Here is a 288,358-nt window from a genome sequence, read left to right as displayed (position 1 = left end):
GTATATGATGGGATTCAAGTTTGCGTTTTTGTTGATCATAGGCATGCTGTCAGAGTATGATATCAGAACATTTGTCGTCACAGATCATGTCCTAATAGAACATAGGCTATGGCATGGATCGTGATATTGTGTGGACTGTTATTATTACTGTCTGTACCGGTACCACCCATTGTGACAACAGCCTTGTGAGTCCCGCACACAAACATGATGGAATTCAAGTTCATGTATTGAAAGGCAGGCTACATCATACATGCAGTGAGATTCATTGCTACCCAATACTGACATCAAAATAGATTGTAGTATGCCTCTAGAAATCATATGCAGCAGGTAGAAAATTGACGGGAGATCCATCGCGATTTGGAATAAAATTGAGGAGAACTTTAATCCCTGGGTATTAATCAAACAACACGGGAAAAGGCAGTCGTATTCCAGCGCGGTATTTATTAGTGTTTGCGCTGCCCAGGCAGCAATGGTTAATAGATATCATATCCGACATCACCGTAAGTGTACACGTCTGTCAGCCTGTCTCATGACACGCTTCCCTCGGCTTAGTCCATTTTTCCACATTTCATGGGTGTATTCCATTACCGTATATGGTTAATCGGGGCGTTTCTGGTATGCAAATACGTGAAAGCGTGCACGAGCCGCGGCGCAGAGCCAAGGTGGGATTCATCATGACAGGTGTGCGTAGAGCCTGCGTACGCACGTGTGATGAATCCCGACTTCCCTGTGCGTACACTAGTTCTACATTCCGTGCTTACGTGTGGAAATAGAACATGTTCTACGCACACATTGATGAATGAGGGCCCAGGAATTATAATCTTAGAGGGAAACAGAAACTCCAGCAACCGGGTGTAAGAACCACTCTAAAATCTATGTGTATATCTGTTTGTGGAGTAAAATTATGGAATGGATTGGACGAGGACGTTAAACTGAGTAAAAACATATACCAGTTTAAAAGAAAGTAAAAAAAAGGAATATTGGAAAGGTATAAGGAGGAGGGTGAACATGATGTTTGGCATTAAAAGGAGTATGTATATAAAATATGTATTGACGGGTCAGACTCATGTATGTCTTGTTGAGATGTCGGGGGATGTGGGAAGCGGAGCTGTGTTACATGTTGTATGTAGAGGGTGATGGCCGGGGTGTGGGGAATGGAAGTTCACAGGATTGGCTTCTTCCATCCCACTTTTCGGACCATGGGTGGTGTCTGTTGTTGCTGTTGTCTATTGTTTTGTGGTGGTTGTAGTGTTGTTTTGTATTGTATAGGTTGTATGGTTTGAAATGAAAAAATGAAACTGATACTGATACTTGTTTAGTTTAAAAATAGGGGGCAGGTAACCATAAGATTTATTCTTCTTCCTGCTCCTTTTGCCCATGGTAGAACTCTATTTATGATTTTGTATGAAAACTGTATGATTGTATTGCTTCCATGTGGCAAATAAAAAGAAATCTGAATGTTGGGGAAAGACCCACCGGTCCCACACATTTATATGTTTTTATGTCATTAATATTTGTTTTATGTATGGCTCAAAATACGTGTGCATAGTGTTTAAGATAAGTGAATTCTACATGCCCACAGGCTTGCCCAGGTCTGCCCCACCTGCACGCCCCTCAATGTTCTATGGCTACGGCTAACTCTGAGACCTTCAAGCTCTGCTCCTGGAATGTTCGAGGCCTGCAGAAGTTGGCTAAGAGGAAGGCGATTCTGACCTTTTTAAGGAGGGAGAATGTGTCTATTGCTTTTTTACAAGAAACTCATATGGGGCCCATATGGGCGGAGACTTTAACTGTCACCTCATACCGTCTCTTGACAAACTCCCACCCAGTCTGGCTCCCCCCTCTAGGCAAGCAAAGATGCTCACCTCCCTATGCGAAGACACTGGATACTCAGATGTCTGGAGAACCCTTTGCCCATCCGAACTGAAGTTCACCTTTTTTAGCGGCCCACACAAGAGCAACAGTAGAATAGACTATTTCTTCATCCCTTCCTCTAAGCTCTTTCTAGTATCGTCCTGCACAATCGGAAGCATTGTTCTATCGGATCACGCCCCTATATACCTGGTCTACTCCCTGTCAGAAGAGAGAGCGCTGTCGAGGCGTTGGCGCCTCAACCCATACCTCCTCAAAGATGATATATTTGTCTCCTATTTCGAATCGGAATTTAAAATTTTCTACTCAATTAACTTTCATTCTACGGATAACCCGTCTCTACTCTGGGAAACATCTAAGGTCTTTTCTCGTGGACTGATTATATCTTATGTATCATCCAAGAAGCGCAAGAAAAATGAACAATGCAAACTTCTTGAATCCAAACTAGCCGACCTTGAAAATCAACATGTTTCAAACCCAGCCCCGGCTGTGCTTATAGAGCTTACGGCCACCAGAGCGGCGCTAAACACTCTTCTGATCCAGGACGCCGAATATTCTCTTAAATTTGCCAAACAGAGAATGTACGAACACGGTGACAAGCCGGGTAGGTGCCTGGCTAACTTGGCAAAAAAAAGTGCTGACACCCAAGTAATAGCCTCAATCTCTGACTCCAACGGGGTCAGGTCCTTTGACACCAAAACTATTAACAAAGAGTTTGCCTCTTTCTATGCCCAACTCTATAGGACCGAGCGACCCGATGGTGCTCTCTCTGACATGCAGGCCTTCTTCGCTGAATTACACCTCCCTAAGGTATCGAAAGATCAGAACATGCTCCTTAACGCCCCATTTACGAAGGAAGAAGCTCTGGGCGCCCTTAAGGCTATGCCATCTGGTAAGGCTCTGGGCCCGGACGGTTTCGGATGCGAGTTTTATAAGGAATTCGGTCATATTCTATTGGATCCCCTGCTGGCAATGCTTAATCACTCCGCTGAGGTGGGGATACTGCCCCAGTCTCTACGGGAAGCTAATATCTGCCTTCTCCTTAAGAAGGGTAAATGCCCTGAGGAGTGCGCCTCCTATAGGCCTATAGCCCTACTCAATTCGGACCAAAAGTTGCTTTCCAAGATCCTGTCCATGCGCCTGGAAAAAGTACTCCCTTTTATTATTAACGAGGATCAGACCGGTTTTATTAAGGGTAGGAGCTCTACCGACAACATGAGACGGCTCCTCAATATCATCCAAATGACTCGTGAGACAGACCACCCCGCGGTGGTTCTGTCTCTCGACGCGGAGAAGGCATTTGACCGTGTAGAATGGCCGTATCTATTTTTAACCCTCGCTGAATTTGGCTTAGGTGACACCTTTATTGACTGGGTCAAGGTTCTTTACAACTCGCGGATGTCGGCGGTCCTGACTAATGGACTTAGGTCTAGCAACTTTCCTCTACAACGGGGGAACCCCCAGGGGGATCCTCTTAGCCCTTTACTATTCGACATGGCCATAGAACCACTCGCACAAGCCGTAAGCAGTCAGCCGAGATCTCAGGTATTAGAGTGGGCGGGAGGGAGCACAAAATCACTCTTTACGCGGACGACGTGCTGATCTTTGTGTCTAAGCCTGACTCTTCAATTCCATGTCTAACCCGCATGATTTCCACATTTGGAACCTTCTCGGGGTACAAAATAAACTTTTCCAAATCCGAAGCAATGCCACTTGGGACACTCAAATCTATTCCGATACTGCCCGAGCCCTTTCCATTTCGCTGGTCGCCCTCCGGCTTTGTTTACCTAGGAGTATTTGTGCCACCCACCTATGATACGTTGTCTAAGGCCAATTTTCCCCCTCTTTTAGACACCATAAGGGCAGACTTAGTTAGATGGGCCCCTTTACCGATCTCCTGGCTGGGTAGGATAGCCCTTGTCAAGATGAACGTACTCCCCAGACTGTTGTACCTTCTCCAAATGATCCCAGTGCTGCTGACAAACAAGGTTATCAAGGTGCTAGAAGACTGGCTAAGCTCATTCATTTGGAATGGGAAGAAACCGCGTCTGAAAATGGCCAAATTACAGATGGATAGTGAAGATGGGGGTCTAGACCTACCTAATATTAGACACTACCAGCTAGCGGCACACCTTAGGGTACTGGTTGGCTGGTTCAGATCAGACCCACTGTCAATATGGCTGGACGTTGAATCCTCGCAATCTAAGTCCCCCCTGTGGAACCTACTATTTATCAAAGACTTTAAGTCTGTGAGGAAAATGTGCTCCAACCCCATCACACTATGTTCCGTCAAGGCCTGGAAGACTGTCCGTAAGGTGGAGGGCCGAGCCAAGCTGACCTCTCCTCTTACCCCGATTGTAGGCAATCCTGACTTTAAGCCAGACCAAATCGGCGGCGGCTTCAAGACCTGGTATAAGCAGGGCATAACCGATCTTGGCCACCTGTTTGATGGCCAGACCCTAATGTCCTTTACACAGCTGCAGCAGCGATATGGCCTACTGAAAGCGGAATTTTTTAGATACCTACAAATTAGGCAGTTTATCACCAAGGACACCTCACTTTTAACTGACATCTCCACCTCGCAGGTGGAGAAAGCCCTCTCCTTGCAGATCCCCAAAAAACAAATATCTATCTTCTATAGTACTCTGAACCTTAATTCATCTTTATCTTCCTATGTTACTAAACAGTCCTGGGAAAAGGATTTGGACATAAAAATCACAGATGCAGACTGGCAGGATACGTGGACCTACACAAAAGAAATCTCGGTTTGCAACCGCACCAAGGCCATCCAAATTAGAATATTGCATCGCATTCATATTACCCCCGCCCGTAAAAGTAAAATGGATCCCAATACGTCCCCACTTTGCTTTAAATGCAAGATAGAGATTGGAAACCACGTCCACTGTTTTTGGACCTGTGTAAAACTCCAGAGCTATTGGTACAACATTGTAGACATATTTCACACCCCCATCGAGCTGGATCCCCTCTGCCTTTTGCTGGGCCTCCCAGATATTCATGTTACCAATTTCAAACATAACAGACTGTTCAATTAGTTGACATTTGCTGCTAGAAAGAACATCCTATTGTTTTGGATCAAGGACGAGGTCCTGTCAATAAGGTTGTGGCACAATATCATAATGGAATGCATTCCCTGTGAATATATTACGTGCATGCTGCTTTCCAAGTTGGACACTTTTTATGAGATCTGGGACCCTTATCTGTCACATATTGGGCCTGCGCTATCCACCACTGTACTCGCTGGATTTCCCCATTACCAGTAACCTCCCACTGCTGCCTTGTTTTGTCTGACGGGACTGGCATTGTAATACTGTACATGTACACTTGACTACAGTAATACTGTACATGTCCTCTTGACTACAGTAATACTGTACATGTTCTCTTGACTACAGTAATACTGTACATGTCCTCTTGACTACAGTAATACTGTACATGTCCTCTTGACTACAGTAATACTGTACATGTCCTCTTGACTACAGTAATACTGTACATGTCCTCTTGACTACAGTAATACTGTACATGTTCTCTTGACTACAGTAATACTGTACATGTACTCTTGACTACAGTAATACTGTAAATGTCCTCTTGGCTACAGATATACTGTACATGTCCTCTTGACTACAGTAATACTGTACATGTTCTCTTGACTACAGTAATACTGTACATGTTCTCTTGACTACAGTAATACTGTACATGTCCTCTTGACTACAGTAATACTGTACATGTACTCTTGACTACAGTAATACTGTACATGTCCTCTTGACTACAGTAATACTGTACATGTCCACTTGACTACAGTGATACTGTACATGTCCTCTTGGCTACATAGATACTGTACATGTCCACTTGACTACAGTAATACTGTACATGTCCACTTGACTACAGTAATACTGTACATGTACTCTTGACTACAGTAATACTGTACATGTCCTCTTGACTACAGTAATACTGTACATGTCCTCTTGACTACAGTAATACTGTACATGTCCACTTGACTACAGTAATACTGTACATGTACTCTTGACTACAGTAATACTGTACATGTCCTCTTGACTACAGTAATACTGTACATGTCCTCTTGACTACAGTAATACTGTACATGTCCACTTGACTACAGTAATACTGTACATGTACTCTTGGCTACAGAGATACTGTACATGTCCACTTGACTACAGTAATACTGTACATGTCCTCTTGACTACAGTAATACTGTACATGTCCTCTTGACTACAGTAATACTGTACATGTCCTCTTGACTACAGTAATACTGTACATGTCCTCTTGACTACAGTAATACTGTACATGTCCACTTGACTACAGTAATACTGTACATGTCCACTTGACTACAGTAATACTGTACATGTCCACTTGACTACAGTAATACTGTACATGTACTCTTGACTACAGTAATACTGTACATGTCCACTTGACTACAGTAATACTGTACATGTACTCTTGACTACAGTAATACTGTACATGTCCACTTGACTACAGTAATACTGTACATGTACTCTTGACTACAGTAATACTGTACATGTCCACTTGACTACAGTAATACTGTACATGCCCACTTGACTACAGTAATACTGTACATGTCCACTTGACTACAGTAATACTGTACATGTCCTCTTGACTACAGTAATACTGTACATGTCCACTTGACTACAGTAATACTGTACATGTCCTCTTGACTACAGTAATACTGTACATGTCCACTTGACTACAGTAATACTGTACATGTCCACTTGACTACAGTAATGCTGTACATGTCCACTTGACTACAGTAATACTGTACATGTCCTCTTGACTACAGTAATACTGTACATGTCCTCTTGACTACAGTAATACTGTACATGTCCTCTTGACTACAGTAATACTGTACATGTCCACTTGACTACAGTAATACTGTACATGTCCTCTTGACTACAGTAATACTGTACATGTCCACTTGACTACAGTAATACTGTACATGTCCACTTGACTACAGTAATGCTGTACATGTCCACTTGACTACAGTAATACTGTACATGTCCTCTTGACTACAGTAATACTGTACATGTCCTCTTGACTACAGTAATACTGTACATGTCCTCTTGACTACAGTAATAATGTACATGTCCTCTTGGCTACAGTGATGCTGTACATGTACTCTTGACTACAGTAATACTGTACATGTACTCTTGACTACAGTAATACTGTACATGTCCTCTTGGCTACAGTGATGCTGTACATGTACTCTTGGCTACAGTAATACTGTACATGTACTCAAGTCAAGTCAAGTCAAGAGTTTTAATTGTCACGGCATACAGGTATACAATGAAATGCGGCTGGTCTTGCCCGCGACGATGTGCAATACAGTGGTACAACATATAATAGAATCCAATAAAATACAGTGGTACAACATATTAATAGAATCCAATAAAACAGTGCAATAAACAGGTACATGGTGTGCCATCTCGGTATCTGTACATAGTATTTACAGAGCATATAGGACATGCTAGGTAGCTTTAGTAGTGCAATACACTGTTCCTGATGTTATACTACTTTAAGTGGCCTTTCCTCTGGCCATAAGTGTGCGTGTGTGCGGCATGAGTGTTAAAGTGGCTGCTAGTGTGTGAGCGTGCTCAGCGTGCGTGTCGTGTATGTGCTTGTGTGTGGATAGTTCAGTTTCTGTGTCTCTCAATGTTCATTGTTCAAGGCTCTGATGGCCTGGGGGAAGAAGCTTAGCCTAAGCCTCTCCGTCCTAGTAGCTGGAGTTCGCAGGCGTCTGCCTGACCTCAGCAGCATGAACAGGCTGTTGTTGGGGAGGTGAGGGTCTTTCATTATCCTGCAGGCTCTGGATTTGCACCTCTTGTTGTATAGAGCCTGCAGGGGAGGTAGCGCAATACCCGTGGTACGCTCGGCTGAGCGCACCACTCTCTGTAGGGCCTTCTTGTCCTGTGCCGTGCTGTTCCCATACCAGGCAGTGATGTTTCCGGTCAAGATGCTCTCTACAGCTCCTGAGTAGAAGGACTGGAGTATCTTCCCCGATACTCTGAACTTCCTTAACTGTCTCAGGTGGTAGAGGCGCTGCTTCGCTTTCTTTACTACTGTGTCTATGTGTGTTGACCATGTCAGGTCCTCTGAGATGTGGACCCCCAGGTACTTGAAGCTGCTCACCCTGTACTCTTGACTACAGTAATACTGTACATGTCCTCTTGGCTACAGTGATGCTGTACATGTACTCTTGACTACAGTAATACTGTACATGCCCACTTGACTACAGATATACTGTACATGTCCACTTGACTACAGTAATACTGTACATGTCCACTTGACTACAGTAATACTGTACATGTCCTCTTGACTACAGTAATACTGTACATGTCCTCTTGACTACAGTAATACTGTACATGTCCTCTTGACTACAGTAATACTGTACATGTCCTCTTGACTACAGTAATACTGTACATGTCCTCTTGACTACAGTAATACTGTACATGTCCTCTTGACTACAGATATACTGTACATGTCCTCTTGACTACAGTAATACTGTACATGTCCTCTTGACTACAGTAATACTGTACATGTCCTCTTGACTACAGTAATACTGTACATGCCCTCTTGACTACAGTAATACTGTACATGTCCACTTGACTACAGTGATGCTGTACATGTACTCTTGACTACAGTAATACTGTACATGTCCTCTTGACTACAGATATACTGTACATGTCCACTTGACTACAGTAATACTGTACTTGTACTCTTGACTACAGTAATACTGTACATGTCCACTTGGCTACAGAGATACTGTACATGTCCTCTTGGCTACAGTAATACTGTACATGTCCTCTTGACTACAGTAATACTGTACATGTCCTCTTGACTACAGTAATACTGTACATGTCCACTTGGCTACAGAGATACTGTACATGTACTCTTGACTACAGTAATACTGTACATGTCCTCTTGGCTACAGTAATACTGTACATGTCCACTTGACTACAGTAATACTGTACATGTCCACTTGACTACAGTAATATTGTACATGTCCACTTGACTACAGTAATACTGTACATGTCCACTTGACTACAGTAATACTGTACATGTCCACTTGACTACAGTAATACTGTACATGTCCTCTTGACTACAGTAATACTGTACATGTCCTCTTGACTACAGTAATACTGTACATGTCCACTTGACTACAGTAATACTGTACATGTCCTCTTGACTACAGTAATACTGTACATGTCCACTTGACTACAGAGATACTGTACATGTCCTCTTGGCTACAGTAATACTGTACATGTCCTCTTGGCTACAGTGATGCTGTACATGTCCTCTTGACTACAGAGATACTGTACATGTCCACTTGGCTACAGTGATGCTGTACATGTCCTCTTGGCTACAGTGATACTGTACATGTCCTCTTGGCTACAGTAATACTGTACATGTCCTCTTGGCTACAGTGATACTGTACATGTCCTCTTGGCTACAGATATACTGTACATGTCCTCTTGACTACAGTAATACTGTACATATACTCTTGACTACAGTAATACTGTACATGTACTCTTGACTACAGTAATACTGTACATGTCCTCTTGACTACAGATATACTGTACATGTCCACTTGACTACAGTAATACTGTACATGCCCACTTGACTACAGTAATACTGTACATGTCCTCTTGACTACAGTAATACTGTACATGTCCTCTTGACTACAGTAATACTGCACATGTCCTCTTGACTACAGTAATACTGTACATGTCCTCTTGGCTACAGTGATGCTGTACATGTACTCTTGGCTACTAGGGAATACACGGTCACATGCACACGTTCACACCACACATATATGCATGTACACATAAAACATATACATAGGTAAAGCACACGCACATATGAGTAGGTAGAACACACATATATATAGCACACGAGATAATGCGCACACGTGAAAGCCACACTTTTTTTTTTTTTTTTTTTATTTATTGTCATTTTCTTATTTAATTTGTATTGTCTTACTTTTTTGTTTGCCTGTCTTGTGCTGTTATTACTGTTGTTAGTGTCATTATTTTTATTATTGTTAACGGTATTGTATTGTGATGTCTTGTTCTATGTTGAAAATTGAAAATAAAAACATTTATAAAAAAATTAAAAATAAATATATATATTCTTCCACAAATTAGCGTTTTCAGCTCCATGCTCCCTCTGGCAGACTCAAACGTTCAACCCTCCAGAGGGGAAGTACCAACCTTCCAATGGTACTATTGGTGTCCTGGCACCCTATATAGAGGGACATTCTGTACGGCCCTCATACAGTAGGTTACAATTACAATATGTAATCTATTCCAATATATGTATCAAACAATCAAAAAACTAATTTGGCTCCATCATTATTGAGCTAATCTCAGTTCGCAGTCTTGCAGAAAATCTCAGGAAAATGACACCAAATTTGTACCTTCAATCGCCCATGATAACACTGGTCTCCAGTTGGGAGGCGTCCAATACTGCCCCCCAGTGGTGTAATAAGGGAGTTCTTACACTTGCTGATTAAGAGGGTCTCTGCTCATTCCAAGACATTCAGAAACACTTTAATTCACCTGGCACTTTCTTCTAGCTTCTATTGCGCACAGCAATGGTGTACCTTGGGATAGTCAATTAGGTACCCAACCATTTCACACAATATTTACCAGACCCAGGGGTCTGGTCTCAACGGTTTACGCCATGTTGGCAAAGACTTCTTCAAAGCCTCTACCCATTGATAGAGTGTGCGTGCCAGTGTGGATATACCATTCAATAGCAGCAGTCTAAATGGGCTATTAATCTGGCAAAACATTTTGCTATCCTCCAGAATTCCCAACCACCAAGTCATCCATTTTGATTTTATACATAGGACATATACTTTACTCCATGCATATTACATAAAGAAAGCCATACCATCACCTAAAAGCGCTTTGTGCACACAAAAACTCCTTGTGTCCCTTTTTCCATATGGTATGGGAGTGCCCAGGATTGGTTGATTTCTGGAGGAAGGATGCTTATGGTTGTCCTTCTTATTGATTGATTGATTGATTGAAAACGTATTAACAGATTGCAGAATGGGTACAATACTAAGAGGATGCAGACCAGAAAAATACTTTCGTTTTGTTTACATCGGGGTCCCCCATTTTCAATTCATCAGGACATTTATGACATACAATCAATCAAATCAAGGTCAGTGAATACCACGACCACAATGAATGAATGAATGAATGAATGAATGAAAACTTTATTTAACAGATTGCAGAATGGGTACAATACAGTAAGGCTCAATATACACAATTGTTAAGGGGATGCAGACCTGAGAAAGACGTTTGTCTTGTTTCCATCAGGGTCCCCCATTTTCAATTCATATAGACATTTATGACATACACAACATACATGACATTTATGGCATAGGGACATATAGGTATTTAGTACTGATACATTTGTGACATAAACGGTATTCAAATATACAGTACTGTTACCCCTAGATCCTGACAGAGTATATACATATGATGGGGAGGGGACTGTACATTAGGAGGGGGTGGGTGGGTGGGTGGGAGAGAAATATACATACGGCGGGGAGGGAATATATACATGCGGTGGGGAGGAGGCTGTCTATTAGGAGGTGGTGGGGGTTTTGTGCATTTACGGTGGCCAGTTTCGAATTGCAGCCTCCCGTAGGTGCTCTTTAAGAGCGGTTTTGAATGTGGGTAGGGATTCACATTCCTTTACAGCTTTGGGTAGGGCGTTCCACATTGATGTGGCATAATTGCGAAACGTATTTAGTCCCTTGTTTGAGCCGAATCTGGGTTTAACATGATTTGTTGAGCTTCCTCTGGTGTAGTGGTTGTGGTATTCACTGACCTTTGGGAAGTATTTTGAAATGTACATGGGTACCTTAGTCGTATAGTGTATCTTGTAGACCAGGCCCATTGCAAGTTGCTGTACTCTGTCGTCTACTCTAAGCCATCCTAGGTTGTCAAAGTGGGCAGGGGTGAGGTGGGTTCTGGGGGTAAGGTCAAGTAGTAGTCTGACCAGTTTGTTTTGTGATGTTTGTAATTTTGTTTTAAGCGCCTTTGAGGTGCACGCATAGTCGTAGTACCCTTGAATGAGTGCTCCTGCCAGAGTCTTCAGGGTATTCTTGTTTACCAGAGAGGAGATCCGGTACAATAATCTAGTTCGTTGGTTGACTTTTTTTTATTACATTGGATGCCATTTTGTCACAGGAAAGATTTGCCTCTAGGATGGAACCCAGGTAGGTAATTTCGTCTTTCCTTGTGACAATATTGTCACCCACTGCAACTGAGAAGCCGTCGGTCTTGCTGAGTTTGTTATTTGAACCGAAGAGAATGGACTCTGTTTTGCCCATGTGTAATGATAGTTTGTTATCAGCGAGCCATATGCAGATTTTGCCGAGTTCCGAGCTGAGGGTTTTTTCAACCTGCAACTTGTTCTTGTCAGAGACCAGCAGGGCTGAGTCGTCCGCAAACAGGAACAAGTTGCAGTCACAGGTTGACGACATGTCATTTGCATAAATTAGGAAGGAAGCTCAACAAATCATGTTAAACCCAGATTCGGCTCAAACAAGGGAGTAAACACGTTTCGCAATTATGCCACATCAATGTGGAACGCCCTACCCAAAGCTGTAAAGGAATGTGAATCCCTACCCACATTCAAAACCTACGGGAGGATGCAATTCGAAACTGGCCACCGTAAATGTCCAAACCCCCCCACCCCCTCCTAATAGACAGTCTCCTCCCCACCGCATGTATATTTCTCTCCCACCCACCCACCCCCTCCTAATGTACAGTCCCCTCCCCATCATATACTCTGTCAGGATCTATGGGTAACAGTACTGTATATTTGCATATCGTATGTCACAAATGTAACAGTACTAAATACCTGTATGTCATGTATGTCCCTATTCCATAAATGTCATGTATGTTGTGTATGTCATAAATGTCACTATGAATGAAAATGGGGGACCCTGATGTAAACAAGACAAACGTCTTTATCTGGTCTGCATCCCCTTAACAATTGTGTGTATTGGGCCGTACTGTATTGTACCAATTCTCCAATCTGTTAAATAAAGTTTTCATTCATTCTCTCCAACCGCACGTCTCAACCGAGCCTGGTCAGGGGGGAGGGGCTAGGCCCAATGTGGAGTGACGTCCCCTCTCCGCCAATCAGCGCGCGGTCTGTCGCGGTCACATGCTTTCTCCGTGTGAGGCAGCTATTGGCTGTTTATTTCCAAAGAGGCGGGGCGTGGGGTGCCGCGCGACGCAGATGTAGCTGATTGGTCCAGCCCTCCCTGACGTCACCAGGAAATACGGAAATGCCATGCAATGTCTCGTCCTAGCCATCAGGGGCATAGATATCTATAGTTATATATCTATGATCAGGGGCACCACACTCCATGCTTCACCTCGTTGTCGTTGTCTGTTGCTATAACGAGCTAATGCTGCTAATCTCTAACGTTAACTCTGAACAGATCTAGATGCAGTGATCGTGTAAAGAACGGACTAACTGCAGCTGCTGGAGACAGATTTGAACTAAGGAGGAGTCGAGACTGGCCGTAAACTTCAGAGTGTTGTGAAAGTGAGATGAAGAAACACAAAGCAGGTTTGTTTAATCAGAAGGTCCTTTGGACATTATTCTTTGATCAATATGTTCCCGTTTGTGATTACGGTATTTCACAATTGCCTAACCTTAAATAATGTACCCAACAGTTAGACCAGCGGTGCTGCCATAAATAAAACATTAGATGCGACATTACGCCATAAATCATGGGATAACCGTCCGCCATCTTACCTGGATATTGTTTAGGCAGCAACTATGTTTGTCGGCTGTTTTGATTGATTGATTGAAAAGTTTATTAACAGATTGCAGAATGGGTACAGTACAGTACAGCTCAATACATACAATTGTTAAGGGGATGCAGACCAGAGAAAGACTTTCGTCTTGTTTACATCAGGGTCCCCCATTTTCAATTCATCATAACATATATGACATACATGACATACAGATAGACAGTACTGCTACATCTATACATTTATGACATATCAGATTTGCAAATACAGTACTGTTTGTGATACAAAAGTGTCCAGAAAAGGAGTGTATATACATTTGGCGTAGAAACTGTACATTGGAGGAGGTTGGTTGGGTGGTGGGGTGGGGTTGGGTGGGTTGGGTGAGGGCTGTACATTGGAGGTGGGGGGGGGGGGGGGGGTTGGGTAGGGGACACACACACATTTTACACTGTACATTGGAATATTGACAAAGCCTTACTTGGTCATTTACTGTACAACTAGGTTAGGACATTTGTAGGGGCCAGTTTCGAATTGCAGTCTCACGTAGGTGTTTTTTGAGAGTGTTTTTGAAAGTGGGTAGTGATTCACATTCCTTTACAGCTTTAGGTAGGGCGTTCCACATTGATGTGGCATAATTGCAAAACGTGTTTAGTCCCTTGTTTGAGCCGAATCTGGGTTTTACATGATTTGTGGAGCTCCCTCTGGTGTTGTGATCGTGGTATTCACTGACCTTTGGGAAGTATTTTGCCATGTACATGGGTACCTTGGTTGCGTAGTGTATCTTGTAGACCAGGCCCATTGCAAGTTGCTGTACTCTGTCGTCTACTCTAAGCCATCCTAGGTTGTCAAAGTGGGCAGGGGTGAGGTGGGTTCTAGGAGTCAGGTCAAGTAGTAGTCTGACTAGCTTGTTTTGAGATGTTTGTAATTTGTTTTTTAGTGCCTTTGAGGTGCTTTGGTACCATGAGGTGCAAGCATAGTCGTAGTACCCTTGAATGAGTGCTCCTGCTAGAGTCTTCAGGGTATTCTTGTTTACCAGAGAGGAGATCCGGTACAAGAATCGCGTTCGTTGGTTGACTTTTTTTATTACATTGGATGCCATTTTGTCACAGGAAAGATTAGCCTCTAGGATGGAACCCAGGTAGGTAATTTCATCTTTCCTTGTGATAATATTGTCACCCACTGTAACCGAGAAGCCGTCGGTCTTGCTGAGTTTGTTATTTGAACCGAAGAGAATGGACTCTGTTTTGCCCATGTGTAATGATAGTTTGTTGTCGGCGAGCCATATGCAGATTTTGCCTAGTTCCGAGCTGAGGGCTTTTTCAACCTGTAACTTGTTCTTGTCAGAGACCAGCAGGGCTGAGTCGTCCGCAAACAGGAACAAGTTGCAGTCACAAGCTGACGACATGTCATTTGCATAAATTAGGAATAGTAGCGGTTAGGGGTGGGACAATACATCGATCCAGATCGATATATCGATCTATTATCAATAATCAAATAGGATCGACGCAACGTAAAAAGATCGATTCATATTGCGATACTCTTATTTTGAAAATCCCCGCGAGTCATATCCGCCGGCGCCCAGTATTGTGAAACTCCGTGTAGAAATTACAGCAGTGTTTGCGTCTGCTGTAAAGCACTCAGAGCGTCTATTTTGTGAGCCGATATAAGTCTGTGCAGTTTTTTCCCCGCAACGGGTCAAATGCATATAACAGGCGTTGCATCGTCGCCATTCCTTTATGCCAACGTCGCGTTAAATATCTAAATGAACTAAAAGCTAACCTAAGCTAGCTAACTAAAGCTAAGCAGCTAACCGTGAGAGAGAACAGGAGAGTGGAAAGGGGACTTGGAAGGAGGAGGGGTGGGGGCTGTGGGGGACTGTGTGTGTGTGTGTCTGTGTGTCTGTGTGTGTGTTAAAGCTCAATATATAAAAACAAAAGTGAACAGGAGGTCTATTTGTATTAAAAACAATAGATTGTTTTTCATTTAAATGTCTGGAAGAGCTCAAAAATAAATACATCAATTGATATTTCCGTAGCCTTTTTTTAGTTGATCTAAATGTGACTGATTGTGTTAAATGGGCACATAATATCGCCTCATATCGATCGCAGACACCTGAATTGAATCGTATCGTATCGTATCGTGGCAGACTTTGTGATATCGGCAAATATCGTATCGTTGTCCAAAGAATCGATATCGTATCGTATCGTGATGAAACTGATGATTCCCACCCCTAGTAGCGGTCCTAGTATGCTTCCTTGTGGAACACCACAGCTCACTGTGAGGGGGGGGGATAGGGTACCGTTTACTTCCACCATCTGTTCCCTCCCCTCCAGGTAGGATTGTATCCAGCTCACTGATAAACTATCAAAACCAATTGCTTTTAGCTTGTCAATCAGAATGGTGTGATTGACAGTGTCGAAGGCCTTTTGTAGGTCCAGCATGACCATGCCGCAGTATTTGCCCGCGTCCACCTCTTGTTTGATGTGGTCGTTCAAGTAGAGAAGGCATGTGCAGCCTAGTTACTGTACTAACATGATCAGAGAGACTAGTGCAGCCTAGTTACTGTACTAACATGATCAGAGAGACTAGTGCAGCCTAGTTACTGTACTAACATGATCAGAGAGACTAGTGCAGCCTAGTTACTGTACTAACATGATCAGAGAGACTAGTGTAGCCTAGTTACTGTACTAACATGATCAGAGAGACTAGTGCAGCCTAGTTACTGTACTAACATGATCAGAGAGACTAGTGCAGCCTAGTTAAATGGGGGACCCTGATGTAAACAAGACGAAAGTCTTTCTCTGGTCTGCATCCCCTTAACAATTGTGTGTATTGAGCTGTACTGTATTGTACCCATTCTGCAATCTGTTAATAAAGTTATCAATCAATCAATTACTGTACTAACATGATCAGAGAGACTGAGGAGGCTGGCATCACTTTATACACATGAGTATGGAGGAGATTAGATCACACAAGGCTCAACTACTCTCTTTCTAACACGTCACACACACATGCACACACAAGACACTCTGAAGTCACGAGACCGCTGCCATCTTAGTTTTGGGGACAACCAACCAGCAAAAGTGAGCTCCGTTTTTAAAAAGTAGTAACATATAAACATGAAAAAGGCATGTAGGCTACTTGAAGCCTCCAGTGCACACGTACACTGAGAATGGACTATATGGCGAAGTAGCTAGTGTAATGTTTCTGTTCTGGCTGTCACTCTTAGTGTCTAGCAGAAATAATTGAATGTCCACACGATGACAATATAGCTGAAGGTTCTTTACTTCCACACTTTGGGTTGCATACATCCAACTGGCGGGCACCGTATCTGACGTCATTAACATGAGTCTGGGCTAAACCATAGTGATGGCGAGATGAAGCTTCATGAAGCATTGAGGCTTTCCATCCAATAGTACCACACATGTGTTGAAGCTTCATGGTGTATTTGCTCTACTGTGCCATCAAGTGGACAATAAATGTAGAACAGGCAGAGTGATGATGATGCCAATAATAAACAAATAATAATGTGTCTGTTTTTCTAACAGAATGATGGCAGGGACAGAGGAGAAAGTACTTGTGTTACTACAACATTCTATAATTTAATATAGTGTGTTTTTCTAACAGAATGATGGCAGGGACAAGTGCTTGCTTCATTCATTTTTATTCAGAAAAAGCAACTCAAAATCGACATGCCATCCTGCATTTGGATCATACAGATGTGATCAGATTAGGCACAGCAAGTTAGACATTACAGCAAGTTTATATGTAACGGAGATGATATGGTCACCTTTTTTGCGTTGTGTTTAACTTTCTTCGATGACCCGAGGGAGTTTAGAACCCGGGTCTGCCGTGACACGGGCGACAGGTGACAGCACAGACCGCTACACCTGAATTCACTCTTCATGACGTGTAAAGTGTGTCTTTTTAAGTGGAGTGAGTTTAACTCGCAGTACCGCTACTCGCTAGGGATGCCCCGATCGATCGGCCGATAATCAGTATAAATATGCGATCGGGGAATTCCGATAATTAGTCATATTCGCCGATCGCGGAAACTGATCAAGTGGATATCTCACTCGCTTGTCTCAGACGCACAGGACCTGCAAACTGCTCCTCCTCCCTAGCCCCGCCCGCACCCGTGTAGAGTTTGTAAACACAGAGGAGGCGGACCTCCTCTGCGGAGTTTAGATAGTGCATTCGACCTGAGCTAACGTTAGCTACCTAGCTATCGTTACTGTTTAAACAAAATTACCCAGTCAACTAAAAAAGTGAGGCATTGTCTAACGGTATTTAGCCGGCTAGCTACTGATAGCTCCGGATATCAACAAATGCCCCAGAAGTCTAGTGGTCCATGTTGATATCTCCGTTAGCTTGCGTTAGCTTGCGTTAGCTGACGTTAGTTCACTGTTCAAAACGAAATGTCCGATTGAACTAAATAGTTGTCTTAACGTCATCTAGCCGGCTAGCAGTAGCTACAGATAGCTCCTGATATCAATGTCTTATAACTAGGGATGCTCGATATTGGCTTTTTTACCGATACCGATATTCCGATATTGTCCAACTCTTAATTTCGATACCGATACCGATATCAACCGATACCGATATATGCAGGGTTTCCCCCCAAAAAAACTGAATAATTTCAGGTAATTAATAATTTCACTGGATGCATTCAAAAGCCTTTCTAAATGTAAGCATTATCTGTGCAAAATATGATAATTAAAAAAGTTAAAATTAACATTACATATCTCTTGTTGTTGAATTAAACCAACATGCATACTTTTGACAATAAATAAAATAAGAATTGGTTCTTACTTGCTTGCCTGGGTAAATAAAGGTTAAATAAATGTAAAAAAAAAAAAAAAAAAAAAATTGTTTTTTTTATTTTTATTTTTTTGATACCGATATTTTCCGATATCACATTTTACTGCCGATATCGGCCGATAATATCGGTCGGCCGATAATATCGGACATCCCTACTTATAACATTGATTGAATGCGTATTCGAGCTGAGGGCTTGCTGAATGTGAAATGACCAAAGCATAACGTTACCAATAGGATCCCGCTGCAGCGCCGGAGAATCCTTTTGAGCTGGAGGCTACTACTAGAGTACACACAGACAGTGGAGCTGTTTGCAGATAGCGAGCATTTTGACTTGTTGCGTGGTGGCGATGTCTCGCAGATAATACAACTACAAGTCTAATTATATAATATATATATTTTATAAAAAAAAAAAAAAAAAAAAACTTTTTATATAAAATTTTTTTTAATTTCTTTTTAATCAAAAACGATCGGTATCGGATCGGTATCGGCCGATATGGCTCACGACGATCGGTGATCGGTATCGGTGGCAAAAAACATGATCGGGGCATCCCTACTACTCGCCAGTCACTTCACAACGCTTGAAGTCCATCGTGACTGACAGTGCCTCGCGCTACCATCTGTTATATATATGTTGGGATTATTAGGATACACATTTATTTGTCTTTCCCAGTACTCCACGGGATTCTCCAACGCAAAGAAACTCGTAATGAATTCCTATGTCGACACTTGTGTTGCGGGGATTTTCCGGGGATCATAGGGATGATCCCGTGTTGGGAACCAACCCCGAAGCCATTTCCTGAATCAGTGACGCGGAGTGAGGCTTCGGGGGCGGTACCCCCCGGACCGAGGCTTCGGACGTCATCAGTACGTCACCTGATACGCGCCTTGATCAGGGTTTCCGTTAGAATTTTTTTTTGCAGGTCTGAGTGTCCGGTAGATTTCAATCTACCGGACAAATGGGATAAATTCCGGTCAGAGTTTATTGAGCTTAAAAACAATTGATAGGCCTATATGACATCATCAAGGCATTTATAATATTTTAACTTAAAACTAGGCTACTTTTGCGTATACAGTCATTAATATATTCCAAATAAAATAAGTCCCTCGAGACTTCGTGCTGCTGCCGACTTGAGGTGTCGGTGGGCAGTCTGCCCGACATTAATAAACAGCAGTCTGTTATAATCACATTTTTATGAGCTAACGAATTCCGTTATATTGGACATTTGTATTAATTATATCAAGCGAAGAACTGAGAAATTTGGCAGAGAGAGACGGCAACATTATCGTGGGTTTGCGTGATGACTCCACCTCCCAACGACTTGGTGCTGGTCATAATGTCATGTGAAAATAATTCCCTCTAAGCACAATTTGATTATTTGAATTGTACTAAAATAGACAAAAATTAAATAGCCTATGCGATGAACGAAACAAACATTACATTTGTTTCATCGTTGCTTCACCAAGCAGCCGGTCTAATAATGACACCGCTGTGTCAGCGCGAGCTGGCTGTTGTTAGATTTACGTGAAGCATGGAGCTGCAGACCGACAGAGCAGCAGTGTTTTTAGGTCCGGTCCGCCTATTGCTTAATAACAGCGGAGCAGTGCTGCCTTTGCTTCCGCGTTTTCCCTGATTGGCTGCGACACGGCCCGCGGCAGGCGCGGCAACCGCGGAGCGGAGCGGCAGAGCTTGCGGAATTATGTAACCGCCCTAATCCGCCATGATTTTCATTCGACGCTCAGCTCACCTGGCAGAGCAGCGGTCCTGCGGTCCTGCGGTCCGTTGTTGACGAGTTCGAATCCCATAAATTTTTTTTTTTAACGTGATTTTTTTTTAAACGTTTCGCCGGTTAAGGTTAGGCATGGTTAAGGTTAAGGTTAGGCATTGTTTCGGAGTTGGTTAAGGTTAGAACGGTTAAGTTTAGGCGCTGTTAAGGAGCTGGTTAAGGTTAGAGTTTGTCTTAGAGAATGGCAATATTCTTTCTATGGTTAAGGTTAAGGTTAGGCATGGTTAAGGTTAAGGTTAAGGTTAGGCATTGTTTCGGAGTTGGTTAAGGTTAGAACGGTTAAGTTTAGGCGCTGTTAAGGAGCTGGTTAAGGTTAGAGTTTGTCTTAGAGACAGCCTATTTCCGCACTGCCGCTCTCCCGCGTTGCCGCGGTCACATGGTCAAATTGTCACATTCTTGCACTGCTCCGCTGTTAAAAAGCAACACGCGTCCGGTCCGGTCTGGGCTCAGCAGCGCCGCCCACCCAACAGCTGAATTGCCAATGGCTGGATTGGAGTACTGGTTTTCCTCCTATCTCACAAATAGAAGCTTTGCTGTCAACATCGCCAACTGCTCCTCCCCCTCAACCTCCCTCTCCTGTGGGGTCCCACAAGGGTCCATCCTTGGCCCGATCCTGTTCTCCCTTTACATGCTACCCCTTGGTCCAATCATTCAGAAGCACAACATCTCTTTTCACTGTTATGCTGACGACACACAGCTTTATGTTTCCCTGAAACCCAACAACCAGTCTCTACTTAACAGTCTCATATCCTGCCTGGATGATGTTAAATGTTGGATGGCACAAAACTCTCTACAACTAAATCAAAACAAATCCGAAATAATCCTCTTCGGTCCCCCAGACGCTGTCACCACCCTTACCAACAGCCTTGGCAACCTGTCCTCCCTGGTCAAGCCGTATGTCAAGAACCTAGGGGTCATTTTTGATCCACAATTTAAATTTGACAGACAAGTAAACTCGTGGTAAAGGCATGTTTTTTCCAACTACGCACCATTGCCAAACTCAAAGCCCTTCTCTCCCCTGCAGACCTTCAGAGAGTCATCCACGCCTTCATTTCATCTAGATTAGACTACTGCAACTCCCTCTATATAGGCATTAACCAGTCTTCCCTGTCCCGCTTACAACTGGTACAAAACGCTGCTGCCAGACTGTTGACCGGAACCCGCAAGAGAGACCACATCACCCCTGTCCTTGCCTCCCTTCATTGGCTCCCAGTACGCTACAGGATAGATTTTAAGGTTCTCCTATTTGTTTTTAAAGCCCTTAATGGTCACACACCCTCCTACATCTCAGACCTCCTATCCCCCTATTCCAACACCAGGTCCCTCAGGTCAGCCGATCAGAGGCTCCTGACAGTCCGGAGGTCTAACCTCAAGCTCAGGGGGGGCCGTGCCTTTGCTATCGCAGCCCCTGAACTGTGGAACAGCATCCCCACCTCCATTAGGCTCGCCCCCTCGATAGATGCCTTCAAATCGAGGCTCAAAACCCACTTCTACCTACTAGCCTTTCCCGTTCACTGACTCATGCCCTGTTTTTCTATGTGTTTGCCTGTGTGCCCTCCCATAAAACGGAGTGTGATTGTTGTCTATATGTATCTTGTGTATTTACCCTCTGTACAGCACTTTGGTTGACACGCGTCATGTGAAATGTGCTTTATAAATAAATTTGATTGATTGATTGACTGCATTCTGTGGGGCTGCAGATGGATGCTTCTCACAAATCTAGGAGCAGCAAGCTCGCGCTGACACAGCGGTGTCATTATTAGACCGACTGCTTGGTGAAGCAACGATGAAACAAATGTAATGATTGTTTCGTTCATCGCAATTCAAATAATCTAATTGTGCTTAGAGGGAATTATTTTCACCGGACATTATGACCGGAGAGATTAAATATGTCGGACTTCAACAGATTTTGCCGGTCAAATACCGGTAATTACCGGCTAACGGAAACGCTGGCCTCGATACAGGCTCCACATAAAAAAATTCAAAACATACACAAATGCCAATACTGAGACAATTACAGGACAGTAATAACGGCAACAATAACAACAACAACTATATGTGGGTGCCATATACCCCTTAATGGTTGTAAATGTGTGGGATAAAGTGATAAGCGAGGCCCCTACATATGTAAACAAACGCATCAGGAAAACAGAAACAAACGACAACAAAAAAAACAGAACAAAAAATAACAATATTTTCAGAGACATTGAGAGATACAGGATGTCCTCAACACATCTTTACCAGAATGGAGCTACTAGAGAGATCAATGAGAAGGTCATTCAGTCAAGTCGGGTGGGAAATCTCCAAGATAGTCCAGAAAAGGCTGCCAAATTTTATTGAAATGATCAACCCTGTTCCTTAGTGAATAAGTCACCTTTTCTAGAGGGATACAGCTCTTCACCTCTGAAAGCCACATCCCAAATGGCAAAGGGAGATCTGACTTCCATTTTGTTGCAATACATTTTTTGGCAATAACCAGGAGGAGTTCTGTAAGCTTGATGGAATGACTGCGTGTAAGGTTTGAGTTTGTAAAGTTACCAAGGAGGCATATTTTGGGATCAGTCGAAAATGTTATATTATGAATTTGTGCTATAGCCTCACAGACCCGCTCCCAGAAACTTTGCAGTTTGATACAATGCCAAGTGGAGTGAAGGAACGTGCCCTCCTCCTGGCCACACCTAAAACAGAGGGAGGAGATACTAGAGTTGAACCCATGTAATTTGGAGGGGGTAAAATAGACCTGATGCAGAAAATTGAATTGAATCGGTCTATCTTGAATTTAGTGTGCATGTGACCCCATCTTTACATAGGTCCTCCCAGAGGCCTTGATCAATTTCTGTGTCTAAATCTCTCTCCCATCTAGGTCTCCTGGACCTATCGGGTTCAGTGGTCGGCAGAGAGGGTAGTAAGGTGTTATAGACTTGAGAGATGGTTCTCACCATCCTTTGATCATTATGAAAAAGCCTTTCAATGGGAGATTTTTCTGGTAGTTTCCATTGACCTTGAGTGTTAACCCTCACAAAATCTCTCAGTTGCAGGTATTTAAAGAAATCTCTTCCAGGAAGTTGATATTTCTCTTTCATTTGCTGGAAGGACATAAAAACCTCATTTTCATAACAATGTTCCAGTCGAGTGATACCTTGTAAAGGCCAGGACTCAAAGTCTCTATTCTGGTATAAGATAGGTATAAGCCTATTTCCCCATAGGGGGGTTTTAGGTGATGGAGGGCTAATATTGTGTCTGAATTCTTTTTGTAATTTTAACCAGGTTTGGACTGAATGGATCATGAAGGGGTTCTGGGTGATGGTCTTAATTGATTTCACGTCCCATTTGTACAAGGTATCAGACGGGGTGGTCTCGTTAATGTCTAGACATTCAATGTTCAACCATGAGGCTGAGAGGTCCTCCTCAAACATTTGAGCCAAAAATCTGGCTTGTGCCGCCAAGTAATACAATCTAAAATTAGGACGTTTCAGTCCTCTCTTTGTATAGTCTAAAGTAAGTTTAATTAAGGCGATCCTTGGGGATTTACCTCGCCATATAAACCGTCTGATCAATCCGTCCAAGGAGGAGAAAATTTTAGAAGGGACTTGGATTGGGAGGGACTGAAATATATAAAGAAACTTTGGCAGGACATTCATTTTTATAGCATTAATTCGGCCTAGTAAGGTGAGAGGGAGGTTCATCCATTTTTCCAAGTCCTCCCCTAGGATTTGTAACTGTCTTAACAGATTGAGCTTATATAGATTCCCCATCTCCTTATCTATTAGTATACCCAAGTATCTTATACCATTTGGTGACCATTTAAAGGGAAGTTATGTTGAATGGTGTCTTTAATAGAATCTGATAAGGGCAGTATTTCACTTTTGTCAAGGTTAATTTTATATCCGGAAAAGGAGCTATATAAGTCCAACAGTTCGACTAAACGTGAGAGGGAGCTTTCCGCGTTTGTTAAAAAGAGAAGAATATCGTCGGCAAAGAGCGAGATTTTATGTGTGTTCGGTCCAATTTCGAAGCCCGTCATTTCAGTGTCTATTCTGATTGCTTCTGCTAGGGGTTCTATGGCGAGCGTAAATAAGGCAGGGCTAAGAGCGCAGCCCTGTCGGCAGGGCTCCAGACTAACTTTTTTCACCACCGTCCCAGAACCGTCCCGAAATACAATTTTAACCGTCCCAAAGTGAATGTAACCGTCCCAAAAATCAAATGTCGTTTCTTTACTTTGGTTTTGTCGTCTATAGTTGTTATTTCCATAAGAAACACCATTCAGAGAAGGGGAGAATAAATTGATTTAGTCAAAAGGCTCCCAGGTGGAAAGATTTCACAAGAATAATTATGATTAAAAATAAATATATATATATATATAAAAAAAAAAGTGTTTAACAAGGTGCTAGTATAGGGATATTTGGTCACGGTGCCGTTATAGTCAACCAATTGGAGCCATGTTGATTATTCCTTCCATAGGAAAATATATTTAAATGTATTTGTATTTTATTTCGTTTTAGTTTTTTTAGTTTTTACAAATGTGTGTGTTTATGGTTGAAAATGTTAGAGATAAATAAAGATCAAATCAAATCTAACTGAATAAGTTATCCCTCTTCTAACAAGAAAGAAAAACGTAGTTTAGCTTTAAACTATATAATGTCATTGCGTCCAGAGATTCCACCTTTGATAACTAAAGTAATGACACTTGACTAGTAATGAAACTTAATGTCCCTTAGATCGCGCTGTCCTCCTGGTCGATATTGATAACTGCTGCTAAAATAAAATAAGTCCTGAGTCGCGACTCCGTGCTGCTCCCAACGAATCCCAATAGTATGCAACTGCAGAGCCGCAGAGCAGGGGCGCTTTCAGGTCCGGTCACAGGCCCGCTCAACAGCACCCCCCCACCCAACGGCTGAATTGCCAATGGCTGAATTGGAGTATTGCACTGTGCAGCTACATGCTTCTCGCAAAATCCAGCGTCCAGTAGAGCTGCCGCGATAACCGCATTACCGCGGTATCGCTGTTGCATCACGCTCACCGCAGAGTTAGGCTGAATACCGCGTCACCGCTGTTTTTTATCATAATAATAAAGTTGGCTTGCGGCTTGCGGCTCTGCAGATATACCCTACTCGGTTCCAAGCGACCCTATTGGTCCAGCCTGGCTCTGCAGATACCCCCTACTCGACGCGTCACACTTTGTAGCCTCTGAACGAAAACAGAACGCCGCGCCGCCATCTTTACTGCCTCGCTAAGGATGCATTTCATTCAGGATTTGTTTGCGACAGAACCAAGTGCAATAAACAAAAAAGAATGGATTCACTGTGTATTCTGCCTTATTTATTGATGAAACAAAACCGACATCAACCCAATTTACCACCGAGCGGAGAGTTTAGTGTCACAACAAGATCGCTGATGTGTTAAGTTTGTTGTTGTTATTACTACAGTCAGCCGATATACACGAGAGAGGTAACGTTAAACCCGGGTTTGCTTGGTAGAATACACAATGAGAGGTAACGTTAGCGTTGGCAGAATAGACACAACGAGAGTCTGGTTAATGTTGTTATTGATTGATTGATTGAAACTGTTAAACTCTGGCTTGCTGCAAGCCCTCGGACATCTATGCCCACGGAGCTTTCAGTGTACACAAGCGAGCGGCGGCGGCCCCGCCTGCATCCCCATTCCCCACACGGAGACAAACGGAGTAGTAGTACCTGGCTGCAGTGGAAAAGGAACAAAGTACCAGGTGCCTAAAGCGGGTCGAGTCGAGTAGGTACTATGCAGTGGAAAAGCGCCATTAGACTAGAGGCAGGCTATAAGAGTAGACTACTAAAAAAAAAAAAAAATGCATTCAAACGTTTTTTTTTTTTTTGTGCGCACCGTGCGGTAATTACCGCGGCGGTAGGAAATATTTCGCAAATTCGTGCGGTAAGGAAAATATCAATACCGCGGCAGCTCTAGCGTCCAGCTTCCGCTGCCCAGCCGTCGTTATCAGAACACTACACACATATCATAATGTTCACAGCAAACTTTAGTTGATCACCAGGTATGTTTTATTAACGTAGAATAATTCGTATATATATATGCGCGCACTGACGGTCAGCTAATTGACATTTCCTGTGAAAAAAATAAAATCCTCTCCATCCCGTTTACGTCCCAAAAAAAGATTTCTGTTCGTCCCAAATCAATATTTGATCGTCCCCGGGACGACGGGACATCGTTAGTCTCGAGCCCTGCCTGTCGGTTACCTCTATGTATGGAGAAATAATCTGAGGTAGTCCCATTGACCGCAATCCTAGCTTTGGGGGAGCCATAGAGTGATTTGATCAAGTCGACAAATTGAGCGCCAAAACCGAATTTTTTAAGGACTTTGAAGAGATAGGGCCATTCCAACCGGTCAAAGGCCTTTTCGGCATCGAGGGAGAGAGCAATGCTGAGAATCTTGTTTTTATGTGCGAAATGGATAATATTAAAAAGGCGTCTAAGATTGTTAGAGGAATGTCTGTTAATTATGAAGCCAGTCTGATCGGAATTAACAAGGCGGGGAAGGAATGTTTCTAATCTTTTGGATGTCATCTTAGTTACAAGTTTATAGTCTGTATTTAGGAGCGAGATTGGCCTGTAGGAGGCGCACTTTAAAGGTCCTTCCCCGTCTTGTGAATAACCGATATAATGGCCAGAGAGAACGTCTCAGGAAATTGTTTTTCTTCTCTAGCTAATTGAAGGACTTCCATTAAGGGAGGGATTAAGAGGTCTTGAAATTCCTTGTAGAACTCTGGGGGGAAACCATCGTCCCCAGGAGATTTATTTGACGGTAGAAGTTTAATGGTCGCAAAATACTTCGCAAATTGAAAATGGTTTGCTCATAAACTCACTATCCTCGACAGACAAGCTTGGGAGATCAAGTTTGGAAAGAAAGGAGTCTATTGCTGTGCTGTCCCTGCTAGGTTGTGCAGTGTATAAGTCACTGTAATAGTTTCTAAAAGCATCGCTAATTTCTGTGGGTTTATTGGAGATTTTGCCCGGGGCTACTTCAATTCCGTTAACTGCCCTCTTGCTTTCTTCCGTTTTTAGTTGCCATGCCAGTACTTTGCTAGGTTTCTCCCCCAACTCATAGTATTTTTGTCTAGAACGCATAATGGATTTCTCAGTTTTGTATGTATTTAAGTTATTATATTGTATTTTTTTGTTCACCAGGGTCCTATATGTATCTTTTTTTGATGTTCTCTGATAGTCTTTCTCAAGTGTTTGAATTTCAGCCTCAATAGAATCAAGTTCAGCTAGGGGTGGACGGTATAAACCAGGGGTGTCAAACTCATTTTCACAGAGGGCCACATCAGCATTATGGTTGCCCTCAAAGGGCCAAAGACCGTATAAAGTTTCAAGTTTCTTTAATAGTTGTCATACAGAAGTACAGAATACTTTCATACAAAATGCTTCTTACTGTTACGCTCCAGAGACTGTGCTAGACAAGATAGTATCAAATAGGGATGCCCCGATCACGTTTTTTGCCACCGATCACCGATCGTCGTGAGCCATATCGGCCGATACCGATCCGATACCGATCGTTTTTGATTAAAAGAAATTAAAATTTATTTTATATAATTTTTGTTTTTATATAAAATATATATATTATATAATTAGACTTGTACTTGTATTATCTGCGAGACATCGCCACCACGCAACAAGCTCCACTGTCTGTGTGTACTCTAGTAGCCTCCAGCTACGGCCAGGATTATCCGGAGCTGCACCTGGACCCTATACTCGAGTAGCCTCGAGCTACGGCAAGGATTCTCCGGCGCTGCAGCTGGACCCTAGTATTGGTATAACGTTAAATCACATTCACAAGCCCTCAGCTCGAATACGCATCGAATCAGTGTTATAAGACATTGATATCAGGAGCTATCTGTAGCTACTGCTAGCCGGATATATAACGTTAATACAACGCCTCAGTGAATTATTTAGTTCAATGGGACATTTCGTTTTGAACAGTGAACTAGCTTGTGCTAACGTCAGCTAACAGGTATCATACACTCTACTAGACTTTGTGGAGCGTTTGTTTATGTCAGGAGCTATCGGTAGCTGGCCGGCTAGATACCGTTCGGTTAGACAATGCCTCATCATGTATTAAACTAAAAGTGAATAGTTGACTGGGTCATTTTGTAACAGTAGCTAAGCTAACGTTAGCTCAAGGAGACGCCGACACGCCGTCCTCCCGTGTCTCACTAGACTAGACCCGTGTTTACATGCGTGCTGGAGAGATGAGCAGAAGCCGTCCTCCCGTGTCCCGTCCCACTAGAGTAGACCACTACTAGACCCGTGTTTACATGCGTGCTGGAGAGATGAGCAGACGCCGTCCTCCCGTGTCCCGTCCCACTAGAGTAGACCACTACTAGACCCGTGTTTACATGCGTGCTGGAGAGATGAGCAGACGCCGCACCACCCGGTGTTGAGACAGAACTCAGCGACAGCGAGTGAAATCGGGTTGGACGATCGGCGAAATTAAAGCATTATCACCAATCACCGATCGCATATTTATACTGGTTATCGGCCGATAACGATCGGTGGCCGATCGATCGGGGCATCCCTAGTATCAAATAACATAGTATAGCATGTAATTTAGAAGTAGAAAATGAGGTCACAGTGTTCAGTATAGACATATGTACAATGTTCGATGCAGAATAGACGTAACTGAGTTACCATATAATATACAATACTATGCAGTGTACTAATGTACAGTACTATATAGTGCAAAGCAGAAATGGGATGAGGTACAATTTAGGTACAATTTACAGTAAGGTGTACGAGTTGTAGTGCAATCCTTCATCAATAAATATAAAGTGTGGGGAGTGGGTGCTACAGTGTGTTTGTTTAAAGTGAGTGTGTGCTATAAAGTGTGTGGAGTGGGTGCTACAGTGTGTTTGTTTAAAGTGAGTGTGTGCATGTGGATGTGTGTGCTATGTGCGTTTGATGGTTGTTGTTGTGTAGTGTTCATTGTTCGTTTAGCAGCCTGATGGCCTGGGGATAGAAGCTTCTTCTGAGTCTTTCTGTGCTCGCCTTGAGACTCCGGTATCGCTTGCCTGACCGCAGCAGTTCAAAGAGGCAGTTGTTCGGGTGACTGGAGTCTTTAATGATTCTCTTAGCCTTGCCCCTGCAACGCTTGTTGTAAATGTTCTGGAGGGTGGGGAGCCCCCCTCCAATTGTGCGTTCGGCTGAACGTGTCACTCTTTGTAGTCTGCTTCGGTCTTGTGCAGTGCTATTCCCAAACCAGGAGGTGATGTTGCCAGTCAGGATGCTCTCTATTGTACATGAGTAGAAGTTCTTAAGGATCTTCTGACTGACTTGGAACTTCCTTAGGCGCCTGAGGAAGTAGAGGCTAGAGCCATATGAAATCCGCGTTCACGGAATCGCGGACGGAATCGCGGAATTAACCAATAAAAATGGAATCAACTGCAAAACGTGGAATATTGCAGAATTTGGCCTAATCTGGACTGAAATTTCGTTTTTGGGTGGAACGTTTGGTGTACACGCGACCGGGGAGGCGGGGACGCTACAGCGTGTTACACACAACACAGCCGCGGTGCTCAAGCGTCTGGCTGCTTGTGTTAACATTGTCAAGAAGCTAAACTATTCCACAATAAGCCCTCAATTCAGAGCAGAACAGTATCCTAATGACTTTTATGCCTCCGGTGATAAGGTGTTTTGCTAATTCTGTCAACGTTCCGTTGACTGGACCCGCAAAAACACTTGCGACACTATTAGGACGTTTAGCTTCTAGCTAAATCTAGTGCACCCATCCATTTGTTTAATGCAAACGACTGCCCTTTATAAACTAAATACACTTAAATAGCTATGTAACGTTATAGGACTATCTATGGAAATTATAGCTTCTAGAAGTTCTAGCTAAATCTGGTGCACCCATCAATTTGTTTAATGCAAACGATTGTCATTATACACTGCCCTTTATAATCTAAATAAACTTAAATAGCTATGAAACGTTACATTACATAGGACTATAGATGGAAATGATAGCTTCTTGCTAAATCTAGTGCACCCATCCATTTGTTTAATGCAAACTATTGTCATTATACACTGCCCTTTATAATCTAAATAAACTTAAATAGCTATGAAACGTTACAGTACATAGGACTATAGATGGAAATGATAGCTTCTTGCTAAATCTGGTGCACTCATCCATTTGTTTAATGCAAACGTTTGCCATTATACACTGTCCTTTATAAACGAAATAAACTAAACTAAAGGTGCCTAAATTATGCATTACTATATTTCATCACAATATAATAGATATAGCTAGGTTACTGACATTGTCATTGTGATAATGTCAGTAGTAGCTAGCTGTATCTATTGTTTACACTTGAAATATGTATTTTTATTTTGTCACAATATTAATTGAAAAATATTGTGTAAAATTGAACTGTATTTCTGAGTTGAAGCACTTAAAAACATTAAATGGACTGTTATATCTTATTCAATTGTGGACATTTATTCATTCCCACTTATTAGACACTATTTCTGATGGTAAAATGAGCATAAAAGGCAAAATACAGAATTCTGAAATATTAAAACGGAAAAAATGGAATTTGGGAAAAAATAAAATGGAATTTGGAAAATAATAAAACGGATTTCATATGGCTCTAGTAGAGGCGTTGTCGTGCCTTCTTCACAACACTGTCAATGTGTGTGGTCCATGTCAAGTCCTCGGATATGTAGGCTCCGAGGTACTTAAAGCTGTTGACTCTCTCAACCGGTGCCCCGTCGATGCTGAGGGGGCTGTAGTCCTTGACCCCGGACCTCCTGAAGTCCACAATCATCTCCTTTGTTTTGCTGACGTTCAGGGATAGGCTGTTTTCCTGGCACCATCCCGCCAGGACCTTGACCTCTTCCAGGTAGGCCCTCTCGTCGTTGGCAGAGATCAGGCCCACCACCACTGTGTCGTCAGCAAATTTGATGATTGTATTGCTACTCCGCTGAGCCACACGTCGTGTGTGTACAGGGAGTAGAGGAGGGGACTCAGAACACAGCCCTGGGGGGCCCCTATGTTGAGGGTGATGGATGAGGAGGTGCAGTTGCCTGCTCTCACCACCTGGGGTCTGCCCGTCAGGAAGTCCAAGACCCACTGGCAGAGGTCATAGTTCAAGCCCAGGTCCCTGAGCTTGGCTATGAGTATGGAGGGGACTATGGTATTGAATGCCAAGCTGTAGTCGATGAATAGCATTCTCACATAGTTCCCCTGCCTCTTGTCCAGGTGTGATGCTGCTGTGTGCAGCACATGGGCTATGGCGTCCTCCGTGGACCTGTTGGGGCAGTATGCAAATTGCAGGGGGTCCATGTTGATGGGGAGGGAGGAGCAGATGTAGCCCTTTACTAGCTTCTCAAAGCACTTCATGGCTATGGAGGTGAGAGCTACAGGGCGGTAGTCGTTGAGGCAAGCAGGCTTGGATTTTTTGGGTACAGGGATAATAGTGGACTTCTTCAGGCAGGTGGGGATGACAGCCTGTTCTAAGGACAGGTTAAATATGTCAGTGAATACCGGGGCCAGTTGGTCGGCACAGACTTTTAGGACGCGGCCGGGGATGCCGTCCGGACCTGCTGCGTTCCTGATATTCACTTTTTTAAAGGTCCGCCTCACCTCATGCTCTGTTACCCTGAACACTGAGTCTCCATCAGCAGCAGACCCCCCCCCCCCCCTTGCCGTGGCTTGTGGGCTGGTGTTGTTATTACCAGCATCAAACCTCGCATAGAAGGTATTGAGGTCATTTGCTAAGGAGATGTCACTGTTCAGTTTGAGGGAGGCGCCTTTGTAGTCTGTCATCGTTTTGAGCCCCTGCCACATAGCTCTAGAGTCAGCCTGTTCAAACTGGAGTTCAATTTTATCCCTGTAGCGCCGTTTGGCCTCTGTCACTGTCCTCCTTACGTTGTATTGCGCCACCTTGTGGTCATTCATGTTGCCTGCCACTAGGCCGTCGTTGTATGCCTTGGTGCGCGCTATCAGAGCTTCACGGACGGATTTGTCTACCCAGGGTTTTTGATTTGGGTAAACTCTCATTGTGGTAGTGGGGATTGTTTCTTCCACCAAAGTACGAACATAGTCCAGCATTGTCTCCGTGTAGACATTAATGTTATCTGTGTCGCGGAACACGCTCCAGTCTGTGCAGTCAAACGCAGCCTGGAGCGTCTCCTCTGACGTCAAAAGGGTTAGGGTTAGAGTCGCGAGACTACAGGAGTGCTTTTGATTCTCTGTTTGTACTTTGGTGAAAGAAAAATGGCCACGTGATCCGACTTGCCAAAGCCACTAGCAGAATGAGCCTTGTAGCCACCTTTGAATTGCGTGTAACAGTGATCTAGGATGTTACCGCCTCTGGTGTTACAAGTCACATGCTGATAGAAGTCAGGTAAGACCTTTCTCAGATTGGCGCTATTGAAATCACCCACCACTATAATGTTAATTATATTAATTAAATGTTAATGTAATGTAAAATGTAATGTAAAATAAATGTAGCTACATATTTACATTAGGGGTGCACCGAAAATTCGGCCACCGAAAGTTTTCGGCCGAAAATGGCCAAAAATGGCCTTTCGGCTTTCGGCCGAAAGAGTTTTTTCACCGAAAATATATCACCGAAACAGAAGCAACCTAACGCGTGTTGTTGTGATGATGTCATCAAAACGCGGATTAATTACATGCGCGCTGTGAGCTCTTCAGTCCTGCGTGATACTCCTCTTGGGACTCGGGAGCAATGCATCTCCTCTGGAGTCGCGCTGTTTCTACAGTATGTAAACTCTGCGCGCAACAAGTCCAATAAATGCGTCTTTAACATACTTTATCCTTATTTACTATATATATCACTGAGTGATCTAATATGCATATTATTCAGAGCGAGAGGGGGAGGGATTGTTTCTCTCACATTGACGCTGTCTGTCCTGCGTGATACTCCTCTTGGGACTCGGGAGCAATGCATCTCCTCGGGAGTCGCGCTGTTTCTACAGTATGTAAACTCTGCGCACAACGAGTCCAATAAATGCGTCTTTAACATACTTTATCCTTATTTACTAATACTATATATATCACTGAGTGATCTAATATGCATATTATTCAGAGCGAGAGGGGGAGGGATTGTTTCTCTCACATTGATGCTGTCTACTGTGCCAAAGTCATCTGGGGACTAGAAAGGTGTGCTCAGTAGAGCACAGATGTCCGCCTCTCTCTCTCTCTCTCTCTCTCTCTCTCTCTCTCTCTCTCTCTCTCTCTCTCTCTCTCTCTCTCTCTCTCTCTCTCTCTCTGATTGATTGATTGAAAACTTTATTAACAGATTGCAGAATGGGTACAGTACAGCTCAATACACACAATTGTTAAGGGGATGCAGACCAGAGAAAGACTTTCGTCTTGTTTACATCAGGGTCCCCCATTTTCAATTCATCAGGACATATATGACATACAGATAGACAGTACTGCTACATCTATACATTTATGACATACCAGATTTGCAAATACAGTACTGTTTGTGATACAAAAAGACCCATAATAGTGATTATTTATTATTTAAGTTAAGTTTAGCCATAATCATATATTTTTCCATAATCAGGTAGCTGAACAACATTGGTAAAAAAAAATTCTATTCTATGAATCATTTTCGGCCTTTCGGCTTTCGGTTTTCGGCCAACTGTTTCCTATTTTCGGTATCGGTTTCGGCCAAGAATTTCCCATTCGGTGCATCCCTAATTTACATATTGTTAAACATGGTGTTTCTGTATTTATTACTTATTCAAGTTATACATATTGCATATTCATTTGCATAAATGTAAAAATATATGTTAGCTTATGTTATTTTAACAAATAATTTTAGTTTATCAGAACCCCATATTACTCCACCAATCAATGATCAAACCATTCAAGTAAATAACAGAAGAATATCATCAAATACAAGCTATGACATTAAGTTTGTTCAAAACCTTTTTTGTCACAGTCAAGAGGGGCAGAACTAACAACTGTGAGCTGCAAAGAACACGTGGGACAGATGTAGCAGATGTTACAAAAACAAATGGCTGCACACAACCTTGCAGAGGCCATACATCCAACTAATGGAAGATAGTTTAATTAACTTTAATTAACAGATTGCAGAATGGGTACAGTACAGTACAGCTCAATACACACAATTGTTAAGGGGATGCAGACCAGAGAAAGACTTTCGACTTGTTTACATCAGGGTCCCCCATTTTCAATTCGTAATAAAATTGCTATTATGTGTCTGCATGAACACACAACTGTAACTGTACTCAAATAACAAAATAAGGGTTGTCTCAGTTCACAACTATATTGGTCAAGTTTTGGGTGGGACTTGTTTGCATCCCTACAGCTTCTTATTCAATTGAGCGAGATGCTCGGTTATGTCACACAGCCAGTTTGCATCTGACAGTTCAGACAATATTTCTTCAACCCTTTGTTACCTATTCCGCCTGGATCTTTTTTGTATTTTGGGCTGTAAAATTGTCAAAGAATGTCTGAGGAGTAGGGATGCACCGAATGGGAAATTCTTGGCCGAAACCGATACCGAAAATAGGAAACAGTTGGCCGAAAGCCGAAAGGCCGAAAATGATTCATAGAATAGAATTTTTTTTACCAATGTTGTTCAGCTACCTGATTATGGAAAAATATATGATTATGGCTAAACTTAACTTAAATAATAAATAATCACTATTATGGGTCTTTTTGTATCACAAACAGTACTGTATTTGCAAATCTGGTATGTCATAAATGTATAGATGTAGCAGTACTGTCTATCTGTATGTCATGTATGTCATATATGTCCTGATGAATTGAAAATGGGGGACCCTGATGTAAACAAGACGAAAGTCTTTCTCTGGTCTGCATCCCCTTAACACTTTGGCTGCCATGGGTTAAATTAATGATATACCATAGATTGCCAGCGCTATTTGTCTATGGAGAACGTCCCCTTCTTTGCAGGGCTATAACTTTTTAAATTCTATTGCTACATTGCCATTATTAGGGCCCATTCAAAGTCCTATATGTATTGTTCATTGTGTAGCAACGTTAAACTTTTTCATTCACATATTCATAGTAAAGTATGGTCTAATGTATAAGTATGTTTTCATCTCTTTCTGCAACTTTCTCCAGAACGTGATATATAGCCCCAAATGCATTATATTGATGATGAAATACAGTTTGATGGCAATCAGCGCGATATAAAAAATTCCAACTAGACGTACTTCTAGAAGCTACTACACGTCATCTGATGTTGACCGGATGGGCGAGGGGGCGTTTATAATTCCGTGGGCAGCGTTATACCAATCATCTAATGTGGGTCAAATGTTGATAAAAGCAGTTAGTATCGAAGATGGTAACGTTACACGCTGAAACTCACCCCAGTCTCCGCGCGCCGTTGGGCGATCATCGTCGAGTAGAAATTTTATCATTATGGGATATATTATTACCCGGTCCATCTCCAGCTTGTATAATGGTATATACGTCCAAATCATGTTGTTTATCGAGTTATTGGCAATCGATCGCTATGTAGAGTGACGAGCTAGAGTGCCGGAACCTATCCCGAGTGGCCGGAAGCAATAGGGCCGACCAGCAAAACCTCTACTGCGCTTCCTGTTAAGCAGTTGCGCCGATCGGCCACCAGATGGCGCTCCTGAACCGCCAGAGAGCTCAGTGGGTCCTGCTGGTGAATCTCAGGCCAGCGGAGGGGGAATATGAATCCGATTCCAGATTTTTGAAATATTGATATAAGGACGCTGTACAGCGTCCCCCGGCAACTTTAGCATCGCCAGCAAAGACGTTGTAAATCGTTTTTAGGCAGTCAAAGTGTTAACAATTGTGTGTATTGAGCTGTACTGTATTGTACCCATTCTGCAATCTGTTAATAAAGTTTTCAATCAATCAATCAATCAGAGAGAGAGAGAAAGAGAGAGAGAGAGAGAGGCGGACATCTGTGCTCTACTGAGCACACCTTTCTAGTCCCCAGATGACTTTGGCACAGTAGACAGCGTCAATGTGAGAGAAACAATCCCTCCCCCTCTCGCTCTGAATAATATGCATATTAGATCACTCAAGTGATATATATAGTAAATAAGGATAAAGTATGTTAAAGACGCATTTATTGGACTTGTTGCGCGCGGAGTTTACATACTGTAGAAACAGCGCGACTCCCGAGGAGATGCATTGCTCCCGAGTCCCAAGAGGAGTATCACGCAGGACAGACAGCGTCAATGTGAGAGAAACAATCCCTCCCCCTCTCGCTCTGAATAATATGCATATTAGATCACTCAGTGATATATATAGTAAATAAGGATAAAGTATGTTAAAGACGCATTTATTGGACTTGTTGCGCGCGGAGTTTACATACTGTAGAAACAGCGCGACTCCCGAGGAGATGCATTGCTCCCGAGTCCCAAGAGGAGTATCACGCAGGACTGAAGAGCTCACAGCGCGCATGTAATGAATCCGCGTTTTGATGACATCATCACAACAACACGCGTTAGGTTGCTTCTGTTTCGGTGATATATTTTCGGTGAAAAAACTCTTTCGGCCGAAAGCCGAAAGGCCATTTTTGGCCATTTTCGGCCGAAAACTTTCGGTGGCCGAATTTTCGGTGCACCCCTACTGAGGAGTAAGTGCTTTTGGCTTTTTTCCTTTGTTACCTCAGATGTTCAACATACATGTATGTGTAAGAATGTGTAATAACTAAGGCTGTCAAAGTTAAAGCTTTATTAACGCATTAACCCACAATTATTTTAACACTGCTATTTTTTAACCCAATATTAACACTTTGGCTGCCAGGAGCCGTGTTAAAGCGTCATTCCCGGCCATGCTCAAGTTGCCGGAGGACGCTTTACAGCGTCCTTATATCAATATTTCAAAAATCTGCGATCGGATTCATATGTCCCCTCCGTTGGCCTGAGATCCACCAGGAGGACCCACTGAGCTATCTGGCGGTTCAGGAGCGCCATCTGGTGGCCGATCGGCGCAATCGCTTAACAGGAAGTGGCATAGAGGTTGTGCTGGACGGCCGTATTACTTCCGGGCACTCGCTATAGGTCCCGGCATTCTAGCTCGTCACAATACACAGTGATCGATTGCCAATACCTCGATAAACAACTTGATTTGGACGTGTATATACCATTATACAAGCTGGAGATGGACCGGGTAAATCTACATCCCATAATGATACAATTTCTACTCTACGATGATCGCCCAACGGCGCGCGGAGACTGGGGTGAGTTTTAGCGTGTAACGTTACCGTCTTCGATACTAACTGCTATTATCAACATTTGACCCACATTAGATGATTGGTATAACGCTGCCCACAGAATTATAAACGCCCCCTAGCCCATCCGGTCAACATCAGATGACGTGTAGTAACTTCTAGAAGTACGTCTAGTTGGAATTTTTTATATCGCGCTGATTGCCATAAAACTGTATTGCATCATCAATATAATGCATTTGGGGCTATAGATCACGTTCTGGAGAAAGCTGCAGAAAGAGATGAAAACATACTTATACATTAGACCATACTTTACTATGAATATGTGAATGAAAAAGTTTAACGTTGCTACACAATGAACAATACATATATGACTTTGAATGGGCCCTAATAATGGCAATGTAGCAATAGAATTTAAAAAGTTATAGCCATGCAAAGAAGGGGTACTTCTCCATAGACAAATAGAGCCGGCAACCTATTAGGCCATGAGCCAGGGCCCCAAATTTGGGCCACGGCTACCATCTTGGGGGACTAACTTTCATAGTGATTTTTGGGAAGGTATACACCCCTGCTGCTAGAAAATATGTGATAGCAATGCAGCAGTTGCCTCCAAATGTGTGCTATCATATCTTTTATAACACTACCAAGCATATTTTTCAGGCCTCCTGTCCGAAATTACATGCCCCAAATGAATCATGATAGCTCCTGAACCATAAGGCCTATATGCATGTGTCTGGTCTCCTTTGATAGGTAACAAGCTAGGACATATGAATCCAGTGTAAGTAAACCCACATATATTACCATTCCAGAGTAAATGGAGATACAATGAAGGAAAACATCATATTTTTACCCTCGCCTGGTACATAATCTTAATTTAAAAGGCAATATGACCATTATTACCAATATCACATGGATAATAATGCAACTGAATGTGTCCTCTTACTCCTTGACTACAAATGTAACTCTGGATCTGATGAAAATACCCAAAAAATACAACATCTATGATACAATTTATAAAGATATCCCATTTGATCCATGGACATGACTTTTAAAGGCTGTCTAGATCTATAATTATTAGTGTGGGTGACCTGGCGAAGCCAGGTTGCCACCCACACTATACATATCCATACTCTTTTTATTTATTTATTTATTTATTTATTACCGCTTTTGCAAACACTTTGCAACACGTAAGCGTTCGCGCCCCATACACGTGAAAGGTATCAAAACGAGCGGCTTGCCTATGGCAACACCGGTCTCCGAACTCGTAAAGTTTCACCGCACCGTCTGGCTACGAATCGACTTTAAACGGTAAAATTTCAGAAATGCATGCAATTTAGAGTGCGAGATCCAACGCTCGTGCCAGAGCGTTCGCGCCCCATACACGTGAAAGGTATCAAAACGACCGGCTTGCTCCAACTCGATGTACTATTCGAACTCGTAAAGTTTCACCGCACCGTCTGGCTACGAATCGACTTTAAACGGTAAAATTTCGGAAATACAGTGCAATTTAGAGTTTCAAACACTTTGCAACACGTAAGCGTTCGCGCACCATACACGTGAAAGGTATCAAAACGAGCGGCTTGCCTATGGCAACTGCGGTCTCCGAACTCGTAAAAGTTTCACCGCACCGTCTGGCTACGAATCGACTTTAAACGGTAAAATTTCGGTCCCATTGGGAATGCATTGCATTTTAGAGTGTAGCAGCTGAAATAATCTTTTTCCCCCTACCTTGGGTGAATTGCGAGTGTGATCTCAATTTTGGACGTAGAAATAAAACAAACACATCAAAACGATGACACGGCTGTCATCCCGCTCACAAAAGAAAAATAAATGGAATTGGACATTTCTATCTCAACTGACGACCATTTGTTTGAAGGTTCTCCCCCCCATTGACCGCCATGCAATCGCCCTCTAGAAATCAATTTTTTTTTAGCCTTCTGTTCCGATCGCCGAAGGAGTGCCACAATATCGCACGAATGCCACAATCTCGCGCACAACCCTTCGCCTACTCGTTGTAGTGCTCTTGTGCGAGTCTCAACGCTTCATCTCTTATAGTTTTCTTTTAATCAACGTGACAATGCAGTCATGTAAAGAAATTTCAGAATATGCAAGTCATTGTGCTCATGGCTGATTGGTTCAGGCTTAACAGCTGTGAGGCTCAGGGCTCATGGCTGAGCTGACCTGCCAATGACATCATCCACTTAACCCATCATTGGCCATCACTGTGTTGCACTACTGAATTGATGGACAGCGCCCTCTGTCTTGTGGGTTGTGTCATTGTACTCAGTAGGGATATGCTCTTTCATTTTTCATTGGTCCATGTTGACCACCTTTCATTGGTCGATGTTGACCACTCCCCCGATCCTTAGACCACGCCCCCTTAGGCCACACCCCCTCAGTGTAACTCTTGAACCGTTTGTCGTAGAGACTTGGGGATTGTGCCATTGGTCGATGTTGACCACCTTTCATTGGTCGATGTTGACCACTCCCCCGATCCTTAGACCACGCCCCCTTAGGCCACACCCCCTCAGTGTATCTCTTGAACCGTTTGTCGTAGAGACTTGCGGATTGTGCCATTGTACTCGGTGTAATAGTGTAATAGTGTGTAATAGTGTAATAGTGTGTAATAGTGTAATAGTGTAATAGTGTGTAATAGTGTGTAATAGTGTAATAGTGTAATAGTGTGTAGTAGTGTAATAGTGTGTAATAGTGTAATAGTGTGTAATAGTGTAATAGTGTAATAGTGTGTAATAGTGTAATAGTGTGTAATAGTGTAATAGTGTGTAATAGTGTGTAATAGTGTGTAATAGTGTAATAGTGTGTAATAGTGTGTAATAGTGTAATAGTGTAATAGTGTGTAATAGTGTAATAGTGTCTAATAGTGTAATAGTGTGTAATAGTGTAATAGTGTAATAGTGTGTAATAGTGTAATAGTGTGTAATAGTGTAATAGTGTGTAATAGTGTAATAGTGTGTAATAGTGTAATAGTGTGTAATAGTGTAATAGTGTGTAATAGTGTAATAGTGTGTAATAGTGTAATAGTGTAATAGTGTAATAGTGTAATAGTGTAATAGTGTGTAAGTGTGTAATAGTGTGTAAGTGTGTAAGTGTGTAATAGTGTGTAATAGTGTAATAGTGTGTAATAGTGTAATAGTGTGTAATAGCGTAATAGTGTAATAGTGTGTAATAGTGTAATAGTGTAATAGTGTGTAATAGTGTAATAGTGTGTAATAGTGTAATAGTGTGTAATAGTGTAATAGTGTGTAATAGTGTAATAGTGTGTAATAGTGTAATAGTGTGTAATAGTGTAATAGTGTGTAATAGTGTAATAGTGTGTAATAGTGTAATAGTGCAATAGTGTGTAATAGTGTAATAGTGTAATAGTGTTATAGTGTGTAATAGTGTAATAGTGTAATAGTGTGTAATAGTGTAATAGTGTAATAGAGTGTAATAGTGTGTAATAGTGTGTAATAGTGTGTAATAGTGTAATAGTGTAATAGTGTGTAATAGTGTGTAATAGTGTAATAGTGTGTAATAGTGTGTAATAGTGTAATAGTGTGTAATAGTGTAATAGTGTGTAATAGTGTTATAGTGTGTAATAGTGTAATAGTGTGTAATAGTGTAATAGTGTGTAATAGTGTAATAGTGTGTAATAGTGTGTAATAGTGTAATAGTGTGTAATAGTGTGTAATAGTGTAATAGTGTGTAATAGTGTAATAGTGTGTAATAGTGTAATAGTGTGTAATAGTGTGTAATAGTGTGTAATAGTGTAATAGTGTGTAATAGTGTAATAGTGTGTAATAGTGTGTAATAGTGTAATAGTGTGTAATAGTGTGTAATAGTGTGTAATAGTGTAATAGTGTGTAATAGTGTAATAGTGTAATAGTGTGTAATAGTGTAATAGTGTGTAATAGTGTAATAGTGTAATAGAGTGTAATAGTGTAATAGTGTTGTGGGTTGTGTCATTGCACTCAGTAGGGATATCCTCTTTGATTGGTCTATGTTGACCACTCCCCCGATCCTTAGGCCGCGCCCCCTTTTTGTATCCTTTGAAGCGTTTGTCATAGAGACTCGCGAGAGACCCTCTCCCCCGTTGGCCGGCGGTGCACAGGCGTCACCCACACTTTCACAATTTCCCCCGCGCGGAATTGTCTAGTTATTATTATTATCTGACTCCACCCACCCATATGAACAAAAATTTTATTGGATGTCTAAAAGCCAACCACTGTTCCACATCATCTAAAGTAGACTGCATTAGAGCCATAGCCCTCTTTCAGCAAGCATGGCCGATCGTGATGCTAGGAGAAAGCGTAAGGAACATTTTAATCAAGTAATCATGTTTACATTTTTAACACAAACCACCTTCTACTTCCTTATGCAGTAAAAACATTGACGGGTAATACTGAGCTCATCCAAACACTGAACAAGCTTGGGCATGGGGTCTATTACTCCCAACTTGAAGAGAAGGACACTGCTCTGTGTATCCAAAAGCTAGCAACAGCCTCAACTCAAAGAGTTGTACTTCCAGCATCAATCTTGCATGGGACAATATTGATAGACTTGAGGAAACTCTCACTGGAAAGGGCACATCACATAGAGTCAATGGTATAGTTGTACAGGCCAATGTCTATGGACCACAACTACCAAGAGCTGAGCTTCCACACATTGATAAACTGAAGCAGAGATCGGTCACCATTGAGGACCAAGAACTGGGAGTATATGTAGCAGGTGCGCGTGTGGGCCCACAGCCTCTCCCAACCAGGGAACACTGTGTCCAGGAAACCAAGGAAGCTGCTCTTCTTGCCTGCAAGAAGAACCTGGTGTGGGAACTTGCAAGGCAAACAGATACAGAGAATCAGACAATCCCAAGCTGGACTGGTTTTAATATCAGCACCAGGGACCAAGAACCAATCTCACAAGATATAGTTGGGTATCTGCCAACCATCAATTCACCAGCCACACAGTTGACCAGTGTTTGAAATCCTGAATCAATCAGAGATAATCAGAAAGGAACTGCATCTAGAATCAATTGTGGTAGTCATGGATCAAGCACTCTATGCGAAAGCCACTGAAATTGCCTGGAAGCACAAAGAGCGCTTCTCCAACATTCTTCTCAGAATGGGGACATTCCATACCATACTGTATGTCCTTGATGGTAAACACTATAACCGTGCTGTCAGGGTCCACATGTACACTTAAACAGATGTGTCCTTCAGTTATTGGTGTAAAGTTGTGGAATTCTCTCCATAGCGAGCTTAAGGGGTGTAATAGTGTTTATCAATTCAAAAAAAATTATAAAAAAAAAATATTTAGTCAGTATGAAAATCAAATGTGATCTGAATAGTGAGATCTTTTCTTTTTTTTCTTCTCTTTCTTTTATTCTTTATTATTTATCATTATTATTATTTAATTTTTTCTTGTTTAACTGTGGATTGTGTGTTTCTTTTATAATGGTATAAATGATTATTTGTGTAAATTAGGTTGTACGCCGACCATTAAGTAAATACTTGTTAGTTTAGGAATAAGGGGCAGGTAACTATAAGATTTATTCTTCTTCCTGCTCCTTTTTCCATGGAATGACTATTTATGATTGTGTAATGAAGAAACTATGATTGTATTATTCCATGTGGCAAATAAAAACTCTGAACTGAACTGAACTGAACATCTATGAAGCACTGATGAGACTCGCATGGGCAGAGTTCAGAGTTCACACTGTGGGTTGAGGACAGCATTCCAGAGAAGAGTGGGATGATCAAATCATTCTTGGACAATGTGACAGACATGGCCAGTGACTTGAACCAACAGACGGCGAACAATCTGCTGCAAAGTCCACTCTTAGCTGAGCTGATAACCCTGTGGACAGACTTTCTGGAACACCTCCGTCACAACAATGGAGAGCTTTCTGCATTCTGGATGTCATACATTGACATGGTAGAGGACGTAATACTTGGCCTTCTGCGTGCCTCTCGTGAGGGGGACTGGGAGTTGCACCTCCATGCTATAATAAGCATGATCCCATGGTGCTTTGCTTATGATGAGATAAATTATGCCAGGTACCTGTCCCCTTACTTCTCTCGGATGAAAAACCGCCCAGAGAAGCATCCTGCTGTGTATGAGGCCTTCAAGACAGGCCAATTCTTGGTGCAGCTGTCAAGTAACAACCCCTTTGGACGGATCCCTGTGGACCAGGCTACTGAAGTCACAGTTAACAAAGACACACAGACTCCTGGAGGCACAACAAGGTTCAGCCTGAATGCTGGAGCTGTCAAGCACCACTACATAACAGCTGAGCACCACAGTGTATTCCTGTGACAGTTAAGGGAGATGGTGCAAGGTAACAAATCAGAGGTTTGTCATACAGAGCTACAGCGGCCAAGAATCCAGAAAGATGAGGAAGCAGTTTCAGCAGTGGTTAGCCTCATACAGGAATGGGTCAACCCATTTGCAAAGAAGCGGGACCTCATTAGCATCTCTACAGCAAAGACAGCCCCCAAGGAGATTGCCTCCGACCTGATGAAAAAAAAAATTTGGATTACAGAAAATTATCACTAAAGTGCTATCTGTTGCAGCTGCACTGTTCTCCATGAAAATACCATTTCTCAAATTCTGAAAATCATTATTTAATAAAACACAGAAAAGGATCACCAAGTTACTCTGGATAAAAAAAAACCTTTACAGACAACATTGAGACAGCTTCCTGACACATCTCCATCCAAACTCTTGGAAGAACTCTTTGAAATCTCATCTGATACCACCTGGAGAGCTAGTTTCAGAGTGTGGTGCTGAGTACCAAGTATCTCATCTCATGGCCCACCAAGTATCTCATGATGCAGCAGTTAAGGTGTTGATACCATTCAGCACCACATACAGTATCTGTGTGAAGCTGGCTTTTCATCCATGACAGCTCTGAAAACAAAATATAGGGCCAAGTTGAAAGGTCACGATATTGGTGTTATTTCAATAAATTTAAACATGGTCCATTTCATGACTATTTTGTGGGGGGGGGGCAAAATATTTTGGTCCGCCAAAGGGGGGCCTGACAGAGAAAGTTTGAGAAGCACTGGACTAATCCATGATTTACACTTGTGCCAATTGTGTTTGTCCCTAATCTTTAGTATTGGCATTAATAAATCAGATGTCATGTTCTACAGTAGGACTTACTACTGTGATACCCATTAAAACAGTCATTCGAATAATAGAAGCCTGCTTTGCTGGAATGATTCATTTCAAAGATGAATTGGATAATGCAGGCGCGAGCTTGGCGTAACTGGCGTAGATAACTTACCGGGGGCAAAACTAGCATACGTCAGTGGCCAATCAGGCCGCGCAAACCGAACACGGAAGTGCAATCCTCGTAGGGAAAGTATTCACGCGACCGGTACCCTGTCCCGCACATACAGGACTTCTCTACCCACCTAGCGGGGGCCATCATCTTCTCCAAGGTGGACCTGGTGCGCGTGTACCACCAGGTGCCGGTCCATCCACGGGATGTGCCAAAAACAGTTGTCATTACACCCTTTGGACTTTTTGAATTCCTAAGAATGCCTTTCGGGCTCATGGGGGCGGCGCAGGCGTTTCAGCGCCTGATGGACTCTGTGCTCCAGGACATGCCGTTTTTGTTTGTGTACTTGGATGACATTCTTGTAGCCAGTACGTCCATAGAGGAGCACATGACACACCTCCAGCAGCTGTTTGAGCAGCTCAGTAAACACGGCCTCATCGTCAACCCGACCAAGTGCCAGTTTGGGCAGTCCTCCATTACCTTCCTCGTACACCATGTCACTCCACAGGGAGCCACCCCACTCCCTGCCAGGGTGGAGGCCATTGCCAGTTTTCCTCGTCCCCGCACCGTACGGTCTCTACAGGAGTTCCTGGGCATGGTGAACTTTTACAACTGGTTCCTTCCCCATGCTGCCCACATCATGTGCCCCTTGTACGAGGCCCTGCGGGGCAAAATGCCCAAGGACGAGTTAGATTGGTCCTCGGGGATGGACAGCGCTTTTGGGGCTGCCAAGACCGCGCTAGCCAACGCTGCTCTGCTGGCGCACCCCTCTCCCACTGCCCCGGTCGCCCTCACGACAGACGCCTCTGACTATGCAGTGGGAGCGGTGTGCGAGCAGTGGGTGGGCGGTTCCTGGCAGCCCCTTGGGACTCGATTATGCCGCCATGGCGGCAGACCAAGCCACAGACTCAGACATTCAGGCCTATCGGACGGGCCCTACTGCACTGCAGCTGGAGGATGTGGTGTTCGACACAGCTAACGCCACTCTCCTCTGCGACATCTCCACTGGCCAACCGCGCCCTATGGTGCCTACGGCCTGGCGGCGCCGGGTTTTTAACATGATCCACAGCCTTTCCCACCCAGGTGTGAAGGCCTCGACTAAGCTGGTGGGGGTCAAGTTGGCCTCCAGAAGGATGTTAGGACCTGGGCTAGCTCATGTGTGGCGTGCCTCCACTACGGCAGCAGAGGTGGCCCGGGCGTTCATCGGCTGCTGGGTGGCCCGTTTTGGCACACCGGGGGACATCACAAGCGACAGGGGCCCCCAGTTCACTTCGGAGCTCTGGACTGCAGTTGCGGAGCACCTGGGGGTGAAGATCCACGCACTACGGCGTACAACCCGCAGGGCAACAGACTTTGTGAGCGGTTCCATAGGGACATGAAGGCCGCTCTTCGGGCTGCCCTTACGGATGGCGACTGGGTTGACCGCCTCCTGTGGGTCTTGCTTGGTCTTCGTTCTGCCCCCAAAGAGGACCTCCAGACCTCGTCCGCTCAGCTGGTGTACGGCCAGCCGCTGCGGGTCCCTGGGGAGTTGTTTCCGGAGGCCACAGCTTCCTGGTCCGTCGCCTCCCATCGAACAGTGTCCTGGGGTGTTGCTGATGCCCTTATTCCCATTCGAACATCCCGCCACTGCCTTCCTCAGTCCTACGTCCCCAGGGACCTGCCATTGTCCAAATATGTGTTCATCCGGCACGACAGCCATCGGACCCCGCTGCAGCCCCCTTATGACGAGCCTTTCCGTGTCCTGGAGGCAGGCACTAAAAACGTTGTTGTGGACATGGGGGGGCAGGCCAGAGCGGGTCACTATAGACCGTCTTAAGCCTGCTCACTTGGACAAGGACGAACCAGTTCAGTCGGCCCTACCCCCGCGGCGGGGGCGCCCCCCGGTTTCGGCTCGGACCCCTTCCCCGTCCTCTGTTCCGGCCTTGGCCCCTTCCATGGCCCGGCCGCTGGTCCCACTTCTCTCCCTTAATCCCCCTCTTGTTAAGCACAGTCGGTTCGGCCGCTTGATCTGTCCCCCTCCACGTTGACCATTTCATGCTGTGATCTGTTCACTGATGGACTGTTTACTGGCTATTAATTAGTTGCAGTTTTTGTATTGGTGAATTCTGGGGGGGCCTGTGTGGTGACCTATATTAAGAGACATTCACCAAGGTGGGCTTGTGCCTTTTAAGGGCGGGGGTTTTACTGTTTAGGGGAAAGGGGAAATACCACTTCCGGTTCCGGGTTAAGTTGGTTGTTATTGTAAATGCTATGTGCAGTGAGAAGTAAAGTACCTCAACTCGAACCACGTCTCTGGCTTGCTACTTTCTTATCGCCACAGCAGCCTATTACTAGCCTCTAGGGCTGACCCCTATTAGTAGATTAGTCGACTAATCGGTCGAAAGGAGCCGTAGTCGACTAGCCAACCTCTTAGTCGAATACAAAAAAATATATATATATATATTTATAATTTTTTCATTTATTTATTATAATTTTTTCATTCTTTCCAAAAGAAAAGAGGCCTAGCAGCATGGTTAACGCTAATGGCACGCATACCAGAGGCTAACTGCCTACGAAAACAGGCACCGAGGCACTGAAAGAGGATTTCACCCATCTAATGAACACACTAGACTAGGGGTGGACGGTATGGTCTAAAATTTATATCACGGTATAATTTGAAGCATAGACGGTAACGGTATATATCACGGTATCATCGTTTTTGATCAACATTTTTTTTATTTTATTTTATATAATTTTTAATTTTTTTTTATAAAATATATATATTATATAATTAGACTTGTACTTGTATTATCTGCGAGACATCGCCACCACGCAACAAGCTCCACTGTCTGTGTGTACTCTAGTAGCCTCCAGCTACGGCCAGGATTCTCCGGAGCTGCACCTGGACCTATACTCAAGTAGCCTCGAGCAGAACTACGGCCAGGATTCTCCGGCGCTGCACCTGGACCCTATTGGCATAACGTTACGTAACTGTGCTCAGCAAGCCCTCAGCTCGAATACGCATCGAATCAGTGTTATAAGACATTGATATCAGGAGCTATCTGTAGCTACTGCTAGCCGGATATATAACGTTAATACAACGCCTCAGTGAATTATTTAGTTCAATGGGACATTTCGTTTTGAACGGTGAACTAACTTGCGCTAACGTGAGCTAACAGGTAGCATACACGTCTCTACTAGACTTTGTGGAGCGTTTGTTGATGTCAGTAGCTATCGGTAGCTGGCCGACTAGATACCGTTTGGTTAGACAATGCCTCATCATGTATTAAACTAAAAGTGAATAGTTGACTGGGTCATTTTGTAACGGTAGCTAAGCTAACGTTAGCTCAGGGAGACGCCGCCGTCCTCCCGTGTCCCGTCCCACTAGACTACTAGACCCGTGTTTACATGCGTGCGGTAGGGGCTGGCACGCCCACTGCACGAAGCCTCCTAAATAACTTTTTCCAGTTCGCACATATCTATTATCTATGACTAATTCTATCTATTTTTAGGGGCAAATGCGAGTGAAATAGTCGCTCTGTGGTTACATGACGTCATTGCTATTTTAGAGCTGCTCTACCGGTTACACGGTATAGTCAAAATACATACCGTAGAGCAAATTCATACCGTTTATACCGTATACCGTTTATACCGTCCACCCCTACACTAGACTAGACAAATATCAAGATGTATCCATCAGTGGACCAATTGCATGCTTTTGCAGAGGACAAGAAGCCTTCAGTCGACTCCTTCAGACATTAAGCACCCCCCACAGCCCAAATGGAATGATAAAATATATATATATATATATTTGTTTTTTAATATTAAAAATATGATCATTTAAAAAAGAAATTGACCAATAGGCGACTAACAGCGAATTTTGGCCAATCATAGTCAACCATCCAAATCCTTAGTCGGGGACAGCCCTACTAGCCTCCCAGGAATTACCCTAAACCGCTCTAAAACCATACTTATATTCACCACGGTATAAAACGGGAATGTATGGATGGAAAAATTATTCCTTTTTCACATCTTGAATGATGGATACTCGATGTCAAATGGGCCATGTGTTAATGATAAAAAGTTATCTACTGCATCTTTATGTTTGTTATTCATATTATTATTCCTCCCTCCAGACCCCCCACAGCTCTCTGTCTGTGAAGAGGAGGTTCCCCCTGAGCAGCAGGAGAGGAGCCCCAGTCTGAGCCAGGAGGAGCCAGAGCGCCTACAGATTAAAGAGGAACAGGAGGAACTCTGGAGCAGTCAGGAGGGAGAGCAGCTTCAAGGTCTGGAGGAGGCTGATATCATCAAGTTGACATACAATCCTGTCCCTGTGAAGAGTGAAGATGATGAAGAGAAACCTCAGTCCTCATGGTTTAACCAAACCCAGGACCCAGAGTCCCTACAGATTAAAGAGGAACAGGAGGAACTATTTCAAGATCTAGAGGAGGCTGATGGCTCCAAGATGACCTTACACCCTGTGAAATATGAACATGGTGGAGAGAATACTCTGTCCTCACTGCTCAGCCAAACCCAGGACCCAGAGCTCCTACAGATCAAAGAGGAACTACATCAAGGGCTGGAAGAAGCTGATCTCTCCAAGATCACAGTAGACCCAGTGAAATGTGAAGATGGTCAAGAGAATGCTCTGTCCTTCCAGCCTCTTCAAACCCAGGGGGAGAAAAACAGAGAAGCTTACTCTTTACCCAGCACCTCAACTGGACAGATGAAAACAGAACCTGGTGGAGAGGACTGTCGAGTATCAGAACCAGCCAGTAACTTATATCCAGATGGTGATTTAGAACCAACTAGAGATGGCCAGCTTCTCTCTTCAGACTGTCCTGAGACTGATGACAGTGATGATTGGAAGGAGAGTGGGGAACCTCAGTCAGGTTTAAAGATGCTAATATCAGACAAGAAACAAAAAACATTAAGTTTGTCTCATACAGGACAGAAACAATTTAGTTGTTCAGTTTGTGGAAAAGGGTTCAGTGACAAAGGAACTTTGAACAGACACATGTCAACTCATACAGGAGAGAAACCATTTAGTTGTTCAGTTTGTGAAAAATGCTTCAGTCACAAAAGAACTCTGAAAATACACATGGGAACTCATACAGGAGAGAAACCATTTAGTTGTTCAGTTTGTTCAAAAGGGTTCAGTGATAAAGGATATTTGAAGATCCACATGAGAACTCATACAGGAGAGAAACCATTTAGTTGTTCAGTTTGTTCAAAAGGGTTCAATCGGAAAGGACTTTTGAAGATCCACATGACAAGTCATACAGGAGAGAAACCATTTAGTTGTTCAGTTTGTTCAAAAGGGTTCAGGGATAAAGGACATTTGAATATCCACATGAGAACTCATACAGGAGAGAAACCATTTAGTTGTTCAGTTTGTGGAAAAGGGTTCAGTGACAAAGGAACTTTGAACAGACACATGAGAACTCATACAGGAGAGAAACCATTTAGTTGTTCAGTTTGTGAAAAATGCTTCAGTCACAAAATAACTCTGAAAATACACATGGGAACTCATACAGGAGAGAAACCATTTAGTTGTTCAGTTTGTTCAAAAGGGTTCAGTGATAAAGGATATTTGAAGATCCACATGAGAACTCATACAGGAGAGAAACCATTTAGTTGTTCAGTTTGTGGGAAAGGGTTCAGTGAGAAAGGAAGTTTGAAGATCCACATGAGTACTCATACAGGAGAGAAACCCTTTAGTTGTTCAGTTTGTGAAAAAGGCTTCAGTCACAAAGTAACTCTGAAAATACACATGTCAACTCATACAGGAGAGAAACAATTTAGTTGTTCAGTTTGTGGAAAAGGGTTCACTCACAAAGGACATTTGAATATCCACATGAGAACTCATACAGGAGAGAAACCATTTAGTTGTTCAGTTTGTTCAAAAGGGTTCAATGAGAAAGGAAGTTTGAAGATCCACATGAGAACTCATACAGGAGAGAAACCCTTTAATTGTTCAGTTTGTGGAAAAGGGTTCACTCTGAAAGGAAATTTGAACAAACACATGAGAACTCATACACTACAAGTCATACAGGAGAGAAATCCTGAAGTTTGTGGAATGGTTCAGTGATAATGGGGTTCTGAAAAGACACATGGGAAGTCATACTGGAGAGACACTCTAGTTGTTTAATTTGTTGGAACAGGTTCAGAGGTTCAGAGATAAAGGGAATGTGAAAATGCACAATAAGTCATTGTAGACCATTTAGCTGTCCAGTTTGTGGCAAAATATTTATTCAGAAAGGTAATTAACATGGACACAACTGTTCGGATCTTTCAAGAATGTTCTATTTGAATCCCTCCGAAAGGGCTGACAGGCACCACACAATGGATGACTCAATGGTTAGTCATTAGAGTTTGTTTATTTGAACAAACTAGTTGAGATGTTTTCTCCACAATACAACCTTTATAATTCCCACAGTTGACCACAGGCTTACCATAGGTCAAAAACCTGTGAAACAGAACAAAATGCAGTGCATACACATTAATCATAATATTAATATACAATATATATTAATATCAATACCAATCAATCAATCAATATTAATATTAATATCAATATACATATTAATATATCAATACCACTATCAAATATACATACGCTATCCATTTTATATATTATATTATATATATAATTTATATTTATATTATATATATACATTACACTATACACTATCAAACCAGTATGTCATGTCCCCTTTAATTGTGGGTGAGAGGAGGGAGAACTAGAATGACTTCATTTCCCAGAATGCATGGCAATGTTTACTTCCTCCTCCGTGAGATACGAGCCACTAAGCTCCCCACACACAACGGACAAGATAGCAGTTCTCATCAAAGCACACACACGCTCACACCAAAGTTCCCCACATGAATCTCACCGTGACAAACCGGGAAAGCCACCAGGACACTAGTTCAGCTTTGCACCTACGGCGAGGTGCGTTAGCCTAGCCATAAGCTAGCGGCAAACATTCAGACACAACGTTCATTCGTTCAGCCAGCATCACTAACACCGTGCACTATGCAAATATTATCCGCAGGCTGCATTAGCAGCCAGCAGCCAACGTGATACATTACATTGTACATATGTGACACAGCCAAGTTAACATTGCAATCCCTTAATAAAGTCCACTTACCAATGGGCGATGTGATCCTGTCAGTGCTATAGTGAGAAGTGACAGCCCGCCACCATTTGAAAGGCAGCTGCGCGAACTGCGCATGCTCAGTCCCAATCACAAACACCTGTTAACTTATTTAGACCCCTTTACACATCTGATCCTTATATTAAATAAACCAAAAGTCTTGACACCTCCCACTTGGCCGACTGATACAATCCAAGGAGGCCACTAAAATACAGGCCACTATAAATACAAGTCACTAGAGTGTTAATGGGCATCTCAGCCTTAAATCAAACTGTTGTAAGTATCTACATTAAAGTGCTTTTAACTAAGTGTCCTTCAAAGGTAAGTGGGACATTGTGAACACAACCCGCATCATGAACACAAACTAACTAAGGAGGTGGGCCCCACCACCTTTCCTCCTACTGAGTGTAGGTTTGCCCTTGAACCACTCAGTTGCCTCACAGGGTTACCCGCTAACTAAACAAAAGAGAGTCACAAAGTCTTTTGGGTACCCGATGGTGAGGACTTCTTCTGCTGGTCTTCAACCGGAATCAGGACCACCAGCCTCCACACATCCCTGCGAAGGACGATGGTTGTGGGCAGGGTAAAGTCCTTTGCCCGGGGCCTGGATACATGGGGGGCAGGAAACCCTAGGCAGGTTGTGACGTCCGCGTCACGGACCACCCCCTTCTTGTCTGGATACGTGAAGACGATCCGGCCAAGCCGGAACTGTCCTCTTAAGGCATTCTGGTCTGCGATCCAGACCACATCTCCAACCTTGACACTCCTCTCTGCTCTGTGCCACTTATGGCGGATGAACAAGTTTGGCCCTGCCAGTTCGCTCCATTTAGAGCAGAATTTGTCCACCCCAGCCTGGACAGCCCTCAGCCTGCGCCACGGATGAGTTTCCACATCAATCCCTTGCATGTCTCCTCCTTGTCCGGTGCGCCCGAGGATAAGGGAGTTAGGAGTTAAGTACTCGACTGTGTCCTCTTGTTCCTGTGCCTTGGCGTCGATGGGTCGTTCGTTGGTTAAGTTGGCTGCCGAGTAGAGGAGGGTCTGGAACTCCCCCCAGGTGTAGCAACCGGTGGTTCCATCGAGGCTGTTGAGAGTTCTTTTTATGAGCTTAACAGCTGCCTCTGCTGCTCCGTTCCTGTGGGGCGAATCCGCAGGATGGAAGTCCCACTGCCACTCAGTGCCATTCTTGGCGGCTGCATTCTCGACCGATGCCTTCTGCACACATGCTAGGTGCCTGTGCAACTCTCTCAAGGCAGGCTTGGCGCCTACAAAGTTTGAGCCTCTGTCCGACCATAACCTCCTGGGATGCCCCCTTAGAGCAGTGAATCGGGAGTAGGCCTGAAGAAAGCTCTCCGAAGACTGGTCGTCAACAAGGTCAGCGTGGACGGCCCTGGAAGCCATGCAGCAATACACGACTCCCCATACCTTCTTCCTGGTTCTTTTCTTGACGGCGTCCCTCACCTCAAGGGGCCGAAAAGGTCCAGTGTGGTATTCTCAAATGGGTTTGCCCTGCTGGTACGCTCCGGAGGGAGGTTTCCCATCACTTGCCGACATAGCTTGGCTCTCTGCTTCTTGCAAGGGACGCACTCGTTGACCACCCTTTTGACAGTTCTCCGACCTTGTACTACCCAAGACTTTCTTCTTGTGCGCAGCAGTGTGGCTGCAATGCCTTCATGATTGGCCTCATGAGCTTCTCTAGCCAGCAAGGTCCCCAGCCATGATTTGTAAGGGATTAACGGTACAGCTGTTCCGTCTTCACTCCATGATTGGACTCTACCGCCGCAAAGCAAGAGTCCTGTGTTATCTCTGGTCACAACAAGGCGGTTCAGGGTTGTGTCCTGAAAGTTTACGCCGTCTTGGGCTGCAAGGGCCAAGTCTTGGAAGGCCACCATTCTCTCTCTTGCAGAGAGCTCTGGTCCCCTTGCCTCCCACTTTGCTGAATCTGAGATTGGTATTTAGCGCTCAGCCAGGATTCCGCAGCTCGTCGGACCCAGGCGACAGTTCCACCTAGCTTTGTCAAGCTACTGAACCGTTTGGGCTCCACAAGGCTTACGAGAGCAACACCCCAGGGTGGTTTCCTCTTTGGCCTGTTTGCTTGGTCTTTTGCCTTCAGCCAGGATTCCTCAGCTCGTCGAACCTGGGCGACAGGCTTGTCGAACCATTTGGGCTCGACGAGGCTCACGAGAACAACACCCCAGGGTGGTTTCCTCTTCGGCCTGTCTGCTGCTGAAGTTGGACCTTGGTCATTCAGCGGAGGTCGCAGCGCAGAGTCTCTCGAGTCTGCACCAACGTCAGTGTTGCTGGGGCCTGAGAGCTTTTGTGATTGAGCCCTGGTAACTACAGCTGAGGATGCTTTTCTCTGCAGTCTTTGGATGTCATCAGCGACGTTAGTCACAATTTTGCTGGCCATCTTGACAGGCCACTCAGCTTCAGGCCATCCCAAGAACTTTGAGCCTCGTTGCCACTCTGACTCATAATGCTCCTCTGGAGTTGCTCCCCTTGTGACGATGTCAGATTTGTAGGGATTTCCTCTGCCCGCTTCTTGGTAGGAGTCTCTCACGATCATCACTTCTTTCCATTTTACGGGTGTGGCAAGACCCATGGGGTCGTAGAATCCAGCGACCTGGCTTAGCAGTACTCGACGGGTCAAGGGGTTTGGAGTGTTACTTCTCACTTCCTCTTGGCGCAGATCGAGTCCAGTACTCATCTTGCCTCGCTTTCTCGAGAAATTGATGGACGTCATTATGCGAAGCTCGTCAGTCTCTGGTTCATAGCCAACTCCCAGTGCTTTGCTTTCTTCATCCCGCATCTGGTTGGATAACACCAGAGTCTTGGGTGCAGACACAGTTGTCTTTGGGTTACTGGAGCTGTCCACAGTTCCAGACCTCCCACTTTGGGCTGACAAGACCCACGGTTTGAGGGAGAAGTTTAGAGTGGTCAGGGGCCTGGAGTTGTAAGCACCGGGGTATGTGCCGGAACCACCTCGCGGTGCGTGGAAGATGTCATATGGTGTGCTCATGGCATTCAGAAGTGCACCATAGTTGAGACTGGGGGCCATGCTGGGCAAGCTAGGCTGGACGCCGCCTACAGGGGTTTGAGTGACTACAGGGGTTTGAGTGACTACAAGGGAGAACTGGTCAGGGTCTGGGTGAGCACCGGTCGTTGCTGCTTGTTTATCGCTGTGCTCTTCGCCTTCAGGTTTGACCTGTTCTCGCAGGCCGTCATCGTTGTCGGGCTGGTCCCAGTCTCGCCGCGACCATTCCTCCCACAGTGTCATGTCGTAGCTTTAGCTCCTTGCTACGGTCCCTTGACTCCATTAAATTAGTTACTGGAATCAGGTCTGTCCACTCACTCACAGCTTTGTAGAGCTCGCCAATCTCCCGATTCAGCATTTTATTCACCAGTTCAATGTTCCGTTCGCGCTCCCTCCTAGTCATCTTCTTAAGGTCAGTTGCCTCGGCCTCGTCCAATGCTGCTTCAGCCCCTTTAGAGAGGGTAGCAATGTCCCATTCAGCAAACCTGGTCCAGAAGCTCTTTACGACGATGTCATTAATTCCATCAAACGTACGGTCGCACTCCGCCATTTTCTCGTCGACTTGCACCACCTTCTTTGTGGTCTCTTCATCGTCCGCTTCTCTCAGGGCCGTGCCATAATCAGAACCAGCATCTGCGACTCTGGCATGCTCCATTTTGAAGTTCGACCATGCACCTCTCAGTTCACTTTCATTTAGTGCGTGAGCCCTGGAGGTGAGATGGTTGGCTCTTCTGGCAAAAGCAAACTGGGCTGCTGAACGCCTCTGCTTCAGCTTCTCCAGCTCTTCCTCTGTCGCTGCCATCTTGCTAACTTTTCCTTCTTCGACCGTTGTTGACTTGAGCTTTTCTCCCAACTGGGCTTAATAGTCTTGTTTTCCGACTGTTCCCTTTTATTGGCATTAGCTCTTTGTCTTCGGCTAGCAGGTTTAGCAGATGTACAGGGGGCAGTATGGATGGGCTGTTAGCTAACAGTCAGATGGGTTAAGCATTGAGTCTCTTTAATTAATTATTTTGGTCCTTGCTTCAAGGTCATCCGGCCTACTCTCTTGAAAGCTGGGCCTTGGTTTATGAGAACCAATGGTTTCTTGGTTGGACCAGTGGTTTGGTTGTCACATTGGTTTATGACTTAAAACCTTTCCTGGTTTATAACTGAACCATGGTTTTTGACTGTGTCACTTGGTTGACTGCGTCACTTGGTTTTTGACTGTTCGGATCTTTCAAGAATGTTCTATTTGAATCCCTCCGAAAGGGCTGACAGGCACCACACAATGGATGACTCAATGGTTAGTCATTAGAGTTTGTTTATTTGAACAAACTAGTTGAGATGTTTTCTCCACAATACAACCTTTATAATTCCCACAGTTGACCACAGGCTTACCATAGGTCAAAAACCTGTGAAACAGAACAAAATGCAGTGCATACACATTAATCATAATATTAATATACAATATATATTAATAGCAATACCAATCAATCAATCAATCAATATTAATATTAATATCAATATACATATTAATATATCAATACCACTATCAAATATACATACACTATCCATTTTATATATTATATTATATTATATTATATATATAATTTATATTATATATATACATTACACTATACACTATCAAACCAGTATGTCATGTCCCCTTTAATTGTGGGTGAGAGGAGGGAGAACTAGAATGACTTCATTTCCCAGAATGCATTACTTCCTCCTCCGTGAGATACGAGCCACTAAGCTCCCCACACACAACGGACAAGATAGCAGTTCTCATCAAAGCACACACACGCTCACACCAAAGTTCCCCACATGAATCTCACCGTGACAAACCGGGAAAGCCACCAGGACACTAGTTCAGCTTTGCACCTACGGCGAGGTGCGTTAGCCTAGCCATAAGCTAGCGGCAAACATTCAGACACAACGTTCATTCGTTCAGCCAGCATCACTAACACCGTGCACTATGCAAATATTATCCGCAGGCTGCATTAGCAGCCAGCAGCCAACGTGATACATTACATTGTACATATGTGACACAGCCAAGTTAACATTGCAATCCCTTAATAAAGTCCACTTACCAATGGGCGATGTGATCCTGTCAGTGCTATAGTGAGAAGTGACAGCCCGCCACCATTTGAAAGGCAGCTGCGCGAACTGCGCATGCTCAGTCCCAATCACAAACACCTGTTAACTTATTTAGACCCCTTTACACATCTGATCCTTATATTAAATAAACCAAAAGTCTTGACAACAACATGTTAACTATATTCAAGGGGAAATATCTAAGTCAGTAGCAATCTTGTATAAATGTAAGGATATATTAAACTATAAAGCCTTGTACATTATCTACTGCTCACCTTACATATCTTACTATGGGGATATGTAAGTATGGGGGTCGACATAAAATACTGTAAATCCGATAGTCTTACTGCAAAAGCGCTCCATCCGGAGCCTTCATAAGGCTGGTTACTATGACCACACAAATTCACTGTTTATAAAGTCTCATGTTATGACATTTAATGAGTTGGTTTATTATAAAATTATGCAAATAATGTACAGAGTTAAAGCAAAGTTACTCCCGGACAGTGTGCAAAGTTTTTTTTTCAATACATGAAAGAAAATATGATTTGAGAGACATTTGTAAATTTACTGTTCAAAAAGCTAAGAAAGGGATTAAAAGGAGATGTATTTCTATTGTTGGGGTTAACTTGTGGAACAATGCTGATATACATAAGAATGAGTCATTCGCTTTTGGTTTTTAAGACCATGGTTTGTATAGCTATTTTTTAAGATTACAAATGTTGTTATTTTCTTTTAGAATACTGTTTTGGAGTCGTAATTTTGTTAAGAATATAGAACAGGCATGTATAAGCATTATGCTTCAGTGTGTACCTTTTCAGTCACTGCCAAATCAAAGATTGTGGAATGATTGTGTTGTATTGGGTGTGATGACTGAATACAACTACTACTACCTATAAAATAACTTTTTGAGTGATAAACCCAGCTTGTAACTATTTTCACATTGGTCACACCAATTATTATATTCTTAGTCTTCTAGTTTATAACAGAAGTATTGGGTTAAAAGCCCATGACTTGATGCATAACAGCATTCTCCTACACAAGAGCAGAATATGTCAGGTAAACTGGCTCCCCCTTGTGGTTGATCCTTTATTTCAGATCTACAGTCAGTAGCCAGTATTGAAACTATTCCAGTTAGAGATGGTCGTTATTGCTGGTATGAGGTTGACTGTTTAATATCTGAGATGAAAGAGATTCGCCTTTAATACACATGTTGCTGCTGCTGGTCATGTATTTCAAAATGAAAACAGGGTCCCTTCTTATTTATGATAGTGTGCAATAAGTCACCCACTAAGTGATATTTCTCTGTAAACTACAGCCTTCCTCTCCTAGTGTTATTGAGGCAGTGCAAGACATTGATACGAGGAGACATTTGATCCTTTATCTAAAGCTATATGCTCCATTGATTACAGAGTAAATAACACCTATTTTAATAATATTTAATCTGGCATAGTTTGTAGGTTTTTGAAAGTCATGACTCATTCCGTTAAATAGGGTGAATATAGAAGTTATCTCAATAATTACAGACCAATTTCCAAACTATTCTGTAACACAAATCCTGTAATCATTGGTAATGAATAATAAACCCAGTGTATTCTGTATTGAGCTCTCAACAGTTAGTTCCAGAGTTAAGTTATGTTATTAGGTCTGGCTAGCACTGGAAATACATTCAAGGTGATTGTTAAATACACCTGGCAGGTAATTGACACGGCAGGAAATGACAGGAAATGACATCACAACGCAGGTGTGCCTGTGCAATATGACTAAATGAATGACCTATCAAAATAGAGTCCAATCATAATTTATATATAGATATATCTATATCTAACACCAATCAATATTATAAACAATACAATACGAAACGAAACAAAATTACCAGAAACTTGATAACATATAACATGCCCATTAATTTATAGGGCTAATTGAGCCACTTTACGTAATTAATTAATTTCAAATTATCCATTGGGCATCTTTGTGAAGCATGCCTCTAGTTTGGCAACAAACAACAACTTAAATCAGACCAGAAATAACAATGTAGGAGTAAGGAGGTTAAAAGAAACAAGTTAAAACGTTTTCTTCATTCATTGCTCTAGGCTCGATGCAATTGAACAGGTGGATATAATAACATTCACGTTGCAACAGCAGCTTGTGTCTGTCTCCACCTCGCGCTGGCCTGAGTACTAACTCCAGTCCCATATATCTGAGATCATTGACGGTATGTTTACACTTAGAGAAATGTCGAGCTACCGACGACTTGACATCTGAATTCCTCACACCACATTTGTGTTCACTTATTCTTGATTTAAAGGCCTGCCAGGTGTATTTAACCATCACCTTGAATGTATTTCCAGTGCTAGCCATACCACTGAAGAAGGACATTGTCCGAAACATGTCTGCTTTTGATTCAGGCTGCCATTAAAAAACATTGAACCTGTGAGTGCTGGTCCGGCTACCCTGCTTTGATATACTGAACTTTATGGGATTACAGCACCCAGTGTGAGAACTTGTGAGCGCGGTCTAACTTGACTATATTGATTCAGAGCTACCCAAATAGCTTTCGAGACCTGCAGCTCCAAACATTTTCTACGAACCCAATTCCCTCGAGGACGACAGCAGCTCACACTGCTAAATATGCTAAATATGGAGAAAAGAGGCTATGCTTATTCAAAGGTGGAAAGCGACAGAATCTGCAGCTTATTTCCAGTGCCAGAGAGTTCGGCACCTCCACCCAAAGGAAGAGAAGCACTGGCCTTGTCGCTCTCACGTCTAAGGCAGAGAGAGACACGTACCCTACTCCACGGTACGACCCTCACCAAATACTGGCAGGATGCCATCATACCGAGGGGCCTTCGCATCAACAAAGAACCCACGCTGGGAAGAGAATCTCCTGAGTTCTGTGAAAAGTGGTGTTCGATCCTGGATAAGTGTTCTATGGATCTACTTCTTTTAATCATAGATAATGAAGGCTCTAAATTAGCCAAAGTCAGAGAGGAGCTTTCCTTGTTAGAGGAAGAAATTAAAACTATTCTAACCCCTGACCAACTGACCGAACTGCTCGAGTCAGTAAACCAGAAACTCGATAAGTATAAACATGACATCGAGCTGCACAAGAGAGCCAAGAGGAGAAGAGATGAGCAAGACTACGCAGCGCATATGGTGTATCCATGGCTCCACAATCCACCTTCCAGGAACCGCAGGCTGAATTGGCAGCCCAGAGACAGGCAACGGCATACGGACTCCTCCTCCACAGCGGTGAGCTCCGACGAGGCGCCCTCTCAGCCGGGCAGATACCCGCTCCGGAGCCAGTCTGTTTTTCGAGGCGAGCAGGACGCTCCTCTTCCTCCCCGACCGGAGAGGGAACCCATAGGAAGACGAGGCGGGGCCAGAGGAAGAAATCCGCGGTTCCGGTGATGAGCATTACATCTAACATTGTCAACATTTCAGATGTATTATTGAGCGACCCACACCACAATATCCTGTCTAAAGGTTTATCTTTTGTCCCAGCCCGCAAGGTGGATGCATTTACTACCAAGGTAGAGTTATTTAAGTTTTTTAGAAATATTAAGTTGAAAGCATTTTATGCCAGAGGGTTTGATAAGAGAACTCAATATGCTAATGAAAATGTGTTGATAAGTGATGATGTTGATGCTGATGCTAGGCCTGAGACAGAGCCAGACACCTCTAAAAGAAAAGTATTTAAACCCTGTAGCATGTTTACTCCCCATCTCAATCCTCCCTCAGTTGAAACTTTCTGCAGATTAGTACAAAATGATGTCCTTAAGTTATGTGAGACCAGTCACAAAGCCCATCTTTATCCAAATGTACTTGAATCAGAGTCTGCAGCACTGAAGGAGCTCATGAAGAAGGATGATTTAATTTTTAGAAAAGCTGACAAGGGTTCTGGTATCGTGCTCTAAAACAAGAGCTCGTATGTATCTGAGATAAACAGACAATTGAATGAGATTGAGGTATATACCCTTCTAAATTCAGACCCTGTGTTTAGATTTTCTACGGAAATCAAAACGGTCCTTAAAAGCCTGAGATTGTCAGAGGCAATTACAGAAAATGAATTTAAATTTATGTTCGTAGAGTACCCGGTTACTCCTATTATTTACACTTTACCTAAAATCCATAAGGATCTGATTAACCCTCCTGGTAGACCTATTGTTTCCGGTATTGGCTCTGCCACAGAAAAAATCTCTCAGTTCATTGATGCGCATATTAAGGATTTGGCCTCTTCTCAGCGTGGTTACTTGAAGGATACTACTACTTTTTTGAACAGGCTCTCGTCCTGCAACATTAGTCCTACAGACTTACTAGTTACCATAGATGTAGTCAGTCTTTACCCCAGCATTCCACATGCAGATGCGCTGGACGCGCTGAGTTTTTATTTAAACTCGAGGGAAGTATTACTCCCCCCTACAGAAGCGCTGGTTAGTTTAACCGATCTAGTTCTAACTAGAAATTATTTTAGATTCCAAGATAAATACTATTTGCAAAACAGAGGCCTCAGCATGGGCTCTCCAGCCGCTGTGAACCTAGCCAATCTTTATATGTCCAAATATGAAGTAGATCATATCTTTAATAATAACCCGTTTGAGAAATGTGTCAAATCTTATATGCGCTATATTGACGATCTGTTTTTTATTTGGTCTGGTTCATCATCTGAGCTTTTTTCCTTCCTTGAGTACCTGAACTCCTGCAGAAGAACGATAAAGTTTACATTAAAGTTTGATATGTATAATTTACCCTTCCTCGATGTTCTGATCAAGAAAGCCCCTGATGGCATCTCATTACACACAGAGGTTTTTAAAAAGGAGACAGACCGTAACTCGTTCTTGCATTATTCTAGTTATCACACCCCAGCCTTGACGAACAGTCTTCCTTATAGCCAAATACTTCGCTATAAGAGAATATGTGATACTGACGATACATTTATTGCACAAGCAAAGGTTCTCCGTGGCAGCTTCCACGAGAGAGGATACAGTGCCGATTTGACACTCAAAGCCTTGAATAAAACTAAGCATATCGATAGGGCCACGTTGTTTACCCCCAGAAAGAAAGAAGATAAACCTGACAAAGTATCTTTCGTGTCTACTTACAGCCCTATTACGAGAGACACAGAGTATTGTCAATAAACATTGGCATATTCTGCAGTCCGACCCTCTTATAGGGACAGCGTTTCAGCATTCGCCCAACTATTTTTACAAGAGACAAGCGAATTTATCGAATCTCCTAGTCAAAACTGATTTGCCCTTAAGGAAACCTTCTCATTTTACACATCCAAAAACGGGGAAAAATATCCCAGTCAAAGGACGGATTACGTGTAATTCGTCCAATCTGGTGTATTTGCTAAAATGTCCTTGCAATTTTTCTTATGTGGGCAAAACAACGAGAGCCTTTAAATCAAGAATAAGTGAACACAAATGTGCTGTGAGGAATTCAGATGTCAAGTCGTCGGTAGCTCGACATTTCTCTAAGTGTAAACATACCGTCAATGATCTCAGATATATGGGACTGGAGTTAGTACTCAGGCCAGCGCGAGGTGGAGACAGACACAAGCTGCTGTTGCAACGTGAATGTTATTATATCCACCTGTTCAATTGCATCGAGCCTAGAGGAATGAATGAAGAAAACGTTTTAACTTGTTTCCTTTAACCTCCTTACTCCTACATTGTTATTTCTGGTCTGATTTAAGTTGTTGTTTGTTGCCAAACTAGAGGCATGCTTCACAAAGATGCCCAATGGATAATTTGAAATTAATTAATTACGTAAAGTGGCTCAATTAGCCCTATAAATTAATGGGCATGTTATATGTTATCAAGTTTCTGGTAATTTTGTTTCGTTTCGTTTTGTATTGTATTGTTTATAATATTGATTGGTGTTAGATATATATATATCTATATATATGTATAAATTATGATTGGACTCTATTTTGATAGGTCATTCATTTAGTCATATTGCACAGGCACACCTGCGTTGTGATGTCATTTCCTGTCATTTCCTGCCGTGTCAATTACCTGCCAGGTGTATTTAACCATCACCTTGAATGTATTTCCAGTGCTAGCCATACCACTGAAGAAGGACATTGTCCGAAACATGTCTGCTTTTGATTCAGGCTGCCATTAAAAAACATTGAACCTGTGAGTGCTGGTCCGGCTACCCTGCTTTGATATACTGAACTTTATGGGATTACAGCACCCAGTGTGAGAACTTGTGAGCGCGGTCTAACTTGACTATATGTTATTAGGTCTTAAATAGTGTATCTGCTATGGGCAACAGAAAACATTGTGCTGTTCTTTTCATCAATCTGGATTGCATTGATATAATTCACTGCTTTTTGAGAGATTACATAGGATTGGTTTTGATTCAACAGGGATCAATTGAACCCTATCCGAGTTCTTACCGGTAACTAAATGTGTTCCAGAGGGATCAATGTTGGGTCCTGTCCTGTTTAGTATTTCTATTATTGATATTAGAAAGCATAGCACAGCTATTAGGAGCATTAGGAGCATACCTGTGACAAGAAAATGTACAAAGTATTTAACACCAACCACTTTGAAAGAAGTCATCGAGGCTCTGGTTTTGTCTTGAGTACTGTCCAGTCATATGGTCATCAGCAGCAAAAACACATATACAGAAATTACAAATAGCTCAAAACAAGGCTGCCAGACTAGCTCTCCACTGTTCAAAGCACACTAATATTGGAGTTATGCACAGAAATGTATCATTGCTTCCGGTTGAGAAACGTCTGCAATCTCGTCTTATTACTTTTCTCACAAATGTTCAAGTTGTCAAAAAACCACAGTATTTTTATGATAAAATTGTTCACGTAAGAGAAGAACATGACCATATGAGAGAGAGAGAGAGATGTTCCTCCCATCAGACCTCTATGCTGTTGAACCAGGATGCACCAGATGAGGGACATACAGCAGGTAGAAAAGGAGAAAACGTAGAAATCAGCAGCTCCTTGACCCTGACAAATGTAGCTACTTGTTCCAGATCTTTCCCAGACGCAACAAAGAACTAGTGTGCATTTTAACCGTATAGCCCCCCCTCCCCTCTCTTCCATTAATAGTGGTATAGCTCCCCCCTCCCCCTCTCTTCCATAAAGATAGTGGTATAGCTCCCCCCTCCCCCTCTCTTCCATAAAGATAGTGGTATAGCTCCCCCCTCCCCATCTTTTCCATAAAGATAGTGGTATAGCTCCCCCTCCCCCTCTCTTCCATAAAGATAGTGGTATAGCTCCCCCTCTCTTCCATAACGATAGTGGTATAGCTCCCCCTCCCCCTCTCTTCCATAAAGATAGTGGTATAGCTTCCCCCTCCCCTCTCTTCCATGAAAGAATGAATGTAAACTTTATTTAACAGCTTGCAGAATGGGTACAATACAGTACGACTCAATACACACAATTGTTAAGGGGATGCAGACCAGAGAAAGACGTTTGTCTTGTTTACATCAGGGTCCCCCATTTTCAATTCATAGTGACATTTATGACATACACACAACATACATGATATCATGATATTTATGACATACATACATACATACAGGTATATAGTACTGTTACATTTGTGACATACGATATGCAAATATACAGTACTGTTACCCAGAGATCCTAACAGAAAATAATATGGTGGGGAGGAGACTGTCTAGGAGGGGGTGGGGGGGGTTGGACATTTACGGTGGCCAGTTTCGAATTGCAGCCTCCCGTAGGTGCTCTTTTAGAGCGGTTTTGAATGTGGGATTCACATTTTTTTACGGCTGTGGGTAGGGCGTTCCACATTGTTGTGGCATAATTGCGAAACGTCACGTGTTTAGTCCCTTGTTTGTGCCGAATCTGGGTTGGACATGATTTGTGGAACTCCCTCTGGTGTTGTGGGTGTGGTATTCACTGACCTTTGGGAAGTATTTCGACATGTACATGGGTACCTGAGTGGTGTAGTGTCTTGTAGACCAGGCCCATTGCAAGTTGCTGTACTCTCATCTACTCTAAGCCATCCTATAGTCAAAGTGGGCCGGGGTGAGGTGGGTTTTAGGAGTAAGGTCAAGTAGTAGTCTGATCAGTTTGCTTTGTGATGTTTGTAATCTTGTTTTTAGCGCCTTTGAGGTGCTTTGGTACCATGAGGTGCAAGCATAGTCGTAGTACCCTTGAATGAGTACTCCTGCCAGAGTCTTCAGGGTATTCTTGTTTACCAGAGAGGAGATCCGGTACAAGAATCTAGTTCGTTGGTTGACTTTTTTTTATTACATTGGATGCCATTTTGTCACAGGAAAGATTTTCCTCTAGGATGGAACCCAGGTATGTAATTTTATCTTTCCTTGTGACAACATTGTCACCGACTGTAACGAAGGTTATTCTATAACCGTAGTTATATGAATACTGACAGAGCGTCTCGTTCTGCCATATTGAGATATCATCTCCATACACATATTGTGCACGTGAAAAAGTTGACACATGCACGTCACTTGCACGTGACCATGCCTACTCGTGTTCCTACAAGACACAGGAAGTGGTCACGCTTACACCCTTCCATTGCTGAATTCCATGAGTGAAAAACATCCAAGGGTCCTCATGGCGCTGAAGAGCGAGACGCTCTGTCAGTATTCATATAACTAGGGTTATAGAATAACCTTCATTATATTTCATATGTGACATCGCGTCTCACTCTGCCATTTTGAGATCAAAAGGGGCAGAGCGGAAGCGTGGCCACGTCAAATGCACCCCCTGAGGGCCCATAAGCCCCTGACCAGGGGGGGAGGGGAGTCCTGTCCACCCGCCCGTCCTAACGAGGGGGGGAGGCAGTCAACTACAACCAATGTGCGAAAAAGGGACCAGTCACCCTAGAACACACAGTGCAAGCGGGACCGCGTGTGACAGAGCACTCCGTGGTCCACACCCACACACACCTGCTAGCCCACCTGATGGCGGGGTGCAGGAGAGGTCCCGGCCCTCAGAACTGCCTGGGAGACAGAGCCCCAAGTCATGTCCATGAGGTAAAACCTAACAAAAGTACCCGGGGAGGACCAGGAGGCCGCAGCGCAGATGTCCTCCACCAAGTCCCCCCCAAGCAGGGCAGGCACCTGCGGGGGGAACCCGTCCGACCAAAGTGTAGCGGAGGGCAACGCCCACCCGCGTGAGAGCCACCGTAACAAACAAACAGTTGATCGATAGCCCTGAGATCCTGCGTGCGACTAAGGTGAACAATCAGCGCACGGACAGGACACAACAGGTGAAGGCTCGCCTCCAACACAGCGTGAGGAGGAGGGTGAAACGCCTGGAGCACAATATCCCTGGAGCGATAAGAGCTCCGGATATCCCTTGGCACAAAGGCCGGATTAGGCCTCAGAGTCGCACTGTTATCGGCCTGAATAGACAGGCACTCTGACCGCACCGAGAGAGCACACAGCTCACCCATGCGTTTAGCGGAGGTGATGGCCAGAAGGAACGTGGTCTTGAAAGAGAGTCGATCCAATGGCGCCTGCTCAAGAGGCTCAAACGGGGCCCCCAACAGCCTTTCCAGGACCAGTTGGAGGTCCCAGCTTGGAGACAGAGCACGTTCCACAGGCTTGAGACACCGTGCGCTAAGCAGGAAACGTCTCACGAGAGGGTGGCTGAACAGCATTCTGCCCTCCACTCTCGAACCATATGCCACTTCCCTGCGTAAACCGCGGTAGTGGACGGAGCGTGCGTGTTCTGGATGGTGTTAACCACAGTAGAGTTAAGACGCATCCCCTCCAGATTCACCCTTTCAACAGCCAAGCCATTAGAGGCTGCCCCAGAACAGGAGGCAGAACAGTGTTCCGCGTGCCTGAGAGAGGGCCCGCGGTGACCACGGAACAGGCCACGGCGGGGCCACCAAGAGCTGATTCAGGGCCGGGAATCACACAGCTGTGCGGCGCGACAAGGATCAAAGTCCTGCGCTCCTGACGTACCCGCTCCAACAGCTGAGCTATCAGGTGTATGGGGGGAACGCGTACAGAATCCCGGGCGGCCACGGGTACATTGAGAAGGCATCCACTCCCAGAGAGGGGTTGTACTTCTGACTGACCGATAACCACAGAGGGCACTGGTAGGACTGACTGCTTGCAAACAGGTTCACCGCGGCCTCCCCGAATCGGTCCCAGACCTGCCTGACTACGTCTGGACGTAGTCCCCACTCGTCTGGGTGGGGACCGCCCCGCGACATCACATCTGCACCCACATTCTCCCTACCGGGGATGAGGAGAGCCCTCAGGCTGCGCAGATTGAGAGACGCCCATAGCCAGAGTTCGACCGCTGCCAGGTGGAGAAGGGGGAGCGTACTCCTCCCTGTCTGTTGATATACGACGCCGACTTCGTGCTGTCCGTCCTGATCAGAACATGCTCGCCCATCACATGACGGCCGAGCTGTTCGAGGACTAGAAGCAATGCCGTCAATTGCAGTGCAGACCGGGTAGCATGGTCTTGCCTACTGCGTCGGTCCGACACGTCCCCCCCCATCCCGTGAGCGAGGCGTCGGTGAAGACCGTGACGTGTGATAGCCTGCTGCCCATGGAGACCCCGCTGGTGAGTTTCTGGAAATGTTGGTAAGTCCCTGTGATGTTGGGGAAAGACCCACTGGTTCCACACCTTTATATGTTTTAATGTCATTGATATTTGTTTTATGTATGGCTCAAGATACATGTGCTTAGTGTTTAAAATAAGTGAATTTGGCGTGCCCACAGGCCTTTCTAGGTCTGCTCTGTCTACACACCCCCTAATATTCTATGGCTATGGCTAACTTTGAGAGCTTTAAGCTCTGCTCCTGGAATGTTCGAGGTCTTCAGAAACTAGCGAAGAGGAAGGTGATTCTGACTTTTTTAAAGAAGGAGAATGTTTCTATTGCTTTATTACAGGAAACCCATATGGGACCCAACGACGCCGCTAAACTCCAAAAGAGTTGGGTGGGACAGGTCTTCGCCACAAACTATTCTACATTTAGTAGGGGAGTGGCCATACTGATCAATAAAAATCTCCCCTTTAGACTCATAACTTCCTCTGTAGATAGCCAAGGCCGCTATGTGATTATCAAAGGGGTTCTTAAGGGTAAAGAAATTACATTTATGAATGTATACTGTCCCCCAGGCTACTCCCCTGACTTTTTATCCAAAGTATTTACTGAATTTAATGGCCTGGCCACTGAGAATGCCTTTGTGGGCGGAGACCTTAACTGTCACCTTATATCGTCTCTCGACAAATTCCCACCCCCCCTCTAGGCAAGCAAAGATGCTCTCCTCCTTATGTACAGACATTGGATTCTCAGACGTCTGGAGAACCCTTTGCCCCTCCGAATTGAAGTTCACCTTTTTTAGCGGCCCACATAAGAGCAACAGTAGAATAGACAATTTTTTCATCCCTTCCTCCAAGCTGTTTCTGGTTTTGTCCTGTACTATCGGAAGTATTGTTTTATCTGATCACGCCCCTATATATCTGGTCTACTCCTTGTCAGAAGAGAGGGCACTATCGAGATGTTGGCGTCTTAACCCATACCTCCTTAGGGATGATAGGTTTGTCTCCTATTTCGAATCAGAATTTAAGATTTTCTACTCAATTAACTCACACTCTACGGACAACCTGTCTCTGCTTTAGGAAACATCTAAGGTCTTTTGTCGCGGACTGATTATGTCTTACGTATCATCCAAGAAACGCAAGAAAAATGAACAATGCAAACTTCTCGAATCCAAGCTAGCCGACCTTGAGAATCAACATGTTTCAAACCCACCCCCGGCTGTGCTTATAGAGCTGACGGCCAGCAGAACTTCGTTAAACACTCTTCTGATCCAAGACTCCGAATACTCTCTTAAATTTGCCAGACAGAGAATGTACGAACACGGTGACAAGCCTGGGAGGTGCCTTGCCAACTTGGCAAAAAAGAGGGTTGACACCCAAATAATAGACTCAATCTCAGACTCAAACGGGGTCAGGTCCTTTGACACCAAAACTATTAATAAAGAGTTTGACTCTTTTTATGCACAACTCTATAGGACTGAGCGACCCGATGGTGCTCTCTCTGACATGCACTCCTTTTGCGTTGACTTGCACCTCCCTAAGGTATCAAAAGCTCAGAACTTGCTCCTTAACGCCCCAATTATGAAGGAAGAAGCTCTGTGCGCCCTTAAGGGTATGCCATCTGGTAAGGCTCCGGGTCCGGACGGTTTCGGATGCGAATTCTATAAGGAATTCGGTCATATTCTCTTGGATCCCCTGTTGGCAATGCTTAATCACTCATCTGAGGTTGGAATATTACCCCAGTCCCTACGGGAGGCCAATATCTGCCTTCTCCTTAAAAAGCGTAAATGCTCTGAAAAGTGCCCCTCCTATAGGCCTATAGCCCTACTTAATTCGGACCAAAAATTGCTCTCCAAGATCCTGTCCATGCGCCTAGAAAAAGTGCTCCCTTTCATTATTAACGAAGATCAGACTGGTTTTATTAAGGGCAGGAACTCTACCGACAACATGAGACGGCTCCTTAATATTATCCAAATGACTTGTGAGATGGATCACCCCGCGGTGGTTCTGTCTCTTGATGCGGAGAAAGCATTCAACCGTGTAGAATGGCCGTATTTTTTTCTAACTCTTGCAGAATTTGGCCTAGGAAACACTTTTATTGACTGGGTCAAGGTTCTTTACAACTCACGGAGGGCGACGGTTCTGACTAACGGGCTTAGGTCTAACAACTTTCTCCTACAATGGGGGAACCCCCAGGGGGACCCTCTTAGCCCTTTACTATTTGACATAGCCATATAACCACTTGCTCAGGCCATAAGGCAGTCAGCCGCGATCTCAGGTATTAGGGTGGGCGAGAGGGAGCACAAAATCACTCTTTATGCGGACAACGTACTGATCTTTATATCTAAACCTGACTCTTCCATTCCATGTCTAACCCGCATGATTTCCACATTTGGAACCTTCTCGGGGTACAAAATTAACTTTTCCAAATCCGAAGCAATGCCACTTGGGACACTTAAGTCCATCTCGATCCTGCCTGAGCCCTTCCCATTCCGCTGGTCGCCCTCCGGCTTCATTTACTTAGGAGTGTTTGTGACACCCACCTATGATACATTGTTTAAGGCCAACTTTCCCCCTCTCTTAGACACCATAAGGGAAGACTTAGTTAGATGGGCCCCTTTACCAATCTCCTGGCTAGGTAGGATAGCCCTCGTCAAAATGAACGTACTCCCCAGACTATTATATCCTCTCCAAATGATCCCGGTGCTGCTGACAAACAAGGTTATCAAGGTGCTAGAAGGCTGGCTAAGCTCATTCATTTGGAATGGGAAGAAGCCACGTTTGAAAATGGCCAAATTACAGATGGACGGTGCTGATGGAGGTCTAGACCTACCTAATATAAGACATTACCAACTAGCAGCACACCTTAGGGTACTTGTAGGTTGGTGTAAACTGGACTCACTATCAATCTGGCTAGACATTGAATCCTCGCAATCTAAGTCCCCCCTGTGGAACCTACTATTTATAAACTAGGAAACTATGCTCTAACCCCATCACACTATGCTCCGTCAAGGCCTGGAAGACTGTCCGTAAGGTGGAGGGCCGAGCTAAGCTGACCTCTCCTCTTACCCTGATCGTAGGCAATCCTGACTTTAAGCCGGACCAAATCGGCGGCGGCTTCAAGATCTGGCATACGCAGGGCATAACCAATCTTGGTGACATGTTTGATGGCCAGACCCTGATATCCTTTTTACAGTTGCAGCAGCGCTACGGCTTATTGAAAACGGAATTCTTTAAATATTTACAAATTAGACAGTTTATCACCAAGGACACCTCACTGTTAACAAATAGCTCCACCTCGCAGGTGGAGAAAGCCCTCTCCTTGCAGATTTCGAAAAGACAAATATCTATTTTCTATAGTACTTTAAACCTTAATTCATCTTTATCTTCCCTTGTCACTAAACAGTCCTGGGAAAAAGATTTAGACATAGCGATTACGGACGAGGACTGGCAGGATGCATGGACCTACGCAAAAAAAAGTCTATTCAAGTTAGAATCTTAGACGGCATTCATATAACCCCTTGCCCTTAAAAGTCAAATGGATCCCAATGCGTCCCCACTCTGCTTTAAATACAAGATAGAGATAGGAAACCACGTCCACTGCTTTTGGTCCTGTGTAAAGCTCCAGAGCTACTAGTTCGACATTATAGAGGAACTGTCTGAAATATTCCAGATCTCCATAGAACTAGACCCCATGTGCCTCTTACTAGGCCTCCCAGATATTCACATCGCCAACTTCAAACATAGGAGACTGTTCAATCTGTTGACGTTTGCTGCTAGGAAAAACATTATTTTATTCTGGATAAAGGACGAGGTCCCATCAAAGAGATCATGGCACAATATTATAATGGACTGCACGCCACTCATCACGTCCTCCCATGGGACCACGACGATGGCCTGCTTCGCCACCAGAGAACGAATCTCTTCAGCCAGAGCTGTCACTGCCGCGGACTCTGACAATAGAGTCTGTACCAAACCCAAAAACGGAGGGTGGGGGTGTGCAAACTGTAACACAAGCCCCGCCCTCAGCGTTCTCTCCATCCACGCCGACATATGGCACTTCTGTACCCATACGAGGTAGGGGTGGACGGTATAAACGGTATACGGTATAAACGGTATGAATTTGCTCTACGGTATGGATTTTGACTATACCGTGTAACCGGTAGGGCAGCTCTAAAATAGCAATGACGTCATGTAACCACAGCGTGACTATTTCACTCGCATTTGCCTCCTGACAGTACAGCATTCTTGTAGGAGCCATTATGATGGTGGCATATTATTTTATTATTGTAATATTATTATTGGACACCTGGTGGCGGGTTTTAGATTTGACAGCACTGGTTAGGTATTTAGAGGGTCACAGGTGCAGTAATTAGCAGGGACACAGGTAGTGAGGAGCACACCGTTCTTAACAGAAGCTCAGCAGCTCAGCAGCCAGAAGCAGAAAGAAATACCAAATAAATATAGAATACCGTATAATTCCTACAGAACCCACACTGGCAATAAATTGAATATACAACTGCAACTTCAGCAATAAAAACCCTCTAAACCTGGAATCACGACTGGACATCCATAATTGCTGTGTCTACTGCGTAAGATCACTCCCTACCATGCCTGTGAAGTAACAGGCAAGAGAAAACAGGACATGTAGTCCATGGGCCAGAGGCCAAAATTTCACTTGTCGGTGCCACTCAGGGTGACTAAACTTAGATATAATTTTTTCAAAGATCTATGTCTGTAGATGATATTTTGGTATGATAGCCGTTCCAGAGTGGTAGCTTTATCATAATTATCAAGTGATGAAGTATACCCACCCGCTCAGGAAATTGCATTTCAGATGCTGGCATATATCCTGTTTAGACTCACGTAGAGGACATCTGTCAATGTTTCACAATATTGTGTTTGGTATCATTTTAAAGGGGACTATGTCATCTTTCATTCAAGCTAAGATGTGAATCTTTCTGACCAATATAGAGGTCACTGGAGCTCTTTGAACAGTCAACAACACACATTTTACTCGATTTTCGCCTAAATGATATACTATCTTTTAGCCTTGTGTCATCTAGGAGCAACAGGGAGACAAAATCTACAACACTCTCAGGACCATAAGGATTCAGGAAATGTATAATATGCCTATACTATTTCATTGTTACAGGTCATTGTGAGCCTTAAATTAGAAGAGCAGTATTAGGCTCCTATTAAACTATACAGAACAGCCACTATAGTTTATATGGAAACATAGGTCCACCTGCATAGGGTGGATTTGTTTTGTGTGAAAAAAAATTATTACAGCCCCCTCTCAGTCATGTACCACAGCCCCATCTCAGTCATGTACCAGCCCCCTCTCAGTCATCTACCAGCCCCCTCTCAGTTATGTACCACAGCCCCATCTCAGTCATGTACCTGCATGACTGGTGGGGGGGTGCTTAGTAAGAGATGTGATTGGGCCAGCCCAGTGTCAGTCAGTACCAATGGGCCGCTGTCCCAGCCTAGTAGTGGGCCGGTCGTTGACCAAACTAAAAAAAATATATTAAAAAAAAAAAGAAATATATAATAATACTTTTTTCTTCTATCAAATCATAACTGCCAAAAGATGCGTCTGCCCTCCGGGAAAATGCCCGGTATGCCAGATGGCCAGTAGACCCATAGCCATAATTTAAGGTATATTTTAAGCACTCGCAAATCTCCCCGTCCTCCCATTGATTAAAGCGGCAACCAATTCTAGACCTATATTAGCCATATAGCTCTGGCGCTGAATGTGTTAAAAGGAAACCCAACAGCACAGCTAACATTGGTGCCTCCCTACCGGATGTGCTGAACAGCTTTTACGCCCGTTTTGAACGGTACCACCAACCTTCCAGGGGAAGCCCCCACCACTCATTAAACCCAACAGCCAGATCCCTCAAGAATTACTCAGGGGACATTCTGAGGGCCCAGCTAGAGCAAGTGAACTGGTCTCAAGTTCTCAGGGCCAATGAGGTAGACCAAGCATGGGGCACTTTTAAATCTCTGTTCTTGAAGGTTATAAACTCTGTAGCCCCCATTAGACAAACCAGAGTGAAGCAGCGATCAGACCCATGGTTTGACCACACCATAGGTGATAGTATCAAACGGAGGGACTCTGCCCTAGCCAAGTTTAACCGTTCTCAAGATAAGGCTGACTTTGATCACTTCAAAAAACTCAGGAACCAGACTCAGGAAATGATCAGGATAGCTAAGAGAGAATACTTTGCAGAAACCATCAAGGAGAACAGCAATGACCCAACTAAACTGTGGAAAACCCTCAAGCAGCTAGGCTGTGGGGGCGATGCCAACCAAAGGACTACTGAGTCCAACATAGGCCTGTCCACAGACAAGGGAATGGAGTTTGATAAAAAGAATGTAGCCACAATCTTTAATAACTTCTTTACATCGGTAGCAGGTAAGCTTGTCTCTAACCTACCTCCCAAGACAGAGCAGTTTGGTGATGACTTTGTTTCCAACTACTATAGCCAACGAGGGGTTAAGGCAAACTCGTTCTCCTTAAGCAAGGTATCAGTAGTCAAAGTGGCTGCGATGCTGGGTGAGCTCAAAATCAAGAAGGCCACAGGTGTAGATGGCATCAGTGCCAGGTTTCTGAGGGATGCAGCCGGAGTTATAGCTCCACCAGTAACCCATATTATTAACCTCTCCCTGGACCTAGGCAAGGTACCCACCGACTTCAAGAATGCCAAAGTCATCCCTATATATAAAAAAGGGAGTAAATCTGACCCCAGCAATTATAGACCAGTCTCAATTTTAAGTGTGTTATCCAAAGTCCTAGAGAAGATAGTCCATGAACAAGTCCAGGAATATGCAAGCAGCCATGACCTCCTGTACGACCTCCAATCCGGCTTTAGGAAGTCTTACTCTACTGAAACATGTCTTCTTTATCTTACAGACAGTATCAGGAGGGAGATAGATTCAGGTAAGCTGTGTGGGCTAGTTCTTCTAGACCTACAGAAGGCTTTCGACACAGTGAACCATGACATACTGCTCTCCAAGCTTAAGGCCTTGGGTATGTCTGAGACAGTGGTCAGATGGTTCTCTTCCTACCTTGCTGATAGGGTGCAGCGGGTTGAGGTCAGTGGCACTATGTCAGAGGCCAAGCCCATTGTATGTGGGGTCCCACAAGGAAGCGTGCTAGGACCTCTCCTTTTTTTACTGTACATAAATGACATGTCAGCAGCATGCTCATGTAACTTGTTTTTATTTGCAGACGACTCAGCCCTGCTAGTCTCACACAAGGATCAGAACACACTAGAACAGCTAGGTGCTAGGTGAAGAAATTGCAGGGGTCAGCAGGTGGCTTTCGGACAACAGGCTTTCTCTTCACCTAGGTAAAACAGAGGCAGTACTATTAGCCTCCAAGCCCAAGCTCAGGAAAGCACGGGAGTTTAATATCCAGCTAGGAGCTGTAACCCTAAAACAGCAAAAAAAAGCGAAGTATCTAGGCTGTATGATAGACGGGAGCCTAGATGGGGAGGCTATGGCCTCCCAAGTACTGGGCAAAGTCAACGCCCGCACCAGGTACCTAGCTAGGAAAGCCAACCTCCTTGGCAGAGATAGCCTCAGGCTATTAGCAAATAGCCTAGTACTCTGCCACTTTGACTATGGTAGCGTATCGTGGTTCGAGGGCCTGTCAGTGAACATAAAAAAGAAGCTTCAGGTTTCCCAAAATAAGCTAGTAAGGGTGGTAATGGGTCTTGGCCCTCGCACCCACATAGGGAGGAGTCACTTCCAGGAGCTAAACTGGCTTCCTATAGAGGCCAGAGTTACCCAGCTCAGACTGAACATAGTGCACAATATTATAAACCAAAGGTCCCCTAGATACCTCCAAAACTACTTCACCCCGGTCAACGAATCCCACAACCACAGAACTAGAGCAAGCATAGCAAACCTGAAGCCTGCTTCTTTCCGATCGAAACTGGGCCAATGCTCCCTTACTTTCTCTGGAGCCCAGGATTGGAACAAGCTGCCTCTCCCCATCAAGCAGAGCTTGAGCCTCCACAGCTTCAAGAGAAGCGTCAGGAAGTGGCTCATGGACAGAATAGAAGAATAGCCCCCTATAGTTTGAATGGGTTTCCAATCAGTTTTTAGTTATTGTGGGGTATACAATTTTAGCGATAGGTTAGTCTTATAATGTTTTAAATGTATGAGTGTTGTGTTATTGTCGTGTATTTTGTTGTGGCCTAACAGCCCTGGGACCATGACGGAAATAAGGGTTTTACTCTTTCTCATGTTATCCTTTGGATCCTTGTTGTGTGTTTTTAATCCATCAATAAAATAAAATCAAATCAAAACCCCTCCCACAAGTCTGTACGATGAACGGTTCATGAGATATGAAAGGGGCGGGGCTTATTGCAATGGACAATAATTTATTCATAAATAATTTTAATGTATATCAATGACAATAGGTTCACTATGGCATGTATATATATTGTAAACAGGTGCCAGAGAGCTGATTACCAGCAAACCTGTATAATATCGCCCTCTTGTGGTCAAAAGCTGTAACTTCATACTGAATATGCATTTCAATGATGGCAATGAATTAACTTAAAATACTTGTCCAAAACTGCCCTATTGTGAGGTTAGCTGCGGACAGAGATAGACAGGTGGACAGAACCGACATAATTATATTATATAGAGGCACTAAACCAACATTAATTTCTATGTGGGGGAATGGTAGTCCAACAAACAGTAAAGTAGCAACAGAGAATGATGAATGAATGAATGAATGAATGAAAACTTTATTTAACAGATTGCAGAATGGTTACAAAGTAAGTAAGTAAGAATGGGTACAATACAGTACGGCTCAATACACACAATTGTTAAGGGGATGCAGTCCAGAGAAAGACGTTTGAGACACTTGTTTTAAATTAAACCATTATTTTATTGAATTCTTCTGCCTATGTTACGTCTCTAAACTCTTACTGACATAAAGAAATCACTTCCTGGTCCTTATATTACGGGGAGAGGGGGAGGGGCTAATAGGTTTAACCCACAACATTAAGATTTCTCACAAATGAATAATATAGCCATACCATCGGTATTATGAACAAAACAATCTTTATATAAAATCAAATTAATGTAGTGTACATTATTTCAATTAAATAATGTAAATGAGAATAAATGAATATAAAAACTTCATGAACACAAAATCACTATTCTGGCTCCTACATTTCCAATCGCTAATTGTTACTGTGGAACAATTATCAATAAATGATAATATTGCAGCCATTCTACAACATTGATACATTACAGTAATAACATTATGGAAGTCCATTTCTTTAAAAAAATTGAAGTCCAGGTCCAATGTGATGTGTCCGTCTTTCAACATTGAACACTGAAGTCTTCCTAGGGATCAGAGCGTCAAGCACGTGACCCACCAGTTCTGTGGTGAAACATGCTCTGAGGTTTTGTCAGATGCTCTCTGGCGCCACCAGTTATTGAAGGAATACACTGTTGCTGTCACACCTGTCTTCCGACTCCTACCTTGAACTACTTATGAGCGAAGCCCACTAGAGCACGACATATCTGCAGTAGAGATGTCCGCTGTCACTCCAATACAATGGAGCTAAATGGCACTGGGTTTGTGCCAAAATAATTTGAAAAACTCAACATTAATGTCAATAGACCTTTTTGTTTAATTTAGCAACTATTTTCTGTAGAGTATTCTACTTTTAACTTAAGTAAAATATCATGTCCAAATGGCTACACAGCATTTTAAATGATAACACTCATAATGAAAGTCAAAACAAGCATATCAAATATATTTTATTGACTAAATCAAAAAAGGTACAGAATCTTTGTGTTTGATATGAATGAAGAAATCAGTCACAAAATAAAAATAAGTCCTAAGGATTCCTATTGGATATACTACTTAGTATAAGTACATGGGGTTCCTATTGGGTATACTGCTTAGTATAAGTACATGGGGTTCCTGTTGAGTATACTGCTTAGTATGTACATGGCTATTGTGTATACTACTTAGTATATGTACATGGGGTTCCTGTTGAGTATACTACTTAGTATAAGTACATGGGGTTCCTGTTGAGTATACTACTTAGTATGGGAACAGAATTTTTGGGCAGCTTGGTGGTCCTGGGTTCGATTCCCGCTTGGGGACCAGGTTGCCGCGTTGCCAGGTACCCAGGTGGGGTATCTCCCGGGCCTTTCTGTGTGGAGTTTGCATGTTCTCCGCGTGCTCGCAAGGGTTTCCCCTCCAGATAAGATAAAGCCAAAGGAAAAACATGTAGAACAGATCGCTAACGCTGTTGCATCCCTGACGAAGATGGACAGGAGCACTTTGATTGCCCCCCAGGCACGGCCCATAAAACAGCCCATTTCTGCTCCCGGCTGCCCTTGGGGGGGAAGGACGACGGGATGGGAAAAGTGCAGAGAGACATTTCATCTGTGTGTGTGAGTGTTCCTGTGGGTCGCCCATCTCGCGTGCGTGTCTGTTTTCCTCTTCTAAAAAAGTACATGGGGTTTCTATTTAATATACTGCAAACTGTGTTTGGGGACCTGTTCTCTTTATTCTTTTCAAGTCTACTCTCAGCTTAAACGGAACAACTAAATGTTTTCTTTCCTGTATGAGTTCTAGTGTGTTTCTTCATATTTCCTTTATCATTGAACCCTTTCCCACAAACTGAACAATTAAATGATTTCTCTCCATTATGAGTTCTCATGTGCGTCTTCAGATTTGTTTGCTGACTGAACCCTTTCCCACAAACTGAACAACTAAATGGTTTCTCTCCAGTATGAGTTATCATGCGTCTCTTCAGATGTGCCTTCGTACTGAACCCGTTCTCACAAACTGAACAACTAAATGGCTTCTCTCCAGTGTGAGTTCTCATGTGTGTCTTTAGACTTTCTTTATGCCTGAACCCTTTCCCACAAACTGAACAGCTAAATGGTTTCTCTCCAGTGTGAGTTCTCATGTGTATCTTTAGACTTTCTGTATACCTGAACCCTTTCCCACAAACTGAACAACTAACTGGTTTCTCTCCAGTATGAGTTCTCATGTTTATTCAGATTTGATTGCTGACTGAACACTTTGCCACAAACTGAACAACTAAATGGTTTCTCTCCAGTGTGAGTTCTCATGTGTTTATCCTGACTCGTTTGCTGAATGAACCCTTTCCCACAAACTGTACAACTAAATGGTTTCTCTCTTGTATGAACTCTTGTGTGTATCTTCATGCATGTTATCATGTGTATCTTCACATATCCCTTCGTACTGAACCCTTTCCCACAAACTGAACAAACAAATGGTTTCTCTCCAGTATGAATCTTCATGTGTGTCTTCAGATCTCCCTTCGTACTGAAGCCTTTCCCACAAACTGAACAACTAAATGGTTTCTCTCCAGTATGAATTACCATGTGTGTCTTCAGACTTTCTGTATACCTGAACCCGTTCCCACAAACTGAACAACTAAATGGTTTCTCTCCAGTATGAGTTCTCATGTGTTTCTTCAGATTTATTTCCTGACTGAACCCTTTCCCACAAACTGAACAACTAAATGGTTTCTCTCCAGTATGAGTTCTCATGTGTCTCTTCAGATCTCCCTTCAAACTGAACCCTTTCCCACAAACTGAACAACCAATTGGTTTCACTCCAGTATGAGTTATCATGTGTGTCTTCAGATGTGTTTGCTGTTTGAATCCTTTCCCACAAACTGAACAACTAAATGGTTTCACTCCAGTATGATTTCTTATGTGTGTTTTAAGATCTCTCTTCTTGCTGAACCCAGGCCTGTTAGACAACGTTTGTATTTTCTGTGTCTTCTTTTGTTTTAGTGCCATCAAACCTGGACCTCCACTCTCCTTCCATTCACCACAGTCATCAGTTTCAGCTCCAGAACTGTCATCATCACTGTCATCAGTCTCAGCTCCAGAACGGTCATCATCACTGTCATCAGTCTCAGTTAGAGAACAGTCTGAAGAGAGAGGCTGGCTATCTCTAGTTGGTTCTAAATCACCAGCTGGATCTAGGTTACTGGCTGGTTCTGATACTCCACAGTCCTCTCCTTCAGGTTCTGTTTTCATGTGTTCAGTTGAGGTGCTGGGTAAAGAGTATGCTTCTCTGTTTTTCTCCCTTTGGGTTTGAAGAGGCTGGAAGGACAGAGCGTTCTCTTGACCATCTTTACATTTCACTGGGTGAACAGTGATCTTGGAGAGATCAGCTTCTTCCAGCCCTTGATCTAGTTCATCTTTAATCTGCTCTGGGTCCCGGTTTTGGCTGAGTTGTGAGGACAGAGTGTTCTCACCTTCATTTTCACATTTCATAGGTTGTAAGGTCATCTTGGAGCCATCAGCCTCCTCTAGATCTTGTCACAGTTCCTCCTGTTCCTCTTTAATCTAGAGGGGCTCTGTGTCCTGGGTTTGGCTGAGCTGTGAGGACTGAGGTTTCTCTTCATCATGTTCACTCTTCACAGAGACAGGAAGTTCCTCTCCCTCCTGACTGATCCAGAGTTCCTCCTGTTCCTCTTTCATCTGTAGGGGCTCTGACTCCTCCTGGACCAGACTGGGGCTCCTCTCCTGATGCTCAGGGGGAACCTCCTCTTCACAGATAAACAGCTGTAAGGTCATGGAGTCTAGAAAGAAGGGCAAATAATCATTTAAATGTAATTTGTTGTAACCATTGCTTTTTGAAAGTAACAAAGGGTCAGGTCACTATTTCACACTACACTCTTAACAGGAAAGTAACAACATGCTGAACCAATATATAGGGATGCACAGATCCTATACCCAACACCACTATCAGGCTGATACTAGCTACATGTGATCAGTATCGACTACAGGTGGTCTGATCCATTACCACGTTGTCATAAAGCATCCTCCTCCACTAACATCCCAGCAGCAGTGCATGGTGGAGAAGAAGGAGGACAATGTTCCTGCTGATTCTGCTTGATGAGATGTTGGACAAAGGTTTGGAGTTTTTATTATATAAGGCTATAAAATAACAAGTGTACATGTACACCTCTAATACTGTAAGAGCCATATGAGTGTTTTTAGTTATGGATTATTATGGAATGTTATGATTTATCTGTGTAGCCAAAAAGGGAATACTTGCCCAGTGTTGGCCTATTCTGGGAAAAATGGATTGGCCTCAGTTGTATTGTGGGCTGTGGTTCACCTGACTTGCCTGAACGGCACGGTCAAGGCAGACCAGTCACTGTGCAGCTGAGGGCATACATTTGTGATGGTAATCACCTGGGTGTGTAGAACGGGAAAGGCACACAGTTTTCTGACCGCTTTGGTCCCAGCTTCAATGTAAATAGTTTTTCTAAATAAATCGGATATCCATTGATATCTGACAACGGAAGAGTAAGTAAGTAAGTAAAGTTTATTTATATAGCACCTTTCACAGACCAGGGTCACAAAGTGCTTCACATAGTAAAAACATCAATAAAATGCAAAAGATAGCAGCATGGTAAAAGAAAATAATTAAAAAACGTGAAAGATCAGGAAAAGCCAAAACAGATAAAAAGACAAAAGATTTACATAGAGCATAATTCGCCAAACGCCTGTTTAAACAGCACAGTCTTTAGCTGCTTTTTAAAAGTGTTTACAGAGACGACAGATCTAAGGTCCAAGGGCAGGGCATTCCACAACCTGGGGGCCACAGTTTCGAATGCTCGGTCCCCTTTTTTCTTCAATCTAGACAGGGGGACAGCCAGCAAGCCCTTATCAGACAACCTGAGCGATCTGTTCGTGGTGTATGGACGCAGTAGGTTGCAGATGTAGGCAGGTGCCTGACCAAGGAGTGCTCTATAGGTGATGACCAGAACCTTAAAGTGAATTCTGAATTTGATGGGGAGCCAGTCAGGGGCGTTTTTAGGGTTAGAAAACATTGGGGGCTTCAGCCCAGAAATACGCAATTTTAGAGTAATTAGAGATGAATACTGAATAACTAGAATCATTCGAGGTTCTCAAAGTGAGGTCCAGGTCCATGAGAGGGATCTGGGCAGTCCCCATAGAAAATTCAAAGTTAACAGGACCAAATCATCAGTTTCTTATTTATTTATTTAACCTTTATTTAGCCAGATAAAACATTGATCTGGTCCAAGAAGCCCCAACAGGAGTACAAATATACATATATACACATATATATACATATATATATAATATATATACATATACTGTACATACATACACACATATACACCAATAACAAAATAAAAACACAGTTAAGAATCATACACATAAGCAAATAAACAAACAAACAAACAAACATATGCACAGCCTATGTACAAAAGAAATAAACAGTTAATCTCTAGTCTTTACAGTTTTCTTCAATTGCATAAACACTCAAATCAAAAGTATTACACAATTATCAAAACCTTACACACAAGGAGCAAAATATAGACCCAGATTTGCACCCCTACAATGTCAGCCTCACACTTTTTGCAAAACAATACACACAGTGATTTGCAAAACACTAAACACACTTGCATTACATTAGACACAGAATGTCAAATTACCACACATATGAGCCAATTGGTTAAACACAGCCATCAGATGCACAAACACACCATTGCTTAATTGTAGATACACCAATCAGGTTTAAGCACTATAAAAATGCAGCAGGTGAGTTCACCTGTCTTCAACCAAAATGGAAGGAGAGTGAAGTACTGTACACAGAGAACGTGAAAATATACAATACATTCACCAAACACTACACAAGACAACCAATGATGCAGACTGATGAAAATGTACATTTTCTCCCATTTTCCCAAATCAGTCAACATGGAGAATCACAACTAAAAATTATCTTGCCAGATCCAGCTAGGCAAATAGATAATGTCTAGTATTTTCTGTTTAAATTTTGTTTTTGTTTTACTGTAATTTTAACCTGTACTGGATACAGTATTTTATGTTTGTCTGATATTTGCTGAGCTTACAGTGTTATGCACATAGTAGCATGAAAACTGGGACATGTATTGTTGTGATTCTCCATGTTGAAATGTTGACTGATTTGGTTATATGGAGAGAACATTTATATTTTCATCAGTCTGCATCATTGATTTGGGTATATGGAGAGAAAATGTAATTTTTTTCATCAGTCTGCATCATTGATTTGGGTATATGTAGATAAATAAATTATATTTTCATCAGTCTACAGCATTGGTCTTGTGTAGTGTTTGGTGAATGTATTGTATATTTGCACATTCTCTGCGTACTTCACTTACAGTACTCTAATCACTGAGAAGTAGAATTGCTAAATGTGTTTTAGGTTGAGCACAGCAGTGTGTGTAACTGGTTCAAACAGAATTAAGTCGTATGAAACGTGTGTTTCATATGGTAACAAAATGTAGTTTTTATAAATTAGTGTATGGTTTTGACAAGTGTTTAATTTAGCAAAGGATCTGAGGTGATAAGTGTGTGTGGTTGTGCTAATTGTGTGTTTTGAAACACCGGGCCCCGTTTTCAAAATCATGCTTAGGCAATCGAAAAAAAACTGTATTGTGTGTTTCATTATATACATAATGTTTCAGTCTTCTCATAAAAAAAAGATTCGATTTTTGGGTCTTTTCCTGCCTTTGGTCCGCTTTGCATTTACATCTCAAATGAACCGCAGCAGGGTTCACTTGCAAGAGTGAATGAGCTTTCACACCACCCCAAACCAACCGGACTATCCGAGGAAATTAACCAGGGTTCGATTAAAGCTTATTATAGGACACTGGACATGGGTATGGATGGCTCCAGGTGCTGCTACGTTAAAGTGCACATCTTCAATATCTGTACTATTTAAGAGCACAGTGCAGGACACACTCAAAGGTTATCACACCTCAGAGATGGCAGTGGACATGTATGACAGGACAAAGGCCATATGTAATGGCCTTTGGATTGAGGAACATACTACCAGCCAAAGGAGGAAGCAGAAAAGGATGGACGAGTATGTAGTTGAGTCATCTTGTGGCACAAGCTCAGACCTCAGCTCAGGAGATCAGCTGAGACAGAGACTGTTCTATCCAGTCGTCGACAGAATGCTGCAAGAGCTTGAGAGCAGGTTCTCATGAGTTGGATAACAACTTATGAGAGGCATACAGGCATGTTATCCAGCCTCAGACCAGTTTCTCTCAGTGGAATTGCTGCAACCCCTCGCCACACATTACAATATCCAACTATTGCCAGAGGAGATCACAGTTGCAAAGTGTTTCCTGGTCAGGACAGGCAGAGATGCAGTCCCTACTATCCAAAGTGTCTTTTCCCTCCTGGATGATAATAATAATAATAATAATAATAATAATAATAATAATAATAATAATAATAATAATAATAATAATAATAATAATAATAATAATAATAATAATAATGCATTTGATTTATAAGGCGCCTTTCAGGACACTAAAAAAAAAGTCCACAAATCGGTGAATGAAAAAATTATAGGATCAAATGAAAACTACTTACTAAAAATGGATGTTTAAAAGTACTAAAAACCAACAAAAAATACCAAACACTAACAAACATTCAGCACAGACAATGGGGATGCTGACAAAAAAATAAATAAAAAAAAATAAAAAAAAATGTAAACAATTTTATTTTTATTTTTTTTAGATCCGGGGCTAGGAGAAAAACATCCAGGGCTAAAGCCCCGGAAGCCCAGGGCTAAAGCCCCGGAAGCCCAGGGCTAACGACGCCACTGGAGCCAGTGAAGGGAAACTAACATGGGAGTGATGTGGCAATATTTTCTGGACCTAGTCAGCAGCCTAGCGGCTGCGTTTTGGACCATTTGTAGCCGGCCCAAAATGGATGCATCGAGGCAAGTGAAAAGGGAGTTACAATAGTCCAGGCGGGATGAAACAAAAGCATGAATAATCATTTCCAGCTCTACCTGGGACACAACAGATCGGAGTTTGGCAATATTTCGTAGATGGAAAAAACAGGTACGTGTCAGAGATCTAATGTGGTGATCAAAGCGCATCTGCTGGTCAAAGATCACACCAAGGTTTCTGAGCTTGGGCCTCAGATTTGTTGAGAGGGTCCCCATGCATGTGGCAACTTCTGAGGTGACTTTTTCTGAGCCTATAATAAGAACCTCAGTTTTTTCTGCGTTTAACTGAAGGAAGTTGTTTGCCATCCAATCCTTGACAGCAGTCAGGCAGTCAAAGAGGGCAGATAATTTGTCAGTTTGTTCAGGCTTGAAAGAGACATAATTGGATATCGTCAGCGTAGAAATGACAAGAGACCTCTTTGAATTGACTAAGTGCAAACAGAGTAGGAGCCAGCACAGAACCCTGGGGCACGCCACAGGACAATGGAGCAGTTTCGGATGTGAAAGTGCCAGTAGACACAGAAAAACTCCTATCTTGCAGATAGGAGGAGAACCAGTCCAGCGCACTCCCAGTGATGCCAGCCCACTGCCTCAGCCTTTCGATCAAAATGCAGTGGTCGACTGTATCAAAAGCTGCAGTTAAGTCCAATAGCACCAGCACAGAAAATGTTCCCTCGTCAGATGATCTCATGATGTCATTTGAGACTCTGAGGAGGGCTGAGAAAGTGTGGAGACTATTATTGTATAGAAAGCGTGTACGGAATACTTCCCGACTGCCACCAGAAGCGGACCCAGGCAGAGGCCGCTACAATAAGTCAGAAAACTCGCTGAAGAAAACTATTTGTTTGGTGAAGAAAGAAGGTTGGAAAACGCTGTGATTGCAAAAAGGAATCGATAAACAACAGCGTTGGAAAGGAAGGAATCGATCAAAGTTTGTGTCTAGGCTCGGGACAGATTTATGAATGAACTACGTTGCGCACATACACGGCGCTGTGGGATGTAATTATACGGTAGTCTACGAGGAAATTCGTTTCCCTAAACTCCGAATGGGATCGGATTTGGATGTTATTCTTTGAAGTTGTGTTACAAATTGGCGAATAAACATAAACTAAGATGTCGGATTCTGAAATTAATAACATGAATATGGCGGACGCGGAAAATGAATTGAAGAAATTAAAAGCAACACGTAAAGGGAAGCTTGCAGCTTGCACCGAAAATGTAATGAGATCAAACAAATTCTGCTATTAAAAGATGAAGAAGGAGTAAAATTGCACCTGGCATTATTCAATAATGCACTCAGTGATTTTAAGATCACAAATGAGTCTGTACAATTGTATTTAATGGATGATGGTGAAAATGATAAAACACAATGGTATGAATCGAAAATGGATGTATTTAATGCATTTCTTACTGAAACTGATGCTTGGTTGATGGAGGAGAATCTGAACCCTAGCTCCAGGCTAAACTGCATCTGTGGTCCAAGGACGAGTTGAGACTCAAGATAAACTGGAAAAGGACCGTCAGCTACAATAAGACCAGAGGATAGCGCTTCAGGTGTGGGGGCCAGGGCCCCATCAAGATTATCATCAAGATCAAGTGGAAGTAGCTCTTCCAGGTTATCTGCCTCCCGTATCAGAGCTGAAGCTGAGCGAGCCGGCCTACAGCAGGGTATCTGCCGGTTGGAGTAACTGGATTGGATGAAACAAAGGGGTGACAAACATAAATATCTCTCCGTCTCTCTCCCTCTCTCATGTCAGAAGTCACCTCGCTGGCAGACTGCCGTCCGTCCCTCTCTCTCTCTCTCTCTCTCTCTCTCTCTCTCTCTCTCTCTCTCTCTCTCTCTCTCTCTCTCTCTCTCTCTCTCTCTCTCTCTCTCTCTCTCTCTCTCTCTCTCTCTCTCTCTCTCTCTCTCTCTCTCTCTCTCTCTCTCTCTCTCTCTGTCTCTCTCTCATGTCAGAAGTCACCTCGCTGGCAGACTGCCGTCCCTCTCTCTCTCCTGTCTCTCTCTCATGTCAGAAGTCACCTCGCTGGCAGACTGCCGTCCCTCTCTCTCTCTGTCTCTCTCTCATGTCAGAAGTCACCTCACTGGCAGACTGCTGTCCCTCTCTTTCTATGTCTCTTTCTTCAGGGGTTTTGCTGCCACTTCCTCCATTAGAACAGATTAGATTAGATTCAAATGTATTGTCATTAAAAAGCACTTAGTAGTTGTACAGTACAACGAAAAGAAGTTTGGCCTTCAACCAGAGTGCAACTGTAACAGTAAAGTGCAAAAGTAATATACAATGTACAGGTGATTAAACTGGGTATATAGCATATATGAGTAATAGTGCTAATCAGATGTATATACAGAGCTGTATTAGAGTAGTATTAATTAATGTGTACAGTGATACAGGTATAAAGACACTAAGACACCCACCCACCCTCTCCTAATGGACAGTCTCCTCCCCACCGTATGTATATATTTTCTCCCACCCACCCACCCCCTCCTCCTAATGTACAGTCTCCTCCCCATCATATGTATATATTTTCTGTTAGGATCTCTGGGTAACAGTACTGTATATTTGCATATCGTATATGTCACAAATGTAACAGTACTATATATACCTGTATGTCATGTATGTCCCTATGTCATAAATGTCATGATATCACGTACAGTATGTTCAGTTGTGTATGTCATAAATGTCACTATGAATTGAAAATGGGGGACCCTGATGTTTCTCTGGTCTGCATGCCCTTAACAATAGACCTATCGCTAAGCCACGCCCCCTTTGAAAAGTCGGACAAACAAAGTCGACCGTGAATGACTGTTGACGATGGCAGCAGGTAGCCCCTTTCCTGACTGTGATGCAAGCCTTGCTTCACAGTCACGAAAGGGGCTAGGCCGCGGGGGGAGCTTAAGTTCAATTGTCAGATTTACCACAGCAGGTAATAGACCCGTTTTTTAAAGATAACACAAATATTTCATCTAGAAGCAGACAGAGAGGGTTACAATATGCAGTGGAAAAGTACGTTCATGAGATACACATTTACCTTAGACCTCCATGGTGATGCAAGCATTAGCTATATATAACGTTAGCTAGCTACTCTCAAGCATTACTTACAGTTGACTTGATTGAAGATTACAAGAACTATGACGATAATCCATGATTACTACTATTGCAGATACATTTTAGTTTAGGCTAGTGGTCCAATGCAGTATACGAGCTCTCTCACTCACCCGGTATACTGAGTGGGTGGGGCAGGGCTAAAGTCAGGCAGACATTGGATTTGCATATGTCAAAGCCACTGTGTAGGCCAGTAGCTAGACCCGACAGCTGTGTCATTTATTGCATTTCGCTGTATTTCTATCACCAGCTGCTGCGGTCTACAGCGAAATGCAATTCATGCCACGAAACTGCCTAAAATATATTATATACAATATATCGTTTTCTATATAATTGTATCAACAGATAGTAGGTAGTGCACACATGCACTGCATGGCACAATATAGGGCGAATGTTTCTAGCCGAGAGGGGCTGCCGATTTGGGGGGGATAGATTCGTTCAGGTGTGGCTGGTGATGTGAGACGCGCGGCCGCTTGTGTGCACCTCGAGGCGGGCAGCGTCAGGGCGATGCAGCCCCCCCCTCCCGCATCTCTCTCCCAGACCCGTCAATAGGTCACCCTAACCCCGCTACATTTCTACCCAATGTCAGGGTATTTTATAACGTTAGCGTTTCACGTTAGCGTTTCGCCATTTCCTGACCAATATTCTTCTAATGAGCACATAATGTGAGTATAATGTGCAGCTGGTTGAAACGCTGGGATATTATGTATAAAATGTAGAAATGAATATGAACGGCCTCCCGCGGAAACAGCTGTTCCTGGAGGCAGTGCTGTGATACGCATTTGCAGCTCATAGCGAGGGGGGCGTGAACTTTTCATAGCGAGGGGGAAACAGCTGTTCGATTTAGCGTCCGTCCTTTACGCTCATAGCGAGGGGGGCGTGCTAGCGTAGGTCAGCGGCCAATCAGAGCGCAAAACGGGAACCTGGAAACGCTGATGCGTTGTAAAAAGGCTACACGCGTCCCGGAGACACGACTGCTCTCTTCAGCGCCACGCTCCATCTCAATCTCAATCCGTGACGTCATCTTTAGTGCCATGAAAACTGCATTGGAAACGTACATAAACAGACAAACAAACCTTTCACATAATGGTTTACTTTCCACAGTACAGTACAAACACTCATTAAATAACATTGGTATCAAACTACAAGGATTACATTACTACACAGGCGTAAAATCATTCATCTGCGCTCTCCAAGGAATGCAAAATGTAATTAGAAAGGTCCTTTCTTCTGTTTAAAACATGGTCAACACACAGGGATACAAAAGGATAAAAAGTCGCATAGAGATACAAAAGTTGCATCAAACTCTCCTGCTGTTTTTTAAACTTTAAACAGGTGCTTCCGGGCGGCGTAGCGGACTAAGCGTCTGTCTACCACCACAGAGACAGTGGGATCGAATCCAGCTGTGGTGCCTCCGGCTTGGTCGACCGTCCATACTGACACAATTGGCAGTGTCAGCGGGTGGGAAGCCGGTGGGTGGGTCCTGGTCGTTGTAAAACAGCGACTCCTACAGTTCGGTCGGGGCACCTGCACAGCAAGGGAAGGATCTGGGAGAGGTAGTGTGATCCTTCCACATGTTACACTCCCCCAGTGAGAGTCCACGCTGCCAGAGCACGCGACGACCAGGTAGGGGGTTGGGAATTGGCATAACGACTAACATTGGTATGGGAGAAAGACGGAAAAAGGAGGGGGGAAAAGAGAAAAGTAAAAAAAAACTAAAAACAGGTGCTTCCATTTGATCTACGGTGCGCCCAGAGGGACACACTTATGTAGGCCTATACGGGTACATTGAATTTCAGGTAAATGGTAAATGGCTGAATTTATATAGCGTTTTTATCCAAAGCGCTTGACAATTTGTTCCTCACATTTGACCCATTCACTGATACATTCACACACCGATGGCAGAGGCAACCATGCAAGGTGCCAACCTGCACATCGGGAGCAATTCCATCATCATCAAACCTTTATTTGAATAGGCAGGTTAATTAAGAACAAGTTCTTATTTTCAATAACGGCCTATAAATTAGGGGTTAAATGTCTTGCTCACTTGGACACGCTGCCCGGGAGGAGCGGGAATCAAACCAGGAACCTCCGGCTTACCAGACGACTGCTCTACCTCCTGAGCCACTGTCGCTCCCTAGGTAAAATCCTGCACGTCATTTCACAGATTAGTACCTATATATCCAAGGACTGCTCAATGACAAGAATACAAATGTATATTTATTGTTTAATGTCTATTCACTATAAACAGAATGTGAAATATATTGTAACAATATAATAGATTTACTGTATGGTAAGAGCCATTAAAAGAGATATATCTTGACTTGAATGCATAAACATGTTACTTTTTTTTTTATCTTTGACTGTGAATAACACCATGCTCAAATTGACCAGACCTGAAAAATCTAAGCAAATTATAGATGGAAGATGATTAAACAGAAGGTTTTGTAGATACAGTACTGAATTCTGCCATCCGGACACATGCAATTTGAAATATGATTATAGAATATAGAATATCAGGCATAAAATGGTTATGCGATTAAAATGTGAGTAATTAGATTAATTAATTACAAATCCTGTAATTAATTAGATTAATTTTTTTAATCGCCTGACAGCACTAATCTATATATGTAGAGACCTCTCATCATTGTAAATACATCACATATAAATATAGCACTGCCTTCATGGCACAATCTTGATGTAACGAAGACATTCTCTGAAAATAATTATTTCATGCATGGATTACTAGATTTCAACAACAATACAATACGTTCTCTTGGGCCTTTCCTGGTTGTTAACCAAGGTGAAAATAGTGGAGCTAAAGCCTGGTCTGGTTCAACAAAGAAATAAATGATGAAATAACAACAGACTGGCTGCTGGTGGTGCAGGGTTGATTGAGTAGGACACCATGACTCAACAAGGCCTTCTGATAGCAGGTGGTCCGGTTAAATGTGTGCTTCTCAGTGTTTTAGCCTGTATGAAACTATTATTAAGTGGTCATCATTTGTGAAATAGTTCAGCTTTTACTCAATAATGCTTTGGAACAGGAGATTTCTAAAATATCAAGTCAAGATGATATGCTGACCAGTTTGCTCTGATGTCTGACTGAGGATGAGAAACACTGTTTGCTCGTCATGCAAAACAGTTTATGAGTAATACAGATGTTTTGGATTGATTGTAAACTATTTATATACAGTTTCACGCTGTAAAAACCAGTTATTTGCACTGTTGGTCGCTTATTTCACTCTATATTGAATACCATTGATCCTAATTAATTTAATTTCAAACCTTTATTTTAACTAGAAAAAAGTTAAGATTGCCCTCATTCGCAGCAATGTCAGGTATAACAATAAATATTTTAAATAAATATATAAATGATGATCTTCATACACGGGAGGAGATATTGTCTCTTTCTGCGTCCTGCCCTGCTCTATCTAGAAGCCACCCCTCTAAACCACATGCAGTATTTCCTACTGAGGGCGCTTTCACATATAGTTTTGGTGGACTCAGTGCGGACTCTGTGCGGTTCGGGGGGTGAAGTTGCAACATTGTTGCATTCTTCATTTGGTTCGTCTGCATTCACACTGCAATTTGTCAAGTGCACTAAACTTTCTGAACAATGTCACGCAGTCGAAAAGGGCGCTCGTCTATTGGACACAATAGTGGAAATGTGTGTGTGTGACTGCGAGCCCTAACGTGTGTGCGTGCGCGTGCGTGTGTGTGTGTGTGTGACTGCGAGCCCTGTCTGACTCCAGATCAGCGGAGGCTCACAATTTTCAGTTGGTGGTAGGGTGACCAGGTGTCCCGCTTTTGGTTGTACTGTCCCACCATTTGACCGAATGTCCTGCGTCCCGCATATTGAGAGGATGTCGAAGCAAAAAAAAAAACATGGGTCTAAAAGCCCCTCCCCACAGTAAACGTAGCAACCCGCCTCTTGTCCACACACATTGCTCTGCTCATGACGCTACCTCATATCGCAGATCTGATTGGTTAGGTAGTAATTTAGCGCTCTGCTCGTGAGAGTCGTAACTCACTTCCTATATTTGGTCCGTGATTGGTCCGATGAAGCGAACCGAGACCTACTTTTTCAGGCGGACCAGAGTTTGCGTGTTTGGTCCGCACCAGAGTTTGACTGAGCATTCACACCACCCCAAAAAAAGCGGACTATCCGAGAAAACGAACTCTGGTCCGATAGTCCGGACCAAACAGCTCTGGTGTGAAAGCACCCTGAGTCCTGTTGCAAAGCTTACAGATGTCAAAGAATAGTCGGGAGCGACGCAATCTTTCAAAACTTAAAAATGCATTGCTGCACATATTTGATTCAATAGAAAATAAACAAATAATAAAATATTTGATAATTACCACCAGCCAGAAAATGGCATTTTCTTGACTCTGAGGGAAAGGGGCAGGTGCTCAAGCACTCCTTGGGCCTTATGTGTGTCTGGTTAGAGGCAGCCATGTTGGAAGAGAGACAACTAGTGTTGGAAGAGAGGACTAGAGAGCAAGGCCTCTATTCAAACCATGAGACTGGTGTTTGAAGATGAGTGTCAGTTCTTCTGATGTAATTGGGCCCTAACATTCTTAGATGTAATTTATTTAGAGATCTCCACAGCTTGAGTAATTGGAGTCAAGGAATCTAACATTAGCTTGTGGGCGTCGGCAGCTGAGAGAGTTAAGCCAATGATCTAGCAACAGAGCGAGATGGTTGGTCCTGGGGTGGGTTTAGGGGAAATTGTGTCGTCTTTTAGCATTATTTATATACATTTGATGTTTTTGTATTTTTATAATTATATAAATAATAATTTTTCCTGTTCTCTTGCTTGTGACCCCAAATGTTAGTTATTGTCTGTGGATCTGTTCATTATTATTGTATATTTTAGTCAAGTCAAGAGTTTTATTTGTCACAGGATACAAGCATAGTGAAATGCGGGAGGTCATGCCCGCAGCGATGTGCAATAACAAGTACATTATTTATTATTGTGTTCTGGTATGTCTTGTTGTATGTTATGTGATTATTTTTTATTATTATAGGTTATTCTGATGCAGATCACATTCGTTTTAAAATGTTACTGAAAATGTGCCTAAAAATACATACCTAATTAAATGGAGAATTGCTCCACTTCTACAAGGACCATTTGCATGTTCTTGGTATCTAGGGATATCTATGGATCTCAGGGAATGTATTCCCAGAAATATTGCGTCTGTTACTAGGCTTGAGTAAATTGTAACGAACCAAAGGAGAATATACATTTCTTTTTATTTTATTTCATATTCGACAGTGAATAACACCATGCTAACATTGACCAGATGTGAAATATTGCCACTGAGCTCATTCAGCACCTTCTTAAGATCAGGTGTACAAAGAATCTAAGCAAACTAATAAAGGACAGATGATTTACAGGGTTCTTTGTAGATGCAGTACTGAATTTTACGGCTGGGTGGCGCAGCGGTCTAAGTGCTCGTCACCAACGTGTGAGACACCGGTATCGAATCCGGCTGTCAGCGTTGCCTCCGACTTGGGCCGGCCGTCATACTAACTCAATTGGGTGGTAATCTGGTCGTTGTAAACAGCGACTCCTACAGGTCGGTCAGGGCGCCTGCACAGCAAGGACAGGAGATGTCGAGGGTAGTGTGAGCCTCCCACATGTTACACCTCGCCAATGAGAGTCCGCACTGGCAGGTGAAAAGAAGTGGCTGGCTGACTCCGCATGTATCGGAGGGGACATGCGATAGATTATTCAACCCTCCCTACAACCAACCAGTGGGGGGCACATGCGAGCAACGACTAAATTGGGATGGGAGAAAAACAGAAAAAGGAGAAAAAGTGGATAAAAAAAAAGAAAGGTAAAGCAATTAACTACGTTATATTTTATGGCAATAACATTCAGGTTGGTTGGACCCGTGAGATATGATCCCGAAATAACATAAACAAAGAAAAATAAGTCAGATGATTGACAGGGGCTGGCGTGAGCTGGGAAGTGTCGTTTTATTAAATTCGAAAGACTACACTCAAGATAGGTTTCCCCATGTCCTCGCGTCTATATACGCCGGTTTACGTCTCAATACGAAGAGATTTCTATACTCATGTGTATTCATATAACACTTAAAATAATTGGTAAACAAAAGTACCAACCCCCACCCATTCCAAATACTGAATCGAGAACCTCATCCTTCACTGTCATCTTTCTCTCCCATTACAGAAGCAGACCTACATTTGAAAAAGAAACGCAACATTAATTAATACGCTCTGTATTCATCCATTTATAGCGTGATATCAATCTCGTACCGGTAGCGGACTGCTCGGGCTTAAGTATGTTGAGTTTTTTTGCAGATTTCTACACAATTCTAGGGTTTGAAACCTGGAATATATTGGTGCTTCTTTTAAGTCTTGAGATTGTCTGAAGCTCTTCACATGCTGGTCAGAGATAAGGCTTCTCTCCTGTATGAATTCACCGGTGTAAGTTTCTCTCCTGTATGAATGTGCTGGTGTGTCTTTGAATTGAATGATCAAATTAAATGTTTCCCCCAGTCTTGAGCCTGAGCCCTATTTTCTGAAAATCCGCCTAAAATACATACCTAAGTAAATGGAAGATTGCTCCACTTCTACAATTCCATTTGCATGTTCATGGTATCTAGGGACAAATATGGATCTCATGGAATGTATTCCCAGTGTCTATATTGTGTCTATTACTAGGCTTGCTTAAATTGAAACAAAAGGAGAATATAAATTATGATTTTTCTTTGCATCTTTGACAGTGAATAACACCATGCTAAAAATGACCAGACATGAAAAACTGAGTTCGTTCAGTACCTTCTTGAGATCACGTGTACAAAAAATCATTAATAAAGGGAAGATGATTAAACAGAAGGTTTTGTGTTACGATCGGGGGTGACGATGAAGGTGAGGAGAACACAGTTTGCAGACAAAGATGAGAGAGCCGAGACAGAGACGAAGGGTGATACTTAATGAAGGGAACTTTACTGAATCATAACCAAAATACAAAACAAACGAAAGGCACTGGCACTAACATAACAACGAAGTGAAAACAAGAAAACGACAGGTGTAGACAGGCATGAACTCACTTGACAAAACACCAGGGAACACGGGCACGACACGGGGACAACGCGGAGACAATGACGCCACAATAACCCAACCAACCAACAAGCAATAAATACTTAAACTAATTAATCATCAAAAACAGCTGGGGAGAGACAGGCACTTAGAACAAAACAATAATCAAAACAACAGGAAGAAGAACTAGGCAAAACACAGGATAAGAATACCAACACAAAGAACAACCTAAACAGATAACACTTGTAACAAATAAACTAATTGCAACAACAGCATATCTTTAATGCAATCAGAGAGGATCTTTACTGACTGCATTATCTGCAGGTGAGCGCTAGATGGCACCATGCTACTACTATCAATTCCTTGTGTGGGGTAGTAACACTTATTGTTTCTACTGTCCCAGACTTGGGCTGGTCTGGGAGTGTAACAGTTTTGTAGATATATAAATACTGAATTCTGCCATTCGGACCCATGCAATTTGAAATATTATTATAGAATATAGAATATGAGGCCTATAAATTACCTTATTATAGCCAACTCGGACATATATGAATCAGGCCAAATCCCCTCTTTCAAATGGCAGAGTTCAATTTGGATTTAGTATCACCAGGCCTGCATTGAGAATGAAGAATGAAATCTACTGTATGTACAGTTCGATTCTTAGAATGGATATGGCTCCGCCATTTTGGATCGGATTTCAACACAGATGGTTGCTAAATGTTCACAGAAGGTAGACACACTAACTGCGCTCTATGCCAATAATGTTCCGTTTTGTGATAGAGTATCCTGAGAAATTTTTTTTTGCTTGCAGGAAGCTAGAATTCACTGGGTAGGGGTATATCGATCTATTATCAATAATCAAATAGGATCGATGCAACGTAAAAAGATCGATTCATATTACGATACTCTTATTTTGAAAATCCCATGGAGTGTCGTATCCGCTCGGCTCGGATCAAGAGCACACAGCACTAGCGTCTCTAGAGTGTCACTAGAGCAAGGCTAGTGTGCCTATTCTGCAACCCAAAACATGTCCCTGCTGTTTTATTCCGCAACGGGTCCAATGCATCTAACCTGCTTTGCAATCCGAGCCATTCCATTATGCCCACATCGCGTTAAAGATCAAAATTAATAGGGATGCACCGAAAATTATCGGCCGAAAATGGTTAAAAAGGCTGTTTCGGCCAAAAGGGTTTTAGCACAGAAAATATATCACTGAATGTCAAAGAACAGGGTTACGTAACGTTCGTAACCTAAAGTGTTGTTGTGATGACGTAATCAAAACGTGCAACGTGTAACGTGAGCAGCTTGGCAGCTCTTCCTGTGTTCTGCAGCCTGTGATAACTAACTCCTCTTGGGAGTCGCGCTGTTTCTATGTAAACTCGGCGACCGCAAGCAACGCATCCAATAAATGCATCTTTAACATGCTTTATATCCTCGCCATTACTATATGCCCGTCGCGGTTAAAACCTTTTGAACTAACGTTAGCGTTAAGCTAGCTAACGCTTCCATTCCTCTTTGACCCGTCTCTCGTAAGCTATGGCATCCCCCGCTAAGAGTCATGGGAGATGTAGTAAATACAACAGTCCTGTGTGTGTCGTTATGCAGTTTTAAAGCACCTTGGCTTTGTTCTGAATGCACTTTGTTGTAGTTATCCTACAGAGAAAAGAAAATGCACTTGACTTTAATGCACATTTTGTTTTATGCAAAGAGAAAATGTTTAAATTGTAAAATCTTTCAACAGTCAGTCTGGAATTAATGTATGCAGTCAAAAGTGCTGAATAAATTTTTTATGGGCCCATATTAATATTATTTAAGTTAAGCTTTGCCATAATCAGGTAGCAAAAAAAAACTGTTTTCTATTTTAGGTATCGGTTTCGGCCAAGAATTTCCCATTCGGTGCATCCCTAGAAATTAACGTTATGTTAGCGTAAGCTAACAACAAGCTAACCCAGAGCCATAGGCAGAGAGAAGTGGGGACTGGGAAGGAGGGTACATTCTCGAGACAGCGCCACTACCAGGATCTGGCCGATACTGCACCTTCGGACTCCCAATATGCCTTTTCCAGCCAAAATACAGCTCTGTGACAGTGAATAGGATATTAATATCGAAAAGAAAGAAAAACGAACCAAAAACAGTGAACAGGAGGTCTATTTGTATTAAAAACAAGATTGTTTTTCATTTAAATGTCTGGAAGAGCTCAAAAATAAAAATGTCATGATATTTCCATTGCCTTTTTTTGTTGTTGATTTAAATGTTACCGATTGTGTTAAATGGGCATATAATATAGTCTCATATCGATCGCAGGCACCTGAATCGAATCGTATCGTGGCAGACTGTGATATCAGAAAATATCATATCGTTGTCCAAAGAATCGATAGCATATCGTATCGTGATGAAACTGGTGATTCCCACCCCTATAACTGGGTACTGTCGTTTTTTAAAATTTTATTCCAACGCTCATTGAGAGCTCTGGATGCCCTGTGCTCATGACTACAAAATTGCGGATTTCCGTGAAAATATTAACAAATTTCAATTACTAAAATCTCACTAATAACACTTTACCCTATTGCTAAACAAGCATACTTCTGAAAATATACACTATGACTGCTGTTGTGACATGGTTCGGATGTTTACTCTTGGAAACATTTGGAAAAAAAACACAACATTATGTCATACAGTCTAGACAGATAGATTTATGACGAGGTGTCCAAGAGGTTAAGGCTTCTCTCCTGTATGAATCTTTAACTCTCCAGAGGCGCTGAAGCTCTTCTCACACTGGTCACAGTGGTAAGGCTTCTCTCATGTATAAATACGCTGGTGTGTCTTTAATCTATCATATCTACTGAAGCTTTTCTCACAGTGGTAAGGCTTCTCTCCTGTATGAATGTGCTGATGTAACTTCAAGGTTCCAGATCGACTGAAGCTTTTCTCACAATGGTAGGGCTTCTCTCCTGTATGAATGTGCTGGTGTGTCTTTAAGTCTGCAGAATGACAAGCTCTTCTCACACTGGTCACAGTGGTAAGGCTTCTCTCCTGTATGAATGACTACTGGTGTGGTTTTCTAGCTGCACCAGGGCAGAGAAGGAGGCCCTCCACAGAGTGGTCAAGGCTGCAAGGAGGATCACTGGAGCTAGCCTCCCAGATATCTCCACAGTCTTTACCTCCCGCTGCCTACGGCGTGTAAATAACATCTTACAAGACCAGTACCACCCAGCACACCATCTCTTTCAACTGCTGCCCTCTGGTCGAAGGTATAGATCCAGTCAGTCCGGAACCAGCAGACTGACAGCCTCTATCCACGAGCAATCAGGCTGCTCAACGAACAACATCAACTTGCCCCCCCCCCCGCACCCAACCCCCGGTGACATAACTCCCACTTCCACATTACAACAATAACTGTGAATCGGACTTGCATTGCTGCACTATACACTGTAGGGCTTCTCTCCTGTATGAATGCGCTGGTGACTCTTTAATTCTCCAGAGGTCTTGACACTCTTCCCACACTGCTCACAGTGGTAAGGCTTCTCTCCTGTATGAATGCGCTGGTGTGACATCAAGTTTCCAGCCTGACTGAAGCTCTTCTCACACTGGTCACAGTGGTAAGGCTTCTCTCCTGTATGAATGCGCTGGTGAATCTTTAAATCTCCAGCCTGACTGAAGCTCTTCTCACACTGGTCACAGTGGTAAGGCTTCTCTCCTGTATGAATGCGCTGGTGTGACATCAAGTTTCCAGCCTGACTGAAGCTCTTCTCACACTGGTCACAGTGGTAAGGCTTCTCTCCTGTATGAATGCGCTGGTGAATCTTTAATTCTCCAGCGGTACTGAAATGTGAGCCACATTGGTCACAGTGGTAAGGCTTCTCTCCTGTATGAAGGCGCTGGTGTCGCTTTAAGTGATGAGAATGACTGAAGCTCTTCTCACACTGGTCACAGTGGTAAGGCTTCTCTCCTGTATGAATGCGCTGGTGAATCTTTAATTCTCCAGCGGTACTGAAACGTGAGCCACATTGGTCACAGTGGTAAGGCTTCTCTCCTGTATGAATGCGCTGGTGATGCTTTAATTCTCGAGAGGATCTGAAGCTCTTCTCACACTGGTCACAGTGGTAAGGCTTCTCTCCTGTATGGATGCGCTGGTGAATCTTTAATTCTCCAGAGGTACTGAAATGTGAGCCACATTGGTCACAGTGGTAAGGCTTCTCTCCTGTATGAATGCGCTGGTGAATCTTTAAGTTTCCAGAGGTGCTGAAGCTCTTCTCACACTGCTCACAGTGGTAAGGCTTCTCTCCTGTATGAATGCGCTGGTGAATCTTTAAGTTTCCAGAGGTGCTGAAGCTCTTCTCACACTGGTCACAGTGGTAGGGCTTCTCTCCTGTATGAATGCGCTGGTGACTCTTTAATTCTCCAGAGGTCTTGACACTCTTCCCACACTGCTCACAGTGGTAGGGCTTCTCTCCTGTATGAATGCGCTGGTGACTCTTTAATTCTCCAGAGGTCTTGACACTCTTCCCACACTGCTCACAGTGGTAAGGCTTCTCTCCTGTATGAATGCGCTGGTGAATCTTTAAATCTCCAGCCTGACTGAAGCTCTTCTCACACTGGTCACAGTGGTAAGGCTTCTCTCCTGTATGAATGCGCTGGTGTGACATCAAGTTTCCAGCCTGACTGAAGCTCTTCTCACACTGGTCACAGTGGTAGGGCTTCTCTCCTGTATGAATGCGCTGGTGTATTAGAAAAGCTGCCTTGTTGCTGAAGGTCTTTCCACACTGGTCACAGCAGTGGCGCTGGTGACTCTTTAAGGTTCCAGAGCTACTGAATCGCGTTCCACACTGGTCACAGTGGTAGGGCTTCTCTCCTGTATGAATGCGCTGGTGTGGCCTTGACTCGTTCATATCTCTGCTTGTTGTTGGGGACCAATGCAGCGATTGTACCTGGAGAAGTACACCAATTAGTTTAGTTTGTATTTCTCACAGACCACCAGTACAAGTCAAGTCAAGTCAAGATTCAATGGACCCCGATTAGTCAAATAGTCGACAGGGGGAGAGAGATGAGGAGAGATTGCTCCGAGACTTGCACAGTATGAGCCTCTCTCTCCCTCTCTCCATCTGTCTCTCCCTCTCTCTCTCTATTTTTCTCTCTTTTGGGGAAGTGCAAGTGTCTGGCAGGGAAACCGCTTCCGCTTTATTTCCACTCGCTCCGTTTTGATCATAATTTCAACGTTATACTAACTTCCTCAAATAGTTGATTGTGGGCGGTGGCTACAACCACAGAAGGAGCTGAGGTTACGCAGATCATTATTCGTACACGTCACAGATTGAAACCGCTTCCGCTTTATTTCCACTCGCTCCGTTTTGATCATAATTTCAACGTTATACTAACTTCCTCAAATAGTTGATTGTGGGCGGTGGCTACAACCACAGAAGGAGCTGAGGTTACGCAGATCATTATTCGTACACGTCACAGATTGATGTAAATTCAGAATGGCTTGGTTTAGTGGGGGACACTGGGGGAGGATCTTGTCTCAACCAGGGTTTCCGTTAGCCGGTAATTACAGGTATTTGACCTTCAATATCTGTTGAAGTCCGACATATTAAATCTCTCCGGTCATAATGTCCGGTGGAAGTTATTCCCTCTAAGCACAATTTGATTATTTGAATTGTATTAAAATAAGCTAAAATTAAATAGCCTATGCGATGAACAAAACAATCATTACATTTGTTTCATCGTAATAATGACAGCGATGTTGTCAGCGGGAGCAGTGCTGGATTTGCGAGAGCATGCAGCTGCAGAGCCACAGAACCCACGGAGCTGTGCCCGCACAGTGCAATACTCCAATTCAGCCATTGGCAATTCAGCTGTTGGGTGGGGGGCGCTGCTGAGCCTAGTTTAAGTTAAAATATTATAAATGCCTTGAGGATGTCATTCTTTATATAGGCCTATCAATTGTTTTTAAGCTCAATAAACTCTGACCGGAATTGATCCCATTTGTCCGGTAGATTGAAATCTACCGGACACTGAGACCGGCAACAATTTTTTCTAACGGAACCCTGGTCTCAACTGAACTGGAGGAATGCGCCTGAATGAGAATTTCACACCTAGTCACAACCCCACATTGCTAGAAAACAATGCAAATCACTGGAAAAGGCCATTTATAAGATAGTTCCCCTTTAAGTTAGAATCCCAAAAACAGGCTTCGGGGACAGCTCTACAGCGCACACACATACACACACCACATTATTCTGTGGAGCAGCCCAGCACACACACATACTAGGGATGGGGATCAAATATTCGAATTTTCAAAGTCGATGCCGGTCTCCACGTTCGATTTTCATGTCAGAAAAAAAAGAGATTTCTTTAAAAAAAGAAAAAAAAATGTATTGAAGCCAAACCACTTATTTAATAATAATAATGACTTGGATTTATATAGCGCTCTTCACTGACCCAGAGCGCTTCACAGAGTCCATTATTCGTTCATACACAGTCATCCCGGTGGTGGTAAGCTACAATTGCAGCCAGAGCTGCCCTGAGGCAGACTCACGGAAGCGTGGCAAATAATCATCGCCTACGGCCCCTCCGACCACCACCAACATTCATTCACATGCATACACATTCATACGAGGCAAGTAGGTTAAGTGTCTTGCCCAAGGACACAACGGCAGTGGGATGGACATGGGCTTGAGCGGGATTCGAACCACCAACCCTTCGATCATTGGACGACCGGCTCTACCCCTGAGCCACGCCGCCCCACAATTATTTATACAAATAATTATACAATTATTTAATTCCTTTTTATATTTAGAGGCAGCCTAATTTTCATAGCCTAATTGATCTAAAAGATGCACATGCTACCGTTTCTGTGTGTTTAGTAAAACCGGTTGATAGGCCAATGCAGGGCTGGAAATTTACTTGGCGGGTAGATAGGAAAAATCGACCCGCCAAGCAGGGGTGTACAGTGCAATATATATGTCGCACGTGCGACACTGACGTCAGTCTGTGCGATGAATGAATTGACTTCACTAGCACGGGTGTGATGGCCCGTGGTGCAAGCAAAAAGAAAAAAGAAAAAAAAGTGTGATGGTAAATTAATGGACCACGGCGCTATCCACTTGGTACTTGTAGTCTTGTGCGATTAAATACAATGTCCCTTCTGCGTAAGACTCCATATATCAAACACCAAATCCCATAATCCCTAGCGAACAATATCCCCGCGAGTTGCGAGCAGTGACTCTATCCGCTCGGCTCAGCTCACAACACAGCAGGTGAGCAGGATCTCAGCAGCAGACAGTAGCCTTTGGAACGCGGACATTGAAATAGAGCTAGTGGATAGTGTTGTCGCGACCCAAAACAAATCCCTGCTGTTTTATTCGGCAACGGGTCAAATGCATATAATATGCTTTGCAATCCTCGCGTCATAAAGTCCGAAATGAACGTTACGTTAGCATGAGCTAACAACAAGCTGTTCATAGCCATATAGAGAGAACAGCAGATGGGCAGAGTGAGGAGGAGGGGGCAGACATTCTCCCTTCTCTGTGTGTGTGTGTGTGTGCGTTTGGAAAGATCACATGAAGTCAGACGAGTATATTATATTGATAGTAAATGTACTGAGGGTGGACAGATAATGTTGATATTTAAACATAAAAAAATACAATACAAAATAAATGTATTCATGATCATGCAACATAAAACGGTTGCGTGTTGTGAGTTCCAAAACATTTAACTTAAAGTTTAAAGCTCAATATATCAAAATGTGGCACTTTACAGTGAACAGGAGGTCTATGTGTATTAAAAACAATAGATTGTTTTTCCTTTAAAAGTCTGGAAGAGGTCAAAAATAAAAATGTCAAATGATATTTCCGTTGCCTTTTTTGAGTTGATCTAAATGTTACTGATTGTGTTAAATGGGCTTATGTTATGATATCGTCTCATATCGATTGCAGGCACCTGCATCGTATCATATCGTGGCATATATCAGCAAATATCGTATTGTTGTCCAAAGAATCTATATCGTATCGTATCGTGATGAAACTGGTGATTCCCACCCCTAGTAGAGTACAGCACTTTGAGCTACATGACATGTATGAAAGGTGCTTTATAAATACTTACTTACTTACATACACCCAATGCCAAATCCCATAATTCCTTACACGTAACGTGTCTGGCTGTGTGATGTCAACTTGTCAGCATAAAATGACAGCCAAACATGGCACTGCAACTAAATAACACAAATACAATAGGCACATTTGTGACTGTTACAAATATAACACATTTTATACTTGTGCTACAAGATTTTGGCCTGTGCTACAAAACGATCAACCTCTGTAGCACCAGTGCTATGTGCAAAAAAAGTTAACGTACAGCCCTGCCGCCAAGCATATTTCTTACCGGCCAAAAAAATATGCATTTTTGCGTCACATATAAAAAAAATTCAGTACATTTCAAGTAGATAAGGTATTACGTTGAAGAATACACACTTAAATAAGAGGCCAGAGTAAAATGTGTACTCTCTGAAGTCTAAACTTCACAACACACAATCTAAAATCCCTCCCTACCTCCCTCTCCCAAACCGTTCCTACAACAATTTTTTTTATAATAATAATAATAATTTGATTGGAGACGCCTTTCAAAACACCCAAGGTCACCTTACAGCGCATAAGAACAGAACAATCAAGATTAAAACAATGATCTTGGGAAAAGTGTCAGTGGAATTAAAAACAAGACAAACAATGTAAACGTATGAAATATAAAACAGTGGCACACAGGGTGCAGTTATAGTGAGTATGCCCAGTAAGCAAGGCAGTTAAAAGACACGGTTAAGAAAAGAATAAGATAAACAACAAGAAGTATAAAAAACAGTGAAGTTAAAAATAACAGACAAACAAACAGCAGGGGGTATTGGGCAGTGATGGAGGTTATAGTGAATATGCGAGTTTGAACAGATGGGTTTTCAATTGTGATCTGAATGATGAGAGTGAGTCTGACTGTCGGATGTGTGGGGGCAGGGAGTTCCAGAGTCTGGGAGCCGAGCAGCTGAACGCTCGGGCACCCATGGTACTGAGGCGTGAGCTGGGGATGGATAAGAGTCCAGTAGAGGATGAGCTGCGGGTGCGGGAGGGGGTGTAATCTTGGAGGAGATCAGTGATGGGGCTAGATTGTGGAGGGCTTTGAAGATGAGTAAGAGGTTTTTTTTAAATCAATCCGGTAGTGCACAGGGAGCCAGTGTAGTTGAATGAGGATGGGGGTGATGTGGTGGGATGAGTTTGTGCGGGTGATAATCCTAGCAGCAAGAGTTTTGGATGATTTGGAGTCTGTTGATGAGTTTGGTGGGAAGGCCGGTGAGGAGAGCGTTACAGTAATCGATCCGGGATGTGACAAATGAATGGACCAGGGTTTCTGTATTTGATTGGGACAGAGGTGGGCGGAGTCTGGAGATATTACGGAGGTGAAAGAAGACAGACCGGGTGGTGTATTTGATGTGTGGTGTAAAGGAGAGGGAACCATCCAGAATGACAGAGGCTTTTGACTTGGGGGAGAAGGGTACAGGGAAGCCGTCGATGGTGATGTTTGGAACTGGGGTGTTTTGTGATTTGGTGAGGGTGGATTTGGAGCCGATGAGCAGGGCCTCGGTTTTGCTGCCATTTAATTTCAGGAAGTTTCTGCTCATCCAGCTCCTAATGTCGTCAAGGCAGGTGGTGAGGGAGGTGGGGGGGAAGGGCAGTGGTGGGTGTTGAGGAGATGTAGACCCGTGTGTCGTCTGCATAGCAGTGGAAGTGGACCCCATGGTGACTGAGGATTGTGCCCAGGGGAAGGAGATAGATGGTGAATAGGAGGGGACCCAATACTGACCCCTGGGGGACACCCAGTGAAACAGTTGAACACCCTGACTTGTGGGTCTTGAGTTGAACAAACTGTTGTCTGTCGGTGAGGTATGATGTAAACCAGGAGAGTGCGACACCCGTAGGGATGGGTATCGTTAGGATTTTATCGATACTACTACTCTTATCGATACTGCTTAACGGTTCGGTACTTTATCGATACTCTTATCGGTTCTTTTTGGTTCTTTTTTGCAAGAAAAAAAGACAATTAATTAAGAACAGAATCAACATTGCTTTATTATTTATAAATACAACTTTATAAATAAGTATTATAAATAAATATAATTTCTTCAGCAACAGCAGCAGCAATGTTCTTTTATATAACTTTATAAATAAATATAATAAATTAATAAAATTTCTTCAGCAACAGCAGCAACAATGTTTTAAATGTGTCTGACTCTGAATTATAGACTTTTTATAATAAACAACAAATGCAAAAGGCTAACAGAACTGTGACACTTGTTCACCCTATCCTCTGTCATCCTTCCTCTAGCTGCTAGGGAGAAAGGACTTTGGGTGGTGGAGGGAGGTAGAGGGAGGATGTGTGGTGGCCCTGGGCTCACTGGCCTGGGACATAGTGGCTGACGCCTCAGCTTGACGATCTATAAAAAGTTTAGATTGTAGTATTTGTAGCTAAACAATTGTTTTGTTTATTAGCCTATTTGTAATAATTCGTTATTAGCCTAGGCAACTCCGTATCTTGGCTTACGGTTACGGCTGCAGTGGATGCAGATGGAACACTGCGCGCAAGGCAGTCGAATACGCGCATTTCTGCACACTAATATCATGTTTTGCCAACAGATGTTTTGATAAATTGATTTGCTCGTATTGCCACCCTTACTGGCAAATGTTTTGTTGCACTTGTGGCAACGTGCATTGTCGGCATTGACCCTTGTAAAGTATATCCATACTTTAGAACGCTTCGCTCTATCCGCCATGATCACGACTCAGTGCATGCAGAGCTGCTGTCTGTGTGCAGAGCGCTATAGCACGGGGCGTCGGGGACAGAACTTTCATTAAGGAGTACCCGTATGTAGTACCCGTATGTCTATGTGTAGCACTAGCGAGCGACTCGCGAGGAGTGTGTGTAATAATTGACTCGCTGGCTGCGGCTCGCTTCTCGTGCAGAGACAGAGAGGATCGTTCGCAACTTTTAAATAATAATAATAATAATTTCTCTAGAGTATCGATAGCAGTACCGAGGACGTCAGAGCTTATAAATACTCTGGTATTTTCTAATATAGTACCGGTTCCCGTTTAAAACCGGGGTCCGGGGGGCATCCCTAGACACCCGTGATCCCAATGCCAGCCAGGAGGTCCAGGAGTATTGGATGGGAGATGGTGTCGAATGCCGCACTGAGGTCGAGGAGGATGAGGATGGTGAGAAGTCCAGAGTCAGCTGCACGGAGGTCGTTGGTGATTTTGACAAGGGCTGTTTCGGTACTGTGTTGTGGGCGGAAACCGGATTGAAAGGGTTCGTGGAGATTGTTTCTGTCGAGGTGGGATTGCAGCTGTGCAGCAACCACCCTCTCAAGGGTTTTTGAGATGAAGGGAAGGTTGGAGATGGGCCTATAATGATTAAAGGCGGCTGGGTCAGCACCAGGTTTTTTGAGGATGGGGGTGATTGCAGCCAGTTTGAGAGTGGGGGGTACGATTCCAGAGGCGAGGGATGAATTTATTATGTCCGTGATCATGGGTGAGAGTGATGGCAGGCAGGCTTTGACGAGGGTGGTGGGAAGAGGATCGAGCTGACAGGTGGTGGTTTTGGTTGAGATGGTGTATTCTGATGCTGGGGTGAAGTTGGAGAGGGAGCTGATAAAATGATGGCCCGAAATTAACTTTTGACTCACCGGCCAGTGGCGGGTAAATGGGAAAATTCTACCCCCCAAGCATATTTCTTACCGGCCAAAAAAAATACGCATTTTTGTGTCACATACATTTCTTTCAGTACATTTCAAGTAGATACGCTATTACGTTGAAGAATAGACACTTAAAGAGGCCAGAGTTAAATGTGTACTCTCTCTCTCTCTGAAGTGACTTCTTGCTATCTGTGTGTATACTTAAGCCCCGTTTAGACGGAAACGCTAGCAGGTGAATCCGCAAAAATATTTTTTCGGATGTGCCTTTCGTTTATACGGAAACAGCGTTTTTACGGGGGTGAAACCGCAAAAAAGTGAGACTACCTTCCAGGGTGGAATTCCTAGAAATGCAAAACATTTGCGCTCTCGTCTAAACTGTCAAACCGTATAAATCTGTTAAAACGATGACGAAAGGGTTGTCACGGCTCTGGTCGCGCGTAAGCAGGTATGCGCCAGTAGCCGAGACGTAAACAAAGCAAGTATGTCTGACTATATCAACGGAGATCACTTGAAGGCTACATTGGCAGTACTTTTAAAGACACAATAATCTGTCCCGCGGCTATCACAACTATTATGACTGGACCCACTGTCTGTGAGTGACTCTGCTTTGGTCCAATCACATTCCCCACCCACACTCTGCGAATCAGAGGCAGAGTAGGGCGGGTCTTCACAGCACGTCATGTGACATATGCGCCAATCGTGTGACAGCGGGGCTCCGTCGTCTCGAGTTGTTACAGCCTCGTCTAGACGGAGAATTCCACCCCAAAACGCTCGTCTAAACGCAAAATTAAAAGTGAAACCGCAAGACGCCTTTTGCGGTTTCTGTTCAGACTTCCATCCCAAAACGCTCGTCTAAACGTAGCCTTAGTAGCCTCCAGATGCAGCCAGGATTCTCCGGCGCTGCAGCTGGACCCTATTGGTATACTGTGCTTTGGTCAAATCACATTCAGCATGCCCTCAGCTCGAATACGCATCAAATCAATGCTTTGATTTTAACAATCCATTCTATTAAAAAGAATAACTGAATTTAACTTAAACTGAATATTTTAACTGAATTTAAACTGAAACAGAAAATAACAATATATTTTTAATATAAAAAGATAGAAAATAAATTTTTTGGGGGGGGGTATTGAATATTCGATCTTAACTCATTGACCGCCGGGGATTAGCCTTATCCCGTGGTAGTATTGCCATGCTGTAAACGATGGGAGTTAGTCACCTTGTTTGTAGAGCTAAATCTATATTCTATATTATAGCCATGGATACAATACTATAGTCATTTGACATTGAGTTTCTTCCGGTCAAGATGCAAAAAAGAGATAATTTTTCCATCCATATCACATACCCAAACAAGTCTCCCTCAGTTAATGACCCTACTTGCAAAATGTCTGGCTATAAAATTAACATTCAAAAGAGCAAACTGATGCCTGTTGGAACTGAGGCTGGTCAGATATCTCTAAGCTCATTTACGTTTAAAATTAGCCCTAAAAAATGTATCTCAGGATATGGATCACACATGAACATAAATACCTATATATAGCTACCTATTAGTGTTGTCACGATACTGGAATTTCGACTTCGATACGATACCTTGAAAAGTTTCGATATTCTATACCATTTTCGATATATCTATCTCTGCAGACGTAGTTCTCTGTAGCTCACTTGGTAAAGCATGGCACTAACAAAGCTGAGGTTTTGGGTTCGATCCCATGGGACTACATATACTGAAAATCTATGCACTTGTGTACTGTACATTGCTATGGATAAAAGTGTCTGCTAAGAAGCTTTTTTTTTATTGGGTTTGTAGCCCTGGTTGCACTTGTTTCTTTTTGTTTCATGTTTTTAACAGTGCATGAAGGATTGTGTATTACTGCACATTGTGTGAAATAAATCAGGGTGGTTAAGAAATTTGGGTCGCAACTTAATGACTAAGGAAAAATGTGGGTCCTGAGGCTAGACCAGTTGAGAACCAGTGTATATAGAGCCTTGCATGAGAACAAGGATACCAACCAGGGTGGACCAAGCTCAGGTAAGCCATTTTAGGATGCAAATGTAACCGGTATGTTACGTCTGCGTTGTGTTCTGGTGTGTGTGGCGACATTAATCAGGCATGAGGCAGGCTCATTTACTGGAGGTCTCTGTTAACGCTTTTAAACCACCCGGGCTCCAGTTCAAGCTCCGTTCTGAACCCTCTGAACCTTGGTGCTCTGTGGCGAACCACCCCGCGTTTACACCCATTTAAGCAGAACCAACATTCCACCGTCTGCGTCATCAACGGGGGCGTTACTCAGGTAAAAATAATGCGTGGAGAGCGAGCCTCAACGCGCGAGCGCACACACACACGCTGTATACGTTTGAAATTAATCGTTCCAGCAAAGTAGGCTTCTATTATTCGAATGACTTGTTTTAATGGGTATCATATAGTAGTAAATCCTACTGTAGAACATGACATATTAGCATGACATCTGATTTATTAATGCCAATAATGGTGTAAAGTGTAAATGATGGATTAGTCAGTAGTAATTCATGACGGCCCGTTTAGCTCAGCTGGTTAGTGAGCTGCCTGTGGAGCGTATGGTGCCAGGTTAAAATCTTGGTTACTTTTTTCTTTCTTTTTTGTAACGTTAATAAATGTATCCACTCTGGTGTCCCAAAACACCAGACTCTGGGCCGTCATGAATTACTACTGACTAATCCATCATTTACACTTTTCAAGTGCCAATTGTGGTTGTCACCCATTGTTGGCATTAATAAATCAGATGTAGAATAGAATAGAATAGAAATACTTGTATTATCCCGTGGGAAATTAGACACTGCAAATCGCTCAACATTTAAACATTTAGACAGGACAGGTCACAATTTAGAATGATAACACAAATCAAATCAAGTTGCCTAGGATAAGAGTAGAGTAAAATAAAATAGGATAAAATTAAATGAAATAAAATACAGAAATAAATACAGTAAGAATATACTGAGCATACTGAGCATGGGGTAAACAATTTGGTCAATATAATTATAATTTAAATCTAACTAAATGAAATACCGGTATGAAATATATATTCCAGTATTCACAGTGTCACAAGGTGCAGTATGCTTTAGGTAGTGTATTGTCCTCCTTGGGTTCCAATAAGACCTAGATCTATGTCTGGCAGCCGTCGCTGCCCCCTGTTGTGGAGCCTGGAGGCCGCTAGTCGCATCCTCCTGCCACTAATGAGCTGCCGCTCTGTGCTTAGTGATGCAGTGAGGCACAGTGATGCATTATATAGTCTGATGGCTGTTGGAATGAAGGACTTCCTGTGCCGTTCAGTGCTGCATTTGGGTAGTGTGAGCCTAGCACTGAACATGCTCCTCCTGTCAGCCAAGTCTGTGTATAGTGGGTGGGTGGGGTTTTCCCTGATGGCCTGGAGCTTAGCGAGGCTCCTCCTCTCCGCCACCCTCGCTAGAGAGTCCAGCTCCACCCCAACCACGCTGCTGGCCTTCCTGACCAGCTTATCCAGCCTGGTTGTGTCCACTGCTCTCAGTCCGCTGCCCCAGCAGGTGACAGCGTACAAGAAGGCGCCCGCCACCACCGACTCATAGAACATCCTCAACATCCTTGTACAGACATTGAAGGATCTCAGCCTTCTGAGGAAGTAGAGTCGGCTCTGGCCCTTCTTGTACAGTGCTTCTGCATGTTTTGACCCGTTCAGTTTGTTGTCGATGTGCACACAGAGGTATTTGTACACCTCCACCATGTCCACATCAACTCCCCTGATGGAAACGGGGGTCACAGGTAGGGATGTCCCGATCCGATCACGTGATCGGCGCCGATCACGTGCTTTTCAGAGGATCGGGATCGGGAATTTTTTTTAGTAAAAATCAGCAGTCAAAAAAAGATTTTTTTTTTATTTATTTATTTTCAACAAACATGGCCATGTTCACGTCTTAAACTCATACGGAGGCCTTAGTTTTGGTTTTAAATTACATATAATATATCATTAATGTATTTATTGTCACACAGAGCAGAATAATTGTCCACAACAAACACATCCCCTTTAATTTACACCGTTGCAACAAACACATTCCCTGAAACATGGAAACATGTTATCCCCGAAACATGGTTATCCACTGACTTGAGCAGCTGCTAGAGGTTTGTAACTAAGCATTTTAAAATAGAAAGTCAAGCCAGTCCAACAGCAATTACAATGTTTGCAAGGAGGATATTTCGCGTGGAGGAAAAACTCATGAAGCAGCAGGAGGCGGAGTTTTCAGACTAACTTTTCAGATAACGGCAATTATTTGCTGTGTGACTGAGGATTATCGTCTGCGTTTCAGACCAGAATGGAGCTAATCATTACGTAAGTCGAACACTGAATGTATACTAATGTGCAAACATATATTGAAACTTTTAATATTTCTCATATGAAGCACATATGAATGTAATAACAAGAGCCGCCGCGCTCGTGCCACGGACTATAGGCAACAGAGGGGCTTCTTGCTCCGCCAGTTTCTGACACAAATGCGTCAAAATTGATTACTAATGTGAAAGATCGGATCGGGAACGATCGGAATCGGTAGATATTTAAAATCACATGATCGGGATCGGATCGGGAGCAAAAAAAGGCGATCGGGACATCCCTAGTCACAGGTGCACTCCTCCTCCTCCCCAGCTCCACAACCAGTTCCTTGGTCTTCGCCACATTTAGCTGCAGGTGGTTTTTATCGCACCATGTGACAAAGTCCACTACCAGTTCCCGGTATTCCCTCTCGTCACCGTCCGTCATGCTAATATGTCATGTTCTACAGTAGGACTTACTACTATATGATACCCATTAGGGGTGGACGGTATAAACGGTATAAATTTGGCTACGGTATGGATTTTGACTATACCTTGTGACCGGTATAAGCAGCTAAGTCACAGCAGTAGCAATTACGTCAACGTTACTTGACGATTCACTCGGCGTTTGCAGTGGTCGTTGCATAGTGTTTAATTGTACTGAGTTTTTATCCACTTGCTCACGGACCTTGCCATATAGTTTGGACATTTCAATTTGGCTAAGGAGGATGAGAGGAGACTTGCTTTAGCGCAGCAATGGGCTAACGTTATCTGCTAAGCTACCTCACGTTAGACGATAACTAATGTTATAATAATATATAATAATTGTTAGACTAGAAGTCTTTATTTGTCATGCAGTTTAACACACACACGCGAGATGGGCGACCCACAGGAACACACATGCACTGAGTCGCCGATGAAATGTCTCTCTGCACTTTTCCCATCCCGTTGTCCTTCCCCCCATGGGCAAACGTGACTCCGCTGCACCAGTTCCATGGGCTGCTCTCGTTTCCAACTCTGTGTGTGTTGACAATTCTGGTGTGACATCATCACCTACGGCATCTTAGGAATCTCTCTCTCTCTACGTTGTCAAACATGTACACTAAAGTTAAGTTATGGTGGAGTTGTATTGTGTTTGAGTTGTTTGAGGGAAAGAGACCTCCTGTCCTGCTGTAGTTTTTATTTTCAGTTTTTCAGAGATGGAAGTAACTTGAGAAAAGGTTTTGCATTTTTCTATTGCAGTTTTGCACAATAAATGTTCTTAAAATACCTCTGTACTATGTGAAATATGTTCTAGTAATACAAGAGTACAGCAATAGCTGCCATACCAGTGTTTTACCTTCAGAAGCATTTATATAGACATTTTAAGATAGATGAATATACTGTGATATATATATACCGTTATTGTCTATGCTTCAAATTATACCGTGATATACATTTTAGACCATACCGTCCAGCCCTAAATTAAAACAAGTCATTTGAATAATAGAAGCCTACTTTGCTGGAACGATTCATTTCAAACGTATACAGTGTGTGTGTGTGTATTCTTTTGTGTGTGCACTCGCGCGCTGACTCGCTACTACTAGTCTTCACAGCCTAGAATATGACACGCCCACTGATGATGTCACGGTTCGCGAGGAAAAAGCAACTATTTTCCGGTGCCAGCTGAGCACCGATTTGTCACGTTCTGAACCAATTAATCCCGGTCTGAATGCGCCGGCCGGTGCGAGATTACATTCGGGAACCGGCTCCAGCACGGAGCCTGGTCGGTGTAACAGGGATATGTGTGACACACATCAGATGCACAATCATTAGGTTTGGTGTGCACTTCATAGGCATCTGAAAATACTGTTACAAATTACACTATTATATATATTCTGTTTGGCAAAAACTAAATTAAATTCCATAAACAATCTTAACAAAAATATTAAATATGACCCATATTCACTTATATAACAAATGTGAAAATAAAACACATTATGATCAGACAGTATCATTCTTAACATTCAAATAAGGCTTCAGTAAGATTAGAACAACATGTAACTCTTGTCTTATAATAACAATCACACTAGCCAGACTCAACTTATATAGCTGAACTGATGTGGATCAGCTATAAGGCTATTAGGCCTACAGCTAGGGCTGGGCGATATAACGATAACGATAAATATCGCGATATATTTTAATAATCGATATCGAATATCGAAATAAAAAAAAAATAAAAAAATCGTTTTTTTTTTTTTTTACCTGCAACAGGGCAGTTTTAAAACCAGAGACAGTGGACAGACTTGTCTTTCTTGCCTGCAACTTAAAGTAATGGCTTTGCTTGTCCAAATGACAATACTGACCAAATTCAGATTTATTTTTCTCTTGTCCATTTATTTTGTTTGCTTTCTAATTTAAAATACATTTTGAAACCGTCTGTACACAGTAGGCTATGTGTGCTAGCAGAACTAGACTCCAGTCACGAGTCACAGTGCACATGTGCGGTGGTTTGTCCACCAAAAAAGCGCCAAAAGATCGAAAATAAACTAGCAGAGCCAGAACTGTTCAGCTCCTCTGGAGCCACAGCCAGCAGAGAAGCCGGTTTACTTTAGCTTTTAAACCAGCTGCAGCCTGAGAACTGGAGTGTGAGGGGATGTAACACTAAAGATGGCGGCAATGACAAAGAATTGCTGCAAAATAAACATACATCTGTTGTTTAAAAAAAAGAAAATAAATAAAAAATGTATACTTATAACAATTCGATAATTATCGATATCGAGAAATAAAATAAAATTATCATATCGTTATCGCGATATGATTTTTTTCCATATCGCCCAGCCCTAACAGCCTTTCATTACACAGGCATTGCTGGCCAACCCGACCACTGGCACAAAGCCTCTTCAACTCATTCAGAATGCAGCGGCCCGCCTGATCTCAAACCTACCGAAGTCAGCCCACGTCACCCCACTTTTCAGGGACCTGCACTGGCTCCCCATTGCCGCACGAATCCGCTTCAAGGCCCTCGACCTGGCATATCATGCGGCGAAGGGAACCGCTCCCACCTACCTCCGGTCAATGGTCTCTAACTACACACCCTCAAGACCCCTACGCTCTGCATCTTTTGGCCGCCTCAGACCTACTCCTATCCGAGCTCCGGGAGAGTCATCAAAGAGAAGCCGCCTATTCTCGGACCTTGCCCCACAAAGGTGGAACGAACTTCCCAGTCTAGGTCCGGGCGATAAAACGATAACGATCATTATCGCGATATATTTTCCCTCGATATAAATATGAAAGGTGGTCAATAATAAAAAATATATATATATTTAAATAAAATTAATTTGTATTGTGGCCTGCACCAGAGTGGACAGACTTGTCTTTCTTGCCCGCAACTTAAAGTAATGGTTCCGCGTAGGAATACGTCTGGCGAAATACGAATGGTACTATTTGTTCACAGCGCATATATATATGGCGCAAGTAAAGTAGAACTTTATTTTAGTCCCTTAGCCCTTAGTTCTTTACCCTCCAACCTAGTGGCAAGACGTTAAGCCTCACCCACGTTACACGTGTGGTGCAGTATGGTCAATTTGGCCTCAGAATGGCATTGAGACATCGTGCGGATTAATAGTTGAATTGTCATAGTTTGGCACTATACCGTCGAGTGGGACGTATTTCTATTAAGTTAATAATAGTCTATTATGTATGGTGCATCGTTCGGTTAGAGTTATAAAGTGAGCAGTACCCCCATCGTTTCCTCGCGTTATCTAGAGTCTTAACCAGGCTGGGCAGACCACGTGTGGTGCTTTCATCCGAGGAGTTCTGGGCAAGGACGAGTGGACCTGCACATTGGATTACCTTACCCGGGCGACGGCGAGCCCTACACGGCTTGGATTATCTACTTGCTTTGGGTGCTTTGATTATGCCATGGATAACAGCCAACACTGGTAAGTGTTGGAACTACCCCCGAGAGGAGTCCAGGTGAGACGGCGCTCTAACCCGAGTGAGGTCGCCTCACGTCTCTTCGTTGTGGACCGGCAGCTACCGTCTACAAGAGGGCCCAACTGTATTCATCTGTGGACCAAGGTTCTGTGGGCACCGTGTTCAGCACTCTGAATTCTCCCAAGAAATCGTTGGCCAGATGGGATATCGCCAGCGGCTCTCCTAACCCCCCCCCCCCCTACTGACTTACAACCAGCGGGACCCCCCTTTAGTATATCCAGCTATAATCATTAAGTACCATCGCTATAGTTCCCTAAAGAACCAGGTTGTATACTTGCTTCCTGCGTAACCAGAGATTGGACATTCAATGTTGATTTGCCTACAAATACTCATTTGCCTTACAAGTGCATTCAAATCATAAATGTCATTACGTGAACGTTGTATATACCCTTTGCTATATATTAAAGATTCGACGGATACATTTGTGTGGACTTGGTTTCATCAGGTGGGAAAGTGTTCATCATATCTATATCATGTACTGTGTGGCCAGTAGTTAAAGTACATAAAGCGGTAGTGGTTTAATGATACCATACTTATCAATACAGTCAGGGAATTGTACCCCTCAGTTACAATTGGTCCTTCGAGCCGGAGGGTAACTAGTGTAATATTAATATAGTGTTATTAATATTAAAATGGCCTATGATGAACACTCCACGAAACGGTCCTCCTAACGTAGAACGCCCACGGCGCAGACGACAGCCACCTCCGTACTTAGAGGATTACGCTGTCAGTCAACTACCTAGCCTTCTACAGACGGTAAACGCGGTAAAAGTAGAAAGTAAAATTATGTCTGACCTTAACGACCAGGTTACCCCGACCACAGAGGCCCTAGTGGGTTCTAATGTAACTGACCAAGCTCACGGTGGGGACCAGGAGGGAGCTGACATGCCTTTACCCCCCGCCAATACCGAAGAAGTAGTCCCCGACCAGCCCCGGGAGGAAGACAACCCTACAGAGAGAGAACTCTGCACGGAACAAGATGAGGAGAGCGCCGAGGAAATAGAGCTCCAGGACTCCCCAACGAGTACAGCCAGGAGCGGCTCACCTCTACAACCGTCTTCTCCCAGCGAAGCGGAGAGGATGCTATCACAGGCGTTCCTCGTCAGCCTGACAGCCTCTACCGAACGCGATCGACTCCAGGGTGAACGCGATCGACTTCAGGGTGAACGCGATCGACTCCAGACACAGCAACGGAGCGAAGAAGAGCGCATACGCCTGGAGATGAGACGCCTTCAGACGGAAGAGAATATGGCAAGAGACCGAGCAGACACCCAGTGTGCCGCTGCCGGTGCCCAAAGAGAAGCAGAGCGCGACATCGCTTTCATCAAGCGCGAAGCCGAGCGCGACAGACTACAAGCGCAGCTAATGGAGCAGCTGATCACCAAGGCAACACCCTCTCCCTCCGCCAGGGGTTCAAGGAACTCGTCGAGACAACAGTCAAGGGCAGCATCCCCTAACCGAGCAAGCGACCCTGAACTTGACCAACAGACCAAGCCTATACCCCCCGCAGACCCCCTTCCCAGACCGGTCCAAGCGAGACCCAGCTACAAGGAAGGAGCAGCATACACTGCGGAGAAGCTAAATAAACGACTACAGGATCTAGAGGACCTGATAGAAGAAGAAGAGGGAGAGGAGAACCAAGCCCGACGACAGCACAGTACCGACTCTATTCACGGGTGAGCATGACGCACGACCAGCCCCGAGGAATAGCACCTGGACCAGCGGGCCATGGTACCCTGCCGGTACCAGCCCACAGAGAGGCGCAAGAGGAGAGGAGGCCTCTCCCCCAACGCTCGCCGATGTATCAGCCATCCACGGCGTCATACATTGGCACACCGACCATTCCAGACTTCACCCATGAGAATCGGGCACAGTACACGGAGCTCCGAATGTGCTTAGAGACAATGATGGTGGATGTCGCTGATGAACGCCACAAGTATGCAATATTACTGAAGCACCTGAAAGTACCCCGAGCGCACAATATAGCGCTAGCCTATGCCACCTCTACGACCCCATACACCGCGGCTCTAGCAGCGCTGGACCAGAGATATGGACGTATATGGGATTACGTAATCCAAGAGATAAGGCATATTGACCGCCTACCCCCAGCAACAGACAATCGTTCATTAGACGACCTGTCTATAAGAGTGCAGTCCCTGGTAGGGATGCTGGGAGCGCAACGAGAAAAGGGTATGCACGAGCTATACGCCAACTCTAACGTCGAGAGGATTTTAGAGAAGCTGCCACCCGCCAGACAAGAGCGCTTTAGGCGGCAGAGAGACCATGCCATGGATAACAGCCAACACTGGTAAGTGTTGGAACTACCCCCGAGAGGAGTCCAGGTGAGACGGCGCTCTAACCCGAGTGAGGTCGCCTCACGTCTCTTCGTTGTGGACCGGCAGCTACCGTCTACAAGAGGGCCCAACTGTATTCATCTGTGGACCAAGGTTCTGTGGGCACCGACCCCCACCCCTACTGACTTACAACCAGCGGGACCCCCCTTTAGTATATCCAGCTATAATCATTAAGTACCATCGCTATAGTTCCCTAAAGAACCAGGTTGTATACTTGCTTCCTGCGTAACCAGAGATTGGACATTCAATGTTGATTTGCCTACGAATACTCATTTGCCTTACAAGTGCATTCAAATCATAAATGTCATTACGTGAACGTTGTATATACCCTTTGCTATATATTAAAGATTCGACGGATACATTTGTGTGGACTTGGTTTCATCAGGTGGGAAAGTGTTCATCATATCTATATCATGTACTGTGTGGCCAGTAGTTAAAGTACATAAAGCGGTAGTGGTTTAATGATACCATACTTATCAATACAGTCAGGGAATTGTACCCCTCAGTTACATTCATTGTTAATGCCAGTTATAAACGTGTTATTGTTATACAGTTAGTGTTCAAGTTCTACCTCAGATTTGTGGTTTGGCAAGTAGGCCTAGTTTGTCATGTTCTGACAATAAAGAATATTCCGAACCACAATTAACCTTCTGGTTTCTTCAGCTTTCATTCAGCAGCAAAAATAGCCTTTAAACTTGACAGAAATAATTAGGGATGCCCCGATCACGTTTTTTGCCACCGATACCGATCACTGATCGTCTATGAGTCATATCGGCCGATACACTGCCGATACCGATCGTTTTTGGTTTTCTTATAGCAGCTGGCAGTATTATACTGTAGGTCTAACACAGGCATTCTCAAAGTCCAGTCTAAATTATCTAATCTAATCTTAGAAATTAAGTAAAGTGAATAGTACTGGGTGTTAAGCATAACAGTATCAAAGTTAATTTACTTCTGACCATTATAGTCAAAGTATTTTCCTATGAACTGAAACTTATAAGATGTTCTCAGTGTTCAGTTACAGCTATGGAGCATGATAGCTAATTAGCCAACAGCTGCAAAAACTAATGATGTCAGGAGCTATCTGTAGCTACTTCTAGCCGGCTAGATAACGTTAGACAACGCCTCATGTATTAAACTAAAGTGAATAGTTGACTGGGTCATTTTGTTTAAACAGTAACGTTAGCTAGGTAGCCAACGTTAGCTCACGGAGCGATAGCTAGTTAGCCAACACTAGCCAGCACCTGCGAAAACGAATGCCAAACTGATGACATCAGACGTTGATATCAGGAGCTATCAGTAGCTAGATAACATTAGACAACGCCTCATTCATGTATTAAACTAAAGTGAATAGTTGACTGGGTCATTTTGTTTAAACAGTAACGTTAGCTAGGTAGCTAACGTTAGCTCACGGAGCGATAGCTAGTTAGCCAATGCTAGCCAGCACCTGCGAAAACGAATGCCAAACTGATGATATCAGAAGCCATCAGTAGCTAGATAACATTAGACAACGCCTCATGTATTAAACTAAAGTGAATAGTTGACTGGGTCATTTTGTTTAAACAGTAACGTTAGCTAGGTAGCTAACGTTAGCTCACGGAGCGATAGCTAGTTAGCCAATGCTAGCCAGCACCTGCGATAACGAATGCCAAACTGATTATATCAGACATTGATATCAGGAGCTATCAGTAGCTAGATAACATTAGACAACGCCTCATGTATTAAACTAAAGTGAATAGTCGACTGGGCCATTTTGTTTAATGCTTGTTATGTTGAAAGAGGAGCTCTGAGCTGCTCATGCACTCGACTCTTGCCGTAAGGGTATGTTGACATGACTGGTCTGTGAGGGGGAGGAGGAGGGGCAAGGCGTGCAGCAACAGCAGCTGTGAGAGGAGAGCGAGTGAGAACTCCGCTAAGAATTGGATAATGTTTTCCGTGCGTGTCATCGATCGGTTTTCACGATCTGCGAAAATAAAGCATTATCGGAATTCACCGATCTCATATTTATACTGAATATCGGCCGATGCCGATCGATGGCCGATCGATCGGGGCATCCCTAGACATAATGATTTCATGTAGGGCTGTACCGAATGTAATTTTTTAACATTCAAAGCTTCTATTGAAGTATTCGAACGAAGCTTCGAATGTCTATAAAAAAATTTACTTCATAAATTTCTTTTTTAAACTAAATCCTCTATTTGAATAAAGTGATTAATCTGATATAACTCATCAGTTTCATCAACATAAATAATCCAAAAAGGGCACGGTTGGTATGAAAGTGATGGTGACGACTTATAGTATAATATTATAATATTAGTGTAGCCTAATCTTTAACTGCAACTGTGAAGAAAACCCCCATTGGTTTAAACAGATTGAATACACATTAAAAAAAGAGAATAAAAAGAATTAAAAAAAAAATTACAAATTAAAAATTCGAATGTTGCTTTAGAATTCGAATGTGAACATTATGATCGAAGCTTCGAAGCATTCGGTACAGCCCTAATTTCATGTATATCGAGATAATTATGGATAGAGTGATTTTATCGTGATAACATTTTGGCCATATCGCCCAGCCCTACTTCCCACCAGTTAGGACAGCCGAAACCCGTCCAATCTTTCGCAGTCGACTAAATACATACTTCTTTAATCAATGTCTGAAATGATTTTTTTCTTTTTATATATAAATCTAACCTCAACTAACCTTACTGTCATGCACTTGTCCTAATATACTAACCTACACTGTAGCACTCAACACTTTGATGAACATTGTTACTCAGCTGATAGAGTTGTACCCTTCCTGCTGACTTGTTGTACAAAACTTGTAAGTTGCTTTGGATAAAAGCGTCAGCTAAATAACACTCATTTCTGAACAGATTTTTATGAAATTTGGACATGTACTACACAAGAATTCAGGCTATGGTTTTTTCAGCCATACCATTTTTTTTGGAAATAGTAGACTACTAACTACTACAGAAAAACGTGAGTAACACGTTTTTCTACAACTCAAGTTCAGACCTATGTTACTCCATTTCATTAGCACTAAAAGTGAATTGTCTTTATTGTATCAGAAACTTCAGAATGTCATCTTTAAAAAGAGACCAGGCTCATGCATGTTCTAAAGGAAAAAGTATGGTATTTTGGTTTGCAAAAGTAGTATGCAGTCCTCAAGTTCAAGTAAAAACTTTTGGGGGGGCCAGTTAAGAGGTTAACAAACTTTGCCATCTTATTTATATTGAAACATGTTTTTTTATAGATTGTATAGTACATTTTGCTCTGGTAATATACTGGAAATCCACCCCTCTGGTGGGATCAAGATCCATCTTTTTTGGGATCAAACTGATCCCACTCCTGTGTTGTCGGTTTGAACTACCCGTTTTGAAGATTTGATCCAGATTAAAGCTTGGATTTGATTTTCTGATCTGATCCAATATCAAAGTGATCCTCATCCTGTTTTTTGGTTTTCAACTACCCAAAATACAAATCTGATCCATTCAGATAGTGATTAAAAGTTTTGAACTCCTGGGCCCAGGAGACTCGGGCGTATAAAAGTCTATTGGATCATGTCTCCAGCACCCCCACAGCCATAGCTACAACCACTTACGTCAAGGCTCTCATCCACATTCATTCATTTTCTCCCCCCACGCTCTCTCCCATGATTTCAGAATAACGGAAGTGTTGCTGTGGTCTATGGACAATGAATGTCTTTACAGCTACATACAGCTATCAGAGGTAGCGTCGGGTACCTCGTATCATTGTTATGCTGATGAACTCAACTCTTCCTCTCCTTCCCTCCCTCAGATATCCACATCTCTGAGCGGATCTCGGCCTGTCTGTCCGACATCTGCGCCTGGATGACGACCAACAACATTAAACTGAACCTAAGCTAAACAGAATTGCTCCACCTGCCAGCCAAATCCTCCCCCCTGACCGACCTTTCCATCACAGTCGAGAATGCAGCTGTGACCGCGTCCCCAACCGCCAAGAACCTTGGTGTTGTCCTCGACGACCAGTTGAACTTCTCTGCTCACATCGCAGCGACAACCAGAACCTGCAGATTCCTCCTGAGCAACGTCAGAAGGATCCGGCCCTTCCTGACAAAAGAAGCCACCCAACTCCTCGTCCAATCAACAGTCATCTCCCGCCTCGACTACTGCAACGCACTGCTCGCCGGCCTCCCGACCACTGCCACCAAGCCTCTTCAACTCATTCAGAATGCAGCGGCCCGCCTGATCTCAAACCTACCGAAGTCGGCCCATGTCACCCCACTTCTTAGGGACCTGCACTGGCTCCCCATTGCTGCACGTATCCGCTTCAAGGCCCTCGACCTAGCATATCGTGCGGCAAAGGGAGCCGCTCCCGCCTACCTCCGGTCAATGGTCTCTAACTACACACCCTCAAGACCCCTACGCTCTGCATCTTCTGGCTGCCTCAAACTTACTCCTATCCAAGCTCCGGGAGGGTCATCAAAGAGAAGTTGCCTATTCTCAGTCCTTGCCCCACAATGGTGGAATGAACTACCCACCCCAGTTAGGACAGCCGAAACCCATCGACTAAAGATGCACTTCTTCAACAATTATCTGAAATAATAAAAGAAATTTGAAATAAAAATAAAAGAAAAATAACTAACCCTAACTAACCATACTGTCATGCACTTGTCCTAATAAACGAACCTACACTGTAACACGCAACACTTTGATGAACATTGTTACTCAGCTGATAGAGTTGTGCCCTTCCTGATGACTTGTAAGAACTTGTAAGTCGCTTTGGATAAAAGTGTCAGCTAAATGACTAAATGTAATCTTTTATTGTGAAGAAAATTACGTCGCTGCAGTTGACCATGGAGATGGTAAAGTACTATAAATGTAAAACATTTGGCATTTTTTTAGAATTAAGGTGGGATTGTACAACTTCAAGGCTCCTTTCGAGTGCCGCTGCTGCAAGGAGGAGCAATAAGAGGAAAGCAAAGTAAACATAATTGTACTTACAGATGTTGTAGTGTCCAGTCTGCTGTCTGTTTCCAGAAGAAGAAGGTTTTGATCCAGATGTTTTGAGTAGAAAGCCTTGGTCCAGTAGAGTTCCGTCACAGAGACTTCACACTGTAAACACACAAAGCATTTGTTGAATAATCAGGGCTCCAGACTAACTTTTTACATTGGTTGCACCAGTGCGCCTAACTTTTTCATTTAGGTGCACCAGCTCATAATTTAGGTGCACCCAAAAAATTCCACTGCGCCTTTTGCCGCTGCAATAATACATTTTAAGTGTTACCTTTTTTGTCAGTTTCCATACACATTAGTAATTTCTTAAGATGTTATGTAAATTATTGTAAAAAATAACATTGTATTACAGTTAGCTCGCAAAGTCAAATCCTTCACATGTTTATGTCTATTTTAACACATTCAGCTCAGCTCCAGTTAGAGCTGTCCCCAAGCCTGTTTTTGGGATTTGAACATTCGCCAGGGTTTTTCGAACGGATGTTCGAACCATCGTTTTTAATCATGCAAACAATTTGCTCCTAAATAGGGAGGTGTAGTCGGACGTCACTTTGGACCGCCTGCGAGGTCAACCCATATAGGGATTTATCTTTGGGAAAATGGATTATCGGCTATTGTAACAATTCTACCTCATGAACATTTGGAACGCTTTCCATTTTTGCACAAAATGAGTTCCCTTCTATCACTAACATTTAGGCCTGTCACGATAAAAAAAATTGCTGGGCGATTAATTGTCCCAGAAATTATTGCGATAAGCGATATTATTGCGGTTTTGAGAGATAAATGTATTTCCCAAAAATGTTCAATTAATTTAATTTTTTTTACTAATAATAGCATAATAATGCAAGGAAACCGTTTCAAAGTGCAATAAACCTTTATTTAACATTGGAAGACATTTTAATCTTTAAGACATATCCTAAATAAAAAAATGCTCAGTTTGATTGTTTATTATAAAACAAACTGAAACTGGAAACAAGCCCTCTGTCTGGCTTTTTGTGTCATCCTTTTAACATGTACATGTATTATTAATGTACCTTGCGGTACCATGTACAAAATGTTTATAAAGTATGAGGAAAAAACTGTGGAAACATAATAAATAAAAAGGCAGTGTTCCAAATAAACACAAATATATACTATCTCTATTGGAATGGAGACTTCAGCACAGGATAAACTAGGGATGGGCAAAAATTATCCAGATCGATTGATCACATGATGTACTCGAGTACTCGTGGAGGAAAACGCTGTATAAAATAAACGTCTTTTCCGGTGTTTTAGACTTTTATTTTGAAACCCACCCACCGGAAGTATTGTTGTTATTATCCTAGCTGACCTAGCACAACGTATTGAGCGGACAACTTGTCTCGTCCGGTTCTGTGTTTTTGAGTTAATGATAAAACAAATGTTGAGATTGTTGGTGAACAACTAACTTTAGGTTAGTTTTAACGTTAGCTACTAACGTTAGATGCAGTTACTACAGGCAATCAACGATGAGGAAGCGTCAAAGCCGCATAGAATAGCCCTGTGGTGCGTACTTAGGCACGACTCGAAACTACCCGTTATAATAAATTAATTCATGTTTAACTTGTCCCCGTGTCCAGTCCTTTGACTAGCCCCACCCGTTCATTGTAAACAATGATGCATGCAATTGTATTAACGTTATTGTGTGTTGTAGGCAGCTATGCTATACATTTTATTTCGTTTGTTAGCTATTTAGCTAATATTGAATAGCATCAACGACGCTAGATCTTTAATCTTTATTTAGCAGTCCAGTTTCTCCGGGCAGTAGCGAGTAACTACTTGGGTCTAAAAATATCTAGCCTAGACTACAAAGAACGCTACTTGGCTAAAAGGAGCAACACTATTGAGAAATGTAGTTAAGCTATGTGCTCACAGGAGCTCCTGTGCTGTGCTCTAACGCCAGCGGCACGCCTCCCCACACGGAGTGACTGAATCGCGCCCGTCAAAATCATTGCATTCATTTTAATTATCGCACCGATTAATCGATTTATTGCTTATCGCGGCAGGCCTACTAACATTATTTGTTAAGCATTTTTGGTTGAAATAAAATTCAGCGATTTTATTTATTTTTACAATTAATTGCGAATATTTTCATGTTGAGCTATAGATTGTGGATGAATACACACAGAAAGGTACACCATGCAAATGTTGATGCTTTATTTGTTTTAAACAAGACGATTTAGAAATGGGCAATGGGCAAATACATTGTGTTTTCAAGATGGACCGGCCGGAAACAGCAATCATGTAACCACTACACCTCCATATACTAATAGTCTTTAGGGTATTTTATTTTGAAAAATGGCCACTTCCGTCCGTGCCTCAACCCAGCGTACTGGCGAGTCTCGACTAGCGAAGTTTAGGCACATAACGCACATTGCTGCGGTTGAGTAGTAGACGTACGGACTTACTGGTAACGGGAGGTGTTGTAGCCATATTGCTTATTATTTAAATGTTTTCTTTTTGACCATGTGTTGATATTTAGATTTAAACGTATTCTATATTGTGTATATATTTATAATGAAACAGAATCTTTTTGGTTATTTGGAATGATTGCTCCCCCTATTGGTATGAAAATGGTAGGCCTAATGGTTCGCTGTCTGATAATTATCAGGTAGTAATTGTCAGGTGTTTAAAGTGGATGTCTACCGGGAACAAGGGCAGTTTTTGATTTGGAATAGACGGGGCAATCATATAGTTTTTCGACCACACACACACCACAAGCACGTTAATACCTTGTTTGCTGGACAAGGTGCGTCTGAAAGTTTTGACCTGTTCTGATCGCGGCTGATGACGTTTTGCCGATACAAAAGTCGAAAAACTTTGATGACTTACTGGCGCAACAGTATTGCTTTATGAATGAACTGGACGCGAGCCTCATGAGTCCGCACTGCCGACGCTGCCAGACGTGAGTAAACACTCCATTGTGTGAATGAATCGCTAACCGTGTGAAACATGTCTGAGAAGCAGCCACAGGGTGCGACGGAGGATGAATATGCACATGATGAACAATATGCAGCTGAAAGAGAGCTTTTCAGGCTGGTCGGCTCTCGCTGTGGCAAATTATGTGCCCTAACGAGAAAGAGCAACGAAATTAAATCATTAATGGATCATGTCTGTACTAAAGAAAATAAAGAAAATGTCGAGCAGGATTTAAAGACATTTAACACCCTGCTGGAACAATTTATGGAGTTACAAGTGTCTGTGCAATCATTACTTCTGTCTCATGATGAACAAGAGTCAGATCATCTTGACTGGTATGAGCCTAAACTACTGCGCTTCAAACTATTTCTAAATAGTGCGGATACATGGCTGAATGATAATGGGTCAGATACTCTGACACCTGACCATGTTGTGTCTAAACAACAGACATTTGCCTCAACCCAGCGTACTGTCGAGTCTTGACTAGCAAAGTTTAGGCACATAACGCACATTGCTGCGGTTAAGTAGTAGACGTACGGACTTACTGGTAACGGGAGGCTTGAATAACGTTTGAATGATAGTCCATTTTGTGAATACATTTGTTGAAACAGCTTTATTGGCCGATGGCTCCTACTATCTTAACGTTAGCTAAAGCTAAAGGGCTACACTCTAACGGTACATAGTAGGGATGCCCCGATCGATCGGCCACCGATCGTTATCGGCCGATAATCAGTATAAATATGCGATCGGTGATCATGCTTTATTTTCGCCGATCGTCAAAACCGATCTCACTCGCTCGTCTCGCTGAGTTCTGTCTCAGACACCGGGAGCTGTGCGGCGTCTGCTCCTTTGGGATTGGGATGGGAGAAAAATAGAAAATGGGAGAAAAAGTGGATCAAAAAAAGGAAAGATTTGCCTCTAGGATGGAACCCAGGTAGGTAATTTCATCTTTCCTTGTGACAATATTGTCACCCACTGTATAGGGATGCCCCCCGGACCCCAGTTCTAAACGGGAACCGGTACTAAAAAAAAAAAAAAAACGAGTATTGATAAGCTCCGACGTTATCGGTACTGCTATAGATACATAGAAATTATTATTATTATGAGTTTTTTTTCAAGGAATTTAAACGTTGCGAACTCGCTCTCCTGTACCCAAAAAATCCAAGCCTGCTTGCCTCAACGACTACCGCCCTGTAGCTCTCACCTCTATAGCCATGAAGTGCTTTGAAAAGCTAGTGAAGGGCTACATCTGCTCCTCCCTCCCCATCAACCTAGACCCCCTGCAATTTGCATACCGCCCCAACAGGTCCACGGAGGACGCCATAGCCCATGTGCTGCACACAGCAGCATCACACCTGGACAAAAGGCAGGGGAACTATGTGAGAATGCTATTCATCGACTACAGCTCAGCATTCAATACCATAGTCCCCTCCAAACTCATAGCCAAGCTCAGGGACCTGGGCTTGAACTATGACCTCTGCCAGTGGGTCTTGGACTTCATGACGGGCAGACCCCAGGTGGTGAGAGCAGGCAACTGCACCTCCTCATCCATCACCCTCAACATAGGGGCCCCCCAGGGCTGTGTTCTGAGTCCCCTCCTCTACTCCCTGTACACACGTTACTGTGTGGCTCAGCGGAACAACAACACAATCATAACATTTGCTGACGACACAGTAGTGGTGGGCCTGATCTCTGCAAACGACGAGAGGGCCTACCTGGAAGAGGTCAAGGTCCTGGCGGGATAGTGCCAAGAGAACTGCCTCTCCCTGAACGTCAGCAAAACAAAGGAGATGATTGTGGACTTTAGGAGGTCGGGGGTCAGGGACTACAGCCCCCTCAGCATCGACGGGGCACCGGTTGAGAGAGTGAACAGTTTTAAGTACCTCAGAGCCGACATATCCGAGGACTTGACATGGACCACACACATTGACAGTGTTGTGAAGAAGGCACGGCAACGCCTCTACTTCCTCAGGCGCCTAAGGAAGTTCCAAGTCAGTCAGAAGATCCTTAAGAACTTCTACTCATGTACAATAGAGAGCATCCTGACTGGCAATATCACCTCCTGGTTTGGGAATAGCACCGCACAAGACCGTAGCAGACTACAGAGAGTGGCCCGTTCAGCCGAGCGCACAATTGGAGGGGGGCTTCCCACTCTCCAGAACATTTACAACAAGCGGTGCAGGGGTAAGGCTAAGAGAATTATCAAGGACTCCAGCCACCCAAACAACTGCCTCTTTGAACTGCTGCGTCAGGCAAGCGATACCGGAGTCTCATGGCAAGCACAGAAAGACTCAGAAGAAGCTTCTATCCCCAGGCCATCAGGTTGCTCAATGAACAATAACACTATGCAACAACCATCAAATGCACTCACAGCACACACATCCGCACACACTCACTTTAAACAATCGACCCACTGCAGCAGCCACTCTACACACTTTAGAACACCTAGACACTTTATATTTATTGGCAAAGAATTTGCACTACAACCCATACCTCAGGACACCTTACTGTAAATTGTACCTAAATTGTACCTCATCTCATTTCTGCACTATATAGTATATTGTATATTAGTATATTGCATAGTATATTGTATGGTAACTCAGTTACTGCTATCCTGCATTGAACATTGTACATACTGAACACTTGTGTCTACGTACGTGACTTCTATTTTTTACTTTTACTTGCTATACTAATTTTATTTCATACTTATCTTTTGTCTAGCACAGTCTCTGGAGCGTAACAGAAAGAAGCATTTTGTATAAAAGTATTCTGTACTTCTGTATGACAACTATTAAAGAAACTTGAACTTGAAACTCTGTCTCTGCACGAGAAGCGAGGCGCTCACACATACGGATACTTAACACTTTCAGAGCCCTTGCTTAACCTTGATTTACCTGTTGAATGCCACCATCCACTTCAATGTTAGCGTTAAAAATGCCTAATCTATGTTCTAAATGATGGCTATGTGTCTAATCTGCCCGTCGCTTTATCAATGACTCGTTTGCAGTCAACATTGTCGAAGCGGATTGTTTTTTTATCGGTTCATTTTCGTTTTATAGCATTTTGAAAAGCCCTCGTTTAAGGAAAATATAAAGATTCCATGATAAAGACATTTACTGGAATATTCTAGAATACACAAAAACTGTCATTTTTCGGCCTATTTATGAATAGTTTTCAAATAAACGCTAGATTATCGATAGTATATGTGTACGTATGCACGCTATAGACGCAAGCTGAAAAATCTATTCTCTTATTTCCTCATCAGCGATCGCGCACACACAGACACATCATCACACATGTGAGATCTCAGCAAATACAACTCTGATTATCCCAAGACTGGTAAAATAGATTCCTTACCTCAGATCAGATGTTCTGCAAAAAGATCATTCCAATTCCTGATCGCCATTCCAAATATCGATCACGCTTATTGATTGAGTATTGGCTGCTTTGAATATATATTCCAGGCTGATTCCCGTCCCGCGATGACTTCCATGTTGATCAGACTTCTTGCCAGCACAAGGAAGCAGCTGGCTCCGCCTCTACATATCTACAGATCCCAGGTCAGTCTAAGCGACTGACCTGCAGTTACACAGGGATAGACGATAGGGGGCGCTTTTTTCCATTCTGAGCTCCTGTAGGGGCTGGTGTACCAACGGGAGACTCGTTGATGAAATATGAAATCAGATCGCTAATAAAACAATAAAACGATATTTGTCGTCGTGGGCACTCAACGGGGGGCTGATAAAACGAGATATGTCGTCCGTGGCACTGAAAGGGTTAAGGGAGGTGCCTGTCCGTGGCTCCATGCTGCTGAAGCGCGCTGCACACAGACAGATCTGCATGCGCTCGTCATGGCGGAGAGAGCGAAGCGCTCAAAAGTATGGGTATACTTTACGAGAGTCGATGCCGACAACGCACGTTGCCACAAGTGCAACAAAACATTTGGCAGTAAGGGTGGCAATACGAGCAATTTATCAAAACATCTGTTGGCAAAACATAATATTAGTGTGCAGAAATGCAGTTTTTGACTGCTTTGCTCACAGTGTTCCATCTGCATCCACGTCCACTGCAGGTAAGCCAAGATACGGAGTTAGCTAGGCTAATAACGAATTATTACGAATAGGCTAATAAATAAAATATAATTGCTTAGCTAATTGTTCAGCTACAAATATATTTGAAAGATGACAACTTTTTATAGATAGTCAGGCTGAGGCTGCAGCCACCATGTCCCAGCCCACCCCTCCTCCGGTCTCAGCCAAGCCCAAAGTCCCTTCACCCTAGCAGCTAGAGGAAGGATGACAGAGGATAGGGTGAAATAGTGTCACAGCCTCTACTAATAAAATAGAGTATTGAACCGTTTTTAACAGCTGGGTATTGGGTGGGACATTCTGATTTAAGTATTTCTAAATAAAATAGAAAGTCCCAAAATAGTTAATTTATCTGACTGCTTGTATTAATTGATCAAAAAGTAGCCATGTGCAGTAATATCTAATATAGTTATATAAAAGAATAATAAAGCAATGTCGATTATGTTTTTTTTTTTTTTTACTAATTTAAATAAAAAGAATTACTAATAAACGAACCTACACTGTAACACGCAACACTTTGATGAACATTGTTACTCAGCAGATAGAGTTGTGCCCTTCGTGATGACTTGTCGTACAGAACTTGTAAGTCACTTTGGATAAAAGCGTCAGCTAAATGACTAAATGTAAATGTATCTGGAGAAATGTAATCTTTTATTGTGAAGAAAATTACGTTGCTGCAGTTGACCATGGAAATGGTAAAGTACTATAAATGTAAAACATTTGGCATTTTTTACAATTAGGGTGGGATTGTACAACTTCAAGGCTCCTTTCGGGTGCCGCTGCTGCAAGGAGGAGCAATAAGAGGAAAACAAAGTAAACATAATTGTACTTACAGATGTTGGTGTCCAGTCTGCTGTCTGTTTCCACAAGAAGAAGGTTTTGATCCAGATGTTTTGAGTAGAAAGCCTTGGTCCAGTAGAGTTCCGTCACAGAGACTTCACACTGTAAACACACAAAGCATTTGTTGAATAATCAGGGCTCCAGACTAACTTTTTACATTGGTTGCACCCAGGGCCAGGGCTGTACGCTAAGCTTTTTCACTAGGGGCACACCTGCCCCCAAATGAGAAATTTAGGGGCAAAAAATATTTTTTAGGGGCACATTTTTTAATAACAATTTTACCATTATTTAGATCGATTGTTTATAAATAAATAAAAATTAAAATTATTTTATATAATTTTTTTTTAATAAAATATATATATTATATAATCATACTTGTAGTTGTATTATCTGCGAGACATCGCTACCACGCAACAAGTCTAAATGCTCGCTATATGCAACCAGCTCCACTGTGTGTGTACTCGAGTAGCCTCCAGCTACGGCCAGGATTCCCCGGAGCTGCAGCTGGACCCTATACTGTAGCCTCCAGCTACGGCCAGGATTCTCCGGCGCTGCAGCTGGACCCTATTGACTATATTCAGCGTGCCCTCAGCTCGAAAACGCATCGACTCAGTGTTATAAGACATTGATATCAGGAGCTATCTGAACTATTTAGTTTAATGGGACGTTTCGTTTTAAACAGTAAGCTAACACGAGCTATCATGCACTACTAGACTTACTGGAGCATTTGTTGATAGCTATCAGTAGCTAGCCGGCTGGCAGGCTCACGGTCCCACTAGAGACTAGTGTTTACAACAGCCACGGGTGCGCAGCGGGAGGGAGGAGGAGCAGCAGACGCCGCAGCTCTCTCCGTGTGTCTGAGTTCAGTTCAGTTCGGCTCACTATAGGAGGTCAAACGCGTCGAAAATATGAAGCAATACTAACTTTACTTTTCTTCATAGCTAAATCAGACAGTCAGCCAGCCAGTCTATCAGAGTGAGTGCTCAGTCGATTGTTCCCACTGATCATACCTGCTGAGTGCTCACTGCTCAGCTCGCGTGAGTGACGTCGCGTCATCACACGCCTTGGATCATTTAGGAGTGAAATGCGAATGCAAGGCTTGAAAGCACTACTCGCAAGCCCGCCCCCAGATAATATTTACCAATCGCAACGGCCAATTAAAGGGGCAATTCGCGACGATATCATCGCAGTGTACAGCCCTGCCCAGGGCACGAAATTAGAGCCCGCCACCCGCCATTGGCGGGCAGATTTTAGGTTTGGCGAGTGAGACTGAGAGGTCTGTCCACCATGTGGCGGGCAACCAAATAGTCATGTGAAAACCGATCGAAAAACATGATCCAATTATTAGCGGAGTTCTCACTCGCTGACTTCTGTCTCAAGCACACAGACCTGCAGCGCACTGCTCCTCCTCCCCCTCCCAAACCCGTGTAAACACAGAGGCTCCTATTGCATCGGGCAGTCTGCTGACTGCTCTAGTCTAGTGGGACCTCCGTGAGCTAACGTTAGCTACCGTTACAAAATGACCCAGTCAACTATTCACTTTTAGTTTAATACATGAGGCATTGTCTAACGTTATCTAGCCGGCTAGCTACTGTTAGCTCCTGATATCAACAAATGCTCCAGCAATAGTCTAGTAGTGCATGATACCTCCGTTGGCTAGTTAGCTCACTACGAAATGTCCCATTAAACTAAATAGGTCACTGAGGGTTATCTAGCCGGCTAGCAGTAGCTACAGATAGCTCCTGATAGCTACCTAGTAATGGCCAACAGCTATAACAATTGTATGTATTGTACTGTACTGTACCCATTCTGCAAACTGTTAATAAACTTTTCAATCAAACAATCAATCAAAGCTAGTAGCAATCTAGCTAGTAATAGACAACAGCTAGTAGCATGAATGAATGAACGACTTTATTTGACAATATAAAAAATAAACATGTGACAGAAGAGCACAGTCAGGATATACTACCAACGATAAAACACAAAAAAGCTCAGAGCTTATTTCCATTGTGGTCCTTGTAGGGGGGTGGGGGAGTGTGATGCTTAATACATGCATCATACAAAACGTGACATCACAACACATCACATATACCATTTAACTTTTATATACATACAGACTCATACAACATGCAAGGGTGCCTTAAGCTAAGTGACTAGGTCAAGTATAGTCCCTAGCAAGCTAGCTAGTAATAGCCAACAGTTAGTAGCAAGCCATACAGGAGCTAGCAAACAGGCGGTCTCGTTAGCATTAGCCTACTTTCTCCGAGACTAAACTAATACAAAGGTGGGTTAGTGATCTTGGATCCGAACAGAATGTACACAGGATGAGTGGAATATTTTACGGAAAATGTAGCAACAAGTAGATAACGTTTAAAACACAAATTCTTCTTCTTCTTCATGTAAATTTCCGGCGGACTACGCATCTAGGCGTATTGCCGCCCTCCACATGACAGTGAGATCACTGTAGAAACAAAATTATGGCGGGTCGCGACCACAAAAGCCGCACACCGCCACCTACTGCACACACCATTCCACAATAACCTTCTTCTTCACTGGGTATAGTGGCAAATTGCGACCACAAAAGCTGCATACCGCCACCTACTGCACAATCCGTTCAACCCCATAACACACAAAACAACAAACCCATCCCTAACATCACCACCCTATCCAAACCTAATCTATGAGTCCCTCCTTGCCTCCTGTGGGCTGACTCTGGCCTCCTTGAACACTCACCACCCCCTTCTCCCAACTCTACTTGATCCCTCACCCTATTTAACTCCCTTATTTATAACGTCCTCCACTGTCAACCCCTTCATACCCAAGTGTCCCACTGCTGCTTGAACTATCAACTGGGTCCTAACTGTCCTACTACTAACCATCGCTGTTGTATTCACTACTCCTGCCACAAAGCCCACTAAATCCAACTTCTCCCCCCACACCCTCCTTTTCTCCTCCTGAACTTCCTCTACTGTCCGATGCCCTCTTCTAAAACCCTGATCCCCATCTTGCTTTCCCTGATCCTCCTGCACTATCCTCACTGCCAACTCCCCTTCTCTAAACCCCTGACCCTTGCCTTGCTGTCCCTGTCCTACCTTCCTAGCTGCCTCTGCATAAGAAATCCTACCTTCCCTTCTCACCTGCTGGACCACTACCTCTCGTTTCACCGCCTCACAACCCCAATACCCTACACTATGCTTCCCACCACAACTACAACACTTCGGCTCCACTCCCTGTTCACACTCCCCATACTTATGCTCCCCACTACACCTACCACATATCTGTCCCTTCCTACACAACTTAGCTATATGTCCAAACTCCTGGCACCTGTAACACCACCTCAAAGGATTCGGCACAAACTCCCTAACCCTATATGCCAAATACCCTAAAAATACCACTTTCGGACTAACCTCACCCTCAAACTGAATGACTATCGTCCCTGTCTCCTCCTTCTCTGCCCCTCTCTTCATCCTTTCTACACTCTTAACTTTCCCATTACGATCGTCACTCCTCAAATCTCCTAACAGCTGATCCATACTAACCTTAATTGGGATTCCACTAATCACCCCCTTACAACCCCCACCCCTTTTCTCCCCTACTATCGCTACTCTACAGATAACCACTTTGCCAATGCTCTTCATTTCCCTTGCCCTCTCTACCTGCACTACACTTACACACCCTATAAACAAGTTCCCATCCCCCAACACCTTTCCGTACCTTACCTCACCTAACTGCGCTTTAATGTGTTTAGACAACTCAGTTTTCTCCCTCAAATCGCACCACTACATTCAACCCTACAAAACCCTTTCCTCTACCCTCATCCTCTGACTCACTCGAGCTATCTCCCCCCTCTTTCTTCCTCTTACTCCCCTTCCCCTCACTCTTCTTCTCCACCTTTGTCCACTTTTCTCCCCCACTCTCCTCCCCACTACACTCCATACCGTCACCACCCGACCCCTTGCACTCGCTATTCTCACCCCCATCACTGTCGTTCCTCTCCTCCTCGATATATCTCTTCATGAGCAATTCCCACTCCTCGCAACTCCATTTGTGTATCAAGTCCTCACTGAACTTGTTCAAATCTTCATCCACCCAAAACCCTGGATAATCTTCCATGGGCCGGGGCCAACCACGAAAACTACACGTCTCAAAAACTGACCTGTGCGCCTCCCACCACTGATCACTCCCCTTCGAGCCATCAATCAAACTTCTAAATGACTCTGCCTGTCTCCACTAAAGACTTCTTCTTCTTCTTAGGCATCTAGCTACGAGTCTCCATCAACGACCAAACTCAATTTTCCTCTCCAAACAAATCTCAATTGATTTCGCAGCAACAACAACAACAACTGTGGCCGCGCCGCCAGCTTTCTCCGTCACTCCAACACACACATCACATATACCATTTACCTTTTATATACATACAGACTCATACAACATGCAAGGGTGCCTTAAGCTAAGTGACTAGGTCAAGTATAGTCCCTAGCAAGCTAGCTAGTAATAGCCAACAGCTAGTAGCAAGCCATACAGGAGCTATGTAAGCTAGCAAGGAGCTAGCAAACAGGCGGTCTCGTTAGCATTAGCCTACTTTCTCCGAGACTAAACTAATACAAAGGTGGGTTAGTGATCTTGGATCCGAACAGAATGTACACAGGATGAGTGGAATATTTTACGGAACATGTAGCAACAAGTAGATAACGTTTAAAACACGAATTACAACTTTTTTAAGCGTTTATCTGGCGGAGAGTAACACAACGCAGCTCACCTGGCTCGTAGGAGTCCGGAAGACAAGTGCAGTAGCTGCGCGCATAGATATCTATGGCCGCGCGCGCGTGATTTTTTTTCCGTAGCCGCATTTCTCGGAGACGCTCTCTGATTGGCACTGACTGACGCTCTCTGATTGGCCACTGACGCGTTTGCCCAATCGCGTGACGAGCTGTGTCTTTGTCCATTTCCACGTCAAACAGCCTGCAAACTACCTGGCGTTCTATCGCCATGCTCTAAGACAAACCCTATTGCTTAGCTAATTGTTTAACTACAAATATATTTGAAAGATGACAACTTTTTATAGATAGTCAGGCTGAGGCTGCAGCCACCATGTCCCAGCCCACCCCTCCTCCCTCTACCACCACCGGTCTCAGCCAAGCCCAAAGTCCCTTCACCCTAGCAGCTAGAGGAAGGATGACAGAGGATAGGGTGAAATAGTGTCACAGCCTCTACTAATAAAATGGAGTATTGAACCGTTTTTAACAGCTGGGTATTAGGGGTGGGACGATACATCGATCCAGATCGATACATCGATGTAATTATCAACAATCGAATCGGATCGATGCGATGTAATAAGATCGATTCATATCGATACTCTTATTTTGAAAATCCTGTGGAGAGTCTCATATCCGCCCAAGAACAACAGCAGTAGCTCCGTGTGTGTAGACGTTACAGCATAGCATTCTCCCTTTCTGTGTGTGTGTGTGCGCGCGTCTTTGGAAAGACCAGATGAGGTCAGAGGAGTTTGATGTTTAAATGTTATTTAAACATAAACAATATAATACATAATAAATGTAGGCCTATACATGATCATGCAACATCAACAAATTGTTGTAGGAACGGTTTGGGAGAGGGAGGTTGTGAGTTTTGAGTTCCAAAAAATTTAGCTTAAAGTTTAAAGCTCAATATATAAAAACGTGGCACTTTACAGTGAACAGGAGGTCTATTTGTATTAAAAACAATAGATTGATTTTCCTTTAAATGTCTGGAAGAGCTCAAAAATACAAATGTCAAATGATATTTTCATTACCTTTTTTTTGTTGATCTAAATGTTACTGATTGTGTTAAATGGGCATATGATATCATCTCATATCGATCGCAGGCACCTGAATCTAATCGTATCGTATTGTATCGTGAGAGACTTTGTGATATCGGCAAATATCGTATCGTTGTCCAAAGAATCGATATCGTATCGTATCATGATGAAACTGGTAATTCCCACCCCTACTGGGTATTGGGTGGGACATTCTGATTCAAGTACTTTGTAAATAAAATAGAAAGTCCCAAAATAGTTAATTTATCTGACTGCTTGTATTAATTGATCAAAAAGTAGCCATGTGCAGTAATATCTAATATAGTTATATAAAAGAATAATAAAGCAATGTTGAGTATGTTCTTAATAATGTTTGTGTGTGTGCAAAATACTCAAAAAGAACCGATAAGAGTATCGATAAATTCCCGAACCGTTAAGCAGTATCGATAAGAGTAGTAGTATCGATAAAATCCTAAAGATACCCATCCCTACCACTGTAACAGATAAGACATTGGCCTTGCTGAGTTTGCAATTTGATCCAAAGAGAATGGATTCCGTTTTACCCAGTTGCAATGGATGTTTGTTATCAGCGACTATGTACATGTCAAAATACTTCCCAAAGGTCAGTGAATACCACAAACACAACACAAGAGGGAGCTCCACAAATCATGTTAAACCCAGATTCGGCTCAAACAAGGCACTAAACACGTTTCGCAACTATGCAACAACAATGTGGAACGCCCTACCCACAGCTGTGAAGCAGATGGGTCGGTCATGAGCGACTCGTTCATAAGTAGGGATGGGTATCGTTAGGATTTTATCGATACTACTACTCTTATCGATACTGCTTAACGGTTCGGTACTTTATCGATACTCTTATCGGTTCTTTTTGGTTATTTTTTTGCAAGAAAAAAAGACAATTAATTAAGAACAGAATCAACATTGCTTTATTATTTATAAATACAACTTTATAAATAAGTATTATAAATAAATATAATTTCTTCAGCAACAGCAATGTTCTTTTATATAACTTTATAAATAAATATAATAAATTAATATAATTTCTTCAGCAACAGCAGCAACAATGTTTTAAATGTGTCTGACTCTGAATTATACTTTTTATAATAAACAACAAATGCAAAAGGCTAACAGAACTGTGACACTCGTTCACCCTATCCTCTGTCATCCTTCCTCTAGCTGCTAGGGAGAAAGGACTTTGGGTGGTGGAGGGAGGTAGAGGCCCTGGCCCTGGGCTCACTGGGCTGGGACATAGTGGCTGACGCCTCAGCTTGACGATCTATAAAAAGTTTAGATTGTAGTATTTGTAGCTAAACAATTGTTTTGTTTATTAGCCTATTTGTAATCATTCGTTATTAGCCTAGGCAACTCCGTATCTTGGGTTACGGCTGCAGTATGCAGATGGAACACTGCGCGCAAGGCAGTCGAATACGCGCATTTCTGCACACTAATATCATGTTTTGCCAACAGATGTTTTGATAAATTGATTTGCTCGTATTGCCACCCTTACTGGCAAATGTTTTGTTGCACTTGTGGCAACGTGCATTGTTGGCATTGACCCTTGTAAAGTATATCCATACTTTAGAACGCTTCGCTCTATCCGCCATGATCACGACTCAGTGCATGCAGAGCTGCTGTCTGTCTGTGTGCAGAGCGCTATAGCACGGGGCGTCGGGGACTTTCATTAAGGAGTACCCGTATGTAGTACCCGGATGTCTATGTGTAGCACTAGCGAGCGACTCGCGAGGAGTGTGTGTAATAATTGACTCGCTGGCTGCGGCTCGCTTCTCGTGCAGAGACAGAGAGAGGATCGTTCGCAACTTTTAAATAATAATAATAATAATAATAATAATTTCTCTAGAGTATCGATAGCAGTACCGAGGACGTCAGAGCTTATAAATACTCCGGTATTTTCTAATATAGTACCGGTTCCCGTTTAAAACCGGGGTCCGGGGGGCATCCCGAGCTGATTCATTGCCGTGAGTGTGAGTCGAATCGCTCACGTCTGGCAATGAGTCGGTTCACGCCCCCCCCACCCACCCCCGGCACGCACACAGACACACACAATGAACTCAACGGATATCGTCGATCGGGGGCTCAACTAGAGTCTGACACGTTTCTATGAGAAACTGAATGAATAGTAGTACTACCTATTGACAGACATTGACACAGACAACTGAATGAATAGCATACTACTTATTTGGTTGTATAGGAGTCGAGTGGCGCTAATGAGTGTCTTTTGTCAAACAACAGTAGCCTATGAAGAATAGGCTATGACTAACGTAACAAGATGCAAATATGCAATTGATCACTTGGTATGCTAACTGGGAGCATCACCTTGATACAAGCATTCCACCTTGCTTCTCCATCAAATGGTATGCTTAATGAAGTCCTGAGCAGAGAACTTAATGATGTGAATGATTGGATAGTAGCTAACAGGCTTGTACTGAACATCTCTAAGACAAAAAGCATGGTGTTTGGATCGAGGCATGGGTTGTCTTGTAACCCAAAGCTTATTTTAAATTCATGTAACTCCATCATTAAGAAATGGAAAGAAGAAATGGTCAGTTTGTACTCCCTCGTCCTAGAACTGCTTTAAAGCGGTCTTTTATTTATAGGTGCATAACACTCTGGATTGATTGATTGAAAAGTTTATTAAGCGATTTGCAGTGTCAAATTTCCCTCAGGATAATAAAGGTATTTATATTCTATTCTAAACAATCAAGCGTTACATTCTTTACATTATTTGGCAGTGGTTATTTAGGCTGCATTTTAAAGCTCACATATCTGAATTAGACACTGCTATGGGGTTAAACTCATGTGTTTATGTGTTTACCGTCTAGCCCAGGGGTAGGCAACCCTAGGCACGCGTGCCTGCATATAAAAAAATATATATATATAATTTTTTTTTTTTTTTAAATATTATAGTGAAATATTTTGCACTGTTGTCGCATTTATCTTGTTGAAATCTTCCCACAGGTTCTTTTTACTACCACATATTTAATTGAGACCCTTTATTTGTTTATTATTTCAATTTAGCTGGAAATACATTGCTACATCATTCAGTAACATTTGCAGAGCCTTATAACAAAAACATTATTACGGTCACCATTGTGACCAGTGGGATTAATCAACAAATTTTATTATTTATTTTTCTATTTCATTGAACATTGCACATGTTAAAAGCCATTTTTTTTACTCAAAATGTGAGTATTACCAAGTCAACTTGTGTTCTTAAAACAATGATAATAAAGATAGTTTTATTAGGTTGAAATAATGTGGTTGTGTACTTATTTTTCTGTTAACTTATTATGGATTGAAAACTGAAAACCTTAATGCGCAGTAACTGAACTCAATATTTTTAAGTTCTGGTAACTTTTTTTTTTTTTTTTTTTTTTTTACAGTGTAGTCTTGCGATCAATCAAAACTTATTTACACGATATACCTCACATTCACCCTCCATTCACATCCTGGTGTTCTCCATTAGGCCTGTAGGTGGAGCTATGACAGCACACGTACAGTACACAAACCGATGGTGTGTGATGTGTCCAAAATTGAATGGGCAAATGTGAGTGAAATGGTCGCACTGTATGCAACTGTTTGTCTGCATTGCATCCCCCCCCCCAACTCAGATTTAGGGTTGATACAACCATCATAATAATATTGTTAATAATAACAATAACAATAATGATGTAATAATGTAAAAATTATCATTAAAAATACCTGATTATGAGAAAAAAAATTACGATGCATGGAATATTGTTGAGGCACACTAGTTACAACTATATTTCAAACAGGCACTCCATGTCAAAAAGGTTGCTGACCCCTGGTCTAGCCCATAATAAGCCCACATGGACCTTAGTGTTCATTGTTATGATGAATTGAAAATGGGGGACCCTGATGTAAACAAGACGAAAGTATTTCTCTGGTTTGATTGATTGATTGAAAACTTTATTAACAGATTGCAGAATGGGTACAGTACAGTATAGCTCAATACATACAATTGTTAAGGGGATGCAGACCAGAGAAAGACTTTCGTCTTGTTTACATCAGGGTCCCCCCATTTTCAATTCATCATAACATATATGACATACAGATAGACAGTACTGCTACATCTATACATTTATGACATATCAGATTTGCAAATACAGTACTGTTTGTGATACAAAAGTGTCCAGAAAAAGAGTGTATATACATTTGACGTAGAAACTGTACATTGGAGGAGGTTGGGTGGGTGGGATTGGGTGGGTGGGTGGGGGCTGTACATTGGAGGTGGGGGGGGGGGGTTGGGTAGGGGGGGACGCCTATTGCTTATTAACAGCGGAGGAGTGCTGCCGAGTGCTTCCGCGTTTTCCCTGATTGGCTGCGACACGCCCCGCGGCAGGAGCGGCAGAGCTTGCGGCATTATGTAGCCGTAATCCGCCATGATTTTCATTCGAAGCTTAGCTCACCTGGCAGCGCTCGAATACCATCATTTTTTTTTTTTTTTTTTGTATTCTTTCGCCGGTTAAGGTTAGGCATGGTTAAGGTTAAGCATTGTTTCGGAGTTGGTTAAGGTTAGAAGGGTTAAGTTTAGGCGCTGTTAAGGAGCTGGTTACGGTTAGAGTTTGTCTTAGAGAATGGCAATATTCTTTCTATGGTTAAGGTTAGGCATGGTTAAGGTTAAGGTTAGGCATTGTTTCGGAGTTGGTTAAGGTTAGAAGGGTTAAGTTTAGGCGCTGTTAAGGAGCTGGTTAAGGTTAGCGTTTGTCTTAGAGAATGGCAATAGACAGCCTATTTCCGCACTGCCGCTCTCTCGCGCTGCCGCGGTCACATGGTCACATTGTCACATTCTTGCACTCCTCCGCTGTTAAAAAGCAACACGCGGGGGGGGGACACACACACTGAACATTGTACACAACCTACCTAGTTATCTCTACACTTTTAGTAAATCGATTTTTAAAAAGAAACTCAAATCTCAATTACAGCTGTTGCCTTAATGTGTATTGCATTTGTCGCATTTATCTTGTTGAAATCCTCCAACAGGCTCTTTTTTGTAAGTTGACTGGTTTTCACACCAATAATACAGTGCAATAATAGAATAGTAGAATAGATAGTAAAATTATGCAATAGAATGGCCAGAGTAAAATAGTGCTACAGTACAATCAACAGCGGAGTGTATTAGAAGGCTATGGTGAAGAGGTATGTTTTTAGCTTATTTCTGAAAATATTAAGAGATCTAGCTTCCCTAATGTCCATAGGTAGTGTGTTCCATAACTTTGGTGCATAGTTAGCAAAGGCTGCATCCCTGATTTTCTTTAGACTGTGGCTTGGAACCTTCAATAGTAGATGATCGCAATGTTTATACTTTGTAGTTTGTATATAAGGAGGAGGACCTTGAAATCAATTCTAAATGTTACCGATGATTACTGATGTAAACAGGGGGACCCTGATGTAAACAAGACGAAAGTCTTTCTCTGGTCTGCATCCCCTTAACAATTGTATGTATAATTTTGTATGTAATTGTATGTATAACATCGGCAAAAAAAAATCTTCTGAGTTTTTGACTCGTAGCAGGATCCGGAAGCGCCACTGAACCGTGAACCGTGAGTCGAATCAGTGAATCGGTTCATTGCCGTGAGCGTGAATCGAATCGCTCACTCACTGAAATGATCCGTTTGGGCACATCACTAGAAGGAATGTGAATCTACCCACCTTCAAAACCTCAACCCCCTCCAATCAATGTACAGCCCCCCCCCCCCCCCCCCCACCTACCCAACCTCCTCCAATGTACAGTTTCTTCCCCCTCAAATGTATATACTCTTTCTTACTCTTTTTGTATCACAAACAGTACTGTATTTGTAAATCTGGTGTGTCATAAATGTATAGATGTAGCAGTACTGTATGTCATGTAACCCCGCCTCCACCCCACCTACCCAACCTCCTCCAATGTACAGTTTCTGCCATCAAATGCATATACTCTCTTTTTTAGACAATTTGTGTATCACAAACAGTACTGTATTTGTAAATCTGGTGTGTCATAAATGTATAGATGTAGCAGTACTGTCTATCTGTATGTCATAATATGAATTGAAAATGGGGGACCCTGATGTAAACAAGACGAAAGTCTTTCTCTGGTCTGCATCCCCTTAACAATTGTGTGTATTGAGCCGTACTGTACCCATTCTGCAATCTGTTAATAAAATGTCCAATCAATCAATATATGCTGACATCTACCTTGTCTGCCTTTTTTACCCATATACCTGGCTGTACTAACAGTCAGTAAAAAAGTATAATGTTACTGACAACAATTAAAACCGATGTATTGATTCCTGCAGTTATTGTGTTACTATGTCTAAACCCTTAGGCTCTTGTTGATAGGATCAGCCGTTATTGGCTACGGCTCGAGGGTCAGTAATTTATCTCATAAGAGACAGGGTCGCAGGGCAGATGCCCTGATATAAAAAGCCTTGTATCTTTACCCTGGGCACTAACCCTGAGGGTTCATCAAAGCCAGCTGCAGATTCTGCCGAGTTCAAAGCTGAGGGCTTTTACTAGCAAGCTAGTAATAGACAATAGCTAGTAGCAAGCTCGGTTACAGTGGGTGACAATATTGTCAAAAGGAAAGATGAAATTACCTACCTGGGTTCCATCCTAGAGGCTAATCTTTCCTGTGACAAAATGGCATCCAATGTAAAAAAGTCAACCAACGAACGCAATTCTTGTACCGGATCTCCTCTCTGGTAAACAAGAATACCCTGAAGACTCTAGCAGGAGCACTCATTCAAGGGTACTACGACTATGCTTGCACCTCATGGTACCAAAGCACCTCAAAGGCACTAAAAAACAAATTACAAACATCTCAAAACAAGCTAGTCAGACTACTGCTTGACCTGACTCCTAGAACCCACCTCACCCCTGCCCACTTTGACAACCTAGGATGGCTTAGAGTAGACGACAGAGTACAGCAACTTGCAATGGGCCTGGTCTACAAGATACACTACACGACCAAGGTACCCATGTACATGTCAAAATACTTCCCAAAGGTCAGTGAATACCACGATCACAACACCAGAGGGAGCTCCACAAATCATGTAAAACCCAGATTCGGCTCAAACAAGGGACTAAACACGTTTAGCAATTATGCCACATCAATGTGGAACGCCCTACCTAAAGCTGTAAAGGAATGTGAATCACTACCCACTTTCAAAAACACCTACGTGAGACTGCAATTCGAAACTGGCCCCTACAAATGTCCTAACCTAGTTGTACAGTAAATGACCAAGTAAGGCTTTGTCAGTATTCCAATGTACAGTGTAAAATGTGTGTGTGTCCCCTACCCAACCCCCCCCCCCACCTCCAATGTACAGCCCCCAGCCCCCCACCCACCCTCCTCCAATGTACAGTTTCTACGTCAAATGTATATACACTCTTTTTCTGGACACTTTTGTATCACAAACAGTACTGTATTTGCAAATCTGATATGTCATAAATGTATAGATGTAGCAGTACTGTCTATCTGTATGTCATGTATGTCATATATGTTATGATGAATTGAAAATGGGGGACCCTGATGTAAACAAGACGAAAGTCTTTCTCTGGTCTGCATCCCCTTAACAATTGTATGTATTGAGCTGTACTGTACTGTACCCATTCTGCAATCTGTTAATAAACTTTTCAATCAATCAATCAAAAAGCTAGCTGGTAATAGCAAGCTAGCTAGTAATATCCAACAGCTAGTAGCAAGCTATACAGGAGCTATGTAAGCTAGCAAGGAGCTAGCAAACAGGAGCTAGCAAACAGGCGGTCTCGTTAGCATTAGCCTACTTTCTCCGAGACTAAACTAATACAAAGGTGGGTTAGTGATCTTGGATCCGAACAGAATGTACACAGGATGAGTGGAATATTTTACGGAACATGTACTAGCAACAAGTAGATAACGTTTAAAACACGAATTACAACATTTTAAAGCGTGTATCTGGCGGAGAGTAACACAACGCAGCTCACCTGGCTCGTAGGCGTCCGGATTCTCCGGAAATACTGTGCAGCAGCCGCGCGCAAACTCGGTTTCACTGTGCTGGGCGGCGTCTATACTTTTACCAACCGATTTCCAGTTCCGTCTATACTTTCCGTAGCCGCATTTCTGGCAGACGCTCTCTGATTGGCCGACGCCAGTTTCTACACTGGTTAAGCTTAGGCAATCTTCGAAGTTGGTTATGGTTAGAGTTTGTCTTAGAGCATGGCGATAGAACGCCAGGTAGTTTGCAGGCTGTTTGACGTGGAAATGGGACAAAGACACAGCTCGAGTCGTCACGCTATTGGGCGCACATGTCACATGACCAGAAACGTCTGCCAGAAATGCGGCTACCTTTGGTAATCACGCTGCTGGGCGGTACCAACCGATTTCCAGTTCCGCGTTCGCGACGCTGCTGGGCGTCGGGGCGTGTACCTTGTTTTGCACTACTGCGCATGCGGATGAGGGGGGGGGGGGGGGGGGGCTCTCTCGCTCTCTCTGAATGAATGAAGAATGTAAACTTTATTTAACAGATTGCAGAATGGGTACAATACAGTACGGCTCAATACACACAATTGTGCTTTCATTCATTCATTCATTCATGCAGACCAGAGAAAGACGTTTGTCTTGTTTACATCAGGGTCCCCCATTTTCAATTCATATTGACATTTATGACATACACAACATACATGCCATTTATGGCATAGGGACATACAGGTATTTAGTACTGATACATTTGTGGCATAAACGGTATTCAAATATACCGTACTGTTACTCATAGATCCTGACAGAGTATATACATATGATGGGGAGGGGACTGTACTGTGTACAATAGGAGGGGGTGGGTGGGTGGGAGAGAAATATATACTGTGGGGAGGAGACTGTACATTTGGAGGGGGTGGGTGGGTGGGAGAGAAATATACATACGGCGGGGAGAGTATATATACATGCGGTGGGGAGGAGACTGTCTATTAGGAGGGGGTGGGGGGTTTGGACATTTACGGTGGCCAGTTTCGAATTGCAGCCTCCCGTAGGTGCTCTTTAAGAGCGGTTTTGAATGTGGGTAGGGATTCACATTCCTTTACAGCTGTGGGTAGGGCGTTCCACATTGATGTGGCATAATTGTGAAACATGTTTAGTCCCTTGTTTGAGCCGAATCTGGGTTTAACATGATTTGTGTAGCTCCCTCTGGTGTTGTGGTATTCGTAGTATTCACTGACCTTTGGGAAGTATTTTGACATGTACATCGGTACCACTGTAGTGTATCTTGTAGACCAGGCCCATTGCAAGTTGCTGTACTCTGTCGTCTACTCTAAGCCATCCTAGGTTGTCAAAGTGGGCAGGGGTGAGGTGGGTTCTAGGAGTAAGGTCAAGCAGTAGTCTGACCAGTTTGTTTTGAGATGTTTGTAATTTAGTTTTTAGCGCCTTTGAGGTGCTTTGGTACCATGAGGTGCAAGCATAGTCGTAGTACCCTTGTGTGAGTGCTCCTGGACGCGTGTATGCTTTAGCCAATGCAGTTGTATTTCCGGGTTCCTCTGATTGGCCACTGACCTATGCTATTACGCCCCCCTTTACACTCTTGCCTGAGACGCGCTGTGAAGCGCCAGCGGGGCGAGGCGGTGGTTTCTCCCCGGCTCCGTGCGCCGCGCTGCCGCCGGCTTGTCTCACATGACTTGGTCCAGCTCCAGCAGCAGCGGCCGTCTTCCGCCTGCGGTATCCTCCCTCCGAGCGTAGCGTAGGAGAGTGACACCGTTCCTATTGTATTTCGCCTGCATAGAAACTGATGGCAAGAACACTCAGGGTTGCCACCTTTCATGCAGGACAATAAAGGATCCAAGGGGTGGGGTGGGCTGCCAGTGGTAGTAAATCATAACTTGTTTCAAGAAAACATTTTGAAGTGCTTTATTAAAGCAGGGTCCACACTTCAGAAATGGTCCTTTCAATTTAAGGTGTTCTATGCAGTTTTAGAAGAGACATATATATATATTCATAACTGGAAAATTGGGTCCCTGCAGCAGGTTTGAAACTAGAATACAATGTCATACAATATCAACCTTGATGGTCTCATTACTTGTGGAGTGTGTTATAAGTCTTGTCCACTAGATGTCGTCCTTTACACATCAAACAATTTATCTGCAGACCATTCCACCTTCGCTCAACCCTCTTCCACAAATACTCATCAGTTAATCAAAGTCTTCTTTCATTTCTGTGTGGAACAGGACTTAATCACTGAGCCTCAATCCAAAGTGCCGGTGGGCAAATCATCCTCAAAAGGGCCCACATGTGCAGGTTAAGTACAAACTCTTGACTGCCTGTCTCTTGGTGAAAACGTGAACAAAACACATTTCCCAAACCAGAGAAGTAAGACTCAAACCTGTGATGTCAATATCATTCAGAGGATACAATCTACAGCCTCCTAGACTCCACTGCGTACCGACCCACCTGCGAAAGTGGAGGCTTTCCTTTGTCCTCTTTTTCTCTGTCTTCCAGCGCATGATTTATCATGCAGACTCCCTTCTTTGTTCTTTATTAAATCTCAGAGAGGTACATGAGGATGGGCACTCAGTGAGTGAGTGACACACATAGACACAGTTCTGTGATACTGCCTGCATAGACAATAAGAGCTAGTAGGCAATGCTGGAAACAAGAACCCATGTTTAAAACCCCAAAGTGAAAGGTTGGCTACAGTGACACAAGTAAGGACAATAGGGCACATCTGATTTTTAATTTGGCTGTTCATGCATGTCCATGAGATTGAGAGAGAACTAAGTTATTCATATAGTCCTAAATGTAAATGTAATGTAGTCCTCAACTCTTCTAATATTGCCTAATAGCAAACCAACATTTATCATAAAGGAAAAGTTAAATGAGTTTCCTGGTGTAGCACAATGAAGGTATAAAAGACGTGTTGAAAGAACATTGCATGCTCTTTACTAGTGTGGGTGACCTGGTAGATCTATGATATTATTCTTCTGCTTTATTCTGATGTTTTTTTTGTTTGGCTACTGCTCCCTGAGCTTTCTCACTACACACACGTGTCAGGTTTCAAAACGACCGGCCTGCTCCAACTTGAGTTGCTATTGCTTTGTGGAATGTTTCACCACATTGTTTGGGAAAAATAGACTTTAAACGAACAATTTTGCTCCATAGGAATGAATGATGGAATGTTGAAAACTGTCGAAAACTGATTTAATTTTGTTTTTGCAAGATGTTTTTTTTAAATTGCGACATTGGCCTACATTTTGCACCTAGATATAAAAACAAGACATCAAAATGAGTATCAAGTCTGGTTCGAATTAACGAGACTGAATCAGCGTTCGAAGAACAGGGAAAGCCTGGATTCAAACATCGGGTTAATTGAATCTGGATCATGGGAGTTTTTATCGACTTAGTTGAACCAGGTATGGGGAATAGGCCCCTGGTGTGATCTGTTTATGTCTCCTGGTGTGATCTGTTTAACTCAACTGATGTGATCTGTTTAGGTCTCCTGATGTGACCTGTTTAGGTCTCCTGGTGTGATCTGTTTAGGTCTCCTGGTGTGATCTGTTTAGGTCTCCTGGTGTGATCTGTTTAGGTCTCCTGGTGTGATCTGTTTATGTCTCCTGGTGTGATCTGTTTAGGTCTCCTGGTGTGATCTGTTTATGTCTCCTGGTGTGATCTGTTTAGGTCTCCTGGTGTGATCTGTTTAGGTCTCCTGGTGTGATCTGTTTAACTCTCCTGGTGTGATCTGTTTAGGTCTCCTGGTGTGATCTGTTTATGTCTCCTGATGTGATCTGTTTAGGTCTCCTGGTGTGATCTGTTTATGTCTCCTGGTGTGATCTGGGCCCTATTACCTGGTTCAACTAAGTTGATCAAAAGTCCCATTAGCCAGATTCAATTAAACCGATGTTTGAAACCAGGCTTTCCCTGTCCCTTCCTTTACGTCTCTCTCTGTAAGAGTAATCAGTCCCTGTCCCCTCTTTTACGTCTCTCTCTGTAAGAGTAATCAGTCCCTGTCCCCTCCTTTACGTCTCTCTCTGTAAGAGTAAGCAGTCCCTGTCCCCTCCTTTACGCCTCTCTCTGTAAGAGTAATCAGTCCCTGTTCCCTCCTTTACGTCTCTCCCTGTAAGAGTAATCAGTCCCTGTCCCCTCCTTTACGTCTCTCTCTGTAAGAGTAAGCAGTCCCTGTCCCCTCCTTTACGCCTCTCTCTGTAAGAGTAATCAGTCCCTGTTCCCTCCTTTACGTCTCTCTCTGTAAGAGTAATCAGTCCCTGTCCCCTCCTTTACGTCTCTCTCTGTAAGAGTAAGCAGTCCCTGTCCCCTCCTTTACGTCTCTCTCTGTAAGAGTAAGCAGTCCCTGTCCCCTCCTTTACGCCTCTCTCTGTAAGAGTAATCAGTCCCTGTCCCCTCCTTTACGTCTCTCTCTGTAAGAGTAAGCAGTCCCTGTCCCCTCCTTTACGTCTCTCTCTGTAAGAGTAATCAGTCCCTGTCCCCTCCTTTACGTCTCTCTCTGTAAGAGTAAGCAGTCCCTGTCCCCTCCTTTACGTCTCTCTCTGTGAGAGTAAGCAGTCCCTGTCCCCTCCTTTACGCCTCTCTCTGTAAGAGTAATCAGTCCCTGTTCCCTCCTTTACGTCTCTCTCTGTAAGAGTAAGCAGTCCCTGTCCCCTCTTTTACGTCTCTCTCTGTAAGAGTAAGCAGTCCCTGTCCCCTCCTTTACGTCTCTCTCTGTAAGAGTAAGCAGTCCCTGTCCCCTCCTTTACGTCTCTCTCTGTAAGAGTAATCAGTCCCTGTTCCCTCCTTTACGTCTCTCTCTGTAAGAGTAAGCAGTCCCTGTCCCCTCCTTTACGTCTCTCTCTGTAAGAGTAAGCAGTCCCTGTCCCCTCCTTTATGTCTCTCTCTGTAAGAGTAATCAGTCCCTGTCCCCTCTTTTCAAGGGATTCACTCCCTCAATGCTCTGGAACCTCAGCCTACAAACCTCATGGCCTGCAGCAGTGAGATACTTGGCTACAGGAGACTTTTCATCCTGATTTCCAATGTTGCTCTTATGTTCAGAGACTTGGGTCCTCATTTCTCTCTTGATTTGACCAACAAAGCAGAATCCACATGAGTACTAAGAGGTGGATTAGGAGTAGTCTCCTTACCTCAAAATCCCCCTGTTTTACTTTCTAGATTCCCTTGCCTTTTCTTAGCTTCATGTACAGTATTGGAGGTGTACATGTAGTTGTGTGTACATGTGCCGTATTTGAGGTGTACATGTACAGTATTGGAGGTGTACATGTAGTTGCGTGTACATGTGCAGTATTGGAGGTGTACATGTAGTTGTGTGTACATGTGCAGTATTGGAGGTGTACATGTAGTACACCTCCAGTGGGAAGCCCCCCTCCAATTGTGCGTTCGGCTGAACGTGTCACTCTTTGTAGTCTGCTACGGTCTTGTGCAGTGCTATTCCCAAACCAGGAGGTGATGTTGCCGGTCAGGATGCTCTCTATTGTACATGAGTAGAAGTTCCTAAGGATCTTCTGACTGACTTGGAACTTCCTTAGGCGCCTGAGGAAGTAGAGGCGTTGTCGTGCCTTCTTCACAACACTGTCAATGTGTGTGGTCCATGTCAAGTCCTCGGATATGTGGGCTCCGAGGTACTTGAAACTGTTCACTCTCTCAACCGGTGCCCCGTCGATGCTGAGGGGGCTGTAGTCCTTGACCCCCGACCTCCTGAAGTCCACAATCATCTCTTTTGTTTTGCTGACGTTCAGGGAGAGGCAGTTCTCCTGACACCACTGTGACAGGTTCTCTACCTCTTCCAGGTAGGCCCTTTCGTCGTTGGCAGAGATCAGGCCCACCACTACTGTGTCATCAGCAAATTTGATGATGGTGTTGTTGTTCCGCTGTGCTACGCAGTCATGTGTGTACAGGGAGTAGAGGAGGGGGCTCAGAACACAGCCCTGGGGGGCCCCTATGTTGAGCATGATGGATGAGGAGGTGCAGTTGCCGGCTCTTACCACCTGGGGTCTGCCCGTCAGGAAGTCCAAGACCCACTGGCAGAGGTCATAGTTCAAGCCCAGGTCCCTGAGCTTGGCTATGAGTTTGGAGGGGACTATGGTATTGAATGCTGAGCTGTAGTCGATGAACAGCATTCTCACATAGTTCCCCTGCCTCTTGTCCAGGTGTGATGCTGCTGTGTGCAGCACATGGGCTATGGCGTCCTCCGTGGACCTGTTGGGGCGATATGCAAATTGCAGAGGGTCCAGGTTGATGGGGAGGGAGGAACAGATGTAGCCCTTCACTAGCTTCTCAAAGCACTTCATGGCTATGGAGGTGAGGGCTACAGGGCGGTAGTCGTTGAGGCAAGCGGGCGTAGATTTTTTGGGTACAGGGATGATGGTGGACTTCTTCAGACAGGTGGGGATGACAGCCTGTTCCAAGGACAGGTTGAAGATGTCAGTGAATACCGGGGCCAGTTGGTCGGCACAGACTTTTAGGACGCGGCCGGGGATGCCGTCCGGTCCTGCTGCCTTCCTGATATTCACTTTTTTAAAGATCCGTCTCACCTCATGCTCTTTTACCCTGAACACTGAGTCTCCATCAGCAGACCCCCCCCCCCCCCCCCCCCATTGCCGTGGTTTGTAGGCTGGTGTTGTTATTCACAGCCTCAAACCTTGCATAGAAGGAATTGAGATCATTTGCTAAGGAGATGTCACTCTTCAGTTTGAGGGGGGTGCCTTTGTAGTCTGTCATTGTTCTGAGGCCCTGCCACATGCCTCTAGAGTCAGCCTGTTCAAACTGAAGTTCAACTTTATCCCTGTAACGCCGTTTTGCCTCTATTACTGCTCTCCTGACGTTGTATCTTGCCATCTTGTGTTCTTCCATGTTGCCTGTCACCAGCCCGGTGTTGTATGCTGATGTGCGCACTTTCAGAGCCTCACGGACGGATTTGTCTACCCAGGGCTTTTGATTTGGGTAGATTTTAATTTTGGTGGAGGGGATTGTTTCTTCTACCATAGTACAGACATAGTCAATCACCGTTTCGGTGTATTCGTTAATATTGGCTGTGTTATCACGGAATACACTCCAGTCTGTGCATTCCAGTGCAGCTTGGAGTGACTCCTCTGACGTCACGGCCCAACGCTTAACCTCTCGCGAGACCACCGGCGTTCGCTTGAGACTTTGTTTGTACTTTGGCAAAAGAAATATGGCGGCGTGATCGATTTTACCGAATGGACTAAGAGCCTGTGACTTGTACCCATTCTTAAATTGCGAGTATACATGGTCTAATATGTTCTCGCCTCTGGTGGGACAGGTCACATGCTGATAGAAATTCGGCAACACCTTTTTAAGGCGCGCGCTGTTGAAATCACCCAGAACCAAAATGGCAGCGTCAACATTAGCTGTCTGGAGTTTGTTTACCTCGTCGTGAAGTTTTGAAAGTGCGACCCCAGTGTTCGCGTGTGGTGGAATGTACACTCCGATGAGGATGATGGACGTTAACTCTCTTGGGAGGAAGAAGGGTCGACATTTTATCGTGATAAACTCCAGGTCTGGGGAGCAGTGGTTAGACAGTTCCTTTGTGTTGCCTAAATCGCACCACTCCTTGTTTATCATGAAGGCAATGCCGCCTCCTTTCTTCTTTAGTGACTCTTCTGCCGTCCGGTCCTTGCGGAGAACGAAGAAGTGGTCTGCCGGTTCTATTGCGTGATTCGGGACATCTGGACTCAGCCAAGTTTCTGTGAAACAGAGGACGTTACAATCCCGAATGTCCCTCTGGAATTGGATCCGTGCTCTGATGTCGTCCAGTTTATTTCCTATCGATTGCACATTGGCCAACAATATGCTGGGCAATGTGGTTCTGTGTCGTTTGGACCTCAGTCTGTTTCGGACCCCGGCTCTCTTTCCACGTCTTCGCGGCGGCTTCTCCTGGTCTTGGCCATGGCCATAACAAAGGATCTCGGCGGGCCATTTCTGCTGTTCAGCGATCCGATCCAGAGAGCAATCCAAACGGTAAGTTTTCCTTAATCCAATGTCAATGATTGACTGACGGTCATACACATATAATGCACCAACAGTTGGTGCAAATAAAACTCCTAATACTATAAAAATTAACAAAAGAAAGCACAGTCTCGACGGAGCGATCAGAAAGGCAGCCATCAGCGCAGCATGTAATTTTAATACTTGCATGTAATTTTAACCACCTTGACTGTTAGTTTCATTATGCATTGTGTGTTGAGTACTGACTTTTAATAATTTCTGTTTTGCAATAATAAAAAAAAAAAAGTCACCACATTTCACTAACATGGAAAAATAAATGCACCTCAGTAGTGGTGACTTTCATCAGTTTATGTGGAGTTTATTTATGTATGGAAAAATACGTTGTTGATGTGTTGTTGTTTTTGTTTACTGTATGTGTGTGTTGTTTGTTCCCTTGCATTCGCCCCTCCTCTTAATTCTCCCCAACGTTGTACTAATCAGAGACAATGCCCTTCGGCTGGGCGATTAGGTCACCCCCCCTTGATTGGTGCACACGTCTGGTCAGCCCTGAGTAAAACACGGACTGGGAGGTCATGCAGGAGAGAGCCTGAGACATGAGAACACGATGGACGAGTGCAAACCCAGAAAGGAGCTCTTCTTCTTCTTTTCCTGTCCATATACAAAGCTATTCAGCTTATATAACGTCCAGCCAGTGCTTGGTACATGGCTGTCCCTTGGTGTTGTAGAGTGCTAGGTCCTTTGCTGTGCAGGGTCCACCTAACAGAGGACATGGAAGGAGGTGCTCCATGGTCTGGGGTTCTGTGCCACAGTCGCATGTGGTTAGGCCACTAAGATAGCCCCATCTGCTTGGGGCTTCCCTGGAACGGCCAACACCTGGAAAGGAGCTAAGCAGCTATGACCCACGTGGCGTGTGGCCGGGACTACACACAATATCGGACCTTAACAGGAAACCCAACAGCACCGCTAACATTGCTGCCTCCCTACCGGATGAGCTGAACAGCTTTTACGGCCGTTTTGAACGGTACCACCAACCTTCCAGGGGAAGCCCCCACCACTCATTAACCCCTCCCACAAGTCTGTACGATGAACGGTTCATGAGATATGAAAGGGACAGGGCTTATTGCAATGGACAATAATTCATTCATAAATATTTGTAATGCATGTATATCAATGACACTATGGCATGTCTATTTAACAGGTGCCAGAGAGCTGATTACCAGCGAACCTGTATAATATCACCCTCTTGTGGTGAAAAGCTGTAACTTCATACTGAATATGCATTTCAATGATGGAAATGAATTAATTAAATTATTTTTCTACCTAGGTTACGTCTCTAAACTCTTACTGACATAAAGAAATCACTTCCTGTTCCTTATATTACGGGGAGAGGGGGATGGGCTAATAGGTTCAATCCACAACATTAAGAGATTTCTCACAAATTAATAATATAGCCATACCATCGGTAATATGAACACAAACTAAATCTTTATATCAAATTAGATTAGTGTAAATATTTCAATTCAATAATGTAAATGAGAATAAATTAATATAAAAACTTCATGAACAGAAAATCACTATTCTGGCTGCTACATTTCCAAGTCTAATTGTTACCGTGGAACAATTATCAATGAATGATAATATTGCAGCCACATTCTTTTGTATTTAATTTTTTTTATTATTTTTTAAACAAACACATAAACAAACATGACAACACACGATAAGATATACAAGCATTAGTTGACAGTGCACATCCAATGAAATCACCATTTAGTTAATTGTCTTATACAGGATATACCCCTAATACCTGTTATCTAAAAACCTATACACATATGCTCTAGCTCGTACCCCCCCCTCCCGGACCCCCCATTGGATAATCCAACCATTATAACTTGTTCCTAACCATACACTACCATTATATGCTAGCTTTTATTCTCTCCACCACTTCTAACCACATTGTCATTTTGGATTCATTGAGACCCAAAATTCTTGCTGTAGATATTTCTTGATAAATCACATCGAGATATGTAAGAATCCAGACCTTCCGGCACATTTTTATCGGTTGAAACCTGTTAGGGTTTGAAACTGACCTCAAACGCACGGCACAGACAGGAAGTTCAGAGTTAGCCAAATACTAGGGCGTATTTATTTACAGAGTCACAAAAGGGGTAAAGTAACAATTATGAAACAACAAGGGAGACTGCCATCGGCAGAGTTCTCTGCGGCTCTGCAGATCCTCCTGGTGATAGCGGTGGGGAATCGGTATTTGACGTTGTAGCGGCTCTGCAGATACTCCCAGCTTTAACTCGAGGTGGAAAACGGAGAGAGAGAGAGAGATATCAATAACAGTCCAACGAAACCAGAGGCAGTGTGGTTCCCTCCTCCCTTAGCTGTGTCCAGAACCAATGAACAGTGACAATCTTCAGTGTTCTCCTCAACACACAATTTAGCTGAGTTTAGTGCAAACAGAAATGATATCTTCAGTGTCTCTTCTAAACACACACTTCAACCGAGTCCAGTGCAAGCAAAAATTATAATCTTCGGTTTTCATCACACACACAGACAGAATAATCCAGAGGGGTTTGGTTCCAACTCACCCAAGCGCAAACGCGTAAAGCGGGTAAACGAGGCGCAGCTCCAAACGGGGAACAAGGTTCTCATCAGCGGATCTCCACAGAAAGTCCTGGAGGGAAAGTAGACGAGGCACAGCAACGGGGAAAAAGCAGGCAAAGCAGTTGTATTCCAAAATGACCCGACATCGATAGAAAGAAGGTCCAGGTATATAAAGCCCTCTGGGGGGCTAATCACAAACTATGACAGCTGCGTGATGAAATTGGCAATCGCTCAAAAAGCGTGTGGCGGGGAATGCACCAATCAGCACCGTACCTCAGAGGAGCGTGTGGCGGCAACGAACCAATCCTCACAGAAACCATCGTGATGCTATCAGCTTTTTAGCCACTGTGATACCAGATAAAACCAATCTCTTTCGCTGTGGATGTTCTGCATATTCAAAAACATCATTCAGCAGTAATACAGAGGGGTGTACAGGTATATTCAGAATTAAGAGATTTGATAATTGCTGGGTCACTTCTTTCCACAATATCTTAACTGGTGGGCAGTCCCAGTACATGTGCATAAATGTCCCCTCGTCCCCATTTGTACATAAGGAGCATTTGGAGTCTTGTTTAAGACCCATTCTGTTCAGTCTTATAGGAGTCAAGTATGTCCTATGGATATAGTTAAGATTGATTTGTTGATGGTCCGGGTTCCTTGATGCAAGTCGAACATTTGCCCAGGCTTCTTGCCAATCAAAGTCTATTTCCAGGTCTGGTATATCCCTCCTCCAAATAGAGTCTAGGTGGAGGGTTTCATACGAGGCCGTTAGTAATTGATGATAAAAATCTGATACAAAACCTCTCGATGTCTCTCTTTCATAGAAAAATGTGTGGTATCTGTGGTGTGCAATTGGTATCATTAATGGAACACTGTGAGCCTTCAAACATGCCAATAACTGCGCGTAAAAATAATATGTGGACTTGGTGAGATTAAATCTTTTGCGTATTTCATCGAAACTACAAAAGCCCTGTTTGTTGAAAACGTCTCCTAATGAGTGTATGCCTTGCTTTTCCCATCTAGGGAATCTTAGAGATCTCTCTCTCTCTCTCGTCAGAAGTCACCTCACTGGCAGACTGCTGTCCCTCTCTCTCTCCTGTCTCTCTCTCCTGTCTCTCCATCTCTCTCCCTCTCTCATGTCAGAAGTCACCTCGCTGGCAGACTGCCGTCCCTCTCTCTCCTGTCTCTCTCTCATGTCAGAAGTCACCACACTGGCAGACTGCCGTCCCTCTCTCATGTCAGAAGTCACCTCGCTGGCAGACTGCCGTCCCTCTCTCTCTCCTCTCTCTCTCTCATGTCAGAAGTCACCTCGCTGGCAGACTGCCGTCCCTAGATTCAAATGTATTGTCATTAAAAAGCACTTAGTAGTTGTACAGTACAACGAAAAGAAGTTTGGCCTTCAACCAGAGTGCAACTGTAACAGTAAAGTGCAAAAGTAATATACAATGTACAGGTGATTAAACTGGGTATATAGCATATATTCATTAGTACTACTGTTACAAAGGGTCAGATTAAACCGAATATATATATTTATTGCTTGATATCCCTTGTATAATATTTGTATATCGTTTGATATCCCTTGTATATTATTTGTATATATACACGGAATATCCCTTTATCTGTGTACAAACCAGAGTAATATTCGCTCTCCTATTGGACAGCGACCCCTAGGTGCCAACGGCCAAGCCCCCAACGGCAAGTTCAAAGGCAACTCCAGGCATGTCGCAACATGCCCAGAGTCTGCGCAGTAATACGAGACAGAACTGAGGTTGGCACTAGATAATTCACCTTACGTATAAATACGGCGCAGGTGTAAACAGCAGTAGTCTTACCAAAACCTTGATGCCTTCACCACGAGACAACGTGCAGTGAAGTGAGCCACTTTGTGTGAGGTTTCTGTCCTTGCTCTCTCACTCGTTCTGTTCCTTTAACCACCCTCGCTCTGTTTTCATTTGTTTTTCTGTTAATTATTTCAATTCCCTCATTCACACGCTTCTCCCCAGTGACGTCATCAGAAACGTCGCTGATTGGTTCCCTCAGGACCGCACGCTTTTCAATCACATTCCCCAGCTGTCACTGCCTTTCAATCAATCGATCCCTTATTATTTATACCCCGTTTCTCCACTCTAAGTTTGTTGGATCGTCTTGATTTTTCTCTGGTTGCATTTCCCCGTGTTGCTGCTGCTGCTGCTTTTTGCTCCTTGTGCTATCTCCAGGAATTTCCAAGAAGCCTTCCCTTGGACACCTGTTCCCGTGGCGCGTCCTCGCTCCGCTGTTTGTTCCAGCACCATTACGCATTACGTCTGGGTGAGTTTTTATTGACTGTCTTGATCTATTCCGTTTTTCGTGTGTAACTATTACACTGAAGACTACCACCTTTTGTCAGACAGTCACTCACCCAGCTTTTCTATTTTTGCTTGTTCCCTTTTGGGATAATATTTTTGGGACCTTCCATCTCCCTCTGTGTGTTGCTCACACCGAAGATATTATTTCACTATTGGATTGTTTTGGACTTCACTAACTGTGTGTATATTACACGAAGATATTCACTGGGACTGTGTTTGGATTTTTGCTAACGGTGTGTACATTACACGAAGATATTCACTGGGACTGTGTTTGGAGTTTTGCCCACTGTGTGTATTACACGAAGAGATTCACTTGGGCTGTTTTGGAATTGTGCTCACTGTGTTTAAATTACACGAAGAATTGTTCACCCTGTTCTCCTGCTCGTTCAAACTGCACTGTGTTGACTCGTTCCCTCTCTCCCTCTCTCGGTCTCGCAACACATCTGAGATTCTGCCGAGAGAATTCTGCAGAGCGGTTCAGACATCAACACCTGCTATCCCCAAGACTACCATCACGGGAGAAGCTGCAGAGCAGCAGAACTTTGCCCCTTGTCCTATGTACCTGTCTTGTTGACTTGCCTTTCCTGTACTCTTTATATTTAGTATCAAATAAACAAGCCCTCGTATTTGGCAACTCTGAATTCCTACTCTCTTGTGTTGTGCGTTTGGGGTCGGTATCAAACCCTAACATTACGATCCAACCCATATGACGACCCCAGCCGACACAGAGAGGGTCAGAACCGCACTTGCAATTCAAGTCGAGTTGACCAGGGATCACGGTCTCCAATTAGAGCGGGCTGCGGCTGCGGTGCAGAACCTCAGGGATCAGGTCCTGCCTATGCAGGGTTCAATGGCCGCTATGGCGGGACAACAGTCCGAGATTCTCGCTCAGCTTCACTCGCTGGGCGACACTGTTAATACCTTTAATCTCTCACACCCTTCAGGAACATTCCCCGCAGCCCCAGCAGATCTCGCATCTCGGGAACCCCGTCTCTCCGTCCCACGGCTGTTCGACGGTAATCCCGAGGAGTGTGCCACATTCATCATGCAATGTGAGTTGGTTTTCCGTCATCAACCAAGCCGTTTTTCTGCTCATGGGTCCCAAGTGGCTTATATAACAAACCTACTTTCAGGCCATGCTGCCCAGTGGGTCACTTCCTCCTGGGCAATGGAAGCAGATTTTTTGTTTTCCTACCCAGACTTCGTGGCGGAGCTCCGCAGAGTGTTCCACCATCCAGCCCGAGGTCTGGACCCTGGAGCCCGGTTGGGGACCTTCCGACAGGGGAGCGGCAGGGTGACGGACTATGTCATGGAGTTTCGACTGGCGGCGGTGGAGAGTGGATGGAACGAACCTGCTCTTCGCCTAACCTTCTTGAGGGGGCTCAGTGACGCAGTCCGGGACCAGCTCGCTACCCGGGAGTTGCCCGACTCCCTCGAGGAGCTGTTTAGCCTTGTCATCCGTATTGACGGACGCCTCCTGGAGAGAAGGCGCGAGAGGACCCGACTGTTACCTCCTGAAGCACCCCGGACTCCTGGACACCCCGTCCCCAACACTACTGGTGGTAACAGGCTTCCCCGTCCGGTTCGTGAGGAGGAACCCATGCAGCTGGGACGCTCTCATCTGAGCCAGGCGGAGCGTGAGGCAAGGCTCAGGTCCGGTCTCTGCCTCTACTGCGGAGGTGCGGGACACCGTATCGCCGACTGCCCTACCCGGCCAAAAGATCAGGCTCACCGAGACCCCGGGAGATCCTGGTGAGCCGTTTTTCCCATTCCCAGCGCCGCGCACCACCTGACCATCTGATGAGCGTCACCCTGGCCTGGGGGGACCAACGTGCCACGGTGGAGGCCCTCATCGACTCTGGGGCAGACGAGAACTTCCTCGACTTCGAGTTTGCCACCCGAGCCAACATACCTCTTGAGGCCCTTGTGAGGCCCTTGGAGATCTTTTCGTTGGACCAACACCGCCTGGCCGACATCTCTCAACGCACCGGCCCAGTCGTGCTGACCATCGCTGGGAACCACGTCGAGAGAATCCAGTTCCTCATTACCCAATCCCCCCTTGTCCCGGTGGTCCTGGGTAGGCCCTGGCTCGCGCTGCACGAGCCCCACATCGCCTGGTCCTCCGGTACCATCAGGGGCTGGAGCTCCTCCTGTCACGCCCGCTGTCTGCAGGCGGCGTCCTGTCCCCCGCCCCGGAGGCCGGCTGGTGAGTTGCCCCCGGACCCCTCGTCCATTCCTCCCGAGTACCACGACCTCATGGAGGTATTCAGTAAGACCAGGGCTCAGGCCCTTCCACCTCACCGCCCCTATGACTGCGCCATCGACCTCCGCCAAGGGGCTCCCCTTCCCGACAGCCGCCTCTACAGTCTGACTGTCCCGGAGAAGAAGGCGATGGATCTCTACATCTCTGAGTCATTGGAAACAGGACTCATTCGGCCTTCCTCCTCCCCGGTGGCGGCCGGGTTCTTCTTTGTTGGTAAGAAGGATGGGGACCTGCGACCCTGCATCGACTATCGTCAGCTCAACGAGATCACCATCAAGAACAAATACCCCCTACCTCTCATGAGCTCCACCTTCGAGCCACTGACCCAGGCCTCGTTCTTCACCAAGCTGGACCTCCGAAGTGCCTACCATCTTGTCCGTATCCGTGAGGGCGATGAATGGAAGACCGCCTTCAAGACCCCCAGGGGCCACTACGAGTACCTTGTAATGCCATTCGGCCTCACCAACGCCCCGGCGGTATTCCAGGCACTCATGAACGACGTCCTCCGTGACATGCTGGAGGTGTTCGTGGTGGTGTACCTGGACGACATTCTCATCTTTTCCAGGACCCTTGAGGAACACATCCTGCATGTCCGCCGTGTGCTGGAGCGCCTCCTCCACAATCGGCTCTTCGTCAAGGCGGAGAAGTGCCGTTTTCACTCCAACTCCGTCGACTACCTGGGCTTCATCGTTGAGAAGGGCTTGACCCGAGCGGATCCTCGCAAGATCCAGGCTGTGGAGGATTGGCCAGAACCCACCACTCGGAAGGAGTTACAGAGTTTCCTCGGGTTCGCCAACTTCTACCGAAGGTTCATCCGGAACTACAGTCAAGTGGCGGAGCCACTTACCAAGCTGACCTCCCCCGCTCTGCCGTTCGACTGGTCCCCAGCGGCATGCGCTGCGTTCCGCTCCCTCAAGAGAAGGTTCACTTCCGCCCCTATCCTGCTCCACCCTGACCCCAAGAGACAGTTCATCGTGGAGGTGGACGCCTCGGATTCTGGCCTGGGCGCTGTCCTATCCCAACGTTCTCTTTCAGACCAGAAGGTGCATCCTTGCGCCTTCTACTCGCGTCGCTTCCTCCCCGCCGAGAGGAACTACGACACCGGCAATCGGGAGCTGCTGGCGGTCGTGGCTGCGCTGGAAGAGTGGCGTCATTGGCTAGAGGGTGCCGAGGAGCCTTTTACCATCTGGACGGACCACAAGAACCTGACGTTCATCCGCGCTTCCAGGCGCCTCAACGGTCGGCAGGCGAGATGGGCCAGTTTCCTCAGTCGGTTCGACTTCTCGCTGACCTTCCGCCCCGGTTCCCGCAACACGAAGGCCGACTCCCTGTCCCGGATGCACTCCAAGGGGGCTCCACCCTCTGAGGACCCTTCTCCCATCCTCCCGGAGGCCCGAGTGGTTGGAGTCATCACCTTGGGCATCGAGGGTGTGGTGAGGCGTGCCCTGCGCTTCCATCGTGCTCCAAGCAACGTCCCTAGGAATCGTCTCTTCGTCCCCGACTCTGTCCGGTCCCAGGTACTGCTGTGGGGCCATACCAGCCGGTTCGCCTGCCACCCAGGCGTCCATCGCACGTTCTCCTTCCTGGCTCGTCGTTTCTGGTGGCCCACCATGCGGAACGACGTCAAGGAGTTCGTATTGGCCTGCGCGGTCTGTGCCCGCAGCAAGGCCTCTCACCAGGCACCCTCCGGGCTCTTGCAGCCACTTCCCATTCCGAGCCGTCCATGGTCACATGTGGCGCTCGACTTCGTCACTGGTCTTCCCTCCTCCCAGGGGAACACCTGCCTTCTGACCGTGGTGGATCGATTCAGCAAGGGGGTCCACCTCGTGGCCCTCTCCAAGCTTCCCTCAGCGGCCGAGACGGCGGACCTCCTGACGCACCACGTGTTCCGCCTTCATGGCTTTCCCCAGGACATCGTCTCTGACCGGGGGCCCCAGTTCACCTCCCAGGTATGGCGGGCTTTTTGCAAAGGGTTGGGGGCAACGGTCAGTCTCTCCTCTGGCTATCATCCCCAGACAAACGGGCAGACGGAGAGGATGAACCAGAGCGTAGAGTCCGCTCTTCGGTGTGTGGCAGCCGAGAGACCGGCATCCTGGAGCCGTTTCCTTCCCTGGGTTGAATACTCCATCAATTCAATGGTCAGTTCCGCCACCGGCCTCTCCCCTTTTGAGGTCTCCCTGGGCTACCAGCCCCCTCTTTTCCCCGCACAGGAGACGGAAGTGGCAGTTCCCTCCGTGCAGGTCCACCTCGACCGCTGCCGACGAGTTTGGGAGATCACCAGGACCGCGCTGCTCCGAACATCTGAGCGCGCCTGTCGTGGTGCCGACCGGCGCCGGGTTCCTGCGCCGACTTACCGCCCTGGGCAGAGGGTGTGGCTCTCTGCGAAGGACCTCCCGTTACGGTCCTCGGCCAAGAAGCTCAACCCCCGCTTCGTCGGGCCTTTCGAGGTCCTAAAGGTACTCAGTCCGGCGGCCCTGCGCCTGAAGCTTCCTGCATCCATGCACATCCACCCCGTGTTCCATGTCTCCCGGGTTAAGCCCGTCTCCCTCAGTCCCCTTATGCCTCCAGCTCCTGATCCGCCGCCTCCCGTGTTGGTGGATGGTCACCCCCAGTCCGCCGGTTGATGGGCGTTCGTCGGCGGGGCCGGGGGTTCCAATACCTGGTGGACTGGGAGGGTTACGGCCCTGAGGAGCGTAGCTGGGTCTCCCGGCAGCTCATCGTGGATCCCGGCTTTATCACCGACTTCCATCGGGCCCATCCTGACGAACCGGGTCGGCCTGGTCGCCGGGTGGCTCCCGTGGAGGGGGGGGTACTGTGAGGTTTCTGTCCTTGCTCTCTCACTCGTTCTGTTCCTTTAACCACCCTCGCTCTGTTTTCATTTGTTTTTCTGTTAATTATTTCAATTCCCTCATTCACACGCTTCTCCCCAGTGACGTCATCAGAGACGTCGCTGATTGGTTCCCTCAGGACCGCACGCTTTTCAATCACATTCCCCAGCTGTCACTGCCTTTCAATCAATCGATCCCTTATTATTTATACCCCGTTTCTCCACTCTAAGTTTGTTGGATCGTCTTGATTTTTCTCTGGTTGCATTTCCCCGTGTTGCTGCTGCTGCTGCTTTTTGCTCCTTGTGCTATCTCCAGGAATTTCCAAGAAGCCTTCCCTTGGACACCTGTTCCCGTGGCGCGTCCTCGCTCCGCTGTTTGTTCCAGCACCATTACGCATTACGTCTGGGTGAGTTTTTATTGACTGTCTTGATCTATTCCGTTTTTCGTGTGTAACTATTACACTGAAGACTACCACCTTTTGTCAGACAGTCACTCACCCAGCTTTTCTATTTTTGCTTGTTCCCTTTTGGGATAATATTTTTGGGACCTTCCATCTCCCTCTGTGTGTTGCTCACACCGAAGATATTATTTCACTATTGGATTGTTTTGGACTTCACTAACTGTGTGTATATTACACGAAGATATTCACTGGGACTGTGTTTGGATTTTTGCTAACGGTGTGTACATTACACGAAGATATTCACTGGGACTGTGTTTGGAGTTTTGCCCACTGTGTGTATTACACGAAGAGATTCACTTGGGCTGTTTTGGAATTGTGCTCACTGTGTTTAAATTACACAAAGAATTGTTCACCCTGTTCTCCTGCTCGTTCAAACTGCACTGTGTTGACTCGTTCCCTCTCTCCCTCTCTCGGTCTCGCAACACATCTGAGATTCTGCCAAGAGAATTCTGCAGAGCGGTTCAGACGTCAACACCTGCTATCCCCAAGACTACCATCACGGGAGAAGCTGCAGAGCAGCAGAACTTTGCCCCTTGTCCTATGTACCTGTCTTGTTGACTTGCCTTTCCTGTACTCTTTATATTTAGTATCAAATAAACAAGCCCTCGTATTTGGCAACTCTGAATTCCTACTCTCTTGTGTCGTGCGTTTGGGGTCGGTATCAAACCCTAACACTTTGCCTCTAAATAGAGCATTGAGAACCGCGTGCGAATTGATTGCTAAAGTGTCAGAGTTTAACGCAGTAACGTTGAGTGCGACTTATTCTAATGTGAAGTAATAGTCTATCATTTATAGTGTATCGTGCGGCTACAGTTCTTCAGTGACCAGCATTACCACCGGATCATGAAGAAGCCGATCGCCGCAGCCCCACCGCGGTTACAGAGGATGATACTGCAACTACACAAGTATAACTTCACGATCGTGCACCGCCCTGGGAAAGACATCCCAGTAGCCGACACGCTGTCCAGGAAATCACTCACCTCTCACGACGACGGTCTCAGTGAAGGGATGGACCTTCAGGTACACATGGTGTACAACAGCTTACCTGTACACGACGACAGGCTACAGGAGATCAGAGAAACGACAGACAATGACACACAGCTAAAGCTGCTCAGCCAGGCTATCCTGGAGGGATGGCCTGAGGAAAGAAAACAATGCCCCCAGAACATTACCGAATACTGGAATCACAGAGATGAACTATCCAAGACGAATGGAATAATTTTCAAGGGGGAGAAAATAGTCATCCCTACCAGCCTCAGAGGAGATATGCTGATCAAGATCCATGCAGGCCACATGGGAATGGAAAAATGCAAACTGAGAGCACGAGACATCATGTTCTGGCCTGGAATGGGTAGACATATAGAGCAAGTCGTGGAGAAGTGCTCAATATGCCAAGAGCGCCGCCCATCAAACACCAAGGAGCCCATGATGCCTCATCGTATCCAAGACCGCCCCTGGCAGGTTGTAGGGACAGATCTCTTTAACTGGAACAACCAGGACTATGTTGTGACCGTCGACTACTACAGCAGATTCTTCGAACTAGACAGACTTCACAGCACCACATCGGCAGCTGTTATCCACAAGCTAAAGGCAGCCTGTGCCAGGCATGGCGTCCCAGAGACCATAGTCTCGGACAACGGACCACAATACAAGTCTAAAGAGTTCGAGGCATTCGCCAAGTCGTGGGAGTTCACACACGTCACGTCAAGCCCACACTATCCGCAAAGCAACGGACTAGCGGAGAGAACCGTGAAGACGGCAAAATCACTCATGGACAAGGCTAAGGCAGACGGAAGAGACCCGTACCTAAGCCTCCTGGAGTATCGTAATACCCCAGTCGACAACTTCAAATCGCCGGCACAACTGTTGATGAGCCACAGGCTACGCTCAACCCTCCCGAGCACCAACCAACAGCTGCGGCCAGGGGTAGTAAGCCAAAAAGATGGACATAACAAACGAGTGCAAAGACAACAGCACCAGAAGAAATACTATGACAGGTCAGCTAGACCGCTGCCCCCACTACATTGTGGTGAATCTGTCAGGCTACAAGAACTTGGACGCTGGAGGCCAGCAGTAGTCATACAACCAGCTGACACTGCGCGGTCATACCACGTTCGCACCCAAGATGGACGCGAATACCGCCGCAACCGCAGGCACCTGAGGGACACGAAAGAGGAACACTTCCAGGACAGCGACGGTATGCCGAGTCCAGAGAGCGTCGATCAACCGCCGGAGACCAACGACCCTGAACTGCCAGAGGACTCAGAAGAGAACTCAGCTTCATACTACACCAGATCCGGCCGAGCAGTGAAGCCTCGGGACATTTTAGACCTATAAATGTACAGGGTGCAGGTGGATCGCTGCCCTACTATAACACCATTTGCCCCATTGAAAAAAAGAAAAAAAAAAAAAAAAAAAAAAGGGGGTGGTGAAATGTAACAAATATTAATGTATGCTGAAATGATGACTTACTATATGTGTTGAATATATGACCTACTTACCTTGCTTAATTGTCGATATATTCCCATTTTGTTAGCAAGCTACTTCTACAAATAAGAACTGCATATGGTAAGAGTGTTGAGACACGACCAAATAAGCCTGAATACATACCTTATTCACAGCTGAAGTATTCAAATATTAAAGCAGACTATCCAGAATAAGAGGGCACACAATACGAACTGTAATACCTTGATACATGAATCTTTATGTTTAACATATTAATCCTACCTGTTTACATTGCCTGGTCCTGACACAGGTAACGCACTTGTTATTGTTTACAAAGAAACTCTTACAGAGTATTGCACAACCATTCCTAATTTCAATTTTGTTCATAGCTTATTAAGCTTTCTCTAAAAGAAGGAGGATGTAATATTCATGCTTTGAATATATCTTTACTATATTATTCATGCTGTGAATATATCATTTACGACAGGCGCGCCAGGCGCACCTTGCTAATGTATACCTGACCAGGGGTCCTCACAGGCAGTTGGCTGCCAGCCGTGAATGGAGTTACACTCATGCTGAACGATGCTTACCTTTGAATAAACATATACATGTTATCTCCTCGTCCTGAAGATTATTCTATTTAATCGAATACGACAGTATATGTCACAAATGTAACAGTACTATATATACCTGTATGTCCCTATGTCATAAATGTCATGATATCACGTACAGTATGTTCAGCTGTGTATGTCATAAATGTCACTATGAATTGAAAATGGGGGACCCTGATGTTTCTCTGGTCTGCATCCCCTTAACAATAGACCTATCGCTAAGCCACGCCCCCTTTGAAAAGTCAGACAAACAAAGTCGACCGTGAATGACTGTTGACGATGGCAGCAGGTAGCCCCTTTCCTGACTGTGATGCAAGCCTTGCTTCACAGTCACAAAAGGGGCTAGGCCGCGGGGGGAGCTTAAGTTCAATTGTCAGATTTACCACAGCAGGTAATAGACCCGTTTTTTAAAGATAACACAAATATTTCATCTAGAAGCAGAGAGAGGGTTACAATATGCAGTGGAAAAGTACGTTCATGAGATACACATTTACCTTAGACCTCCATGGTGATGCAAGCATTAGCTATATATAACGTTAGCTAGCTACTCTCAAGCATTACTTACAGTTGACTTGATTGAAGATTACAAGAACTATGACGATAATCCATGATTACTACTATTGCTGATACATTTTAGTTTAGGCTAGTGGTCCAATGCAGTATACGAGCTCTCTCACTCACCCGGTATACTGAGTGGGTGGGGCAGGGCTAAAGTCAGGCAGACATTGGATTTGCATATGTCAAAGCCACTGTGTAGGCCAGTAGCTAGACCCGACAGCTGTGTCATTTATGTAACTCTAGTGACAGGCACTACTACATCTATTCAATGAGTAGCATTGGTGGCAAAAGCCAAACTGAACCGCAAACGGAGACCAGTGATCCCCACCTACACTCCTAACAGGTAGTTTCAAAGCACAATAAAAACAGATACATTTGGTAATAAAGGCAAAATGGAGCTCATTCAGTTTATTGAATTTTTATTTTTTTTGCACAGTCATGCAGTTTGATGTGAAAGAATAATAGCCTAGGCACAACATCCGATACATTTCTACAGTGAATAGTTAATACTATGTGTAGCAGGGTGGATTATCCCTGCTTCGTGGGAATGGTTGCTGGCAGTCAGGAGGTAGCTGGACACAGTAGAACTCTGTCTGACTGCACCCTCGTCTTTGGGCCTGGGGCGTCGACTGGAGGCTGGTAGTGTGAGTGGATGGGGCCCGGGATTTACCAACCTGGTCTGGTACTCTGGTCTTCCTTCCCTGCCGCAGGGCGGTCAGCAGTACTCCCCAACACGCTCCCACTCCTCCCAGTTGCTCCTTAGACCCTCCCACACCTCGTGACTGAATTGTAATCAAATACTCTGAGTTCCCCCCACAAGCAGTACCCTCCCTCAATGACCCTAGAAACCTTACAATGGAGATGGAAGGTGGAATAGGAAAGGGTTAATTATATTAACATTACCCACACCAAAAGGGTTAAGATAGGCTCAATAAAAGACACACACACCGTGCTCCCATTCAGTATGATTATTATTGTATCATTGGCCTAGTTACACAATAGCTACGTCTGGTGATTATTGCACCATAGTTATTGTTACACAATAATTACAGTCTGATAATTATGTAATCACTCCTAGGCACCAAGTGCTCTCGCTATACCCAGACTAAATGCTGCCCACGTCTGGGCTAGTCACAGTATCACTACCTTCCCTAAGGATTTATATATACTGCTCTCGTATTCCGTAATATGGGGAAAGAAGGGGGAACATAGAGGAGGAAAGACGGGTTCACTGAATGGGAAATATTATTACATCACACATGTTATCACGCTCAAAGGAAATGAAAATAAAACAAAATGTGAGCCCACAATTACCAAAACAAAAGCCCTATGCTAATGCCGGCATGTAATGTTTGGGGTCTGTAATCAGCAACGTTAACTTCGCCCGCAGGCTGCACCACACTGTGTATGGTGTAAGGATCCGGAGCATAGACGCTCGTTTATACTCATCGAAAATGGCCGCCTCGCCGCGCCACTGTTGTCCGTGAGGCAAGATGGCGTCGAACACTCTCGGCGAGGACACCAGCAGGCGGAGCTGTAGCAGAGAGGCAGTGCTGGCTGAGCTTGTGCTGGGCGATGACGACCTCTGCTGGTGGGAAAGAACTCCTGTGTCCTGCAGGCAGCCAGGAGCAGGTCTGCTGTAGAACGCCGGTGCAGACAGCTGTTGACGCCCGGGGCAGACTGCTTGTAGGTCCCGCACGTATCTGGGTTCGCAATCTATACCGGCACAGTAACTGCTATAACCCGACTACTGTGAACTCAGATATATTATTAGCCGCACGCTACCTATACCGCTCACTGTAACTGCTATAACCCGATACTGTTAGTCCTGTGTTCTGTACCGTTTGCTCTTACACTATCACTGGTACTTCTAGGATATCACATCCACTAGTAAGTACTTTCTATCACCCGTCACTATTCCACGAGGCTCTTCAACAGGGCTCGTCCAGAGCACACGCCTGCTGCGACCGTTCGTGTTCCAAGTTCACTGCCGAAGAGAGCGTCTTCCGTTTCTCTCCTCCATATATCTCCTTCCATCTCCCTCCGACACTCTCTGCCTGCTACTGCCCCCTGCTGGTCCCGCCTGCCAGTCACAAGGGAAAAGCATTGTAGAATATGATCCAATAATGTCGTTTATAATCCATATTCCAGTGCTCTTCGGAAGGGGACGCTTGTGTCATTGTTCGTGTGAATATCAATGAAACTAGTTAGAATGTCTTTGTGTACAAAAGGGATATAAAACACCAGTCAGCAGTTCTGAATAATATACCATATTTTCCAGACTGCTACATATGCATAACACAGTTAACCGTAACATGTATCTTTCTGCCTTTAGGAAAGAGTCAGGAATCAGTGAGGAAATATATAAGACACTGAGAGGAATGAGAGGCACACCTATAAGCTACATCGTTAACCAGACCTCTATACAGGTAGCAGTAGGTGGAAAGGACTACCCCATTGGTTGTGGCTTGAGCTATCAGGTCAGGGCTGTACACTGCGACGAGATGATCGCAAATTGCCCCTTAATTTGGCCCGTGCGAGTGGAAAATAATATTTGGGGGCAACCTTGCGAGTAGTGATTTCAACCCTTCATTCGCATTTCACTCCTAAATTAATCCATACAAATTGGATAAAAAAAAAGTAAAACATTAGCCTACAACCAGGGCTGTACAGTGCGACATAATGTCGTGGTGCTATGAAAAAATCTGTCTGCAATGAACGAATTTACTGCGATAGCCGCTGCCTGTGTGAAGAAAATATTTGCGTGTGAAGTGAATCTGGGTCACGCTATTCAACTTGGTAGTTGTAGTCTATCGTGTGATTAAATACCATGTCCCGTCTGGTAGAGTCCATACACCAAACACCAAATCCCATAATTCCTCGTGAACCATCTAAACAAAACTGAATGTGGGCTATTGCATCGCCAAAGAAGAACTTCATTTCAATAAGTTTAAGCCGCTAATTTAGCTCTGCAAGAAGAACCGAGTGGATATCAGTCCATCTTATGACAACCACGTCCGATGTGGAGAGATGATAAGAGACCATAGCCGGTGAAATTAAGTCGGATCTGGCAGTGATGATTGGCGGGGACACACTTCTAACGTTAGGTGAGTAGCCCACTATTAGGACGTTTTTCAATACCGTCTACTTAAATTTCCCTCTGGGGATCAATAAAGTATCAACCTATCTATCTAATAATGAGACAATATGCAAATAAGATAATACTAATAATTGTCACAGTTCCCCGTATGAAAGTGGCTTGCAACTTACTGCTGGTAAAATCACTGTTTATTTCTCGTTTTGCATAGTATTACATTCCTCTTCTATAAACAATCAAAGTCCTACCGTAAGAGCCTCATACGGGTCAATTAAACCTTTTTGATTAGTCTTTCCTTCGAGCTAAGTTGAACTGAACATTTCACTGTCAAAAGCACAAACGTAAACAAGGTTGCGTCGCAACACGGTTTTCAAAATAAAGGTCACATATACACATACGTAGGCCTCTCAATTCTTATAATAAAAGTCCCGGATATACATAAAACATTCATTGGCATAGATCTCTATAAACCGCCCAACACATTGATCACTTTAGGCACACCCTGAAACCAGTAACATCACAAATATGAAGCAGGTAATTACCCATACAAATAATAAACCTTTCATGGGGTTATTTACAATAATAATAATTCATTTTATTTATAAAGCACTTTTCATTGTGAAACAAAGGTATGCAGAGTTTCTTGTCCTCCTGATTAATGCAATGGTGTGTGTGTGTGTGTGTTGTGGTGATCTCATTCAAGGAGCACTACACAAGCGCGTTCTTGTTCTATTAGTGATTTACACACTTTCTCAGTTGGTTCATTATAAAAGATACAAACCTGAAAACAAACGCACTTAAATGTTAAATAAAAGGACCACAGTAATGAGGCAGGAGGAGAGACTGTTTGTAGAGACTGTTGCAGGTTGACCAGCTGCTTGATGTATGCTGTGGCCTGGAGGTAGGAGGGCCACTGCTGAGGCCTGGGCAAAGCCTGGAGGTAGGAGGGCCACTGCTGAGGCCTGGAGGTAGCAGGGCCACTGCTGAGGCCTGGGCAAAGCCTGGAGGTAGCAGGGCCACTGCTGAGGCCTGGGCAAAGCCTGGAGGTAGGAGGGCCACTGCTGAGGCCTGGGCAAAGCCTGGAGGTAGCAGGGCCACTGCTGAGGCCTGGAGGTAGCAGGGCCACTGCTGAGGCCTGGGCAAAGCCTGGAGGTAGCAGGGCCACTGCTGAGGCCTGGGCAAAGCCTGGAGGTAGCAGGGCCAATGCTGAGGCCTGGGCAAAGCCTGGAGGTAGCAGGGCCACTGCTGAGGCCTGGGCAAAGCCTGGAGGTAGCAGGGCCACTGCTGAGGCCTGGGCAAAGCCTGGAGGTAGCAGGGCCACTGCTGAGGCCTGGGCAAAGCCTGGAGGTAGCGGGGCCACTGCTGAGGCCTGGGCAAAGCCTGGAGGTAGCAGGGCCACTGGAAAACATTTAAAAAAAGGAGGATAGTTGTGGAGCCCCACAAACCACACCTGCCTTCGGCAGCCATTTTGTGCATGTGTCTACTGTATATGGGTAGACAGTGAAGCAGTAGGTAGGTATAAGTTGAGTATAGGCAACAGAGTTCAGAGTCGTACAGTCTGGGTAACAGAGCCTAGGGTGAAGGCAATGGAGTCAGAGTTTATATGGTGGGGGGGCTGTCAACGTGTTATTCATATTATTTAAACTTGATTAAAATGGTAAAACAATGAGTATTAAACAAGCATTTACACTGAAGACAGTAGGCTACTGCTGATTTAATGTAGCTGACAGACAGATATCGATGCTTTTATCATCTGGAGTTTAATTAATGTGCTGGCTAAGATTAATTACCATAGTCATTAAGTCAAATAATATGAGACACCTAGTTGGGCTGCGCTACGGTTTAATTAAGCAAATATTTTAAGCCGTTTAAACAGTTAATTTAGCAGCAAGATATCATAAGCTAACAGATGATTGTTTGTTTACATTTTCCTCATCTAGCTGACTTTTTGTTCACTGGAGACTGGAGGGTCCTGAGACTGAGGTCCTGAGACTGAGGTCCTGAGACTGAGGTCCTGAGACTGAGGTCCTGAGACTGGAGGGTCCTGAGACTGAGGTCCTGAGACTGGAGGGTCCTGAGACTGAGGTCCTGAGACTGAGGTCCTGAGACTGGAGGGTCCTGAGACTGATGTCCTGAGACTGAGGTCCTGAGACCATAATCTATTGAGAACTTGCGTATGTCCAGTAGTGATTGGCAATCAGTAGTGATTGGCGATCATATGTGATGACACACATGTTGATAAATAAACGAACTAAAGACTAAAGTTAAATAACTGTCCCAGAGGCGTGTAGCCTTTTTACAACGCATCAGCGTTTCCGGGTTCCCGTTTTGCGCTCTGATTGGCCACTGACCTACGCTAGCGCGCCCCCCTCGCTATGAGCGTAAAGGACGGACGCTAAATCGAACAGCTGTTTCCCCCTCGCTATGAAAAGTTCACGCCCCCCTCGCTATGAGCTGCAAATGCGTATCACAGTACTGCCTCCAGGAACAGCTGTTTCCGCGGGAGGCCGTTCATATTCATTTCTACATTTTATATATAATATCCCAACGTTTCAACCAGCTGCACATTATACTCACATTATGTGCTCATTAGAAGAATAAAATGTTGATACAATTATATAGAAAACGATATATTGTAATATATTTTAGGCAGTTTCGTGGCATGAATTGCATTTCGCTGTAGACCGCAGCAGCTGGTGATAGAAATACAGCGAAATGCAATTCATGCCACGAAACTGCCTAAAATATATTACAATATATGGTTTTCTATGGAATTGTATCAACAGATAGTAGGTAGTGCACACATGCACTGCATGGCACAATATAGGGCGAATGTCTCTAGCCGAGAGGGGCTGCCGATTTGGGGGGGATAGATTCGTTCAGGTGTGGCTGGTGATGTGAGACGTGCGGCCGCTTGTGTGCACCTCGAGGCGGGCAGCGTCAGCGCGAGGCAGCCCCCCCCCCCCGCATCTCTCTCCCAGACCCGTCAATAGGTCACCCTAACCCCGCTACATTTCTACCCAATGTCAGGGTATTTTATAACGTTAGCGTTTCACGTTAGCGTTTCGCCATTTCCTGACCAATATTCTTCTAATGAGCACATAATGTGAGTATAATGTGCAGCTGGTTGAAACGCTGGGATATTATGTATAAAATGTAGAAATGAATATGAACGGCCTCCCGCGGAAACAGCTGTTCCTGGAGGCAGTACTGTGATACGCATTTGCAGCTCATAGCGAGGGGGGCGTGAACTTTTCATAGCGAGGGGGAAACAGCCAGTGTTGGGAAAGTTCACTTTCTACATGAACTAGTTCAGTTCACAGTTCACAATTTTTTAAATGAACTAGTTCAGTTCATAGTTCATAATTCAAAATTTTGAACTAAAGTTCATGGTTTCAAAAATGAACTAATTTAGTTCTTTTTTGATATATATATTTTTTTTTATATAGATTTTTCACGTAGTTACTTACATTACAAAAACACACATTGGGACAATGGAGGGGGGGGGGTCCTCCAGTTCATCTCTATGCCATCATCCACACCATAAGCAAGCAAAAACAAAACAAAAAGAAGCAAGCAAAAAGGAAAAGCAAACCATCTCTATACCACATTTGTAAAAATTGAGGCTTATCCCCCCCCCCCCCCCCCCGAACCACCTCCAATGTACAGTCCCCCCCACCTACCCAACCTCCTCCAATGTACAGTTTCTATGTCAAATGTATATAGGCCTACTCTCTTTTCTGGACTCTTTTTGTATCACAAACAGTACTGTATTTGCAAATCTGGTATGTCATAAATGTATAGATGTAGCAGTACTGTCTATCTGTATGTCATGTATGTCCTGATTAATTGAAAATGGGGGACCCTGATACAGACAGTACAGCTCAATACATACAATTGTTAAGGGGATGCAGACCAGAGAAAGACTTTCGTCTTGTTTACATCAGGGTCCCCCATTTTCAATTCATGACTGAGCTGTATACTGTACCCATTCTGCAATATGTTAATAAAGTGTTCAATCAATCAATCAATCACTTGGCCCCAGAACCTGGATAAACACTTAGATTCCCAAAAGTAGTGATAGACTGTAGCCTGTAGGTACCCAGGTCTGTTTGACATTTCGAACATAAAGGAGATATTGAACGGCCCATTTTGTTAGTTCTTTTTTCAATACGTTGCTGCAAACTATTATTTGTAAAAAATATTGAACCACACAGACAGCAATCAGAATACTGGCATTTCCATAACGCTTTGCACCGCGCATTCAGTCCACACTGCAGCTTTCATCTCTACAGTATATTTTCAAAAACATGAGGAACAACTTTGCTTGAATTGTCTTTATTATGAAAACTAAAACAGGACGTTTGCATATTCTCAATGTTGCTGTCGACGTCGTCGCGTCGATGTGGGGACTTGCTTCTTCAAACCGGGTGGACAAAGTTTACAGACAAACGTTAGATTGTTTCCGTCTGAGTCAGTACTGACTTTAACGTTAAACTATTTTAAATCCCCAAGCGCCGACATCTAGAGGTAGAGTTCTCTGAGCGAGTGCTGCTCTCGACCTGCTGCTGCGCAGCTCTGGGCTTCTGCTCGCAGACGCAAGATTCAGCTGTTGTTGTGATGAGTCTGATGACGTAGCAGGGGGTGTACAGGCGCGTTGCCAGATCGGTTGGTTTTCCACATAATTTTAAAGCCTGTTTACGGTGTGTTTTAACAGGGGTTTCGGCTGAAATACATATGAAATCTGGCACATCTTTGAACGCCGTTATAACAGTGCTGAGAATGAACGCACTTTTGAACTCCGTTACACAGCGCTGAGAATGAACGCGTTCTCAATTACGTTCATTTAGCGGATAATCAGTACGTTCAGTTCACGTTCGCCCAAAATACGAACGCGTTCATGAACGATCGTTCATTGAACGCGTTCAGGTACATCACTGGAAACAGCTGTTCGATTTAGCGTCCGTCCTTTACGCTCATAGCGAGGGGGGCGTGCTAGCGTAGGTCAGCGGCCAATCAGAGCGCAAAACGGGAACCTGGAAACGCTGATGCGTTGTAAAAAGGCTACACGCGTCCCGGAGACACGACTGCTCTCTTCAGCGCCACGCTCCATCTCAATCTCAATCCGTGACGTCATCTTTAGTGCCATGAAAACTGCATTGGAAACGTACATAAACAGACAAACAAACCTTTCACATAATGGTTTACTTTCCACAGTACAGTACAAACACTCATTAAATAACATTGGTATCAAACTACAAGGATTACATTACTACACAGGCGTAAAATCATTCATCTGCGCTCTCCAAGGAATGCAAAATGTAATTAGAAAGGTCCTTTCTTCTGTTTAAAACATGGTCAACACACAGGGATACAAAAGGATAAAAAGTCGCATAGAGATACAAAAGTTGCATCAAACTCTCCTGCTGTTTTTTAAACAGGTGCTTCCGGGCGGCGTAGCGGACTAAGCGTCTGTCTACCACCACAGAGACAGTGGGATCGAATCCAGCTGTGGTGCCTCCGGCTTGGTCGACCGTCCATACTGACACAATTGGCAGTGTCAGCGGGTGGGAAGCCGGTGGGTGGGTCCTGGTCGTTGTAAAACAGCGACTCCTACAGTTCGGTCGGGGCGCCTGCACAGCAAGGGAAGGATCTGGGAGAGGTAGTGTGATCCTTCCACATGTTACACTCCCCCAGTGAGAGTCCACGCTGCCAGAGCACGCGACGACCAGGTAGGGGGTTGGGAATTGGCATAACGACTAACATTGGTATGGGAGAAAGACGGAAAAAGGAGGGGGGAAAAGAGAAAAGTAAAAAAAAAACTAAAAACAGGTGCTTCCATTTGATCTACGGTGCGCCCAGAGGGACACACTTATGTCGGCCTATACGGGTACATTGAATTTCAGGTAAATGATAAATGGCTGAATTTATATAGCGTTTTTATCCAAAGCGCTTTACAATTTGTTCCTCACATTTGACCCATTCACTGATACATTCACACACCGATGGCAGAGGCAACCATGCAAGGTGCCAACCTGCACATCGGGAGCAATTCCATCATCATCAAACCTTTATTTGAATAGGCAGGTTAATTAAGAACAAGTTCTTATTTTCAATAACGGCCTATAAATTAGGGGTTAAATGTCTTGCTCACTTGGACACGCTGCCCGGGAGGAGCGGGAATCAAACCAGGAACCTCCGGCTTACCAGACGACTGCTCTACCTCCTGAGCCACTGTCGCTCCCTAGGTAAAATCCTGCACGTCATTTCACAGATTAGTACCTATATATCCAAGGACTGCTCAATGACAAGAATACAAATGTATATTTATTGTTTAATGTCTATTCACTATAAACAGAATGTGAAATATATTGTAACAATATAATAGATTTACTGTATGGTAAGAGCCATTAAAAGAGATATATCTTGACTTGAATGCATAAACATGTTACTTTTTTTTTTATCTTTGACTGTGAATAACACCATGCTCAAATTGACCAGACCTGAAAAATCTAAGCAAATTATAGATGGAAGATGATTAAACAGAAGGTTTTGTAGATACAGTACTGAATTCTGCCATCCGGACACATGCAATTTGAAATATGATTATAGAATATAGAATATCAGGCATAAAATGGTTATGCGATTAAAATGTGAGTAATTAGATTAATTAATTACAAATCCTGTAATTAATTAGATTAATTTTTTTAATCGCCTGACAGCACTAATCTATATATGTAGAGACCTCTCATCATTGTAAATACATCACATATAAATATAGCACTGCCTTCATGGCACAATCTTGATGTAACGAAGACATTCTCTGAAAATAATTATTTCATGCATGGATTACTAGATTTCAACAACAATACAATACGTTCTCTTGGGCCTTTCCTGGTTGTTAACCAAGGTGAAAATAGTGGAGCTAAAGCCTGGTCTGGTTCAACAAAGAAATAAATGATGAAATAACAACAGACTGGCTGCTGGTGGTGCAGGGTTGATTGAGTAGGACACCATGACTCAACAAGGCCTTCTGATAGCAGGTGGTCCGGTTAAATGTGTGCTTCTCAGTGTTTTAGCCTGTATGAAACTATTATTAAGTGGTCATCATTTGTGAAATAGTTCAGCTTTTACTCAATAATGCTTTGGAACAGGAGATTTCTAAAATATCAAGTCAAGATGATATGCTGACCAGTTTGCTCTGATGTCTGACTGAGGATGAGAAACACTGTTTGCTCGTCATGCAAAACAGTTTATGAGTAATACAGATGTTTTGGATTGATTGTAAACTATTTATATACAGTTTCACGCTGTAAAAACCAGTTATTTGCACTGTTGGTCGCTTATTTCACTCTATATTGAATACCATTGATCCTAATTAATTTAATTTCAAACCTTTATTTTAACTAGAAAAAAGTTAAGATTGCCCTCATTCGCAGCAATGTCAGGTATAACAATAAATATTTTAAATAAATATATAAATGATGATCTTCATACACGGGAGGAGATATTGTCTCTTTCTGCGTCCTGCCCTGCTCTATCTAGAAGCCACCCCTCTAAACCACATGCAGTATTTCCTACTGAGGGCGCTTTCACATATAGTTTTGGTGGACTCAGTGCGGACTCTGTGCGGTTCGGGGGGTGAAGTTGCAACATTGTTGCATTCTTCATTTGGTTCGTCTGCATTCACACTGCAATTTGTCAAGTGCACTAAACTTTCTGAACAATGTCACGCAGTCGAAAAGGGCGCTCGTCTATTGGACACAATAGTGGAAATGTGTGTGTGTGACTGCGAGCCCTAACGTGTGTGCGTGCGCGTGTGTGTGTGTGTGACTGCGAGCCCTGTCTGACTCCAGATCAGCGGAGGTTCACAATTTTCAGTTGGTGGTAGGGTGACCAGGTGTCCCGCTTTTGGTTGTACTGTCCCACCATTTGACCGAATGTCCTGCGTCCCGCATATTGAGAGGATGTCGAAGCAAAAAAAAAAACATGGGTCTAAAAGCCCCTCCCCACAGTAAACGTAGCAACCCGCCTCTTGTCCACACACATTGCTCTGCTCATGACGCTACCTCATATCGCAGATCTGATTGGTTAGGTAGTAATTTAGCGCTCTGCTCGTGAGAGTCGTAACTCACTTCCTATATTTGGTCCGTGATTGGTCCGATGAAGCGAACCGAGACCTACTTTTTCAGGCGGACCAGAGTTTGCGTGTTTGGTCCGCACCAGAGTTTGACTGAGCATTCACACCACCCCAAAAAAAGCGGACTATCCGAGAAAACGAACTCTGGTCCGATAGTCCGGACCAAACAGCTCTGGTGTGAAAGCACCCTGAGTCCTGTTGCAAAGCTTACAGATGTCAAAGAATAGTCGGGAGCGACGCAATCTTTCAAAACTTAAAAATGCATTGCTGCACATATTTGATTCAATAGAAAATAAACAAATAATAAAATATTTGATAATTACCACCAGCCAGAAAATGGCATTTTCTTGACTCTGAGGGAAAGGGGCAGGTGCTCAAGCACTCCTTGGGCCTTATGTGTGTCTGGTTAGAGGCAGCCATGTTGGAAGAGAGACAACTAGTGTTGGAAGAGAGGACTAGAGAGCAAGGCCTCTATTCAAACCATGAGACTGGTGTTTGAAGATGAGTGTCAGTTCTTCTGATGTAATTGGGCCCTAACATTCTTAGATGTAATTTATTTAGAGATCTCCACAGCTTGAGTAATTGGAGTCAAGGAATCTAACATTAGCTTGTGGGCGTCGGCAGCTGAGAGAGTTAAGCCAATGATCTAGCAACAGAGCGAGATGGTTGGTCCTGGGGTGGGTTTAGGGGAAATTGTGTCGTCTTTTAGCATTATTTATATACATTTGATGTTTTTGTATTTTTATAATTATATAAATAATAATTTTTCCTGTTCTCTTGCTTGTGACCCCAAATGTTAGTTATTGTCTGTGGATCTGTTCATTATTATTGTATATTTTAGTCAAGTCAAGAGTTTTATTTGTCACAGGATACAAGCATAGTGAAATGCGGGAGGTCATGCCCGCAGCGATGTGCAATAACAAGTACATTATTTATTATTGTGTTCTGGTATGTCTTGTTGTATGTTATGTGATTATTTTTTATTATTATAGGTTATTCTGATGCAGATCACATTCGTTTTAAAATGTTACTGAAAATGTGCCTAAAAATACATACCTAATTAAATGGAGAATTGCTCCACTTCTACAAGGACCATTTGCATGTTCTTGGTATCTAGGGATATCTATGGATCTCAGGGAATGTATTCCCAGAAATATTGCGTCTGTTACTAGGCTTGAGTAAATTGTAACGAACCAAAGGAGAATATACATTTCTTTTTATTTTATTTCATATTCGACAGTGAATAACACCATGCTAACATTGACCAGATGTGAAATATTGCCACTGAGCTCATTCAGCACCTTCTTAAGATCAGGTGTACAAAGAATCTAAGCAAACTAATAAAGGACAGATGATTTACAGGGTTCTTTGTAGATGCAGTACTGAATTTTACGGCTGGGTGGCGCAGCGGTCTAAGTGCTCGTCACCAACGTGTGAGACACCGGTATCGAATCCGGCTGTCAGCGTTGCCTCCGACTTGGGCCGGCCGTCATACTAACTCAATTGGCAGAGTCAGCGGGAGGGGAGTCGATGGGTGGTAATCTGGTCGTTGTAAACAGCGACTCCTACAGGTCGGTCAGGGCGCCTGCACAGCAAGGACAGGAGATGTCGAGGGTAGTGTGAGCCTCCCACATGTTACACCTCGCCAATGAGAGTCCGCACTGGCAGGTGAAAAGAAGTGGCTGGCTGACTCCGCATGTATCGGAGGGGACATGCGATAGATTATTCAACCCTCCCTACAACCAACCAGTGGGGGGCACATGCGAGCAACGACTAAATTGGGATGGGAGAAAAACAGAAAAAGGAGAAAAAGTGGATAAAAAAAAAGAAAGGTAAAGCAATTAACTACGTTATATTTTATGGCAATAACATTCAGGTTGGTTGGACCCGTGAGATATGATCCCGAAATAACATAAACAAAGAAAAATAAGTCAGATGATTGACAGGGGCTGGCGTGAGCTGGGAAGTGTCGTTTTATTAAATTCGAAAGACTACACTCAAGATAGGTTTCCCCATGTCCTCGCGTCTATATACGCCGGTTTACGTCTCAATACGAAGAGATTTCTATACTCATGTGTATTCATATAACACTTAAAATAATTGGTAAACAAAAGTACCAACCCCCACCCATTCCAAATACTGAATCGAGAACCTCATCCTTCACTGTCATCTTTCTCTCCCATTACAGAAGCAGACCTACATTTGAAAAAGAAACGCAACATTAATTAATACGCTCTGTATTCATCCATTTATAGCGTGATATCAATCTCGTACCGGTAGCGGACTGCTCGGGCTTAAGTATGTTGAGTTTTTTTGCAGATTTCTACACAATTCTAGGGTTTGAAACCTGGAATATATTGGTGCTTCTTTTAAGTCTTGAGATTGTCTGAAGCTCTTCACATGCTGGTCAGAGATAAGGCTTCTCTCCTGTATGAATTCACCGGTGTAAGTTTCTCTCCTGTATGAATGTGCTGGTGTGTCTTTGAATTGAATGATCAAATTAAATGTTTCCCCCAGTCTTGAGCCTGAGCCCTATTTTCTGAAAATCCGCCTAAAATACATACCTAAGTAAATGGAAGATTGCTCCACTTCTACAATTCCATTTGCATGTTCATGGTATCTAGGGACAAATATGGATCTCATGGAATGTATTCCCAGTGTCTATATTGTGTCTATTACTAGGCTTGCTTAAATTGAAACAAAAGGAGAATATAAATTATGATTTTTCTTTGCATCTTTGACAGTGAATAACACCATGCTAAAAATGACCAGACATGAAAAACTGAGTTCGTTCAGTACCTTCTTGAGATCACGTGTACAAAAAATCATTAATAAAGGGAAGATGATTAAACAGAAGGTTTTGTGTTACGATCGGGGGTGACGATGAAGGTGAGGAGAACACAGTTTGCAGACAAAGATGAGAGAGCCGAGACAGAGACGAAGGGTGATACTTAATGAAGGGAACTTTACTGAATCATAACCAAAATACAAAACAAACGAAAGGCACTGGCACTAACATAACAACGAAGTGAAAACAAGAAAACGACAGGTGTAGACAGGCATGAACTCACTTGACAAAACACCAGGGAACACGGGCACGACACGGGGACAACGCGGAGACAATGACGCCACAATAACCCAACCAACCAACAAGCAATAAATACTTAAACTAATTAATCATCAAAAACAGCTGGGGAGAGACAGGCACTTAGAACAAAACAATAATCAAAACAACAGGAAGAAGAACTAGGCAAAACACAGGATAAGAATACCAACACAAAGAACAACCTAAACAGATAACACTTGTAACAAATAAACTAATTGCAACAACAGCATATCTTTAATGCAATCAGAGAGGATCTTTACTGACTGCATTATCTGCAGGTGAGCGCTAGATGGCACCATGCTACTACTATCAATTCCTTGTGTGGGGTAGTAACACTTATTGTTTCTACTGTCCCAGACTTGGGCTGGTCTGGGAGTGTAACAGTTTTGTAGATATATAAATACTGAATTCTGCCATTCGGACCCATGCAATTTGAAATATTATTATAGAATATAGAATATGAGGCCTATAAATTACCTTATTATAGCCAACTCGGACATATATGAATCAGGCCAAATCCCCTCTTTCAAATGGCAGAGTTCAATTTGGATTTAGTATCACCAGGCCTGCATTGAGAATGAAGAATGAAATCTACTGTATGTACAGTTCGATTCTTAGAATGGATATGGCTCCGCCATTTTGGATCGGATTTCAACACAGATGGTTGCTAAATGTTCACAGAAGGTAGACACACTAACTGCGCTCTATGCCAATAATGTTCCGTTTTGTGATAGAGTATCCTGAGAATTTTTTTTTTGCTTGCAGGAAGCTAGAATTCACTGGGTAGGGGTATATCGATCTATTATCAATAATCAAATAGGATCGATGCAACGTAAAAAGATCGATTCATATTACGATACTCTTATTTTGAAAATCCCATGGAGTGTCGTATCCGCTCGGCTCGGATCAAGAGCACACAGCACTAGCGTCTCTAGAGTGTCACTAGAGCAAGGCTAGTGTGCCTATTCTGCAACCCAAAACATGTCCCTGCTGTTTTATTCCGCAACGGGTCCAATGCATCTAACCTGCTTTGCAATCCGAGCCATTCCATTATGCCCACATCGCGTTAAAGATCAAAATTAATAGGGATGCACCGAAAATTATCGGCCGAAAATGGTTAAAAAGGCTGTTTCGGCCAAAAGGGTTTTAGCACAGAAAATATATCACTGAATGTCAAAGAACAGGGTTACGTAACGTTCGTAACCTAAAGTGTTGTTGTGATGACGTAATCAAAACGTGCAACGTGTAACGTGAGCAGCTTGGCAGCTCTTCCTGTGTTCTGCAGCCTGTGATAACTAACTCCTCTTGGGAGTCGCGCTGTTTCTATGTAAACTCGGCGACCGCAAGCAACGCATCCAATAAATGCGTCTTTAACATGCTTTATATCCTCGCCATTACTATATGCCCGTCGCGGTTAAAACCTTTTGAACTAACGTTAGCGTTAAGCTAGCTAACGCTTCCATTCCTCTTTGACCCGTCTCTCGTAAGCTATGGCATCCCCCGCTAAGAGTCATGGGAGATGTAGTAAATACAACAGTCCTGTGTGTGTCGTTATGCAGTTTTAAAGCACCTTGGCTTTGTTCTGAATGCACTTTGTTGTAGTTATCCTACAGAGAAAAGAAAATGCACTTGACTTTAATGCACATTTTGTTTTATGCAAAGAGAAAATGTTTAAATTGTAAAATCTTTCAACAGTCAGTCTGGAATTAATGTATGCAGTCAAAAGTGCTGAATAAATTTTTTATGGGCCCATATTAATATTATTTAAGTTAAGCTTTGCCATAATCAGGTAGCAAAAAAAAACTGTTTTCTATTTTAGGTATCGGTTTCGGCCAAGAATTTCCCATTCGGTGCATCCCTAGAAATTAACGTTATGTTAGCGTAAGCTAACAACAAGCTAACCCAGAGCCATAGGCAGAGAGAAGTGGGGACTGGGAAGGAGGGTACATTCTCGAGACAGCGCCACTACCAGGATCTGGCCGATACTGCACCTTCGGACTCCCAATATGCCTTTTCCAGCCAAAATACAGCTCTGTGACAGTGAATAGGATATTAATATCGAAAAGAAAGAAAAACGAACCAAAAACAGTGAACAGGAGGTCTATTTGTATTAAAAACAAGATTGTTTTTCATTTAAATGTCTGGAAGAGCTCAAAAATAAAAATGTCATGATATTTCCATTGCCTTTTTTTGTTGTTGATTTAAATGTTACCGATTGTGTTAAATGGGCATATAATATAGTCTCATATCGATCGCAGGCACCTGAATCGAATCGTATCGTGGCAGACTGTGATATCAGAAAATATCATATCGTTGTCCAAAGAATCGATAGCATATCGTATCGTGATGAAACTGGTGATTCCCACCCCTATAACTGGGTACTGTCGTTTTTTAAAATTTTATTCCAACGCTCATTGAGAGCTCTGGATGCCCTGTGCTCATGACTACAAAATTGCGGATTTCCGTGAAAATATTAACAAATTTCAATTACTAAAATCTCACTAATAACACTTTACCCTATTGCTAAACAAGCATACTTCTGAAAATATACACTATGACTGCTGTTGTGACATGGTTCGGATGTTTACTCTTGGAAACATTTGGAAAAAAAACACAACATTATGTCATACAGTCTAGACAGATAGATTTATGACGAGGTGTCCAAGAGGTTAAGGCTTCTCTCCTGTATGAATCTTTAACTCTCCAGAGGCGCTGAAGCTCTTCTCACACTGGTCACAGTGGTAAGGCTTCTCTCATGTATAAATACGCTGGTGTGTCTTTAATCTATCATATCTACTGAAGCTTTTCTCACAGTGGTAAGGCTTCTCTCCTGTATGAATGTGCTGATGTAACTTCAAGGTTCCAGATCGACTGAAGCTTTTCTCACAATGGTAGGGCTTCTCTCCTGTATGAATGTGCTGGTGTGTCTTTAAGTCTGCAGAATGACAAGCTCTTCTCACACTGGTCACAGTGGTAAGGCTTCTCTCCTGTATGAATGACTACTGGTGTGGTTTTCTAGCTGCACCAGGGCAGAGAAGGAGGCCCTCCACAGAGTGGTCAAGGCTGCAAGGAGGATCACTGGAGCTAGCCTCCCAGATATCTCCACAGTCTTTACCTCCCGCTGCCTACGGCGTGTAAATAACATCTTACAAGACCAGTACCACCCAGCACACCATCTCTTTCAACTGCTGCCCTCTGGTCGAAGGTATAGATCCATCCAGTCCGGAACCAGCAGACTGACAGCCTCTATCCACGAGCAATCAGGCTGCTCAACGAACAACATCAACTTGCCCCCCCCCCCGCACCCAACCCCCGGTGACATAACTCCCACTTCCACATTACAACAATAACTGTGAATCGGACTTGCATTGCTGCACTATACACTGTAGGGCTTCTCTCCTGTATGAATGCGCTGGTGAATCTTTAAGTTTCCAGAGGTGCTGAAGCTCTTCTCACACTGGTCACAGTGGTAGGGCTTCTCTCCTGTATGAATGCGCTGGTGACTCTTTAATTCTCCAGAGGTCTTGACACTCTTCCCACACTGCTCACAGTGGTAAGGCTTCTCTCCTGTATGAATGCGCTGGTGTGACATCAAGTTTCCAGCCTGACTGAAGCTCTTCTCACACTGGTCACAGTGGTAAGGCTTCTCTCCTGTATGAATGCGCTGGTGAATCTTTAAATCTCCAGCCTGACTGAAGCTCTTCTCACACTGGTCACAGTGGTAAGGCTTCTCTCCTGTATGAATGCGCTGGTGTGACATCAAGTTTCCAGCCTGACTGAAGCTCTTCTCACACTGGTCACAGTGGTAAGGCTTCTCTCCTGTATGAATGCGCTGGTGAATCTTTAATTCTCCAGCGGTACTGAAATGTGAGCCACATTGGTCACAGTGGTAAGGCTTCTCTCCTGTATGAAGGCGCTGGTGTCGCTTTAAGTGATGAGAATGACTGAAGCTCTTCTCACACTGGTCACAGTGGTAAGGCTTCTCTCCTGTATGAATGCGCTGGTGAATCTTTAATTCTCCAGCGGTACTGAAACGTGAGCCACATTGGTCACAGTGGTAAGGCTTCTCTCCTGTATGAATGCGCTGGTGATGCTTTAATTCTCGAGAGGATCTGAAGCTCTTCTCACACTGGTCACAGTGGTAAGGCTTCTCTCCTGTATGGATGCGCTGGTGAATCTTGAGAGTGGGGGGTACGATTCCAGAGGCGAGGGATGAATTTATTATGTCCGTGATCATGGGTGAGAGTGATGGCAGGCAGGCTTTGACGAGGGTGGTGGGAAGAGGATCGAGCTGACAGGTGGTGGTTTTGGTTGAGATGGTGTATTCTGATGCTGGGGTGAAGTTGGAGAGGGAGCTGATAAAATGATGGCCCGAAATTAACTTTTGACTCACCGGCCAGTGGCGGGTAAATGGGAAAATTCTACCCCCCAAGCATATTTCTTACCGGCCAAAAAAAATACGCATTTTTGTGTCACATACATTTCTTTCAGTACATTTCAAGTAGATACGCTATTACGTTGAAGAATAGACACTTAAAGAGGCCAGAGTTAAATGTGTACTCTCTCTCTCTCTGAAGTGACTTCTTGCTATCTGTGTGTATACTTAAGCCCCGTTTAGACGGAAACGCTAGCAGGTGAATCCGCAAAAATATTTTTTCGGATGTGCCTTTCGTTTATACGGAAACAGCGTTTTTACGGGGGTGAAACCGCAAAAAAGTGAGACTACCTTCCAGGGTGGAATTCCTAGAAATGCAAAACATTTGCGCTCTCGTCTAAACTGTCAAACCGTATAAATCTGTTAAAACGATGACGAAAGGGTTGTCACGGCTCTGGTCGCGCGTAAGCAGGTATGCGCCAGTAGCCGAGACGTAAACAAAGCAAGTATGTCTGACTATATCAACGGAGATCACTTGAAGGCTACATTGGCAGTACTTTTAAAGACACAATAATCTGTCCCGCGGCTATCACAACTATTATGACTGGACCCACTGTCTGTGAGTGACTCTGCTTTGGTCCAATCACATTCCCCACCCACACTCTGCGAATCAGAGGCAGAGTAGGGCGGGTCTTCACAGCACGTCATGTGACATATGCGCAAGACGCCTTTTGCGGTTTCTGTTCAGACTTCCATCCCAAAACGCTCGTCTAAACGTAGCCTTAGTAGCCTCCAGATGCAGCCAGGATTCTCCGGCGCTGCAGCTGGACCCTATTGGTATACTGTGCTTTGGTCAAATCACATTCAGCATGCCCTCAGCTCGAATACGCATCAAATCAATGCTTTGATTTTAACAATCCATTCTATTAAAAAGAATAACTGAATTTAACTTAAACTGAATATTTTAACTGAATTTAAACTGAAACAGAAAATAACAATATATTTTTAATATAAAAAGATAGAAAATAAATTTTCTGGGGGGGGGTATTGAATATTCGATCTTAACTCATTGACCGCCGGGGATTAGCCTTATCCCGTGGTAGTATTGCCATGCTGTAAACGATGGGAGTTAGTCACCTTGTTTGTAGAGCTAAATCTATATTCTATATTATAGCCATGGATACAATACTATAGTCATTTGACATTGAGTTTCTTCCGGTCAAGATGCAAAAAAGAGATAATTTTTCCATCCATATCACATACCCAAACAAGTCTCCCTCAGTTAATGACCCTACTTGCAAAATGTCTGGCTATAAAATTAACATTCAAAAGAGCAAACTGATGCCTGTTGGAACTGAGGCTGGTCAGATATCTCTAAGCTCATTTACGTTTAAAATTAGCCCTAAAAAATGTATCTCAGGATATGGATCACACATGAACATAAATACCTATATATAGCTACCTATTAGTGTTGTCACGATACTGGAATTTTGACTTCGATACGATACCTTGAAAAGTTTCGATATTCTATACCATTTTCGATATATCTATCTCTGCAGACGTAGTTCTCTGTAGCTCACTTGGTAAAGCATGGCACTAACAAAGCTGAGGTTTTGGGTTCGATCCCATGGGACTACATATACTGAAAATCTATGCACTTGTGTACTGTACATTGCTATGGATAAAAGTGTCTGCTAAGAAGCTTTTTTTTTATTGGGTTTGTAGCCCTGGTTGCACTTGTTTCTTTTTGTTTCATGTTTTTAACAGTGCATGAAGGATTGTGTATTACTGCACATTGTGTGAAATAAATCAGGGTGGTTAAGAAATTTGGGTCGCAACTTAATGACTAAGGAAAAATGTGGGTCCTGAGGCTAGACCAGTTGAGAACCAGTGTATATAGAGCCTTGCATGAGAACAAGGATACCAACCAGGGTGGACCAAGCTCAGGTAAGCCATTTTAGGATGCAAATGTAACCGGTATGTTACGTCTGCGTTGTGTTCTGGTGTGTGTGGCGACATTAATCAGGCATGAGGCAGGCTCATTTACTGGAGGTCTCTGTTAACGCTTTTAAACCACCCGGGCTCCAGTTCAAGCTCCGTTCTGAACCCTCTGAACCTTGGTGCTCTGTGGCGAACCACCCCGCGTTTACACCCATTTAAGCAGAACCAACATTCCACCGTCTGCGTCATCAACGGGGGCGTTACTCAGGTAAAAATAATGCGTGGAGAGCGAGCCTCAACGCGCGAGCGCACACACACACGCTGTATACGTTTGAAATTAATCGTTCCAGCAAAGTAGGCTTCTATTATTCGAATGACTTGTTTTAATGGGTATCATATAGTAGTAAATCCTACTGTAGAACATGACATATTAGCATGACATCTGATTTATTAATGCCAATAATGGTGTAAAGTGTAAATGATGGATTAGTCAGTAGTAATTCATGACGGCCCGTTTAGCTCAGCTGGTTAGTGAGCTGCCTGTGGAGCGTATGGTGCCAGGTTAAAATCTTGGTTACTTTTTTCTTTCTTTTTTGTAACGTTAATAAATGTATCCACTCTGGTGTCCCAAAACACCAGACTCTGGGCCGTCATGAATTACTACTGACTAATCCATCATTTACACTTTTCAAGTGCCAATTGTGGTTGTCACCCATTGTTGGCATTAATAAATCAGATGTAGAATAGAATAGAATAGAAATACTTGTATTATCCCGTGGGAAATTAGACACTGCAAATCGCTCAACATTTAAACATTTAGACAGGACAGGTCACAATTTAGAATGATAACACAAATCAAATCAAGTTGCCTAGGATAAGAGTAGAGTAAAATAAAATAGGATAAAATTAAATGAAATAAAATACAGAAATAAATACAGTAAGAATATACTGAGCATACTGAGCATGGGGTAAACAATTTGGTCAATATAATTATAATTTAAATCTAACTAAATGAAATACCGGTATGAAATATATATTCCAGTATTCACAGTGTCACAAGGTGCAGTATGCTTTAGGTAGTGTATTGTCCTCCTTGGGTTCCAATAAGACCTAGATCTATGTCTGGCAGCCGTCGCTGCCCCCTGTTGTGGAGCCTGGAGGCCGCTAGTCGCATCCTCCTGCCACTAATGAGCTGCCGCTCTGTGCTTAGTGATGCAGTGAGGCACAGTGATGCATTATATAGTCTGATGGCTGTTGGAATGAAGGACTTCCTGTGCCGTTCAGTGCTGCATTTGGGTAGTGTGAGCCTAGCACTGAACATGCTCCTCCTGTCAGCCAAGTCTGTGTATAGTGGGTGGGTGGGGTTTTCCCTGATGGCCTGGAGCTTAGCGAGGCTCCTCCTCTCCGCCACCCTCGCTAGAGAGTCCAGCTCCACCCCAACCACGCTGCTGGCCTTCCTGACCAGCTTATCCAGCCTGGTTGTGTCCACTGCTCTCAGTCCGCTGCCCCAGCAGGTGACAGCGTACAAGAAGGCGCCCGCCACCACCGACTCATAGAACATCCTCAACATCCTTGTACAGACATTGAAGGATCTCAGCCTTCTGAGGAAGTAGAGTCGGCTCTGGCCCTTCTTGTACAGTGCTTCTGCATGTTTTGACCCGTTCAGTTTGTTGTCGATGTGCACACAGAGGTATTTGTACACCTCCACCATGTCCACATCAACTCCCCTGATGGAAACGGGGGTCACAGGTAGGGATGTCCCGATCCGATCACGTGATCGGCGCCGATCACGTGCTTTTCAGAGGATCGGGATCGGGAATTTTTTTTAATAAAAATCAGCAGTCAAAAAAAGATTTTTTTTTTATTTATTTATTTTCAACAAACATGGCCATGTTCACGTCTTAAACTCATACGGAGGCCTTAGTTTTGGTTTTAAATTACATATAATATATCATTAATGTATTTATTGTCACACAGAGCAGAATAATTGTCCACAACAAACACATCCCCTTTAATTTACACCGTTGCAACAAACACATTCCCTGAAACATGGAAACATGTTATCCCCGAAACATGGTTATCCACTGACTTGAGCAGCTGCTAGAGGTTTGTAACTAAGCATTTTAAAATAGAAAGTCAAGCCAGTCCAACAGCAATTACAATGTTTGCAAGGAGGATATTTCGCGTGGAGGAAAAACTCATGAAGCAGCAGGAGGCGGAGTTTTCAGACTAACTTTTCAGATAACGGCAATTATTTGCTGTGTGACTGAGGATTATCGTCTGCGTTTCAGACCAGAATGGAGCTAATCATTACGTAAGTCGAACACTGAATGTATACTAATGTGCAAACATATATTGAAACTTTTAATATTTCTCATATGAAGCACATATGAATGTAATAACAAGAGCCGCCGCGCTCGCGCCCCGGACTATAGGCAACAGAGGGGCTTCTTGCTCCGCCAGTTTCTGACACAAATGCGTCAAAATTGATTACTAATGTGAAAGATCGGATCGGGAACGATCGGAATCGGTAGATATTTAAAATCACATGATCGGGATCGGATCGGGAGCAAAAAAAGGCGATCGGGACATCCCTAGTCACAGGTGCACTCCTCCTCCTCCCCAGCTCCACAACCAGTTCCTTGGTCTTCGCCACATTTAGCTGCAGGTGGTTTTTATCGCACCATGTGACAAAGTCCACTACCAGTTCCCGGTATTCCCTCTCGTCACCGTCCGTCATGCTAATATGTCATGTTCTACAGTAGGACTTACTACTATATGATACCCATTAGGGGTGGACGGTATAAACGGTATAAATTTGGCTACGGTATGGATTTTGACTATACCTTGTGACCGGTATAAGCAGCTAAGTCACAGCAGTAGCAATTACGTCAACGTTACTTGACGATTCACTCGGCGTTTGCAGTGGTCGTTGCATAGTGTTTAATTGTACTGAGTTTTTCTCCACTTGCTCACGGACCTTGCCATATAGTTTGGACATTTCAATTTGGCTAAGGAGGATGAGAGGAGACTTGCTTTAGCGCAGCAATGGGCTAACGTTATCTGCTAAGCTACCTCACGTTAGACGATAACTAATGTTATAATAATATATAATAATTGTTAGACTAGAAGTCTTTATTTGTCATGCAGTTTAACACACACACGCGAGATGGGCGACCCACAGGAACACACATGCACTGAGTCGCCAATGAAATGTCTCTCTGCACTTTTCCCATCCCGTTGTCCTTCCCCCCATGGGCAAACGTGACTCCGCGGCACCAGTTCCATGGGCTGCTCTCGTTTCCAACTCTGTGTGTGTTGACAATTCTGGTGTGACATCATCACCTACGGCATCTTAGGAATCTCTCTCTCTCTACGTTGTCAAACATGTACACTAAAGTTAAGTTATGTTGGAGTTGTATTGTGTTTGAGTTGTTTGAGGGAAAGAGACCTCCTGTCCTGCTGTAGTTTTTATTTTCAGTTTTTCAGAGATGGAAGTAACTTGAGAAAAGGTTTTGCATTTTTCTATTGCAGTTTTGCACAATAAATGTTCTTAAAATACCTCTGTACTATGGGAAATATGTTCTAGTAATACAAGAGTACAGCAATAGCTGCCATACCAGTGTTTTACCTTCAGAAGCATTTATATAGACATTTTAAGATAGATGAATATACTGTGATATATATACCGTTATTGTCTATGCTTCAAATTATACCGTGATATAAATTTTAGACCATACCGTCCAGCCCTAAATTAAAACAAGTCATTTGAATAATAGAAGCCTACTTTGCTGGAACGATTCATTTCAAACGTATACAGTGTGTGTGTGTGTATTCTTTTGTGTGTGCACTCGCGCGCTGACTCGCTACTACTAGTCTTCACAGCCTAGAATATGACACGCCCACTGATGATGTCACGGTTCGCGAGGAAAAAGCAACTATTTTCCGGTGCGAGCTGAGCACCGATTTGTAACGTTCTGAACCAATTAATCCCGGTCTGAATGCGCCGGCCGGTGCGAGATTACATTCGGGAACCGGCTCCAGCACGGAACCTGGGCGGTGTAACAGGGATATGTGTGACACACATCAGATGCACAATCATTAGGTTTGGTGTGCACTTCATAGGCATCTGAAAATACTGTTACAAATTACACTATTATATATATTCTGTTTGGCAAAAACTAAATTAAATTCCATAAACAATCTTAACAAAAATATTAAATATGACCCATATTCACTTATATAACAAATGTGAAAATAAAACACATTATGATCAGACAGTATCATTCTTAACATTCAAATAAGGCTTCAGTAAGATTAGAACAACATGTAACTCTTGTCTTATAATAACAATCACACTAGCCAGACTCAAACTTATATAGCTGAACTGATGTGGATCAGCTATAAGGCTATTAGGCCTACAGCCTTTCATTACACAGGCATTGCTGGCCAACCCGACCACTGGCACAAAGCCTCTTCAACTCATTCAGAATGCAGCGGCCCGCCTGATCTCAAACCTACCAAAGTCAGCCCACGTCACCCCACTTCTCAGGGACCTGCACTGGCTCCCCATTGCCGCACGAATCCGCTTCAAGGCCCTCGACCTGGCATATCATGCGGCGAAGGGAACCGCTCCCGCCTACCTCCGGTCAATGGTCTCTAACTACACACCCTCAAGACCCCTACGCTCTGCATCTTTTGGCCGCCTCAGACCTACTCCTATCCGAGCTCCGGGAGAGTCATCAAAGAGAAGCCGCCTATTTTCGGACCTTGCCCCACAAAGGTGGAACGAACTTCCCAGTCTAGGTCCGGGCGATAAAACGATAACGATAATTATCGCGATATAATTTCCCTCGATATAAATATGAAAGGTGGTCAATAATAAAAAAATATATATATATTTAAATAAAATTAATTTGTATTGTGGCCTGCACCAGAGTGGACAGACTTGTCTTTCTTGCCCGCAACTTAAAGTAATGGCTTTGCTTGTCCAAATGACAATACTGACCAAATTGAGATTTCTTTTTCTCTTGTCCATTTATTTTGTTTGCTTTCTAATTTAAAATACAGTTTGAAACCGTCTGTACACAGTAGGCTATGTGTGCTAATCAGACTTGAGATTTTATTAATTTATTTTCATTGTTAATGCCAGTTATAACGTGTTATTGTTATACAGTTAGTGTTCAAGTCTACCTCAGATTTGTGGTTTGGCAAGTAGGCCTAGTTTGTCATGTTCTGACAATAAAGAATATTCCGAACCACAATTAACCTTCTGGTTTCTTCAGCTTTCATTCAGCAGCAAAAATAGCCTTTAAACTTGACAGAAATAATTAGGGATGCCCCGATCACGTTTTTTTGCCACCGATACCGATCACTGATCGTCTATGAGTCATATCGGCCGATACACTGCCGATACCGATCGTTTTTGGTTTTCTTATAGCAGCTGGCAGTATTATACTGTAGGTCTAACACAGGCATTCTCAAAGTCCGGTCTAAATTATCTAATCTAATCTTAGAAATTAAGTAAAGTGAATAGTACTGGGTGTTAAGCATAACAGTATCAAAGTTAATTTACTTCTGACCATTATAGTCAAAGTATTTTCCTATGAACTGAAACTTATAAGATGTTCTCAGTGTTCAGTTACAGCTATGGAGCATGATAGCTAATTAGCCAACAGCTGCAAAAACTAATGATGTCAGGAGCTATCTGTAGCTACTGCTAGCCGGCTAGATAACGTTAGACAACGCCTCATGTATTAAACTAAAGTGAATAGTTGAATGGGTCATTTTGTTTAAACAGTAACGTTAGCTAGGTAGCCAACGTTAGTTCACGGAGCGATAGCTAGTTAGCCAACGCTAGCCAGCATCTGTGAAAACGAATGCCAAACTGATGATATCAGACGTTGATATCAGGAGCTATCAGTAGCTAGATAACATTAGACAACGCCTCATTCATGTATTAAACTAAAGTGAATAGTTGACTGGGTCATTTTGTTTAAACAGTAACGTTAGCTAGGTAGCTAACGTTAGCTCACGGAGCGATAGCTAGTTAGCCAATGCTAGCCAGCACCTGCGATAACGAATGCCAAACTGATGATATCAGACATTGATATCAGGAGCTATCAGTAGCTAGATAACATTAGACAACGCCTCATGTATTAAACTAAAGTGAATAGTCGACTGGGCCATTTTGTTTAATGCTTGTTATGTTGAAAGAGGAGCTCTGAGCTGCTCATGCACTCGACTCTTGCCATAAGGGTATGTTGACATGACTGATCTGTGAGGGGGAGGAGGAAGGGCAAGGCGTGCAGCAACAGCAGCTGTGAGAGGAGAGCGAGTGAGAACTCCGCTAAGAATTGGATAATGTTTTCCGTGCGTGTCATCGATCGGTTTTCACGATCTGCGAAAATAAAGCATTATCGGAATTCACCAATCTCATATTTATACTGAATATCGGCCGATGCCGATCGATGGCCGATCGATCGGGGCATCCCTAGACATAATGATTTCATGTAGGGCTGTACCGAATGTCATTTTTTAACATTCAAAGCTTCTATTGAAGTATTCGAACGAAGCTTCGAATGTCTATAAACATTTTTACTTCATAAATTTTTTTTTTAAACTAAATCCTCTATTTGAATAAAGTGATTAATCTGATATAACTCATCAGTTTCATCAACATAAATAATCCAAAAGGGCACGGTTAGTATGAAAGTGATGGTGACGTCTTATAGTATAATATTAGTGTAGCCTAATCTTTAACTGCAACTGTGAAGAAAACCCCCATTGGTTTAAACAGATTGAATACACATTAAAAGAAAGAGAATAAAAAGAATAATACATTTTATTTTTATTACAAATAAAAAATTCGAATGTTGCTTTAGAATTCGAATGTCAACATTATGATCGAAGCTTCGAAGCATTCGGTACAGCCCTAATTTCATGTATACCGAGATAATTATGGATAGAGTGATTTTATCGTGATAACATTTTGGCCATATCGCCCAGCCCTACTTCCCACCAGTTAGGACAGCCGAAACCCGTCCAATCTTTCGCCGTCGACTAAATACATACTTTAATCAATATCTGAAATGATTTTTTTTTTTATATATAAATCTAACCTCAACTAACCTTACGGTCATGCACTCCTAATATACTAACCTACACTGTAGCACTCAACACTTTGATGAACATTGTTACTCAGCTGATAGAGTTGTACCCTTCCTGCTGACTTGTTGTACAAAACTTGTAAGTTGCTTTGGATAAAAGCGTCAGCTAAATAACACTCATTTCTGAACAGATTTTTATGAAATTTGGACATGTACTACACAAGAATTCAGGCTATGGACCTAGGATGTTTTTTCAGCTATACCAATTTTTTTGGAAATAGTAGACTACTAACTACTACAGAAAAACGTGAGTAACACGTTTTTCTACAACTCAAGTTCAGACCTATGTTACTCCATTTCATTAGCACTAAAAGTGAATTGTCTTTATTGTATCAGAAACTTCAGAATGTCATCTTTAAAAAGAGACCAGGCTCATGCATGTGCTATAAGTATAAAGTATGGTATTTTGGTTTGCAAAATTAGTATGCAGTCCTCAAGTTCAAGTAAAAACTTTTGGGGGCGCCAGTTAAGAGGTTAACAAACTTTGCCATCTTATTTATATTGAAACATGTTTTTTTATAGATTGTATAGTACATTTTGCTCTGGTAATATACTGGAAATCCACCCCTCTGGTGGGATCAAGATCCATCTTTTTTGGGATCAAACTGATCCCACTCCTGTGTTGTTGGTTTGAACTACCCGTTTTGAAGATTTGATCCAGATTAAAGCTTGGATTTGATTTTCTGATCTGATCCGATATCAAAGTGATCCTCATCCTGTTTTTTGGTTTTCAACTACCCAAAATACAAATCTGATCCATTCAGATAGTGATTAAAAGTTTTGAACTCCTGGGCCCAGGAGACTTGGGCGTATAAAAGTCTATTGGATCATGTCTCCAGCACCCCCACAGCCATAGCTACAACCACTTACGTCAAGGCTCTCATCCACATTCATTCATTTTCTCCCCCCACGCGCTCTCCCATGATTTCAGAATAACGGAAGTGTTGCTGTGGTCTATGGACAATGAATGTCTTTACAGCTACATACAGCTATCAGAGGTAGCGTCGGGTACCTCGTATCATTGTTATGCCGATGATACTCAACTCTTCCTCTCCTTCCCTCCCTCAGATATCCACATCTCTGAGCGGATCTCGGCCTGTCTGTCCGACATCTCCGCCTGGATGACGACCAACCACCTCAAACTGAACCTAAGCTAAACAGAATTGCTCCACCTGCCAGCCAAATCCTCCCCCCTGACCGACCTTTCCATCACAGTCGAGAATGCAGCTGTGACCGCGTCCCCGACCGCCAAGAACCTTGGTGTTGTCCTCGACGACCAGTTGAACTTCTCTGCTCACATCGCAGCGACAACCAGAACCTGCAGATTCCTCCTGAGCAACGTCAGAAGGATCCGCCCCTTCCTGACAAAAGAAGCCACCCAACTCCTCGTCCAATCAACAGTCATCTCCCGCCTCGACTACTGCAACGCACTGCTCGCCGGCCTCCCGACCACTGCCACCAAGCCTCTTCAACTCATTCAGAACACAGCGGCCCGCCTGATCTCAAACCTACCGAAGTCGCCCCATGTCACCCCACTTCTTAGGGACCTGCACTGGCTCCCCATTGCTGCACGTATCCGCTTCAAGGCCCTCGACCTAGTATACCGTGCGGCAAAGGGAGCAATGGTCAATGGTCTCTAACTACACACCCTCAAGACCCCTACGCTCTGCATCTTCTGGCCGCCTCAGACCTACTCCTATCCGAGCTCCGGGAGGGTCATCAAAGAGAAGTTGCCTATTCTCAGTCCTTGCCCCACAATGGTGGAATGAACTACCCACCCCAGTTAGGACAGTCGAAACCAGTCGACTAAAGACGCACTTCTTCAACAATTATCTGAAATAAAAGAAATTTGAAATAAAAATAAAAATAAAATAAAAATATCTAACCCTAACTAACCATACTGTCATGCACTTGTGCTAATAAACTAACCTACACTGTAACACGCAACACTTTGATGAACATTGTTACTCAGCTGATAGAGTTGTGCCCTTCCTGATGACTTGTCGTACAGAACTTGTAAGTCGCTTTGGATAAAAGCGTCAGCTAAATGACTAAATGTAAATGTGTCTGGATAAGTGTAATCTTTTATTGTGAAGAAAATTACGTCACTGCAGTTGACCATGGAGATGGTAAAGTACTATAAATGTAAAACATTTGGCATTTTTTACAATTAAGGTGGGATTGTACAACTTCAAGGCTCCTTTCGAGTGCCGCTGCTGCAAGGAGGAGCAATAAGAGGAAAACAAAGTAAACATAATTGTACTTACAGATGTTGTGGTGTCCAGTCTGCTGTCTGTTTCCACAAGAAGAAGGTTTTGATCCAGATGTTTTGAGTAGAAAGCCTTGGTCCAGTAGAGTTCCGTCACAGAGACTTCACACTGTAAACACACAAAGCATTTGTTGAATAATCAGGGCTCCAGACTAATCTTTTTCATTTAGGTGCACCAGCTCATCATTTAGGTGCACCCAAAAATTCCCACTGCGCCTTTTGCCGCTGCAATAATACATTTTAAGCGTTACCTTTTTTGTCAGTTTCCAGTAATTTCTAGGGCTGACCCCTATTAATCGATTAGTCGACTAATCGGTCGAAAGGAGCCGTAGTCGACTGGTTAACCTCTTAGTCGAATATAATACAAAAATTATAAAAAATAATATTTTTCTTTTTCATTCTTTCCAAAAGAAAAGAGGCATAGAAGCGTGGCTAACGCTAATGGCACGCATACCAGAGGCTAACTGCCTACGAAAACAGGCATAGAGGCACTGAAAGAGGATTTCACCCATCTAATGAACACACTAGACTAGACAAATATCAAGATGTATCCATCAGTGGACCAACTGCATGCTTTTGCATGGGACAAGAAGCCTTCAGTCGACTCCTTCAGACATTAACACTATAGGGATCAGCCACGAGTTAAGTCGTGTTTCGGTGCCATGCGTTGTGGACCAGAGCCACGAGTTAACTCGTGGCAAGTTGTTATTGTTTTATTCCATATTAATAACGCTATTAACGTCCGCGATCGACTTGCAGGACCTACCCGCATATTTGATTTTCGAAACATGCAATACCGGCCAGATCCAATTACTCCCTGTACACACACGACTGTGTGGCTCAGCGGAGTAACAACACAATCATCAAATTTGCTGACGACACAGTAGTGGTGGGCCTGATCTCTGCAAACGACAAGAGGGCCTACCTGGAAGAGGTCAAAGTCCTGGCGGGATGGTGCCAGGAGAACAGCCTCTCCCTGAACGTCAGCAAAACAAAGGAGATGATTGTGGACTTTAGGAGGTCGGGGGTCAAGGACTACAGCCCCCTCAGCATCGACGGGGCACCGGTTGAGAGAGTGAACAGTTTTAAGTACCTCGGAGCCCACATATCCGAGGACTTGACATGGACCACACACATTGACAGTGTTGTGAAGAAGGCACGACAACGCCTCTACTTCCTCAGGCGCCTAAGGAAGTTCCAAGTCAGTCAGAAGATCCTTAAGAACTTCTACTCATGTACAATAGAGAGCATCCTGACTTGCAACATCACCTCCTGGTTTGGGAATAGCACTGCACAAGACCGAAGCAGACTACAAAGAGTGACACGTTCAGCCGAACGCACAATTGGAGGGGGGCTTCCCACCCTCCAGAACATTTACAACAAGCGGTGCAGGGGTAAGGCTAAGAGAATCATCAAGGACTCCAGCCACCCGAACTGCCTCTTTGAACTGCTGCGGTCAGGCAAGCGATACCGGAGTCTCAAGGCGAGCACAGAAAGACTCAGAAGATGCTTCTATCCCCAGGCAATCAGGCTGCTCAACGAACAATAAACACTATGCAACAACCATCAAATGCACACAGCACACACATCCACACGCACACACTCACTTTAAACAAACACACTGCAGCACCCACTCTCCACACTTTAGATCACCTAAACACACTTTATATTTATTGGTAAAGGATTTGCACTACAACTCGTACACCTTACTGTAAATTGTACCTAAATTGTACCTCATCCCATTTCTGCTTTGCACTATATAGTATTGTATATTAGTACATTGCATAGTATATTGTATATTGTATGGCAACTCAGTTACTTCTATTCTGCATCGAACATTGTACATATGTCTATACTGAACACTGTGACCTCTATTTTTACTTCTATTTTACATGCTATACTATTTTATTTCATACTTATCTTGTCTAGCACAGTCTCTGGAGCGTAACAGTAAGAAGCATTTTTTATAAAAGTATTCTGTACTTCTGTATGACAACTATTAAAGAAACTTGAAACAAACGTGGGTAGAGACAGGCACTGGTGTTGGCACTTGTGTCCTCTCGGGAGCACGTCTCTGGCTCAGAGGAGTGGCTGTATAACAGGTACTTCTTCTGCCCAGAGAGTTCCAGTGCATAGGTACCCCCTGCATGTAGTAGCACGAAGATTGAGGTAGTTAGGTAGTTAGGCTCTGTAGTTAGTCAGGGTGGGGAGGTTTAATTTGATCAGACTGTCTTGTTCTTGGTGTTCACACTTCATTGTCCCAACATAAGTTGTTTGTTTGTGGCCAGTAGTGCACTATGGCACTCAGTTTTGAGCAGCTGAAGAGGAACTTCTGCTACTGCAGCACAGACGACAGTTAGCTTTAGAAGAGGTAAAGCACAGACAACAGTTGGCTTTAGAAGAGGCAAAGCACAGACAAGAGTTGGCTTTAGAAGAGGCAAAGCACAGACAAGAGTTCGCTTTGGAGGAGATTAAGCAAAAGGCTGAGCTTGCCAAATTAGATCTGCAGCATGGGGAGCTAGACCTTTTTTTGTCTCCTCGTCCGACGTTGTCTGTGTTCCCTGTTCCGGTACGTAACATTTCTCTCATTTCAGGTTTGGGAAGTGGTGATGTGCAGGGAGGTGTGCGCGCTGAGTTGCCCGTTGATGGTGTGGACATCAGACTGGGTAACAATCTTGCCGGGGTGCGGGTGTGGGCCGAGGGGCCTCTCCCAAGTGTGGTCACCCAAGACTCTCCTAGTCCAGACTCACAAGACTCTCCTAGTCCTATGTTTGACGACATATCAGATGTCGTCATTGAGCATCCAGCCTGTGCAGTGAGACAGGCAATGACTGCAACGTGTGATGCGCAGGGGGTTACCCAGGGCGCGGATGTTGAGACTGCTCATGTTAGTTTGGTTCTGCCTGGCCCATTACAGTCCATGTCGCAGACTGATTCGGGTAAAGAGCAGGACAGTGATCCGGCTTTAAAAGGGCTGTTCGAGACAGCTGTGCCGGCTTTAAAAGGGCTGTTCGAGACAGCTGTGCCATTTGAAAAAATTATTGAGACAAGTGTTGTTGGCAAGAAAGCAGTGACATGTGAACATGGGAACCTCCTAACGCCCACCGACTTTTTCCCATCTAAAGGGGGGGGGGGGGGGGGGGGAATAATAGGGAATACAATAATGTTTCTCTCTGTTCCACTTCTCCAGTAGCCGTTCCTGAGAAGGGACTGCCGTGGCTCCTACTGGCTTCCAGAGAGGTCGCCCAGGAGATCACAGGGTTTAGCAGGGGTGTTGGAGATGGTTAGTGTTACGAAGGATCAGATTAAACCGAATATATATATTTATTGATTGATATAGATTGCATAGTATTTGTATATCGTCTGATATCCCTTGTGTATTCTTTGTACATATACACGGAATATCCCTTTAACCTAGTACAGACCATAATATTTCGTTCTCTTATTGGATAGTGTTCCACCAGCGCCACTGCCATACCCCCAATGCCGAGTTCAAAGTCACCGTGAAGACATGTCTGTACATGCCCGGCTTTGCCCAGGAATACGAGACAGAAATAAGGTTGGCACTAGATTATTCACCTAAACATATAAATATGGCGCAGGTGAATACAGAAGTAGTTCGAGTTACCCAAGTGAAGCCTCACCCACGATACAACGTGCTGTGAAGTGGGCCCGTTTTGCCCCGAAATAGAGTCTTGTCTTATCCTAATACGTTCGTTCAACGTATCGTTCGCTCCTTACTAGTAAAGCCTTCATCACGAGTCAACGACCAAGTGAAGTGAGCAACCGTGCATCTAAATAGAGCACTTATAACCGCGTGCGAATAGGATAGTAAAGTGTCAGAGCTTAGTGGAATAACGTCAAGTTCTACCTAGTTAATGTGAAGTACCGCGCACCGGAGAATCTACACCGGTGAATGCAGAGCCCCTTTCCGGCTGGATTATTATTATATTGCTTTGGACCAGGCTGTTGGAGCGGAGAAGAATCGTCTACACCCCACTACTGTGTGGGATTTACCCGTGACGTGAGGAACATCATTCGAGCCCGTCTCAAGGAGAGGCTGGCCGGCTTTCACCTATGCTGCACGCATACTTGGATTACAGCTGCTGCTTTTCGTCTGCTGATCCAGGGAGTAATATACCGCCTCCCATAGCAGGAGCTTATTGAGTCCCCGTGGATCCAGACTTTGCATTCGAACATTTCCTCCCCCTGCTGGCTTACAACCGGTGGGAACCCTACTAGTATCTCCCGCTGCCTACCATACTTATCAATACAGTCAGGGAATTGTACCCCTCAGTTACAATTGGTCCTTCGAGCCGGAGATAAGAATTAGCGTAATATTAATATAATATTAATATTAACATGGCCGATGATGAACACTCCACAAACGGTTCTCCTAAGCTAGATCGCCCGGAGCGCAGACGGCAGCCACCTCTTCACCTAGAGGACTACGTTGTCAGTCCAATACCTAGCTTTAAAAGGAAGTTAAATACGGATAAAGTAACTAAAGCGGATAGTAAAATTATGTCCAACCCTACCGACCAGGCTACCCCGCCAGTAGAGACCCTAGTGGGTTCTAACGTAACTGACCAAGCTCACGGTGGGGACCAGGAGGGACCTGACATGACTTTACCCCCCGCCAAGACCAACGAGGTAGTCCCCGGAGAGCTCCAGGATAAAGAAAGCGCTCCAGGGACGGAACCCGACCCACTACCAGAAGAGACGCACACCCAGGAGATGGATCTCCTCGGTACGCGACAGGAGAACGGATCTCCAACGAGCACTGCCAGAAGCCGATCACCTCCGCCTGTGTCTTCCCCCAGCGAAGCGGACAAGATGCTGGCGCAGGCACTCATCGCCACCCTGGCAGCCTCCACTGAACGCGATCGACTCCAAGCGCAACAGACGAGAGAGCGCGAACAAGCTGCAGACGAACGAGAGCGCCTTCACGCGCAACTCCAAGCGCAAGCCCTCAGTGAACGCGAACATTCTGCAACCGAGCGAGAGCGCTTCCAGGCGCAACAAAGGAGTGAAGACGACCGCATAAGACTGGAGACCAGACGCCTCCAGACGGAAGAGAACATTGAAAGAAGCCGCGCCGAGGCGCAGCACGCCGCCGCCAATGCACAGCGCAACGCCGCCCATGCCAGCGCCAATGCGCAGCGCGACGCCGCCAATGCCCAGCGCGAAGCAGTGCGCGAAGCCGCCCATGCCCAGCGCGAGGCAGAGCGCGACCGGCTGCAGGCGCAGCTGATGGACAAATTGATTACCATGGAGACACCCCCTCACTCCGCACGGAGCTCCCGGCGATCGTCACGACAAGGGTCTAGGGCACATTCCCCTACCCGACCAAGCGACCCGGGACCCCGCCAACGGGAGGATCCTGTCCACGTCTCCGAACCCCCTCCCCGGCCGGTCCATACGAGACCCAGCAACCGGGAAGAACCGGACCACGCCGAGAGACTGAACAGAAGACTCCAGGACCTAGCCGAGGAAGAGGAGGAGGAAGAGGAGGAATGTCAAGCCGACCAGCAGAAACGTACTCTGGACCAGGAGGCCCAGTACAGCCCCGACCAGCAGCAACGTACTCTGGACCAGGAGGTCCAGTACAGCCCAGACGTCAGCCCCGAGGCACTGCGCTACAAACCCCCGACTCAACTCACGGGTGAGTTTGACGCACCACCAGCCCCGAGGAACAGAACCTGGGTACCCGACCTTCGGTACCCACCAAGTACCAGCCCAAGACGACACGCACGGGGAGACTCGCCTAGGAGGCCTCTCCCCCAACGCTCACCAATGTGCCAGCCATCCATGGCATCGTACCTTGGCACACCGACGTTCCCGGACTTCACACACGAAAACAGAGCACAGTACACAGAGCTACGAATGTGCTTAGAGACAATGATGTCCGATGTACCGGATGAAACGTACAAGTATGCTATCCTACTCAAGCACCTGAAGGTGCCCAGAGCGCACAATATAGCGCTGGCATATTCCAACTCTACTACCCCATACACCGCGGCTCTAGTAGCCCTCGACCAACGTTATGGACGCATATGGGACTACGTGATACAGGAGATAAGAGACATTGACCGTCTCCCCACAGCCAGAGACAACAGAGCATTGGATGACCTCTCTATCAAGGTACATTCCCTGGTAGGGATGCTGGGGGCCCAAAAGGAAAAGGGGATATACGAACTGTACGCTAACTCTAATGTAGAGAGAATATTAGAGAAGCTCCCTCCCGCCCGACAAGAGCGTTTTCGGCGGCAGAGAGACCACCGCGACCCCAACGGTCCAGAGGCATCCCTCCTAGACTTGTCTGATTTCCTCGCCAGGGAGGTCAGCAGCCTACGACTGGACACGTTCTTATGGAGTGGACCAAGCCCAAGACCAGGACCTTGGGGATCAACAGATAACCGCCGGTTGGTGACCGTTATGCACCAAGCCGAATCAGTACCGCAGCACAAGAACCATGACACCCCCTCGACGAAAGAGGAGTGGAAGATTGAATGCCAGTACTGTGAAGGGGAACATCGGCTGTATCAATGCGACGATTTCAAGAAGCTGACCACGGATGAGGTGAGTCAGTGGATCAAGGACCACCGCCGCTGCTTCCGCTGCGCGCGCAGCCACATGGCAACTGCGTGCCGCCTGAAGAAGAAGTGTGGCAGGTGCGGCGGCACCCACTTGGAGGTCCTGCATGACATCAACAAGCGTCAGCCAGGACAACAGAGTGGGCCCGTCGCGGTAATGTACCATGCCGAGGCGGTGGCACCAGTACCAAAGAGCCACCAGACCGCCCCCTACTGTACCTACTGCGACGGCGGACACTGGCTGGCACAGTGCGCCGAATATAAGACACTGAACCCCGTCCAAGCGGGCGCCGCTTACCGCGCAGCACTGTGCGGGGCCCACCAGAAGATCCAAGGCAACCGACCAACAGGAGTGCTCCACATTGACCAGCATAGCGGGACCCCCCGAGTGCTCATCAAAGTGGTCAGAGTGCTCCTGAGCTACGAGGAGAAGGTCCTGGACACTTACGCCGTCCTGGACGATGGGTCTGAAAAGACTCTCCTCCTCGCTTACGCCGCAGCCCAGTTGGGCCTGCGGGGTGCCAAAGGTACCATGACCATACGCACCATCAGAAGGGACCAGAAGACCATAAAAGGTGAAAGGGTCTCCTTCAAGATAGCAGCGGTGGACCAGCCCGAGAAGCAGTATAGTATAACCAACGTCTTCACCAGCCACGACATAGGCCTGTCCCAGTACACCTACCCCATCCCACAGCTGATGGCTAAGTATGTGCACCTACGTCAACTACCTATACCGCTTATCGACGGCGCCACACCGACCCTGCTCATCGGCTCCGACCACGCGGACCTCATTCTCCCAATTGAGGCGGCCCACATCGGACCCAAAGGATGCCCAGTCGCGGTTCAGACCCGACTGGGATGGACGCTCCAGGGCCCCCTCTATGGACTTGACAGTCAACCCACGTCTACACGCTGCCTACACACAAAGGCGAGCGACACCGGCCACTCCCTCGTACAGCCCGTTGAGAGGCTATTGACATTAAGCGAGAGGCCTGTGAGAGAACAGTGGGCACAAGAGGGAGTTCGGAACTCCACCCCCCTCAGCTGCGCTTCAGACGTAGCTGACCTCGAACCCAGCACCCCAAGCGACTCCTTGACGGGGCGGCCGGAACCGGCCCCTCCTCAGACGGGGTACAGAGCAAACAAGAGAAACAGACGGAGGAGGAGGAGGCACAGCCAAGCACGGATCAAAGCAGTCTCAGGCCCGCTTCCTTCTAAGCCCCCCTTCATCCCGTCCCGTCGTCATGATCATAGACCAGTCACTACCCCGAGCTGCGTGGCTGGCCGGCCGCGTAAGCAAAGTGATCACTGGTGCCGACGGAAAGGTCAGAGCGGCAGAAGTGCTCGTCCAAGGGCGGACATACCACCGACCCGTGGCGAGGCTGATAGAGTTGCCAAGGCTCCCCGACTCGCTTAATGACGACCATGACCCACTGACTTTGTGAACTGCCCTACCCTCACAACGGACATTGAGTAGTGGACAGTGTGGTTAATCTGTCTCTGCTTATCTAATTAGGTGGGACTAATTAGGAGGCGGCTGTTACGAAGGATCAGATTAAACCGAATATATATATTTATTGATTGATATAGATTGCATAGTATTTGTATATCGTCTGATATCCCTTGTGTATTCTTTGTACATATACACGGAATATCCCTTTAACCTAGTACAGACCATAATATTTCGTTCTCTTATTGGATAGCGTTCCACCAGCGCCACTGCCATACCCCCAATGCCGAGTTCAAAGTCACCGCGAAGACATGTCTGTACATGCCCGGCTTTGCCCAGGAATACGAGACAGAAATAAGGTTGGCACTAGATTATTCACCTAAACGTATAAATATGGCGCAGGTGAATACAGAAGTAGTTCGAGTTACCCAAGTGAAGCCTCACCCACGATACAACGTGCTGTGAAGTGGGCCCGTTTTGCCCCGAAATAGAGTCTTGTCTTATCCTAATACGTTTGTTCAACGTATCGTTCGCTCCTTACTAGTAAAGCCTTCATCACGAGTCAACGACCAAGTGAAGTGAGCAACCGTGCATCTAAATAGAGCACTTATAACCGCGTGCGAATAGGATAGTAAAGTGTCAGAGCTTAGTGGAATAACGTCAAGTTCTACCTGGTTAATGTGAAGTACCGCGCATTTCCTGGTTATCTGCATTTGTAGATATAGTACGCTTCAAGAGCTTTTTAAGGTTTAACACAACGCAGAGCAGAATAGAATAGATAGATTAAGCTAGGAAGCTACTACATTTATTGGTGCCGCGACCCTAGAATTAAAACGTCCGTTTTGATCGAGAACAGAAAAGGAATTTTTTTTTTCTTTTTCACCTCAACAACAACAAGTCGTCTTCGCGGATCCGGAGCAGTAACACAGGTGAGTGTGGCTATGAAGTGTACGGGCGTTCAATTCGAACCAAGAGGGGGATTGCTAAGAATTAGCCTCATGTAAAAATGAAGTCTGTATATTGGGATTCACAGCCTATCTGATTACGGGACAGGTTATAAGCGTCGTATGGCGACTGACTAAAGGTTTTCCTGGCCAGGAAACACGGTGGTCTTTGGCGTGCGATAGAGGAGCGCTTCCTGACAATACGAGTTCCCAAGAACGTATTTTCGGGAAGAGGAGCGCTAGAATGATTGGGATTTACGTATTCTGGAGGGGGACGAGAGCCGTGTGTAATAAGAAAGGCTCTGTTGCTCTTGAGAATATGTAAATCGGTTTGGTAAGATGAATTGGAACCTTCGTGAATCGGGGAAATGGCGTGTGAGGTTACGGGAATAATACGTAGTGGATTAATATAAGCGGGGTCATGTTCATGCTTGAGGGGCCTAATAATAGAATGGTTTACTGGCTGATCGCGTGATAGACAGGACGTGTCTGCGGGAACCTATTCGGCCGAATTAAATGAAGGTGCGTGTTCGATTTTAGAGCGCGTATCGAGCAGACCCGGAGGTCTTATTTGACTTTGAGCATAACAGGCGTGTTGGTTAACTGCGTTACGCTGTAACAATAAATAAGTACTTAATGGGAAGTCGATTAGAAAGTGATATAATAAACTTAAACACTGTCTATAGTACAGGGGGTAGATATGCCTGATCATGCATTTAGGAAGTCGCGCGGTGATTGTTGACGGAATGTGGGATCTGCCGCGGGCATCGGGGTCTATGATAAGTTGGTTGTGTATGATATTGCAGCTATGGTTAGGCATGTTTGAGAATGAGTGAAAGGATATATGGTTGTGTTGTACGTTGTGTGATGTGTATGGATTAAATCTGTAAATTGGCACTTACAATATGACTGAGAACGGTTTTTAAATATTGAATCTGGTACACACGCCACGTCCATTGCGCCACCCAACTATTAGTGGAGCTGCGGCGCGTGGGGTTGTACTACACGGTAGTACAACCCCAAGACGCGACGCACCTAACCATGTCCGGTCGATACGTACGGACAATTGGATTTGAGGGAGTAAACCAGCTGACGGCTGTTACCGAACCTGTGACTCTGAGATATCAAGGCAGGGAAGCGACTCTCCCTGTGCTGGTCTCGGAAAGCACACCCATTAACTTACTTGGCCGAGATGGGCTGGGGTTACTGGGGATGGACATTAAATGTACTGCGGAGGGTTGCGTGATAGCCGAACGAGAAGACCAGTACTATCAGATGGTACAACGAATTGACAGTCAACCACCAGAGATTTATTGTCTAGGGGGACTGGACCAAGAGCTGCTTGGTCCAGCCTTGCAATGGGAGAAATTTATCACTGCCAATATGCCTGAAGCAAGGGATCCAAAGACCCCCTATCATTGCACTCTGCAGTATCATAGAGATGCAGACTCGTCACAGACTAAGGAGTGGCTGAGGGTGCAACCTGACAAAGTACAGCTGAATGCTACCAATATCATATTGGGGCCACAGGGAGCAGCGCTACGTATTGCACGGAGCGACTATCTGCATAAAGAGCACGGCATTATGGACAGTGTTCCCCATGTGACTTTGAAGGTAATCAGCTCATGTGATCAACAGCACATAGGCGAAATAATGAAAAAAGCTGAAGGGATAGAATTTGAACAGATGAAAGAAAACAAACGGATCTGGATAAGCCCTGATAAAAGGTTTATTAAGATCATGGTTCAAGGCACAGGGATGGGTCGTCCCCAAACTGTGCAATTATCCCAAGAGACACTGGGAGAACTCCCTAATCCTAATGCATCAAGCCTCCAAGAGGACATGATGGAGGCGGTGCCTGAGACGCTGTGGGCAAAGAACAGCACTGACATTGGACTAATCAAGTCCGCTCAACCTGTGAAGGTGGAGCTTAGACCTGGGGCCACCCTGCCTTGGAAGAAACAGTATCCATTGAAGGAGAAAGCGGTGGCTGGAATCGAGCCACAAATTAAAGGACTTTTAGCTGCAGGAGTCCTACGGAAAACAACTGATCCCCGGAGCAACACGCCGTTGCTACCCGTGGAGAAGCCTGATACCTCTTACCGGCTGGTGCATGATCTAAGAGCTATCAACGAGGTGTTACTTGACTATCCATCAGATGTCCCCGACCCCCATGTGCTATTGACATTTATCCCGTCGAAAGCTAAATACTTTACGGTTATAGATTTGTGTAGTGCATATTTTAGTGTGCCCTTGAGCGAGGAGTGCCAGCATTTTTTTGGTTTTACTTATAAGGATGAATATTATGAGTATACTAGGATCCCGCAGGGACTAAAGCATTTGCCACACATATTCAACAAAATCCTAAGGGAGGATTTAGAGGGGTTGGATAAAGTCGTGACCTCTAGGGTCATTCAGTACATGGATGATCTGATACTGTGCGCGGACGATCAGAAAACATGTCATCGCGATTCCGTGAAACTGTTGCAGCTGTTGGCGGAAAACGGCCATAAAGTGTCGTTGAAAAAGTTGCAATATTGTAAACCTAAAGTGATCTATTTAAGACAAACAATTTCACAGGGCCATCGGGCTATTTCAGAAGAACATTTGGTGGCCATAAAGACGGCGCCCAAACCTGTGACGGTACGACAGCTAATGGGATTTCTGGGTATAATGGGGTACAGCTCTCCCTGGGTCGAGAACTATACGGAAATAGTGAAACCATTGAGAGAGATGATGAAAGAAACGGGCGTTGATAAACTGAGCAGTAAAGTGGTATGGACCGAAGATGGCTCACGGGCATTCGAAACAATCAAGTCCCGACTGTTAGAGGCGCCGGCCCTGGCTTTGCCTAACTATACCAAGAAATTCATACTCTACGTCTCTTCTTCTCCAGATCAGAAGCAGGCGTGCGCGGTGTTGGCCCAGAACACAGGGGTGGGGGCGCGACCGCAGCCGATGGCGTACTACTCGATTGCCTACTCGGAAGTAGAGATGGGGATGGCTCCATGCTACCGAGAAATGGCTGGAGTGTATACGATGTACGAAAAAGCCGCAAGTATTATGATGGGATATCCAGTGGATATCATGGTGAGGCATGACTTAAAGAGTCTGTTGGAGTCCGGTAAATATGCACTAACGATGCCTCGCATTAAACACTACTACAGACTTTTGGAACAGGAAGACGTGACGCTGGTCAGGTGTTCCATAACGAACCCGGCAGCTGACATCCCTACGCCTGAGGATGGAGAACCCCACGACTGTATAGTCGAAGCCGAGAGGTACTCTAAACTCAGAGCAGACTTGCAGGCGTTTCCATTTAGCAGTCCAGATCTGGAATTATGGACTGACGGCTCTTGCTATCGTGTTGGCGAGGGACTAAAAGCAGGCTACTCCGTGGTAAGGTCACAGGGCGAAGGGTTTGTGGTGGAAAAAGCCGAAGCATTATCACAACCTTGTTCAGCCCAATTAGCAGAGTTGGTCGCACTGACGGAAGCATGTAACATGGCAGAGGGCAGAATTGTAAATATTCATACCGATTCGGCCTATGCGCACGGTACCGCATTCTTGTTTGGCACAGTGTGGAAAGGGCGAGGTTTTAAGAAAGCTGATGGAAGCGCCATAAAACATTGTAGTCAGATTAAACGGTTGTTAGAAGCAATTATGAAACCAAAGCAGATTGCGATAATCAAGTGTGCTGCCCACCAGTCTGGGAGTCAAAAATAACTCGAGGAAACAAAAGAGCAGACGAAGCTGCCAAGGAAGTGACAGGTGCCGACAGAGCAGGTAAGGTGTTGGTTATCACACACGGAATTGAGTTAGAGGATAAGATAACCTACAAAGATGTTTTGACTTTCCAGGAGGAGGCTAGTCAGGTAGAACGGAACCTCTGGATAACCAGGGGAGCTTGTCAGGATGATTCAGGTTTGTGGCGTGACGTCAGTGGATTTGTGGTGGCTCCTGCTGGCCTGGTCGGACTGCTGATCCACACGGCTCACGACTTTTGCCATGCGCATAAAGGAGAGGTAAGGAGAAAAATCAGAGAATATGGCTTTTGGGCGCCAGATTTGAACAGTCAAATTGATCATGTGCTACAGAGATGTGTAATATGTTTGAAAAACAATATACGTAAGGGGATTAGTGTGTCACCAGGACATATCCCCACGCCCAATGGCCCAATGCGAGACCTTGTAATTGATTACATTGACATGATTAAGCCCCTTAATCAGAAGAGATATATTCTTGTCGTTGTCTGTCGTTTTTCAAGGTGGGTGGAGGCGTGCGCCACCCGGCACAAGGATGCAGCATCGGTGGCTAAGTTCTTATGCCAAGAGGTAATTCCCCGTTTTGGTTTAATGGACAGAATCTCCTCGGACAATGGAAAAGAGTTTGTCGACAAAACTGTACGTTTAATACTCCAACATTTAGGCATAAAACAGCGATTGGGGGCCGTTTATCATCCGCAGAGCCAGGGGATGGTGGAACGCATGAACGGGACGCTAAAAAACAAGCTGGTAAAGATCTGTCAACACACAGGATTGAATTGGCTGAACGCTCTCCCTCTAGCACTGATGGCATGCCGGTCAAGCGAGGTTTGCGGACTGCGTCTGACACCGCACGAAATGATGTTAGGTCGCTGCATGGTAGTACCAGGTTTGCGCGCGACAGGCAAAGGTCCGAGTTTGGACATCCTGGACAACGATATGCGTGAGTACGTAAAATACATGTCAAAGATACACAAAAGTATTCTGGATCATGTCTCCAGTAGACAGGAGCATGAAACCGGGGAGGAGGTGAATAGGCAGACTACACCTCAAATCATACCAGGCAACTACGTTTATGTTAAAGTATTTAGACGCAAGTGGTTTGGCGCGAGACGAGAAGGGCCATATAAAGTCGTTCGAGCCACCGAGAGGGCGTTACAAATTCAAGGATCGCCTATGTGGTTTCACGTTACTCATTGTGTAAAAGCAATCGATACGGACCAAGAATGGGAACCTGAACCACGAGACCTTGACGATAAAACCGGGGCGTCGCAACCGTTACATGAAGGCGAAGTGGAAGCGGCGGAAGATGAAATTGGGGTGGCGCAAACCCCAAACGATGGGGAAGATGCGAATGATTATGGCGAGCCAGACCGAGGGGACCACGATTGGCCACGAGTAGAAGATGAGGGTTTTTTACAGGAACCAGACAGAGGAGAAGATTATGAATTGGAACATAATAATTTCTCCTCTGTGGATTTGGAGAAGGTACCAGAAGAACCGGAGGAACCAGTGCTTAGCACAAGCCCGGAACGAGATACTCGACCAAAACGAGTCATCCAGAAGCCTCAACGGTATACATAGGCGAAAGAAGGGATAGTGTAACTGATAGGCCTTGGAGAGGGCGTGTATATATACATTTTTCATTTTTCATTAGCTGAGCTCTCTCCTTTTTTAGAAATGTTTAGATAGTAAATGCAATGTAAAGTCTTTTCTTTCAGAGTGGATTGCACAAAATAGACACGTTTGGTTAAAAAAAACACATAAGTATAGTCTAAACCTGGTAATTGGTACGATCATCTTTTTGCATAAAGGGACGGACCTAGACTGAAGTGAAATGGATATAACTGATACATTGTGTATAACCTGCAAATTAGTGGAAATTGTTAAACGGTGTGAGTGAATAGAGAACTGTGTAAACATAAATGGATTCATAGTCGGTCAGTGGAAACGGGAGATAATGTGGGTGTTGAAAGCAATTGATACTAACAAATATGAAAAATGAGTTAGAAGGATTCTGGAAATATTTGGTTCATTAGGTGATTTGGCTAAACAGTAAGGTTAAGGTAATTGTAAACAGTTTGATTGAGAAAATACTAACAAGTATATTGGGGATCATTAATCCCCAAACCGGGGAAACTGTGGTAGTTTTTGTCAACCAATCTGTGTAAAATGTACTGCCCACCATGGATCACAGAATGGCGAAAAGAGGACAGGTAATTTCTTCCCTCTTCCCCCTCTCCTTAACATAAAGGCACACTACAAGATTAGAAAATGCAGACAAAGCAACCAGAGAACGCAGCTGACTGTCTCAATCTCCTGGTGAGGGGAATGAGATAAGCAGTAAGCTAATTCAACCAGAAGACAGTGGCTGTTTTATCTCCTAAGAAGGTGATAAAATCAGCAGCTGTGTGGTTTTACAGTTTTAAGATCAAACAACATCTAGGAGACATTTGGTCTGTGAGGTTGAATATACAGGATATACTCAAACGGCCTTAAGGCGCCAGACATTGGGTCTACAAACAAACAAACAAGCTCACAGGAAGCCTTTTGTGGAAGGGTAGAGAATAAACACCAGGTGTGGTGCCTTCTATCCCTTTAAACAAAAGGCAGCAGAAATAGAGTAAGATCAAAGAGGTATATCTGTTGCCCCTTTTGGCCTTCGGCCCCCCTCTTGTGCCCAGTAGGGGTATCTTGAAACTGTTGGAAAACGCCCACTAATAAATTCAGTCCTGACGTCACTGTAGTGGATTAGCCTATTGAGAGCTAAAGCGAGTGTTTCTCCAATTAGAAAGCTCGGTACGAGTTAGACGGATACGCCCGCTTGTCGTAAAATTAGGGGCGGAGTCTAGATTTGAATATGGCCAGCTCCACGGAGAGACACAGACACAATCCCCACGAACGAGAGACAGGAAACAACAGCGAATACACACTCTTCCTCCACCAGACAAAGAAGACCACAGCAGAAGAGACGGCATTCTGAAACATCATTGAAGAACGAAGAACGAGCAGCTGCTTATAAGCTACAAGCTTTTTAGGTTATATTGAATATTTAGGCTAAAGTCTGATAAATCTCGGCATAGGGAGATCTTCTATCAGATTTTATTGCAAGTGATTCTTTCAAATATTTGATTTGTAATTTAATGAGATCCTTTTTTTATTAAACCAACGGATTTTTCAAAACTGCTCCGACCTCGCTTTCTTCAAACCGCCGTGCCGTGTTCTCTGTTGGTAACGAGCAGAAAACCATTTCCTGGTTATCTGCATTTGTAGATATAGTACGCTTCAAGAGCTTTTTAAGGTTTAACACAACGCAGAGCAGAATAGAATAGATAGATTAAGCTAGGAAGCTACTACAATAGCTTAATTAACGTGTATGTATAACATACCTGTGTAACGTTAAGCAGCTTGTGTTCCGCTGGGAAAGCATCACTGCATACACTTTGTTTAATCCAAACGTCCATTCGGAAACGTTGTATTATGAAATGAGACGCTGTGCTTTTTTTATCGTTTCAATTCGGAAAGTTGATGCTCACATGGCTTTTTTGTTTATCCTGTCATTCAGTGAATAATAATGGCAGGGTGATGATCAGAGTCAATCAGAGCCAGATCTGGGCTGGTCTTTGCATAATGCACGTGTTATAGCCAATCAAAGGCAGAGAATAAATTTTTTTTGAACGCACAGGGAAAAAGACGCTAAACACACACACACACAGACCTGCTGGGAGCACCAGTGCGACAAGGGAAAACATCCAGTCGCACTGCACTGAGTTCTGGTCGCAAAATGCGACCCAAACAGTCACACCCTGGAGCGCTGATAATCCAGGACTTTGTGTGAAGTGTATCGAGGCTCGTGTTGATGACGTGTGGTGACGTTGAACCTCACGCGCCTGTCGTACCACGTGACTGATTCAGGACATTTGGCGCATGATTCGAGATAATGGGGCAACGAAACGCAATAGTCTCCTATGACCTCACATTGGGCCTCATTCAACAATAATCTTATTATTTTTCTTATATTCATGCTTACCCGTCTGTTAAGAGAACAATAAGAAAAGCCACTGCCACATTCATCAAGCTGTTCTTAAAGTCTAAATCTGTTCTTACCCAGGTTTTTTGAATGGTGAATCCCACTCTAAACTGGATGCGCGTTTTCGCGCAAGTCATTTGCATACAGAGACACGCCTCGCAGGCTCATTATAATACGAGAGCCGTGGGTCTGCATCAGATCCCCCGCCCGTATTCAAGCGCTGGAGTGCTTTGCGATGGATCCAAATTAGATAGGAATCAAATGTATTGTCATCATACAGCACCTATAGCTATATAGTGGAATATAGTGTATTAATATAGTAATATAATAGTAGTTGGCTAGTTGCGCGCTTCTGGCCACCTCCCGCAGTGCACGCATACATGTACTGTATACAGTACGTGCAAAATGAATCGTTCCAGCAAAGTACTGTAGGCTTTGTCAATACTGAACGACTTTGCGTTGTCAAGAGCCAATTGCACAGGTTGCCACTCATCTGGCTCTGCAAATAGATCTAGAGTCTGAATATCTCCGCATATATAGCCTGATGACTGGCAGTGTGCATAGTACAGTGCATGCTCCAAGTCAAACTGGATGACACATCTCTCTCAAAATCCAGTGCCCGCGATGCCGGTCTTGATTGATTGAAAATTGTATTAACAGATTGCAGAATGGGTACAATACAGTACAGCTCAATACACACAATTGTTAAGGGGATGGAGACCAGAGAAAGACTTTCGTCTTGTTTACATCAGGGTCCCCCATTTTAAATTCATCATAACATATATGACATACAGATAGACAGTACTGCTACATCTATACATTTATGACATACCAGATCTACAAATACAGTACTGTTTGTGATACAAAAAGAGTAAAAAAAAAAATAGTATATACATTTGATGTAGAAACTGTACATTGGAGGAGGTGGGGGGGGGGGTTGGGTAAGTGGGGGAACTGTACATTGGAGGTGGTTGGGTGGGGTGGGGTAGGCGGGGGTAACTGTACATTGGATTATCGACGAAACCTACTTGGTCCAAGAAGAGGGTCTCATGTATTACTGGGTTCAAGTCAGTTGTTTATTTATGTTTTACTGTTTGCATACGAGGTGGTCCGCAAATGTTCTTGATAACAATCTAGTGGTCCGCATAAAACAGAAGTTTGGGAACCACTGATATAGACGATCTCTAAATATGCGTTCTATGCTACGTATACAGTACTGCATATCTGTATGTCATGATATACAGTATATGTATATCTGTACGTTGTGTATGTCATAAATGTCATTATGAATTGAAAATGGGGGACCCTGATGTAAACAAGACAAAAGTCTTTCTCTGGTCTGCCTCCCCTTAACAATTGTGTGTATTGAGCTGTACTGTATTGTACCCATTCTGCAATCTGTTAATAAGATCTTCAATCAATCAATGGCCTGGGTGGCCAGAGCATAACTGTTCTAACAGAAATATATAATCCATTTCAGACAGAACGCACGCAATAAGTTATAATAATAATAATTATTATTATTGAAAAGTTCTGTATTGTTTAAGTCGTATTTGGGGGCAATTAACCAATGGTCGGCTTTTTTTTTTATTAAATCTTTTTTGGGGTAAGAATTTCTTATTTCGGTAAGAGTGCTCTCGACCACTCTAATAATTTGTTCTTGTCTGAGAAAAAAACAAGAAAACGGTGCTGAATCCCAGGTAAGAACAAAGTAAGAGGAAATGCTAGTTAAGAACGAAATCTGTTCTTATATCGCTTCATGCATGAGGCCCATTGTGTGGACTTAGCCATTTATTGCGTGTTTGTTTGCTATCTGTTCCAGCTTCTTTTTTTGTGATGGAACCAGCTAGAGAGGAGATTTTCCCTGCCTGGGAACAATTTGATCCGATGTCTCATAATAAGGTATGTACATAGTAATAACTAACTGAGCTGATCTCTCTAAGTATTCACATAGTAATAACTAACTGAGCTGATCTCTCTCCTAAGTATTCACATAGTAATAACTAACTGAGCTGATCTCTAAGTATTCACATAGTAATAACTAACTGAGCTGATCTGTCTCCTAAGTATTCACATAGTAATAACTAACTGAGCTGATCTCTCTAAGTATTCACATAGTAATAACTAACTCAGTGGTTCCCAAAGTCGGGGTCGCGACCCAAAGGTGGGCCACGAGATGATTTAAAAAAAAAAATAAAAAAAAAATGGTCAGGCCACTGAACTTAGAAGCAGGCCAGGACAGTGTTTCTAGTTGTATTCTAAAATTCTATTCTATTGTATTCTAAAATGTGACTATATGGTTTTATATTAACTTAATAAATAAACTAAAACGAAAAATCTACTTATTTCAACGAAGATTTCAAACTAAATAACAGATTATGCACATAAAACGCTGAAAACAACCGAAGCAACAATAGTATTTTAATGAGGCTATTATTATTATCATTATTATTTTGCAACAAGTTAGCCCTCTCATAAATAGCACATATAAATGAATAACTAACTTGATCTAACTTAATAGGATTGAAGTGATATTTGGCTTAAAAAATCGGTTGCTGGCAAAAAGAAAAAAACCTGACGATGTGCATTGGGCCGCGGCTCTCTGACGCCTTATTTTCTGGGTCCTGGCCTGAAAAGTTTGGGAACCCCTGAACTAACTGAGCTGATCTCTCTAAGTATTCACATAGTAATAACTAACTGAGCTGATCTCTCTAAGTATTCACATAGTAATAACTAACTGAGCTGATCTGTCTCCTAAGTATTCACATAGTAATATTAATAAAGAACACAGCGTATCCCTTGTTCTAATTTATGTTACTTTAAAAGGTGATGTGTCTGTTGTGTTCAAAAGAACTTGGATACGACAATAACACCTCACCGATGCTGAGGCATTATAGAGCAGTGGTTCTCAACTGATGGTCGCATGGCCATTTTGAGTGGGTCGCGGATGAGTGCATGGAGAAGAAATTGAGGGGGAAAGGGTTTTATTTCGCAGTCTACAGAATTTTTGATATGATATGATACATTTATTTATATTGCGCCCCCTCAACCAATAGTTACATCGGCCCGGGGCGCATCCCGGGAAAGAAAGAGAAACAAAAAAGACAGAAAAAAGATATGCAGGCCAACTAAGCCGATAGAGAACGGACAGACATAATACACCAGTCATACTACAATACAAAACTAGCTCATGGATTGTTTATGGCGAAAAGGTGGGTTTTGAGCATGGCCTTAAAGGTCCGTAGAGTGCTTGCAGATTTTGCTGCACTTTTATTTTGAAGCACATACGTTTCCCATGACACAGTGCGTGTGCAGTAGCAGTTTGCTGGCAGCATTGTCATGACAGTAACACTAATGTCATCACATCAGTTACCGGCCATTGATTCAAGCATTTGTAAACATGGCGAAACGCAAATACGACACAGACTACATTAAATATGGGTTTTCTTACATCGAGGACAAAAGAGAGGGACCAAAACCTCAGTATGTTGTGTGCAGTGAAGTGTTAGCACATGAAAGCATGAAGCCATCAAAAATGAAACGCCATTTAGAAACAAAACACACTTATAATTCTTCATAATACAATGCTGTTCAGTATCCCCTGATCGGGTCATCTCTGCTACAGTTCAATTCAGATTCTTGAAACTTGATGAGCATCACCAGTTTAAACTTGTTTAAAAGGCATATATGCCTGTAATTCAAGATATGGCTGCCTTTTTATTTCATACAGTTCAATTTAGATTCTTGAATCATGATGAGCATCACCTGTTTAAACATATGCCTGTAATTCAAGATACATCTGCCTTCTGTAGTTCTCTGTAGCTCACTTGGTAAAGCATGGCACTAACAAGGCTGAGGTTGTGGGTTCGATCCCATGGGACTACATATACTGAAAATCTATGCACTTGTGTACTGTACGTTGCTATTGAAGGATTTGGGGTGCTTTTTCAATGTATGTGATGTATAGATTGGGGGGACCACAGCTAAAATGGTAGATCGAAATGTGCATGAAAGACGGTGATAGAACGGTGACCAGTGGATTGAATACACTGCCAGCGAGGGTGTTTTGTTTTGCATTCCTTGGAAGAACACAGATAAGAGCAAGTGTACTGTAGGCCCAGAGCGAGGGAGGGGTGACCTCTTTAATGCAACAGTAGAGAAACGTTTTGAAGTGTGTGTAAAGGTTAAACGCAGTTGTCATGACAACACGTCGCATGACAACCAGAAGGCGGGGCCGTCGTTGCGACGACGAACATCTATAAGTCGAACGGTGTTTCCGGGTGTTGAGCAGACTAAAATCTGACTGAGACTAAGAGGGAAGAAACCAGAAGAGACTCTCTCTCCTCTTATCACGGAGGGGGGGGGGGGGGGGGGAAGAATGCCACACATCATTAGCTTCGGCTAACACGAGGAGGGTTAGGCTGACGACCAGGCCTGAACACTATTGGACTGAATAACAAAAGGACGATAGACGAACACACCGAAAGATCATTAGAAATAGACTCTTCAAGGACGATACAATCTGTTAACATCTGAGCTGAGGTTTCTGTTTAGAGAAATAAAACCACGAATTCTTACGGAGGTGGAGAATTATTATGGTTTATGGATTGCACTAACGGGGGAGATAAGGATCTTATCTGCCAGTATCGGAGACGTCAGGACCATTAAAATGACACAACGCAGAGGAATTGGATGGAGGGCCAAACAGACGAAGACGTGATACTGGCCAGTTTGATCAGGATCTTACAGTTGGTGCCGTGACCTGGATTTGCAAGAGATTAAAACAAACAACGGGAACAGTTGGTTGTTGATGACAGCCGGATTTGCAAGAGATAAGAACAACGGATAAAGACTGTTTCAATAATGGGGCGACAGTGGACAAGTCATCAATGTGTGGGAGAATCATGATCGAAGCAAGGCCGGCCAGCCCTGGGAGAGAGCGGCGAGTCGAGCGGTCAGGAGGCGAACCAGCGCTGTAGGGGAAACAGCGCTCCGATCAAAAATGTGAGTTCACTGTGCACACATGGTTGTTTTGATCTTTTAAGCCAAATAAAAACGAATAGATAGTGCATCCGTAAATAAGGAGCGACAGAGAAGCCAGCTGTAATAATATGAACAGAGAGCCATGGTGTTTTGAAAATCGAGGGTGTTATCAACAGGATAGAATGAAAAACAAACGGGGCAGGCTGCACGGTTTCTGGTGTTGGGAGTGTAAATGCAGGAGGAGAAAGGGGGGGGGGGGGGGAATGCTGAACCAGACTGAAATCTGTTATGGCGGGATTGTTATGACAAGACTGTCGCCTGAGACGGCCCACCTTAAACTGGTCGCTGTGGTCTCAAGACGGCCGGAATTTGTCGTAGCGGGAGGAAAGTCGATCGGGTGTTTACCTTAAAGTGGAGATGAAGCAGTGCGATAAATACATATTCATAGCATCACATTAGTATTTAGATAAGCCACAGAAGAAATCACGTTATAAAAATAAGCAGTTTCTAAGAAAAAACGATTTGTTGTGTGCATTTCTGAAGCATTTAGCATTATGGGCGCGGCCATTTTGTTGCTGACGTCATGCCGCTGGTTTGGTGTATACACTGCTGGTTAGCTGGCTATAGTGAATGGGTCAGTCAGTAAATAAAATGTTGCCTACAAAACAACGGGACCGCGGTGGTTCTGTTTGTATTGCTCCTGGCTGTTCAAACAAATTTTACCATGTGAGAGAGAGGAAAGTTGGTTAATTTCCACAAACTACCAGTGAAAAAAACAGTGTTGTTGGCATGTTGGCTCAGGCTGGCTGCACTCAGGCGGCGTGATCAGCCTGTTGGACAGGGAAGGAGGATCTGCAGAGAACACTTCATTGCCTCGGATTATGTTGTTGGGGGTGGAAGGTTTGTCCAGAAGACCACTAATCAGCTGAAGCCTGATGCGGTTCCCTCGGTCTTCGACAGACAGACCGGCGTTAGCTCTCGGGAGCGATCGCTAGCTAGTTAGCACCAGCCGGGGACCGGCGTTAGCAACCGGGAGCGTCGCGGAGCATTCAGCCTGCTGGCTACCTAGATCCACTTCAACCAGCGTCGCAGAGCATTCAGCCTGCTGGCTACACAGCTTGTCGGTGTGCTAATAGCCTCTGCAAGCTAACGGTAGCTGGCTAAACAGCTTGTCGGTGTGCTGGAGCCTCTGCAAGCTAACTGTAGCTGGCTACACAGCTTGTCGGTGTGCTGGAGCCTCTGCAAGCTAACGGTAGCTGGCTACACAGCTTGTCGGTGTGCTGGAGCCTCTGCAAGCTAATGGTAGCTGGCTCCAGGCTATTAGCACATCGACAAGCTGCTGGAGCTCCCGACGCTCGGCTGGTTGAAGTGGATCTAGGTAGACAGCAGGCTGAATGCTCCGCGACGCTCTCGGTTGCTAACGCCGGTCTTTGGCTGGTGCTAACTAGCTAGCGATCGCTCCCGGTTGCTAACGCCGGTCCCCGGCTGGTGCCAACTAGCTAGCGATCGCTCCCGAGAGCTAACGCCGGTCTGTCTGTCGAAGACCGAGGGAACCGCATCAGGCTTCAGCTGATTAGTGGTCTTCTGGACAAACATCCCACCCCAACAACATAATCCGAGGCAATGAAGTGTTCTCTGCAGATCCTCCTTCCCTGTCCAACAGGCTGGTCGCGCCGCCTGAGTGCAGCCAGCCTGAGCCAACATGCCAACAACACTGTTTTTTTCACTGGTAGTTTGTGGAAATTAACCAACTTTCCTCTCTCTCACATGGTAAAATTAGTTTGAACAGCCAGGAGCAATACAAACAGAACCACCGCGGTCCCGTTGTTTTGTAGGCAACATTTTATTTACCGACTGACCCATTCACTATAGCCAGCTAACCAGCAGTGTATACACCAAACCAGCGGCATGACGTCAGCCATGACGTCAGCAACAAAATGGCGGCGCCCATGTTGAAAACAGGGATATTATATTTGATTTTTCAGACAAATAAGATAGATTTCACATTTGATTATAGAACCCTGTCTTACACAAGGTACACAACAAACAAACTAGGATCACATTGCTCACTGCTTCATTTCCACTAACTGTGTATTATGTCCGATAAGCAAGAGTTTAGTCCGGGAGAAGCGTCCACTGATATGGAGGAAAACAGCAGTGTTTTTAGGCCTTGGAAGGAAGGGCAGCGTTTGTTTGTTTGTTTGAGAGAGTAGCCATTATGAGCGAGACAAGATGGCCGCAAAAGGGACCACGAGGAGATAACAGATAAAGAACCAGGAAGTGACACGTCAACTAAACCACCATAGAGGAGGAGTAGGTCGCCACCTAGTGGCGGAGAGGGGGTAGTGCTGGGGAGTTTTCATTACCCATAGGGGAATATTTAGATATAGGCCTGTACTACCATCTAGTGGCGGAGTGGGGGAGTGATTCAATAGTGAATCTAATGAGCACAGAGAGTAATAATAATATTAGATTAAATTAGAATTGCACAGAAAGATGGTGCAGTTATTTGAATGGGTTAATTATGGAATTAAAGAGGGAGTTTGAATTCCAGTGGGGCCTTCTCACACCTAATAGATAGGCAGGGTCTTCAGAAGACACGTCACCAGAAGAACTGGCGCACGCTGGGGGTCAAACTGGGATGAAGAGTTGCGCGGAGTGGGTGGGTATCGGAAACTGCAAGTGTCACGCCGGAAGACAACAAACAGGGAACCGCCCTGTAAGATGGATAATAGGTGAGGAGAAGGTGGTAGACTAATAGCAAAACAAGGGAAGTCGAATGTACAGACGACTGCCGGTGTTGTGTTTCTGCTTTCAAGGGGGGAATGACACCGACAGCAATGGAGATGACCAGGAGACAGACTGGAGGAGGAGGAAGCCGCAGGGGCCAGGCACCGACGCCTGGTACACAGATCATCCACGACGAGAGAGAGGAGACGGCGGCGGTGGAGGAGCAGATGTGGAGAGGACAGCCAGAGACACTGAGCAGTAGCAGACCAGGGGAGACATTTTTGCCTAGGGGACCGCGCCCTGGGAGGGGGACCAGCTCAGGAAAGGAGCCGTCACTGAAAGGGGCCCTTGCCCTAGAAGACGGGACCGGCCCAAGATGGGAGGTGTACTGTAAGAGGGAAGGGAGCGCTCTGATTTGGACGTGGGGTACCTAATAGGGGGGCCGAAGGGTTTAGGGGTGTCGTCTGGAAAGTTGCAATCTGTGTCTTTCTCTGTCTCTCTCTCTCTCTCCTCCATGACCGTTGTTTATCCTTTCTGGTTTGGGTGTGATGCGGGTAATGGAAAACAACAAGGCAAAACAGCAGACGGCGGGGCCCTCATTGTTATGAGTCTATTTTTGGGTATAATTAATTGAAAAACCAAGGAGTCTATTGATTCTGAAGGTTGATTAAGAATCAAAGGGGGGAATGAAGGATTTGGGGTGCTTTTTCAATGTATGTGATGTATAGATTGGGGGGACCACAGCTAAAATGGTAGATCGAAATGTGCATGAAAGACGGTGATAGAACGGTGACCAGTGGATTGAATACACTGCCAGCGAGGGTGTTTTGTTTTGCATTCCTTGTAAGAACACAGATAAGAACAAGTGTACTGTAGGCCCAGAGCGAGGGAGAGGGGTGACCTCTTTAATGCAACAGTAGAGAAACGTTTTGAAGTGTGTGTAAAGGTTAAACGCAGTTGTCATGACAACACGTCGCATGACAACCAGAAGGCGGGGCCGTCGTGTGTTAGAAAGAGAGAGAGAGAGAGAGAGCATGTGTGTTTGTCGTGTGTGTGTGTGTTAGAGAGAGAGCATGTATGAGAGATCCAAAAGGACAAAGATCAACACTTAAATCCAAAGAGAAGAGGGTCTATACCAGAGAAAACAAAGCAGCAAGGAGCCAATGGCCGACATCAGCTAAATAGGCTAGCCAGGTACTGACACCAGGCCACACACAGCTTTGGCCAACGGCCCAACGCTACCCAAGCTACACAAACGACCAAGACAATTCACACACAGCACATGTCGTATCTCCAAATGTTGTGAAGTAACATATGTTTTGCCTGGAAAAAAACATCGTTATTAACAAAACATTCGGGAGGGGAAGGAAGGAAGAGTGGGGTAATGTCATTACATTTTCATTCATCTTACCTGCACCAAGGAACGCAGGGCGAAAGGCCGCAACACAGGTCTCCACGTTGACGAAAGGCCTCTCGCTGGCGGGACAAAAAGAAGCTATGGCCGGAGCCTTGTCATGGTGCAGGCCCGACTACATCTTCTGTCAAAGATGATGTCGTAGTCAGAGTGCCAGAACTAGGGGTGGGACGATACATCGATGTAATTATCAACAATCGAATCGGATCGATGTGATGTAATAAGATCGATTCATATCGATACTCTTATTTTGAAAATCCTGTGGCGAGTCTCATATCTGCCCAAGAACAACAGCAGTAGCTCCGTGTGTGTAGACGTTACAGCATAGCATTCTCCCTTTCTGTGTGTGTGTGCGCGCGTCTTTGGAAAGACCAGATGAGGTCAGAGGAGTTTGATGTTTAAATGTTATTTAAACATAAACAATATAATACATAATAAATGTAGGCCTATACATGATCATGCAACATCAACAAATTGTTGTAGGAACGGTTTGGGAGAGGGAGGTTGTGAGTTGAGTTCCAAAAAATGTAGCTTAAAGTTTAAAGCTCAATATATAAAAACGTGGCACTTTACAGTGAACAGGAGGTCTATTTGTATTAAAAACAATAGATTGATTTTCCTTTAAATGTCTGGAAGAGCTCAAAAATACAAATGTCAAATGATATTTTCATTACCTTTTTTTTGTTGATCTAAATGTTACTGATTGTGTTAAATGGGCATATGATATCATCTCATATCGATCGCAGGCACCTGAATCTAATCGTATCGTATCGTGAGAGACTTTGTGATATCGGCAAATATCGTATCGTTGTCCAAAGAATCGATATCGTATCGTATCATGATGAAACTGGTGATTCCCACCCCTAGCCAGAACCCCCTGCTATTCTCACGGCTAATGTCAATGGTCGTAGCACAAGCTAACTCTAGGCTAACTGATAGCATCAAACTAACGTTCCCAGCCGAGCGCAGCCGGCAGCTAACGTCGTAGCTAAACAGCTAACTGGCTAACAGTTAGCTCAACCCGGCTATCGCTAACCATTAGCTAACACAATAGCAAGCTATGCGGCTACCACTGAAAAACTGTAACGTGAGAAAAGCAATACAGGTGCTGACACCAGGCCACACACCGTTAGCTACTAGTACGACAACAGCTAGTCGGCCAGTTTGGCTCCAGAGAGAGAGAGAGAGAGAGAGATCCACGGCGGGAATAGAATAGAGGGCATTAAAAACTCACCAAACGTCCAAGAGGATGGAGACAACCACGTGGAGTTGACAAAGTTCATCTGCCGAACGACCATCCTCTTCATCTTGGCTGCACGCGCTGTCTCTAGGTTAGCTAACGCTAGTTAGCATTTAGCTAAGCTAGCTACTAGCCGACATCATCATGGCTATATCCCGACTGAACCACACTTAATATTATAACGTAGCTAAAGCTAACTAGCTGTCCCTGTCTTTAGCCGGGATGGCTAGCCTGACTGAACTGTCTAACATGCAACAACTTTCATCTTCAGTCCATCTGCCGAACGATGTCCTCTTCATCTTGGCTGGCATAAGCTCCAATGCTGCACACGCGAAATAGTCAGACGCTAGTGATGGGTCGGTCATGAGCGACTCGTTCATAAGAGCCGATTCATTGCCGTGAGCGTGAGTCGAATCACTCACGTCTGGCAATGAGTCGGTTCAGGCACCCCCCCCCCCCCCCGGCACGCACACAGACGCACACAATGAACTCAACAGATGCTACCTGGCTGTAACCCCTCCCCTCATTGAAACCAATTCTGCTGCCTGCAGAGCCTCAGAGCCAGGAACGTGTCTAATGTGAAATATATAAGCATATAAGCAAAACTAGATTTTATGTCTGTGATGAAAAAGGGCCTAGCAAAAAAAATTCAAAAATGTTTTTTGTGCGAGGCCCCCCTTCCCGCGAGGCCCTGTGCGACCGCACTGCTCGCACACCCCCTGAGGCGGCCCTGCCAACAGCTATAACAATTGTATGTATTATACTGTACCCATTCTGCAAACTGTTAATAAACTTTTCAATCAAACAATCAATCAAAGCTAGTAGCAAGCTAGCTAGTAATAGACAACAGCTAGTAGCATGAATGAACAGTGTTGGGACTAACGCGTTACAAAGTAACGCGTTACAGAAACGAAGTTACTTTTTGCCGCAACTAGTACTCTAACGCATTACTTTTGAAATTCAGTAACGCTACTTACGTTACTGAATGGTTTGTTAGTTCGTTACTGCGTTCTTTTTATGTAGATTCATAGCGAGCGTCCTTATTTCGCCTGCGTTTGTTTTGTTTACTGTAGACTGAAAGGCGCTATATAAAACGAAGTATTATTATTATTATTATTTCTTTCCGTAGCCTCATTCTGGTTTCGCACTTCTGATTGGCCACTGACGTTCTGAAAGAAATAGGCGCTCTCTACAGTAAACAACAAGAGGACGCTCGCTATGAATCTACATAATAAGAACGCAGTAATAATAACGAACTAACAAACCATTTAGCAACTACTTGGAGAGATAATTAATATACAACATGGAAACGAGATAAAGAACATGTTTGAAGGGCTGCTGGAGTCAACTGGACTAACGTTACATCTCGACCACCGCAGACTGGTGACGGTGAGTGCAATGTGTTCACTGAAACTCAAGATCAACGGATTTTGACTGTACGAAATCTGCCAGGGAATCTCATAATACTAATCAAACAATATAAATATAGTCCTTTCATGCACAATTGATATCCTAACTATTCTAACGTTGCAATGCTTTGATAACAACGCTGCAAGATGGTTATGAATGAATTAATGAATGGATGAATGAATGAATGAATGAAAACTTTATTTAACAGATTGCAGAATGGGTACAATACAGTACGGCTCAATACATACAATTGTTAAGGGGATGCAGACCTGAGAAAGACGTTTGTCTTGTTTCCATCAGGGTCCCCCATTTTCAATTCATATAGACATTTATGACATACACAACATACATGACATTTATGGCATAGGGACATATAGGTATTTAGTACTGATACATTTGTGACATAAGCGGTATTCAAATATACAGTACTGTTACCCCTAGATCCTGACAGAGTATATACATATGATGGGGAGGGGACTGTACATTAGGAGGGGGTGGGTGGGTGGGAGAGAAATATACATACAGCGGGGAGGGAATATATAATGAAACGCTCTAGACCACATTGCTTAGCAGAGTTCGGTGATGTGAATGGAAACTGTCAAGTTGATCAACCGATTTTGAGTATATGGGGCATGGGACTTGAGCAATTTTTTTTTTTTATTTTTTTTTTAAATAACTAAATAGTTACTTTTCACAGTAACTCATTACTTTTGGGTGTAAGTAACTAGTACAGTAACGAAGTTACTTTGAAATGAAGTAACTAGTAAAGTAACTGAGTTACTATTTTTCAGTAACTAGCACAACACTGAATGAATGACTTTATTTGACAATATAAAAATTAAACATGTGACAGAAGAGCACAGTCAGGATATACTGCCAAGGATAAAACACAAAAAAGCTCAGAGCTTATTTCCATTGTGGTCCTTGTAGGGGGGTGGGGGAGTGTGATGCTTAATACATGAATCATACAAAACGTGACATCACAACACATCACATCATTTAACTTTTATATACATACAGACTCATACAACATGCAAGGGTGCCTTAAGCTAAGTGACTAGGTCAAGTATAGTCCCTAGCAAGCTAGCTAGTAATAGCCAACATCTCGAAGACACTCTGATGTCACGAGACCGCCGCCATCTTGGTATAGGGGGACCATACGGATTCCTACCATCAAATCCATGCGTTGAGCTCCGTTTTTATTACATGTTTTATCACATTCTTGTTCATTTCATAACATTTTCATACGATTTGTTTTGAAAATATTGAGGCCAACATGGCATTTCACTATTTCGAACGCCTTTCTGGTGATTCTAAGGCGAGATATGGATCAAAGAAGCTCCCCCTGATTACCACGACCACAACACCAGAGCGAGTTAGCCGAACGTTAGCCACCAGCCACTTTTTCCTCCGTGATGGTATAAAACTTGCGATTTGGATTTCTGTTTTTGTCATTTAGTACAACGCGTAACACAGCAGCTCTTTGGCATTGTGAAGGAGTGAAGAAAATTCCGCTTGATTGTCTTTAATTTGCCGCTTTAAGATCCGTTTCTCCACTAAATGAAGTGTACACAATGTACCAGGCGGGGCAGTTTCCCCCTACGCTGCAGTTGCGTAACAACAGACAGGAAGTTGACTTCGAGAATAGCCAACAGCTAGTAGCAAGCCATACAGGAGCTAGCAAGCAGGCGGTCTCGTTAGCATTAGCCTACTTTCTCCGAGACTAAACTAATACAAAGGTGGGTTAGTGATCTTGGATCCGAACAGAATGTACACAGGATGAGTGGAATATTTTACGGAACATGTAGCAACAAGTAGATAACGTTTAAAACTCGAATTACAACTAGTTTAAGCGTTTATCCCCACCGGGCGAACAGGGCGGAGAGGAAATCCGTGACCACACGGGTAGTCACAGACCCCGAGGCGGCCACCTCCGGCCACTTGGAATGGAGGTCATAGGCAACCAGGAGGAAACGCTGGTGGTGTGGGACACCATGGAGCTCCCCACAGATGTCCAGCTGGATGTGCTTCCAAGGTGCGGGTGGCCATGGCAAAGGCTGCAGCGGCGCTGGGGTCGGCGGCCCCGTCTTACCGCTGAGAAGGCAGGCTGAGCAGTCCCTCACCATTGTCTCTATATCCCGGTCAATGCCCGGCCACCACACCAGATCCCTGCAGCGCTGCTTCACCCTCACAATGCCCAGGTGCCCCTCGTGCGCCATGGTCAATATGCGTGCTCTGAGGTCACTGGGGATGACTGTGCGAAGCCCCCGAGCCACACAAACACTGCTCCAGCAGGACAGCTCATCCTTGACCCGATGAAAAGGCGCCAGCACCTCCGGGACCTTCACGGGCCACCCCCCCCTGATGTAGGTGCGGAGCTGGGCGAGCGTGGAGTCCCCCTCCGATGCAAGCTGAAGGTCCTCCAGGGAGACTGTGGCCTGGAGCGGGCCGTGAAGCTGAAGGACAAGCTCCGGTTCCATTGGATCCGGGCACGTTTTGGGTGCCGGGTCAGGGGTGGCACGGGAGAGCAGGTCAGCCACTACATTCTCCCTGCCGGGAGTAAACACTGTGGTGAAGTTATATGGCTGGAGCCTCTCAGACCAGCGGTGAATCCTCAATGGCTTGTGGCCCGACCCGGATGTAGCGAGCAGGGCGGTAAGAGCCTGGTGGTCCGTCCGCAGCGTAAAATGTCGTCCGTACACGTACATGTGCCACCGTTCACACGCCCAGACACAGGCCAGAGCCTCGCGCTCCCCCACCGAGTACTTCTGTTCCGCTGGGGAGAGAGCGCGGGAGGCAAACGCCACTGGGCGCTCCACGCCCCGCTGGACCTGAGACAGCGCAGCCCCGATCGCCGTATTGGACGCATCACAGGTGACAAACGTCGGGCTCGCCAGATCGAAGAACGCAAGCACTGGTGGTGAGGTGAGCTGCGTTTAAAGTTGGCGAACAGCGATAGAGCAGGCTGGGGTCCACTCCCAGACCGCGTCCTGTTTCAGGAGCCTCCAAAGCGGGGTGGTGGTTGTGGAGTACTGGGGAAGGAAGCGAAGGTAGTAGGCTGTCATCCCTAGAAACGACGAGAGCTGCGCTGGGCAGGACGGCTCAGGCAGGCGCAGCACGGCCTCCACGTTAGACTGGAGCGGGCTGAGGCCATCAGCAGACAGGCGGAACCCCACAAATTCGATGACTGGGACAGAGAAGGTGCACTTGTCCACATTCAGCGTGAGGTTGTGACCGGAAAGGACGTCCAGCACCCTCGCCAGGCGCTCGTCGTGGATGGCTGATGTTGCACCATGGACCACTATGTCATCCAAAAAAACGACCACGCCCGGGATGCCGGCGAAGATGGTGGCCATTATTTTTTGAAAACAGCTGGGGGCTGAGCTGAGACCAAAAGGCATGCGGGTATACCTAAACACTGCGACATGTGTCACGAAAGCCGTAAGGTAGCGACTGTCAGGATGCAGTGGAACCTGCAGGTAGCCCTGGCGAAGGTCCAGTTTGGTGAAAACTGAGGAGCCGTAAAACTGTGCCGCCAGTTCCTCCACTGTGGGCAATGGGTACTTATCCGGAATCACCGCTTTGTTCACCTGCCTGAGGTCGACGCATGGACGCAGTCCCCCTAATTTCCTTTTGACTATCACCAGGTTGGAAACCCATGGTGAAGCGTCGACGCGCTCGATGATGCCCGCATCCAAAAGCTTCTGCAGCTCGGCGGTGACATCGTCGCGTAGGGCGAGGGGCAGGCGGCGCAGCGGCTGGATCACCGAACGCACCTCCGGGATGAGGAGAGGCTGGTGGTGAAACGCAGTGAGGCAGCCCAACCCACTAAACAGAGCAGGCCAGCGCTGGTGCCAGGGCGAACCCACAGACAGAATGTCAGCCCCTGTATTGTCCACCAGGGAGAACCCAAGCCCACAGAACAAATCGTAGCCCATGAGGTTGGCTCCCTGATGAGACACTTGAAAAGTGAATGAGGGAAGGGCCTTGGTCCCGTAGCACACAGTGAAGGTGATTGTGCCTGCCATTCCTATCTTAGAGTGTCCATACCCATACAGGTCCTCTGCGTTGGCGGTGAGCGTCCGGCGCGGGAAAAGTCGACGAACCGTGGAAATGTTCAAAAGTGACTTGGAGGCCCCCGTATCCAACAGGAGTGGGAGAACCACCCCGTCCAGTTCCACCGTGCACCATTTAAATGCACGAGAGGTGGCGTCCACTGAATGGATGGTTGTCGGCGTAGGTGGACGTGGCGAGCGTGGCGGCGTGCTATCAGCACCGGGAGCAGAGCGGCAGACCCGGGCAAAATGGTTCTGCCTGCCACAGCGTTGACACCTCTGTCCCCTGGCAGGGCAAACTGGAGCCCGGCTGGGGTGTGATGAGGAGCCACAATTTCCACACACGGCCCGGCGTGCTGTTGACGCGGCCGTACCCCGGCGTGCAGCGAAATTTACCTCCAGGCTGTCATCCGGGAAAACCGGTTCGGGAAACTCCCCGGACGGCGCCACTGTTTGAGTCAACATCAGAGGTTTGGGGAAAACATTACAGGGTGCTAGCTGTGCTGCCAAACCTGCTGCTGACTCGAGATGGAAAGCAATATTAACAGCCTTTGTCAATGTCAATTCATCTGGCATCATTAATAGCTTATCCCTGAGCTTAGGGTTGTTAGTATGTTCAGCTAGCTGATCCCGTATCAGTTCATCTTCCATCACTCCAAATTTACAGAGGCTAGCCAGCCCCCGTAGGTGAGCTACATAGTGGTGGATCGACTCACCCACTTGTTGACGTCGCTGACGGAAGACGATCCTCCGGAGCATGACGTTTTGTGGAGCAGCGAAATGTCCCGACAGCAGTGTGACACAGTCCGCATAACTCGGTGCAGCTCCGAGAGTCCTAAAGATCCGTTGTCCCTCGGTTCCTAGGTTGTGAATGAGCAGGGCTCTCTTCCGAGCAGCGTTAGCGTCGGCGAGCCCGACGGCTATTATGAACGTATTAAACGCCTCCAGCCAGTGAATCCATGGAACCGGTGGCTCGCCAGGCAGGGCGAGGAATGGAGAGAGAGGTGCAAGTAGGGAATCCATAATCCCATCCTCGTCGCCAATATTATGTATTCAAATAACGCACCGGACTGCGGCTTTACGTTTGACGGTTTATTTAATCCGCTCCACCAGTGCACAACACACACACACCATCTTCCGTTACCACAACGCTTTACGGTATATCACAGCAGTGTCGCAACATTACCGTGCCATCTTAAAGGCCCGGTGAACACCGTTGTGATTCACATACACAACACGGACCCAGGCAGAGGCCGCTACAATAAGTCAGAAAACTCGCTGAAGAAAACTATTTGTTTGGTGAAGAAAGAAGGTTGGAAAACGCTGTGATTGCAAAAAGGAATCGATAAACAACGGCGTTGGAAAGGAAGGAATCGATCAAAGTTTGTGTCTAGGCTCGGGACAGATTTATGAATGAACTACGTTGCGCACATACACAGCGCTGTGGGATGTAATTATACGGTAGTCTACAAGGAAATTAGTTTCCCTAAACTCCGAATGGGATCGGATTTGGATGTTATTCTTTGAAGTTGTGTTACAAATTGGCAAATAAACATAAACTAAGATGTCGGATTCTGAAATTAATAACATGAATATGGCGGACACGGAATATGAATTGAAGCAATTAAAAGCAACATGTAAAGGGAAGCTTGCAGCTTGCACCCGAAAATTTTATGAGATCAAACAAATTGTGCTATTAAAAGATGAAGAAGGAGTCAAATCGCACCTGGCATTATTCAATAATGCACTCAGTGATTTTAAGATCACAAATGAGTCTGTACAATTGGATTTAATGGATGATGGTGAAAATGATAAAACACAATGGTATGAACCGAAAATGGATGTATTTAATGCATTTCTTACTGAAACTGATGCTTGGTTGATGGAGGAGAATCTGAACCCTAGCTCCAGGCTAAACTGCGTCTGTGGTCCAAGGACGAGTTGAGACTCAAGATAAACTGGAAAAGGACCGTCAGCTACAATAAGACCAGAGGATAGCGCTTCAGGTGTGGGGGCCAGGACCCCATCAAGATTATCATCAAGATCAAGTGGAAGTAGCTCTTCCAGGTTATCTGCCTCCCGTATCAGAGCTGAAGCTGAGCGAGCCGGCCTACAGCAGGGTATCTGCCGGTTGGAGTAACTGGATTGGATGAAACAAAGGGGTGACAAACATAAATATCTCTCCGTCACTCTACCTCTCTCATGTCAGAAGTCACCTCGCTGGCAGACTGCCGTCCCTCTCTCTCTCTGTCTCTCTCTCATGTAAGAAGTCACCTCGCTGGCAGACTGCCGTCCCTCTCTCTCTCTGTCTCTCTCTCATGTCAGAAGTCACCTCACTGGCAGACTGCTGTCCCTCTCTTTCTATGTCTCTCTCTTCAGGGGTTTTGCTGCCACTTCCTCCATTAGAACAGATATTTTTTTTCTTTTTTTTTTACTAGACATCACTCAGGTGTATTATTGATGCTCTCATTGATACTGTGTGTGTGTGTGTGTGTGTGTGTGTGTGTGTGTGTGTGTGTGTGTGTGTGTGTGTGTGTGTGTGTGTGTGTGTGTGTGTGTGTGTGAGATATATAGAGAGAGAGGGGGGGCTTTGGTAGACTATTGCATTGGTCCATTCATTGAAGATGAACGCAATGCGACATCCTTTACTAGGCTCACCCACCAACAGTGCAGGTGCTGAACTGCTGATCCGAATGTATAGGTAAAAACCATATTATGCGTTTTCATTAATAAAAAAAATGGCAAAAAAAAATTCCGCTCGTGCGCGCTCGCATTCACTGGGGGCCTACAAATACATTCTTTCATGGGGCCCAGAATCTGGAGCTACACCCCTGGTAGTTGTACAGTACAACGAAAAGAAGTTTGGCCTTCAACCAGAGTGCAACTGTAACAGTAAAGTGCAAAAGTAATATACAATGTACAGGTGATTAAACTGGGTATATAGCATATATTCATTAGTACTACTATTGAGTAATAGTGCTAATCAGATGTATGTACAGAGCTGTATTAGAGTAGTATTAATTAATGTGTACAGTGATACAGGTATAAAGACACCCACCCACCCTCTCCTAATGGACAGTCTCCTCCCCACCGTATGTATATATTTTCTCCCACCCACCCACCCCCTCCTCCTAATGTACAGTCTCCTCCCCATCATATGTATATATTTTCTGTTAGGATCTCTGGGTAACAGTACTGTATATTTGCATATCGTATATGTCACAAATGTAACAGTACTATATATACCTGTATGTCATGTATGTCCCTATGTCATAAATGTCATGATATCACGTACAGTATGTTCAGTTGTGTATGTCATAAATGTCACTATGAATTGAAAATGGGGGACCCTGATGTTTCTCTGGTCTGCATCCCCTTAACAATAGACCTATCGGTAAGCCACGCCCCCTTTGAAAAGTCGGACAAACATAGTCGACCGTGAATGACTGTTGACGATGGCAGCAGGTAGCCCCTTTCCTGACTGTGATGCAAGCCTTGCTTGTATAGTCACATTTACCACAGCATGTAATAGACCAGTTTTTTAAAGATAACACAAATATTTCATCTAGAAGCAGACAGAGAGGGTTACAATATGCAGTGGAAAAGTACGTTCATGAGATACACATTTACCTTAGACCTCCATGGTGATGCAAGCATTAGCTATATATAACGTTAGCTAGCTACTCTCATGCATTACTTACTTGATTGAAGATTACAAGAACTATGACGATAATCCATGATTACTACTATTGCTGATACATTTTAGTTTAGGCTAGTGGTCCAATGCAGTATACGAGCTCTCTCACTCACCCGGTATACTGAGTGGGTGGGGCAGGGCTAAAGTCAGGCAGACATTGGATTTGCATATGTCAAAGCCACTGTGTAGGCCAGTAGCTAGACCCGACAGCTGTGTCATTTATTGCATTTCGCTGTATTTCTATCACCAGCTGCTGCGGTCTACAGCGAAATGCAATTCATGCCACGCAACTGCCTAAAATATATTATATACAATATATCGTTTTCTATATAATTGTATCAACAGACCCGTCAATAGGTCACCCTAACCCCGCTACATTTCTACCCAATGTCAGGGTATTTTATAACGTTAGCTTTTCACGTTAGCGTTTCCCTATTTCCTGACCAATATGCGTAAATTTTTTTCTTCTAATGAGCACATAATGTGAGTATAATGTGCAGCTGGTTGAAACGCTGGGATATTATGTATAAAATGTAGAAATTAATATGAACGGCCTCCCGCGGAAACAGCTGTTCCTGGAGGCAGTACTGTGATACGCATTTGCAGCTCATAGCGAGGGGGGCGTGAACTTTTCATAGCCAGTGGGAAACAGCTGTTCGATTTAGCGTCCGTCCTTTACGCTCATAGCGAGGGGGGCGTGCTAGCGTAGGTCAGCGGCCAATCAGAGTGCAAAACGGGAACCCGGAAACGCCGATGCGTTGTAAAAACGCTACACTCGTCCCGGAGACACGACTGCTCTCTTCAGCGCCACGCTCCATTTCAATCTCAATCCGTGACGTCATCTTTAGTGCCATGAAAACTGCATTGGAAACGTACATAAACAGACAAACAAACCTTTCACATAATGGTTTACTTTTCCACAGTACAGTACAAACACTCATTAAATAACATTGGTATCAAACTACAAGGATTACATTACTACACAGGCGTAAAATCATTCATTCACCAATTTCAATTTACAAAGCAACCTTAATCAATAAACAACAAAGCATACCTCGCTGCGCTCTCCAAGGAATGCAAAACGTAATTAGAAAGGTCCTTTCTTCTGTTTAAAACATGGTCAACACACAGGGATACAAAAGGATAAAAAGTCGCATAGAGATACAAAAGTTGCATCAAACTCTCCTGCTGTTTTTTAAACTTTAAACAGGTGCTTCCGGGCGGCGCAGCGGACTAAGCGTCTGTCTACCACCACAGAGACAGTGGGATCGAATCCAGCTGTGGTGCCTCCGGCTTGGTCGACCGTCCATACTGACACAATTGGCAGTGTCAGCGGGTGGGAAGCAGGTGGGTGGGTCCTGGTCGTTGTAAAACAGCGACTCCTACAGTTCGGTCGGGGCGCCTGAACAGCAAGGGAAGGATCTGGGAGAGGTAGTGTGATCCTTCCACACGTTACACTCCCCCAGTGAGAGTCCGCGCTGCCAGGTGAAAAGAAGTGGGGATTGGCTACACATGTGTCGGAGGAAGCATGTGATAGTCTCCGCCCTCCCAGACCGACGGTAGGGGGCAGAGCACGCAACGACCAGGTAGGGGATTGGGAATTGGCATAACGACTAACATTGGTATGGGAGAAAGACGGAAAAAGGAGGGGGAAAAAAAACCAAAAAAATAAAATAAAAACAGGTGCTTCCATTTGATCTACGGTGCGCCCAGAGGGACACACTTATGTAGGCCTATACGGGTACATTGAATTTCAGGTAAATGGTAAATGGCTGAATTTATATAGCGTTTTTATCCAAAGCGCTTTACAATTTGTTCCTCACATTTGACCGTCCCATTCACTGATACATTCACACACCGATGGCAGAGGCAACCATGCAAGGTGCCAACCTGCACATCGGGAGCAATTAGGGGTTAAATGTCTTGCTCACTTGGACACACTGCCCGGGAGGAGCGGGAATCGAACCAGGAACCTCCGGCTTACCAGACGACTGCTCTACCTCCTGAGCCACTGTCGCCCCCTAGGTAAAATCCTGCATGTCATTTCACAGATTAGTACCTATATATTCAAGGACTGCTCAATAACAATACAAATGTATATTTATTGTTTAATGTCTATTCACTATAAACAGAATGTGAAATATATTGTAACAATATAATAGATTTACTGTATGGTAAGAGCCATTAAAAGTAGGGATGCTCGATATTGGCTTTTTTACCGATACCGATATTCCGATATTGTCCAACTCTTAATTTCGATACCGATACCGATATCAACCGATACCGATATATGCAGGGTTTCCCCCCAAAAAAACGGAATAATTTCAGGTAATTAATAATTTCACTGGATGCATTCAAAAGGCTTTCTAAATGTAAGCATTATCTGTGCAAAATATGATAATTAAAAAAGTAAAAATTAACATTACATATCTCTTGTTGTTGAATTAAACCAACATGCATACTTTTGACAATAAATAAAATAAGAATTGGTTCTTACTTGCTTGCCTGGGTAAATAAAGGTTAAATAAATGTTAAAAAAAAAAAAAAAAAAATATCCGATACCGATATTTTCCGATATCACATTTTACTGCCGATATCGGCCGATAATATCGGTCGGCCGATAATATCGGACATCCCTAATTAAAAGAGATATATCTTGACTTGAATGCATAAACATGTTACTTCAGAGTTACTTTGAGAGGATTATGTGCTCCAATATATTCCACTCAGCACTATTAATCTATATTAGGGCTGTCAGTTTATCACGTTAATTAGATTAATTACATGAAAATTATTAACTCAAAATTAATAAAAAAAAGAAAAAAAAGCTTTTATAATTTAATTTTTATCTCATTCATTCCATAAGAACGTAGAATACACATTTACAGATTTTTTTTTATATGGTCCATTTGCATGTTCTTGGTATCTGATTCTAGGGACATCTATGGATCTCAGGGAATGTATTTCCAGTGTCAGAAATACTGTGTCTGTTACTAGGCTTGAGTAAATTGTAATGAACCAAATGAGAATATCAATAAATTTTTTTTTAATCTTTGACTGTGAATAACACCATGCTCAAATTGACCAGACCTGAAAAATCTAAGCAAATTAATAGATGGAAGATGATTAAACAGAAGGTTTTGTAGATGCAGTACTGAATTCTGCCATCCGGACACATGCAATTTGAATATGATTATAGAATATAGAATATCAGGCATAAAATGGTTATGCGATTAAAATGTGATTAATTAATTACAAATCCTGTAATTAATTAGATAATTTTTTTTAATCGCCTGACAGCACTAATCTATATATGTAGAGACCTCTCATCATTGTAAATACATCACATATAAATATAGCACTGCCTTCATGGCACAATCTTGATGTAACTAAGACATTCTCTGAAAATAACAAAATTATTTCATACATGTGTAGAAGGGTGGATTATCCCTGCTTATGGGAGTAGTAGTACACAGCCACCTGGTAGCAGGATACTATAGAATTGGATCTATATGTACCCCCGTCTTTGGCCCGGAACGTCGTTCTGGAGGGCTTGCAGCAGGAGTGGATGGGGCCCAGGATTTACTAACCTGGGGAATGGTACTCTGGTCTCCCTCGCCTTCCAAGGCGGTCAGCAGTAGCTCCCCACACACTCTCACTTCCCCCAGTACCTCCGACAGCCCTCCCACACCCGGTGACTGTCAGTTCAATAGTATTATTGGGCTTCCCTTTAAGCAGTACCCTTCCTTGACCACCTGTATAGACCCTTCAAATGCTATGCTGTGAATGGGGTGTAAGGGTGAAATAATTATGCAGTCACAGTATTTACCCAGGGGTTAGTTTAGCAAATGGAAGAAACAGACACACACAGTGCTCCCAATTATATCTACTTTGTATTGAAGCCTGGGCAGGTTATCAGTTACAGGTTGTACTTCAGATTTATTCAGATAGCACGTATTCATAAATGGCACCGGGTGCTCTCACTGATAATGTAGGGGAACACTATTCCCACCATAGGCTCAATACATTAATAATACCCCGCTTGTACTAGGGGAGACCCAGGCATAAAGTAGAGAAATCATTGGGAATTCAAACAACAATAATAATACAAAAATACAAAAGAAACCAAGTAAATGTGGGCCCACGTTACCAAAATAAAACCTACACTAAAGCCGGCTTATATTGTTTGGGGTACCCCTTAGACACTGGTTGTTAGCGTTCACTTGAATGGACGTTGATATGGATACACGAGGTACCGTTCGTACTTAGCCAAGATGGCGGACCCACTCTTATCACCTCTCGTCCAGGTGACAAGATGGCGTCGGGCGATCCCGCGAGCACAGCCAGCGGGCTGGGGCGAACAGCATGGGCAGTGGTGAACTGGAGGAGCGTGCTGTGATGGCGACCTCTGCTGGTGGGAAGAGGCGTCCTCTGCGACGTCGGGGAGACGTTACTGCTGTCGCGCGAGCTAATACTGTTGGCTACCCTAAACACAGCTAAACTTCGGGTCTGGATGCACCCTCCTGCTATATCGGTTGTACTACTAACGCAACGTGGCTTACTGTACCACCGGTCTTAACACGTCAACTAGCAAGTACTTCTTATCACCCGTCGCTCTCCAACAGGGCTCTTCAACATAACTTCTGCAACAGGGCTCTTCCGGAGCACACGCCCGCTGCGACTGTTCATTGTCGAGTTCACTGCCGAAGAGAGCTTCCTGGTGCTCCGGCTCCCAGGTAATTCTCTCTTCCTCGTTGCTTCCCCCTCTCCTCCGCTCCACCTGCCACCACTGCCACTCCGCCCCCTGCTGGCAACCGCCACTGATCCCACTCTAGGACCACTCCAGAAAGGGAGAAAGGTGCTTCAATGTTATTGTTAGTGATCCATAATGAAGCCGGAGAAGAGTAGCACCTCACCTCGTTATTAGACCGGGCGTGATATCAAAAGGAACACTGTTTATCACACTTTATACACACACAGGGAAAGTAACAGTTAGTTAGCACTTCTGAATACTTAGTAGAATATTCAGGATGCTACACATGGATTACTAGATTTCAACAACAATACAATACGTTCTCTTGGGCCTCTCCTGGTTGTTAACCAAGGTGAAAATAGTGGAGCTAAAGCCTGGTCTGGTTCAACAAAGAAATAAATGATGAAATAACAACAGACTGGCTGCTGGTGGTGCAGGGTTGATTGAGTAGGACACCATGACTCAACAAGGCCTTCTGATAGCAGGTGGTCCGGTTAAATGTGTGCTTCTCAGTGTTTTAGCCTGTATGAAACTATTATTAAGTGGTCATCATTTGTGAAATAGTTCAGCTTTTGCTCAATAATGCTTTGGAACAGGAGATTTCTAAAATATCAAGTCAAGATGATATGCTGACCAGGTTGCTCTGATGTCTGACTGAGGATGAGAAACACTGTTTGCTCGTCATGCAAAACAGTTTATGAGTAATACAGACGTTTTGGATTGATTGTAAACTATTTATATACAGTAATCCATTGATCCTAATTAATTTAATTTCAAACCTTTATTTTAACTAGAAAAAAGTTAAGATTGCCCTCATTCGCAGCAATGTCAGGTATAACAATAAATATTTTAAATAAATATATAAATGATGATCTTCATACACGGGCGGAGATATTGTCTCTTTCTGCGTCCTGCCCTGCTCTATCTAGGAGCCACCCCTCTAAACCACATGCAGTATTTCCTACTGAGGGCGCTTTCACATATAGTTTTGGCGGACTCAGTGCGAACTCTGTGCGGTTCGGGGGGTGAAGTTGCAACATTGTTGCATTCTTCATTTGGTTCGTCTGCATTCACACTGCAATTTGTCAAGTGCACTAAACTTTCTGAACAATGTTACGCAGTCGAAAAGGGCGCTTGTCTATTGGACACAATAGTGGAAATGTGTGTGTATGACTGCGAGCCCTAACGTGTGTGCGTGCGCGCGCGCGTGTGTGTGACTGCGAGCCCCGTCTGACTCCAGATCAGCGGAGGCTCACAATTTTCAGTTGGTGGTAGGGTGACCAGGTGTCCCGCTTTTGGTTGTACTGTCCCACCATTTGACCGAATGTCCTGTGTCCCGCATATTGAGAGGATGTCGAAGCAAAAAAAAAAACATGGGTCTAAAAGCCCCTCCCCACAGTAAACGTAGCAACCCGCCTCTTGTCCACACACATTGCTCTACTCGTGACGCTACCTCATATCGCAGATCTGATTGGTTAGGTAGTAATTTAGCGCTCTGCTCGTGAGAGTCGTGACTCACTTCCTATATTTGGTCCGCGTTTGGTCCGATGAAGCGAACCGAGACCTACGTTTTCAGGCGGACCAGAGTTTGCGTGTTTGGTCCGCACCAGAGTTTGACTGAGCATTCACACCACCCCAAAAAAAGCGGACTATCGGAGAAAACGAACTCTGGTTCGATAGTCCGGACCAAACAGCTCTGGTGTGAAAGCACCCTGAGTCCTGTTGCAAAGCTTACAGATGTCAAAGAATAGTCGGGAGCGACGCAATCTTTCAAAACTTAAAAATTCATTGCTGCACATATTTGATTCAATAGAAAATAAACAAATAATAAAATACTTGATAATTACCACCAGCCAGAAAATGGCATTTTCTTGACTCTGAGGGAAAGGGGCAGGTGCTCAAGCACTCCTTGGGCCTTATGTGTGTCTGGTTAGAGGCAGCCATGTTGGAAGAGAGACAACTAGTGTTGGAAGAGAGGACTAGAGAGCAAGGCCTCTATTCAAACCATGAGACTGGTGTTTGAAGATGAGTGTCAGTTCTTCTGATGTAATTGGGCCCTAACATTCTTAGATGTAATTTATTTAGAGATCTCCACAGCTCGAGTAATTGGAGTCAAGGAATCTAACATTAGCTTGTGGGCGTCGGCAGCTGAGAGAGTTAAGCCAATGATCTAGCAACAGAGCGAGATGGTTGGTCCTGGGGTGGGTTTAGGGGAAATTGTGTCTTTTAGCATTATTTTTATACATTTGATATGTTTTTGTATTTTTATAATTATATATATAAATAATTATTTTTCCTGTTCGCTTGTCTTGTGACCCCAAATGTTAGTTATTGTCTGTGGATCTGTTCATTATTATTGTATATTTTAATTTATTTTACTCCATCAATTATTCTTTACAAGTCAAGTCAATAGTTTTATTTGTCACGGCATACAAGCATACAGTGAAATGCGGGGGGTCATGCCCGCAGCGATGTGCAATAATAAGTACATTATTTATTATTGTGTTCCGTTATGTCTTGTTGTATGTTATGTGATTATTTTTTATTATTATAGGTTATTCTGATGCAGATCACATTCGTTTTAAAATGTTCCTGAAAATGTGCCTAAAAATACATACCTAATTAAATGGAGGATTGCTCCACTTCTACAAGGTCCATTTGCATGTTCTTGGTATCTAGGGACATCTATTGAGTCTGTTACTAGGCTTGAGTAAATTGTAACGAACCAAAGGAGAATATACATTTTCTTTTTCTTTCTTCTTTTATTTCATATTCGACAGTGAATAACACCATGCTAACATTGACCAGCTGTGAAATATTCTTCTCAAGATCAGGTGTACAAAAAATCTAAGCAAATGAATAAAGGACAGATGATTTACAGGGTTTTTTGTAGATGCAGTACTGAATTTTGCCACCCGGACACATGCCATTTTAAGTATGAATATAGAATATCAGGCCTATAAATTACCTTATTATGGCCAAGTCACACATTTACGGATCGGGAGAAATCTCCTCTTTCCAATGGCAGAGTTCAATCTGGATTTAGTACCACCAGGCACCCCTGACAGGGCAGCAAAAACCGTGAATGAAATCTACTGTAAGTAGTTACTTTTTTATAATGTAAATATCTCCGCCATTTTTCATCAGATTGCAACACAACAGATTTGCTAGACATTCACAGAAAGGTAAAGCAATGGCGGCTGGGTGGCGCAGCCGTCTAAGCGCTCGTCACCAAAGTGTGCGACACCGGTATCGAATCCGGCTGTCAGCGTTGCCTCCGACTTGGGCCGGCCGTCATACTAACTCAATTGGCAGAGTCAGCGGGAGGGGAGTCGATGAGTGGTAATCTGGTCGTTGTAAACAGCGACTCCTACAGGTCGGTCAGGGCGCCTGCAAAGCAAGGACAGGAGATGTCGAGGGTAGTGTGAGCCTCCCACACGTTACACCTCGCCAATGAGAGTCCGCGCTGGCAGGTGAAAAGAAGTGGCTGGCTGACTCTGCATGTATCGGAGGGGACATGCATTCGATTCTTCAACCCTCCCTACGACCGACCAGTGGGGGGCACATGCGAGCAATGATCAAGACAGGGGAGTGGGGAATTGGCACGACTAAATTGGGATGGGAGAAAAACAGAAAAAGGAGAAAAAGTGGATAAAAAAAAGGAAGGTAAAGCAATTAACTAAGTTATATTTTATGGCAATAACATTCAGGTTTGTTGGACCCGTGAGATAAACAAAGAAAAATAAGTCAGATGATTGACAGGGGCTGGCGTGAGCTGGGAAGTGTAGTTTTATTAAATTCGAAAGACTACACTCAAGTTAGGTTGCCCCATGTCCTCGCGTCTATATACGCCGGTTTACATCTCAATACGAAGAGATTTCTATACTCATATGTATTCATATAACACTTAAAATAATTGGTAAACAAAAGTACCAACCCCCACCCATTCCAAATACTGAATCGAGAACCTCATCCTTCACTGTCATCTTTCTCTCCCATTACAGAAGCCGAGACCCTGACACTTTGATCTCTGTTCTGACAGGGTTAGGGTCTTTACTCTTGGCTACATTTGAAAAAGAAACGCAACATTAATTAATACGCTCTGTATTCATCCATTTATAGCGTGATATCAATCTCGTACCGGTAGCGGACTGCTGCTGTTAGTTTTTTAGCCGATTTCTACACAATTCTAGGGTTTGAAACCTGGAATATACTGGAATATATTGGTGCTTCTGTTAAGTCTTGAGATTGTCTGAAGCTCTTCACATGCTGGTCACAGAGATAAGGCTTCTCTCCTGTATGAATTCACTGGTGTAAGTTTCTCTCCTGTATGAATGTGCTGGTGTGTCTTTGAATTGAATGATCAAATTAAATGTTTCCCCCAGTCTTGAGCCTGAGCCCTATTTTCTGAAAATCCGCCTACAATACATACCTAAGTAAATGGAAGATTGCTCCACTTCTACAATGCCATTTGCATGTTCATGGTATCTATGGACATATATGGATCTCATGGAATGTATTCCCAGTGTCAGAAATATTGTGTCTATTACTAGGCTTGCTTAAATTGTGATGAAACAAGGAGAATATAAATTATGATTTTTCTTTGCATCTTTGACAGTGAATAACACCATGCTAAAAATGACCAGACATGAAAAACTGAGTTTGTTCAGTACCTTCTTGAGATCACGTGTATAAAAAATCGAAGGAAATTAATAAAGGGAATATGATTAAACAGAAGGTTTTGTGTTACGATTAGAGTTGTTCCGATACCGATACCAGTATCGGAAATGCCGCCGATACTGCCTAAAATGCTGGTATCGGCGAGTACCCTCTAATTCTGCGCTCCGATACCATATGACGTAATTTATCATTAACACTGCGGTCTGCTGAGTGAGCATTATAAAACAATAGTGTTTTTTTTTTTTTTTTATATATCTTTTTCCCCCTCCATTTTCCTCCGATTTTCTCCCATCCCAATGTTAGTCGTATGCCAATTCCCAGTCCCTTCCTGGTCGCTGCGCACTTACCCCCCACAGTCAGATCATCTGGGAGAGTGGAGGCTACCACGTGCTTCCTCCGACACACGTCCAGCCAATCACCGCTTCTTTTCACCTGGCAGTGCGGATTCTCGAGAGGGCGTAGCCGTAGCGTGTGGGAGGACCACACTATCCCCCTCAAGTCCTATCCGCGCTTAGCAGGCGCCCCGACCGAACTGTAGGAGTCGCTGTTTACAACGACCCGGACCCACCCCGCCAGCTTCTCCCACCCTCTAATACAGCCAATTGTATTAGTGCAGACGGCCAGCCAAGCTGGTGACAACCCCGGAGCTGTGAGCTGGATTCGAACAGGCGAATCCAGCTCACAGCTCCGGGGCTGGTGACGAACGCCTAAAACAAACGCGTTTGTAACCGACCGTGAATTAAAGTGTCAATGCCATTTGTCATTTTAACAGCAGATACTTTCCAGATACTTTGCCATCGTCCCGACAGAGCGCTGTTGATGGGGAGCTCTGATGGGTTCGCTTGGTGGTGTTATTAGCATTGAACAGCTAACCGAAAGCTAGCTTTAACGTTACCTTGACTAAAGTTGGGGCTATTCATAATCCAGCAATAATGGCTGCAGACCTGCAAGCAAAGTACAGCAAGTTGGCAAAGGAGTATTCCAAGTTAAATCACATTTTCACCAGTAACGTTACAGTCTTTCCATCTACCGGTAGCTCATGCTAGCTAACCTAACGTTAGCTCACGTTAACATCGTCACTGATGGACCACCTCGCGTACACAATTAATGACATGTTGCGGACAGCCATATCGGTGACAATGTTTAGCTTTTAGTGCCAAATGATAAGAGTCTGAGGCGGAGTCTCAAAAGAGAATGTTGAATATTTATTGTGCAAAAATCACAACAAAAAAAACTGAGCCTTGTGGAAGCAACTGCAGCAACGAATAATGTCCGTGTGGTACTAATGTGCCAACAACCTTTCCGTGGGTGAACTCATTGAGATAGTTTTCCATTACTGATACTAATACTAATCTAGACAATCACCTGTTGTTGAATAAATACCATTACTTTATAGTTATTACTAAAAAACAGTATATATAAAACAGTAGCTGTATAAAACAAATTAAAAAAAAAGTTTTATCATTTATATAATATTTAAAAAAAAGATTATGTATGCACTGGTATCGGATCAGTATCGGTATCGGCCGATACCCAAAGCTTAGGTATCGGAATCGGATCGGGAAGGAAAAAATAGTATCGGAACATCTCTAGTTACGATCGGGGGTGACGATGAAGGTGAGGAGAACACAGTTTGCAGACAAGGATGAGAGAGCCGAGACAGAGACGAAGGGTGATACTTAATGAAGGGAACTTTACTGAATCATAACCAAAATACAAAACAAACGAAACGAAAGGCACTGGCACTAACATAACAATGAAGTGAAAACAAGAAAACGACAGGTGTAGACAGGCATGAACTCACTTGACAAAACACCAGGGAACACGGGCACGACACGGGGACAACGCGGAGACAATGACGCCACAATAACCCAACCAACCAACAAGCAATAAATACTGAAACTAATTAATAATCAAAAACAGCTGGGGAGAGACAGGCACTTAGAACAAAACAATAATCAAAACAACAGGAAGAAGAACTAGGCAAAACAAAACACAGGATAATACCAACACAAAGAACAACCTAAACAGATAACACTTGTAACAAATAAACTAATTGCAACAACAGCATATCTTTACTGACTGCATTATCTGCAGGTAAGCGCTAGATGGCACCATGATACTACTATCAATTCCTTGTGTGGGGTAGTAACACTTATTGTTTCTACTGTCCCAGACTTGGGCTGGTCTGGGAGTGTAACAGTTTTCTGGGAGTGTAACAGTTTTGTAGATACAATACTGAATTCTGCCATTCGGACCCATGCAATTTGAAATATTATTATAGAATATAGAATATGAGGCCCATAAATTACCTTATTATAGCCAACTCGCACATCTATGGATCGGGCCAAATCTCCTCTTTCAAATGGCAGAGTTCAATTTGGATTTAGTATCACCAGGCCTGCATCGAGAATGAAGAATGAAATCTACTGTATGTACAGTTCAATTCTTAGAATGGATATGGCTCCGCCATTATGGCTCCGCCATTTTGGATCGGATTTCAACACAGATGGTTGCTAAATGTTCACGGAAGGTAGACACACTAACTGCGCTCTATGCCAATAATGTTCCGGTTTGTCATATAGAGCAGTGGTTCCCAAAGTCGGGGTCGCGACCCAAAGGTGGGCCGCGAGCAGCCACGGGTGGGCCGCGAGATGATTTAAAAATTATTTTATTTTTTTTTGTCAGGTCACTGAACTTAGAAGCAGGCCAGGACAGTGTTTCTAGTTGTATTCTAAAATTCTATTCTATTGTATTCTAAAATGTGACTATATGGTTTTATATTAACTTAATAAATAAACAAAAACGAAACAAAAATCTACTTATTTCAACGAACATTTCAAACTAAATAACATATGCACATAAAACGCTGAAAACAACCGAAGCAACAATAGTATTTTAATGAGGCTATTATTATTATCATTATTATTTTGCAACAAGTTAGCCCTCTCATAAATAGCACATATAAATGAATAACTAACTTGAACTAACTTAATAGGATTGAAGTGATATTTGGCTTAAAAAATCGGTCGCCTGGCAAAAAAAAAAAAAAAAAAAAGCCAGACGATGTGCATTGGGGCGCGGCTCTCTGACGCCTTATTTTCTGGGCCCCGGCCTGAAAAGTTTGGGAACCCCTGATATAGAGTATCCTGAGAAATAAGAGAAAAAATATTTTTGCTTGCAGGAAGCTAGAATTCGATCTATTATCAATAATCAAATAGGATCGATGCAACGTAAAAAGATCGATTCATATTACGATACTCTTATTTTGAAAATCCCATGTTTTGTCGTATCCGCTCGGCTCGGATCAAGAGCACACAGCACTAGCATCTCTAGAGCGTCACTAGAGCAAGGCTAGTGTGCCTATTCTGCGACCCAAAACATGTCCCTGCTGTTTTATTCCGCAACGGGTCCAATGCATCTAACCTGCTTTGCAATCCTCGCCATTCCATTATGCCCACATCGCGTTAACGATCGAAATTAACGTTGTTAGCGTAAGCTAACAACAAGCTAACCCAGAGCCATAGGCACAGAGAAGTGGGGACTGGGAAGGAGGGTGCATTCTCGAGACAGCGCCACTACCAGGATCTGGCGGGTACTGCACCTTCGGACTCCCAATATGCCTTTTCCAGCCAAAATACAGCTCTGTGACAGTGAATAGGATATTAATATTGAAAAAAAATAAAAACGAACCAAAAACAGTGAACAGGAGGTCTATTTGTATTAAAAACAATAAACAATAGATTGTTTTTCATTTAAATGTCTGGAAGAGCTCAAAAATTAAAATGTCAAATGATATTTCCATTGCCTTTTTTTTATTTAAATGTTACTGATTGTGTTAAATGGGCATATAATATCGTCTCATATCGATCGCAGGCACCTGAATCGAATCGTATCGTGGCAGACTGTGATATCGGAAAATATCGTATCGTTGTCCAAAGAATCGATATCGTATCGTATCGTGATGAAACTGTTGATTCCCACCCCTATCACTGGGTACTGTCGTTTTTTGAAATTCCAACACTCATTGAGAGCTCTGGATGCCCTGTGCTCATATGACTACAAATCATCATCATTCGGCGACAGCCGCTAATTGAAAATGGCGGATTTCCGCAAAAATATTAACAAATTTCAATGACTAAAATCTCATTAATAACACTTTAACCTATTGGTAAACAAGCATACTTCTGAAAATATACACTATGACTGTTGTTGTGACATGGTTAGGATGTTTACTCTTGGATACATTTGAGAAAAAAAACACAACATTATGTCATACAGTCTTTGTATGACAGATTGATTTATGACGAGATGTCCTCTTGGGACCGGTACCGGACCCATCGGGCAAGAGGTTAAGGCTTCTCTCCTGTATGATTGCGCTGATGGTGAATCTTTAAGTTTCCAGAGATGCTGAAGCTCTTCTCACACTGGTCACAGTGGTAAGGCTTCTCTCCTGTATGAATGCGCTGGTGTGTCTTTAAGTGGTTAGAATGCCTGAAGCTCTTCTCACACTGGTCACAGTGGTAAGGCTTCTCTCCTGTATGAATGCGCTGGTGAATCTTTAAATGTCCAGAGGTGCTGAAGCTCTTCTCACATTGGTCACAGTGGTAAGGCTTCTCTCCTGTATGAATGCGCTGGTGAATCTTTAAGTTTCCAGCCTGACTGAAGCTCTTCTCACACTTGTCACAGTGGTAAGGCTTCTCTCCTGTATGAATGCGCTGGTGACTCTTTAATTCTCCAGAGGACTTGACGCTCTTCCCACATTGGTCACAGTGGTAAGGCTTCTCTCCTGTATGAATGCGCTGGTGAATCTTTAAGTCTCCAGCGGTACTGAAACGTGAGCCACATTGGTCACAGTGGTAAGGCTTCTCTCCAGTATGAATGCGCTGGTGTGACATCAAGTTTACAGCCTGACTGAAGCTCTGGTCACAGTGGTAAGGCTTCTCTCCTGTATGAATGTGCTGGTGTTGCTTTAATTCTCCAGAGGTACTGAAACGTGAGCCACACTGGTCACAGTGGTAAGGCTTCTCTCCAGTATGAATGCGCTGGTGTGACATCAAGTTTACAGCCTGACTGAAGCTCTTCTCACACTGGTCACAGTGGTAAGGCTTCTCTCCTGTATGAATGCGCTGGTGAATCTTTAAATCTCCAGAGGTGCTGAAGCTCTTCTCACATTGGTCACAGTGGTAAGGCTTCTCTCCTGTATGAATGCGCTGGTGAATCTTTAAGGTTCCAGCCTGACTGAAGCTCTTCTCACACTGGTCACAGTGGTAAGGCTTCTCTCCTGTATGAATGCGCTGGTGAATCTTTAAGTTTCCAGAGGTGCTGAAGCCCTTCTCACACTTGTCACAGTGGTAAGGCTTCTCTCCTGTATGAATGCGCTGGTGACTCTTTAATTCTCCAGAGGATCTGAAGCTCTTCTCACACTGGTCACAGTGGTAAGGCTTCTCTCCTGTATGAATGCGCTGGTGTATTAGAAAAGCTGCCTTGTAGCTGAAGCTCTTTCCACACTGGTCACAGCAGTGGCGCTGGTGACTCTTTAAGGTTCCAGAGCTACTGAATCGCATTCCACACTGGTCACAGTGGTAGGGCTTCTCATCTGTATGAATGCGCTGGTGTGGCCTTGACTCGTTCATATTTCTGCTTGTTGTTGGGGAGCAATGCAGCGATTGTACCTGGCTTGTTGTTGGGGAGCAATGCAGCGATTGTACCTGGAGAAGAGAGAAGTACACAATGAAGAGGTCAGATATTCGGGATATATGTGTTAAAGGTCCCCTATTGTTCAATTTTACACTATTCCTGTGAGTCTATCGAACACATCTGTAAGGTTATTTTCAATAAAATTCATTGTTTTGTATTTTTAATCAAGTACTTTGGTGCACCACTTTCTGCCCTGCCAGATTCCAAGCTGATTTTGGCTGGGCTCCGCCCATACTCGCAATGCGCTTCGAGTGACAGAGAGATCGCTGTCGCAAGTGTGTGTGTAAGCAGGGGGAGAGAGCTGAGGAGAGATTGCTCCGAGACTTGCACAGTAAATTCAGAATGGCTTAGTTTAGTGGGGGAGGATCTTGTCTCAACTGAACTGGAGGAATGCGCCTGAATGAGAATTTCACACCTAGTCACAACCCCACATTGCTAGAAAACAATGCAAATAACTGGAAAAGGCCATTTATAAGATAGTTCCCCTTTAAGTTAGAATCCCAAAAACAGGCTTCGGGGACAGCTGTACAGCGCACACACATACACACACCACATTATTCTGCGGAGCAGCCCAGCGCACACACATACACACACTAGGGATCGGGATCGAATATTCGAATTTTCAAAGTCGATGCCAGTCTCCACGTTGGATTTTCATGTAAGAAAAAAATAAAATAAAAAGATTTTTTTTAAATACTTTTTTTTTTATTGAAGCAAACCATTCTTATTTAATTCCTTTTTATATTTAGAGGCAGCCTAATTTTCATAGCCTAATTGATCTAAAAGATGCACATGCTACTGTTTCTGTTTGTTTAGTAAAACCGGTTGATAGGCCAATGCAGGGCCGGAAATTTACTTGGCGGGTAGATAGGAAAAATCGACACGCCAAGTGTAACTGAGGGGTACAATTCCCTGACTGTATTGATAAGTATGGTATCATTAAACCACTACCGTCTTATGTACTTTAATTACTGGCCATACAGTACATGATATATATAATGATGAACACTTCCCACAATGAATCGGTTCCACACAAAGTTGTAATTAAGTATTTATTGCAGCAAAAGGTACATAATATACTTCTCTATTTTACTTTGAATGCGCTTATAAGGCAAAGGAATGTGCGTAGGCAAATCAATAATGAATGTCCATTCTCTGGTTACGCAGGAGGTAATTATACAACCTGAATCTTAGGGAATTATATCTATGGTACACTAGTAATATATAGCGGGAGATACTGGAAGGGTCCCCCCGGTTGTAAGCCAGCAAGGGTAGATCTGTCGGTAATAGAGTCTGGGTCAACGATGATAAGGAGACTCCGAGTACGGGAGACGGTGCAATAAGATCTTGATCCAGACGAATACAGCTGTTCTCCGTAGCCTGTAGCTCCACAGGGAAGAAAGCTAGCCTGCCTCAGGCTCTCTGAGGCGCAGACTCGACGTGGCTCCTCACAGGGTAAATCCCACACACACGTGTGGGCGTCGGCGATTCTCCGCTCCATTAATTACAGGACCAAAAGCAAATATAATCCAGCCGTAAAGGGCTATGCAGTCGTCGGGTAGATAATCCAGTGTACATGTCCACACGGTCCTCGTCTAGGGCTCCTCGGGTGAAAGCGCCATGAAAGCAGCCCAGCCTGGATAAGCACTCTAGCTGATACGAGGAAGCGTTGGTGATGCTGGTCACTGTAGAACTTTAGCCGCACGATAAACTATACACAAATAGACTATTACTGACTTAATAGAAATATGTCGCACTCGACGGTATAGCGCCAAACTCTGACACTTCAGTTATTAATTCGCACGCGGTCTCAATGCTCTATTTGGGGCCAAAAAGGCCATACTTCACCGCACGTCGTATCGTGGGTGAGGCTTCAACTTATGGGGTAACAACACTAAGTTTCTCTAAGACTAAGTGCTTCTGTATTCACCTGCGCCATATTTATATGCACAGCGAACAATCTAGTGCCAACCTCATTTCTGTCTCGTATTCTTGGGCAAAGCCGGGCATGTACAGACATGTCTTGACGGTGGCTTTGAACCTGACTTTGGAGGCATGGCCTTGGCGCCTGTGGACCGCTGTCCAATAGGAGAATGAAATATTATGGTCTGTACTAGGCTAAAGGGATATTCCGTGTATATGTACAAGGAATATACAAGGGATATCAAACGATATACAAATATTATGCAATATATATCAATCAATAAATATATATATTCGGTTTAATCTGATCCTTTGTAACACCAAGCATATTTCTTACCGGCCAAAAAAATACGCATTTTTGCGTCACATATATAAAAAATGTTCAGTACATTTCAAGTAGATAAGGTATTACGTTGAAGAATACACACTTAAATAAGAGGCCCGAGTAAAATGTGTACTCTCTGAAGTCTAAACTTCACAACACATAATCTAAAACCCCTCCCTACTTCCCTCTCCCAAACCGTTCCTACAACAATTTTTTTTACAATAATAATAATACATTTTATTTGGAGGCGCCTTTCAAAACACCCAAGGTCACCTTACAGCGCATAACAGAACAATCAAGATTAAAACAATGATCTTGGGAAAAGTGTCAGTGGAATTAAAAACAAGACAAACAATGTAAACATATGAAATATAAAACAGTGGCACACAGGGTGCAGTTATAGTGAGTATGCCCAGTAAGCAAGGCAGTTAAAAGACACGGTTAAGAAAAGAATAAGATAAACAACAAGAAGTATAAAAAACAGTGAAGTTAAAAATAACAGACAAACAAACAGCAGGGGGTATTGGGCAGTGATGGAGGTTATAGTGAATATGCGAGTTTGAACAGATGGGTTTTCAATTGTGATCTGAATGATGAGAGTGAGTCTGACTGTCGGATGTGTGGGGGCAGGGAGTTCCAGAGTCTGGAAGCCGAGCAGCTGAACGCTCGGGCACCCATGGTACTGAGGCGTGAGCTGGGGATGGATAAGAGTCCAGTAGAGGATGAGCGGAGGGTGCGGGAGGGGGTGTAATCTTGGAGGAGATCAGTGATGTAGGTGGGGGCTAGATTGTGGAGGGCTTTGGAGGTGAGTAAGAGTTTTTTTTTTTTTAATCAATCCGGTAGTGCACAGAGAGCCAGTGTAGTTGAATGAGGACGGGGGTGATGTGGTGGGATGAGTTTGTGCGGGTGATAATCCTAGCAGCAAGAGTTTTGGATGATTTGGAGTCTGTTGATGAGTTTGGTGGGAAGGCCGGTGAGGAGAGCGTTACAGTAATCGATCCGGGATGTGACAAATGAATGGACCAGGGTTTCTGTATTTGATTGGGATGGGCGGAGTCTGGAGATATTACGGAGGTGAAAGAAGACAGACCGGGTGGTGTATTAGATGTGTGGTGTAAAGGAGAGGGAACCGTCCAAAATGACAGAGGCTTTTGACTTGGGGGGAGAAGGGTACAGGGAAGCCGTCGATGGTGATGTTTGGAACTGGGGTGTTTTGTGATTTGGTGAGGGTGGATTTGGAGCCGATGAGCAGGGCCTAATTAATTAATCAGGAAGTTTCTGCTCATCCAGCTCCTAATGTCGTCAAGGCAGGTGGTGAGGGAGGTGGGGGGAAGGGCAGTGGTGGGTGTGGAGGAGATGTAGACCTGTGTGTCGTCTGCATAGCAGTGGAAGTGGACCCCATGGTGACGGAGGATTGTGCCCAGGGGAAGGAGATAGATGGTGAATAGGAGGGGATCCAATACTGACCCCTGGGGGACACCCAGTGAAACAGTTGAACACCCTGACTTGTGGGTCTTGAGTTGAACAAACTGTTGTCTGTCGGTGAGGTATGATGTAAACCAGGAGTGCGACACCCGTGATCCCAATGCCAGCCAGGCGGTCCAGGAGTATTGGATGGGAGATGGTGTCGAATGCCGCACTGAGGTCGAGGATGGTGAGAAGTCCAGAGTCAGCTGTACGGAGGTCGTTGGTGATTTTGACGAGGGCTGTTTCGGTACGGTATTGTGGGCGGAAACCGGATTGAAAGGGTTCGTGGAGATGGTTTGTGTCGAGGTGGGATTGCAGCTGTGCGGCAACCACCCTCTCAAGGGTTTTTGAGATGAAGGGAAGGTTGGAGATGGGACTATAATGATTTAAGTCGGCTGGGTCAGCACCAGGTCTTTTGAGGATGGGGGTGATTGCAGCCAGTTTGAGAGTGGGGGGTACGATTCCAGAGGCGAGGGATGAATTTATTATGTCCGTGATGGGTGAGAGTGATGGCAGGCAGGCTTTGACGAGGGTGGTGGGAAGAGGATCGAGCTGACAGGTGGTGGTTTTGGCTTTACGGATGAGCTCTGAGATGGTGTATTCTGATGCTGGGGTGAAGTTGGAGAGGGAGCTGATAAAATGATGGCCGGTGGTGATCATCCAGGGTGGATCACATGGGGAGGTGCATGATAATAATAATAATAATAATAATAATAATAATAATAATAATAATAATAATAATAATAATAATAATAATAATAATAATAATAATAATAATAATAATAATAATAATAATAATAATAATAATAATAATAATAATAATAATAGCTTCCGGTTTAGCGTTAGAATGGAGTAAGTCGCATGTGACACAGCTGCTCACCCGTTATTTATTTTTTTCGTTTTAAAAACATATTTATAAACCATTAATGCGTTTAAAACTTGACGCATATATCAACTGAGATTATCAACTAACTATACTGACCAAAATAATCGAGATGTCACCAAAGAAAGACACAACGAGACCAAAACCAGTCGCAGAGGACCCGCCTAAGGAAGCAGGATTCGTGCGGCAAATAGCAGAGAATATAGACGTGACAGTGGCCGCTTCAAGTTCAACCCCTTCAAATACCTCCGCGGACACCGAATATATCATCCGGAGAATGGAGAAAATGGAGAATACAATAACCCAAAAAGTAGATGCTATCAAAGAATCTATCGAAGGCTAAATAGAAGCGCTAAGAGCGGACGCCGATGAACATATTAAGCGCACCGAGGCACTGGAAACAGGTATGGAAGTCCACCAAAAAATGTTCGTTCGAATCTACAAAGACGTAGATGATATCAATGTTAACCTAACTGCTGAGATGAAGGGAAACTACAAAGAACTCAATACGGAGCTCAACGATATAACGATGGAGCTTAAGCGAATCAATGAAGAACAGAAAGCCAAAATATTCGAGATGGAATATCAAAAACGCAAGCTGAATATTCGTATAGTCGGTCTGGACGAGTCGGTGAGCTGTGCACACCCTGAAGAGTTTGCCACAGAATTACAGAAAATCTTGGGACCAGAGATCCTTCCTAAAGTACCAGAGGTGGAACAGTGCTACAGATTGGGGACCCGATCCAATGACAATAACGTTAAGCCCAGAGTGATATTGGTTATCCTGCGCCAAGTCAGAATAAAAGAAATTATTATTCATGAAACTCGCAGGATGAAAGGCAATCTGAAATACAAGGATATATCAATACACTGCTTTGAAGATTATTGTCGTGAGGTAGTGGACCTGCGAGCCAAGTTCAAGACGGTGATGTCTCAACTCTATCTGGAGAAATACAGACCCCTATTAATATACCCTGCAATACTTCGCATTGTCGATAAACAAGGAGCAAGGGTTTTCCTCAACTCGCCTGAAGATGCAGCCAAATACATGTCTGCACAACACGCAGGATAGTGTATAAATTGCCTTTTAATCTCTGTTATGCATGGACACCATATAGTATAAACTTTAATGAACCGATGATTTGGGACAGAGAGACCTACGAGCTCAGAGTTATTGAATGTTTTCCCCGTCGGGCTTCTATTATTGTGGACATATTGGATTCAAAATTGGAACACTCCAGAACATACTGGAACATTCGAACACTGTAAAAACGACATATTGGAATAATCTAGAACATCTAAAGCATTCTTTGATATAGGGAACATTCTGGAATAACAACAATACATGCATGATAATTGAAGCTTATTTTTGGTCTTTATTTTTAGTTTTATCTTATTTTAATTTATTTTTTACGGGTAAGTGGCCAAGCCACAGTCGACATTCTACTTATGGTAGAATTTAGAGTGTTAGATCCTATGGTATACATAGGAATGTTAAGGATAATTGGATCATTCTGGGATATCCGGTGGTGTAAGGGAGGGAGTCATACGCAAAGGTTGTGTTCATGGAACACAATCCTGTACGACTCTCGGTGGGAGGGGAGGGAAGGGGATTTTTATTTGTATATATGTATGTTTTTAAGCTCGGCTTTCAACGGGACCTCACTAGTTGGATGTATATCTATTATTGCCTCGCACTCCAGAAGCATTACCAAAAACTACACTACAACATGTATAGATTATGGCTAGTTTGAATATAATGATCTGGAACACCGGGGGAATAAATAACCAACTCAAAAGCGTGCTCACACTGATGAAAAAAGAACATGTGGACATTGCTCTGCTAAGCGAAACGCACATTCTAGAGAAAGACATAGATAAATTAGCGGACAACACATAATATATTAATATTAGTCACTCTTCTATTGGTACGAGAACTCGGGGTGTAGCCATAGTCGTTAAGCGTAAGTTGAATATTGTATTAAAGGGAGTATGGTCTGATGTAGAATGTCGGATAACTATAGCTAAGATTGTACATAACAGGAAAATAGCGTTGGTAGCGGTATACGCCCCAAATTTGTACGAAGAGGATTTCTTCACTACACTAACCAATGCAATGTTAGACATTCCCGATTACTCATTTATAATAGGTGCAGATTTTAATGCCATCTGGAACCCAAGGATGGACAAATCTTACCTCGCCTTTTCCAGCGAACAAAAGAATTCATCTAAGGCATTAAAGGATTGGTCGAAGATTACAGGTGTAAATGACTTATGGCGATTACTTAATCCCACGACCCGAAAGTACTCTTGTCGATCTGCGAGACATAACACATTATCCAGAATAGATTATGTCTTTGCATCAAAGAGACTATTTGATAATTATGAAGTGGAAATGATACCCAACGCACTCAGATCAGATCACTGTTATTTACTCCTTAAAGGAACATTTGGTATACTATCCTCCCGAGCCCCAAGATGGCGATTTAACTCGATGCTGCTTAATAACAAGGAATTCATTACACAACTCAAAGAAGCTCTTATAGTATTCCAACGGGAGAATGCAAACTCGGTGCAAGACCCCAGAATAATATGGATGTCGGTAAAGGGAATGATCAAAGATTTCACTGATAGCTTTTCCTCCAAAATGCGCAAGAATCAATGCACAAAACTGGCTGAGCTGGAAACGCTTTACTCAACGTTATTTAATTCTCTAAAATACAACAACTCAACTCGACTAGAGAATCAAGTTAACGTACTAAAAATAGAGATCAATGCCATATACAGACAACAATCGGAAATACAAATACGCAGCACAAAACAGCAGTACTCCCAAGGTTCTAAACCTAGTCACCTATTAGCCATGCGATTAAGAATTAATGCAAAATTTGCAGATATAACTACCATTAGAGCACAACAAGTACTTGAAACAGACCCTGTAAAAATAAACGATACATTCAAAGAATTCTACTCCGACTTTTTTTTTTTATTCAACAAACATGACCATGTTCACGTCTTAAACTCATACTGAGGCCTTAGTTTTGGTTTTAAACTGTAGGGGAGCCATGCTGTAAGAGGGAGGCATCAGGGATGGTGTCAGTCAGTAGGGAGGAGAGAGAGGAGGGGTGGATGGATTTGAGATTACGGAATGTTATGGAACGCATCTGCTTGATTGGGGGAGTAGGGATGAGAATGTCCATGGTGATAGCCATATGATCAGAGATGGTGAGGCCAGCTGTAGGTGAATGGTATTGATTTTGGAATAAAAGAATTGCTGAAATGCAGTGCACTGCTCAGTGGAGATTTCTGGAGGGAGGGTTTGAGGGGGGTGGAGTAGGTGGCTGTGGAGAAGAGGACTCTGTTGTTCCCTTTACCAGTGCTGAGCTATGATATAAGTCTTCACACATGGATGTTTGTCACGTTTCACAAGCTGTTGTTGATGGGCGTATACTAGCTACCTTGGGCTACTTCTGATTGCTGAGCAATGAGAGCACAGCATTTCTGATTGGTAAGCATGACTGGCACGCAAGAAAAAACCTTGAATCAAACTCGCTGTATAACGTATCCCAAATCGCAGGCTTTGCTAAAAGGCGACCGTCGTAAGACCAAAACACACCACAGTTTTAATAATTTTACATGACTATTTTCATTTCGTTAGCCGCCACGTGGCGGACAGACCGCTCAGTGTCACTCGCCAAACCTAAAATATGCCCGCCATTGGCGGGTGTTAGGCTCTAATTTCGGGCCCTGGGCCAATGCAGTTATTATAGGCTACGATGGTGAATGGTGTCATTTTGATTTATTGTCGGTCAGCTGAGCCGATCAACGTTCTGAAGAATTATCTGAACTTCAGATTCTGAAGTGCCTATTTATGTGCAATACCCTTTGATTTTAACAATCCATTCTATTAAAAAGAATAACTGAATTTAACTGAAACTGAACATTTTAACTGAATTTAAACTGAAACAGAAGACAATATATTTTTAATATTAAAAAAAAGAAAAAATACATTTTTGGGGGGGTGGTTGGGGGGGCATTGAATATTTGATCTTACCTCATTGACAGCTGGGGATTAGCCTTATCCCGTGGTAGTATTGCCATGCTGTAAACGATGGGAGTTAGTCACCTTGTTTGTAGAGCTAAATCTATATTCTATATTATAGCCATGGATACAATACTATAGTCATTTGACATCGAGTTTCTTCCGGTCAAGATGCAAAAAAGAGATAATTTTTCCATCCATATCACAACCCCAAACAAGTCTCCCTCAGTTAATGACCCTACTTGCAGATTTCGGCAAAATGTCTGGCTATAAAATTAACATTCAAAAGAGCAAACTGATGCCTGTTGGAACTGAGGCTGGTCGGATATCTCTAAGCTCATTTACGTTTAAAATTAGCCCTAAAAGTATCTCAGGATATGGATCACACATGAACATAAAAACCTATATAGCTAACTATCAGCCTTTATTATCTAATCTGACAAAAGATATTGAACGTTGGGACCCCCTGCCTCTCTCCCTGGGTGGAAGAATCAATACAATAAAGATGAATGTACTGCCTACATCTTTATATAATATTTCAAAGCCTCCCAGTCTTCCTAACTAAAACATTATTTTCCAAGATAAACAACCAGATATCATCCTTTATCTGGAACAAAAAACTGTGCAGGATGAAAAGAAGTACACTGCAGAGACCTCGTGCAATGGGTGGGATGGCGCTTCCCAACTTTATTTACTATTATTGGGCAGCAAACATAAGGTCATTACTATATTGGCTAAAGAGCGAGGCCACGGCCCCCTGGTGGACAATTCTGGAAGGGGCGTCTGTTGAATCCACCTCCCTAGCAGCCTTATTGTGCGCTAAACTTCCTTTCACACAGCCTATGTCTAGCTTTACCTTTAATCCGGTTGTCACTCAATTAAAATGTGGAACCAATTTAGAAGATCCTTCTCCCTCAACACTGTGAGTGCCACCGACGCGTTTTGTCGTTAGTTCATGCCGACCTTTGAATGCCACCAACGCTATATAGCGTTTGTTTGTCGTATTTTTTTATCTGTGATTTGAATTCATATTTCATCAATCGAGCCTCAGGTTAGTGCTGCAGAGTCTCTCTGAGCTCAATTGGGAAGATACCGCCCCCTATCGTCTCTCCCTGTGTAACTGCACCCAATTAGTTTAGACTGATGAAGGGAGGGGGGGCCAGTTTCCTCATTTTACTTTTCCGTCAAGCCAACTGAAGAGACCCAAGTTGATCGACTAGCCAGCACCTGCGAAAACGAATGCCAAACTGATGATATCAGACGTTGATATCAGGAGCTATCAGTAGCTAGATAACATTAGACAACGCCTCATGTATTAAACTAAAGTGAATAGTTGACTGGGTCATTTTGTTTAAACAGTAACGTTAGCTAGGTAGCTAACGTTAGCTCACGGAGCGATAGCTAGTTAGCCAACGCTAGCCAGCACCTGCGAAAACGAATGCCAAACTGATGATATCAGACGTTGATATCAGGAGCTATCAGTAGCTAGATAACATTAGACAACGCCTCATGTATTAAACTAAAGTGAATAGTCGACTGGGCCATTTTGTTTAATGCTTGTTATGTTGAAAGAGGAGCTCTGAGCTGCTCATGCACTCGACTCTTGCCGTAAGGGTATGTTGACATGACTGGTCTGTGAGGGGGAGGAGGAAGGGCAAGGCGTGCAGCAACAGCAGCTGTGAGAGGAGAGCGAGTGAGAACTCCGCTAAGAATTGGATCATGTTTTCCGTGCGTGTCATCGATCGGTTTTCACGATCGGCGAAAATAAAGCATTATCGGAATTCACCGATCTCATATTTATACTGAATATCTGCCGATACCGATCGATGGCCGATCGATCGGGGCATCCCTAGACATAATGATTTCATGTAGGGCTGTACCGAATGTCATTTTTTAACATTCAAAGTTTCTATTGAAGTATTCGAGCGAAGCTTCGAATGTCTATAAAAAAATTTACTTCATAAATTTTTTTTAAACTAAATCCTCTATTTGAATAAAGTGATTAATCTGATATAACTCATCAGTTTCATCAACATAAATAATCCAAAAAGGGCACGGTTGGTATGAAAGTGATGGTGACGACTTATAGTATAATATTATAATATTAGTGTAGCCTAATCTTTAACTGCAACTGTGAAGAAAACCCCCATTGGTTTAAACAGATTGAATACACATTAAAAAAAGAGAATAAAAAGAATAAAAAAAAAAATTATTACAAATTAAAAATTCGAATGTTGCTTTAGAATTCGAATGTGAACATTATGATCGAAGCTTCGAAGCATTCGGTACAGCCCTAATTTCATGTATATCGAGATAATTATGGATAGAGTGATTTTATCGTGATAACATTTTGGCCATATCGCCCAGCCCTACTTCCCACCAGTTAGGACAGCCGAAACCCGTCCAATCTTTCGCAGTCGACTAAATACATACTTCTTTAATCAATGTCTGAAATGATTTTTTCTTTTTATATATAAATCTAACCTCAACTAACCTTACTGTCATGCACTTGTCCTAATATACTAACCTACACTGTAGCACTCAACACTTTGATGAACATTGTTACTCAGCTGATAGAGTTGTACCCTTCCTGCTGACTTGTTGTACAAAACTTGTAAGTTGCTTTGGATAAAAGCGTCAGCTAAATAACTCATTTCTGAACAGATTTTTATGAAATTTGGACATGTACTACACAAGAATTCAGGCTATGGTTTTTTCAGCCATACCAATTTTTTTGGAAATAGTAGACTACTAACTACTACAGAAAAACGTGAGTAACACGTTTTTCTACAACTCAAGTTCAGACCTATGTTACTCCATTTCATTAGCACTAAAAGTGAATTGTCTTTATTGTATCAGAAACTTCAGAATGTCATCTTTAAAAAGAGACCAGGCTCATGCATGTTCTAAAGGAAAAAGTATGGTATTTTGGTTTGCAAAAGTAGTATGCAGTCCTCAAGTTCAAGTAAAAACTTTTGGGGGGGCCAGTTAAGAGGTTAACAAACTTTGCCATCTTATTTATATTGAAACATGTTTTTTTATAGATTGTATAGTACATTTTGCTCTGGTAATATACTGGAAATCCACCCCTCTGGTGGGATCAAGATCCATCTTTTTTGGGATCAAACTGATCCCACTCCTGTGTTGTCGGTTTGAACTACCCGTTTTGAAGATTTGATCCAGATTAAAGCTTGGATTTGATTTTCTGATCTGATCCAATATCAAAGTGATCCTCATCCTGTTTTTTGGTTTTCAACTACCCAAAATACAAATCTGATCCATTCAGATAGTGATTAAAAGTTTTGAACTCCTGGGCCCAGGAGACTCGGGCGTATAAAAGTCTATTGGATCATGTCTCCAGCACCCCCACAGCCATAGCTACAACCACTTACGTCAAGGCTCTCATCCACATTCATTCATTTTCTCCCCCCACGCTCTCTCCCATGATTTCAGAATAACGGAAGTGTTGCTGTGGTCTATGGACAATGAATGTCTTTACAGCTACATACAGCTATCAGAGGTAGCGTCGGGTACCTCGTATCATTGTTATGCCGATGATACTCAACTCTTCCTCTCCTTCCCTCCCTCAGATATCCACATCTCTGAGCGGATCTCGGCCTGTCTGTCCGACATCTGCGCCTGGATGACGACCAACAACATTAAACTGAACCTAAGCTAAACAGAATTGCTCCACCTGCCAGCCAAATCCTCCCCCCTGACCGACCTTTCCATCACAGTCGAGAATGCAGCTGTGACCGCGTCCCCAACCGCCAAGAACCTTGGTGTCGTCCTCGACGACCAGTTGAACTTCTCTGCTCACATCGCAGCGACAACCAGAACCTGCAGATTCCTCCTGAGCAACGTCAGAAGGATCCGGCCCTTCCTGACAAAAGAAGCCACCCAACTCCTCGTCCAATCAACAGTCATCTCCCGCCTCGACTACTGCAACGCACTGCTCGCCGGCCTCCCGACCACTGCCACCAAGCCTCTTCAACTCATTCAGAATGCAGCGGCCCGCCTGATCTCAAACCTACCGAAGTCGGCCCATGTCACCCCACTTCTTAGGGACCTGCACTGGCTCCCCATTGCTGCACGTATTTGCTTCAAGGCCCTCGACCTAGCATATCGTGCGGCAAAGGGAGCCGCTCCCGCCTACCTCCGGTCAATGGTCTCTAACTACACACCCTCAAGACCCCTACGCTCTGCATCTTCTGGCTGCCTCAAACTTACTCCTATCCGAGCTCCGGGAGGGTCATCAAAGAGAAGTTGCCTATTCTCAGTCCTTGCCCCACAATGGTGGAATGAACTACCCACCCCAGTTAGGACAGCCGAAACCCATCGACTAAAGATGCACTTCTTCAACAATTATCTGAAATAATAAAAGAAATTTGAAATAAAAATAAAAGAAACAAAAGAAAAATAACTAACCCTAACTAACCATACTGTCATGCACTTGTCCTAATAAACGAACCTACACTGTAACACGCAACACTTTGATGAACATTGTTACTCAGCTGATAGAGTTGTGCCCTTCCTGATGACTTGTAAGAACTTGTAAGTCGCTTTGGATAAAAGTGTCAGCTAAATGACTAAATGTAATCTTTTATTGTGAAGAAAATTATGTCGCTGCAGTTGACCATGGAGATGGTAAAGTACTATAAATGTAAAACATTTGGCATTTTTTTAGAATTAAGGTGGGATTGTACAACTTCAAGGCTCCTTTCGAGTGCCGCTGCTGCAAGGAGGAGCAATAAGAGGAAAGCAAAGTAAACATAATTGTACTTAGATGTTGTAGTGTCCAGTCTGCTGTCTGTTTCCACAAGAAGAAGGTTTTGATCCAGATGTTTTGCGTAGAAAGCCTTGGTCCAGTAGAGTTCCGTCACAGAGACTTCACACTGTAAACACACAAAGCATTTGTTGAATAATCAGGGCTCCAGACTAACTTTTTACATTGGTTGCACCAGTGCGCCTAACTTTTTCATTTAGGTGCACCAGCTCATAATTTAGGTGCACCCAAAAAATTCCACTGCGCCTTTTGCCGCTGCAATAATACATTTTAAGTGTTACCTTTTTTGTCAGTTTCCATACACATTAGTAATTTCTTAAGATGTTATGTAAATTATTGTAAAAAATAACATTGTATTACAGTTAGCTCGCAAAGTCAAATCCTTCACATGTTTATGTCTATTTTAACACATTCAGCTCAGCTCCAGTTAGAGCTGTCCCCAAGCCTGTTTTTGGGATTTGAACATTCGCCAGGGTTTTTCGAACGGATGTTCGAACCATCGTTTTTAATCATGCAAACAATTTGCTCCTAAATAGGGAGGTGTAGTCGGACGTCACTTTGGACCGCCTGCGAGGTCAACCCATATAGGGATTTATCTTTGGGAAAATGGATTATCGGCTATTGTAACTGAAGTGGATTCCCAGCTTAAATTCCCTATTTACTACTTCTTTCTGCGTTGTGATTTAAACCTTTTTACAAGCTCTTGGGATCCACTCTTTGCTAAATGCAGATAACCACTGTTTTTAACCTGGTTATTGCTTTCTGCGTACCCAGAGAGAAAAATACGGCGCTGCCGTTTGAAATGAAGCGAGATCTGAGCAGTTTGAAAAGAACCCGTTTTTAATGAAAATGGATTTCAAATCAGATGTTACAAAAAGAAATATTGTGCAATGAACCTGCAAGACGCATCCAATATGCCGGATGTTTGCAGAAATTCAGACTAAATTCTCAATAAAAAGCTCTGTCTAAAAACATGTCTCGTCTCGTCTTCGATTCTGCTGCGTCGGTTCTTCTCCTGCTGGGTCTGGTGGAGAAAAAGGGTGTGTGTTTCTTGTTCCTTCCTGGGTTTTTGGGTTGGTTCTTGCGTCTCCTGGCGAGGAGTTTTTGGTTATATCTTATTTAGGCTCCGCCTCTAATTTTACGGCAAGCGGGCGTTTTCAAAACTCTCCTCGAGTGTTCCTATTGGAGGACACTTATTCTCAGCTCTCATTGGCTAACTCCTTACCGTGACGTTTTGCACCGAATTACGTCACGATGTGGATTCTAAGTCCAAAATGCTTTGATCAACTGCTCCTTTGTAAAGAAGAGACTGTCTGGCGTCTCTCAAGGCAGTTTCTTTGTCTGTTTATTTAATTGGACCATTTGCCTAGAGCACTAGGGTGTAAAATCACCCAGTTTATTACTTTCCCAGGAAGTCCAAACGAGACAGCAGCTGCCTGTCTCAACACCCTGGTTAAGAGCCCTGAGTCCACGCAGCTGCTTCAAATCAACGACACGTCTCGTTTGTTTTGTTGAATGAAAATGGATAGCGGCAGAGAAGCCAGGGGAAATTGTGAATGCATTTTACCTGTCGATGTTTCTGCCATTCTGAGACCCAAGGTGTACAGTACAATAAATAGTTTGACTGAAATCTACTACAGTTTCCCCGGTTTGGGGATTAATTATCCCCAAGATACATGTTAGTAATTTCTCAAACAAACTGTTTACAATTACCTTTACCTTACTGTTTAACCTAATTACCTCAGAGCCAAACCTTTCCAGAATCCTTCTGACTCATTTTCCATATTTGTTAGTATCATTTGCTTTCAACACCCACATTACTCCCTCCTCCACTGACCGACTATGGACCCATCTTTATTTACACAGTTCTCTATTCACTCACACCGTTTAACAATTTCCACTCATTTGCAGGTTATATACAATGTATCAGTTATATCAATTTCACTTCAGTCTAGGTCCGTCCCTTTATACAAAAAGATGATCGTACCAATTACCAGGTTTAGACTATACTTTATGTGTTTTTTTTTATCCAAATGTGTCTGTTTTGTGCAATTCACTCTGAAAGAAAAGACCTTACATTGCATTTACTATCTAAACATTTCTAAAAAAGGAGAGAGCTTAGCTAATGAAAAATCAAAAATTAATATGTACACGCCCTCTCCAAGGCCTATCAGTTACACTATCCCTTCCTTTGCCTATGTATATCGTTTAGGCTTCTGGATGACTCGTTGTGGTCGAGTATCTTGTTCCGGGCTTGTGCTAAGCACTGGTTCCTCTGGCTCTTCTGGTACCTTCTCCAAGTCCACAGAGGAGAAATTATTATGTTCCAATTCATAATCTTCTCCTCTGTCTGGTTCCTGTAAAAAACCTTCATCTTCTACTGGTGGCCAATCGTGGCCCCCTCGGTCTGGCTCGCCATAATCATCCGGGTCTTCCCCATCGTTTGGGGTTAGCGCCGCCTTCACTTCGCCTTCGTGTAACGGTTGCGACGCCCCGGTTTTACCGTCAAGGTCTTGTGGTTCAGGTTCCCATTCTTGGTCCGTATTGGTTGCTTTTACACAATGAGTAACGTGAAACCACATAGGCGATCCTTCAACTTGTAAAGCCCTCTTGGTGGCTCGAACGACTTTGTATGGCCCTTCTCGTCTCGCGCCAAACCACTTGCGTCTAAATACTTTGACATAAACGTAGTCGCCTGGTATGATTTGAGGTGTAGTCTGCCTATTCACCTCCTCCCCGGTTTCATGCTCCTGTCTACTGGAGACATGAACCAGAATACTTTTGTGTATCTTTGACATGTATTTTACGTACTCACGCATGTCGTTGTCCAGGATGTCCAAACTCGGACCTTTGCCTGCCGCGCGCAAACCTGGTACTACCATGCAGCGACCTAGCATCATTTCGTGCGGTGTCAGACGCAGACCACGAATCTCGCTCGAACGACATGTAAACCGTGCTAGAGGGAGAGCGTTCAACCAAATCAGTCCTGTGTGTTGACAGATCATTACCAGCTTATTTTTAACTCGTTTTTGACCGTTTTCTTCTTGTTGTACCTTGTGCTAACCACAGCCTCCTCTTTGTTGTGTGCAGGTCTCGGTACTGCTCCAATTTTCCACAGAAGGAAACGATTTTCCCTCTGTCCTTATTTGCATTTTGGATTATTATTTACAAAACACATAATAGATTGGAAACATTTATTTTCGCAGATACATTCTCTACTGTTCCGCATTTTGACAATACATAATTCTCCAAATCATTTATCTATGTATTTTACAGCTTCTTACGTTAGCATCCAATCAAATCACCTTTGTCTCATTTCTTATTTGTGCTGTATTACTAGATCAAATATCTCAAGCTCAACACAACTATCCACACCCTTAAAAGTGGAATATTCATTATTTCACTATCAATACCTTGTTTCCCGACAGCTCCTCGGTCCGGACAGCCAGCTCTAGACGAGGCCAATCACCAACAGAACCTATGTGCATGGTCAACAAACCACAGTCTCTTTAAACACTCATCACACACACTCCGCCAGCTTTCAACAAGCCGGTGCAGAGCCTCCCATAAGTCAATCATCAAATTCACATGTCTGCACCCTACATGAACACTATCTGGCCAATTTGCGACCAGAAACCTACAGAGCTTTCTATAGACAGAGAAATATGTTTCCCCAACACTTAACATAACCCAACATGTGACACAACCCCCCAGATTCTACATCTGGACTCTTAATGAGCGGAAAACAAACCATGAACCAGCTCCCGTCCATTCTCAGTTTCCAGCTCATTATATCAGACTTCCTACCAGTCTCGCTGTGTCACCACCACCTGCTATCCCTGACCAGCGAGAGATCCCTCCCAGCCAGCCAGTTCCTAAAAAATATAGTCAAACAAAAACAAAGAAAATTGTAAATAAACAAAAAAATTGTGAGTGCCTAAATGCTACACACTCATCCAACAGAATTAACTATCATCTAGAGGCATAAATACCCCTGCAACAAAATTAAATAGTCCTTTGTTTCCAACTCTGTCTAACATTAAATGTTCCATTGTTCCTGTCTAAAACCATTAATTTTGTTAGTTTGATTAGCTCATGCAATATTCAGTTACGTCATCCCTCTATAGCCCCAACTTACCCTGGTTAGTCTTCCAAACCATTTTAGTAACTCGCACACCTAATCAAACCTTATCTATGTATCCTCATCTCTATCCTTATTCTAATCAGTCTCATTCTCTTCCGACTGAGCTAGCCGGGCCATTGTTCGCACACTCCCGTGAGATATGACCAGTCTCCCCACACGTCCAACACACCACCTTCCGCACCGGGAATCCAATCGGATTCCGGCCTCTGCCTCCTTTTGGTCGTGGTTGCCACCCTTTGTGTTGGGAGGGGCCTAGAAACTCACCCCTCCTGCGGTTTTGTTCACCCTGTCGCGGCCCAGTTCCCTGTCCGGGCAACGGAGCACAGGGCACTCTTTGATCACGGCGGCCTAGGTCAGACGCCCGAAGCATGATCTCAACAGCTGTCGCTTCTAGTAGCGCAGCCTTTCTTGCCAGTTCTCGTCCCAATCGCTGAGTCTCGTGTGCGGCTTGACCAATCTCCAGCTGTGTCTTCATCAGATCTCGATGAACTGCCTCGTGTTGTTCGAACGCTGTCACAAACGCTCTCTGTTGTCTATAGGATGCTGCCTCTTCCCCCATCTCAGCACTGGTGGTTTGACTTCCCAACGCTGGGCTGGGCCGATGTTGAGGTAGCTGTCGATGGACAGCACAGGGTTGGTTCTGTTCCGGACGGCTTTGGGGAACAACCGGTGGCAGCAGCTCTGCAGAAAGGTCTCCAGCAGGAACTGGGCCGGGGCGGCGAGGAGGGTCTGCTCGCTGTCTGGAGCACACACGTACTGGAACGGGCTGATGGGGGAGGGGTTCTCCATCACCATGTGTTTGGGTTTGACCACAAAGTCGTTGTGTCCTCCGAATGGAATGTGTTTCTTCTCGCCTCTCATCTTGGCTTTGGTGCTGAGGGCAGGGTGGACCTGGGAAACGGGTGGGCTGTAGAAGCTGTTCGTGTATTCCATACCTGCTGTCGGTCTCAGTTCCAGCCTTCCGGCCAGAGTGGACTTCGCGGGACCGCTGTAACAACGCCGCCCTCCTCAGTCTCTTTTTCTGTACCTTGGTTAAACTGCAGTCGCCTGCAATGGACACTCCAGCTTGAATCGGTTCTGGTTGGAGTAACACCGTTGTCACTGGTTCACTCCCCTGTATCGGAACCAAAGTCAACATTCCAAGTCCTTCTGTCGTACTGGTCACATGAGAGAAGTCCCAATCAATCAGATCATTATCACTGGTAAAGTCTATCTGGGAATGAGAGAAGTCCCAATCAATCAGATCATTATCACTGGTAAAGTCTATCTGGGAAATGTCTGCAGAGGCTCTCGGCCTACTCCCCCCAATGGCCCGATCACTAAGCCCCTTTTCCATATTGTTGTTGTTGTTATTCTATTGTTAATAATATTGCATTTACCGCTCCAGTTGTTCCTATCAATGTTCCACTAAGGTGAACTTCCTATGTTACTGTCATTCATTCCACTTCAAACGCTCCTGTAATACCGTTTGAAAAAACAAGTTTCTCTGTCTTCCACTATTTCTACTTACTTGAGTTAAAACACTCACACTGTCAACATTTTACTGTGCAGACAAGGATTGATAACTGGCTTATCATTCATACTTATACCAAGGCTCATTACAGCCGGCCCGTTTCCCCAGATGGTTATGGAAATCGTTCAGAGCTCCTGTCCAGTCGAGCACCTGTACAGAAAGAAAGCAAAAAACATCCAGACTTAATACAGTGGCATTTCCCTGTTATCTCCACTATTCGTTATGCATTGGAAATGTCGGGCAACACTATACTAATATATTTAGCAAGACACAGTGTGATCTGTTTGAAAATAACGATATAACGATACAGCTTATCTCGTTCGATCTCTGTCAACACACTGGGTTCCTATTTTTTGTTGAATCTCCGCTCTCCTTTACTTCCGCTTGATCCTGCTCCAATTCTGATACTCCTCGGAAAATTCGGATACTCCTCGGAAAACCAAAACATCTTGATTAATATAGTTACTTTCATTTTTTACATTCTTTTCCATTATTTAGTACCACACCCCCCAGGGGACACCTGTCACCCAGACACGTGTCCCCCAGAGGTAATCTAAAGAATGCCACAGACGCCGCGCCACGCACGCCGTGAGGTGTCGACCCTGTCTACTGAAGAGACCTTAACAGCCCCTCCACAGTGGCCTAAACCCACCTCACCACAGGCACACAGCAGACAGCACCCCGGCAACCTCTCCCGTCCTTCAGGCCAGTATCCCCAGAGTCCAGTGCCCTGCCGGACGGCCATACATAGCCGACCAGACCCAACACCGAACCCCGGGCACACCGCCCCACATCATACAGCCACTCCAAACGTACCTACTATGGGGAAAAAAAACACAATTGTACACACAACCCTATCCCGCGAACTGCAACGCACGATCGTCCAGGAACGTCCCCCGCCTCACACCCACACGCACGCCCCGGCCCTTCCACTCCCCAACCCTGAATGTCCACCACCCAGATCAGAGAATAGTCGCCAGCGCGGACGCCGGGCACCACGGCTTTATCGGAACGCCCACACCTACCCTGCCACCCTCCGCGCCATCCTTCATCACCATCATCGCATACGCAGGCGCAACCGAGCGGTGTGGGTCCCCAGACGCAGAACCAGCCGCGCCGAGAGTCTTGAACACGTACGTCACACACACCCTGATAACATTCACACAAACTACTATAACCGCACATACCCTCAGTCCACTGACATGAAGACCCCAACCTAAACACAACACCAGGACATGTAAAAAAGGCCGCAACGTAACCGCCAACCGGCCAAGAGAGAACTAGGCCAGAGGGAAAACATGTAACCCCATGTCGGTCTTCAGAAGGAAGAGGGGGGAGGGTGGAGAGAGGCACAGCAAGTGGGGCAAAGGATGGAGTGGGGGGGGGGGGGGTACGCAGTCCCGAACAGACCTGTTCCAAACCATAAGACACACTATACAATATGCCATACTCTGCACTGCCCAAACGTCTCCTATGGAGAAGGAGGAAGAGAGAGAGAGGGAGAGAGAGAGAAAAGAAAGAAAGTTTGAGTAGAGAGAGAGGGGGAGAGAGAGAGAGAGAGAGAGAGATAGAGAGAATGGTGTGCGAGAGGGAGAAAGAGAGAGGGAGAAAGAGAGAGAGAAAGAGAGGGGGGGAGAAAGAGAAGAGAGGGGTAGAGAGAGAGAGAGAGAAAGAGAGAGAGAGAGAGAGAGGAAGAGAGAGAGAGAGAGAGAGAAAGAGAGAGAGAAGGGGAGAGAGAGAGGGGGAGAAAGAGAAGAGAGGGGTAGAGAGAGAGAGAGAGAAAGAGAGAGAGAGAGAGAGAGGAAGAGAGAGAGAGAGAGAGAGAAAGAGGAAGGGGAGGGGACCTTGAGGGAGCCCATCACGGCGAGAGGATTTGAAAGCACCCCGCACATTTACCCCAGAGGGACTGTGTACACAAATAGGCTATAACTAATCCTAAGACAACATCGCCCCCTGCTGCCCATTTCCGCACATCACGCCTATTGCACCACAGTACCCCCCAACATCCTGCAGGAGGCGCCCCCAACCTTTCCAACAATACGTGCGTCATTACGCAACTACTCCCCCTCAACGCCAACCCACGTGCCCACTCAATTTTAACCCCAATCCCCAGAATCCCCTGCACCGAATTGTAGTTCGTCTCGCAGGCCGGCTTCCTGCTAGACCAGACCACCGAAATTACGTCACGTCCGCAATACCGAGATCCCGTTGGTCTCCAGACTAGCACAACGCGAGGCTTTGTCACAGGATTTTTCATATGTTTACAAATACATCCGTTCCTCCCATTCATTCCTAACCTCTCTAAAGCGGCCCACTCACTCATCATTCATTCCTACATCCGTTCAAGCTTTCAGCCAATACCATTGTAAACATTAGCCCATTCCTTATCAAAGATAATACAGTTATACTGCAATAAAGCGAGCCACGATGAGCTTTTGTAGCATGTAGCTTTAACCTAGCCGCGCGCTATGATACGTACGAGCTTTGACGAGAACGCGCTTCCCCTCCACGCATAGTTGAGTGGCGCAGTGGATATTGCGTGCACCAGGTTCAACACTAAAAACCGTTCTCAGTCATATTTTAAGTGCCAATTTACAGATTTAATCCATATACATCACACATGTTCAACATAACCATAAGTCCTTTCACTCATACACAAACATCATACACCAACAAATGTTTAACCATAGCTTGCAACATTATTATGGTCCCTGCCGCGCGCGGTATAACTCCACATCCCGTTAACAACCACTGGGCATATTTTGCCCTCCGTACTTTAGACAGTGTTTAAGTTTACCATATCGTTTCCTATAGCTTTTTAATCAACCCCATTAAGTACTATTCTTATGTTACAGCCTATCGCCGTTTAAATTTAACACGCCCGGCGGTGCTCAAGGTTAAACCAGACCTATTTGTGCTCCATCTCTACCGTAGAAAATACTACGCACATGTGCTAAAGCCAATACTGTAAGGCATACAACGCACATGTTTACCTTGCTTAACCTTGAGCACAAACCTAGACATTGTCTCTAAATACTTCCATACCTTTTTTTAATGTTCCGACTTCCAGCGGCGTCCCGTTTATTGTGCTAAAATTCTACTGTAGAACGTACTACGCAAGATTGTGCTTAAAACCATTACTTTAAGGTATACGACGCACAGTGTGGTTAAAATCCTGCTTACAGGACCTATAACACACACAGAACCTAGAGCCGCCATCCTTTGGTCAGAACATTCCATTCAATATCTAATTACAGTCATATTTTTAGCAACCCCCTCTTGGTTCGAATAGAGCCCCCATATTTATCATCACACTCACCTCTTAGCGACTTCCTAGTCACTTGAAGACGGATCGATTGATCAGTTGATTCCCCGTTGACCGTTCGTGAAGAAAGCGAAGAGAGGAGAAAAAAAAAAAAACTTTTCTTTGTTGTGATGAAAAAACGAGCGCGTCGATTCTTGTTCACGGCACCACAATGAAGTGGATTCCCAGCTTAAATTCCCTATTTACTACTTCTTTCTGCGTTGTGATTTAAACCTTTTTACAAGCTCTTGGGATCCACTCTTTGCTAAATGCAGATAACCACTGTTTTTAACCTGGTTATTGCTTTCTGCGTACCCAGAGAGAAAAATACGGCGCTGCCGTTTGAAATGAAGCGAGATCTGAGCAGTTTGAAAAGAACCCGTTTTTAATGAAAATGGATTTCAAATCAGATGTTACAAAAAGAAATATTGTGCAATGAACCTGCAAGACGCATCCAATATGCCGGATGTTTGCAGAAATTCAGACTAAATTCTCAATAAAAAGCTCTGTCTAAAAACATGTCTCGTCTCGTCTTCGATTCTGCTGCGTCGGTTCTTCTCCTGCTGGGTCTGGTGGAGAAAAAGGGTGTGTGTTTCTTGTTCCTTCCTGGGTTTTTGGGTTGGTTCTTGTGTCTCCTGGCGAGGAGTTTTTGGTTATATCTTATTTAGGCTCCGCCTCTAATTTTACGGCAAGCGGGCGTTTTCAAAACTCTCCTCGAGTGTTCCTATTGGAGGACACTTATTCTCAGCTCTCATTGGCTAACTCCTTACCGTGACGTTTTGCACCGAATTACGTCACGATGTGGATTCTAAGTCCAAAATGCTTTGATCAACTGCTCCTTTGTAAAGAAGAGACTGTCTGGCGTCTCTCAAGGCAGTTTCTTTGTCTGTTTATTTAATTGGACCATTTGCCTAGAGCACTAGGGTGTAAAATCACCCAGTTTATTACTTTCCCAGGAAGTCCAAACGAGACTATCTCTTTATTCGATCAGCAGCTGCCTGTCTCAACACCCTGGTTAAGAGCCCTGAGTCCACGCAGCTGCTTCAAATCAACGACACGTCTCGTTTGTTTTGTTGAATGAAAATGGATAGCGGCAGAGAAGCCAGGGGAAATTGTGAATGCATTTTACCTGTCGATGTTTCTGCCATTCTGAGACCCAAGGTGTACAGTACAATAAATAGTTTGACTGAAATCTACTACATAACAATTCTACCTCATGAACATTTGGAACGCTTTCCATTTTTGCACAAAATGAGTTCCCTTCTATCACTAACATTTAGGCCTGTCACGATAAAAAAAATTGCTGGGCGATTAATTGTCCCAGAAATTATTGCGATAAGCGATATTATTGCGGTTTTGAGAGATAAATGTATTTCCCAAAAATTTTCAGTTAATTAAATTTTTTTTACTAATAATAGCATAATAATGCAAGGAAACCGTTTCAAAGTGCAATAAACCTTTATTTAACATTGGAAGACATTTTAAATATCCTAAATAAAAAAATGCTCAGTTTGATTGTTTATTATAAAACAAACTGAAACTGGAAACAAGCCCTCTGTCTGGCTTTTTGTGTCATCCTTTTAACATGTACATGTATTATTAATGTACCTTGCGGTACCATGTACAAAATGTTAATAAAGTATGAGGAAAAAACTGTGGAAACATAATAAATAAAAAGGCAGTGTTCCAAATAAACACAAATATATACTATCTCTATTGGAATGGAGACTTCAGCACAGGATAAACTAGGGATGGGCAAAAATTATCCAGATCGATTGATCACATGATGTACTCGAGTACTCGTGGAGGAAAACGCTGTATAAAATAAACGTCTTTTCCGGTGTTTTAGACTTTTATTTTGAAACCCACCCACCGGAAGTATTGTTGTTATTATCCTAGCTGACCTAGCACAACGTATTGAGCGGACAACTTGTCTCGTCCGGTTCTGTGTTTTTGAGTTAATGATAAAACAAATGTTGAGATTGTTGGTGAACAACTAACTTTAGGTTAGTTTTAACGTTAGCTACTAACGTTAGATGCAGTTACTACAGGCAATCAACGATGAGGAAGCGTCAAAGCCGCATAGAATAGCCCTGTGGTGCGTACTTAGGCACGACTCGAAACTACCCGTTATAATAAATTAATTCATGTTTAACTTGTCCCCGTGTCCAGTCCTTTGACTAGCCCCACCCGTTCATTGTAAACAATGATGCATGCAATTGTATTAACGTTATTGTGTGTTGTAGGCAGCTATGCTATACATTTTATTTCGTTTGTTAGCTATTTAGCTAATATTGAATAGCATCAACAACGCTAGATCTTTAATCTTTATTTAGCAGTCCAGTTTCTCCGGGCAGTAGCGAGTAACTACTTGGGTCTAAAAATATCTAGCCTAGACTACAAAGAACGCTACTTGGCTAAAAGGAGCAACACTATTGAGAAATGTAGTTAAGCTATGTGCTCACAGGAGCTCCTGTGCTGTGCTCTAACGCCAGCGGCACGCCTCCCCACACGGAGTGACTGACAAGGGGTACCGCCTCATTAAAACAAACGCGCAAATAGCAATTAATCGCGCCCGTCAAAATCATTGCATTCATTTTAATTATCGCGCCGATTAATCGATTTATTGCTTATCGCGGCAGGCCTACTAACATTATTTGTTAAGCATTTTTGGTTGAAATAAAATTCAGCGATTTTATTTATTTTTACAATTAATTGCGAATATTTTCATGTTGAGCTATAGATTGTGGATGAATACACACAGAAGGTACACCATGCAAATGTTGATGCTTTATTTGTTTTAAACAAGACGATTTAGAAATGGGCAATGGGCAAATACATTGTGTTTTCAAGATGGACCGGCCGGAAACAGCAATCATGTAACCACTACACCTCCATATACTAATAGTCTTTAGGGTATTTTATTTTGAAAAATGGCCACTTCCGTCCGTGCCTCAACCCAGCGTACTGGCGAGTCTCGACTAGCGAAGTTTAGGCACATAACGCACATTGCTGCGGTTGAGTAGTAGACGTACGGACTTACTGGTAACGGGAGGTGTTGTAGCCATATTGCTTATTATTTAAATGTTTTCTTTTTGACCATGTGTTGATATTTAGATTTAAACGTATTCTATATTGTGTATATATTTATAATGAAACAGAATCTTTTTGGTTATTTGGAATGATTGCTCCCCCTATTGGTATGAAAATGGTAGGCCTAATGGTTCGCTGTCTGATAATTATCAGGTGGTAATTGTCAGGTGTTTAAAGTGGATGTCTACCGGGAACAAGGGCAGTTTTTGATTTGGAATAGACGGGGCAATCATATAGTTTTTCGACCACACACACACCACAAGCACGTTAATACCTTGTTTGCTGGACAAGGTGCGTCTGAAAGTTTTGACCTGTTCTGATCGCGGCTGATGACGTTTTGCCGATACAAAAGTCGAAAAACTTTGATGACTTACTGGCGCAACAGTATTGCTTTATGAATGAACTGGACGCGAGCCTCATGAGTCCGCACTGCCGACGCTGCCAGACGTGAGTAAACACTCCATTGTGTGAATGAATCGCTAACCGCGTGAAACATGTCTGAGAAGCAGCCACAGGGTGCGACGGAGGATGAATACGCACATGATGAACAATATGCAGCTGAAAGAGAGCTTTTCAGGCTGGTCGGCTCTCGCTGTGGCAAATTATGTGCCCTAATGAGAAAGAGCAACGAAATTAAATCATTAATGGATCATGTCTGTACTAAAGAAAATAAAGAAAATGTCGAGCAGGATTTAAAGACATTTAACACCCTGCTGGAACAATTTATGGAGTTACAAGTGTCTGTGCAATCATTACTTCTGTCTCATGATGAACAAGAGTCAGATCATCTTGACTGGTATGAGCCTAAACTACTGCGCTTCAAACTATTTCTAAATAGCGCGGATACATGGCTGAATGATAATGGGTCAGATACTCTGACCATGTTGTGTCTAAACAACAGACATTTGCCTCAACCCAGCGTACTGTAGAGTCTTGACTAGCAAAGTTTAGGCACATAACGCACATTGCTGCGGTTAAGTAGTAGACGTACGGACTTACTGGTAACGGGAGGCTTGAATAACGTTTGAATGATAGTCCATTTTGTGAATACATTTGTTGAAACAGCTTTATTGGCCGATGGCTCCTACTATCTTAACGTTAGCTAAAGCTAAAGGGCTACACTCTAACGGTACATAGTAGGGATGCCCCGATCGATCGCCCACCGATCGTTATCGGCCGATAATCAGTATAAATATGCGATCGGTGATCATGCTTTATTTTCGGCGATCGTCAAAACCGATCTCACTCGCTCGTCTCGCTGAGTTCTGTCTCAGACACCGGGAGCTGTGCGGCGTCTGCTCCTCCCTCCAGCCCCTCCCGCGCACATGTAAACACGGGTCTAGTAGTCTAGTCTAGTGGGACGGGAGGACGGCGTCTCCCTTAGCTAACGTTAGCTACCGTTACAAAATGACCCAGTCAACCATTCACTTCCAGTCCAATACATGATGAGGCATTGTCTAACCGAACGGTATCTAGCCGGCCAGCTACCGATAGCTCCTGACATCAACAAACGCTCCAGCAAGTAGGCTTGGGCGGTATCCTTTTTTTCACACGTCAAACCTTTATGACATAATACCCCGGTGTACGGTATTTGACGGTATGACTTTCATTTTCATCAGCGGGGGGGGGGCAACCCGTGTTACCAAGTAAACAAATCATCATCAGCTCTCAGAATGGTAGTCCCGCACCGGTAGAAGCCTGCACCGTTTTAGCGTTAGCATCTAGCCATGGCAGACTATTTGATTCCTTAAGGGCTAGAAATTGCCTGGGTTTTGGTCATATGCTCCCGAAATGCTCCCGTTGTTTGGCTACTTATATGTGCAGTGAAAACTACTCGAATGCTTTATAACCTAGTCATTGATTTAGTTCAGGGTAATCCAAGATTAGCCGCAGAGCTAATGCTAGTTAACGTGAGCTAACGCTAGTTATTCAAGCTCAGTAGCTCACAGAGAGAGATAAACAGCTGACAGCGGATAGTACAGGACAGTACAAATACAATAAAAAGGCGGGTGGGGGCTGTTGTGTAAACCTTGTACTCTTTAGTTCACATATAATAAGAGACAGATTATTTGCTTGCTCCACCAGTTGCTCCACAACAACACACACCAACTCTCGTCACAACGCTTTGCGGTATTTTCACAGCACTGTCGCAACATTACCGTAAAACGTGAACACCGTTGTGACCCACTCGCTCCACTAGACTGGTCTCGCCCTCTGCTGGCGCGTTGTGTGCCTCTTTGAACTGCTGCGGTCAGGCAAGCGATACCGGAGTCTTAAGGCGAGCACAGAAAGACTCAGAAGAAGCTTCTATCCCCAGGCCATCAGGCTGCTAAACGAACAATAAACACTATGCAACAACCATCAAATGCACACAGCACACACACCCACACACTCACTTAAACAAACACAACACTGCAGCACCCACTCTCCACACTTTAGATCACACAAACACACTTTATATTTATTGATAAAGGATTTGCACTACAACTCGTATACCTACTGTAAATTGTACCTAAATTGCACCTCATCCTATTTCTGCCTTGCACTATATAGTATTGTATATTAGTACACTACACAGTATTGTATATTATATGGTAACTCAGTTACGTCTACTCTGCATCGAACATATGTCTATACTGAACACTGTGACCTAATTTCTTTTACTTCTAATTTACATGCTATACTATGTTATTTTATTTCATACTTATCTTGTCTTGCACAGTCTCTGGAGCGTAACAGTAAGAAGCATTTTGTATAAAAGTATTCTGTACTTCTGTATGACAACTATTAAAGAAACTTGAAACTTAAAACTTGAGTACAAGGTTTACACAACAGCCCCCACCCGCCTTTTTATTGTATTTGTACCGTCCTGTACTATCCGCTGTCAGCTGTTTATCTCTCTCTGTGAGCTACTGAGCTTGAATAACTAGCGTTAGCTCACGTTAACTAGCGTTAGCTCTGCGGCTAATCTTAGATTACCCTGAACTAAATCAATGACTAGGTTATAAAGCATTCGAGTAGTTTTCACTGCACATAAAAGTAGCCAAACAACGGGAGCATTTCGGGAGCATATTACCAAAACCCAGGCAATTTCTAGCCCTTAAGGAATCAAATAGTCTGCCATGGCTAGATGCTAACGCTAAAACAGTTGCGGGCTTCTACCAGTGCGGGACTACCATTCTGAGAGCTGACGATGATTTGTTTACGGGTTGCCCCCCCCCCCGCTGATGAAAATGAAAGTCATACCGTCAAATACCGTGCACCGGGGTATTATGACATAAAGGTTTGACTGTGAAAAAAGGATACCGGGGAGCTCCAGTAGCTCACCACGTACCGCGAGTGCTATTTCAGCGCCGTGGACAACCGCGCTCGCGCGGATCTGGGGCTGAGCGCGTTCGAATCCCGGACGGCAGCCGTGCCTTTCCCAGAGTGACTTTCCCCCCCATCTGAACCCTTTCAGCCCGCTTCTGTCGGTCGAACTTGACCAAGTATGAATGCGAAGAAAAGCGATAAACGCTAAAAGAACCAGGTGACTGGTCAAAGTTTTAAAAAAAAGAAAAAAGGATACCGCCCAAGCCTAACGGACGGTAGGGCTGGGCGATAAAACAATAACGATAACTATCGCGATAAATTATTTCCTCGAAAAATAAACATGAAACGTGGTCGCAAAGTTTCTATATATCGATTTTCCAAGCTTGGATATGAGCACACGCACTAACAACCAATCAGTGAAGGAGATGGCCGATAGCGGAAGGAGGCGCGGAGGTAGGACTCAGTAAACAAGGCTGGTTATGGCTAATTAGCTTGCACGGCGCTATTTTACAGTTTACCTGCCGAGTTGGTGTGTGTTTTGAATTCTGAGGGTAACTGTTATAGTAGTGTGGGGTATACGGTGGACGTCGTTGCAATGAATTGGGCGGAACAGAGTATTTTAGGGTCATTTTTAGTACATTGTCATGAGATACTCCGCTTGCTTTGGCTAACTGCTAACGTGCGCGGACTGATGACGACATCAACTCGACTCTCAAGACATTCACAGCAGCAAAACAAGTCAGCCCGCGTATCGGCGCCGGGCATAATAAGTTAATTAAACTTGACAGACATTATATCGACGATAATTATCGATATAGAGTTATATGAAAATAATTTTATAATTTTATCGCGATAACGTTTTTGGCCATATCGCCCAGCCCTAACGGACGGTATTGATTTTCAATACAGTCGGGATTTCTAAATACCCTGGTATACCGTCATACCGCCCAAGCCTACCAGCAAGTCTAGTAGAGACGTGTATGATACCTCAGCTAGCTCATGTTAGCTGACGCCAGCTCACTGTTCAAAACGAAATGTCCCACTGAACTAAATAGTTCACAGAGGCGCTGTATCAACGTTATATAGCCGGCCAGCAGTAGCCACAGATAGCTCCTGATATCAATGGTTTATAACACTCATTCGATGCGTATTCGAGCTGAGGGCATGTTGTTGAATATGATCAATAGGGTTTAGCTGCAGCTCCGGAGAATCCTGGCCGTAGCTGCAGGCTACTCGAGTATAGGGTCTAGCTGCAGCTCCGGAGAATCCTGGCCGTAGCTGGAGGCTACTAGAGTACACACAGACAGTGGACCTTGTTGCGTGGTGGCGATGTCTCGCAGATAATACAAGTACAAGTCTAATTATATAATATATATATTTTATAAAAAAGAAATTTATACAAAATAATTTTTAATATTTTTTTAATCAAAAACTATCTGTATCGGATCGGTATCGGCCGATATGGCTCACGACGATCGGTATCGGTGGCAAAAAACGTGATCGGGGCATCCCTAGTACATAGCTTAATTAACGTGTATATAACATACCTGTGTAATGTTAAGCAGCTTGTGTTCCGCTGGGAAAGCATCACTGCATACACTTTGTTTAATCCAAACGTCCATTCGGAAACGTTGTATTATGAAATGAGACGCTGTGCTTTTTTTATCGTTTAAATTCGGAAAGTTGATGCTCACATGGCTTTTTTGTTTATCCTGTCATTCAGCGAATAATAATGGCAGGGTGATGATCAGAGCCAATCAGAGGCAGATCTGGGCTGGTCTTTGCATAATGCACGTGTTATAGCCAATCAAAGGCAGAGATTTAATTTTTTTGAACGCACATGGCCACGGGGAAAAAGACGATAAACACACACACAGAAATGCGACCAAAACAGTCGCACCCTGGAGCCCTGATAATCCAGGAATTTATGTGGAGTGTATCGAGGCTTGTGTTGATGACGTTGAACCTCACGCGCCGGTCGTACCACGTGACTGATTCAGGACATTTGGCGCATGATTCGAGATAATGGGGCAACGAAACGCAACAAAACGTCTCCTATGACCTCACATTGTGTCGACTTAGGCATTTATTGCGTGTTTGTTTGCTATCTGTTCCAGCTTCTTTTTTTGTGACGATACCAGCTAGAGGAGATTTTCCCTGCCTGGGAACATTTTGATCCGATTTCTCATAATAAGGTATGTACACTACATAGTAATAACTAACTGAGCTGATCTGTCTCCTAAGTATTCACATAGTAATATTAATAAAAGTGACAACACAGCGTATACCTTGTTCTAATTTATGTTACTTTAAAAGGTGATGCGTCTGTTGTGTTCAAAAGAACTTGGATACGACAATAACTCCTCACCGATGCTGAGGCATTATAGAGCAGTGGTTCTCAACTGATGGGTCGCATGGCATTTTGAGTGGGTCGCGGATGTGTGCGTGGAGAAGAAATTGAGGGGGAAAGGGTTTTATTTCGCAGTCTACAGAATTTCTGATATGATACATTTATTTATATTGCGCCCCCTCAACCAATAGTTACATCGGCCCGGGGCGCATCCCGGGAAAGAAAGAGAAACAAAAAAGACAGAAAAAATACATGCAGGCCAACCAAGCCGATAGAGAACGGACAGACATAATACACCAGTCATACTACAATACAAAACTAGCTCATGGATTGTTTATGGCACACAACAACAGACAGACAGCTCAGTGATTGAAACCGGCTGTCTGTCTGTTGTTGTGTGCCTCTCTCTCCATACAGTACCAGCAGCTGCAGGTCTGACGAGCACAGAGTTGCCAGTTGATAATTCTTGCCATTTAAAAATATTCCTCTTCTTCTCCCCCACTACTCCTCCAACGGGTGTTTGTGCAAGCATGTCGACCTGAACAATGGGGGATAATAATAAGAACGAGCCGCCTCGGAGGGAGGATACCGCAGGCGGCGGAAGACGGCCGCTGGAGCTGGACCGAGTCAAGCCGGCGGCGCACGGAAGCCGGGGAGAAACCACCGCATCGCCCCGCTGGCGCTTCACAGCGCGAGAGTGTAAAAGGGGGCGTAATAGCATAGGTCAGCGGCCAATCAGAGGAACCCGGAAACGCAACTGCGTTGTAGAAAGCATACACGCAGCCGGGAGAGGTGAGCACTGGCTGCAGCAGCAGCAGCGCTGGAGGTGCTAGTCAGTTTGTGTAAAAATGGCAAGCACAATATAAATCAATCTTCATTACGACTTTAAAAACAGCCATTCACATTACATAGGCCTACACACATCTTGCCATAGCGTTAGCAGTTTATACAACACAACGCATGTTGAACGATGGTAGCCCGCCAGCTGTCAATGCAATGTTATCGTAGCTACTAGGTAGCAGAGGAGAAATGAGAGTCTGAGAGGCGGGGTGTTTAAAGACAATGATAAGCGTTTATTCAACATCCAAGAAGGCTAACATACAACTGTGTTTTACTAACTCCAACCGGGACTATTGCCGCTTTTCCACTGCATGTTGATGTTATAAACTCCTCCTAACGTGACCGGAGCTGATAACGTTGCTGAAGCTGAAGGTCCGTGACACTAGGGGTGGGAATCACCAGTTTCATCACGATACGATATCGATTCTTTGGACAACGATACGATATTTTCCGATATCACAAAGTCTGCCACGATACGATACGATTCAGGTGCCTGCGATCAATATGAGACGATATTATATGCCCATTTAACACAATCAGTAACATTTAAATCAACAAAAAAGGCAATGGAAATATCATAGACATTTTTTATCTCTTCCAGACATTTAAATGAAAAACAATCTATTGTTTTTAATACAAATAGACCTCCTGTTCACTGTTTTTGGTTCGTTTCTTTTTTTTCGATATTAATATCCTATCACAGCGCTGTATTTTGGCTAGAAAAGGCATATTGGGAGTCAGAGGGTGCAGTACCGGCCAGATCCATTTTCGAGAATGCAGTAACCCCCCCCTCCTTCCCAGTCCCTAGTGGACCTGTGCTGCTTTATCAGCTTAGCTTATTTAGCTCACGCTAACGCAACGTTAATTTCGGTATTTAACGCGACGTGGGCATAAAGGAATGGCGAGGATGGAAAGCATGTTAGATGCATTTGACCCCTTGTGGAGAAAAAAACAGGCACTTATTTCAGGCAAAATAGGCGGACTCTGAAGTAGTGTTGTCAAAAATATCGAAGTATCGATAAATATCGATACTGAATATTTAAAACGGCTTCGATACTCATTTCCCGAAGTACCGATACTTTCTGCAGTATCGGTACCAGCTGGCTTGCTCCCGCAAGTTGTTGACAGACGATAGAGCCAACACTAGGTAGCTACTAACGTTAGCTCACGGAAAGATCATAGAGCCAACACTAGGTAGCTACTAACGTTAGCTCACGGAACGATCATAGAGCCAACACTAGGTAGTTACTAATATTAGCTCACGGAACGATCATAGAGCCAGGTAGTTACTAACGTTAGCTCACGGAACGATAGAGCCAACACTAGGTAGCTACTAACGTTAGCTCACGGAACGATAGAGCCAACACTAGGTAGCTACTAACGTTAGCTCACGGAATGATAGAGCCAACACTAGGTAGCTACTAACGTTAGCTCACGGAACGATAGAGCCAACACTAGGTAGTAGGGGTGGACGGTATGGTCTAAAATTTATATCACGGTATAATTTGAAGCATAGACGGTAACGGTATATATCACGGTATCATCGTTTTTGATAAAAAAATTTTTTTTATTTTATATAATTTTTTTTTTTTTTTTATAAAATATATATATTATATAATTAGACTTGTACTTGTATTATCTGCGAGACATCGCCACCACGCAACAAGCTCCACTGTCTGTGTGTACTCTAGTAGCTTCCAGCTACAGCCAGGATTCTCCGGAGCTGCAGCTGGACCTATACTCGAGTAGCCTCGAGCAGAGCTACGGCCAGGATTCTCCGGCGCTGCACCTGGACCCTATTATAACGTTAGCAAGCCCTCAGCTCGAATACGCATCGAATCAGTGTTATAAGACATTGATATCAGGAGCTATCCGGCTAAGCCGGATATATAACGTTAATACAACGCCTCAGTGAATTATTTAGTTCAATGGGACATTTCGTTTTGAACGGTGAACTAACTTGTGTTAACGTGAGCTAACGGCTAACAGGTAGCACACACACGTCTCTCTCTACTAGACTTTGTGGAGCGTTTGTTGATGTCAGGAGCTATCGGTAGCTGGCCGACTAGATACCGTTCGGTTAGACAATGCCTCATCATGTATTAAACTAAAAGTGAATAGTTGACTGGGTCATTTTGTAACGGTAGCTAAGCTAACGTTAGCTCAGGGAGACGCCGCCGACAGCTGAGCTCCCGTGTCCCGTCCCACTAGACTACTAGATCCGTGTTTACATGCGTGCGGTAGGGGCTGGCACGCCCACTGCGCGAAGCCTCCTAAATAACTTTTTCCAGTTCGCACATATCTATTATCTATGACTAATTCTATCTATTTTTAGGGGCAAATGCGAGTGAAATAGTCGCGTTGTGGTTACATGACGTCATTGGTATTTTAGAGCTGCACTACCGGTTTAGACGGTATAGTCAAAATCCATACCGTAGAGCAAATTCATACCGTTTATACCGTATACCGTTTATACCGTCCACCCCTACTAGGTAGCTACTAACGTTAGCTCACGGAATGATCATAGAGCCAACACTAGGTAGCTACTAACGTTAGCTCACGGAACGATCATAGAGCCAACACTAGGTAGCTACTAACGTTAGCTCACGGAACGATAGCTACTTAGCCAACACTAGCCAACTACTGCGAAATCGAATGCCAAACTGATGATATCAGACGTTGATATCAGGAGCTATCAGTAGCTAGCCAGCTAGATAACAGGAGCTGCTCATGCACTCGACTGTGACGGGGAGGAGGAGGGGCAAGGCGTGCACTGCTGCAGCAGATTTACAAGTCTGATCTGTCACAGAGCTGAGGCAGCGAGCCCAGTTAGCTGTAAAAATCTCTCTCTCTCTCACACACACTCTCGTCATAACTAGAAAGGTGCGCTCAGTAGACCTAAAATCTCCAGCAGCCACTCTCTTTCTCTCTCTCTCTCTCTCTCTCTCTCTGATCTAAAGATAAACAAAGGGTTTTAAAAGTGTATTTATCTTCTCGTATAGTACCAGAGAGAAGCTGAGGAGAATCAACCAGCAACAAAGGCAAAATTTGTTAAAAAAAAAAAAAAAAGAAAAAAAAAATGTTTGGTATCGAAAGCATCGAAAGTATCGATACTTTTCAAGGTATCGTATCGAAGTCGAAATTCCAGTATCGTGACAACACTACTCTGAAGCAATGCTGTCTAACGTCTACACACGCTGAGCTGCGCTGAGCTACTGTTGTTGCTGCTGCCGGGCGGATATGCTCACGAGGGGATTTTCAAAATAAGAGTATCGCAATATGAATCGATCTTTTTACGTTGCATCGATCCTATTTGATAATTGATAATAGATCGATATATCGTCCCACCCCTACGTTGGGAACCGGTTCCTAATTGTCCGATGCCTGGAATCGCGTGCCTCCCGTGACTTTCGATTCCCATATCGCTGCCAGGTTTTCAAAACAATAATGTTAGTGTTAGCATGTAGCCATGGCAGACTTATTTGATTCCTTAAGGGCTCGAAATTGCCTGGGTTTTGGTCATATGCTCCCGCTGTTTGGCTACTTCTATGTGTAGTGAAAACTACTTGAATGCTTTAGAACCTAGTAATTGATTTAGTTCAGGGTAAGGTCATATTAGCCGCGGAGCTAACGCTAGCTAACGTGAGCTAACGCTAGCTAATCAAGCTCACAGAGAGAGATAAACAGCTGACAGCAGGTAGTATAGGTACAAATACAATAAAACAGCGGGTGGGGGCTGTTGTGTAAACCTTGTACTCTTTAGTTCACATATAATAAGAGACGGAGTGTTTGTTTACTAGTCTGTAAGCCAGGCAGTCCAATCCAATCCAACTTTATTTATAGAGCGCTTTAACAGCCACAGGGGCACAAAGTGCTGTAGAGAGGGAGCATATTAAAAACTATAAGCAGCACTAAAAATAGATAAAAAAAAAACAAGAGTAGCAAAACAGAGAAGAAAACAAAATAGGTAAACATAGGCAGCAATACAAATTTTGATAAATCAGAGTACTTAAAAAAAAATTGCTTTTAGCAAAGGACACAGTAACAGAACGATAAAACAACAACACAGTAAGACAATAAGATCATAAAATCAACAAGCTACATGGTGTCGAAAGCCAGAGAGAAAAGGTGGGTCTTAAGGAGGCCTTTAAAACGGGGCAGTGATGAGGCCTGCCTAATCTGCAGTGGCAGCTCATTCCACATTTTGGGGGCGACAACGGAGAAAGCACGGTCCCCCCTGAGCTTACGCCTAGTTGTAGGTACTACAAGGAGCAGCTGGTCAGCTGACCTGAGAGAGCGAGAAGGTGTATAGACCTGCAACAGCTCAGAGAGCTAGGGTGGGGCAAGGTCATGAAGAGCTTTAAAAGCAAATAAAATAATTTTAAAATTAATCCTAAAGTGCACGGGGAGCCAGTGGAGTGAGGATAAAATCGGTGAGATGTGGTCATATTTACGGGTGCCAGTTAAAAGACGTGCAGCAGCGTTCTGCACCATCTGAAGGCGAGCCACTAAGGATCCACTCACCCCTATATAAAGTGCATTGCAGTAATCCAGCCTAGTAGTCACAAATGCATGGATTACTGCTTCAAAATGCTGCGCCTGTAGGATGGGCTTTGTGTGTGTGTGTATGTGTGTGTGTGTGTGTGTGTGTGTGTGTCAGCGTTTCCGTTAGCCGGTAATTACCGGTATTTGACCGGCAAAATCTGTTGAAGTCCGACATATTTAATCTCTCCGGTCATAATGGCCGGTGAAAATAATTCCCTCTAAGCACAATTAGATTATTTGAATTGTATTAAAATAGACTAAAATTAAATAGCCTATGCGATGAACGAAACAATCATTACATTTGTTTCATCGTTGCTTCACCAAGCAGCCGGTCTAATAATGACACCGCTGTATCAGCGCGAGCTTGCTGCTCCTAGATTTGTGAGAAGCATCCATCTGCAGCCCCACAGAATGCAGTACTCCAATCCAGCCATTGGCAATTCAGCTGTTGGGTGGGCGGCGCTGCTGAGCCTAGACCGGACCTAAAAACACTGCTGCTCTGTCGGTCTGCAGCTCCATGCTTCACGTAAATCTAACAGCAGCCAGCTCGCGCTGACACAGCGGTGTCATTATTAGACCGGCTGCTTGGTGAAGCAACGATGAAACAAATGTAATGATTGTTTCGTTCATCGCATAGGCTATTTAATTTTAGTCTATTTTAATACAATTCAAATAATCAAATTGTGCTTAGAGGGAATTATTTTCACAGGACATTATGACCAGCACCAAGTCGTTGGGAGGTGGAGTCATCACGCAAACCCACGATAATGTTGCCGTCTCTCTGCCAAATTTCTCAGTTCTTCGCTTGATATAATTAATACAAATGTCCAATATAACGGAATTCGTTAGCTCATAAAAATGTGATTATAACAGACTGCTGTTTAATGTCGGGCAAACTGCCCACCGACACCTCAAGTCGGCAGCAGCACGAAGTCACGAGGGACTTATTTTATTTGGAATATATTAATGACTGTATACGCAAAAGTAGCCTAGTTTTAAGTTAAAATATTATAAATGCCTTGATGATGTCATTCTTTATATAGGCCTATCAATTGTTTTTAAGCTCAATAAACTCTGACCGGAATGTATCCCATTTGTCCGGTAGATTGAAATCTACCGGACACTCAGACCTGCAAAAAAAAATTCTAACGGAAACCCTGGTGTGTGTGTGTGTGTGAGACAAGTCAGAGGAATAACGACCTGTAGAATGCAACTACGGTTCATTAAATTAGTTTAAGATATTGAACTGTAGTTACATTCAACAGATCGTTATTCAATAGATTAAATTAGTTCAAGAATAAAAAAATAAATACATTTTAAGAGAATCTCAAATACATTATTTTATTTAAGTGTAGGCTATAGTTAATGTTTTATTTTTTACAGTTTTTGTATTTTTCTGACATGGGGGCTCAACAATAAATGACAATCAGAAATTTCAAGTTGCATGTTGTTATTCTAACCAGCTTAGTTCCGTTGCATTTCCAATTTATTTATTTAAATTATAAATTGATCAGGTATCGATAAGGGAATCGATAAAGAATCGAATCGATAAGCAGAATCAATAATGGAATCGTATCGATAAAATCCTATCAATTCCCATCCCTACCCCTCCGTGACACTAAAATGTCAGTGGGGACCCGCCAACCCATAGATAGTTCCAACACAGTTGCACTCAATATTTAAATAATGTTAGTCTAAATAAATGTAGACAGATAATGTACGTATTTAAAAATAGAATGAACAGAGCAGTGTTAGTTTGATGTATGCTGCAATTTATATTGATGGCCTTCTAATTTGTTTATTTTAAATAACTGACACTTTTCCCTTTGATAAGAAATCCAGCCCTATTCCTTTCATTGTATTTCAAATACTGCACTTTAATTTCAAGGAGAAAACTAATATTTCCATTAAGAACTGACAATCAGGGAATTTAAACATTGTTTTTTTGTGTTAAGTCTAGTGCTGGCTGAGCATATCGTTTGTTTGCACTAAGTTAATACTTTGACAAATGTAGCCTATATTTTTCAGTCAGTTCGGTCTTTGTGTGCCAAACATTATTTAAGGCTGTAAACACTGTAAACTTTTTTTTTAATAAATGAGAAGCATGTTTAGATTTTTGAGTGTTAAGGGGAGACACTGCAGGTGAATAGGCAAATATAATTTTTTTGTTGATTTTGAGATTGTTATATTTTGCTTCCAAAAACATGTCTTCTATGAAACTAGTGACAATAAAACATCAATAACACACATTTAGTTGTTTCTTTTACTTCATTTTGCCTTATTGCATCCATAAATGTGCACATATTTAATGGGGAAGTGCCTCATTTGCATATATAAACATAAAATTCTGGAAACTTGCAATATATTTTTTCTTAGTTTATATGTACATAACAAACTGGGAAAGTTTCATAGTGATATCTATTCAAATATCTTTTGCCTATTAGGGGGTACTACACTGTTTGTAGCCTGTGTGTAGTTCTGTTCAGTTCAATAACATCATTATTATTATTATTCAGTTATCAGGCATGTGTTTAGGTTGTCTATTACTAATGGTTTGATTAGGTATTGTGTTTGTAAATATCTGTTTCAAAAAAAAAAGTATGGCATTTTACAATACAGACCTTTGAAGGCGTTTTCCCAAAAATGAGTTTTAAGAGTTTTTCCTCATACTCTGAGCCAGAAATCTCCACTTCAGTAACACTCACATACACCAAACATTCCAATTCTATTCATATCTATGTTCTGAAGGTATTTACAGAAGGGTTTGTTGATATCGCATTCATGCCCTGATTTATATCACATTTTATTCCTAAAAACATGGCGAAATATGGAATTTTACCATAAAAATGGACTGAATGTATTTTCTGATTTATGGAGTGATAAAAAGAGATATCCAAAATCCCCTCTGTAATAACCTTTGGCTCTAATATGTCAACAAAATGAAACTATAATTTTGAAAATGGCTTTATCCAATGTTCAGATTTCTGTCCTGGAATTATATGCAAATTATTGCATATTTAAGTAGATCATGCCTCATTTGCATATTTAAACATACAATTTCAGAAAACTTGTAATACAAAAAAGTCTTGTCTTAATATAAGTAATCAACTGGGGAAGTTTCATTGTGATATCTATTAGTTAAATTTGTTACCCTATTCACCTGTAGTGTCTCGCCTTAAATTTATTTTTAAATAAAAAAACAACGTATATCGAACCGATCCGAAAACTGTGACCCCAAAACCGTGATACGAACAGAACCGTCCATTTTGTGAACCGTTCCACCCCTAACGCAGACTACATTAAATATGGGTTCTTACATCGAGGACAAAAGAGGGACAAAAACCTCAGTATGTTGTGTGCAGTGAAGTGTTAGCACATGAAAGCATGAAGCCATCAAAAATTAAACGCAATTTACCGTTAGCTAGTTAAGCATTACATCACACGCAGGAGTGGTTTGTGACCAATAAACCATGCCTAGGGGTGGTTGTTAGGCCCGAGGCGCAGCCGAGGGTCGTTAGACCCCCCTAGGCATGGTTTATTGGTCACAAATCACGACTGCACGTGGTGTAAAGCTTTTATACAACTGCCAGATTCATCCAACCTTATTTCTATACAATAAACACACATTAATCGAAGATTTATTGAAAAAACCATCCGCCAGAAAAAGTAGTTCCCACAACTCCATGTGGAAGCAGCTTGAAGTGCATCCAACCAAACTAACACATCCAACTGTGTATTATTGGAATGATTGAGAGAAGTTGCCTCATGTGGAAGCAGCTTGAAGTGCATCCAACCAACTAACACATCCAACTGTGTATTATTGGAATGATTGATTGAAAATTTTATTACCAGATGCAGAATGGGTACAATACAGTACGGCTCAATACACACAATTGTTAAGGGAATGCATAGGAAAAAAACGTTTTCTTCGCCCTATTTTTTTATTTATTTCTTTTAGCCTAAACTTAACCAGTTGGAAACCAGGGGTACAGTAATAAAATTAGCAATCAACCAATCAATCAATTCAATAGACCATGCTCACTTAAAACAGCGCTGCTTCTCTCTCAGTCTGACTCCCCCGCTGTTGCAGACAGGAGTGTGTGTGTGTGTGTGTGCGTGTGTGTGTGTGTGTGTGTGTGTCACAGTGTGTGTGTGCGTGTGTGTGTATGTGTGTGTGTGTGTGTGTGTGTGTGTGTGTGTGTGTGTGTGTATGTGTGTGTGTGTTTGTGGGTACGCCAGCGTCGGACAGTGAGAGAGAACGCTGCAGTCAGTAGCAAGAAGGAAGTAGAAATTTAAATCAATCAATTAATCTATCAATCAAACCGCGATTTTTCTTTTGTTCTAGATTGCCTCAAGACCCATCAATTACATCATCCAACATTGTTTAAAGGGCTAACACATTCCCCTTGACAGAATCGCTTCATATTTAGTCGTTTAGTCGCCATTAACATATCCATTTGTAAATATTATTGGCCACCTTCTTGTGATCCGGCGGAGTGATGTGATGTGGGTCGGTTGTGGGCGGGTCCTGGGCCAGCAGCGTGGATTGTTGCCAATAAAGACGTGTAAAATGACTGTTTCAGCCAATCAGAATC

The sequence above is a fragment of the Notolepis coatsorum genome (genome assembly GCF_963971535.1).
Source record: "Notolepis coatsorum genome assembly, chromosome: 7".
In the NCBI taxonomy this organism is placed as follows: domain Eukaryota; kingdom Metazoa; phylum Chordata; class Actinopteri; order Aulopiformes; family Paralepididae; genus Notolepis; species Notolepis coatsorum.
This window is presented reverse-complemented; position numbering follows the sequence as displayed.